The sequence below is a fragment of the Macaca nemestrina genome, chromosome 2, assembly GCF_043159975.1.
Source record: "Macaca nemestrina isolate mMacNem1 chromosome 2, mMacNem.hap1, whole genome shotgun sequence".
NCBI classification, from domain to species: Eukaryota; Metazoa; Chordata; class Mammalia; order Primates; family Cercopithecidae; genus Macaca; species Macaca nemestrina.
Window position 1 is genome coordinate 36,423,824 of NC_092126.1, and position 288,358 is coordinate 36,712,181.

General features: G+C 46.6%; 4 protein-coding genes and 1 long non-coding RNA gene across 6 annotated transcripts; 2 read left to right on the forward strand and 3 right to left on the reverse strand.

Annotated features, from left to right (window-relative positions):
• The first annotated feature begins 745 nt into the window (after positions 1 to 745).
• Positions 746 to 36,042, forward strand: LOC105469882 (SRP receptor subunit beta). Of its 2 annotated transcripts, XM_011721457.3 has the most exons (9): positions 747 to 867; positions 10,112 to 10,295; positions 20,919 to 21,243; positions 21,789 to 21,883; positions 22,946 to 23,023; positions 26,238 to 26,320; positions 30,382 to 30,518; positions 32,004 to 32,058; positions 34,917 to 36,042. In XM_011721457.3, the coding sequence occupies exons 3-9, from the start codon at positions 21,090 to 21,092 to the stop codon at positions 35,128 to 35,130; spliced, it is 816 nt and encodes a 271-aa protein (XP_011719759.2). In that variant the 5' UTR covers positions 747 to 867; positions 10,112 to 10,295; positions 20,919 to 21,089; the 3' UTR covers positions 35,131 to 36,042. The 2 variants fall into 2 exon arrangements, with proteins under 2 accessions (XP_011719760.2, XP_011719759.2); XM_011721458.2 differs by lacking the exon at positions 10,112 to 10,295 and having other exon boundaries at positions 746 to 867.
• A 4,102-nt stretch (positions 36,043 to 40,144) lies between these two features.
• LOC105469883 (RAB6B, member RAS oncogene family) lies at positions 40,145 to 108,892 on the reverse strand. The gene is made up of 8 exons (XM_011721460.3): positions 108,391 to 108,892; positions 77,731 to 77,789; positions 57,483 to 57,536; positions 57,158 to 57,263; positions 55,380 to 55,491; positions 54,043 to 54,136; positions 50,508 to 50,574; positions 40,145 to 44,747 (listed from the first exon to the last, which is right to left on the reverse strand). The coding sequence occupies exons 1-8, from the start codon at positions 108,458 to 108,460 to the stop codon at positions 44,683 to 44,685; spliced, it is 627 nt and encodes a 208-aa protein (XP_011719762.1). The 5' UTR covers positions 108,461 to 108,892; the 3' UTR covers positions 40,145 to 44,682.
• A 39,692-nt stretch (positions 108,893 to 148,584) lies between these two features.
• LOC105469884 (uncharacterized protein C3orf36) lies at positions 148,585 to 150,106 on the reverse strand. The gene is given in 3 exon segments (XM_071090937.1): positions 148,585 to 149,100; positions 149,102 to 149,287; positions 149,290 to 150,106. Coding segments are annotated over 3 exon segments (711 nt in total). The 5' UTR covers positions 149,698 to 150,106; the 3' UTR covers positions 148,585 to 148,983.
• A 3,265-nt stretch (positions 150,107 to 153,371) lies between these two features.
• LOC105469885 (solute carrier organic anion transporter family member 2A1) lies at positions 153,372 to 251,301 on the reverse strand. Its single transcript, XM_011721462.3, has 14 exons — positions 251,142 to 251,301; positions 208,983 to 209,120; positions 203,186 to 203,348; positions 175,654 to 175,878; positions 174,362 to 174,460; positions 172,207 to 172,343; positions 169,922 to 170,000; positions 169,212 to 169,376; positions 167,937 to 168,126; positions 165,730 to 165,895; positions 163,219 to 163,382; positions 159,065 to 159,129; positions 156,404 to 156,527; positions 153,372 to 155,508 (listed from the first exon to the last, which is right to left on the reverse strand). The coding sequence occupies exons 1-14, from the start codon at positions 251,235 to 251,237 to the stop codon at positions 155,391 to 155,393; spliced, it is 1,929 nt and encodes a 642-aa protein (XP_011719764.1). The 5' UTR covers positions 251,238 to 251,301; the 3' UTR covers positions 153,372 to 155,390.
• A 57-nt stretch (positions 251,302 to 251,358) lies between these two features.
• Positions 251,359 to 254,137, forward strand: LOC105469886 (uncharacterized). The gene is made up of 3 exons (XR_980113.3): positions 251,359 to 251,559; positions 251,934 to 252,096; positions 252,255 to 254,137. It is a non-coding gene; the product is annotated as an uncharacterized lncRNA (long non-coding RNA).
• Positions 254,138 to 288,358: the final 34,221 nt, after the last annotated feature.

Genomic DNA, 288,358 nt, shown 5'->3' on the forward strand with positions numbered 1-288,358 from the left:
GTTCCAGATATTAAATGCAAATGAGAATTTAGTACATGATAAAGCTGGCATTATACTCTGGGGGGATAGACAGGCTACTCATTAAAGTGCTTAGAAGCAAAGCGGCTGAAAATTTTGGCACAGAAGAAAATCTCGTGGACCTCTAACTCACTGGTTAAAGTAAAAACTTTCAAAACGTATTAAAGGTTTAAATATAAAATTAAAACCATAAAAACATTATTATGTTAACATATTTCTTATATAGTAAGTACTTGGGAAGATTTTCTAACATTCCACAAACCTAGTAGCAATTAAGGAAAATATTAATTTCAGATCATACAAAATTCAGAAGTCCTGCAGGACAAAAATAAATAAAATGTGAAGATTTTTAAGAAAGAACAAAGGGCTAATCCATAATTTTGAAATTAGTATAAAAAGACGAACAGAATTTGAGATGGGAGCGCGGCCAGCTCTGCGGGGCCCTCCAGGCCCTCCGCCCTGTAGAACCCAGAGCCCTGGCCGTGGCTGCCCCGCCGGTCCCATTTCTTGAAGCAGCGGCGAACCGCTTTTCCCCACCCGACCGGCCGGCTGCCGGGTCTCCCCGCCCAACCTTGCCAGGCTCAGACGAAGCTTCCGCCGAGCCGCCTGGACGCAGCGCCCTGGGTGGCAGCAGGTGTGGCAGGGCGGGAAGCAGGGAGGCCGCCCCAACGCCGCGGAGGCCACTAGGGGGTGCGGAGGGCCAGGAAAGCGGGTCTACGCGCAGGCTCAGCTGCCCCTGTAGGCCGTGGAGCCGCGCAGATCCGGATACTCGGGTGGCCGCAGTGTCCCAAGTGGGCGACACTCACCTAGTCCCGAGGACAACGACAAAGTCCTTAATGGGCCCAGAAGGTGAGAGGAGTCTGGCAATGAGGGGTGGAAGGGTTAGCGGCCATCGCCCAGCTGGTTTTCCTTCTACCAGACGCTGGTGCCGGAAAACAGAAGTGGAAGAATAACTTGGCGCTATTAGGCCCATCGGAAAGGCCCACCAACCTTTGGGACGATTATTGGCTGTTTACAGAAGGCCCGTGTGTATCCTATGAAAAAGCTGCTCTCAGCTTCCCCCCAGCCTTTAAAAGAAAACATTTGCTACATCCAACCCTTCTAGGTGTAAAGAGGTTGCGACTTATGAGAGTTAGAGAATCACACATCTTGTAAATTTCCATTTGTTAAAAATAATAATAACAGGACATAAATGGCTTCTGGAGATGACTTTTTGCAATGAAGTTGTTAGACCACCTCTGGAAGTGACAGCAGGAGCCACACATCCACATTTATTAAGTGGGTTAGAGCAGGAGTCCCCAACCCCTGGATCTAGTTTGCATGCTCCTTATGAGACTCTAATAATGCCTGATGATCTGAGGTGGAACAGTTTCATCCTGAAACCATGCCCCTACCTTCCATGGAAAATTTGCCTTCCCTGAAACCAGTCCCTGGTGCCAAAGAGTTTGGGGACCTCTGGGTTAGAGGATATGGGGCAGAAGACCTGAGAAGGAAGATAGGACAGTTCTGTGCCACACTGGTCATATTTAGAAGACATTTTCATATTCCAACCATTGTTCTGTGTGTGCATTTTATTTCTCACTACTGTATATGTAGTTGACAATATTAAGTATTTTTTGAACTATACTCTTTCTAGATGTTCTGAAATGCTTATGTTAAAATTAGAGGTGGTAAAATAACACATTTTGTAAATCTTTTTGTTAAAATTCATATGTAATGTTTTGGTGGAGGGGGGGAATGGCCAAATCACCTGTTAATATTTTTAAATTCGGACTCATTTGTCCAGTATATAACACAATATATAGTATAGCAAAGTTACATGCAATGCATTTAACATATAGGGCAATGGATAAACTGAAATTTTCTAGTACACAATAGCAAAACACCTTTTGTGAGCCCAAAGACATTTGGGCTTACCAAATGTTGCATGGAGGTAAGCCCAAAGTGCACCTGTGTGCACTGGTTCAGGGGAGGAGAGAGGAAAGGAAGTGCCAATGTGCTTATAGTGAGGCAAGGTTAACCATTGTCTCGTCTGGGCATTTTGTTTTACTTATCTGGGTATATTGTGTATATAAAGGACAAATGAGTCCTGACTTTACAACATCTGGTCTTTCTAGATGTTAAAGAGGTTGCCAGTGTATGACAAAAGTAGAGTTAGTAAACTAATATATTTTGTGCATTTCGTTTTAACATTCCCAGGAAAGACTGTCTTCTGAAAATTTGAGCACTATTGCTCAGTGGGTTGATGGAGATGGGAAGGTGTAGGCCAGAATGTTCATATTTGGAAGACTCAGTCATAACTGTTTTTACGTGTGTTCACTTTATTCAAGACTTCTGTGCATATAGTGGACAAATTAACTTCTTACCTGAAACATCTTGTCTATTTAGATGTTCAGAATTGCCTGACATATGTTAAGTGTAGAGGTAGTAAAATATCACCTTGTAAATATCTTTTTGCTAAAATTCTTAGGAAATACTGTCTTTTAGAAGTGGAATTGTGAAGCCACCTCTGTGAGCAGTGTAGTACTGTCTATACTTGTTTAATGGTTTAGAAATGGGAGGGAAGAAATCGCCAAAGGTAATAGGCTAGTGTGTTCATACTTGGACATTTCACTCGCCATTTTTCTGTATGTTTTGTGCATTTTGTTTTGCTGTGTGTGTAAAGTACATAATGGACAAAAGAGTCCTAATTTTGCAACATTTGGTCTCTACATGTTTAAGAAGTTGCCAGTGTATGACAAAGTAACTAGTAAAATTAGCACATTTTGTACACTTTGTGTTGAAATTCATAGGAAAGCTTGTCTTCTGTAAATGATTTTTGGGTATTAATTTGTTCAACCATCTCTAAGCATTACAAATGCATGTACCTGTCCACTGGATTGAAGACAGAGAGTAGGAAATGAGGAAGGACTGGTTCAAGGTCAAAATTGTCATATTTAGAAGATACCTCAGATTATAGCCATTGTTACATATGCAATTTTATTTTACAATGCTATGTACACAGTGGAAAGTTATATGAAATATCTGGTCTTTCTAGATAGTTAGAAATGCTTGATGTATTTAAAAGTAGAAATAGTATAATAACACTTTTTGTAAATAGCTTTTAAAAACTGATGGGAAATACTGTGTTTGAAAGTGGGATTGTTAAATCACCTCTGTGAACAGTGTTACTTGCTCATTCAGTTGAGGAAGGTGAGAGGGAAGAAATTACAAAAGGTGTTTTGCTATTGTGTACTAGAAAATTTCAGTTTATCCATTGCCCTATATGTTAAACGCATTGCATGTAACTTTGCTATACTATATATTGTGTTATATACTGGACAAATGAGTCCTAATTTAAAAATATCTACTCTCTAGATATTAAAGAGGTTGCCAATGTATGACAAAAATAGTAAACTAACACATTTTGTACACTTTGTGTAAAAGTTTATAAAAAGACTATCTTCTGAAAAGGACTTTTGGAAGTGAAATGATAACATCAACTCTAAGTGGCACATGGCCCATATCCACCAGGTTGGTGGTGCAGAGGAGTTGGAAGAAATGAAGGATTCTAGATCAGAATGTTCCTATTTAGAAAACATTTCAAGATACAACCATGTGTGTAGTTCATTCAACCCTACTGAGGCAGGAGAATAGGGCCTGGAGGCAGGAAACATAAAGCAGATTCGTGCAGACTTCCTAGAACTAAATGAAATGGAAACACATCAGCTATCAGAGGAAATATATTTTCCATTTACATTGGGCATACACAGAGTAAATGACTGTTTTATTTCATCCTGTCTATTTACATAGGGCATATACCAAGTACACGACTTTGTAACTTTATTTCATCCTCTTCATTTACATCGGGTGTATACCAAGTAACCAATGGAAACCTTGAGAGGGTATTTAAACCCCAGAAAATTCTGTAACTGGACTCTTGAGCCCCTAAGTGCAGGCCTTCTCCCACCCTGTGGAACATACTTTCATTTCATAAATCTCTGCTTTTGTTGCTTCATTATTTCTTTGCTTTGTGTGTTTTGTCCAATTCTTGGTTCAATATGCCCAGAACCCAGACACCCTCCACTGGTAATGTATTTTGGCAAGCCAGCCAGGAGGTAAGCCCAAAGTTTGGGATTTTTCATCTTTTCCTTTCCACTCCATACAGCAGAATCTCTCCCTCCCTCTCTCTTTTCCTTTCCAACTTGGGACCCTTGGTGGGCAGCACCTAAACACGGAGGCAACTGTAGGTTTCTGGGTGGGGCCACCCTGAAGGACTTTTTTCTATCTGTTCTGGTTGTGGTCCCTGATTCCTACGTATGGCGCAGCTCAGGGCAAACTTGCAGCTCAGGGCAAACTTGCACATGTTTCAGGCGACGGAAACCTTCTTTTCTAGGCTAACTTCTTCCCTTACCCTACTTGACTGGCTGAGGACAAAAGAAGCCTACCCAGCTTCCAGCTCCTGTCATTACAGTTCATGGCTATCACTCTAGTGGAACAGGAAGCATGGGATAGCATGGCTGTATCAAATTATAAAGATGCTAATCGTTAGTGATTACACCCAGGAACCAAAGGAAAGCTCACAATAGGCCATTGCCTCTGGAGGGAAAACATGCAAAGCGGCACTGGTGCCCACCTAAGGTCAGAGATGCCTGACACTCTTGAGACTGGACCCCAAAGGGGGTTCCCCAGGGGATCCTCCAGACCTCAGCCTCTCCAAAGGGGATGCCCTTGGCAGCAGTTCTAAGGACTAGTACTAAACCCTCCTTAGAATTTTCTCTTGCAGTTGCAATACTGTTTGGCCCCAATATGGTTTGGAATCTGGCATTTGCTGTTGAATGGGAAAGTGGGATGCAGTTACATGTATACAGGCTTTGGTGCTGCTGTTCTAAACAGGGGCAGGCCTAGTTAGTATGTGATATTCTCCTTTGGTGCTGTTTGACCCCAGTGTTCTTTCGAGTCTGGGGAGGTTTGGCCTTTAAAAATCAAACTGCCATGGAAATTGCTTTACCTGACATAATGGTTCACAGCCTTCATTGGATTACTTATTGGGTAAATGGAGTAAAATTGGCAAGCTTGTATTACTATCTAATGGTTAGGGTTCCAAGGTAAAAGCTATTGAATCTTCATTTGTGTGTGTATATACATGTCTAGATGTGTTTATTTATATGCACACTTGTTATATGTTACGTCTTGGCTTATAAGTAAGAGAGCACTCATAAATTAAGTAAATAAGTCTAAGCAATTTTCAAGTTCACGTGACTTAAGTATAACTTTCCTAAACAAGCTAGTTTTAAAATTATTGGTAAAGTAAAAATAGAAATGCCTTCAGAATTGTCAGCATACATTTTTGTCTGGATTTTATATTTGTCTCTCTTAGATATTTTGAGGTGTTAGGGTTTGGCATAGAGGGTTATAAAACTATAAACCCAGCCAAAACAAAATGATCTTGGTTTGTGTGTCTTTTTCTTTTTCTTTTTTTTTTGACAAATGGGCATAATTTAATGTTAGCTAAATCTTCTGGGTGACTGGCAAAAATACCTATGGATTTAACTTTGAGGCTCTTACTTAGGTTTCAATGAGCACCCGATATTCACTGGCTATTCAAAACGTGGTTAACAAGGAAATAACTGACTTTAAATGATAGTATCTAATATCTCAGTTTACAGAGGTAATCTAGATAAACTGTTAAAAGTGAAAGAATTGAGTACAGTGAATGGGACAAATGTTTTAGGTTTTGTGTAAAGTCTTAAAATTATTTTTGATACTCATTTAATATCTGGGCCATTTCCAATTAAGAAAGGTTGTGATATGGGGAAATATGTTTCTAAAATTGTGGAATTGTTCTTATCTATAAATTCCTGTATCTGATAGTTCAGGATTTCTTGCTTTTTAGTGTTTCACTAAAGTTTTAGGTTACTAAGGATAAGAATTCTAGTTGATACATAATTCTGTATACAAAACATGCCAGAAAAGTTGTGTTATTAGTGAGAAAAAGAATAATTTTGTCTAATTTAGAAGTTACCTAAAAGTTAGTTCAAATTAGAGATTTGAAAAGGTTACTTATGAAACAACGTATTAAGGAACCAGTAAGTAGAGGAGAAAGATGTAGAAAAAGTTGAGATAATAAAATATTCTTTAAAACCTGATAGAGAATTGGAGACATTTGGCTAATTAACATTTTCATAGTTAAAGCTCTTAGTCTTGATTAAAGTAAAATAAGCATTGTAAAGAAATGCATTAGCAGTTTGGCAATTCCTTTTTAATACAGTTAAGCATGAAGCTGGATTTAGTGTGAAGCCAAATTTCACATATATGCTTGCATTGCTTCACACTGTTTACTGCTTTGTGTGGACAGTGCTGGCACTGGAGTACTTATTGGCTATGGGCCTAGAGTGTATTTCTTGATTGCACAGGATGTATGGTGATATTGGTGAACTTAAGGATACTGAATTGTGTATCAGGAATAAAACATTCATTATGTGGGTTTTGGGGGGCCCTGGGTAAACACTATAGCCTCCAGGGTAGATTGAGAAGGAAAAATTTAGGGTTGGGTTCCTATTTGTTTTTGCTTCTAATTTTCATTTGTTTGCTATTTATTCTCCTCTGGCTTTGCTTGTGTATGCATATATAAAACCACATATATATATATATATATTTTTTAAAAAATTTCTAGTGGAAGGCTTTTATTTGGTTCTGTGAATAGTTATTTTGTTCCCTGTGCATTTCTAGCAAGTCATCATTTGTTCCATTTATCTGGAATTCCTAGGCTACCTTTGTCAGGCTGCAAGGAATTGATGGAGCACACTAGCTTTTTAACTTTTAACTAACTTGTTGGATTTTAGGCTTCCTGGTAATTTAAATGTGTTGAGTATATTTTCATAAACAGAATTTCAATCATATTTCTCTCTCTGCCCATTTTCTCCAAAATTCATAAACTATCTGTGAATATTCTTAATTCATGGCAATGTATTTGTTTGCATATAGTCAAGCAGGGTTCCTAGGGCCACTTTGGGAGACAGAACCCAGAAACATGGCATACTGGCAAAAGGGTAAGAATTTCTTACCAGCCAGACTCTGGTCTCTGTCTCTCTGTGCAAACTGGTTAAATGAATGGTAAAAGTCACTGTTTGTCTCCTCTGTAAAGTTTTGATTAATACAAAAAAAGAATTCTGAGGCTGGTCTTAAACTGTAGTGAATCTGGTGTGCTTTGTGTCTTTCTGTATTGTTCTGTCATAAAGAGGGGTACCTTAGAATAAAATGTGTGCTTAGGACCCCATAGGCCTGCTGTTCAAGATATCCCAGCAGACTGATCAGTCATGTCTTTGGGAGCCTGACCTTGTAACCATGTGGCCATGCTTTCTCTTTTTACAGTGGCAGCCTGGGTTTAGGGTTCAATTCCTGGCTTAGGGAATGAATCCTTTATTTTCTGTCTGTGTATTTATATGTGCTGTGTGTGTACTATAAAAGAGCATCAATTAATTGGTTTAATAATAATAAGAGCTCATATCAAATATTTTGTCAGAAAAGTAAAAAATGTAATGCCTTTTATTTACCTCATGTGAGTTAAGTAATCTTTGGGAAATAAAGACATTCTTAAAGATTATTGGTAAAATAAAAATATCTTCAAAATGCAAATATTTAGTCTAAATTATGCAGGTCAGATATTCGGTGTGTGAAATGCTTTAAGGTCATAAGCTGCTTCTTTGACTTTTAAAAATTGCTCAATTTATTTTGGAGCATTAGATTCTAGATAAGGCCTGGGGACAAATAGAATTAGCTATGCCCCCTAGCTATGCAAAGAAAGTTATAAAGAAAGGAGATTTTATATAAGAAAGGATTTTATATCATAAATTCTTATCCTAAAGTAAAATAAGTGGTTGTTAAAAAAGAGGGATGTTTAGGACAAGTTAGAAAGTCCAAACATGTCATAGATGGTCTGTGTAAGTCATGAAATAATTTACAAAAGAGAATGTATGCAAGAAATATACAATTTAACGGTGATTAAGACTCCTAAATGCTTCATAAAATGCCACTATGACTCTTAACTGTACAACTTGCCTGCTTTACAGCTAGGTAGATGCTGGAAAGAGTCAGACCTTATGTGTACTTCTGTCTGGGTCCTAGACTCCACACACTAATATATAATTAAAATCCTGAACTTACTAAGGTTTTCACCAAAAGTAAAACTCGCTAAGAGTTAACATCGTAACATGTGAGACTACTGAAGCAACAGTTTTACATGAAGGGTATGTAAGAAAAGTGAATGCATTTTCAGTGAAAGATTATAACAAGGCATGGGAATGTAGATTTTGTTTTTTTGCCTAAAGGGTTAAAGGATTGTTTTAAGTTCAGACAAAGCTAAAAGTTTGAATGAGTTGTGGAAGATTTATAAATATTAATATTGTAAAAAATTATGTGTGTGAACATATTGACTAAATTTAAAGGGGTATTTTCTGTTTTTTCCATAAATTGAACATCAAAATAAAAGCACAAACAGGGTTTTCTTAAAGCACTGATCTGCTCTTTAACAAAAATTTCTAAAGGGTTATATAAGGTTTATGAGAATCTCACCTTATGGTCAAACCGATTAAGATTGGAAAGATATGTCTACAGGGTTTTCTTAAAAATTGGGGTTGACATTAATAGTACACTAACGCAAAGGTGAAATTTGACTTTCTCTCTTGAACAAGATTTTCATGCAATATTAAAAGATGACGAAAGATTTTTGTTTGCCTTTTGAATAAACTACCCCCCCCCCACACACACACCAAAAAAAAGGAAGGGAAAGACAAGAGACAGATTGTTTGGAAAGTAAGTCTTCCCTCTATCAACAAGTAAAGGTTTTTGCCTTTTAACACATTTTTGAGTCATCATTTTGCTAAATGAATGACTATGGTAACCTGGAATTCTATTTCATAATATCGAGTGTTTTAAATCTTTTACCATTTTTAATAGGCTTCCCAAAATCAAATTTCAGCTTCAAAATTGTTTTTTCTAACCTCTAACTTTGAGATGCTGCAGAGGGCCCCTAAAGCATCCAAAAGAGAGGTGAACAGAATTATTTGGCATGTTCAGTTACATGGGAAGCAATGTCAAAAATAAAAAAAAATTGATCTTCTTCAGGTTATATTTTAGTGAATAATATTAATATATGTTCCAAAATTGTATGAGATTTCTAAAATTCTAATATGTCTGAGTATATGCTATCAATCATAATTATGTAGACCACAGAAATAACTAAATTTCCTTGTCGATTATGTTTTTAACTATAACTATTTAAAGTCATTTCCACAGTTAATTGCTTAATACTGATGCAGTTTCTGAAAATTTCACAAGCATGCAAAGTCCTAGAATATGGTATCTTTTAGGAGATTCATAAAAGATTGGAAGGGACCCTAAAAAAGCACTCTTGAATACAGGTTTCTAATAAGTTTAGAATCATGTCATTTGAACTGGGTAAGAATTGCTGGAACTTTAATGAAAAGACTGACTGGGTTGTAAAACTGCTAATCCAACTAGAACAAAAATTAATTAAATACCAAGAAAATTATTTGCCAGATTTTCATGCTAAATTAGCTGATACTGAAACTGTTTAGATATACAATTTGATACATTCCATCATCTAAATCAAAATACCTATAATAACCTATCAGTTATCAGTGTTATGCACCTAATTTGGGGAAACAACTGGTATTCAAGAGGATATAAGTCTAATGTTAATTAAGCATGAACTCATGGAGAACCAGGATGGCCACCTTTTCCTTCCTCAGTCCTTAAAGCTTTTGTTAGTAAAATTTCTGCATTATATGACTTGTCATGGAAAAGATGAAATGAATATATTGATGTGGTGACTTATAAATTGCTAAAATAGTTTATAACAAATGTTTGGTCCCATATTTCTGGGAAAACAATAAAAGCTTCAGGTACATCCGGTCACCTGATGGGCCATTTAAACATTTTATAGAGGGATTTAATTCAATTGTTATTTTCAGTGCATGTTTTCTGGTTGTATAAAAGCTTTCCCATGCAAGAGGGCTGATGTTATAACACTAAGTTATTATGCCACCATGTATTTTCACAAGGTAAAGACAGCTTTTTATGGTTCACTAAGGACAATCAACTCCTTCACAACCTAGAACCCGAAGATTGGATCTTCTGAGAACATCAGATAAAGACTGTCCTTGCCATCCACACTACAGCAAAACTTCTGGACCTTGAACTTTGGGTTCATGATCTCACAACTGAGAAGAGTGCCTCCACACTCTTGGACCTGTACACCCATTGGAACCCTTAAGGTAAGGCTAACCAGGGAAGCTTCTCTTGAAGAAGATGGCATCCTTGATGTGAACAGCTTTTCCCAAGATCATGAATCAAGACTTCTCTATTATCATGAGACTCTTATCTTTGAATATTTTTTCCTTGCTTATGCCTCTATGAAAAATAGAAGTGGAAAATGGATCTGTTGCGTACACTTATGGGGTATACTTTTATTTGTGAAGAATTTTGCAGCCAGCTTTAGGTCCCTTTTCCATGATTTGGAATAAAAGATGCAATGATTAGAAATCTATCCCTCATAATAGGCTCTATAGCAGTTTACTACAAAGGTTATGGATGCATAATAGACTAAATTCTCTTAAGAAAGTTATGCTAAATAATAGAATTGGCTAAACAGAAAAGTATCTGTGCAGCTGCCGGCACTCAAGGCCTATGGAGAAAACATCAGGTATTACCGAGATTCATTTGTAGCGAATTAATGAAGAGACTGCTTAGTTAAGTGATTAGACTCTTTATCTAGCTCATTCTTTCATCTATTTGAGTTTAGGAGGTTTGGTTTATGGGGACCCTGGATAAGGAGTGTACTCACAACTTTGGTATTATCCTCCTGATAGTCATAATAATAGTCTCCCTGGTGTGCTATATTCTCTCAAAGGTTTTAAATGTTTGCATACAGCCATCTCTAGAATGTCAAATGGTCTCTCTTAAACTGGAATGACAAGAACTGAAAGAAATGTGCGACCGTGAGGACACTGTAACCTATGAATGATGTGCTGAGACCAAAAACCCAAAATGTTGGTAACCGAGAGTGGTGCTAAGTAAGGCCCTAAGTTTTGGTCACACTCTAAGTTAAGTGAGAACCTGACCGAAAAAGGGAAATTTTTTTAAACAAAATTATGGGAGGCCATTTTTTTTTGGACTAAGCTCATGCACTAGGCCCCAACAGACTAAACCAAACCAAAATGGAGTCACCTATGCTAAGACCTTAAGCAAACACATAGATCCTAAAACAGACCACAGGCCAGGTTTTGTTTTTCTCCTACAAATCTCTATAACAAACATTCCTGATAGCATATGTATCCACCCTCTGAAGTTCCCATTAAATCTTTTAACCAAATTCATTTCCTCTCGCCAAAAGACCATAAAGCTTCAGATGATCATACAACAAAAGTTCCAGCCGGTTCCACCACCCCTGGCCATCAGGGAGCTACCCTGCCTTCACTAGACAGAGCAGGGTAGGAGTTCCGTGATCCTCAATAGGCAGGGACTACACCTCAAGGCAGCATGCAGCAGTTACAGGAGAAAGACCATTGGCCCCTCCACCTCCCATAAAGATTTATAGGGATCACATCTCTGGAGGAAATGAGGCAGAAGAATAGGATCTGGAGGCAGGGAATATACAGCAGATGCATGCTGACTTCCTAGAACTAAATAAAATGGAAACACTTCAGCTGTCATGGGAAATGCCTTCTCTATTTACATAGGGCATACCCTGAGTAACCATTGGAAACCTCTAGAGGGTATTTAAACCCCAGAAAATTCTGTAACTGGGCTATTGAGCCCCTATGCTCAGGCCCTCTGCCACCCTGTGGAGTGTACTTTCATTTTCAATAAATCTTTGCTTTTGTTGCTTCATTCTTTCCTTGCTTTGTGCATTTTGTCCAATTATTTGTTCAAGAAGCCAAGAACCTGGACACCCTCCAGTGCTAACACTAGTGTGCATATAGTGGACAAAATTAAGTCCTTATTTGAAACATCTAGTCTTCTAGATGTTTAGAAGTGCACAAAGTATGTTAAAAGTAGAGGTAGTAAATAACAAATTTTGTAGATACCCTTTTGCTTCTTATGAAATATTGTCTTTTGGAAATTGATCAAACCACTTCATATTATATTTATGCTGATTCAGGGAGGAAGGAGCAGAAGAAAGTGCAAAGGGCTTTATACCAGCGTGTTTACAGTATGACACAATTGACTATTGTCCCTTATATCTGCATTTCCTTTGACTTTGCTGTGTATATAAACAAACATTTACATAGCTTCAGGATTTTGAATTGGTAAATATTCATGATGTGTGAAAAAGCGTGATACATACTGTATGATCCCAATCGCATAACGTTGGATGGTGTCCTAATTTATAATATCTAGTCTTTCTGGATGTTAAAGAGGTTGCCAGCATATAACAAAACTAGAGTTAGTAAACTAATACATTGAGTACACTTTATGTTAAAATTCATAGGAAAGATTGTTCTTAAAAACACTTCAAAAGTAGAATTGTTAAAATTCCCTCTAAGTATTAGAGATGTTTATACCTGTCCACTGGGTTGATAGAGGTAGGAAGGGGAAGGGTTCTAGGCCATGTTCCTATTTAGAAGACACATTCAAATTATAGCCTGTGCTTTGTATGTGCACCATTTATTCAATGCTACTGTGTATAAAGTGGAAAACTCAAGTCCTATTTAAAACTCCTAGTCTTTCTAGATGTTTAAAATTGCACAAAATAGATTAAAAATAGAGGGCTAAAGTAATACCCTTTATACATTTTTGTGGTGGTTGTTATTTCCTAGGACTGGTTGCATTTGAGAATGGAATTTTTAAACTTGATGCTGACTGTTCATTGGGTGGCGGCAGGCGGGAGGAGGAGGAAGTATGCAGGGAGAAGGGTTCTGGGCCCGTGAATTAGATTAGTTCAGATGGTCTAGCCATTGTTCTGTATGTGAATTTTAGTTAATATTGATGTGTTTTAAAGAAAAAACAAGTCTTAATGCTCAAGGTAGTTTAAAAGTAGAGGTAGTAAAATATCCCTTTATAAATGTCCTTTTGTTAGTTTTTAGGAAGACCTGTCTTCTGGGAGTAACCTTTGTTAATCCACCTCTTGGAGCTAGACATAGTCCTGTACTTAATCACTGGCATGGGAGAAGAGGAAGGGTGAAGGGAAGGGCTTTTCACTAGTATCTCCATATCCAGAAGATAGTTTGAGATGACAGCCATAGGTCTGTCAGCATTTTGGTAAAGTGCCCGCATTTATTGTGGACAGAGTTTATTTTTTGGAACACCTAACTTTTATGAATGTCCTGAGGTGACAATGTATGATTAAAAATAGAGCTAGTGAATTAGCCAATTTGTAAATATGTTTTTGTTATAATCGATAGAAAAGATGCATGTTGGACATGGAATTGTTAAACCACCACTGAGCAGTGTATATCAGGACTTGTTCATTAGGTTGGCAGCAGAGGGGCAAAAGGAAGTATAAAGGGGGGAGAGATATATGCAGATATACATTTACATTTTGATGATAGCCACTGATGTGTATGTGCATCTCTTTTGGCTGTACCATAGGAATACATTAAGTAATTCAATGAAAATATACCTTCTTGCTAATATTTAATGGTATAGATCTGCTAATGAATTCTCTTAGAAACATACTTAGTGTATTCTGTTGCTTTATGTTTCATTTTAAATTGAACATTAAGGGAATGCAGTATTTTAATTGGAACTCTGCCAATGCTTTTATCTGGAGGTGTGATGCCATTTTTGTCTTTTATAAAATTTTTGTCCCAAGAAAGGCAGGATTATATTTTTTCTTAATAGATTGAGTTGGTGTAGTGTTTTCTTGACTATCAAAATACTCATCTAGCTTTAGGATTTTGAATTGGTAAATATTCATTATGTGTAAAAAAGCATGACACATAAAATTGCATGATCTCAATCCCATAAATTTGGATGTTGTGTCTATACACACACAGGACCTAGAAGGACAAGTCAAACTGTAAACTGCCTGTGATTGTGGATGACTTTGCTCTTTGCTTCATGTGTTTTCCAGTTTCCTAAAATGCACATGTTAGCTTTTAAAAAATAAAGGATATTTTAAAAACCTTAAAAAAGATATGAACATTGTGATAACAGGCAAAAAATACTAGAGACAGTTACTAGATAACATACATAGAACCAACACACATCTAAAATAGGAAGCGACTAACTCATAACTAAAGAAATAGAATACATGAGAACATGCATTTTTTTTAGATCAGCTAAAGTTAAAAAACTGCTAACATGCAGAGGTGGGAAAGGAACAGAGAAAACGGTTACTGTTACTACTTTTGATGTGACTCTAGATTGGAGAAATCTTTCCCTAGAGGGACGTTTTGCCAAATCTATTATCCTTCAAATGCATATGTCCTTTATTCTCGATTGCACTTCTACGAATATATCCCACGGAAGTACTCTCACAGAGTGTTTATAATAAGGTAAAAAAAATATGAAATCCTAAATTTCCATCATTAGAGGACCAGAGTAATTTAGGACATATCTCAACACTGGGATACCTACCCCGCAGCATTTACAGAGAGTGCAGTAGAGCCATATGAACTGCTGGGGAAAGGTGGTTCAGTAAAACAAGTTTCATAATCAGATGTATAGTATATAATCATATATTTGAATAAAAATCATGAACATATATGCTTGCGTGTGTGTGAAAGGACAGTTACATATAAGCAGTAGCCTTGGAAGGACAGAGAACAAAATAATCATTTTAATTTTGCATTTTTATATACCATTCAACTTCTCAAAATGAAGATCTATTACCTCAATTACTTTTTTCAAGTGGCTCTCAGGGAGAAGTTAAATAGTAAAATAATCTGAATTTTGCAATTCCTGGTATTATGCAATTGTGTATTTTAAGGTCTAAGGAAAGTATGCCCAGATAATTCTACAAAGGTCCCAGCTAGATTCTGTTAATATCAGGAAGGATTTAAAGTAGAAGAGGCCCCTTCTGTGTTTAACAGACAAAAAGTTATACTTGAATGTGAAGGAAAAAGTGCCATTGGGTGGAAAAGGCTGGGAAAGATGAACAGAAGTGAGTGGAATGTTCCCTTGTAGAACACCATGGTGGCTCTTCTCGTCTACATCACTGTAACACCAGCATGTGCACTTCCACATGCCAGTGAGCAGTAATGACAGCACGCTTTGAGTAAAGCCAGGACAGCTGTGGCTGACACCATTTTCCTTTTTCCCCCAGGAGAGAACCTGGAAGTGTGGCACGGTTCCTCTGTAGTACCAGGCTGCCTGTGACTGAGGCTCAGGGCTGTAATCTGGCCTGGCCTTAAATCCTCCTCCTTGGTCTCAAAAGGATAAGGCATCATTTGTTCACACTGTGCTGCTCCATCAGCAGATAGGGACCGCCCAGGACCTCCAGGTGTTTCCTTCCAAGATCAAGGCATTTAAATAAGTGCAAAGTGGGTGCCTGCTAAGAGCCAGCAGTTTTGGTATAGAGCCAGATCCTCCCTATGCCTACACCTGAAGAATGGATGATTACATTGTTACAATGTATGCTGTGGGACTGTCCACAGTATCAGAGAGCTGAATAAGCTTAGATATGGTGCAATCAAGTGAGCAAGTCAGCTCTGAAGTGAAGCTCTTTGTCAGGACCTCTGGTATTTCCAGTAGACTCACCTTTCTCCCCTTCTGTCCTTTAAGAGACAGGAGGGAGCTGCCCAAGCTGTCTGGCCAGATGTCTGGACAAAGTGTGATTGATGGATGTGGGCGACTGATCCTACTTATATCTGACTAAGAATATTGAATGATGTTAGAGAAAATCCTAAATGGTGCCTCTATTCAAATGTAATTATTATTATTATTATTTTTTTCAGACAGAGTCTCACTCTGTCGCCCAGGCTGGAATGCAGTGGTGCGATCTCAGCTCACTGCAAGCTCCGCCTCCCGGGTTCATGCCATTCTCCTGCCTCAGCCTCCCAAGCAGCTGGGACTACAGGTGCCCACCACCATGCCTGGTTAATTTTTTGTATTTTTAGTAGAGACGGGGTTTCACCGTGTTAGCCAGGATGGTCTTGATCTCCTGACCTTGTGATCTGCCCACCTCAGCCTCCCAAAGTGCTGGGATTACAGGCATGAGCCACCATGCCTGGCCTTCAAATGTAATTATTCTTACCAGCAGATCCCACTTTCGAAGAAGCTAAAATTAGAAATTAAATTTGTTAGGCCAGGGTGACACATCCTCAAACCCGCTAAAGCAGGGATGTGAACCAGGAGGGTATCAGACAGGAGCCTAGGGTATGGCAGTGGACACGGTAGGCCTGGGATCATTCATTCAACAGTTGACCAGTGCCTCCCATGAGCCAGGCACTGTTCAGGGACCGGGAATACAGAGGTGCGTACTATAATCTCTTTAAAAATAATGTGTTCATTTGTATTTACTGCTCTTATCCATACAGCCTTCTTATTAGTACATATGTACAGAGGAATGTCTGAAATATTATTTATCAGCTATTATAGGTAGAAAAATGGAGGTGATCTGTGGCTTTCATTATTGCTTGAGTTTTTAATGTAATAAGCATGTGTTAAATTCTGTTTTTAAAAATCCTCTAAACATTTTTTTTTAAAGCCATAGCAGGGGAATCCCATGATTGGTATCCCTAGGTCTGAGGTATGTTCCATTGTACATTGGAGCTTTGGGGAGCAGATGGAAGAAGGTGTCTGGTGAGTGGGACATTTTAGTTTATGGAAAAGAAGGAAAAAATTCCCTGACTATATTGGTTTCATTGTAACTCTCCATCTGCTAGTGGAATCAAGAACTAAAAACTTACCAGTGGGCAACAGTCAGCATCGCATGTCTTTCCTTTGCATCTGTGCCCACAGAGCTCCTGATGAAGATGGGTGAGTACAGGGAAGCAGCTAATCTTACCCCTGCTGCTCATTCCTGAGAATGGGGGTGCTCACTTCTCTCTGAGTGTGGGAGTTGTGCACATTTCTTCTGCCCAGGAAACATACTGAAGAAAAAAAGTCTGTTTTCTTAAACCTTCTTTCTTCCTTTCCCAACTTCACCACCACGGCAGCCCTCTTCCATTCACATAGCTCTGACCGAATATCCTCAGAGAGTTAAGACAGTTACGGTTGGAATTCTCTGTGTCTGGCCCTTCCTTCTTCCCTGCATCTTTAGTCCCCAGTCAGGAGGTCTAATGGTAATATCCAGTGATTTTTCTAAAGAGGAATCAGTGATTATATTATACAAGGGGTGTGTGTGTGTATGTGTGTTTTGAGTGGTGAATACAGAGCAGGGGTTAGGACCATAAGAAATAAGAGAAATGGAATGTGGCATGACTGCTGCCAGTTCTGATAGTTTTGAAATTGGTAATTTAAAATAAAGTAGTTGGTTTACTTACTTAAGCCTCACATCTTAACCATCCTTCCTTGATCTGGAGTTCCTATCACCTACCTTTATCAATAAAAATGCCTTGAAAATGAATCCTACTGTGTTAAAGCATACAGTTAAGTAGATAGAAGCCCATTGCCTGGGATGAAGTCCCAAGCCTGCTCATTACTATATATCCTTAGGGAGGTTACTCAACCCTGCTTCAGTTTCCCCTCTGTAAAGTTAGAAAATGAGTCAGTGTGAAAATTAAACAAATTAATACATTAGGCAGGGCGTGGTGGCTCATGCCTGTAATCCCACCACTTTGGGAGCTGAAGCAGGAGGATCGCTTGAGCCCAGGAGCTCAAGACCAGCCTGGGCAGCAGAGAGAGACTGTGTCTCTACAAAAATAAAAATAAAAAAACTACCTGGGCATGGTGTTCGTGCCTGTAGTCCCAGCTATTTGGGAGGCTGAAGCAGAGGATCACTTGAGCCCAGGAGTTCCAGGCGTGAGCCATATTATCACTGCACTCCAGCCTCAGCAACAGAGTGAGACTCTGCCTGAAAAAAAAAAAAAACTAAAAGTATTTGGAATGATGCTTGGCACCAGGAAGTGCTCATTAACATTAGAAACTATCTTCATGCCCCACTGTCTTCCCCATACACCATAGTCTTGCTTCCATCCTCACACTCCCCCATCTCTTGCTTATCCCCTTGAGCTCAGACTCATTCAAAGCCTCATCAAAGGAGTCTCTCTGCTACAGAAGATGCTACTGACTACTTATAGGACATGTCTGTTTTACTCCTGTGCCACTGACTCTTCCTTCCTAGGCTTTTTTGTGGGTTCCTTTCCTCATTCTTCATGCTCTCCATGATTTTAATGACCAATTATTTATTCCTGACTCCCAAATGAAAACCTAGTGTATACTTGTGGAACTTTATGTTTACTCATCACTTGCTTGACATGAGTTTTTAGATTTCCCAGAAGCACCTGAAACGCAACATATAGAAAAGAGACAGTTTTCATTCTGGCTACTCTTACATTGGATCCACAGCCCCAAGCCCCCTACCATTGAGGTCCCTAATTCATTTAATGGCTTTCTCATCTTCCTAGTCACCCACACCCACCACCTAGGATGCAGCCTTGATAACATTCCTTTTACTTAATTCACAATATCCAACTAATCACATCCTATGTATTTTAACTCTCAGACATCTCTCAAATTTGTGCCCTCATTTTCATACCTATTTCTGTCTCTGTATTAGATTCTGAGCATCCTTTGCCTAAATACTGCATCTTTTACCTAAATGCTCTCAGCTGCTCTCTCTGCCTGAAGTTTTTTTTTTTTTTTTTTTCTCTCAAGTGTTAGTTCTCCATAGATCTGCCAATTATCTATATCACCCCAAATGAAACTTCTTACTGCATTCTGGATAAACTCTAAGATCCTCAACATAGCACACAAAATCCCTTCTGGTCTGATTCCTGCCAATCTTTCTAGCTTCATCTCCTGTCACTCCTACTTAAATGACTGCTCTAATCAATATTTATAGATTTTATAATTGATGATTTGGCGTCCATTCATCACCAGGCCAAACTAACAGCCAACATTGTTTACATTTCCCCCGTGGCCTGGCTTTTGAGGGTGTGCCTAAATCATATTACAAAGCTTCCTACCACAACCCTTAACATCTGTGTTTCACTTCTTGCCCAATCAAAAATGTCTCTATCTAGCTACTTGCTGACACATTAGTAATAAAGGCAGAGTCCCAGTTCCTCTCTTTTTTTCTTTTTTGGAGGCAGGGTCTAGCTCTGTTGCCCAGGCTGGAGTGTAGTGGCATGTGATCACAGCTCATGGTAACCTGGAATTCCTGAGCTCAAATGCTCCTGCCTCAGTCTCCCAAGTAGCTGGGACTGCAGGCATATGCCACCATGCCTGGCTAATTATTTTTTAATTAAAAAAATGGTTTTTTTTGCAGAGGCAGGGTCTCACTATGTTGCCCAGGCTGGTCTTGAATTCTTGGCCTCAAGTATTCCTCCTGCCTTGGCCTCCCAAAGTGCTGGGATTAATAGCTGTGAGTCACCAGGTCCAATGCCAGTTCCTCTCTTTTTCCTTGTCCCTGTGCACGTTGAGGTTTTGTGTGGCCCTGAGTGTTATCAAGCTAAATGACAAGCAGAGAGGGAGGCTCTAAAAGAAAATAACATTTATTCACGAGTAGGCATTGCAGTGGGAATATGTATGCCATTTCAACTATGTGCACATTCAGGGAGGTGTAAAGGAAGACAAAGATTTTTAAAGAAAAAATGAGTCAGATTCCATAACTGTTTTGAGATAATTATCCTTGGCTACAAGGATCAAACAGCAAGGATAGCATCAGTAATAGGCTGGACAGGCAGTTGCTGGGTAGCTGTCCTCACAGACATATTTTTTGTGTGTAAGGTTGCGATGCCCTTTGTGCACGGTTGTGGTTTTTGCAGTCTTCTGTGACAGTTTTTGTCATCAGGCATTAGTGCATGAGAACCCTCCCTCCACGGCCTTTCACCAGCTCCATTTTTCTGATTTAAATAAATAAATAAATAAATAAATAAAGTGACTCCATTTTGATTCTGACAACTTTTTCAATGGCAATGTGGAACTGTAGTAACTTTTTTCAATCTTTCAGTGACACTGACATCTTCATGTCTCTACTCAGTCATACAATTAAATTAAATCATGTGTACATTTTAAAACAATGACAACCTGTTTAATGACAGAGACTGTGAACTGGGACCCTCGAGGTTGGCCACTTTTGGTGTTTTATTTGGGCCACAAGTTTTTGAATGCTTTCAATTACCTACCAAAATTTCAAAAGTGGAAAACTTCCCATAAAAACCTGCCTTTATTGCTTCTCTTGAAAACTGGAAGAACTGGCCACCTAGGTCCCACAACACCTACCTGGCTGAATAGGGTCGGCCCCACTTTCAGCAGAAATAACCTCTGCAGTTTTCAACAGCCCCAGCTCTCCTGGGCGTTGACTTTCCTAGTTGCTTCCTTTAATGCAGACGTTTGAGTTTGCAGCCCTAGATTGACAGTGTAGGGGCACTGAATTAGTTAGCTTTCCCACGCACATCATTTCTTATACTCATTTTCTTCTGCACAGCACCTCTTTTTCCTTTAACCACTCGCACATGCTAACTCGTTCTTCAGGACTCAGTTCGAATTTCCAGAAGCTTTTCTCTGAACTCATGATGGATTCTGCGTCCCATTATGTATGCCCGCATCGCTCCGCGCATCCCTCTGGCACATCCCTTGCCACATTAAATTCAGATTAAATGTTTGTAGGATGCTTGAGTTCTTCACAAGTCTCACGTCACTTAGCGACGGTCAGGAAATCCTCAGTGGTAGTTTCGGGAGTCATTCATTTTATTGATTTCATCATTCTTTCAACAGCCATAACGTACGTGACGACGACTGACCCGTATCTTCAAAGATGTGTGTGTCCCTCCCCTGTCGTTCTGCAGGAGGACCGAGTACCAGAGAACTACAACTCCCATCAGGCACTTGGGGATCACCGCGGCTGAGGGAGAGACTAAGGCTAGGAACCACCATTCGCGTGAGGCTCTGCTCCCTGCGCCTGCGCAGAGTGCAGGGCCACGTCGCTTTTGCGGTACCAGAGACCACGCGTCTCATCCATGGCTTCCGCGGACTTGCGCCGGGTGGCAGATGGCGGCGGTGCTGGGGGCACCTTCCAGCCCTACCTAGACTCCTTGCGGCAGGAGCTGCAGCAAACGGACCCAACGCTGTTGTCAGTAGTGGTGGCGGTTCTTGCGGTGCTGCTGACGCTAGGTAAAAGGCGGCCGGTGGTTATGGCGGGTTCGGGGCGGGCAGAGGTCCGGGCTGAGAGAGCGCCTTGAGGGCATCAGGAGGGTGAGACCCACCCAGTCTACACCCCACCCTCTCGCCTGAAGCAGCGGCAGCAGCGGGGCGTTAAGGGAGATCCCGGGCGACCCCCGGAGTTACATCCTGGTCTTTGGGGCGCGGATTGCTCTTCGTCATCTTCCCTGTCATGCTTGAGTGCGCTCGCTATTCCCCACCTTCCGCTGTTCTCAGTGCAAGGATTCAGGGTCTTGACAGCAACTTTCAGCCTATACCAAGGTAGTGAGATCGCACTTGAGTCCCCAGTCAGAGTAAGGAGTGCAAAGAAAAGTTGACAGTTGACACGCCCGGCTCAGTGGGCCCCTAACAACAGCAATAGTAACCATTATGATAAAAGTCAGTTCCAGGTGAATGAGGTGTTTCATCACAGACTTCTGTGAATTTCCCCACCCCAGCCATGCACATATACTGATTGCCAAGGCGTAATTTCTGTTGTTTTTCTTTCTATTCCACAGTCTTCTGGACGTTAATCCGGAGCAGAAGGAGCAGTCAGAGAGCTGTTCTTCTTGTTGGCCTTTGTGACTCCGGGAAAACGTTGCTCTTTGTCAGGGTAAATGATTTCATTTACACCCCTGTTAAGCTTAATAGAAAATTGTATAGCATCCCAGTATTCCTGTCATCTCATGGTTTATTTTCTAAAAGAAGCTGATGCTGGTAAATTTGAGAGTTACCAAATTTACTTGACTTACTTGGGAGAACAGAAAGACTCTTAGAAACCCATAATTGAGAAATGTTGATCATTTTTCCTCTTTTTTCTTTCTTTTTTTTTTTTGCCCTTGCCAGATGCTGATATTTAGTCTTTATCACATTTAAGGGTTTTATTTAATTAGTTTCATTCCAGAATAGCAGAAAGCACAGAAGCCAGTGGTCTACAGTTTATCATTCCTTGGTTAACAAATTCTTATGAGAGTTTATCAAAGACACTTTTTCACAGGATGATCCTTCTTTGACATAGTGGGCTAGTTAGCTTCTTTTTACTAATATTTATTTTTAATACATTTAGTATTTTTAACAGTGTGTTTTAACATGGTGAATAGGAGAGGTTTTCTGCTTTTTAACTTTTCTTTCTGAGAGTATAAATTATTTCCCTTCCATTCAAGAAATAGCTCAAATCTTTTTTTTTTTTTTTTTTTTTTGAGGCAGGGTCTCGCTCCAATGCCCAGGCTGGGGTACAGTGGCGAGATCTCCGCTCATTGCAGCCTTGACTTCTGGGACTCAGATGATTCTCCCACCTCAGCTTCCGAGTAGCTGGGACTACAGGCGTGCGACACTAAGCCCGTCTAATTTTTTATATTTTTTGTAGAGATGAGATTTCGCCACATTGCCCAGGCTTCAAATCATTTTTGATGGTTAAAAATCTTTACAGAAGATTGGGAGATTTGGCCACTAACTGTCTTTTGAGAATAATGTTATTTTTATACCATTAAGGAGTAAAATTTGCAATTAATTCGAGTTTTTTTTCTACAGGTAAAAAATATTAATATGGTCTTTTTCACCTATTGCAAGCAGCATTCATTTACTTAACCTTACACCTGGGAGACTTAGAATAATATAACTCAATTTTGGTTTGCTATTAAAATGTTGAATATCTCCCATCTTGTTTTTTTTACAGTTGTTAACAGGCCTTTACAGAGACACTCAGACTTCCATTACTGACAGCTCTGCTGTATACAGAGTCAACAATAACAGGGTAAGATGTTTGTGGAGTTTTGGAGTCTGACAGTCTTACTTTACTGTGGTGTGTCAGTTAAGGACATTTTTAGGATGAGTTCATCTGAGGATGTAAGTACCATTTGTAGCTTATTTTTATGGAGAAACATATTCTTTGTGACAAATTCTACTCTTGACAATCTGTACAGTAGATTTAATCATGCCCTCCTCTGCATTGTTGTACCTTAATGTACAGTAATGTTATATCACATTTTATTCTTATTTTTTGTTTCTGTGTCTTCTTTCCAACTTTACAGTGAGTTCTTAAGAGTGGGCATTAAACCTTTTATGTTTTGAATAGGTAATACATGCACGTGGTACAAAAATTCAAAAGGTTAGAAAGGATATTTGGTGAAAAGTAATTTTTGCTTTCCGTTCCCCACTACCCCGTCTTCTCCTTAGAAGCAGTAACTTACTTTTTTTGTGTGTAGCCTTCCAGATGTTCTGTGCTTATATAAACATGTCTGTATATCCTTTATTGTTTTTTCTTTTTAAATACTGTTCTGCCCATTATTTTTTTTCATACAGCTGATACGACTTGGGCTTTTCTTATTCTCCTATATTTGTATACGTAGTACCACCTGGTTGGTTTATGAGCTGCATAGTACTCCACTCTGTTGCTATACCACACAATTAAATTCTTACTTAATCAGGACCGTGTTAATAGACATTTAGTTTTGTTATCATAACCTTTGTTTTTACAAGCAGTGCTGCAATGGATATCTTGCAGAGTATATAGGAGTATATTTCAAATATAAGGAATCACGGGTCCTGGCTTGGTGGCTCATGCCTGTAATCCCAGCACTTTGGGAGGCCGAGGCAGGCAGATCACTTGAGGTCAGGAGTTCAAGAACAGCCTGGCCAACATAATTAAATCCCGTCTCTACTAAAAATGCAAAAATCAGCCTGGTATGGTGGCGGGTGCCTGTAATCCCAGCTACTCGGGAGGCAGAGGCATGAGAATCACTTGAACCCGGGTGGTGAAGGTTGCAGTGAACCAAGATTGTGCCACTGCACTCCAGCCTGGGCGATAGAGCGAGACCAAATGAATTGTAATGCGTAATAAGTTTGTTTGTTTATTTGCTTGTTTTTGAGAAACAGTCTCACTGTGTTGCCCAGGCTGGAGTGCAGTGGCGTGATCTTAGCTTACTGCAACCTCTGCCTTCGGAGTTGAAGCGATTCTCCTGCCTCAGCCTCCTGAGTAGCTGGGATTATAGGCACCCACCATCATGCCTGGCTAATTTTTGTATTTTTAGTAGAGATGGGGTTTCACCATGTTGGCCAGGCTGGTCTTGAACTCCTGACCTCAAGTGATCCTCCCACCTCGGCCTCCCAAAGTGCTGGGATTACAGGCGTGAGCCACTGCGCCCAGCCATGTAATAAGTTTTGGTGAGTGAGTGGAGTGAGGGCTGGTTGGAGGGTGTGGGTGGATGGATAGATGGATGAATTAGAATTGTGATTTGAGACCTTTTCTTCTTCTCTTTGTCTTCTTTCCCCTTTCTCAGGCCTCCAGAATTAAAGATTGTAAAGAAAGATAAAGGGACATATTTGTAAATATCTTAGAGAGAGATATATATTTTTTTCAATGATGACACTCTTTGTGGCCCAGACCTTTCTAAACTCCCAAGGATTCAGATTTTGAAATTCCAGGTTTGGAAGGTCATCTGGTACCTGCACTAGATTTTTAACGTAGGATATTCTAGGATACACTTTAGATCTGTACCTTCTAATATGCAGCCAATGGCCACATGTGACTGTTGAGCTATAAACTAGGACTAGTCCAAATTGAGGCATGCTATAAATGTGAAGTACACACCAGATCTTGAAGACTTAGTATGGAAAAAAAGAATGTAAAGTATCATTAATACTTTCTTTTTTTCATTACATGTTAAAAGGTAATATTTTGGATATATTAGATTAAATAACTATTAAAATTAATTTTACCAATCTCTTTTTACTTTTTTATTATGGTTACTGGAATATTTAGAATTACATATGTGGCTTCTGTTAGTCTATATTTCTATTCTATCTCTATTTCTACTGAATATTTAGAGCATTTTTCCCTTCCTTCTTCACTCTTCCTCCTACCCCCTTACGTTTTCGATCTCATCTCTTTAGACAATAATGTACCTAGTAATGTATCTTCCGAATTGCTTAGGGTATGTGGTGTAGTGTTGCTTTTGAAATGGAGCAATAAGTCCCAACCTGGGGTCTCCAGACTCTTAACAGTCCTTAAAAAAAAGAGAGGGACTAATAAAAAACATTTATATTTGTCTATAAAGAAATGCACAGGCTATGTGAAAGGTAAGGTCATAATAAACCCAGCTGGAATTGTGTTAAACCTGTACAGATTGTCTGCTTCTGAACTGTGGGTATGGTTGGCTGTGGATAACGTAGAACATCTAAGAAATGATCAGTGGGTCTGCTGCATGTACCAGGCCACATCTGAGAGTCTTATTGTTGAGCACAGCCACAATTGCACTGAATATAAGCTCTATTCCCATTCCAGGCCTTGACCTTATATTCAAGAATGGCGGCCTGGAATGGTGAATAGAACTTACTAGGGTGCATCATAGATTTGCTCAATAGGGGCTCCAGAATTGACACAAATACTGATCGAGTTGGAACAAATAAATGATGTGTCTGGAAGATAAATATTTTAAAAATTAGATTAAGCGTGGAAATGATTAAAGTGTACTTTGTTATAAAGATTGGAGATCCCAGTAAGAGTAATAAGCTCTATGAAAAATTGTAAGTTCTTATATTACATTATTAGTTTATGAGTATTTGTTACTGTTTTCACATTTTTGCTTATATTCATACTGTACTCCTACTTTGCTGTACTCACACTGGTTTATCTCCCAAGCTGACTCAGGTAGATCATGCTTCCCTGACACCCCCAGACAGGCTTCTCCTGTACCCTCAGAACATTTATCAACGTTCCCATTTTATATTTATGTGTAATTTTACTTTATGTTCACCTTTCTCATAAATTTTGCTAGACCAGGAACTGTGTCTTTGGCCACTGTTACATCCCCAGAACGTTGACTAGTGTTTTATGAGAAGATGCTCTGTGAACATTTGTTTGATTAATTGATTAGGTACCAGTCTGGTAGCCAAAATGTGATACTAAAGGTTTATACTGTGAACGTGGAACTCTACTGAAACATTAATGTTATTGCTGCCATCCCCAGGGCAATAGTCTGACCTTGATTGACCTCCCCGGCCATGAGAGTTTGAGGCTTCAGTTCTTAGAGCGGTTTAAGTCTTCAGCCAGGTAAGAAGGAAAGAAGTGAAATGGGCTTGTCTAGGTCTGTATCTGTATATCAAAGCCACTCATGTGATTTGCTCTGGTGGTGTTTGGGAGGCAGCTTGGTATCCTTTGGTAGGCCTTGAGGTGACCTTGGGGTCAGCCAGTTCTGGCTTGCAAGTCCACCTTCACCTGGATTATGAGGATTTTATGGGATTAAAATGCTTAAAAAGTGTTTTTTAGTGTTTAGGAAATGTTAACCCTTGTCATTGTTACTAAATGTTTGCATTTATTCTGAAGATGAATTTAATAATGTATATGACTATTAAAATCTGAAAAAAGAATTTTAAAGCTGGGCTGAATCCTAGAAGTTATTAAATGCCAACATCATTTATATATATAGTTTTTGGTTTTTTTTGAGACAGTCTCATTCTGTCACCCTGGCTGAAGTGCAGTGGTGTTATCTTGGCTCACTGCAACTTCCACCTCCTGGGTTCAAGTGATTCTCCTGCCTCAGCCTACTGAGTAGCTGGGATTACAGGCACACGCCACCACACCCTGCTAATTTTTTATATTTTTAGTAGAGACGGGGTTTCACCATGTTGGCCAGGCTGGTCTCCAGCTCCACTGGCCTCGGCCTCCCGAAGTGTTGGGATTACAGGCATGAACCACTGCGCCCAGCCCATATATATTCTCAAAACCTAAAATTGATGTTTCAAGAAGTACAGAACAGTATTTCCATATTTCTTTTAGTGTGTGCCCTGGTGTTATTGAGTCTTAAGTTCTTCCCTAAAAGTCTTATGCTGCAGTTTCAGATGCTTCTTTTTTGGTCTCTAACATTAATAAAAACTGAAGAGGAAATCAGTATGCCACATTTCACTGATTTGAAGACACATTTTATTATCTCTGAATTTGGAATATATCTTACAGTTGATGGTGTCATAGTTTAATTGGCAATATTTTCTCTTAGCAGTCCCTAAAATAATGTCTTTTAATTGGCAGCATTTTAGTTTTGATGGAATGAAGTAGTTGATTCTTTGCCTTTTATTGAAGATGGCTAGACTGAAATTTCATTATTGCATTTTTGCCCACAAGATGGTGGTGATGAACAATTTGTCACAGATAAGAATGTGATTTTTATTCCTTGGATAATTGAGACAAATCTAGAACTGGTAAATTTTGCCATAATTGGGTTTTTATTTCCAATTAATTTTTTTTCTTTTTCTATTGCCAGTTCTAAATATTTTATGATTTGCAGTATAACTACTCTGTGATTCATGTATTTTGGGTAAATAAAACATGTAAAATATGAAGATAAAACTTAGTTCAAATACATTATAATAATGATACATGCAAGTTGAAAAGACATTTACTATATTGGTATATGACTTTTTTAAATTCTGCTGTCTTGCTTTGCCAGGTTTCCCTAGTGGCTATTTTCCCTCTCCTGATTTGAACATATGCTATTGCTGTTCTTATCGTCATCCCCTCCCCCACTTTTAAAACATTGCTTATTTGAGTGTCTGAAACCAATAATAGCAGTTTCCTTTTCCTGAACCTGAAACACTCCAACTTTGATCTTCCTCACATCTTCCTTTTATTTATGTTCCTTTTTAACCCCCAACCATACTTTTTTTTTCTCTTACATTCAGTGATAAGAATTACCAGGATGTTATGTTTATGGTCTTTTGCTCCCCATTGCTTCTTGAATTTTACTTCTCTTTAGATTCAGTTTTCTCTCACTGAGTATATCTTTTAGAAGTGTTTCCAGAGAGGGTGATGAGTAGTCAAATGTTTTCAGTCTTTGTTCATTTGTATCTCTATTTGGCCCGCATTTTGGAATGACTGTTTTAGCTGAGTGCAGAGTCCTGGGTGGCAGCCGCATGACTCCTGACATCATTCATCTGTTGCAGATGAGAATGCTGTTGCCAGTCAGTCTAATTGTCATCTCACTGTAGTAAGTCTGCCTGATTTGACCTATCCAGGGATAGATTTTCTTCTGTTTAAGGATGGATTTAGCTTTATCATTCTTGGAATTCGGGTGTGCTGTTCCAGACCAAAGATTCTCCTCAGTTTTGGAAAATTCTCACCATCGTTTCTCCAGGTAGTGCTGTTTCCCCCATTATCATTTCTCACGCTCTGGAAATCTTATGAATGTTATTGAACCTTATTATTCTGCCTTTCTTATTTCCTCTCTATCATATCTTACAAATCTTTCTACCTCGCTTATTGTAAGATTCCCTCAGATTTGTTTTCTAGTTTATTATATTCTTTTCAGCTGAGCATAATCTCTGCTTAACTTTTCCATTGATTTATTAATATCATTTACTATATTTGTCTAAAATACTTACCTTTTCAAACCAGCCTGTTTCTTTTTATATTATTTTATTCTTTATTGTAGTTTGTAGTATTTTCTTAAATAATTTTAAACATTTACTTTATAGATAGATAGCTTTATTATCCTAGTTTTGAGGTGCTGATTATTCTCTTTGGGGTGCCAGTTATTCTCCTTCATAATTATTTTCTTCTGTGCCTTGTAATTTTTGATCCAGAACCTTTCTTCAAGAGTGACACATCATTGATATTGTGGTTGGTCTTCTTTAATCCTGTAGGATATGAAAGCCTTGCTCCATAAGCAGTTCATAATTCCTTCTGTTGGGGCCATAGGGCTTCAATAAGTCTGGCCCAATTTTTACGTAAACCTTTCCCCTTGCAGGTCTTATACCTGGAGACTATAAATTCATACCCTGTATCTGTGGGAGGCAGTGGAGGCCTGGTGTTTCTAAGGGAACTTTTTTTGCAAGCCCCGACCTCCCTGAGACTATTTTAAGTTGTAGGCTTTGTACAGGGCGTTCGGTTCTAGCTCCCTAGCTGCGTGTTGGCCATTGCATGTCTCTTATCTCCACCTGGGCATTCAAACCCTTGCCCATAAGGCTGGTATTTTGTTGTTTTTTTTTTTGAGATGGAGTCTCGCTTTGTCGCCCAGGCTGGAGTGTAGTGGCATGATCTCCGTTCACTGCAACCTTTGCCTTCTGGGTTCAAGCAACTCATCTGCCTCAGCCTCTCAAGTAGCTGGGATTACAGGCTCCCGCCACCATATCTGGCTAATTGTTATATTTTTAATAGAGATTGGGTTTCATCATGTTGCCCAGACTCGTCTCGAACTCCTTACCTCAAGCAATCCGCCCGTCTCAGCCCCCCAGGTGCTGAGATTACAGGCGTGAGGCACCACACACCCGGCCCCCTAAGACCTGTTGTCTACCGTTTCCCTGGGCTGCTGCACTTTAGCTTTGATATTTCTTTTTTTCTGTCACATGAGGGGTCCCACTATGGCTGTGTTAAGTGACGCCCTACCTGGTCACTGTGCTTCTAGTTCAAGCGCCCTCTAAGATTGCTTTGTCTTCCATTTATGCACCAGTATTCTTCATAAGACAGAAAAGCATGAACTCCACAGATCGTTGTGTCACACTTCGCTGTCTGACTCGGTTCTCCTTCATTTCCCCATCTCCCTGTGCACCAGCTTACCTTGACTTCCCCAGGGAATTTGTTTCATGTATTTGTGCCTTGAACATACTGTAGACTGAGTATCCCTTATCCATAATGCTTGGAACCAGAAATGTTTTAGATTTGAGATTTTGGATTTTTGGATTGGGGATACTCAACCTGTACTTTCCAGACAGTCTGTGTCCCAATTTTTGGTCTAAGATTCAACTCAACTGTTACATTCTCCTTAAAGTTACCTTTGACCTGGTCTCATTTAAATGATCTTTCTCTTTATTCCTGTTACACGTGTGCATAGTTCTGTCTTGGCATTTTTCTATGGTTCTCTATATGATGATTTGTCTTGGAGGACAGGCATCATTTCTTACTGTCTTTTTTCAGCTTCAGTCATTGATACACAGTAGCACTCAATAGTTCCTTGTTAAATGAGGATTTGTGTTGTATGATAACATATGCACAGACCTGCATGTGTGTCTGCTGAATGTTAATCACCAAGACTGACTTTGAAGAAATTCAGGATAGTTTTTCAAGATAATGATGTCCTGCTACATGTTCACGTGCCAGTTTTTCTTTTTTTCTCCCACCAGGGCTATTGTGTTTGTTGTGGATAGTGCAGCATTCCAGCGAGAGGTGAAAGATGTGGCTGAGTTTTTGTATCAAGTCCTCATTGACAGTATGGGTCTGAAGAACACACCATCATTCTTGATAGCCTGCAATAAGCAAGGTGCCGTCATGTTTTCTTGCAATAATAATTGAGTTTTTTCGGGATTGCTGCTACTAAGAATTATTTCCATTATTTACAGTTGTTATTGAGGATGAGAGATAATTGCTATAAAGAACTATAAATTGAAGGATTTTTAATCTTAAAATTTATTTCTACTCCTACCTTTTCACCAGTCTTCTAACCAGAAGACCAAGGAATGACAACCAAGAGACTGCTAACTGATTTTTCTTTGATACAGTGTTTTTTCCAATTATAAATTATTTTACCTTACCAAGTTAGGTTCATCAGATTGACAATATGTGATATCAGATGCACAGTTTTGAAGGAGGGAGTCTCTGCTTTCAAAGAAGTTTAACAAGTTTACTGTACAGCACATTTTTTTCCTTTTTTTTTGAGACAGAGTCTCACTCTGTCACCCAGGTTGGAGTGCAGTGGCACGATCTTGGGACACTGCAAACTCTGCCTCCTGGGTTCACGCCATTCTCCTGCCTCAGCCTCCCGAGTAGCTGGGACTACAGGCGCCCACAACTGCGCCCGGCTAATTTTTTGTATTTTTAGTAGAGATGGGGTTTCACCATGTTAGCCAGGATGGTCTCGATCTCCTGACCTTGTGATCTGCCCGCCTCGGCCTCCCAAAGTGCTGGGATTACAGGCTTGAGCCACCGCGCCCAGCCAAACCGCAGGTCAGCAGCACATTTTATCAAGGGGAGTTTGCTGAAGTTGTTTTCTTTTAACCTGATAACCATTGAAAACTTTCCAGTAATCCCCAATAAAACTGGGCTTCAGTTCGGTGACCTGTACAATAAGATAGACTGGTGGATCTCTTCAGGTCCCTTTCAGATCTGAAATTCTGATTCTATGACGAGTCCAAGGCATTTCTCAGAAGTGACCAGTTAATATTGATAATGCCTTATCAGGAATGCAGTTATTAGCATCATTACCTGACCTCTTTATTTCTCTGCTTGAGTATAAGGAAGGGAGTTATTGTTTATTTGCCATGGGCTTTGTGCCAAACCAGGGCTTGTTTCTTACCTTTAGTACACTTAATGCTTTAAATGTATCATCTTAGTATCAACTGGAAACATGCTAAGTTGACTTTTAAATGACAGGTAGGGCATTGTCTTTTGGTGTGTGAAGGCACTTCTCACAATCACAGCACTGGCAGGTTTTCTTTCTGTTAAACTGACTAAACTTACATGTGCATTGAATTGAAAGGTCTGTAAGGTATGAAGAACTTTAGTGAAAGCTAAAGTCAGTTTTAGGGTCACCAGCATAATATGTTTATAAGCATTATCTTGGGAAAGCCCCTAGTGCAAGTATAAAGCTTACTTTGATAGAGAAGGAACTAGTAAAAAAGGTATTTTTTTTTTTTAAAAAGAGGAAAGAAACTTGCTGGTTTAAGTAGGAATTTTCCTTCTGTGTAAGAAGTCTTGGGAAAAACCCATTCTCATTTAAACTACAACAGTGTCTTTTATTTCTTTACAGATATTGCAATGGCAAAATCAGCAAAGTTAATTCAGCAGCAGCTGGAGAAAGAACTGTAAGTGGGAAAGAGGCCTGTTGGTTAATTATATATCTTAACACTTAGACTGTAAGCAGCATATGCACGTTTCTTTTGTTTGGTTGTATGTGATTATCACAATTATAGACTGAAGATTAGTGTGATACATATTTGTTAAATAATTTACAAAATAATGGAATCACAGAAACTTACTGGGATGCTTATATTTTACAATTTCATGGAAAGATTTTTTTGAAACCATAAACTCAATGTATTTTACCATTGTTACTAAATCATTCATAGTTGAAAGGTTTTAGAAGCTAAAACATTTTACATGCCAACTTGAGAACGGTGTTATTTCAGTGAGTGGAAGTGTTTGTTCACCACTCAATAATGCATGTGGAGCGGTATTTAAGGATGCATGTAAATAATAAAAAATAAAAACTGAGAATCAGGAAAAAAGAAATTAAAACATTTAAAAGCCACTTTGGAAATTATTATTGACAGAATAAGAACAGAACACTGAGGAAGACTGCAAGTCTTTGATACTATATTGTAGCTTCTTAGATTATTAAAGTACTTGGCAATATTATATATCCTGCTTTGAGTGTTTCAAAGTTTATAAATTGAGCTTTTGAATTTTAAGGCATCTAGCATGTCTTCTGTGTTATGCCAGTTTGTAAGAGCTAGCCAAAAGCTGGCTTAGAAGAAATGATCAACATTTATAGTAAAGCAAGTTATGTTTTCCTATTGCTTTTGTGTAAGGCCTTGAAAAGGATCTGATGAGGAAAAACTGTACAAATTCAACTTTTAGAATCTTGGCTCCTCACTATGATTTACTGACTCCCTTATTCATTTAAGAAGCACCTGTAGTGCATCTAGTAGATGCCAAGCCTGCAGTCGGGAGCAGCTGTAGGAGGAAATGTGTTCCTGTACTCAGGAGCTTAGAGTCTAGTAGAATCTAGTCAGCTTCGGGCATTGGCAAACTCCTGCCTGGGCTTGCAAGCCAAGAGTAAATCGACATTTTTAAAGGGCAGGTAGAAAACAGAGGAAAAATATGTGACAAAATATTTAATTTCTGGCTCTTTGCAGAACAATTCTGCCGGCCCTACCTATGCCATTTTCAGTGGTTCCTTTCCCTCTGGAGCTGCGAGTTTATCACCCTGTCCTGGGCTCTTGATGCTCACTCTCTTGGATTGTATCTATTGCTTGCCGTTAGGTTAATAGGGACATTGGAACAATTCGATGGTTGGGTTTTTTCTAAAAATTCTCTTGCAATTGTTGGGAATTGTTTTGGGGAAGCCAAAGCTGTCATAATGTTATTTGTGAATCAGTCTTTGGTTATTTTTAACAGTACAGTCCAAGTCTTCCCCTGGTTAAAACACATTTTCCATAGGCTGTTTGCTTTTCACTCTGTAGACTTAGAGAAAAACAGTACAGAAGGCAAGCTTTATTAAAAGGCAGTGAAACGAAATGTTGAAAAGTTGTAAAGGTTAACATCAGTTAAAACTAGGAATCTGACTAATTTTTTTTTTTTTTTTTTTTTTTTTTTTTTTTTTTGAGACGGAGTCTCGCTCTGTCGCCCAGGCTGGAGTGCAGTGGCGCGATCTCGGCTCACTGCAAGCTCCGCCTCCCGGGTTCATGCCATTCTCCTGCCTCAGCCTCCCGAGTAGCTGGGACTACAGGCGCCCACAACCGCGCCCGGCTAATTTTTTGTATTTTTAGTAGAGACGGGGTTTCACCGTGGTCTCGATCTCCTGACCTTGTGATCCGCCCGCCTCGGCCTCCCAAAGTGCTGGGATTACAGGCGTGAGCCACCGCGCCCGGCAGAATCTGACTAATTTTAGTTTAATTTCAGATTTATGAGAATTAGGTCCTGTTAGCTTTGAGGCATTTCATAGTCTCTGAATAGCAAGGTATACTATATTTACATGGCCTTATGGCAAAAGCTGAATACATACTTTTTTTCCTTAAAAATTTTTTATTGTAAAATATCTTACATATGAAACTCACATGCATTAAGCTTAAAAAATATTAAAATGAGTACCTATGTACTCACCACCATGCCTAGAAGGCCCATTTTTCTCCCCAAAAGCTTTTCCCTCAGGAGGTTACCAATATCCAGTTTTGTATTATTTTTTAAAAATACTTCTATAGTTTGTGTGTGTGTGTGTTCGTTCCTAAACAAGGTATTGCTTAGTTTTGTCTGTGGATTCTTCACTAATTTTGAAGCAACTTCACAGAAAAAGAAATGCTTTATTTTGTAAGAAAGAAGATTGGCAGCATGCATTCCTGCTTCTGGATAGCAGAAAGGGAAGGGGAGGCCAGCAAATGAGTGTTGCTTATGCACCCTTTATTAGGACCAGCAGGTGGCAGTAAGGGGACTTACATTGGGAAGTTTTGGTGGTTAAAGAGGTTGGGTAATAGTAATTGTGCCCCAGTTAGATATGAGCATCTGGAGTTTGTGGATTTCTAAACTCCATATCCAAATAGACTCAAGATAAAAATACATACCCTATCTACCCACACTTAACTTTCAGAAACTTATGTTTTTATAACACTTATAGCATGTATTTTAAAAATATATTTTTAAATAGCATCATTCAGGAGATCCTCTTAGAAGGGGGCCCTGGGCTGGAAGAAAGTTGGTGTGACCTGGTCCACTGCTGACCTGCCCTCTAGCCCTGTGACGTCCAACCCCCTCCCCCACTAACCTACCTCACCTCTCTGTCCAAGAGAGGGACTTATAAATGCAAAGGATTATTCAGCAATCTTAATAGCATAATTGGCAATTCTATGGTTAAGTTTTAAATGAGTGCTGAAATGTTTAGAAACTAATATGATTTAATTGCTGTATAAAAATACTGCCTCCTGACTTGTTTCCTTTTGTCCCACAGCAACACCTTACGAGTTACCCGTTCTGCTGCCCCTAGCACACTGGACAGTTCCAGCACTGCCCCTGCTCAGCTGGGGAAGAAAGGCAAAGAGTTTGAATTCTCACAGTTGGCCCTCAAAGTGGAGTTCTTGGAGTGCAGTGCCAAGGGTGGAAGAGGGGATGCGGGCTCTGCTGACATCCAGGACTTGGAGAAATGGCTGGCTAAAATTGCCTGAGAGGCAGCTCCAAAGCACAAGACCCGGATGTGTGTGATACACAGTTTTGGAAAATGGGCAGTGGTAGTCTGGAGTTGATAAGGAAGGGGTACAAAATGTGGTTAGAAACATTTCCTTGTTGAAACAAAGTACTGTTGAAACCAGTTTGGAATTTTTTTTTTTTTTTAAGTTCATTTCTCCCTTATGGCTGCCTTTCAAACAAGTAAGTACCTTTTATTTGATGCCTGTATCTTCCCTTTGTTAAGGTTTAACTTGATGTAGGTCAAGGTTTTTGTGACAAGCAGACTCCACACAGAGAGGATATGATGAGATATGGCCATCACCTGAAAAGTTCTCTTATCTTCTCCTTCTATGCTTTGGTCCCTTTCTCCTGGAAACAAACCTGCCTGTGTATGAAGCTAGTTGATTTCCAGTTGCCTCTGACGTTCACAGGCAAAACATTGTCTAGTCCTTTGCGAATTTCTCTGATTTGTGGGCACAGTTAACGAAGTTTCCCCGCATGTGAAGACAAGTACAAAATAGCAGAGCCAAGCAGACAGTGGGTCTGTTCTTCATTAGCTCAGTGACTTGTCCACACTCCAGTCTTAGCACTTATGTTTCAAAAGCTTGTCACAAACCCTTGGAGTCATTCCCAGATAACAGAACTGGACATGATAAATCCCCTAATGCCAAGGGTCTAGTGTGTTCTTAGTAGTTATACTGGGAAGTGTATGGAGATTTAGGTGCTGCTCTGCTTCTCTGGATGGCCGAAGGCTCCTGGGCCATCTTCATGTGCTGCTCGAAGATCTCCTATTTTGTACTCTTGGCTAGAATGCTGTGGAGCAAATACAAAGTGAAAAAAGTTCTCTGTAAATTTCTAAAGTGCATATTCATTGATGCCAAAAAAAAAAAAAAAGTTGCCTTTTGAAGTGATGTTCTTTGCTGTCTTCTTAAACATGAGGCTTTTAAAAATGATTAGTATATTTTGTGGTAAAGAAAACAGGCTGTCTGGCTCAAAGCAATTAAATAGAGTGGAATGGTGAGTACCAATGAGTGCACATGTCAGGATTCCGGCCTAACTCCTTGTTTCCTGAGCCTAAAGATTGCAACATACACAGGAACACACTCTCCTATTCTTACCTCACACACTCAAGGACAAGCCCAACTAAAGCTTACAAGGAGAGCAGGGTGGCTGTGTCCAGGTGAGAAGCCAGTTATGGAACAGTGCATTAAGAGCCATGGTAGGAGAGGCCCACAGTTCTCTGGAGCATTCAGCAGGGGCACCCCACTTGGCCTTGAGGATCAGGGGGAGTCAAAGGATAAAGCATGGGGCTGATGCCATCTGAGGGAGTGTGATCGTCCATGTACAGCCTCTGCCTGCTGTCTCACACGTCCCTTCTGGTGGGTCACTTGGGCTCTGGGAGTACACGTCACCTCAAACCATCTGGCAGAAATACTCCAGGCTCCCACCCCAAAGCATGTGTCAGCCTTGCTGCTGGAGCACGAAGACAATATAAATGAAACACGAAATGGAGAAGTCGTGAGACCCTGACCGAGTCCTTACTTGAAAGCTGCTGCTAGTGTTCTTAGTGTCTTTTGGACTCTATTTCTTGCCCTTTTCCTTATTAGGCAAGTAGTAACTTAGGAAGTAGGTAAGAGCAATGAATGTGACATGCTTACATAATCACAGTAGGAGCTCATGGGAATAAAAGTCAGTGGCTTGATGCTTTTGTTAACAGGCATGTGTCCCTCTCAGCCTGTTCTTTTTTTCTGGTTAATATTTTACTTCATTGGAGGAAGCAGCACACCAAAAAAGTGACTGAAGAAGGGGTGCAAGTTTGAATTTGATTAAAGACCTAAAGAAGGTCTTCCAGAAAAGGAAAATTCTATCTAGAACCACTAGTGGTCTCAAATGTTAGTGGGCGTCAGAATTACCTGCAATGCTTGTTAAACTGATCTGAGGACCTACTCTTAGACAACTTGATTCAATAGCAAGTCTGGTATTGCCTCAGCAATCTGCATGTTTAACCAGTCTTTTATCAGTCATGGGGCTCCTGCACACCCCAAGAGATGATCTGGCCTGGAGTGTCACATGTGCCTTTAATGTTGTTTTTAAAGTCTCTTGGGGCACACACCCTGCGAGTTTTTCTAACAGGGTCGAGTCGGCAGGCATGGGAACTCTGACCTTGCTTCTTGCTCCTGCAGGCATTCTGTTCTTGTGGCTTTGGGCCAGGATGAGGTCATAGTGACTAGTCCTTGGGAACTGGGAAGGCTTTTGATGGGAGGTCAAATGTGCTCTCTCCACTCAGGTGGTGCCCTCTTGTGGCCCTGAAGGCATTCGACTAAAGTAGGCCCATTTTGTGAGATGGGCAGGTGTGGCCAGAGTAGAAGGATGGATATCAGGTCATGGAGACGGGCCGACTAGGCACCAGTGTATGACACAGATGAGACATTTGAGCTTGAAACACCTTAGGAACGTGGAAGTGTGTGGGCACCGAGACCTCCTAGGACAGCAGCTGCCTAATGCAAATGACCCTGTTCCCTGCTAAAGCTGAGGTGAGATGCTGTTGTGGAGGGAGCAGCTGTGATGAGTGAGCCCCGGGCACTCTGTTGGTGAATATGTCCACTTCTGGAATGGAATCTCCCAGTGGGTATGGACGTGGACAGACCCAGAGGGGTCTAGGCACTGCACTGTTTCTTCCTTTGGCTCCTCTCCAGCCCGGGCCTTGGTAACCTCCACTACCAGGTGCCTGACAGTCCACTGGGGGTTCCTAATCAACAGCAGCTGCTGGTGGTGGGGAGTCCCTGGGGTCTGTCACTTCTTCCCACTGCCTCTGTCTCAGCGCCTCCTGGGCTGTCAGTGTTCCCCTGTGGTCCTGCCTTGTATGAAGCACTGACCATGCTCTGTTGACTTAGATCATTTCAGCCAGTCTCTGCTTTTTCTTGTTTTTGAAGTTTTGGGTTCAGCACAATTGTCAAAGCTTCAGTGGGCTCATGCTTGTCCTCACCTGAAGGCCATCAGTGGCAATTAAGATGCCTATCTCTTTATCTCATCCCTTCACACATTTAAGGAAAGGTGATCACCACACCTACCTTCATTTAAATGCGCAGGAAAACAATCCCACTTACCTTCAACCATAAAGCTCACAAGAGCCTTGTACACATTCATCCATTGGGTAAATGCTATGCCTTGCAGCAGACCATGGAAATGCTAAAAAAACACAATTCCTGCTTTAGAGGCTGGTGGCCCCGTTCTGAGGTTAAGAAATGTGCCCTTTCAGTGTGGTTTCCCTACTCTCTCAGTAGTGTGAGCTCCATCACGGCTGCACTTGACTCCTAAGTGCTGTGTGGGCATGTGGTCGGCTGCCAGCCATGCAGCCCCAACAGGACTGCCACTTTTCCATTGGCCTCTGAAATGCCAGTGTTCCCATGATGCTTATGTGTGAGGCACATGGCCATGTTCTGTTGACTTGAATATTGTTTCAAGGGTTTTTTTATTTGTTCTGTTGAGACAGTCTCACTCTGTCGCCCAGGCTGGAGTGCAGCGGTGCTGTCTCAGCTCACTGCAACCTCTGCCTCCCGGGTTCAAATGATTCTTCTGCCTCAGCCTCCCCTAGTAGCTGGAATTACAGGCGTGTGGCACCATGCCTGGATAATTTTTAGTATTATTAGTAGCAATGGGGTTTCACCATGTTGGCCAGTCTATTCTCAAACTCCTGGCCTCCATGATCTGTCCACTTTGGCCTCCCAAAGTGCTGGGATTACAGGCATAAGCCACTGTGCCCAGCCTGTGTTTCAAGTATTGAAATCATTTTGTTTCAAAAAATTGTTTTTTTTAAAAATTTGAGTTTAGCACACAGTGACCTCCACTCTCGTACACTGATGAGGAGAACCATGCTGAGCAGTGTCGCTGAATGCCACACCGTGCACTCTAGGCAGGACCTTCACCACAGCTCTGCCATCGTCCCATCCATGGCTGAGGAATCCCAACAGCACTTCCTTAGTCTGCCAAAGGCAGGAACTGCTGGACAGCTGAGTGTGAATGCTGTCTCCAGTGAGACTACTCGCTTCCCTGTAGTGTGAAGTCGTGTCACCATAAATTATTGGGGAATGACTGCTTGTCTCGGAACCACTTCGCTCAAGCCTTAGTCTGGCCCATGCAAGTACCTACTCACTGGCCCTCAGCCCTCTGTCTTGCCACATCCCCTGTACCTGCTCTGCCTCACATTTTACAACTGGCAGCCAGAAAAAGTAAGGCTTAGTAGGCAGGGACATCTACTTCTTGTCTCTTCTAATTAAAGATGGCTTCCTTGAGGTGGCAGCAGATTGGAGGGTGGTCTGGAACCTTTAGAAGCTTTAAAAGGGAGGTAATTAGTGAAGTTGGACTTGAAGAAGAGTGAGATTCCCAGGCTAGTGCAATTTACCTAATCTTGGCTTTTGTTCCTCTTTGGATTAGTCCCAGAACGGTGCTGGCTTTCTGAGCATCTTTTAGTCTGGAGATAACTGAGACCTGGAGGGGCCGCTCAGGGATGTTCCTAACTGGTGTGGGGTGGGGCTGGGGATGGAATATGGCAGCTAGATGTTGTCAAAGGTCATTATAGTTCACCTTAAGTTCTTGCCTTTAAATGGCTTTCTGAAAATCACCAGAAGCATAAGAGATCCAGTCCCTGTACCCTCTCCCCGCTTCCTAATCCCCGAGCCATGGCAAGCAGAGAGTGGGGATGAAGGAAGATACGGTACCCCTGACTCTCAGTTCTGCCTGGAGGCTCCCTTCCCATCAGCCTTTCAGCAGAATGGAGATTAGGGGAATGTGTGTGGATTTACTCTCATGAGTGTGTCCCACCTTTCCCCCTACGGGGTTGGTGGACAGCCCAGCTCCACCAGTAGAAGGAAGAAGCAAAGCGGCAAAGGGCTTTAGGTAGTGGACATACCACCCAGGCATGAGAAGAGGGACTTTGTGGAGCACACACTTGAGGAACTCTTGTTTTTGAACCCCCCATTTATGACTGCACCACTTAAACACAGACCAGAAGCGTCGTTTTGAGAATTAGGACAGTTTATTGTTTGACCAACATGCTGAGTCTTTTCCACATTTTACACAGTTTAATGTGAAATCAACATGGCGGCTATGTCTTCTGAGCCCATAACAGATGGAATTGCCACCCTCTGTGCTCCTCACAGCCAATCACTTTAAAGGGATGGGTGAGGGGAAAGTGAGGGGAGAAGTGGACACACACCGCGAGATGCAGGCTGGCCTTCGATGCTATGGAGGTTTCCCACCTCCTGAAGGAACCATCTAAACCCCTGCTGCAAGGATTTCCTGACGAAACCACATGCTTCTGGGAGTGCCAACCAGACAGGGGTCTGGAGTCCAAGGAGTTTGCACATTGAGATCCCAAGGTTTTGGAACACCTAAATAGTTCATGTCAAACAAAAATTCAAAGGGTGTCCTGATCTGTGTGGGTGCCCGTGACAATCAGAGTAGACTTGAGGACTGGCCCTTGTGCAGTAGAGGAGCCCAAAATGCCACTGATATTCTCACTCATATGCTGGGAAGAACCTAGTGTCCTAACCAAAGAGTAGAGATGGTCTGAGGAACACACCCACGCACAGCAGTCCCTGCTGTATAATAAACATGGAGTCACATTTGTTCACACACAGGGCAGCAATGGATGAAAAATGGAAACTTCACTGGTTCTGATCACTCCTATCCTAATAAGCAACTCGCCCTTCTCCATCCTGGTTTTCCTGCCTGTAGATAGGAAGAGTTGTGAGAGCTCTGCTTCACATAGCTGTAACAAGGTGACAATGCCTCACATTCTTTGGGGAGAGGTAGTTCGGAAACGAGTGGGCACACAGTCTGCTCGGTTGATGCACACGGACATCCTTCTGTTCAGCTGCCCCTCAGTGGCTCAGACACGCCTCACCGTCCTCGGCTACCTGGTCCCATCTCATCCTGACAATCCTCACCTGCTTTCCATCTTGTGAAGGAACGAGGCTGCTCTACCTGCAGGACGCCGAAGCCAGGAGGGCCATCCCTTTACTGTCACAACTGGTACCCCCGGGCAGGGCCTCCCAGCACTGGCTAGCCACCAGGATGATGGAGACAGTGCACCCCAGATGTGTCTGCACTCTTAACTACCACCATTTCAATCCTTGTTTCTGTTGCCAGAGACACTGAAACCGGTCTGGCCATTGCTCTCCGAAGACCTGGGAACGTGACTGAATGTTTAAGGATGACAAGAAGAAGAGAGCAGCGATAGCAAGGAGGCCTCTGACCCAGGGAAACTGCTGCCAACAGCTACCAAGCCAACTAGCCTTGGATCAGACAACTGCAGCCATGGTGCTCATGATTCTGATGTCACACCTTCATGATGATGTATGTATGATCACCCAGCAAGTTAGGAGTGATCAGAACCAACGTGTTTCCACTTGTAAATAGGCTGTTTGCTTTTTCCATCTTACACTTAATTTTCCTGATGCCTGCAGAACAGGAGCTTTGTTGATAGTTTTTGAGATTTACCCCCCTCACTCCCATCATCACAAAAAAGGCCAAAAGAAGAGGATCCTGCTAATCTGCCAGGTCAGGTCTAGTCTTTGGGGAGAGGGACTGAACTGCTCAACTGAGAACACTTCCTCAAAGGAATCCTCCACTTTGCCCTCTGCTAACTCATCTGGATTCAGCAAAGATACAATGCTCTTGCTGGGGTGCTAAGGTGATGCCATGACATCTTCTTCAAGAGCACCTAACAGCTTATTATGGAACCTTACTCTGTGCCAATTCGACCTGCAAGCAAGGGGACAAGGATGGTGCCTGCTCAAGACAAAAATCAGGGAACCAACAACTTCTGAAAAAGAGGTCTGGCTGCCTTTCCACACCCCAGGAATGGAGGGGCAGAAACCGCACCTGCGGAAGGGAGCGTCATAGAACTGCTGAGATGGGAGGACAGGAGGAAGCCACCCTCAGCCTCAGAGGCCAAGGGGCTGGGGAGAACCCAAACTCAAAGAGAGGATGTTGTGTGCATGCTAGGAAAGGCAGGACTCACTAAGGCCATGTCAAACCAAATGCTATCTTCTACTGCTCCTCTAGGCCAGGATGGAAAAACAGTCCATGGTGCCTTGGATGTGTGTGCCCATGAGAAGGGAACTGAGTTTCTACTGTTTTATAGGATGTCTTTTTAAAAAAGCTAATCTTTAGTGCCAAGAAAATAAAAATCTACCATATGTTCATTCACTGAGACCCAGTGCAGATCCCTGTAAATGGGGCGGTCTCAGAGGCCACAGGTGATGGCCCTCACTGCCAACCAGGCAGGACGCTGTCATGTGGACTCCTGTAAATTCTCTCGAGGTAAGTAAGCACTCTTCCAACAAGCACCACTTGGGGGTGTGCCCATGGTGGGGGGACACTGGCCCACACAGGCATGCACACCCGTGCATATAAAGTACATAGAGAAATGGTGGAGATATTCCTGTGGGCTATGTTTGCCTGTAGTTTAACACAACTATGCATTATTTTATTGATGGCAAGACAATCACAAGTTATTTGACAATATTAAGTATTTCTTATTTCAACACGTTGCAGTACTTTTGAATTTCCAAAACTTATCACAATGCAAGTTCCAACTTGAGAGCAGGAGAAACAAGAATATACATTGAGCACATGTATCTCCGTGAGGATGTGTTTGTGGAAGGTGTATACACAAGTCTATCTCTATACATAATTATGTACACACATATAAAAACTAAACACATGACATCTGAAACACATTCAAACATTGGTCCTTGCCTTCTGCAAGAGGTGTTCAGTGGGATCCTGCTTCCTCTCTTCTTCACCTGAAGATAAATTCCTTGCTAGAGATGAGCTGTGGCATACAGCCTCCTAGGCAGAGGGTGTGTGGCAGGCCCACTGCACAGATATCAGTCCTGCCAGATTCTGCTGCACTTACTGCCTGCCATTTCAGATTAATTTCTGAGAAGTTTCAAAATTCATTCCAACAACCTTGTGGAGTTCAGCCCACCATACCCCAGATGGTCATTCATCCCATCTATGACATGCCCAGCAGCAGCCTGGAGGGAGAGCCAATGACAGCAGGGAGGGTGGGGTTTACGTTTTGGCCAGACTCACTGCCCATTGCACCTGGCTCTGTGCAGGCTCAGGGCGGTAAGTCTGAGTCTATTTGGAATGCTGGCCAAGTAGGTTATATCACTTAGTGGGAAGAGAGAGTTCTCTTCAGAGACTCTGCAGGTTCTCAGGACTAAACCACTCTCAGGAATGAATCAAAAATGGAAGAGATGGCTCTCTGGGGGCAAGTCCTAGTGCCCTGGGCAGCCTTCTGGAGACCCCACCTGAACTATACCCTCAGGTGACCACAGCGCAGCCACGGTAGCCAGAAAGATATGTCCACAAAGACTTCAACTGTGCCATGCCAGTGGGTAAAAACAGCAACAAATCAGCTTTTCCAGAAAGCACTCAACAGTATTAGCAGCTGAGGCTCTAAGAACATGGATCTTTCCAGGTGGTGGTTCTGCAGACAACACCCCCACCTCCCCAATCACAGAGGATCAACTCCGGCTGGTACAGGCTCCAGCTTCCCTGACATCCAGGAGGAAGGCTTCAGGATGGCACGCTGCCCAACATCACACAGAGTTTCTTAGACTTGGCCCAGGCATGTGTACTGACTGCTGGGTGGGCTGGTTAAAATATTTTCAGAACTACACATGGCACCCCAGTCTATAAACCATGCACCACGCAGCTGCAATTGCCAACAGCACCCCATCCTTCTGATGGCCTCTTGCTCTGCCAGTCCCTGAGGGCACAGAGAACACAAGGTTGCCTGTACCCTCAACCCCCTTCAAGGCTTTTCAGGGAAGGAGAAAGAGAGGTGGGAGCAGTTCCCCCTGGGGGCTGCTGCCGGGCTGCCTAGAGCCCCCAGGCCTTGGTCTCAGCTCCACACAAGGTTGACGACCCACTCTGGCCATGGAAGGACAGAGTCAGAGCTACCTTTTCAGAGGCTGATGTGTTCAACCAATGTTTGATTTAAACGGAGTAGGGCCTGGAGAGTGGGGCCACATGGCCCCAGACTGAAGCCTAATTAAGTTGCTCAGTTAATTGTTTTAATTTATTGGGCTGGGGATGGGAGGAAGGCAGAGGTGATGAAAGGTTCAAAGAGAACAGGAAGGAGGAGGTGTGTGGAAAGGTTCTCTATAAGTTTACAAATATACAAAAACAAAAAGCACATCTTTCAAATAAAAATGACTACATTTTTATCTGGCAAAAAATTGTATACACATGATTTAAATTTTTTTTAAATTTTAACAGTTTTTGGCAATCTTAATAAAGTACAATATATTACAACCAAACCAAAAAATAGTTGTTTAAGTAACAGCTGTTAAGAGTGATGTGATCCCTGATGCCCAGCCTCCCTCCCCATCCCACCCTACTCCTAGAGACAGAGAGAAAAGAAAAATCCTCCCATCTTGATAACTCGGTTCCCTCCCCCCTTAGGAAGCTAGCCAATAGGAAGCAACACAACAAGCAAGGAGTGTCATGGGAAGCCGCAGGTCGGCTCTGCATTAGCAGGAGCAGCCGCCCTCGCTGGCCGGGGGCTCCTGGGGTTTGTCCAGCTTGATGTCGATCACTGCAGGGGGACGGGCTAAGGAAGATGACTCTCCTGGAGAAGCTGCCACCCCACTCAGCCCTGTGCACTGTACCCTTCAGCTACTGCTCTGTTTCTCTGCAAACACCTAGGGACTTGGCTCTTGGTTTGGCTGGGCTAGGAAGGATGCAATACCAACTCCCACCTTGCCTCCTCTTCCCGTCACCCGTCCACTTCCCCCAGCGCCTGTCCACCCAAGCAAAGCTTGTCTTGCCTGGGCTGTGGGATCACCATCCATACCAAGGCCAGGGAGTCCCTTTCCCAGAAGCCTTCCCTTGACCAGTGCTCAAACGCCAGCTCCCAGCCCTGGCCTCAGCCCGGTTACCTGTCAGCCCCACTCAAAGTGCAATGGAGATGAAGAGCCCACTGGGTTCACATCTCAAAGCACAGGGGTATGTGGGCCTTGCCTAATTGGCAGCAGGAGGAAAACCCTCAAACTTTAGTCAGAACACATCACTTAGATCCTGAGGATGGCTATTGTGAGAAGCCACATCCATGGGGCCTAAGCACAGCCCCCTCGCCAGCCCTTTCCACTGGTGCCCTCCGGGGCTGTGGACTAGAGAAGCACTTACCAGAACCACCAGAGGGACTGGTTCCAAACGCACAGCCAGGCTGGCCCTCTGCCTTCCTCATCGGGCTCAAAACCAACACTGTGTTTGAGGTTTTAGCCTTGCATCAAACCAGACGTAATTAGAGCTGAGGATCAGGTCCTTCGATACCTCACAGAATTACTCTTCCTGGACAGGGCTTTGGTGCCGGCTGTAGACGACTGCCCTGAGACAGGGGTGTGTGGGGTGTGGTGGTATAAGAAGCACTGTTTTGGAACTTCTTGCTGGCATCCTAGGATGCTTTTGTGGCTCCTATTTGAGGACAACAGGAGAGGTTCTTTTGGTTTAAGTATTACGAAAAGCCATGCTTCTCCTGAAGTTCACATTTTCTTTCCTTGTCTTGGCTGTGAGAATGCTCAGAGCCAACTTTTTGGCCACCTCTAACAACCATGCAGCCATGGCATATATTTTGAGTATGACTTTATCTCTGACTTTTCTTTGCTTTTCCTACCTTTATTCTCCCTGTGTGTGTGCGTACACACATACACATACACCTTTATCTTGTGTGTACGTAGGTATATGTATCTTATACCATGGCAGTGTATAAATAAATAAGTAAATACATAATAAGCCAGTGTCTTCCTTCCCACTGCCCACTGCAGCCCACCTTTTGTTCTCTCTACTCCAGTCAAGCAACCTACTTCTCTACCGCCTATCATTTTTTGGCAAACCCACTGCCAGGAATGCCCTGCTGTTTCTCCCAGCTGCAGTTCTATGGCCCATGCCAGCAGCGCGATCCCCTTCTGTATTGCTGGCCTGGGCACAGGCCTCCTTGAGGTCTCCTGGTCTTCTCTGAGTGCCCCTCTGAGCCCAGCCAGCTCTCTCTCAGCATAGTGGCTTCCCAAAGTCAGCTCTGGTGACAATCATGTCACACTCTGCTACAGAAACCAAGCGTCCATGGATTTCTCACTCTGGCATTTAAGGCCTCCCCATTTAAGGTCACCCCAACCACCTGTTGACGCGAGTTCATCCCCTTCCCTCTATCACATACCAAGGCTCCACCCACCAGATTTTCCGCACTTTAAACATGTCCTATGCTTTCCTTCTTTCCTTTGTTCATGCTGTTCTTTCCTTCTAGAAGTGATGCTCCCTCCCCGACACCCAGCCTTCCTCCCCATTTCCACCTCTAAAAATGTCCTCACTCCTTGGTCCAGGGTGCACGCGTTAGTGGCCTCTCCTGCTGAGCACTTGCTCTGTGCTGAGCACTATAAATGCGCTCCCTCACTTCCACATTAGACCTCGTGCAGTGGGGAGTAAGAGCCACTTTCCAACTGGGAAGCTGAGGTGCCCAGGTACAAACCCAAGGCTATCTTGACTGCAGCCTTCTACTTTCAATGACCTGGCTGTGCTAAGCCCCTTGTGGACTAGCTTCTCAGGCTCAACACTACTGACATTTTGGGCCAGACAATTCCATGTTATGAGGGGTTCCTGTACACGTAGGACGATCAGAAGCATCCTTGACCACTATCTATGAGATGCCAGTTAAACCCCATTCCCCCTCCCCCAATTTATGGCGAGCCAAAATGTCTGAAGACATTGCCAAATGTCCCCTGTGGGGAGGGGAGGGAAGGGCTATCAGTCCTGGTTGAGAACCAGTAGTCTAGCTTAAAGCTTGGCCACCGTTACAGCACGACGTTCTGCCCAGTATTGAAGTCACCTACTACCACTAAAAAAATCTCACGTGCAATTTGAGTCACAATTCTTTTGTACACTGCACAGCAGTAGTTCTCAAATGGATTGCATCAAAATTTTCTGGGATATTTGTTAAAAATGTCTTGCTGGGTCCTACCTTGGTAGATGCAGCGATGGGCCCCAGATGTGTGTTTTTAACAAGTTCTTTGGAGAGTTCCAACACACAGACATCCAGGAAACCAATTCTACTGATACTCCCTGAACAGCCCTGTCCAAAGAACTTTCTCCGATATTCTATATCTGCACTGTCCAAGATGTCACCATTAGCAACATGGGCAACTGGCCACTTGAAAGGATGCTAGTGCAAGTGAGGAAATGAACTTTCAATTCAACCGCATTTTAACTAATTGAAGTCGGAACAGCCACATGTGGCTGCAGAATTGGAGAGCACAGGCCCAGCTCATCTGCTACGAGCTTTCACACAGGCTCCCATTTAATGTCACCTCCTTCCTTGTTACAGCACGTGCTGCTGAAATGCAGTGCTCAGGGGCCGCTTGCTGATGATGGAGAGGATAGGGAAGAATGACTGGACCCATGTCTAAATCATGCGCCAGAAGGGGAAACTCACGGTTTCTCATAAGCCTCAAGAGGTTTGGTATGTGCCTTTCCGGCAGGCATGGCCACAGCACACCCACCTCTTCCCTCTGGGTCAAGTGTGGCCCATTGCGGGCCACAATCACTGCCCACTGTCCCTTCTCCCTGGTTCCTGGAACAGTGATGGGTGGGCCCAGACAGCCGGTTACAAACTTACCCCCTACTGCTGGGTATGCTCCCGCAGTCCCAGCGCCCCTGACTCTACCGCAGCGCAATCCTCTCCGTATCTGGAATGTCAAAGCACACCACAGCCCCACCAGAGAGTGCAACAGGGCTGTGGAATCCAATCATTTGGATGTGGTTCCAGCTCTGAATTAAGGAGCTGGGAGGCCTTGGGCATGCTCTATCTGGTTGGGGTGTCACTGTCCTCACCTGCTTAGAGCCACTTCATGAAGTGTCCACACTATTGCTGTTCCTTTGCATAAGCCAGCCTTATTCAGAAAGAGTTCGGGGCCCATGCGATGGAGGCATACTGTATTTGAGCAGAAAGTGGGGGTCGGGGGGTTGTGTATGAAGAAGCAGTAAGGGGCTTATGGCTCTACCATTTGGTGGCCCCTTGGCCCCTACTTTGCTGAGAGAGCAGACCAGTGGAGGGTGCTGCTGGGCAGAAGTATCGGCCAGAGCGGCCCTGAGGGGGCCTCCTGTCTTGAATGTGAAGAAGAGGTGCAGCAGCCCCCCATCTGGACCTGCAAGCAGCAGATGGAAGCCTCAAGCCACACGTTCACCAAGCCCTGAGCCGAGCAGGTGAGGCCAAGTGTGAACAGTTTATACAGCGCCACAAAGCAGTGCCTCTGTGTGTCTGCTCTCAATGCTGAACACAATTATGAACATGACCCCAAAGCACCCACCTTCAAAACACCTGGATTTGGACTGTGAGTAAGCAGAAATGCCAGCACCCCACCCCCAATGAAGCAGAGTGACAGCTGCCTCTGCCTGGTCCCTCTGGGACCTCTGGTGGCCGCTCCAGCACCTGCCTCGTGAGAAGCCCAGCAAGCTGGCTCCTGGGCAGAAGTGAGAGGATGGGGGTACATCTACCCAGATGAGGGGACCCCACAGCTAGAAAAAGGGACACACGCCACATCGCCCTGTGCAGTCTGTTTGCAACCTGCCCTGTATCCTTTCTCCCAAGGGGCCCAAAGGTCAGTGGTAGCTGGATGAAACGCTAGGCATACCAGGACGATGATGAGCTCGCTGTCACCTGCACTCAGCCCAGTCTGACCTGATCGTGGGCCCAGCCTGGAGCCCTGAACAGCGCGACTCTGGGAGAATGTGAATGAAGGGATCACCACTCACCCTGGCCAGTGTGCTGCACCTTGGGAGCTGGTGGGATGGAGAGCGGGCACTGCAACCCTTCCCCTCGTTGGCAGGCACAGCGGAGATCGCCTACACCTTGTCTGCCCCTCTCCCTTGGTCCTGCTCCTATGTTTGCCCTTCAGGTTGGCTTCTGTATGTTCCTGGAACCTCAAAGGAGTCCCATGTGACAGGTGACTTCATGGGGGCTCTCTCCTGAGCTCTGGAGCCTGGCTTTGCTACTGAGAGCCGTGGGGTGCCCTAGTCAAGTTTCTGAGCCTCAGTTTCCTCATCTGTGATTGGAGTCTTATAACTGACCAACCAGGAGATACTCCTCAAACCTCCTCCTCTCGGCCACTGCTTGTCCTCTGGTGGCACACAGACCATGGGATTGCTGGGGCACCTGCTCCTTGGTGAGCCTTCCTGCCCGCTGCCCCCGCCTGGGGGAAGGGTCTTGAGTCTGCTCAGAGAGCTCCTTGAGGAAGACTGGAGAGGCCCAGCTTCCCTCAAGGCCTGTGTCAGGCTCCCCTTTGCTGCAGCCCTGAGACTCACAGTGTCCTGCCTGCCCTGCCCCAGCAGCTCCATCAGGCCTCCAACATTAAGCTGTGTGCTCCTCTCGCTTTTTATTCTTATCAGCCCGAAGGTGCCCTTCCATCTTCCAAGTGCCCTTCTCTGATCTGCCAGGGATGTCTACCCTCAGAGGCCTGTGGGATCAGCGGGGGATGCTAGAGAGCTGCTGCATAGGGACAGGTCCATTCTAAAGGATGCCAGCCAGGGATCTGCGTGCCTGGTTTCTGGTGGCTTACTCAGGCGGGGACATCTGACTAGGTGCAGGGGAGGCCCAGGTGTGGGCAATGCCTTCCCCTGCTGAAACAGTTTTCATCTGATCCTCTCAAATGCCCTTAGAGAGACAGTGTCGCACATGGAATAGGGCTGGATATGGAGGAAGCAAGCCTGAGTGTGAATCCTAACTCTGTAACTGCTGTGTGACACTGGGCAAACCAGACTACCTCTCTGAACCTCCATTTCAGCATCTAGGTGTCTCTTCAGGTTGAGGCTGGTCAGTGGGTGATGTGCAACTGTCCCACAGATTGGTGGAGAGCCTGAGGGGCTATTCAGGGCTGGGCAGAGAAGGCAGGCGGGACAAGGAGGGGGCATCTGTCTGAAGGGGGAAGCTGTCTCGAGTAGACTGAACCATGTTGAGATCATATCCCCAGTAACAGAGCCTTCCTTGCAGTAGAGACTCTGCCTGTGTTCATGAAACCCACACCCATGCTCACTGTAAAGAGGGGCAGTCGCTGTTCTCACTCCCCACCACACAGCATCACTCTGTGCACACCCCTTTGGTATCTTCCTGCTATTCTGGAAGAAGTAGATGGTTAGAGCCAGATGGGGCTCCAAACCATGGGGTTCAGCTGCATCCTGTCTAGAGGAGGCCCTGTGCCATTTGTGGCAGACCAGGGAAGGCCGGGCAGGGACTGGGTGACTGTCTGTCCACTGCAAGTGAATAAATGGCTCCTATACATCTTTTCACTTACTTGTCAAAGGAAAAGGATACTTCCTTCTTTGCTTTTCTCCTGGACATTCTCCATTCCAGGTAGAGCCGACGCCACACGTCGAAAAAGCTGGAAAGATGAAGAAATGCAGCGTGAACCCCAACCCTGGCCCTCCCCTCTGCTCCTCACTGCGCCTGTACCCTCTCCCCTCTTCCCCTCCCAACCTGCAGCTTTACTCTCCCATCTGCCCAGCGGACAGTGCCCTCAAAGGCAGGGGCTGTGCCTACATTCTCTCTCCCCCACCTGCAGTGCCTCTCACAGCATCAGGTCTGGGCAGGCCTCAGTAGCTCATGGAAGGAACAAAGCTGTGGACTCTTGCCCAAGCAGACTGGCCACAAGGTCACTGGGGTAAGCTTAGGTCATGGCAGTGACTGCAAAGGACCTGCTCTGGTGCAGAAAATGGTTTGGGCCTCCAGGTACAGGCCTTAAGGTGGATTTGTGCACACAGCCCTCATGGGGACCAGGCGTGGGGAACTGATACGACCTTGAGACGAATGACTCTGCTCAGGGAGCCCTGCAGGTCCGGTGCCAAGGCAGCGAACAGCAGGGCCCGGGCCACATGGCCCAGCAGTGAGGCTTCTCTGAGAGCGCGAGGGATGCAGGAGTGTGAACACAATCTTTTGGGCTTGTTTGGATGTGGAGTGTGAGTTGTTGATTGTGGGAGTGTGTGTACAGTGTATGTGTTTTATCTGTAGGACTGCGTGGAGAATGTGTGTGTTGTGAGTGATAGGTGTGGGTAGGTGCATGTGTGTCTGTGTAAACATACGGGAGAATGTGTGGTGTGTGTGAATGTGTGGTATCTTTGTGTGCGTGTTTGTGTAAATGTGGGGGGAATGTGTCTATAGTGTCTCCTTGGTAAGGTGCGTGTCTGCGTACATGTGGGTTTTCTGTGTGTGTGTGTGTGTACGCACGCGTGTGTTGGGGCAGGCATGGGTGGCAGGGGACAGGTGGCAAGTGGCAGATAGGGTGCGGGCAGAGATGGAATCTTGGAGGTGACAAGTACAAGGCAGAAGTATGAGGCACAGAAGACTCTGAACGGCTATGCTCCAAATGCTGGTCCCCTGCAAATTCCTATGTTGAAACAGAATCTCCAATGTGACAGTATAAAGAGGTGGGACTTTAGGAGGTGCTTAGTCAGGAGGGTAGAGCCCTCATGAACGGGATGAGCGCCCTTAGGAATGAGGCCCGAGGGAGCCTGTCTGCCCCTTCCACATTGTGAGGATGCAGCAGGAAGGTGCCATCTAGGAGAAAATGGGCCCTCACCAGACTGAATCTGCCTGCACCTTGACTGTGGAGTTCCCAGCCTCCAGAGCTGTGAGCAATACATTTCTGTTGTTTATACGCTACCCCACCTATAGTGATTTGTTACAGTAGCCTGACAGGACTAACCCAGGAGCACTCCCTGCTCTCCTCACAAATACGAATTACAGGAGCTGGGTGGGCTCTGGGCTCATGCCCTCCACTGCATGAGCTCTCTGAAGACAGGGTGAGTCTTATTCATGGCCTCACCCCAGAGCCCAGCCCCAGCTGAGCACCCGGGCTGAGTGACAGGGCTAAAGGCCGTGAGGGCCCAAGGCGGGAAGCTCCTGGTGGGCCCAGCACGGTGTGAGAGCCTTGTGGGCGGGCTGCAGAGGAGGCTCTGCGGTAGGGTAGCTATTAGTAGGCAAGGGTACAAAGGACCTAGGCCATCCTTCCTGAGCTTTCCTTCATGGCATTGGCCCTGGGCAGCTCCTATCTGCCTGTCTGGCTCTCAAAACGGTCACAGCCCTGACTAGTGGCCCAAATGCCACTAGGGATTTTGAAGGGTGCTCTAGGGTCAGGTACGGGTTTCTGTGAGTGGAAATGCTCACATTTAGATCCAGGAGTCTGCACTGCATGGAGATTCCCCTGAGCCACGTAGGGTCCGAAACGGACCACATTTAACTCCTGCTAAACCACTGCGTGGGTTCCAGAGCACTCTGGGGGTGGGGGCATCAGTGCCTCCCTGACCCTGACTGCTGAGGCAGATGCTACCTGCCCTATGGACCTGCTGGTGCTGCCCTCCCTCTGCTTCCCTGCTTCCCATTACTTTAGCGCTCCCAAAGAGCAGCAGCCCAGTCTCTCCTCCATAGCCCCCGGGAGCAGGAAGGACCATGGCAGCTTCAGCCCCACACCAAGGGAGGCTGGGAACAGATGGGAGTGAGTGGAGCCCTGCTGAGGGCACTCCAGTTAGGGTGGGGTGCTGAGTCCTGGAGCTTTGGGGCCCCCAGTGTCACACAGTGTCCCTTCCACTCTGTCTCTTCTTGTTGCTCTGCCAGCCCACCCTCCCCATTGCCACCAGCACTGTTCGCACAGGGCAAACCATCACTGCATCCAAAAGGCCAGTGCTGCATACACAGCTTGCCGAGGGTTCCCAGCAATGCGGGGGGCAGGGCAGAAGCGAACGCCAGGCCAACCACACTCCTCATCCAGAGTCCCCTCCCCACACCTCGGGCACCCTGCAGCCACACCTGTGCTGCTCCCCTGCTTGGCATGCCCTCCCTCCTCACCACCTCTCCAAGTCCTATTCGCATCCCCAGTGGCAGGAGTTCTCAACCTTTCCGTGAGCCAAGGACCACTCTGGCAGTCTGGTGAAGCCCATGGACTCCTTTGAAGTATGTGAAATCAATGACATAGGATGATAAAGGGAACTACTGAGTACTGGAATACACCTCATCGACATTCGTGCTTCCTTATGAACACATTGAACAGTGAGAACTAGTAAGAGATCTAATAACTACTGTGACACTGAAACACTGATACATGTAAAGTTCAAGGTATCTGCAACACTGTGAGGTGATGGGAAGGCATCTGTGATTTCTACTGGTGGTAAAGCCATAGGCACCACTAATACGACTGAGCGTCATTGCCTACATTAATCATTGAAGGACAAACAGACATCCTTCAGTGCTATGGACGGGTTAGTGGTTAGTGAAGATAAAAGGTGCAATGTTTTCCAGCCCTGTCTGCTGACCTGCTAAATTCCATCCATGGACCACTCAGGGGCCCTCATGCTGCAAGGCTCGGCCCTAACTCCACTGGCTCACCCTCCTGTGAGTTCCAGCCACACCATGGTGGGCTCTTTTCTCCAGGCCTGAGTTGCCCTCCACAGCCCTAAGCACTTGCTAAGTGCAAGGCATGAACCCCAAATGCTGATCGGATTGAATTTTCCTGCATGCGTCATCCGAAGTGGGGTGAGGGGCTAGGGAACCACTGCTTCCCTCAGCCACCTGGAAGCTGGTGGCTGGACACTCTTAGGGACTGCTACGTGGGCTGTGATTGGCCACTGCTATGGTGGCTGGTGACTTACATTCTCCAGTCGCCATGCCCGGAGTGCTCCCTCCCTCTCTTGGGCTTTACCAGCTCCAGAAATTAGCTCTCCCCGCCCTGGGCGCATCTATGGGTGTTCTGGTTGGCTGCCCCAACCCCGCCACCAGCCCCTCAGGGCAAGGCAGGTCTGAGCCTGAGGCTGACCACAGGACCACACCGTGCCAGGCCCGGTGCCAGGTGTGTCCTCACCTGCTTCACATTGTAGCCAGTCTTCGCGCTGGTCTCAATGAACATGACGCTCAGTTCTTTGGCGCGCTGCTCCCCCTCCTCGATGGTTATCTGCCTAGAGATGAAGGGAAGGGGGGAAATCAGTTCAGCAGAGGAGCAGCCCCTGGCAGAGATGAGGAGGGACCCGCCCAGCATGGCAGAGGGAGCCCACCAGGCCCTTGGTCAGCCCTGAAGACAGGCTCTGATCCCAGGGGTCCCTCCTGGGCACCAACCATAGTCTCTAGCAGAAAGCGAGCACCAGGGAACAGCAGGACACTATCCCCTTCCCCCACTCCTTCCTTCGTGTCTTCTCAGCTTCAAAGCAGGCCCTGGGGTAGGGATGCCCCACGCCTGCCTTTCCCAGTAGTAATTACTGCAGAGCTTGTGCTTGTGAAGAGATTCAAGCCACACAGTCCACTCTGGGTGGTGCTATTAGTCGCATTTTCCGTATGAGAACACTAAGGCTAAAAGTGTCTCCCCCGGGGCCACAAAGCTGCTTAGCAGAGAGGGCTCCATGATGGGGCAGGCAGAAGTGGGTGAGGGTATGAAGGGCCTAGGTGCCCTTTGTACTGGGATTTGAGCCCAGTTTTCCTTACTTTAAGGACAGAACTCTAGTAAAGCAGGCTCTAATTCAGATGATTCCTCAGGTGCTCAAGGGACACTGCGGAAGCCTGCACTGCTTACTGGAGTCCATGGCCTGTCACTTTATCTGCCCAAGTCAGGGTCACGTGAAACGAGTGGACAGCGTACACACATGGCACCTCAGTTCTCCCTGTGCATGGAGGGCAGCATGGAGGAGACTCTTCAGAGAAAGCTTCATGCCAGATGCAGCCACAAACCAGGCTAAGCAGGCTACAGCTATAGGTTTGTGGTCTGAATGCTCTGCATGCTCACACCTAGGGCCCAGGGTGTTCACACCCCCATGCACACTGGTGCAGACACTTCACAGGCACAGACAGTTCACAGTACACACACTGGGGCTTAGGGAACTGCTGTGTCTGGGGCAGTGCTGTGGCCATGGCAGGGTCTTAGACCATGCACTGTTGGGCCAAGCCAGGTGCACAGGGCTCTGTGTAGACAGCACACGGAGGAGTGCCCCGCCCCTGCCTGGTGGTGGAAGACAGGGCTTCACAGATGAGACACCCAGGGGTGAGAGTCTACCAGGTGTTCTCAAAGCTCCTAGTGTCTCAAGGGACCTTTTCCGGATGCATGGTCAGAAGCACAGACACACCACCCACGCAACCCAGAGCTCCCCATCCAGGAGCAGCTGGAGAGGAGTGGAGGGTGGTACCCTGCACCTGTGTGCCCTTTGCACCTACCTCTTATCAGCCAGGTCCGTCTTGTTGCCCACCAGCATGATGATAACATCACTGCCCCTCTCTGTCCTGACGTCGTCGATCCACTTAGAGGTCTGTTGGAAGGAGTTGAGATCTGGAGGCAGAAAGTGAGGAAAAACTGAAAGCCAGGGCCAGCCACCAGCAGGAGAAGGGAAGGGGATGTGTGAGCCAGGAGCAGGAGGGAGGGTGAGCATGTGCCCTCAGATACCCAGGGAGGGTACGAGCTCAGTCAACACAGATCAGCCGGGTAGGGCCTTTCAGAGGGAACCGGGCCCTGCCCTGCAGCCCTGGGAGCCGCCTGCACTGTTTAGCCGCCCTTTGTGGGAGAGGAATCACCCCATCTGGAAGATCATGGCGTCATGATTTGCTACATGAAATAGTGGCTTTAGGGGCCCGCCTGAGAGTCAGACCTGACTCTGGGGATTCAGAGTGGAGTGTGAGAACTGGGTCACACGTGTGTGCATATATACACACACACACACACACACAACTTGGCAAGTTTGGAAACAGTGAGGGGTGGGCAGAGGAGGACACAGAAGCCTCTAGGGAAGGAAGGACCCTACTGAGTGGCCTCCCCACCAGGGGAGCTCAGGAGAGTTAGGGGAAGGCCAGAGGGATTTCTGAAGAGAACCCTCAGGCTCTGCAGGTGAGAGGAGGGGAAAGGTGGCCCCAGGACTAGTCAGGGGAGCCAGGTGCACTCAAAAATCCAGGAGAGACAAGGCCACTTCTTGGCAGCCTGACCTCCCTCAGCTGCCATGACAAGCCTTGCAGGGCAGAGCAGCTCTAAGGCAAAGCCCACCACTCCGCAGCCTGCACACCCAAGGGGAGGGGAGGCAGCTGTCCTCAGAAGCCTCAGTTTCACACAGCCTGGTATCCCTTCTGATGCGCCTCAGGCCATGTGAACTCAGGCCCTTATGGGCCCAGCTCCCACCTGGATGGGGCCTGTGGTCAGAAGAGGGGTGGACAGAGGGGGCGGGCAGAGCCAGGGCAGCAGGATGGGTAGTGGGGGCATGCACCAGCGTGGGGTCACACATGCTTCCTTGTGTGATTTTAGGGCTGTGGACAGCACCTAGGGCATCCGCCCACTTCATGGTAACCACAGCCCTGAGGGCTTATCAGGTGTGTTCCATTACAGCAGCCTTGCAGGTCTGGCTTCTGCATCGGCCCCCGCCCCCACCTCTGGCCCTGTGCGCCCTCGAGGCTGTGCAGTCCTGTTAAGAACACCTGCTCTGGCCTGAAGAGCCACGGTGCTGGAGAAGGATTACCAGTCTACTGCGCTTCCAGACCCCCTTGGCCTACCTTCCCAGGGAGTCCTGCACCCACAGCTGCTGGGCCGGGGTTGACCTAGGGACCAGCGTCTTCTCCCATGGTGACACACATACAGAAGTAGCTCCTTAGGGAGCTTTCTGACAGCCAGGGAGAGGGAGGGTGCAGAGAGGCTGGAGCAGGGCCGACCTTGTGAGCATCTGCTCACACCACATGCTGGCCCCTGCTCTGAGCAGGGCCAACCTGGCCCTGTAAACCCCTGCCTGTTGCAGGAGGGTGGGGGGCAGTGGAAAACATGTTGGTGTTCAAAGACAACTCACCACTGCTCCCTGCCTTTCTCCATTTAGGGAGCAATCGCACACACGTGTGCACACAGATGCATGTGCACAAACATGCATACACACACACGCATACACACAGGCCTGGCCACAGTCACACCTGGGCCCTGGAACCCCCAATGAGCCACCCTCCCTTAGGCGCAGACGTTCACTCACTTGTGATGTCATACACCACCACAGCCACTGTGGAGTCCCGGATGTAGCTGGGGATCAGGCTGCGGAACCTCTCCTGACCAGCTGTGTCCCAGAGCTGCAGTCGCACCTGTCTCAGAGAGGGTAGGACCACAGGCAGACGGGTCAGTGGGGCAGTGAGGTCCTCCTGCTCCGGGGAACTGGGAGAGCCAGGCTCTGCAATGCTGGCAGCACCAGCTCCAGTCCCCAGTGTCGGCAGGGGCTCTCAGTGGTGACCAGCTAAAGATCCTAGGGGATAAGCCCAAAGGAACCCTCCCTGTCCCTCCCAGTCCTAATATTAGGTGCTCACCGTGCGGTCCTCCAAGTACATGGTTTTTGACAAGAAGTCAATCCCAATGGTTGCCTGTTAGAGAAAAGCACAGAACAGTAAAAACCAAAAGGTCTCATGCAAAGGGGCAAAAGCCTGGTGACCGCAGGTGGTGGCGTAACCAGCAAGAGGGGACGTCCATGTCAGGTCTAACGTGGCCATCCTCTGTCCTCCCTGCCCCTCCACCCACTACTCAGCAGCCCTCTTACTGAGGGATCAAGCTGAGGAAAGATGGGGGTGGCCTTTATAGGGCGAGATCCTCTCTGGAGAGGGAAAGTGCTTCGGGAGCAGTGAGAGCACCGTGGTGAGAAGGCCGCCCCAGGAGCAAGGCCACTCAACACACATATCCTGCCCTCCCCACCTGGGCTCCCTGCCTTGTTCCCCTCACGGCCTAATCTGCAGCTTCCAAAGCCTCTTCCCGCTGCCCTAAAGCATGGCCCTGGGCTCAACACAGGCCTCGGGAGGGTGGGAGGAGGCAGCTTGCTGCTGTGTGGGGGCAAACAGCAGCATGGCTTTTCTCAGGTGCGGGCACTGCAGACCACCCAGAGTGGCCTCTCGCTGGGAGGCCCCACTGGCTCTTTTCTTCTCAAGCCAAAACGTTGGAAGCTGTCACCAGCTCCCCTGTGCCACACCTATGCCTCTTCTGCCCTGGCACCTGCGAGAGGCAGCCAGTCTTGTGGCCAGATGGCCAGGATTCTGTGTGTCCTTGGGCAGGCCACCAACCTCTCTGGGCCTCACATGCACCCAGTACCTGTCAGTAGGACTGAGATGCTGTCAATGTAAGATGGAGATATCATTGCTATGTAATCAATAATAACAAAGACTTTGACACAGCCCAAATGTCCAAGGCACTGAATAAGCATAGTGTGGTACATCCATGTGATTAGAATCCTTGGCAGCTGTTAACAATCACATTCTTGAAAACATATTTAAGGCTTTGGGGAAATGGTCATCCAGTTAAAAAAAAAAACCAGGTTATAAAACATCATGTGGTGAGAGATCCCAATTAGATTAACTCAAGTAGATCTATGAGTATTATTCATGTTTTCTTCAACAATGAAGTGAAGGGAATCTGCTAAAACATTAATAGCATCACAGTCTGAATAGTGGCAGTGCATTTTGTTTCCTTCATTACACTTTTCTCTACTTTCCACAATGAACATATAACAGTTCTAAAATTAGGAAAAGTCCTTTGAAATAAAGTTTAATAAATAAGTTTAATTGTGTGGAATGCTATGATTTTCGACTGCAAAAAACAAAACCAAAGGAAGCCCAAGAAAATAGAAAAGGTCATGTCTCCAGGCCCCCCAGGCTGAATGCAAAGGTGTGCACCAATGTGTGTGTACAAGTGTACATGTTTACATAGTCACACTCCTAAATCGTTCCACAAAGGACTGAGGGTGGCTGCATCCTCCTGGAAGCTTGCTTCATAACACAAAGATATGGAGAGTGATTCTATGTTCTGGAGCATATGATGCTAGAATGAGGGCACTAGACAAGCACCTTAGATACAACCCAATCAATCCCTTACTTTGGCGATGAAAGAACAGACCAAGAGGGTTAAAGGACATGGCTAGTGTGACTTCACTCATCAGGAGCAGGGCTGGGAAGATCAGAGCTGCAACCTCGGCAGCACCTGGGCTCTTTTCAGCCCAGCTTCGCATATTGTAGCCACCGAGGGACAAATCTGCAATGACCAGTGCTTGTGGATGCAGACTTTTTCCTTCACAGGTATATGTTAGATTGACAATCCTTGTCTTCTGATTCCCTTATGGAGAAATGTGCATAGCAGGTAGAAGTCTCTCAACTCCTCAGTGCTCAACAGGTTCCCCAGGAGTGACATGCTCCTTTTGTAGAGTCACCCTTGAAAGAAAACCAGGTGCATGAGCTTAGGTCTGGTGGCAGGGACCGTTGGTTGTCCCCAGTATGTAGTCTCCCTTTCTATAGTAACAGAATTCTGGGTGTGCAGATGGACGCAGGGCTGCCCCAAATAAAGACCATATTTCCCAGCCTTCTTTGCAGCTGGGTGGCTACGTTCTGGTTAATGGGATGTGAAGGTGATGCAGGCATATTTGGGGACAGGTCCTCTGTGGGCAAGGAGTACCCACAGCTGCTCCCTTTCCCACTGTCCGGTGGGGATGAGTCATAGTGGCCCATCCAGATGAGGATGACAGAGGAGCGATGACATCAACAAAGCCTGACTCCCTGACCCTGAGGAGCTACTTCAGCAGCACTGGACTGCTCAATTGTTCTATTTTGTTTAAGCCACTGTTATTTTGGGTTTCTGTTAACATAGCCTAACTATAGCCTAACTAACAAGCAAAGAACCACGGAGAAATGTATCCCTCAAAGGTAGGCACCCAATGGTAATGCTACTGACAACTGTAATGATGACAATCCCATCACACCTCACATGTCACAAGGCACTTCTGCTTCCATGAAGGGCAGAGAAGTCACCAAATGAAACAAGGAATTGTGCTACTTGGATGAAGTCCCAGCAAAGCTCAACCCAGTGGCCTCCATAAACATAAACACCATTACTGAACATCCATATACTTTCTCTCACATCCCATAACAGCTTGACCAGAGGCAGCAACGAGGAAACTGAACGAGGCCAACATCCCATTTTCTCCAGCTCTCTCTTAATTCCCACTTCCAGCTTCCCCATCAGAGAAACTTCTGGTCCCTTAACTGTCCACTCTCTCAGACCTGTTCTAGCCACACTCTCCATCTGACCAGGCCACTGAGCCACTGAAGAACTTCCATAGTTGTGGAGATGGCGCCAAAGCATTGGCATTGTCTCTGGGTGTAACTGAGCCCTCAGCTCTGCTCAAAAACATATTCCTAAGTTTTGCTTTCAATAATGGCTGAGTGGCTTGTATCAAACAAACCCTCGCACAGAAAACTATTTTAATATCTGGAAAAATACAAGAAATAACAATTTGCAAGCACTGAAGAATGATCAAAAGCAGGACGAGGCAGGGCGCAGTGGCTCATGCCTATAATCCCAGCACTTTGAAAGGCCGAGGCATAAGGATCACTTGAACCCAGGAGTTTGAGAGCAGCCTGTGTAATATAGTGAGACTCTGCCTCTATAAAAAATAAAAAATAAAAATTAATCAGGTGCAGGGGTGCCCACCTGTAGTCCCAGCTACCTGTGAGGCTGAGGGGGAAGAATTGTTTGAGGCTGGTGGGGCTGAGGGTGCAGTGAGCCATGATGACACTACTATACTCCAGGTTGGTCAACAGAGCAAGACTCTGGCTCAGAAGAAAAAAACAAAACAAAACAAAACAAAAACGTACTCAGAGGTTACAATCGCTGAAGGAATGGAAGAGAACTAGGTAGATTCTACATTAAATCAATTTGCCTCCTGAAGAAACTCCCCAGTCCCACCAAATTAAAAGAATTTCAAAAACACCTCAGACTCCACTGAAACACCAGAAAGGCTGGCTTTGGGAGGAACAAGATCATCTCAGGACTGAGGGTTACACCAGAGGACTAAGAGAAAACCAAAATAAATCTATTGCTATGGTCTGAATGTGTCCCCTGCAACCTCAAATTCAAATGCTGAAACTTAATCCTCAATGTGACAGTATTAAAAGGCACATCCTTTGTGGAAATGATTAAGTCATGAGGACTCTGACTTCTTGAATAGGATTAGAACCCTTATAAAAGAGGCTTAAGGGAGTGCCCTGGCTCCCCTCTGCCGTGTGAGGACACAGTGTTCGTCCCTTCCACCACGGAGGACACAGCATAAAGGTGACATTTTTTTTTTTTTTTTTTTTTTTTTTTGAGACAGAGTCTTGCTCTGTCGCCCAGGCTGGGGTGCAGTGGCCGGATCTCAGCTCACTGCAAGCTCCGCCTCCCGGGTTTAGACCATTCTCCTGCCTCAGCCTCCCGAGTAGCTGGGACTACAGGCGCCCGCCACCTCGCCCGGCTAGTTTTTTGTATTTTTTAGTAGAGACGGGGTTTCACCGTGTTAGCCAGGATGGTCTCGATCTCCTGACCTCGTGATCCGCCCGTCTCGGCCTCCCAAAGTGCTGGGATTACAGGCTTGAGCCACCGCGCCCGGCCAAAGGTGACATTTTTGAAGCAGAAAGCAAGTCCTCACCAGATGCAGAATCTGCTGGAGGCTTGATCTTGGAAGGAAATCCCAGACTCCTGAATTGTGAGCAATAAATGTCAATTGCTTATACATTACCCAGTCTATTTTGTTATAGCAACCTGAATGGATGAAGACATCTGTCTTAACAAGGTCCATACATGATAACTAACCATTCCGTAAAATATATTAACTGCCCATCATTTAATTGCCTATTAAAATAAAACAACACTCTTCAGAGGAAGGTAACAAAATCCAGGACTATAACTTATTATTCATGAGGTCCACTGTATAATAAAAAAGGACTAGAAATGTGAAGAAACAGAAAATTCAAGCCATAATCAAGGGAAAAAGCTCAACAGACCCCTACACGACCCAAATGTTGAATTAGTAGACAAAGACTTTAAAAGTCTTATAAATATGTAAAAAAAAAATTAAAAATAAACAATGGGTGACTGTCAAGAGATTTATGAAAATTCTAAAAACGAAATGGAACTTTTAACACTAAAAATTATAATATCTGAAATAAAAATGTATTGGATTTAAACAACAGTAGCTAGGACACTGCAGAGGAAAGCTCAGTGAACCTGAAGACAGGCCAAAATAAATTGCTCAAACTGAAGCACAGAGAGAAAAATGATGCAATAAAAATAAAGAGAGCTTCAAGCACTCCTAGGACAATATGAAGTGAGCTGATATAAATGCAATTAGAGGCCGGGCATGGTGACTCATGCCTAAATCCTAGCACTCTGGGAGGCCGAGGCAAGCAGATCACCTGAGGTCAGGAGTTTGAGACCAGCCTGCCCAACACAGTGAAACCCCATCTCTACTAAAAATATAAAAATTAGCCGGGTATCTTGGCAGGCGCCTGTAATCCCAGCTACTTAGGAGGATGAGGCAGGAGACTCATTTGAATCTGGGAGGCAGAGGTTGCAGTGAACTGAGATCACACCACTGCACTCCAGCCTGGGCAACAGAGCAAGACTGCATCCCCCAAAAAATAATAAAATAAAAAACGGAACTAGAGTCTCAGAAGGACAGCAGAAACAGATGCAAGCAAAAAACATCTTGAGAATAGCCCCAATTTCCCCCAAGTTAATTAGAAACATCAACCCACGGTTCCAAGAAGTTCAGTGAACCTAAAACAGGGTAAATCTGTAAAAAACTAAACCAAGGTATGTCATAGTCAAATTGCTGAAAATAAAAAAATAGAAAACCGTAATAGCAGCCAGAAAACAGAACAACACGTTACATACAAGGGAACAATGGTAAGAATTAGAGTTGATTTATCATCATAAACAATGGAAGACAGAAGACAAGGGAATAACATCTCTAAACTGCTTAAAAAATAAAACAAGACACACACACAAAAACCCTGTCAGCCTAGAATTCTATAGCTGGTGAAAATTTTCTTCAAAAATGAAGACAAAACATAAACATTTTCACATAAGGGAAAGTCACATAATTTGTCACCAGCATGCACTCATTGTAAGAGATGCTTTAGGCTAAAGAGAAATTTTGTAGACGGACATTAGAATTTTTAAGGCTGGATTACAAGTGCACCAGAAATGGCAAATCTATGGGCAAATATAAAAACATGCTACTTGTCCTTGATTGCTTCCTATCACAGTAACAATGACATACACAGTAACAACAACTAAACATCTCAGCACTTCATCATTTCCCAGCTCTTGTACTAACTGCTTTAGATACATTACTTAATTTAATCTGGACAATAAATCTGTGTGATGAGTTAGGCTCTTCTGTATTCTGTGTCACTGCTAAGAAAACAGAATACAAGAGATGCTAAGTGACTTGTCAAATGTCCACAGCTGAGACTGCAGTCAAGACTCAAAAGGTATTTGCAAAGTTGTCTACGTATGTCCAGACTTATCCCCACACACCTCCAGGCTCTGAGTATTTGTTATTTCTCCTGTTTAAAGAAAGCCTCTTCCTAGGCCCTTTTGGCCCTGGCCTTCTCTGGATGATGCTTTCTCAGCCATCTCCTTTCTCTTCTGTGTCTCAATGTCTCATTCTCTACTCACTCTTTCCTTTCATCCAAAAAAACATTCTCAAGATTCTCACATCTTTGAGTGGAAAAATCCCTCATTTTCACTAAGGTGTTCTCTAGTCATCTGTTGATCTCTCACCTCTTCTCAATGGGCTTCTTGGAAAAGGACTTCAAACCCACTGTATCCATTTCCTCTATGCCCACCCATTTCTCAACTAGGTCACTCTGGTTTCTCTCTCTCTGCTCATAGCTCTTGCTATGGTCATCAGTTGCCATTTCATCACCAAATCACGAGGACACTGTATAGGCCAGACTCAACACACTTGACCCTGCTGACCATTCCTCTTCTATGGCATTTGTTTCTTCTTTGCTTTCCATGACTTTACTTTTTTCTGGCTTTCCCTGTCTCTCTAATTGCTGTTCCTTATTGTTCTCTTGTAGGATCTTCTACCTCTCTTTTCCTAAAATGTTGGCATTTCCTACTGTTTTGTTTCAGGGGGAACTCATTTACTCTCGATGCTTCACTATGATATACTGATCAGTTCCCAATCTATAACCCAGGCCTTACCCCTGTTCTGAGCCCCAAATCTATGCATCCAGCTACTTACTACAAATCCCATTTAATTATCCACTAGACAGTTGACTAAATATAGCATGCTCTGAAAAGAGCCTATCATCTTCCTCCAAACCTGCTTCTGCTATTTTTCCTATTTCAATAAATGGCACCTTGACCACCCAGGGCGCCCACGTCTCTGGAACCTTGAAAGCCCTCCTGAGTTGCTCCTCTTTACTTGCTGTCTGTTCCCTCACATCAAATGAATACTGAACTGGTTACTTGGCCTCCTAAGGGCTCTCACCCAGCTCCCTTTTTCTCCATCCCCAACCCCACTGCCCTAGTTTAGACACTGAACTTTTTTTACCTAAGTAACACCAACAGCTTCCTGACTATCCCTCATGCTTTCCACTGTAATTAATCTTTCATGTAGCAGGCAGGATGTCTTAGTCCATTTTCTGCTGCTGTAACAGAATACCACAGACTGGATAATTTATTTTATTATTATTATTATTATTATTTGAGACGGAGTCTCGCTGTGTCTCCCAGACTGGAGTGCTGTGGCGCGATCTTGGCTCACTGCAAGCTCCGCCTCCCAGGTTCACATCATTCTCCTGCCTCAGCCTCCCTGGATAATGTATTTTAAAAAGAAATTTACTTGTCACAATTCTGGAAGCTGGGAAGTCCAAGAACATGGTACTGATATCTGGGGAGGGCCTTTGTGCTGTGCCATCCCGTGTCAGAAGGTGGAAGGGAAAGTGAACACAGAGAGAAAAAGGGGCCCAAACTCCCATGGTAATCAACCCACTGCTGCAATAACTGCATTAATCCATTCATGAGGGTGAAGCCCTCATTACCTAATCACCACTTAAAGGCTCCACCTTTTTTTTTTTTTTTAAGTAGCTGCATCCTTCTAGGATCACCTCTTAATACCATCACAATGGCAATTAAATTTCAATATGAGTTTTGATGGTGACATTGAAACCACTGCACAGGGTTATTTTTCTGAAATATTAATATGATCATATCACTCTCTACTGACTCTAAGAAATAGCTCAAACACTTCAAGCTGGCCTATAATGCTGTTCAGGGCCTGTCCCTGGCATTCTATGGACTCATTTCCTCCTTGCCCAGCCCACACTTTATACTTTAGAAATAATATTCTATTCAGAACTCCTCACAAACAAGTTCCTTTGTGTGTCTGGGCCTTTTCTAATACTGTTCCCTCCTCTGGAATGCTCTTCCACATGGTTTATACTTATCCGGAATTCAAGATTCAGCTCTTCTACAAATCATTTTCTGGGCCCTCAGGTTGGTCCAGGGCCCCTCATTTAACACTTTCTCTGTTAAACTGGAAAGATCTCATACTGATCAATCTCTCCCACTGGCCAGTGATTCAGTGATTCTCAGTATGTAGCCCACGAGTCACTTGCATCAGAATCACATCAGGAGCGTGTTAAACATGTAGGTTCCTGAGCTCCACTCAGACAGACAGAATCACAATCTCTGGGAATCAGAATTCCAGACAAGCCCTCAGATAACTCATTTGTGCAGTTAAGTTTGCAAACTGCCTTCTGTTGTAATCAGAGTCTGGGAAGGTTGTGATGTCCAGGAGTGGCAGATGCCCTGTATGGGGTGAGAGACAAGAGGGAGAGATGCTTATGCATGAGAAGGTGCTATTCACAGAAGAAAGCAAGGCTTACTCAGAACCAAGATCACACAGTCAGTGGTGTCAGTATCAGTTACCCTGAGTGCAAAGTCCCTGCTCTTGACTATTCAGTTGTACTCCCTCTCCTTCCTGAAATCCCTTCATTTCTGAACCTGTCATGTGCCCTGAAGCTGTCACTGAATATTCCTGGGGGTCACATACTATCTGGCTACCTACTGTCATAATCTTATGGTCATCAGCCATAATAGTTCAGCAGCGCCCACTTAAGATGAAGTTCATTTGCCAGAAGAGAAAAGTCAGCTCTCTAAGGACAGAATAGATACAAGAACTTTTTTTTTTCGTTTTTTTTTTTTTTTTGAGACGGAGTCTCACTCTGTTGCCCAGGCTGGAGTGCGGTGGCCGGATCTCAGCTCACTGCAAGCTCCGCCTCCCGGGTTCCCGCCATTCTCCTGCCTCAGCCTCCCGAGTAGCTGGGACTACAGGCGCCCGCCACCTCGCCCGGCTAGTTTTTTGTATTTTTTAGTAGAGATGGGGTTTCACCGGGTTATCCAGGATGGTCTCGATCTCCTGACCTCGTGATCCGCCCGTCTCGGCCTCCCAAAGTGCTGGGATTACAGGCTTGAGCCACCGCGCCCGGCCAAAACAAGAACTTTTAAGAGGGCCTTGGCTGGGCCTCAGTTACCAGAAAATTTCTAGCTCTTTGACATCATCTATTGCCTCAAATAAGGCACAGACAGTTTTACTGGTTGAGAAATTTGAGAACAATCTGCAAAGCTACTACAGCAGCCAGAAAGTGTGGAAAATCCTGGAAGTGACATAGATACAGAGAGGTGACCCCAAATCCTGCATATAAATGCTACCCAAATCTCTGACTGACCCGAGCAGACCCTAAGCAGCAGCCTACCTAAGACTGAAAACAAAACAAAACAGTCAAACAAAAAAATCTGAACATAACTTTCAGTTGCTGCCTACCACAGTGGGGAGAATTGAGAATCTGAGTCCAGACAATTTAGCTGCCCACTAAAACCAAGAGCACTCTTCACAGGACCAAATAGAATCCACAGTTTTAACATAATGTATAACCCCAAATTACTAGTCATATGAATTAAGAAGAAAATGTGAGCCATATTCAAGAAAAAAGAGATTAAATGGAGACTAACTCTGAGGTACCCAGATGTTGAAAATAGCAGGCAAGTATTTAAAAATAGGTCATATAACTGCTCAAATATAAAAATAAGCTCATAATAAAGGCACAGATTTAAAAATCTCAACAGAGAAACTAAAACTCTTTGCCCTAGGAACCTCTGTGGTTGCAATCCCTCTAAACATCCCAATAACTGAGTATTCCCAGAGCTTCAGGAACGGCTGACCTTCAGAGAGGTGGGTTCGAAAGGAGAGTACTTCCCTCTTCTAGCTTGCCGTGGAGTCTCTTGGTCAAAGCATTCTTTCCCTGAACTTCATTTTCTCTTGTGAGGTACGAAGCAAATTATTTTTGCTGGTAACTATTTTACAGGGATGTAAGCACAGGATATCATGACAACATGAGCAGCAGGCCTGTCCTTGGGGAGTCTCCTGCCAGCCAGTCCACAATCCCTATGAACCTCCTCGGCTGTGCTGGGTGCACCTCCTGCACTGCATCATGTCCTCTGAGAAGGCTGAGCTGCACGCTGCTGGGATTAGACGGCTCCAAACCTGGCAATGCTTATTTATTCCTTTAATATCTTTGTGCTTACAAATAGCACTGTATATGAGAAATGGCAGGCACTTCATTTTATGCAAAATGTGAGGAACCTTATGAGTATGGATTTCATAGCTGCATCCACATTTATCTTCTTCTGAACGTGGTATTAAACAGTATCTACAGGGGTTCAGACATACAGTGCAGAATGACAGTACATTACACGCTTCCTTCTGCACAGAAGCTTCCACTGGCCCAGCTGATCGCGGAGGAAGGAGAGGTTTCCTGAGGCACTTGTTGAAGTCTTCTTTGCTATGTGCATTTATTATGAAATACAGTTTTATATCCACATTCTGACAAGACACAGTAATAAAGTCTGCAATGGAAATCTGCATGGTAATTTGCATAAATTGACTCAAGATTCTCTTCTCAGGAAGAGAAATAATGAAAAGGCATGTATGTGCGTCTTCTTTTAGCCTTGGCCAGGCCTGGGCCCAGGGCTGGGGAAGCATCCATAAGTGGCAGAAAGCAGCTGGGCATGACAAGCCTTTGACAATGAAGTTGCTGTTTGTGCTCTGCACCACTAACCATTAGATTAAAGTATCAGGGTAAAGTCATGCAAATTAGCTTGCAAATGAGCCTGCTGAAACTTCAGCATCCAGACTGGCAAGTGGGTGCTTTGGAGAGATGAGACAGCAGTCTCTGGCAAATAGGCTGGGCATGTCCTTGCCAGAAGCGCAGTAATGCGCCCTGGGGGAGGGGATTTTGGCTCAGAAGGCCACAGTACAGTTACCTGCATTCTTCCAGACACCTCAGTTTCAAAGTCTGTCTGGTCCTGGAGGCCACGTTTCTCCCAATGGAGAGTGGCTTGTACTTTAGTCACCACCCAATTTAAATATGTGACTGCTCTTTTATTTCCTGACTGTGGTTTGAAAACAACACATACCTTCAAACTTTAAAAAAGGTTAAATTTCATCAATATCAGTGGGTCCCTTCAAAAGTCACTCATATGTGAAGGTTGTGTGGCCTGAAGCTCCCTGAGAGGCCTCCCAAAGGGTGACAAACGGATCCATGTGTGCCAGCCCTCCCCTCCCCTTTTGCTTTATCTTACAGCAAAAGATACTCTAGGTGTTGGACTTCTGAGGGCATCTAAGAACTTACTTATGGTAACTTACAAAATGAATTAGGAAAGATGACTAAAGCTTGAAGCAGAGATCTGCATCCTGAGTCCATTCCACTTATTAAATGTATCAGGAGCTAGTGGTGGGCTCACCCAGTACCCATTGGCAACCTCCTACTCCCTCGCTTGACTACTTTAGACTGTAAAAGCTAAACTTGGCTTTCCCAGCCTCTCCAGAGGCGAAGGGTAATGGTGTGACTCCATTCTGGCCAATAAGACACAGGAAACAGTCTGCTGGAGCGGGAGGGATTCCAGGGAAGCTCTTGCTTTTTCTGCCTTGAAAGTGGATGTGATGTCTGGAGCAGCAACAGCCAGCCCGCACGAAGATGAGAACCCACAGGCCACGACGGCAGAATGGAAAAAGCAATAGTCCAGGGGCCTGATGGTAGCACCACTCAGTGTGCCAACCACACGACCTCTTACACCTACAAAATTAAAACTCTCCTTCATTTATGCCACTGTTCATCAGCCTTCCATACTAGAAGGCGACATTTCTAATTTGCATGTGCTGACAAAGAAGTGGACAGGAGGGCACAGGAGAGGAAGGAGAGAAAGAAAGCATGTTAGAGCCTGGGCAGTGTGGTTGGCACACTGAATGATGGTACATCAGGCCCCTGGACTACTGCCTATTCTGTTCTGCTGTCATGGCCCATGGGTTCTCATCTTTGTGCAGACTGTCTGTTGCTGCTCCAGACATCACATCCACTTTCAAGGCAGAAAAAGTAAGCAAGAGCTTCCCTGGAATCCTTCCCCCCAAGCAGACTGCTGCTTGTGTCTTATTGGCCAGAATGGAGTCACACCATTACCCTTCGCCTCTAGAGAGGCTGGGAAAGCCAAGTTTAGCTTTTACAGTCTAAAGTAGTCAAGCGAGGGAGTGGGAGGTTGCCAATGGGTACGGGTGAGCCCACCACTAGCTCCTGATACATTTAATAAGTGGAATGGACTCAGGATGCAGATCTCTGCTTCAGGCTTTAGTAATCTTTCCTAATTCATTTTGTAGGTTACCATAAGTAAGTTCTTAGATGCCCTCAGAAGTCCAACACCTAGAGTATCTTTTGCCAGGTCAATGTCCAGAGCGAACACCTGGATGACTGCAGTGCCCCAGTGGGTTTCTGAGGCAGGGTCATCTTGCCAGAGTGACTGGCATTCAGATTTCATGACATAAGAGTGTCAACTCATATTGTGACCCCAGAACATAATGTCTGCAAAAAATGAAACTCCACTCTACTAATACAAAAAATATCCTCATGTTGCTAGGGTTAACCGAGGACTACAGTCCAGTGCTCTGCCCGAAGTCAATGGGGTCAAGCATCATTTGGCAGAGCAGCAAAGCACAGCGCAAGTGCACATGCAGGGATGGTCAGGACACTGCGGAAAGTTATCATTTGTTTCACTGTATCATTATCATCTTGGTTTGTTGCAGGGTTGCCATCATTCCTTCTGTAGAGTAATGCACTTTTGTATCAACAGTGGTTTTGGCCCATAATTTTCTACCACCTCAACTTTAACACCTCTGTGAGCCATAGTTTAAATACAAATTAATTACATTCCTGCTTCCAAAGTTGAAGGCCACTGGTTTAGGTGATAGAGGGCCTAAATTCCATCTGAACAATTTCCAGGTTAAAAAAAAAAAAAAAGTAATACTAAGAAACTGAAAAGCTTGGCCCAGGTCTCCCAGCGAAGTGGGACTTGAACATGGGGCTTAAACCCAGGCCTCTTTTCGAAGGGAAAATAAAAAAAAAAGGGACTGAGGCATAGGGGACATGCTGAATCCTTCTCCTCAGCGTGTGCCCTCACTCTGACCACCTCTACCAGGGCAGAAGATCCTGTCCCCATCTCCCCCGGGTGCTGGGGACACATGGCATTTTAGATTCTGTGGGTAAAAGGCCCCTTCTTCTGGCACTCTGCCTCCGTTCTACATTCCGTTAGAGAAAAACACACCCAGTTTTAGGGCTTTAGGAATCTAGATTTGCCCAGTCTCCCACAGGCTGGCCTCAGAGAACAGCCATTTTCAAGCATTTTGGCTGTTTGATCATTACTTCCCACTGGACTCTTCCTTTTTCTTTGTGTCAATGGCATCGATATTCTTCCAGCATGTCCAGACAGAAACCTGGGGCACATTCAGGCCTCTTCCTCTTCTGTATGTAACCCACAGACACACTGTTCGCTGGCCCCTTCCACTTCCTGTGCTGTCTCTCCTAGGCCCCTCGCTTACCTCCCACACAGCGCTGCATGGTTCCTCCCTCGCCCTTGTCCTCCCTGCCCTTCCACACACAGCTGTATCTGAGTCTTTGTGTGTCCCGCCTCAGCTGCCACCCCTGGTCCCGGCCCAGTCCCTCCAGCTCTGCCTGCCACAAACTCTGTATCTTTGATCCCGTCAGTGTCTGGGTCAGGAACCCTCCGTGGCGCACCCTTCCTACCCAGGGATCCCAACTCACTCTTGGGCCTTCCACAGTCCCAGTCACTGGGGCCAACTCACCCATCAGGCATGAGGGGCACAGAGCCCAGTGCCCACAAGACATGTAAGGGCCAAGGAGAATGTTTCCATTTTAATTTATCTTAAAATCAGAAGAAGAAATGACTATAATTATAATGAATCCAGTCTGAATTACATTCATCTCTATACCAATGTAGCTGTAAAAATATAATTCTTAACATTTTTTAAAGGAAGAAACCTGTATTCGTTTCCTAGGTCTGCCATAACAAAGTACCGCAGACTGGACAGCTTCAACGACAGAGTCATCTCCTCACAGCTCTGGAGGCTGGAGTCCGAGACTGAGGTGTAGGCACAGTTGGCTTCTTCCAAGGCCCTCCCTGCCTTACAGATGGCTGCCCCGTCCTGTGTCCTCACGCTGTCTTTCTCTGTGAATGTCAATGTCCTCATTTCCTCTTCTTCTAAGGACACCAGTCATATTGAACTAGGGCTACCCTAATAATCTCATTTTCCTTCTGTAGAGACCCTATCTTGATCTACAGTCCCATTCCGCGATACTTGGGGCCAGGACTTCGACGCAGGAACTTTGAGGAGACACAATTCAGCCCATGTTAGGGCCCATGAAGCGAAATGCCTGAGGCTCATGAAAGTCAAAATGCAGCCCTGCCAACAGCCCACTCACAGGCCCCACTACTGCCCTCCCTCCACCCCAACACACCGAGCTTTCCAGCCTCTTAGTACTGCATTGTTTTAACCTGGAAATTAATCAGATGGAATTTAACCCCTGTATCATCTAGACCAGTGGCCTACTTTAGAGGCAGAAATGTGGCAAATATGTATGTATATATTTATGAATTGATTGACTGATTGAAACAGGGTCTTGCTCTGTCACCCAGGCTGGAGTGCGGTGGCATGATCATGGCTCACTGCAGCCTTGACCTCACAGGCTCAAGCAATCCTCCCATCTCAGCCTCCTGAGTAGCTGGGACCACAGGCTCATGCCACTATATACAACTAATTTTTAAAAAAATTATAAAAACGGGGCCTCATTATGTTGACCAGGCTGGTCTGGAATTCTTGGCCTCAAGCAATCCTCTGGCCTTGGCCTCCCAAAGTGCTGGGATTACAGATATAAACCCCCACCCTCGGCTGTAAATTTGTATTTAAACCATAGCTTATATAGGTCTTAAAGTCTAGATGATGGAAAATTACACCAAGAAGAAAGTGCTTAGCAACCTCAGAATCTTGCCCAAAGTCCTACAGGTGTCTCTTTTCACGCCCATTTTCTATTCCTGGGTTGGGCGTGGGTGTCAGGGTCCAGTGTCTGTGAGTGTGTGGGTGTCTGTCCACAGGGAACCTCTGGCTTGACCCCCGCTCAGGTCTGTTTTCCTCATTGGGCCCTACCTCACTCACACCAGCAAAGGCAGTGCGGGGGCTTTTTAGGCCTGAGTCTCTGTTTGTTAAGGTCATGCTGCTCAAGGCTGGCAACACGCAGGGCCACCTGAGAATGCGCTGACCTGGAAAGAGATGGCAGAGCACCAAATACCATGTTGAATAAAGCATAGCCTTCCATGCACCGTGACCTCTCCTGTTTGCCCCCTCCCTAAGCAGTTGGGATGTGCTGCGTGTGGATGTGCCTCGGCTCCTCTTAGAAGGGCAAGATCACTGGGGAGGGGCAGGTGCTGGTTTACGGGCTAAGCAGCCAGATAAGTGGCCTGCAGACACAATGGCCAGGAAACACTCATATTTATTTCATTAAATCAACTTACAAATGTTATACAAAGAAATAATCTGGAGACACTTTGTGAGAATAAAAAGACATGCTGCCAAGATAGGATCCTGGGGGAAATGGCCTCACCAGGTCAAGATGGTGGGCAGAAGGCACGTGAAGGGCCAGAGGGGCTGGGAGCCTGCAGGGGCTATGCTGGGGGATGCGGTGAGGCGCCCAAGCTGAGGAATAGGCCAGAAGGTCCAGACCCCACTGGGATCAGACTGGGAGGTGCTAGGATTTTGGAGTGAGTTGAAGGGTATCCATCCCCAAATTCATGTCCACTTAGAACTTCAGAATATGAGCTTATTTGAAAATTGCAGTTTTGAAGATGCGATTAGTTAAGGATCTTGAGATGAAAAATCATCCAGAATTTAGGGTGGGTCCTTAAATCCAATGACGGGTGTCCTCATAAGATAAGGCGAGGACAGAAAGAGACAGGAGGCCTGCTGAAGACAGAGGCGGAGAGTGGAGTGATGCAGCCACTTGCCGAGGAAGGCCCAGAGGCACTGGGAGAAAAGGATTCTCTCCCAGCGCCTTCAGAGAACAAGGCCCTCTGTGCCTTGATTTTGTACTTCAGCCTCCAGAATGGTAAGAAAATAAACGTCTGTTGTTTAAGGTCCCTCTGCGCAATTTGTTAAGGCAGCCCCAGGAGGAGAGAGAAGAAAGCCTCAGGGCAGAGCGGCAGGAATGCAGTGAGGATCACCTGTGAGGCCAGAACATCACAGGCAACCCCTTGGCCTGGGAGGGCGAGGAGGCAGCCACTCTGTTCCCAATGGTTCTGTGGGACCCAGGAAGGGACCCAGCGCAGGTAAAGCTTCATAGGCCTCCAGAAATGCTCCTCCACACTGTCAGTGTGTCCTGAGAGCAGCTGAGTGAGCTCTGGCAGGCCAGGGACCTGCTCCCAGGGACAGCCCATTAGGTCAGTGGTTTCCTAATTTGTGCCATAGTGTGAGGCCCAGGGACGTGCCAGTGGGCTCTAAGTGCTTCACAATCACTGCTGAGGCTTTAAGCATGCTAATGCCCGAGCCAGCCCTTGAATCTCCCAAAAGGTAATGCTAACAGGCAGCCAGGAGTGATGGGGGCCCACGAGAGACCCCAGAAGAGTGCTGCTACCAAGTCCTACCCCTCCATCCCCAGCAGCCACCTGCAGAGACTGAACCCTTCCACGGCGGCGTGAGTGCAGGTTTCACACAGGTGGCTCACAGACCAGGCCTGCAGGTGTGTTTCATTTGGCCTGCAGAAGAGGAAGCGGGGCTGGCCCCAAAGACAGCCAAGTCTCATCACAGTGCACATACTGGAAGGTTTTTTTCTATCATAAATTTGGAAAGTACTTACTTAGTTGGGGTTTTATATGAGAACCACTGCAGACATGAATTTCACCCGGCTGTGACTCTTGTTTTTTTACTTCTTCAAGTGAGTGGATTTAGATGGGGGGTGATGGGCAGGGTGTTGAGAGGCCAGAGAGTACATGTGTTATGAGAACATGTGTGTGCGTCTGTGTGTGTGGTGTGTGTGTGTGTTTGGGGGTGAGGAGGTAAGTGTGAGGCAAGAGGAGGTGGAAGACCTGCTCCCCGGGGCATCTCACGGGGCCTATCAGGTAGACGAAAAGTCTTGAGAGGTCTGTAGAACCCAGCGCCACACACCCAGGTCCTCATGCCAGCCCCTCAGGGTCTCCTGCATGCTCAGCTTTAGACCGAGGGAGAACTCAGCAGCTGTCACTGAGGATAGGGTTAGACACCCTCCTCCCAGCCCTCCATGCCTTGGCTGAAGGCAGGGCCAGATTCTGTGGCCAGGCCACTTTCTTCTGCCTCTCCAAACATAGAGTAGGCACTTGACAAACATCTTTTGTCAGAATGAGTGGACGAGAGGGGAGTAGTGGGGCCAGAGACAGAAACTGTGGGAGGGAAAGAGGGAAGGAGGGATAGATCCCATTCTAGGAACTGTCTGGGCACCTCAGTCAATCAAGGCAAGGCAGCTCTGCCAGGTTGTACAGCTGGAAGGGTATCTGAAGGGGTGGTGAGGAGTGATTGCTGTGCAGGGGCACAGCTTGGGGTGAGGTCTGCTGAGCCCCCAAAGACCCTGGGATCTTGTCTACTTCTCAAATGCCTCTCCCACCACATTAGGAAAAACAAACAAAATAACATTTCCCCCTCTCCATCTCCACAGATTTCATTGAAATGAGCCTCTGTATGCACAGAATTGGAGCCCTGGTCTCCCAGCCTAATTATCATTTTTAAGGGCACTGGGAAAGGAATTCCACCTGCTGCAATACTGAAAAAAAAAAAAGAGAAAGCCTGGGATGGGGAGGGCAGTCCTCTCTGAGGTTTCTCTCCGTCTTGTCACCACATTGGGTCCTTGGGGCCTCTTGATCTGATGGGTCTAAAACCCGAGGCCAACTCTCCATGCTTTTTTTTTTTTGTGCCAACAGGCACTGGTGACTCCAAGTATGGTCAGGCCTGTGCTAGACTCATGAATGCAGTGGTGGGTCCGAGGGTCCTGGCCTCAGCCAAGCGCAGAGCCCAGCCCAGAGCCAGAAGCACACAGGAGCTACTGCACAGCTGAGAGGCTAAACCAGCCCTGAGGATGATGCTATAGGAGAGATGGTCATGGAGGGGACAGAGGATGAAAGGGCCTCACCACTCAGACCAAACATGTGCTCCGGGCCTTGATGCATCCAGAGAATTCTCGCAGCAGAGAAGAGAGGAAAAGGCATTCCGGCAGAGACAATGACATGAGCCAAGATGCGGAAGCATAACAGTGTCACTCCAAGAGCAGCAGGAGCAGGGAAGTCGGCTAGACCACAGGATGAGGGACAAGCAGTAGGCAATGGGAGACGACACTGAACGTGGAGGTAGGGCATGATTTTGAGGACCTTGAATGACATGGGGAGTAGTTGAGGCTTTGATCCACACTGACAGGACCCACTGCACAGGCCTGGGAGGAGGCCTTTGTCACCCACCACTGCCAAGAACACCAACCAACCAACCGTCTCACTGTTTTCAAGGGGACACTAACAAGAGGCATAAGTAACTTAATAGTAAAAAATCCAAATAATATATGAGATCATTCACATACACACATGCATGCACAAAAATAAATGAATACCAAGTCAGACTTCAGAACTAAGTCTGCTGCAGCTGTCATCTTGAATTCAAACCGATCCAGTAGAACTCCCCTCATCAGGAGGACAGGCTTGGTGCTACAAAGCCCTGGCCCAGAGAGGATACAACAAAGACAAAGTGTGACCAAGGTGAACATCCCACAGTCCATGCCTGAGGCTGTGCACATCAGCCAGGGCCCCTCTCCCAGAGCCTCTGTCAATTCCTATGGTCAGTTCCACCAAGTCCATGGGCTAGCCAGTATTTCAGACCACAGCAGAGCAGAAGCAGAGGTAAAGTAAAAATTGAGACCACAGCAGAGAAAGAGTAAAGATGAGAGAGAGGTGGACAGAGGGGCTGTATTTAAGGCAAGGAGGATAATTGGTCCAGAGGGAGAGAGACAGACTAAAAAGTAGATACAGAGCTGCAATCTGCAGTGAGCTGTGCTCCACATACTCTGTAAATCCAGAAAGGCGGAGGGACATCTTAGAAGAGCAGTCCCTGGTGTGTTCTATAAATATTTGTCCTTTGAGAACTCGATGACCAAGGGATTCCATGATCAAATACATCTGGGAGATCCTACACACTATATCTCTCTTTCAATAAATCAAAACCATCCACTGATAGAGTCAGGCTCTGAGAAGCCCTGCAGCACAGCAGATTTACTTTTGTTCGCCCAGTGTTCCCTAAATCTGTACAAGCTCTGAACCCACCCGCCCCACACCTACCAACACCTCTTGGAATTAGTATCTCACAGAATCCACTGGTGTAGAAAAATGCATTATCATTTGTCTCTATCTAAGGAAGAAAACAGCACCTTTTTTCCTTAAAAGAGTTGAAATGATTACGTTTGGTGCCTTTTGCAAAAAGCTATAGTTGCATGGAAAATTCACTTTACTTGCACAAACCTCCCTACTCACCAGGGTGCCAGGAAAGTGACATGGTATTAACCCCCAAGAGCTTGGCCTTCAGGGCACCTGGAACCACCTCTGGGCCTCTGGTTGATCCCAGACTACCCCTCCAGGGCCAGGAGCTGCAGAGGTCACTGCATCCAGCCTCCTGCCCATGTAGGGCAGGGCAAGCTCATCACACCAGCCTCTCCAAGGAAGGAAGTGCCTCAGCAACCATGTGTGTATGCGCGCGCACGTGTGTGCATGTGTGGGCGTGCGTGCATGTGTGCGCATGTGTGTGTGCGTGCGTGTGTGCGTGCACATGCATGTGTGTGCGCGTGCGTGTGCGCGCATGTGTGTGTGCGTGCGTGTGTGCGTGCGCATGCATGTATGTGTGTGTGCGTGTGTGCGTGTAGGGGGCAGGGAGCGAAAGAGGAGGTCCCAGCAAACACAACCATTACAACCATGCATGAGATGCAAGCTCGCCTAACACTCTCATTTTCACCTCTCTCAATTTTCATCTTGTTCCTCTTCCACATGATGACTCCCCTGAATAACCAAACACTATCATGGTTTGGATCTGCCTGTGAGGAACAAGAGAACACAGACTCTCTCTATTTTTAGAATTTTCCTCTGGAAAATGTTTCCTTTACCAAGGTGTGGATTTTCAGAAGGCTCAAGCTCTTTACAGGGATGGGGCCAGTATAGAGGTGCGAAGCTCCTCCATAGCGAAATGACACCCTGGGAACCCAGGGCCATTCCACTCCCACCCCAGCTCAGCAAGTTTCAAAGAGAGGCCGGCTGCTGCCAGGTGATATGGAGGGTGAGCACCCAGAACCTCACCTGGTATGTGTTGTCGAAGCTGTCGTACATGAACCTCGTAATCAGAGACGTCTTCCCGACTGTAAAACAACAAAGAGAGAGGTTTTCAGTCCCGGCATCTGAGCTAGGCTCTTCTAAACACACTGCATTTGAAGAAAACAGATAAAACCAAAAAGCACAGAGGAAAGGCCGAGTTGCAGAAATACAGAAGTGGGAGATAGGTCCCTGCCAAGGACCCCGTGGTGTGGCCACCGAGTCTCTATCCCAGGTGGGCTGAGAGCTATTCCTGCCAGGCACCAGGCTGCTGCCAAGGAGGAGGTGTCCCACTGCCCCATGAATTTCCACTACCCAAATCCAGGTCTTCCTTGACCCAGGAGAACCCAGCTGATGCAAGAACCATCTATGAAGAATCAGGGTAAGTGACGCGAAACAGGAGGCTCCTCTCGTACTTGCCCACGTACACTTGGTTGTTGGTCATACACTGGGATGGAAACCTGCCCTTTATTTCCTGTTAATTCAGCCTAAAGATTGGTGGGGACAGTGGTTTTCTAAGGAACCAAGGGCGGGGAGGCAAATGTCATTTCCCAGTGTCTCTCATGGACAGGACTATTCTTTGTGTACCTGACCGTCCCGCTCATTGCAGGATGGTTAGTATACCTGGAACCCCGCTGGGCAAATGCCAGGAGGATCGATCCCCAGTCACTGTGACAACTGTGGACTCATTCACACATCTGCAAATGCCCTGTAGGGGCAGTGACACCCCAACTGAGAACCACTGGCAAGGCTGAGAGAAACCAGGATGTCTCTTGGGAATCCTACAAATGCTGCTAATTTCCCAGACTGTAGAATTTGGCTTTTGACCTCACCCTGGGCAGCTCCCCTGGGGCCTGGCAGTGACAGAAATGTCAGCTGCTGCATTTCTAACCATCTAGAGTGGGAGAAGAGGGCAGTCAAGGGACATTCATTAGGACAGGCCCTGCACGGTGCTTCTCTGTACTATACCATCATGTCTGCGCCATGGCCCTGGGAGGCTCAGTGACGAATCTGTCCAGCTGTGCTGGCTCAGAGCCCGCTCTGCACTGGGCTGCAGGAGGACAGGTAACGCTGGCAGGCAAAGCAAAAGCGCCCTCGCCCTCCCATTTCCCAGGCTGGCAGGACATTCGCAAGCTGTGCCTGGTGGGGCGGCTGGTCACTCCCTGGAGGGAGCAGGACAAGCCAACGGGACCCCTTGGCAAAGGCCCTTTACCAGCTTTGAAGCCTCAACGGTGCACCACGTAACAGACAAGTGCAGTTAGCTCCCAGCCGCCAGCATGTGCTAGGGGAAAGATGATCATCTACTCAGAAGGAGCATCTGACTCACTGTGTTTGGGGTGAACTCGGAAGACCCCATCTTTAACCCAAATTTGGTTAGCTGGATTGAAATCCTACTGCGGTACTTTTCAGCTGTGTCACCTTGAGGTGATCCCCATCCCAGGACCTCAGTTCCTCATTTAAAAATGGATATATTAACAATGAAGACTTCAGGGGGCTGTAGTAAGAACTAAATCAGGTAAAAAGTACAAGGCACATGGGAAATGTTTTAAAGTGGAAGGAGGCAGCAGGTAACTGAGCTAGGTAAGGCAGTTTCCGGAGTATCAGATGGAAAAAATATATGTATCACCACCACCCCAGCCCTCAACTCTGGGCGGCACTCAAGTCATCCCCATTTCACACAATGGGCAATTAGGTGGCAGCTCCTGGACCAGGGTCGGAGCTGAGTGGGGCTGGGATGTGGCTGCCTGACCAGGTGCTCAGTTCCTATCCAGGTCTTCCTTGATAGGTCATGCTGGGTTCAGGATTCTGCCAGGTCAGGATTCTGCCCTTGTTGGAGAATACTGATCACCATGCCAACCCTGGGTGGTCAGTGCCAGAAGTGAATTGTAGGGCACCAGCTGGTGTCAGAACAGCCCCATTTTTAAAAGAACATTTCTGGGGTGAGCAGAAATGTGCCCAGGATCTCTTCTAATTATACCTGGAAGCAGCCTTTTACACTTCTGATAGAAATGAGGCTATAAAGAGCATTCTGACTGCTTTCAATCTCCCCTTAAATTTCACATGAAGGTGAGAAGTAGGGGGCCTCCCACACCTGGAGGATCAGCTCTGAGGCCATGAAGCCACAGGCACCTGGCTGAGGACCACAGAGGGAAAAGTGGGGCAACCCTGAGCTAGCAAGAGGCAGATGCAATTGGGGAGAATAAGGCATCCTCCTTTTTGAGAGGCCGTGGAAAATTACTGCCTCCTCAGGAAGAGAGGCATCCCGGGGTGCGCCGGTCACTTCCCTAGGCAGCGATGCCCTGCATCTTGCACCTTAGGGAAAGGGGCGTGCATCAGGGATCAGGGTGGGGAGATGGACGGGAAGATACTGAGCCTCTTCTCCCGGTAGGTTCCTCCCTGGGGCCTCCAAGCACAGAGAGGAGAGAAAGCAGAATCTCCAAAAAGCCACTAAGGGCACAGGAAGTTCATGGAGTAGCTGAGAACTTGGAAATCCCTGCAACACCGTCCAATGCCAAGGTGCCCCTCCTTGAGACACCAGCCACTAGCAGTGAATTAGTACCGGCTCACAGGTCTAGGTGGCAGGAAAACATCCCCCAAAAGTTTTTTACTGGGACTGTGCAGGAGGAGCTTTTAGGTGTGGGGTCCTGGCCAGTGCCAATATTTTCTATGGGGGAATGCACAGAAAATAGGACCATAATACGCAACACATGACCCCAGCATTTACAGAGCATGTTCCAGGCACACAGTAGGAGCTGAGTCAGGCACAGAATTGACATGAGAACAGTAAACAGAGGAGACGTGGCACCTGCCCATCGAAGCTTGCAGCAACACCCGGCACCACACCTCCCAGCCCTCAACTCTGGGTGGCACTTATGTCATGCGCACTTCACACAACGGGCAATAAGGTGGCAGCGCCTGCCCCAGGGTCAGAGCTGAGTGGGGCTGGGATGTGGCTGCCTGATCAGGTGCTCAGTTCTTATCCGGGTACTCCTTGATAGGTCATGCTGGGTTCAGGATTCTGCCAGGCCATTATTGCCATTGCTGTGGCGCTCCAGGGAACAGCCCGTCCCAGGCCAAGTCTGGAACTGGGGGCCTTTCTCTACTTGGGAGGGGCTTGATCCAATCTGAAAGGTCAGAAACTGGTCACTGAGGTGCCCTGGAGGTGCTCTGTCGGGCACAAGGAGGGCTTGGAAAGTGAGAATTTTAAAATCTGGGGCCCAGCACCCCAACTCAGGCTTGAAACGGATGAGGGACTCATTCTTGCTTTGATGCAAAAGGCAATGACTTTACGCTATTCCTCTAAGCTTGTTTTTCTCATTTCTCGGAGCTGAAGCCTTCTTCCCCACCTCAGAGCCTGCTAAGACGACCCATGTTCTCATCACACCAGCCAGGGTAATGTGTTATACCCCTGCAGTGGTATCCAAGACCCTTGACCTCCATGCTTTGTCTCTGGGGAAGCGTCCGCAGACCTGAGGCAGAGCTTAGTAAAAGGAGCTCCTCTTGTCCATTTCTGCCCAGCCTCTGCCCATGGTATCACATAAAGGAGCTGAGTGGGTAAGGGGGGTTGCCCTGCGCTAAGCTCCTCTCCCCTCTAAAGGGCAAAGACCCCTTCCCTCAGCCCACATCTGCCCTCAACAACTGCCCAGGGTGGAAGGTGCTGGAACCTGCAAATGGAGAGCTTGCACACTGCATCTACCTGGCTACTTTCTCAGTCCCCCAACCATAAAGGGTGGGCAGTACCCATCCCTAGCCACCTGACCGGGTACTCCCACTCAGCCTGAGAGGAGCAGTAGCACAGGGCATCCCAGCAGCCCTGCAGGCGGGCAGGTGGAAGAGCCAGGAGCTCCTCCTGTGTCCCCCTGCCTCGCAACAGCTGCCAGAGCTTCTGTGGGAGCTGTCCTCCCGCCAGCTCTGTTCTCAAGGTCACACCGCCGTGCTTCTACCGCAGTTCTCGGACACCACTGCAGCAAAGTGGAGCTTTTCCTGAGGACAAAGATTCAGCTCCACTGGCAGGTTTTATTAAAAATAAGCAGGCAAATCATTATTGAGCTTTCTTATTTTCTCTCTGCTCATGGCTCAGCAATATTCTTGTAATCTTCTGGTAGTTTAGTCCCACATGATTAAGCAGGGAGATGCATTTCTCCTTTTTCAACCAAATGAGGGTGAGAAAATTCATTACTGAGCATTTACCAGGAGATGCTAGAAAGAAGGAGAGGAAACTCAAACTCTTACTGGGCCTCTATTTGGCAGCAGACGAGAATTTGGCACTTTATTTAGGTTCTCTCATTTAATCCTCATCACAATCCAATGAGTTAGTTATTATTCCAAGGTCACAGAGCTGGGAAGTGGTGGAGCTGGAATAGGAGCACGGATTTGAGCCAGAGTCGATGCCTCATCCACTCTGCTGTGCTGGTTTATGTAAAGGTCTGACAGCAGCAAAGCGGCAGATCCCAAAGGCAGGGGTGCAGGTGGCCGGGCAGTCTGGATGGCTGCAAGGAGGGGGCAGGGCAGCCGTGGGGTGGAGAAGGCTGTGGGTGGGGGTGAAGGGGAATTCCAGACAGAGGGAACAATGTGCACAAAGGCACAGAGGCAGGGAGAGAAAACGCTCGTGAGAAGAAACAGGAGGCAACAGGCTAGGTTGCTATGGGGGAAACACTTGGAGGTCCCTCAGCCTGAGGTTTGTCTCAGGGCAAGTGGAGCCAGACACAGTGTGTGGGGAGGAGTGAGCGGCAAACACTATTCATGGAAGCTCCATGTGGCTGTCAGGTTGATTTAAGCCAAACCCATCTCTGGGGCCAGTTGTGGAGGGAGGGAGGGGCAGACAGAAGCACGAAGGCAGGGGCAGGGGCCAGACGGCACAGGCCATGTCAGCCACATGGAGGAGCACGGATTCCAGCCCAAGGGCAGTGGGAGCTTCAGAAAGGATCTTCAGCAGAAGGATGGTGTGAACAGGTGTGGCAGTTCATAATTTCCATAGTGAGCTCATAAAATATTCCCACCCCATGTGCTCTTCTTACAATCCAACTCTGACATTCCATTATGGGGTGAATATGGGCAGGCCTGTGACTACGGCAGAAATGGCCCTGTGGGAATCCCAAGGCTAGCTTAGAAAGAACAGCACAGCTTCTGCCTGGAGCGCATTCACACTCACACACTCTGGAAGCCAGCCCTGCAACCCAGCTACCATGCTGCGAGGAAGCCCAAGAAAGCCTACAGGAGGAAGACACGCATGCAGCAACCAACTGGGGCCCCCGGTCAACAGCAACCAGCAGACCTGTGAGTGAGTGAGCCTTCAGGTGACTCCTGCCGGCAGACTTCAAGTCGCCTTCAATGCTGCATGGAACAAAGCCACAACTTCCCTACCAGGTCCTACTCAAACTACAAATTTGTGAGCAATGTAAATATTCTTACAGTCTTGAGCCACTAAGTTTTGGGGTGGTTTGTTACACAGCATTAGGTAATCAGAGCAATAGACTTGTGCTTTAAAAAGAAGAAAACTTGTTAGTCCATTCTCACACTGCTATGAAGAAATACACGAGACTGGGTCATTTATAAAGGAAACAGGTTTAATTGACTCACAGTTCCCCATTGCTGGGAAAGCCTCAGGAAACTTACAATCGTGGCAGAAGGCAAAGGAGAAACAGGCACCTTCTTCACAGGGCAGCGGGATGGAGTGAGTGCAAGCAGGGGAAATGTCAGATGCTTATAAAACCATCAGATCTCATGAGACCTCACTATCACAAGAACAGCATGGGGGAAACTGCCCCCATGATCCAATCACCTCCAGCTGGTCCCGTCCTTGACACGTGGGGATTATGGGGATTACAATTCGAGGTAAGATTTGGGTGGGGACACTCTGCTACAGAATGCCCTACGGAAGCCAGACTGGGGGCAGAAATCTTGCCAGAGATGGAGGATCTCAGTGAACAATGCAGAGGTGGTGGGGCTGGAGAAAATGGGGAGGAGAGCAGGGGACAGGACCAGTGACTGGTCAGATTCAGAGAGGAGCCCAGAACTCCTCCCTGCGACCTGAGTTCGTGGCCATTAGATGCTAGAGCTAGTCCCTGAGCCCAAGCCAACTGGGCAAGGAAAAACACCAAGCAATCACCTTGGATTCAGGTCACTCATAAAAGCCTTCTTCATAATTGTCAGATCAAAAGCACAAATGCCAGCACTGCATTCAGAAAAAGCAATTAACAATAATCACTCAATCTCCTGAGCTAAAGATGTAAGCTTATTTTTCACTATTGGCATCAGCATGAAACAGTTTTCTTACCCTAGTGAGAACTACTGTCCCAGGGGTCTTGCACACCCATGGGGATGTCCAGAGGAGCTTGGTCCCATGTACCCTAGAAATCCCACCAATGCAGGATGCACCGGATTCTGGCCCTTCACAATCAGCTACCACTGCCTACCTGGACCTCACCTACCTGGACCTCACCTATGGGGGCCATTCACTCCATCAGTGCCCCACCATGGGCCCCAGGCCCCCATCTCACTGGCAGGTCCCAGGTAAACAGATTCTTGTACATTATGGTGGTTTCTAGGTAGTTGCAGAAGCCAGTGAGGCCTCTCCAGCCATTCAGCAAACATCCACTGGGGCTCATTGTGTACCAGTCCTGTGCAGGGCACAGAATTTGTAGTGACAAAGCAGATGCACCTCTGGCCTCAAGCAATCCATATCCAGTGGTGAAGTGAGACACCAATCCAAATACTAAAATGCCAGGCAATACGGGAAGGGTCTCCTGAGAGGCCCATACAAGGAAAGGCCACTCTGCTGGGAAAATCACAGTAACCTCTTGAAAGAAGCACCATTTGGGCTGAGCCTTGATTGATGGAGATGAGGGAGTCACAGGGAATGACATTCCTGGGGGAGGAACTGAATGAAACCACAGTCGTGTGAGGCTGAGATTCCTTTGCTTAAAATCATTTGCCCACATTTCTCCACTGCTGCCATATGACGCCAAATCCACCCAGGGCTTCAGTGTCAGTGGCTATGAGGACTTCTGGTCTTGTCTTGTGCCCACATCACAGGCTGAAAGCTGAGTGGGTGGTAAGTCCCCAGACTCCTCCACTGACACTGCCTCCCTCCACGAAGGACAGCTCTCCTCCCTGTTGCCTCCACAGCGGGTGTGGATGTGGGTGGAGAGGCTGCTGTAAGGGCCAGAAACTGGGAAGAGCGAGAGGCAGAGCACAGACTTTAGCCAGAGACTGCATGGAGGGTTTGCCAGGACCTGGCAGAAGGTGCACCACCCACTAGCTAGCCCCTCGCAGAGCCAAGCCAGAACCCTGGCACACAATCTGCTCTTGGCTGTGCATCCACACTTACCACACACACCAGCTCCTCAGAGCTCCTGGCCAAACAGTGGGATCCTGATCCTCCTGGGGTTCACAGAGCTGGGCTCAGGGCCTAGGGCCCCAGGAGTTCTGGGAGGAGATGGCAGGCAGGACAGATGTGGCATAACTCACTGCCATTTCTAGGCCACCCTGGTGGGCTGCCCACCTCTCAGATGCCTGTGTTTTCAGGAAAACAGTCCCTATGCCAGGGAAAGAACCTCTGCATCCCTGGCCCCCAGCCCCCAGCAGCCAGGCCCATTTCAGATAATGTCTGCAGCTGCCAGAAGGTAGTCCTCAGGGCTGAAAAGGCAAATCTGCTTCCTCATTGTGCAGACCAGTAACCCAGTCCTAGCAGAGACCCGGCTGACTCAGTCATCCCATCAGCTCAGTTTCTAGAACAGAAGTGGGAATTGCTGGTATAAATGCTGAGAAGGACCTGCAGAGGGACTTGGCTCTTGTCCTGCAGCTGGGAAAGAGGCCAGGCTACTCACATCCCTGCTGCACAGGGCCCTCGTGGGGAGGCCTCCACCATCCTTGTAATCTCTGCTCATAGTCTACCACTCCTGGCCTGACTGTGAGGTGCGGCCCCCAGGCCCTGTGGTGACAAGCGAAACAGAGACACCAGCTATATCCGTCAACCAAACAGAGTGTGTAGCCCCATTCTTCCTCAAAGGCGGGTAAGCTTGGGAGCCAGCCTCCCCGCTCCACACCCCACCCTGCCACCCTGGGCTCCAAAAGGCAGCCCCACACTGGGCATGCATCTTTGGCAGCTCCTACTAGAGCCCTGAGGGGCTGGCTGGCTCACCGTAGGCTAAATGAGGAAACACGTGAAAAACCCCATTTCAAACCATCCCCCAAAAGACTCAGATGGTAATTAAGAAATATGTAAAGCTCTTCATTGGACACTTTAATTAAGTGTGTTAATTCCCTCTGCTAGAGGACGCTCAGCCGCCTGGGCCTCACCCAGGGATCCAGAGAAGATGGAAAGGGGAGGGTAGAGGGGAGGGAGGAGTCGAAATAAGGTGAGGGAGGGAGGGGTCAGCCAGACAGTGGCGCAGGCTGGTATGGCCCAGGCCCTTCTCCTGCACCAGCGAGGAGGCAGACCGATGCCTGACCCTCTCACTTCTCCACTGAGTGCCCCATCTCACTATCCTGCACCCACCCCATCTCCTCTATCCAAGCTCAGGGGGCCCAGTAAGCCTGCCCATCACAGCAAGAAGGAACAGGGCGAGTACATCCTAAAGGATCCCATCCACATAACAGTTATGGGATCCCATCCTAAAGGATCCCATACACATATGTCAATGTACATAACAGTACATTGACAAGGGCAGAAAAAGGAAAGGCAAAATAAAAGTCCCTTGTGATCAGGAAAACTAAGATTCTAGACAGGAGTGTTCCCAGGATGGCTGGTCCCCCAGCTCCTCCTGAACACCTTCAGCAGCTCTGTGGTTGCCGGGGACATGATGGTCTGCTGGGGCTCCACATGGTGACTGGCTGGAGAATGTAAGATTTAGTCTCAGTTTTCCTTCCTATACCAACACCCTGGACCTCCTCCTGTTTTTTTCCCCCAGAGGCTCCACCTTTAACGCAAAGAGGCAAATTCCAGAGAAACATGCTGCCAGCACGGCTGGGCTGGGAGAGGCCCCATCCTCAGGGACCCGACCAAAGCCCTGGCTGCCACAGAGGAGGGCTCAGCCCCCTCTCCTGCCCTGCACAAGGTGCTATCATCTTTGGTTTTCTTCTCTTCTCTCTAGCTTCCTCTCTTCCTGCCTCCACCCCAAGGTTTATTGAGGTACAATCAACAAACAAAAAATGTATATATTCAAGGTGTAAAATGTGATGTTTTAATATATAGAGAGTTGACCCTTGAAGAAGGCAAGAGTTTGGGCACTGATACCCTGCATAGTCAAAAATCCTCATATGACTTTTGAGTCCCCCAAAACTTAACTATTATAATAGGCTACTGTTGACCAAAGCCTTCCTGATAACATAAACGTTGATTAACAGGTATTTTGTGTGTTGTATGTATTATATACTCTATTCTTAAAATAAGCTATGTGTTATACGTATTATATATTCTTATAATAAACAAGCTAGAGAAAAGAAAATTATGAAAATCATAGGGAGGAGAAAATAGATTTACTGTTCATTAAGTGAAAGTGGATCATCATAAAGGTCTTCATCTTTGTCGTCTTTACGTTGAATAGGCTGAAGAGAAGGAGGACGGGAAAGGGTTGGTCTTGCTGTCTCAAAAATGGCAGAGAAGAGGTGAAAGAGGTGGACAGGGAGGCAGAACAGGAAGGCACACTGGTGTGAATTTTATTGAAAAATATCTACCTTTAAGTGGATATGCATAGTTCAAACCCATCCTGTTCAAGGCTTATCTATCTATCTATCTATCTATCTATCTATCTATCTATCGTCATGCTTTGCTTAATGACAGGGATAAGTTCTGAGAAATGCATCATTAGGTGATTCTGCCGTAGTGCAAACATCATAAAGTATGCTTCCCAAACCTAGATGGTACAGCCTACTACACACCTAGGCTATAATGGTACCCTACTGCTTCTAGGCTGCAAACCTGCACAGCACATTATCGCAGTGAGTACTGTAGACAATTGTAACTCAGTGGTATTTGTGTATCCAAACATATTTAAACAGCAAAGGTACAGTAAAAGTACGGTATAAAACATAAAAATTGAATAGAGCCATAGGACTCTGGAAGCTGTTCTGGGTGAGCAAGTCAGTGAGTGGTGAGTAAATGTGAAGGCCTATGACATCACACAGCAATAGACTTTATAAATACTGTATATTTAGGCTACACTAAATCTATTTAATAATTTTTTCTTTCTTTAATAATAAATTAAACTTAGCTCACCACAACTTTTTTTACTTTATAAACTTTTTAATTTAACATTTTGACTCTTTTGTAATAACACTTAGCTTAAAATACATACATTGTACAGCTATACAAAAATTATTTCTTTGTATCCTTATTCTATATGTTTTTGTCTATTAATTTTTTTTTTTACTTTTTAAACTTTTTTGTTAAAAACTAAGAGACAAGCATACACATTAGCCTAGGCCTACATGGGGTTGGGATCACCAACATCGCCGTCTTCCACCTCCACGTCTCCCACCAGAAGGTCTTCAGGGGCAGTAACACACATGGCACTGTCATTTCCTGTGATAACAATACTGCTTTCTGGAATTCCTCCTGAAGGACCTGCCTGAGACTGTGTTACAGTTACCTTTTTCAAAAAAAACAAGTAGAATGTGTACACTCTAAAATAACAACATAAAGTATAGCATAGGCAATCTTTGGAATAGGAATAGGCAAAAATAGGAATTTTTGAACTCCATTATAATCTTATGGGACGACCTTCATATATGTGGTCTGTCATTAACCAAAACACTGCTATGCAGCACATGACTATATATACATTGTGGAATGATTACCACAATCAAGCTAATTAACATATTAATTGCTTCACATAATTACATGTTTGTGTGTATGTGTGTGATAAGAATACTTAAGATCTACTCGACAAGACACAGAAAGACAAATACTGCATGATCTCACTTATAGTGGAAACTAAAAAAGTAGAACTCATACAAACAGAGGGTAGAAGGGTGGTTACCAGGGGTCAGAGGTAGGGAAATGATGATTAAAGGGTACAAATTTGCAGTTATAAGAGAAGTAAGTTCTGGAGACCCACTATACAGCATGGTGACTCCAATTAATAATAATGTATACTTGAAATTTCCAGCTTTTCTTCTTCACGTTCCAAAGCCCCCAGGCCCAGCCTGCACACCAGTCTTGGCCTCAGTCCTTCCATCCTCCCGCAGAGCCTCCGGAGCTCTCAGGACACTGCAAATCATCCTGGTCCTGGGGCTTCTAAACTGAGAGTCCATACCTGACTTGAGATTTCCTCTTGTCCCCCAGCCTGAAGCAGACGCTCAGGGCACTAGGGACAATCCATTTCTCTACCTGCTACAGTCAAGTCTGCTGTGAGGACTAATGACTTGGGCTACGCTGCCCACAGAATGCATCCCATTACCTTACCCCAAGAAATGTTGGAGCCAAGAGTCACCCCAGCTTCAACATCAGGCAGAGGCGAACCGAATGCACTGGTGTGGAGGGAGAGGCAGTGCTATCCAGAATGCGACTACTGTGCACAAGGAGTACTTGTACTTATGACTCATGAAAATAAGATTTGAAAACATAATTATTTAAAATAGTATCAGAATAAAGTAGCTATATATCAAAACAATGAATAGCCTCCCAGTCCCTCTGAATACCCCTACTGTGTTTGGGGAGGTCCAAAACCATTCTCCCCAGTGTAGAAGCCTCCTTTGCAGCTATCTTGTAGGCACATAACTGAGCCTTCTCCCAACAGATGTTCACGCAAGACTACCAGATTCAACTGACATGAATCTGGTGAGACAGAGAATTCCCTCTGGATTCTAAATTCAGGGGCAGCCATGATGTGCGTTTCAACAATGGCACCTGCCAGAACCCATCATAGGAGCTGCGTCTTCCCCTGGACCAGTTCTATATGACTCGGGCTGCTGTTCCAAGCCCAGATCTCTGACCCTCCCATGGATTCTATGAACTTCCCAATCATTCCTCTAATACATTCACTGTTTGCTCAAATCTGCTGGATAGAGACAGTTTCTCTCTCTTATTCACAACTACAAATGCCGAGAGAGATAAAATATAAGGCAAAAGTTATGTAAGCTAAAAAGAGAAAGCTAGACCAAAAATTTGCTTACCAAAAAAAACCTTGAAAAATCTTCCCTAATTATTGAAGTAAGACTAAGAAACTGTCTAAGCTCTCCGGAAGCCAAAGGGGAAAAAAAGAAGCACGACCAACAGTAAGATTCACAGTGTTCAGGAGATTAAACTACATCAATTGCTAATATTGAGTTTTTATAAGAGCTGGGCAGCAGAAAGTTCTCAAAAAGAGTCTGGAGTGCAGAAATTTTGTTGCCACTTAAAGGGGAAGTCTACACATTTATACAATCAACTGGATGAACATCCCAGATGAAAATCAAGGCTGATAAACCAGACCACACAACACTGCCTGCCCAGACTGATGTTCCCTACAAACAAACGAATACACAAAAAAACAAAAGTCCCAAGACTTTAGCTCTGGTCAAAATGGAGTAACAGGGACCAGATTTAGCCTCTAACCTGAAACGACCAAAAGACAGACAAGATATATGAAACAACGATTTTCAAGTCATTGGATATTAGGCAATGATGACCCCTGAGATACACGAAACAAAGGAGGGGAGCCCCACAGATTACTGCCCTCAGAAAATTTCAGGCCACAGCACAGGGAGTGGGGACCCAGGTGAAACCCAGTGGACACCCTAGGTTGAGAGGATAGGGCTGAGGCTCAGAGAAAACACAGCAGCTAGAGTTCAGAAGATGGAATACCAGAGAGGAGGGAGGCGCAGAAAGGGAATTGCGGAGACCTGCACAGGGTTTCCCTCAAGCCTTCAGCTGAGCACTGATCAGCAAATGTGTATGAGGAAACTACTTGAGACTGGGGAAAGACTGCCCAAATGGACTAGAGGAAACAGTGCTTGGCATCCACACCAGCCTGCAGACAGTGCTCATTCCCAGCAGCCACAGCAGAAAGTCTCATCATTCACGGGATGCTGGGGAGAGTTCTCAGAAGGGCGGGGCCTCATAGTGGGTAATAATTAGCCATATACTGAGCCCTACTCTGGCCACAGCTAGCAAATCTTAAGAATATTTATGGGAATAGAAAAACTATCCACACACAACATGGCAAAATCACAATGTCTGATATCCAATACAAAATTATCAGGCATGTAAAAAAGAAAACAGACTCATAAAGAGGAGAAAAAACAATCAACTGAAACCAACCCTAAACTGACAGAGATATTATAATTAGCAGATAAAGATATTAAGAAATAGTTCTTATATATAACTGTTACATAATATATATATTATATACAACTTAGTTACTATATATTATATATAACTTAGTTATTATATATAGTATATATGTTATATGCTATATCTTAGTATAATAACATATAGTATAATATGTTTAAGAAGTTACACAGGGGAGAAAAATAGACTTTCAAAGACACAAATCAAACTTCCAGAGGTAACAACTACTGGCTGACATGATTAGACAGCTTAGATGTTGCAGAAGAAAAGATCAATGAACCTGAAGACAGTAATAAAAATTACCTAAAGTGAAACATGGTGAAAAAAGAACGAAAATAAATGATCAGAACACCAGTAAGCTCCATGATAATGTCAAGTGGTCTAACATCCATGTAATTGGAGTCTTCAAAGGATGAAGGGAGAGGTAGTGACAGAAAAAAATATTTGAAGAAATGACTGAAAATACTCCAAAATTAAAGCAAACTAGACATCCACAGATTCAAAAACCCCAAGCACAGGAAACATAAAGGAAACTACAGCAAGGCACATCATAGTCAAATTGCATAGTCAGTGATAAAGAAAAAAATCATAAAAGTAGTCAGAGAAAAAAAGACACATTATGTACAGAGAAACAAACAAAAAAAGGACAGTAGATTTCTCCTCAGAAACAATGCAAGCAAGAAGACAATGGTGCAGTATCTATAAAGTACTGAAAGAAAAAAACCTGTTAACCTATAATTCTATGTCCAGGGACAACATCTTTCGAAAGCAAAGGTGAGATGAAGACTTTTTCAAACATACAAACGCTGACAGAATTCATCACCAGCAGACCCTCACAACAAGAAATGTTAAAGAAAGTCCTTCAGGAAGAAGTGAAATGAAACCAGATGGAAATGCGGATTTATGCAATGGAATGATGAACATAGGAAATGGTCACTACATGGGTATGTAAGATCTTTCTCTTATTTGAGTCTCTTTAAAGGATAATTGACTATTTAAACAAAATTAGCAAAAATATATTAGATCACAGACCTAAGAAAACATAGAGAAATATCTGTTACCCTGTCAGATGCTACACACACTGGGAGAAAATGAAGTACCACCTTGGAAACACTAAAAGAAAAACACTGTCAACATAGAATTCTATACCTAGCAAAAATCGTTCAAAAATGAAGGTGAAATAAAGGCATATGTTGAGACAATTCACTGCTAACACATCAATAATACAAGAAAGAAAGCTCTTTGGGCAGAAGGAGCAGTATACCTGCACATTCACACTTAGATCACATGTGGTCAGCATGTGCACTAAAGTCTGACTGACCTAGGTTTTAATCCTGGCTCTGCCACTCATTTCTTGTGTGATCTTGGGTTAGTTCCTATTCTCTCTGAGGCTCAGCTTTCTTCATACATCCAATAAGGACAAAAATGCCTACCTCACAGAATTGTTATGAATTCTATGAAAGCAGTAACAAGTTAAAATTCAGGGTATCTGGGTGAAAGGCATATGTAAAGTCTTTGTCCAATCCTAAAAGTCAGTCAAAATAAAAAGTTAAAGAAAAAATGGTAACTACTTTAATTACGTGCACACATCCATGTTTCTTAGATTCCTGGCACATTCAGAAAATGGCTTATTCTGACTAATTAAACATTCTGGTCAGCATGAAATTTTCCTAAGGAACTGGAATATAACTGTACTTGGCATCAACTCAGGATTCACGAAGGACCAGGACTTAGCTAGGCACTGCAGAACGGCTATGTGCGCCTCTAATCACAGGCCAGGAGATAGAGAAAGCCTGGCTCAATCAATTCAGTGGCCGGGGTCCATGCGTAACCACCATGTGTGCACATGCACAGAGAAGAATGCAAGTACACATATATACACATGTGTACTTGCTCAACTCAGCAGGCACCAAAGGCCCTGGTGTGGGTAAGAACTCTAGTTCCCCCGGTGTCTTAGCTATGAGGACTGACAGTCAAGGGCAATACCTTCAGGGTTACTTGAAAACCACCTGAGATCTGACCAAACAGCTTGTATAGACTGTATACCTCTGTGGTTAGCCCACTCATGCTCTGAATCCTCTCTGCCTTGCTGAGCCTTCTCACATACCCTTGGCAATTTCAAAAAGGAGCAGGATCTCTCCACCTGGACCTAAGAGCTTAGCACCAGCACCAGCACCAGCTAGCTTTGAGCGCTAGCCACCCTCCTTCCTCTTAGAGCTCAGAGAACAGGAGTCTACATCCTTAGCATACACAGTTACCCTCTGCCATAGCTTCCCTGGAGAGCTAGACTGGAGCAGGCAGAATACAGTCTATTTCAATTGGTTTGAGGCTCAACCCAACTCTGGCCAGACCCTACACAGGCCAATCCTGCCTGTGCATTTGAGCAGTTGCATGGGTGCTGTGAAGAATTAATTCATAGTGAGTATGTGTATGTTGTAGAGAAGGAGGAAGTTAAATTCCCACCACCATCTGATCTTTGACAAGGCTGGTATTAATGTAATTTGGTAGCTTATTTAACTGATAGGAAGTCTTGGCCCATTCAACCAGCACGGAGTTTGGCAAAGTAATGTACATGCTTTGATACCCAAGGCTTAACTGCTGGTAGTGATGATGTTAAAAGACTCAGTAATAGGAAAAGAAGGCTGAGGCAGGGAGAATAAGTAGACAGAGTACTGAGAGAAAAGCTTGTGTTTCCCAGGTTGTCAGCTGAGATCCAGTCAGAGGCCTGTGACAAGGCCAATGGGCCCATAACCCCCACCAATGACACAGCTGTGGCCTGGCCATGAGACCAAGCTTGCTCAGGTAAGTGGAAGGAGGACTCCAGACTGCAGGCTGATGTAGGCAAGGCATCATCCCAGATGCCCACCCCCTTCTCAGTGGAACTCTTGGCCTTGGCAGCCGTAGTGCTGACCTGCTAACCCAGGAGGTCCTGTGGTCTCCATGAACATAGGGAGCTGTCCCTGCACTTCTGCAGCCCCAGCTTCTCTTCCTGTCCTTCCATACACCCTCACACAGCCTGCTCACTGCTGCTCAACCTTTCTGCTTTGCCAAGGAGGAGGGCACAGGCCCAGCCTCTGCCCCTGCCCCTGCCCCTGCAGAGCCAGGTGGTGAGGGCAGCACAAGGGGCAGAGTGAATTTCTAGACCTCCTCATTCAGTCAACAGAAAGAACCCTCCTCCTGTCCCTAGAAGGACTCAATGTCACCTGCTCAGGATTGATTCGAGAGTAGGGATGGCCTTTCCAGTGAAGTTTAGAGATGAAGACCACTGACTCTGGGGTGGAAAATGCACGTTAGATCCCAAGGACCCTGGGCCTGGGAGTAGGCACAGGACCACCCAGCAGGCCAGGGGGCCCACTGTGTCTCTAGCCCTTATGGACAGAGACTGCTGGTCAGGCATCAGGGTCACCAGAGGGCCAGGCTGGGGGATGGATCAAGGGGAGCTATGTCAATGTCCACATATGCCCCCCTGGACTTGGATGGTTGGGCACCTGGGCAAGGAGATGGTGGCCAGGCTCACCCGTCCCCATGCTGCAAGCTCTCGGTCCCTAAGGTTAGCCCTTCTCAAAAGCAGCACCACAGACGAGCCACAGAGGAGACTGTAGCTGACCTTGTCAGAGGAGATGCAAAGAGCGGCCACAGAAGAGGGGCCACTTGCCCAGGATCACATAGCACCAGGGTCAGGGCCAGACACTATCTCTTTTGGTGCGCAGACCTCAGAGACCGCTCTTCTTACTCCTGCTTTTGCCACTAATCTGAGCCCAGAAGGCTTACCAATGTGTACCCGTGTCATGAGGCCCAAATGGAAACATACAACATGGGAAGTGCCAAGGAGCAGCAGAGAGTGAACCACACTAAAGTATGGAAGCCCAGCTTCTAGAAGGATCACAGATGATCAGAGTAGCCCCAGAAAACCAGGTCAAGACAAGAAGGGCCTACAGAATGTCTGGTCTAGCCCTGCATGCCACAGAGGAAAAATATGAGGCCTAGAAAGAAGAAAGGTTTACTCAGAACACAAAGACAGACCAGGAAGAAAGAATAATAGCAGATCAAGAGCCAGGGCCTGACCCCAGTGAGTGCTTCATGGGTTGGACCAGGCTGGCTACTTAACTTGGGACAGGTCTCAGCTCCTCCTGGACACTCCAATTCCTTATGTGTAAAATGAGACCATCTCAGGTGTCACCTTCCTCTAAAATCTTCATCCCATCTGTATTAGTTATCTGTATTCGCAAATACCAGCAATTCAGTGGCTTAAAACAATATATTAATACATTTATTATGTCACAGTTTCCATGGGTCAGGAGTCTGAACATGACTTAACTGGGTCCTCTGCTCAGCATGTAACAAGGATGGAATCGAGGTGTCAGCTGGGCTACATTTCTTTCTGGATCAGGGAGTCATTTTCCAAGCTTGTGTGCTTGTTGACAGAATTTGGTTCCTTGTGGTTGTAGGACTTTCCCCCAGGGGCTGCTCTTATTTCCTGAAGGCCACCCACATCCCCTGCCACATGACCCCCTCACAGGCCCTCTCCCAGCACAGCTGCTTACTTCTTCAAGGCCAGCAAGAGGAGTCTCATAAAGAAACATAATCATGGGAGGGACTATCCCGTCACCTTTGAACCTCTGCTACATAAACTGATGAAAGGAATGCCACCCATCACCTTTGCCACACTATATTTGCTACAAGGAAGTCACAAGTTTCATCAGCATTCAGGAGAGGAGCCTGCGCAAGGGTGTGACTCACCTGGGGTCACCTTAGGTTGTGTCTACCACACCATCTCACAGTCAGGTTCCTAAGAGATGCAGCCTTTACTCTTTACTACACCTCTGCCTTTTCTCCTACTGTGGCAAACTCGGCTAATCACCTGGAAGAAAACCTCACCGGTCTCTGCCTTAAGACTAAAGCGCCCCTAGCTGGCCGGGGCAGAGGCTGAGTCCTGCCTGTGTACTTCACTGGGCGTTTGCATGCTGCTCCATCCAGTTCTCCCACATTGCACCCAGCCCTCCCCCAGGCAGAGGTGGAAGGACCAGCAGACACAGCGCCCAGACCACACCTCCAGCTGAGAGTGGACTTCTTGCTACATGACAGAGGCAGGAGACAAGCTGAGTTCTTCTGGCCCAACATCTGGGATGCTATCCTCTTCTGATAAAGACGGGTGAGAGCCAGGGTCAGGCAGCTAGGCTAGGTACCTCTTCAGGTCTCCAGTTCACTTCTAATCTGGGCAGCAGCCCGCAGCGTTTGGTTTGAATGTAGGGGACGGAGAGGGCATTTAATGAATCAGAATCAGGGGAGAATTTCCAGATCCTGGTGCTACAAGTAGGATTTGTTAATATCCCTAAGATAATTTGGGAGTGGTTTCTCCCCCTAAGGAAACCCTTGGAGGTTTTCTCTGTTCTGAGAAGTGCAGAACCAGACGAAGATTACCCAGTGCCAAGCCCTGACTCTACTCACAGCAGCCCAGAGACAGTCTGGGAACTTCAGGGTCTGTTCCCAGACCCTGGGCAGGGTGGGGCAGAGCCAGACAGCCTTGGGGAGGAAGAACAAAGCTCAGTCTGCTCCTCAAAGCCAGTGCTGGCAGCACAGAGGCAGTGTGCTGGAAAAAAACCCTCCCTCAACCTCCAAGGCAAGGTAAGAGCCTTTCTCTCTTTTCATTCCCCCTGCTTTGCTGGGCTGGAGCTCCTCATCTTGTCTTCCACACAAACACAGAACTGGTCACATCGTCCTGTGCCTCCATACTCATCAGTGGCTCCATGGGAACCTCCAGCCTTTAATTAAATTTGGTCAGAACCCTGGGATGGACAGCACCCCGCCTGGAGCTTGACCTACCCTGGCTCCCAAGGGCCCTGTGCATAGCCAACAAGCCCCCGTCTAGGTCCGGTAGGAAGCAGTATCTGTGAGCCTCTCCCTTTGGTCTCAGCACTTCTGTAGATCTCTCTTCTCCAGTGCCCCTTGCTTCCCCTGTTTGCCCTCTTAGCCCTCCCCCTTTACTGGACAGGGGAAAGAAACAAACGCGTTCTAAGTGCCTCACTTACTGTTTAGTCTATGCAGTGTTTATTCCTCCCACTCACAAACAAGGTCAGAAGAGAACATTTTCTCTTCCTTTCTCAGAATTAGCACAGCCACTCCCAGAGAGAAAGGTTTTCCTTATCTCTAGGGACTTGTTTCTGGCGCACAGGCCAAAGTTGCTGCTCTCCAATCCTGAGCCAGAATGGTTCTCCTCCTGCCTGCTCCACGGTTGGGGGAAATGGAGGGACCAGAGGAGGGTGGAACAGGTCAAAGCTGGGCTGAGTTGTTTGTGGCCCAGCTTTCCAAACCAGTCTTTCTCTGGGCCAGCTGCTTCAGGCAGAAGAGCCACCTCTGCTGAGCACCAAGATGAGGGGGCAGTTCTCTTTACCCACCCTGAACTCACAGACAACCTGGCACTGCTCAAAGAGGCCAAGGGTGGTGACTGAAAAATGCTATAACCACTGATGCTGCAAAATTAGGATTACTCCATGCACCAGCTGCACTGGCAAAGGAATACCCAGGTGGTGCTCAGTAACCTCCAATGGGCAATGCCTGTGTAGAAGCACAGGAAGGGCAGGGAGCAAAAGTCATCAGGCCTTTGGAAGGTGGGGTTTCAAGCCTTAGGGTAGATCACGAGCTGACCCGTGAGCAAGGGGCTGCACCAATTGGCCTGAACAGGCTGCCCTCTCTGGGTTAGGGGAGGGTTCAAAACGGCAGTCCCTGCCTCCACTCTGGCCCCCCAGCCTTCAGCCGTAGCTTTTTGTGCAGCCAGCTTAAGATAGGTCTCTGTTCTCCAAGGCATGGAAAAGGGCACTCCCCTCTACAATGCTGCTCTCTCTCAAGTCCTGGAGCTTGCTGGGGTGATGAAATCCAGCAGACTGGCATAGGGGAAAATATCCAAGAAAGCAAAGGAAGTGTTCAAGTGTCCACGAGAAGAGAAGTCCAGTGAGACAGGGAGGGACAGGAGGCTGCATAACAGGGCCAGGGGGGCTCATATAACTAATGACCGGAGGATGGGGGGCTCACATACCCAGTGCCCAAAGGACGGGGGGCTCATATATCCCAATAACCAGAGGACGGGGGGCTCACATATCCCAATAACCAGAGGACGGGGGGCTGACATATCCCAATAACCAGAGGACGGGGGGCTCACATATCCCAATAACCAGAGGACGGGGGGCTCACATATCCCAATAACCAGAGGACGGGGGGCTCACATATCCCAATAACCAGAGGACGGGGGGCTCACATATCCCAATAACCAGAGGACGGGGGGCTCATACACCAATGACCAGAGGACGGGGGATTCACACACCAATGACCAGAGGACGGGGGATTCACACACCAATGACCAGAGGATGAGGGGCTCACACACCCAATTACCAGAGGACGGGGGCTCATACACCCAATTACCAGAGGATGGGGGACTCACACACCCAACAGCCAGAGGACAGGGGCTCACACATCCAATGGCCAGAGAATAGGGGGGCTCACACACCCAGTGGCCAGTTTCTAGTCATATGCCACATCCAACCTGAGCAGGTAGCAGAGGGGGAGGAGTCCAGAAGGGCTGCCAACAGTCCCGCAGAACACCCATGGAAGGCCAGAGCTGTCAGCGAACCCAGGGCACTGTGGAGATAGGATGGACAGGGGAGCTTAAATGGGCTAGCTTTGGTCCATCTGGGTACAGTGGCCTTGCAGAGAGAGACAACAGTCCCTCCCTTACAATCCTTCATTGTTCCTGAGGCCTCACTCTAAGAGAAAGAATCAAGAAAATATACATCTGCAGTAGAGCTGAGCTTCAGAACTGGAAGGAAGCTTAGGTTTACAAGCCCTCTCTATAAATTCCATCCTCAGAATGTTTCTGTTCTGACCTAGTTCAGCCACCTGGATCTGCTGCCTCCAATCAGACCACATTCTGCCTTCACCTTCTAATCCATGGGCATGTCCCTCTGGGTCAAAACTCCCCAGTGGATCCCCACTGCCTGCAGGGAGGTCCTCCAGGGCCTGACCCTACTGACTCCTCTAGGCTCAACTCCTCCTCCTACCACTATTTCCCCACCTGCACCAGAATCCCACCACCCTGAACCACACCCGATTCCCCAGAAGCCCCAAGCCTTTCACTGCCTGGGCACAGCCAGGCCCTCTGCCCTCAATGCCTCCCCTTGTTTGCTGGTGAGTTCCTGCTCACTATGCAAAACCTCCTCCGGAAAGCCTTCCCTGACTCCTCCAAGCACATCACACCCACAGCCTTGCTTGTGTATGTAATATTAATCTTAATACTGGCTGAGATTTGTTGCCTGCTTATTGTGGGCCGAGTACTGCCGACCTCACACGCCTGAAGGCATATAACTCCAATGCTGCAAAGCCTCTGCCCTTATAGTCCACCCTGGCTGAGCTCCTTAGGGGAAGTAACAGAGCTGTGAAGATGAGGTGCTCTTCCCCTGAGCAGCTTTGGTGGCCCCAGACGAGCAGGCATGGTGAGTCTGTCCCACTTTTTGCCAGCCTGTCTCTGAGCAGGGATGGGGAGCTGGTGAAAACACTGGCCAGGGAGTCAAAGGGTCCTTCCATCTGTGTAAAAGCCTTCACCTGGCAGACCTTCGCTTTCTTTATAAAACGTGATGAGCAGCTCTTCCTGCCAGATCATGAGGATGTGGACCCCACAGTTCATAATATAGAAATGATCAATAATTCTCAAAACTTTGCACCCTACTTCTGCAAGGAGGGAGGAGATGGAGGTTGCTGTTACTATTTCATTAACAACGAGCTGAGCGTTTATCATGTGAGCTTTAATCACATGCCATGTATAGATGCACTTGATCTTCCTGGAACCCCAACTAGGTAATGATCACCCTCCTGCACAGGTGAGGAAAATGAGCACAGGTGGTGCCACTGCATACCAACACTATCCATTCAGCAGAAGGGTGGGCAAGCCCAGGATGCAGGAGGACCATTATGGTGATGGGGTAGGAGTGGGAGCTGCAGCCAGGTCTCTAAGCCCTCCTTGGTCTGCTGGGGACACCATATACCCATCTTGGCTCTGCCCTTTCCCTGCCCTCCCAGCTTACCCCTACCACTAGGCTGTGGAAAGGGGTGCCCCTGGGCTAGGAGCACCTGGGATGTGTGACCTGCCTTGTCGTCCTCATCATGGTTCCTCTCTGTGTGGAAGAAACACCTCCTGGAAGCAGAAGTGCAGGACAGCCCCATCCCTGTTGCTTGGCAACCAGAGCCAAGCACATCATCAGGAAAGGGGAGCTAGCGTGCCCCTCCCCCACATTGTGCCCCCAGGGCAGGTTGCACTAAGGTGTAGGTGGGCCAGGAATGCCTCCCAGGGGAGGTGGTAGGTTGGAGAGCATCCTGCATGTGGGACCCAGGGCAGTTCTGGGCGCAACAGTCGGCAGAGCCCCTGATCCCACACCTCACTTCTGCAGCCCCTCTCACCAGCAGCATGCTTGTCTCCAGGCTGGGAGTGTTACTGGCTTGGCCTCATACTCAGAGCTGGCACTGAATTGCAGAACCAGAGTTAGAGGTCCACTGGCCCAAGGGGTCACCCAGCCCAGTAGCCTTGAGGGGATACACAGAAAAAGCCAGAGATGGGCTGGGGCTTATCCAACATAAGGCCAGGCAGTGGCAGACCGGGGATAGAATCAGGGTATCCAGGGCCCTAGTATCTCCAAGCCAGGAGGGAGGATGTGGCCAGGAAAGGGTTACCCCAGAGTAGGTGGGAACCAGCCATTTAGTTTAATTGGTTCTTCCCTGGTTAGTAATTAGTTCTCAGCTAGAACCATGGCAGTGGGCTGAGGGCTGACTTGGGGGGGATTTAGCTGCCCCCATAGGCTCTATCAACTCCCTTCAAAGCACCCCAAATAAATAGTTCATTCCATGGAAGAACAGGGTGCCTGCTGTGCAAAGACCAGCTCCAGCAGCTCCCACACAGAGACCCTGCTTCCTTCCTCCCTGCTTAGGGCCCCGCAGGTTCCTCTTTAGCAAAGAGCTTGGCACAAACACTCCCCACAAGTCATGCACAGCAGACCTCGTGTTCAGAAGACCTCAGTGTTCTTCTGTCTCCTCCACTCCAGTCCTGGGCCAGAGCCTGCCTTTAAGGCAAGAGGTCCGACAGTCCACTGTGTTTCTCACAGTGACCTAGGTCTGAATTCTAATTCTGCCACACTCATAGTCCTGCGGCAGGGCCAGCTCTCTCTGAGCCTCTGCCTCCTGACCCACAAAACAGGGATGATCTCATATCCATCACAGGGTGGCTCGGAAGATAAAAAGTGCCCTGTGTGGAGCCTCCGGCAGAGATGATGTTCAATAAATGCCACGTGAGTGAACTCACGTGAGGAAGGACACGGGCTGCCATTCTTTTTATGCATTTCCTGGAAGTAACCTTTGCTTTGAAAGCTCTATTCTGCCCTCAGGGGTGAGGTATCATCTGCCTCCTCAGGACTTGGGCCTGTCCCTTAGGTATGTCAGCCCCTTGGGACAGGTAATGGCTGGCCCAGAGCATGTGATCTGGTCACCTGGGCTCCCTCTGGCCTTGTTACCAAGAGATCAGAATAAGTTTTTCTACTAAAAATAAATCACTTCATTAAAATGCTAAGTTATGTATATCAGTCAATATTTTTTAAAAGATCTTACTTTGTTTAGGGCAAAAGTTATGAAAATAATGAAAACAATTTTGAAACTCAAGCCCCAAGATATGGTAAAGAACATCCTAGGAGTCCTTAGGAGTTGTGAGTCTTCACATTTTCCTTCCCTTGTTCTAGGAAACAAAGACTGGCCTGCCATTCCAAGTTCCCAGGGGCTTCCAGTCCCGAGGCCCTGCTTGGAGCCCCATTTCCTGGCAGCCTCTCTTTCCGCCCTAACAAAAGCTGTCCATCTCAGGGCGTGTCTGGTACTTCTCCCTGGCAACCTCAACCAGAGCTCCCCTGGCTTCTCTTCCCTGTGGTGAGAAATGGAAAAGGATGGCAGACGCAGAGAAAATGCCCGGCAGCTTTCCCGGTAGTCCACCCCGAATGTTTACGAATTCTGCTGTTCTGCCTAGCCTTCTCTTACCTTCCCCAGTGGTTCTGTCCAATAATTTCCCAAAATTATCCACACTGAAACCAGACAGCCCTACACATTCAATGGCTAATGCATTTGGCAACAATGGACGACATGGGTGGGGAGGACACGGGAAATCTACAGCCTGGATGGGATACAAATGTTACTACCCTCGGGCCTGTTCCCGGTGAGTTTGCAATGTAGGGGCAACACCTATAAAGATAAATATTTATAGACTGATTTTAGGGATAGAATCAGGAACAAAAGGGCAATAAGGTTGTTTTGTTTTATATATATATATATATATTTATTTATTTATTTATTTATTTATTTATTTTGAGACGGAGTTTCGCTCTGTTGCCCAGGGTGGATTGCAGTGGTGCCATCTAGGCTCACTGAAACCTCCGCCTCCCAGGTTCAAGCGATTCTCCTGCTTCAGCTTCTCAAGCAGCTGGGATTATAGGCATGCACCACCATGCCTGGCTAATGTTTGTATTTCTTAGTAGAGACAGGATTTCACCATGTTGGCCAGGCTGGTCTGGAACTCCTGACCTCAAGTGATCTGCCCACCTTGCCACCTCGGTCTCCCAAAGTGCTGGGATTACAGGCGTGAACCACTGCGCCTTATTTTGTTATAATTTAATGTGATTCATTATAATCTGGGGGCTGCAAATGATGATGATAATCAGATCATGCAAAAGACAGTAATTATTATTACATCTATGCAGCCAGAACACATTCTAAGTTTCTCTCTTTGCTGGTAAGTTCTCTTGCGATGTATCATCAAATTAAAGGCGCCACCTGCCTCTTCTACCAAGTCCAGGTTAATTCTCATCCTGGTGTCTGTCTGACTCTCTACTCACACACATCTCTTTAAACAAATAAAAAAGCAAAGGTTCTGGGTCTATACCCAACATCCACAACGGTGCCCCTTCTTATGCCAGTCACTGAGGAAAGGAGAAAAATTGGGAGGAGAGAAATCAAGAGAAGGAAGCTAAGGCTCAGGGCAACAGGGTGATTTCTTCCAGATCTCAAAGTGAGCTCTGGCAAGCTGAGGTCTAGTGTGTCCCTTTCCACCTCTGGTGGTCTGGTTGTTCTCATGCATTTTTTCAGACACTAGGAATGAGGAAGTGCCCCCAAGAACTTCAGGTTTTTTGAGATGAACTGTGAGTTGGGCATGACCAAGGTTAAATGATCCAGCTGGGCGCTGTGGCTCACACCTGTAAACCCAGCACTCTGGAAGGCTGTGGGCAGATCACTTGAGGTCAGAAGTTCGAGACCAGCCTGGCCAACATGGTGAAACCCCATCTCTACTAAAAATACAAAAATTAGCTGGGCATATTGGCGTGGGTCTGTAGTCCCAGCTACTTGGGAGGCTGAGGCACAAGAATCGCTTGAACCCAGGAGGTAGAGGTTGCAGCAAGCCGAGATTGCACCACTGCACTCCAGTCTGGGCCACAGAGCAAGACTCCATCTCAAAAAAAAAAAAAAAAAAGTTAAATGATTCAATCCTTCAGAAAAGATTCTTAGATATTGCTGGTCAAAAAATCTGGCTTGAAAAGCAGGAGGTGTCAGGAATGTGAAATAGGAATCCTATTTCAAAGCCACCTCAACTTCCTTCACTTTCAATCTACTGATGGGCCATCAGCAAATCTCACACAGCGAGGATAATCTCATCATTTTCAAATCAAGAGATTTAATAAGCACAAACCACCTGCAGGTGGGGAGGGGTGAAATGATGACTAAGACATAGTCCTCAGAAGACGCTTAAAATTCAATTACGGTTTTTGTACCTGAAAAAGTTAACATTTAAAAATCCTTAGCTAACAGAGACAACAGAAGACAGGTCATGGTGAAGCATATGATTGTATTTAAGAAATGTTCAGAGAAAACCAAAGCTATGCCACGATGTGTGGCCAGGCGAGCTGGTAGCCCAGGGGAGCAGGAGTGGAAGTGAGCACCTAAGACAGGGTAAGTCTAAAAATTGCTGGGAGGAGGAAACTTGCTAGGAGGGGCTGCTGGCACATCTACCAGGCCGATGAAGGGCTCCCTGCAGGAGGGCAGGTGTTCCATGGTGTGGCTAGTGGGAGGGCAGGGGTCAGGATGGGTGAGGCTGTGGGCAGAGGAGTGAGCCTTCCAGGCAGTGGGGGCCACTGAATGATCATCAACCCTTAACCACAGAGGAATGGGCTGAAAGTGCAGGGACAGCCCCTACTCGGTACCAGCAAGCCAGATACCTGAGAGTCACCCTTGTCCTCCTGAACCTCCACCTCATGTACTTTCTACAAAGCAGAGCAGAACAGGCAAGGCCCTCGGGGTAGGGTGGGCTCGTTCCAAGACCTACTTTCCACACACAGCCCAAAGACAAAGTAGTAGCAGCCTACTGCCTATAGAAGCATCCCTTGCTAGCCTACGGAAGCTGCCTCTGACACCAGCCCCCAGAGGCGGGTCAGGTGCCCCTGCTCTAGGCCCCAGTAGCAGCTGTTCTTCTCTCATCATGACTCTCATAGACCTTTACTATAATTATATCCACAAATGTCTGTGTTCCCAGCGGACTAGAAGTTCCAGGAGGGCAGGAATACGCTCAAAGAATAAATAAATAAACAGGTAACAGAGGGAGGACAGAAGAGAGAAGGAGCAGGAGGGAAGGATACATGAACAAATGACTAAACAACAGAACAACAAAAAGGCAGCTGCCTGCAGGGTCGCTTCATTGCACAGCTCCAAGGAATGCTATTCACATTATGCTCAACATGGACAGCATCTCCAGCAGCACAATGCCAGGGGCAGGGCAGGCAGGTGGCTGGTCAGAGCGAGAAACTGGCCTGCTGGCCTCAGCTAGGAAAGCAGACAGAGCTTTTACATCTCCATCCAATCCTCCTGCTTTCGCTGGAAGAGTCTTGGGGAAGGGGAGGTCAGAAGACAGTGCATAACAGACACATCCCTGACCCTCCCTTCCCACCACACACACTGAGATGTACCCAGTGAGGCCTAAAAGCCGACAGAATGCCATTAGAGCTTAGGAGGAAGATGTGGGTCCCACAGGCCCACTCTCCTTCCTCAGACACCTGCTCCTTCTTGTCTTCTCGGACGCCATCAAATGCCCCAGTTGGGACTGATGTATGTCACCCCCCATGTCTCCCACCACTGCCATCAGCAAAAGGGCATATCCAGTGGCCCAGAGAACCATTTGGCACCAGTGGGACTGCACAGCCTCCCTGCCACAAGGAAATCTCTCACCCTGGACCCAGAGCACCCTCCCCACAATCCCAGCCTATATTCCACGGGCCAGGGGGACAGCTGCCAGGAGGGGGCTCTTTCACTGGCTTGAGGTATTTCCTCCAGAGCGGCTTCTCAAGGGCCTCCCATTTAAACCAGTTCCCTGATATCTTTAAAGACCTGATGTCCACCCGGGATTATCTGGCCCAGGGTGTGCTCCACCCCCTGGTCCATGCACGCCGCTCTTCTTGGAAATCCACTGCCGTTGCCCACCAGCCTAGAGAAAAGTCACCATTATGCTAGGCACAGGAAATAAGATAAAGCCACATCCCTCTAGCTCCTTCCCCTGGCCCATCTCCAGGGGACTCGGCTCATATCGGCAAGCCCATGTTGCTCTGAAAGATTCTGCTGAGCTCAGCGGGCCCAAGTCCCCCATGTACAGAAGGTAAAGGAACTCTGAGGTCATATAAAAAGAGCCAGGGCCAGCATGAGGGCCAGCCCTCAGGAGGCTCTCTCCACTGCACAGGCTGCAGCGAATGCTGGCACAAATGACCAACAGATGCAAAACTGTGCAGGCAAGGTAGAAGAAGCGGCTGTGGAGGTGACTCCCCATCCCATAAGGCTTAGAGACGCACATGTCCCCTACCTAACTCAAAAGCTCTGTAAAACCTAAAACAACCCACTAACGATGCAACAAAGTGGAAACAGGAAACAGGCTGTTCGGGGCCTTGGAACTCCCTGACAGAAGGCACCAGGTGAGATGCCAGTAGCCATCTCACTGACAGCAGTGATTCTCTAATGACCATGTTCCAAGGGCCCACAACCCTGCTCCTGACCAACTACTCAGCATTCCTATCAGTCACAGGCCCCAGCTATAAGCCTGGCCGTACAGAAGCAACCCAACTCCCTCTTGGGGAGGCTCCCCAGTTGTTGGCTTCCCCAATTCAAGGTCATCTTACTTCACAATGACACGCTAGTGAAAAATATTGGACTGGAAACGAGAGGTGAGGCTCCAGCCCAGAAGTATTAGCAACTCACAATGGGACTCTGGGACTCTGGGCAAGGCCTCCCTGTGGCTCAGACTTCCCATTTGAACATGTGGGAGAGGTGGTGGGTTCATTTCTTAGACTTCAGCTATCATTTCTGTGCTTCTGGGAGCAAAGGGGGTCTGTGGAGCCCAGCAGGGGTCTCTGTTCATCAGGAATTCTGAGGGAGCCCAGATGTTCCCTCAAATTCACCAGAGACACTTTATTCACCAAACTCCTAGTCCTTTCTAAAGCTTTTGCAGACTTAGAATAATCAAATGTTTGTTGAGAACCTACCAGGGTCCAGGCACTTTGAGAGGCACTAAGGAAACATGAAGAAGTAAAAGAATTGTCTTCAAGCAACCATTTTTCAGAGACAGAAAGTGAGTCACAGAGAGGCCTCAAATTTTACTAAAGGCAACACAGCTAAGAATTCAACTCCCAGGCTGCCTGATCCCCACAGGTTATCTCCCAGGGCTCCAGGCCCGGTGAGACTAGCACTGGGATGTGAATACCACCAAAATCCCTTCCAGACACAGGGAATGGTCAGCTCCATGAAACTGGGATCTACTAAAACAGGCAATCAGAATCCAAGGCAAATGCTGGCTGGCTGAGAGGATCTTCTGAAACACCCAACCTGGCCCCCAAACCCATCTCCATATTGGGCCTGGACACTACCTTCTAACGTCCTTCTCTGAATCATCCATCTCAGGCAATGAGCATCAGCAGACAGGGGCCAGTCACATGACCTCCATAACCCTCATGTACACACAGCACAGTAGCACTGTTCATGGCCCACCCAATCCTCCCACAGTTGCCTTTCTTTTGGACCCCCTTGTCAGAGAGGGTCTGCAGAGCCAGAGCTGGGGTCCTGCCCGACAAGGACAGCCTTCTGGGGTCCTGCTCGGCAAGGACAGCCTTCTCCCAGAGCAGAGCTGACCAGAGCTCAGTTTGTCTCCCTGCAGCCCCATTCGAGAGGCCTCTGGAAGGATGCTCCGAAAGCCACTCCTTCCTACAGGTGGCAGAGGGGTCCCTGCTCTTCAATCTGGGCTTCCCGCCTCGGGACCAAGCTGGTTTTCAGAGATGTTTTCCTGGGGAGGGAGCCAGGCAGCAGAGAAGCAGTCTCCCCCTCCCCCAGCTCTGGCCGGCTGCCACGGTGACCTCCCCTCCCCCAAGAAGGGCGGTGAGCTGGGAGGTGGGGGTGGGAAGAATCCACCGATGCTCTCAGGAGGAGTGCTGGGAAGCAAGGCAGGGCGTGTCGCCTGGGCCTTTCTCTGCCCAGAGCCAGACTTCACAGCCTCTTGGTGTGAGCTGCCCCTGTATCATTCCCCAAATCGCCTCGAGTTGGGGTAGCCTTCACTGTCATTGCCAAGACCCCTGAACAGCAAGGAGGCTACCGAGCGCTGGCGAAGGGCACCGGGTCTAGAACCTTCTGTGCCCAGTCGGACGTGAGATAGGGGAGGTAGGCGCCCCGTTCCCTCATGGCCTGCACTCGCTCTTTGGAACAGAGACAGGTGCCGGTCTTTTCTCCCCGGTGGCTATTTGTCCCAGCGCCTGGACGTGCCCTTTCGCATGGTTACCGGCAGGTTCCGCAGGGAACCCCCCTCCAGTGCAGCGGAGTGGGGGTCGGCCAGACCCCAGTTTCGCTTCGTTCTCCAAGGGGGGCGCCCGTCGCTCTCCCCACCCCCGGCAGCACCCAGCCACCTGCGCGGTCGCCCGCAGCCGGTGCCGCAGTGTGAGCTAGCCAGCGAGCCCGGGTCCTTCACGCCCTGGTCCGCGCGGCGGAGCCAGCCGCCGCCCTCCGAGCTCCCTGCGGCGCCGCACCTGCACCCGCACCCCGGGCCCCCCACCCAGAGCCCACCCTCACCTCCACCCCGGGCGCCAGCACCTCCTCCGTCCTCACCCTTGGCCCCTCCCCAGTCCGACCCCGCCCGAGCCGGCCCCGACCTCCCCATCCCTGTCCCTCTTCTCTATCCTGACACGGAGAGGCCTTTCCGAGCCGCGGCAGGTGGTCCCAATGGGGTGGGCGCTTGGGCGACGGGGGTCGACTCGGCGACAAGCCAAGAGATTAAGCCGGGTACTTACCGCTCTGCTCCCCTAGGAACACCAACTTGAATTTTCTCAGTGGATTCCCAAAATCTCCCCCTGCGGACATGGTGCTGGCAGCCGGGGCCGGGAGAGGAGGAGGAAAAAGCGAAGGAGCAGGGAGGGGAGAGGAGGAGGGCGAGGGGAGGCGGCCGGCGGTGCGGGAGCCGGAGGGGGAAGGGCTGGCTGTGCGCGTCCCTGACTCCCCAGCTGCGTCCCGGCCCCGGCCTGCGGCTGCGTGTCCGGCGGCGGCGGCGGCGGCGGAGAAGGAGAGGGAGGAGTAGGCGGAGGAAGGCTGGGGCTGGGCTGCTGCGGGCGGCACTGGCTGCGGTGCGAGGGGCGCGCTCTTTACGCCCGAGGCGCGGCGTTAGGAGAGAGGCGCGGGCGGAGCGGGGCGCAGGGACGGCGCGCAGGGACGGCGCGCGGGGCGGAGGAGGGCTCTCTAGAGCCGCGCCAGTCGGCCCCCTCCCGCCTCCCTCCTCTGCCGGCGCCTGCGCTCTGCGCGCTCCCCAGCCTCTGATGTCATGCGGGGCCCGCGGCGCTGCGGGGCTGGGGGGCGTGCGCCCGCCCACCCGAGCCCGCACCCGGGCAGGAGAGAACCTCCTCGCTGTACCCCTGAGAGGCCCCCGGGTCGGACCGTCTCTCACTGCCCCGCTGCGTCTGTCTTTCTCACTCTACCCCTCTTTCGAATCCAGAAAATGACACGAAATTGTCAGGGGACATTTGTTTCTGGTCTTTTAAACCTAGATGCCAGTCCCTTCCTCCACCTCGCGAGACACCGATGCACAGCGCAGTCGTCCGACAGGGCGGAAAGGAACGAAGGTGGGGGAGAGCCAGGGTGTGGCGAGGCGCTTCAGGGCGGGCAGACCTAGGGAAACCTGGCGTACTTGGCGCAGATGGAGCTCGACTCTTGCCCCGTGTGGCTTCTAGCCCGCCCTCCCCTCTTGAGGCCTAGACCGTTTATTTGGGCGGCCTCTTGTGGGGTCTGTGGGTGCCCCCGCAGACCTGGCCAGCGAGAGAAGAGCTGCCAATATAGGGCGCGCCTACCTCAAACCAGCTGTTCATTTGGATCATTTTATGCTAAATCATAACCTGCCCCATGGGAGAGAAGGAACGGTGACACTCTGAATGCCAGTGCCACTATCTCCAGGACAGTGCAGTGCCCTGCGTTTCTTGATCCTGGGGTCGCCAGGCTGACAACGCCACTCCCCACCCTGGCAATTACGTGTATCTGGACAATGAGCTCTCTGAGGACACGTGGGTGACCTCTCCTTGGCCTCTACTCGCCTGGTCCATCAAGGCACGCAGACCAAGCTGTGAGTGGGTAAGAGCAAAGAGCAGAAGCCAAGCGCTAGAAACACTCCCAGGACAGCCCGAGCCTAAGGCATGCTGGTTAATTGAGGTTTGACAAAGCTGCCCCTTACTCTTCTGCCACAGCGCGGTCTTGTTCGTTTATGGCTGTTCAGTGAGCATTTATTTGAGATAATAGTCTGCATGTTGGTGAACACGATGGTGTGTGCACGCATGTGTTATACAAAGAGAAAGAGGAGTGAGACACAACCTTCATCTCCAGATTTCTCGGACACTTGTTACCCACTTTTTGACTGATGGGGCTTGCTTGGGCAAGCCTGTCTGTCTCCCTGGTGTGCTCACCTCGAATCTCTCTTCTATTTCTTGTTAAAAACTTGCCCGCAAGTTCCATAAAAGCAGTCGTCCCGAGGACATAGCTCAGAGTTTAAGAAATAGTTGTTGAATGTTCCAATGAACATCTAGAACTCAAATCAAAATAACTCCTATTCTCATAATCACCTTTAGTTTGGAACGTCAAGGGTTGTAAGTCATCACCTAGAATATCTGCCCCATTGTGGCTGGCACCAGGCTCAGGGTAACCCTCCAGACGCCCACCCACTTCTTTGGGGCTCCTGCTGTCTTAGGAGACCATATCCAGCTTAGGGCTGAAGAAAGCTCTAGAAGGAGAGGAGACTCCCAAGTCACAGCCTGTTCTGTCTCTGTAAGTGATCCCTCCAAAGAAGGGCCAGGGAGCTACTGGCCAAGGTACCCAGCCATGCAACACTCCTCCAACCTGCACCTTCCCTAACATCTGGTGCTGTCTCCCTGTACCTTCTCATCCTGACCTGAGGAGATCATCGGTGGCAAGACAAAGCAGCTGAGGTGTGCCAGAAAAGGCAGCATCTTTTGGGTAAGCCTTGGCAAGTCCTGTACCTCCTCTGATCATCTGGTCCTGCATATGTAAGGTGGTATGGCAGTAGGGGAGGGAAGTTTGGGGCAGGGCCCCTCTGGGCACCTCTAAGCCTCCAAGTCATCCCATATGCTTACCAGGTCCAGCTGGGCTAATTATGGTCCAGCTTACCTTGGGGGACTCTGTCATAATCTGCCAGTTCAAATGACAAAAACCCGGCTCCGACTACTGGGCTGGCTTATGTAGCTGGAGCAGATACTGGCATCGTCTCAGAATGCAGTCATCATGCTGTGGAAATGAGAGCCGTAGAGACTCCAAGTTTGCTCTGCTCCAAGTCTCTCTCCTCCAACTATCATTGATTGTCTCTCTTAATTTTGGGTCTTGTCCTTAACCTGCCCTAGAGCAGACAGGCTTTCTCCAGGTGGAAGATGTTGCCACTAAACCTCAGCTTGGCAACCTCACTAGAAAGAGTTTCTTCCAAATAGCATCTGTGTGTTCCATTTTAAAAAAATCTTTAAATCTTCCTATTTAGTATGTGCTGTGTATATGTAAGTTACAAAGAAAGCCCATCACTATGAGTGCCCATTTACCCTCTACACAGCTGGAGGCTCAAATATTACAGTACTTTTCAGGTCCCCAGGTGTTTTCTTCTCCTTCCTCTTCCCCAACTTGGAAATCCAGAATCTTGGCTTTTCTTTGAGTTTTATCACATTTGGATGTGCCCTTCACAATACTTTGTTTTGTTTTGCATCTTTTGAATCTTATGTAAGGTATCAAACTGTGTATTCTGTCCTGACTTGCATGTTTATTAACATCATGTTTCTGAGATCCATTTGTTAATTCATGTAGCAGCAGTTCTTTCATTTTCACTGCTGGTTAGTATTCTACTTATGCCCCAATTTTTAAATGATTTTCAGTAAAATATGTCATTTAAAATTTTTATTTTATTTTATTAGTGTTGTTATTATTTTTGAGATGGAGTGTTGATCTGTCACCAGGCTGGAGTGTAGTGGCACCATCTTGGCTCACTGCAACCTTTGCCTCCCGGGTTCAAGCGATTCACCTGCCTCAGCCTCCTGAGTAGCTGGTACTACAGCCATGCACCACCATGTCCAGCTAATTTTGTATTTTTAGTAGAGCCAAGGTTTCACCATGTTGGCCAGGATGGTCTCAATCTCTTAACCTCATGATCCGCCCACATCAGCCTCCCAAAGTGCTGGGATTATAGGTGTGAGCCACCATGCCTGGCCTTTTAAAAATTTTTTATTTTAAATAATTGTATTTAATAATTTTTATAATCTCACATAGAGATTATAAAAAGCACTACAGGGAGTTTCTATGTATCCTGCACCAAGCTACCCCAATGATAACATCTTACATAACCGTATTAATTAGTAAAACCAGGAAATTAACATTGGAAAATGCACTCAGTTTTGTTTCTGCTATTAACAAACAATGCTGCTATCAACATTCTTTCCATGTTTCTTGATGCCCCTGTGAAGTTTTTCTAAGATATGTGTCAGCAGGTAAATTGTGGTATAAAAAGAAGTGTACGTTTAATTTTGTGCAAAACTATTTTTCAAAGATATTCGTCAGATCATATAGCACTACAGCATCATCTATATTTTTCATTTTCTTCAAGATCTTGGTTTTCCTCAGCCCTTTGCTGTTATATATATATATAAATATATATATATTTTTTAATTAAACTTTTTGAGATCGTTGTAGATTCACCAACAGGAAAAAAAAAAAAAAAAAAAAAGACAGATCTGTGTATCCTTTATCTAGTTTTCCCCAAGAGTAAGATCTTGCAGAACTATATACTACAATATCATAATCTGGATACTGGCATTAAGACAGTCAAGGTACAGAACATTTCTGTTCTGTGCCTTGACATACAAAGAGCCCTCATGTTCCCCTTTTATAGCCACGCCCACTTTCCTCCCACCCTCAACCCCTTCCTAACCTCTGGCAACCACTAATCTGCTCTTCATTTCAATAAATGTGTTATTTTGAGAATCTTATATAAGTGGCATTACACAGTATATCACCCTTTGGGAGTGGTTTTTTTCACTCCACCTGGCTGGAGCACTCAAATATTACGGTACTTTTGAGGCCCTCAGGTGTTTCTGCCCCTCCCGCTCTCCCCCGCTTGGAAATACAGAATCGTGGCTTTTCTTTGAGTTTTTTTAATCACATTTGGATGTGTCCTCCAACAATACTTTTTTGTTTTACATCTTTTGAATTTTATATAATGTCTCAAACTGTATATTCTGTCCTATGACTTGCATTTTTCTTAACATTATGTTCCTGAGATCCATCTGTTGATTCACATAGCAGCAGTTCTTTCATTTTCCCTGCTGGTTACTATTCCACTGCCTGTCCTATTTTTTTCACATAATTCTATGGAGATTCACCCAGGTTATTGTTTGTAGCAGTAGTTAGCTCCCTTTTACTGCTGAATGGCATTCCATAGTATGGATATACAGTTTGTTTAACCACTCACCTGTGGAAAGGCATCTGAATTATTTCCAGTTTGGGGCCATTATAGATAAAGCTGTTATGGACTATCATGTAGAGATTTTTGTGTGAAAGGAAGTTTTTATTTCTCTAGGATAAATGCCCAGGAGTGCACTTGCTGGGTCCTATGCATGTGTGTTTTTTAAAGGAACTGCCAGACTTCCAGAGTGACTCTACCGCTTTCCACTCCCCGCCAGCAATGGATGAGTGATCCAGCCTCTTCTCACCCTCACCAGCATTTACTGTTGTCAATATTTTAAGCCTTTCTGAGAGGAATGTAATAATATCTCACTGTGGTTTTAATCTACATTTCCAATGACTGATGATGTTCAACATCTTTTCATGTGCTTAATTGCCATCTGTATATCCTCTTAATGAAATGTCTGTTCATGTCTTTTGTCCATTTTTAAATTAGATTATTTTCTTTACTGTTAAGTTTTGAGAGTTCTTTATGTATTCTAGATACTAGTTCTTTGTCAGATATGTGATTTACAAATATTTTTTCCTACTCTGCTGGAGTGCAGTGGCACAATCATGGCTCCCTGCAACCTCAAACTCGTAGGCTCAAGTGATCCTCCTGCCTCAGCCTCTTAAGTAGCTATGACTACAGAGGTGCGCCAGCACACCCAGCTAATTTTTAAATTTTGTTTTTATGAAGACAAGGTCTTGCTATGTTACCCAGGCTGGTCTTGAACTCCTGGCCTCAAGCAACCCTATCACCTCAGCCTCCCAAAGTGCTGGGATTACAGGCATGAGCCACCACTCTGAGCAATTTAACAAGGTCTCTTTCAAAGCAAAAGTTTTTGAGTTTGATGAAGTCTAATTTATGGTATTTTCTTTTATGAATTGTGCCTTTTGGTGTCATGTCTAAGAACTCTTTACTAAGACCTAAGTCCCAAAGATATGTTCCTATGTTTTTTGAAAAAAAATTTAAAAATAATTTTATGTCTTCCATTTATGTTCATGGTCCATTTTGAGTTAAATTTGTATGAGGTGTAAGACTTAGGCTGGAGGGTTTTTTGGTTGTCTGTTTTCGCATTTTTGCCCATGGATGTCCAGTTGCTACAGCACCATTTGTTGAAAAGATTCTATTTTCTGTATTGAATTTCTCTTGCACCTTTGTCAAAAATTTGTTGGTCATTATTACTGTGGGGTGATGGTGGAAGTCCAACCGCCCCACATGGTCTACGCTGACATTGCAGGTGGGAGGCCTTGGTACTGCCCACTGGAGGCAAAAGTCCTGGCTCCCATCTTGACCGTCTGTGATACCCCCATCCCAGCCAAAGAGTTGGGGCATCTTGATATAGTCTGGTGATGCTAGAAGTCTATATTCATCACTTAGACTTTCCTCACTAGGTAGGTGTGGGGTGGGAACAGCGCAGTTTTTTCTGTAGTGTTTGGCTGGAGTAAAACAAACCCTTCCTGGTCCTTTGACTAGAGAGATCAAACTTTTATTGGGGCTTGATTTGGGCCTGTGCTTATTGATGTGTCTGGGTTGCCACCTTCTTCAGCTCCAAGACCCAAATATATATGAAGTAAAAAGAAAACCCAAAAAGCTCATCACTGCTTCATCCCTTGGGACCCAGGGTCTCTAACTGGTTCTTCCTTCTTTCCTCCACCTTTCAGAGTTTTCTTATGTTTGTTTTATTCACAATATCCAGAGTACTCAGTTATACCTAACAGGAGGAATAGAGAAGAGTATCCCTACTTCATCTTTCCATGTGCACATTTATATATAAACTTATATTTAAACATAACATACAGGCATAGAAGTCAACAAATCACAAGTGTACAGCTTAATGAATTTCTTTTTTTTTTTTTTTTTTTTTTGAGACGGAGTCTTGCTCTGTCGCCCAGGCTGGAGTGCAGTGGCCCGATCTCGGCTCACTGCAAGCTCCGCCTCCCAGGTTCACGCCATTCTCCTGCCTCAGCCTCCCGAGTAGCTGGGACTAGAGGCGCCCACAACCGCACCCGGCTAATTTTTTGTATTTTTAGTAGAGACGGGGTTTCACCGTGGTCTCGATCTCCTGACCTTGTGATCCGCCCGCCTCGGCCTCCCAAAGTGCTGGGATTACAGGCGTGAGCCACCGCGCCCGGCCAATGAATTTCAATAGTATGAACGAACATATCCTTGTAACCACTGCTCCCATCAAGAAAAAGAATGTTACCCATACCCCAGAATACCCCTCCCAGTCATTACACTGCATTTTCCACATCATACCCCTCCCAGTCATTACACTGCATTTTCCACATCATACCCCTCCCAGTCATTACACTGCATTTTCCACATCATACCCCTCCCAGTCATTACACTGCATTTTCCACATCATACCCCTCCCAGTCATTACACTGCATTTTCCACATCATACCCCTCCCAGTCATTACACTGCATTTTCCACAAAGGAAATAACTTTTCAGATACATCAGCATAGATTGGTTTTGCCCATATTTGAATTTTAGATGAGTTGAGTCAAACAATATGTACTCTCTTTGGAATCTCTTTCGTTCAGTATTGGGTTTGTAAGATTCAGCCATAGTATTGCATGTAGCCAAAATAAATTCATTTTCACTGCTGCATAGTGTTGTATTGTATGAATACATCACGGTTTATTTGTCCATTCTACTGTGGAAAAATATTTAGGTTGTTTCCAGTGTTTGGTTATTACAAATTTTGCTGTTATGAAAATCTTATACATGTTTTTGGTGAGCATACGTACATGTTTCTTCTGGGTACACCTAAGTGTGGGGTTGCTGAAGCATGTATTTTTTCAGATTTAGTAGGTATTTCCAGCTTTCCAAAGTGGTCATATAAAGCATTAGTTGTATGTAAGAGTTCCAGTGTTTCATATCCTTCCCAACACTTGCTATTTTATCAGTCTTTTAATTTTAGATATTTTGGTAGATTTGTAGTGATATCTCACAGTAGTCTTATCTGCATATCTCTGACAACTAGTAGTGTTGAGCACCTTATCTTATGTTTATTATCCATTTAGATATTCTCGTAAGGAAGTGTTTGTTCAAGTATTTTCCCATTTTTCTATTGGGTTTTCTGGTCTTTTCTTATTGGCATGCAGAGTACATTATGTTTTCTGGTATTTTTAATAATATGTATGACAAGAATCTTTTTTAAATCTGGATTGCCTTTTTACTTTCTTAATGATATCTTTTCATGAACAGATCCTTTTTTAAATGTAGTCAAATGTATTGTTTTCTTTATTGTTAGGACTTTTTGTGTCCTGTTTAAAAAACTTTTGCCCACTCCAAGATCATGCAAATATTATACTTCATTTAGTAGAAGTTACATTGTATTACCTTTCATATTCAGGTTACAGAACACCTGAAATTGATCCACTTTTTACCATAAGGATATCTACTTGATGCAGCGACATTTATCAACTTTTTATTGTCCTTTTCTGCAAAAGGTACTGCAATCGTACCTTTTTCATAAACCAAGTGACTATAAGTGGTCTGTTTCCGGACTTCTTTTCCGTTAAGTCTGTTTCACTTTCATTGGGCCAACACCACACTCTCTAAATTACTATAGCTATGTTGTAAGTAGTGTAAATTAATCTTCGAAAATTGTCTTGTTTCTTTTTTATATTTTCCACATACATTTGTGAAACAGAGTCTCAATTTCCAAAGTCACACACATACACACATACTACAGACTCCTCTGAGAGGGTTTTGATTGAAATTTCATGGAATCTAGGGATCAGATTGGGGAAAGTTGACATCTTTACAATATTGAGTTTCTCAACCCATGAACACAGTATTTGCTTCCACTTATTTGTATCTTTAATAATGTTTTGTAATTTTATGTAGAGGCCTTATCATGGATTGATCTTATTGATCTTATCCAGTATCATGTTAAATTCACTTATGTATTATAGTAGGTTATCTATAGATTCCTTTTGGATTTTCTACATATACAATAATGTCATATGATCAGTTTTAAAAATTTTAGTCATTCTAATAGATGTATAGTGGTATCTTATTGTGATTTTTAAATTACATTTTCCCAATGAGTAATGGTATTAAGCATCTTTTCATGTATTTATTAGCTATCTATATATCTTATTTGATTGTAGTTACAGTTTAAACATTTGCCAATTCTTTTTTAGTTATTTGTTTTCTTATTGTTTGGTTTTGAAAATTATTATTATTATTTTTTTTTTTTTTGAGCTTTTTTCCAGCTCACTTTGTCACCCAGCTGGAGCGCAGTGGTGCAATCTGGGCTCACTGCAGCCTTTGCCTCCCAGGCTCAAGTGATCCCCCCACCTCAACCTCCCAACTAGCTGGGACTATAGGTGCATGCCACCATGCTGAGGTAATTTATACATTTTTTGTAGAGACAGCATCTCGCTATGTTGCCCAGACTGGTCTCAAACTCCTGGGCTCCAGCCATCTGCCCACCTCAGCCTCCCAAAGGGCTGGGATTACAGGCGTGAGCCACTCACTGTGCCCAGCTGAGAATTCTTTAATATATTCTGCTCACAGATCATTTCGGGGAAGTGTTATGGTTTCATCAGTTTTCTGAAACAGTGTGTAGAATTGGCATTACTGTTTCTAAAGGTTTGGTAGGATTGACCAAGGAAGCTATTTGGTTCTTTTCTTTGTGGGAAGGTTTTTAAAAATATGTTAAATTTCTTCAATAGATATTAGACTCTTTAGGTTATCTATTATTTTCTTAAGGTACGCTTGGCAGTTTGTGTCTATCAAGGGATTTGTCTATTTAAGCTGTATAATTTATTGATGTATAGCTGTTCAAATATTACCTTATTATCATTTTAATATGTCTAGAACCTGTAGTGATATCACCTCTCTTGTTCCAGATATTGGTAAGTTGTGTATTTGTTCTTTTTTTCCAACATTCTGTCTAAAAGTTTACTGATTTTACTGATTATCTCAAAGAATAAACTTTTGGCTTTATTGATTTTCTCTATTATTTTCTCTTTTATTGATTTCTGTTCTTGTTTTTATTATTTCCTTTATTCTCTTTACTCTGGGTCTAATTTGTTCTTCTTTTTCTACTTTCTTATAGTGGAGGCTGATTTATTGATTTAAAATTTCCTTCTTTTCTGATATACACATTTATTGCTCTAAATTGCATTCCAAGTCTTAGCTGCATCTCACCAGTTTTAATATGTTGTGTTTTCATTTTAATTCAGTTCACAATCTTTTCTAATTTTCACTTTGATTTATTCTTCTATCTATGGTGGTTACTTTTTAGAACAGTATTATTTATTTTACAAGTATTTGGAGATGGTTAAGAAATAGTTCGTTATTCTGATTTTATTTCATTGTGATCAGACACCACAGTTTGTGATTTATATCCCTTAAATTTATTCAGGCTTGTTTTATATCCCTGAATATGGTCCATCTTGGTAAATATTCTGTGTACATTTGAATAGACTGTATATTCTGCTGTTGTTAGGTGAAATGTTATACAAATATAAATTAGATCAAGTTGGCTGACTGTATCGTTCAAGTCTTGTATATTCTCACTGATTTTCCACTTTTATTACTTACTGAGAGAGGGATTTGGAAATCACCAGTTATCACTGTGGACTTGCCTATTTCTCCTTGCCGTTCTATCAATTTTGGCTTTGTGTGCTTTGAAACTTTGGTATTAGCTGCATAAAGGTATAGAACATTTTTTTTTTTTTTTTTTTTTTTTTGAGACGGAGTCTCACGCTGTTGCCCAGGCTGGAGTGCAGTGGCGCGATCTCGGCTCACTGCAAGCTCCGCCTCCCGGGTTCCCGCCATTCTCCTGCCTCAGCCTCCTGAGTAGCTGGGACTACAGGCGCCCGCCACCGCGCCCGGCTAATTTTTTGTATTTTTAGTAGAGACGGGGTTTCACTGTGGTCTCGATCTCCTGACCTTGTGATCCGCCTGCCTCGGCCTCCCAAAGTGCTGGGATTACAGGCTTGAGCCACCGCGTTATGCTCTCTTGATAAATTTGATGCAGGGCAGAAGAGCCCCAAAGGCGAGCTTAGCTCGTGAGGGTTCTTGGCTTTGCCCAGGAAAGAATTCAAGGGCAAGCCAAAGGTAGAAGAAAACAGCTTTGATGAACAGGCAGTGATACAGCTCCAGTGGTGTTAGAGCTCCATGACTGCTCCTGCAGAACAGTGCTGTCCCAAAGGCAGAGTAGCAGCTCAGGGCAGTTTTGCAGTCATATTTATACCCATTCCAAATTGCATGCAGATTAAGGGGTAGTTTATGCAGGGAAGGGGTAGTAACTTTTGAATCATTGGGTGCCATGGAAAGGGGTGGTAACGCCCGGGTGTTGCCATGGCAACAGTAAATTGACATGGCACACTGGTGGGTGGGTCTGATTGAAAGCTGCTTTCACTGGGGTTGTGTTTTAGCTAGTCCTCAATCTGGTCCGGTGTTGAGCCCTCTGAAGTTGAGTCCCACTTCATACCTAAAATTGACCCCAATATCCTTATAAAATGACCCTTCTTATCTCTGGTAATGTTATTTCCTTAAAATTTCATTTTGATATAAATATAGTCACTACAGTTAACTTTTTATAGTTTTAGTATAGTATATTTTCCAATCTTTCCCTTTTTAAGCTATTTATATATTTTTCCTGAAAGCGTGTTTCTTGCAGGTGGTATATATGAATATTTGTGTCTTGCTTTTTTTGTCTAAACAGACAATATCTGCCTTCAATTAGAGTGGTTAAAAAATTTACATTTGGCCGGGCGCGGTGGCTCAAGCCTGTAATCCCAGCACTTTGGGAGGCCGAGACGGGTGGATCACGAGGTCAGGAGATCGAGACCATCCTGGCTAACACGGTGAAACCCCATCTCTACTAAGAAATACAAAAAACTAGCCGGGCGAGGTGGCGGGCGCCTGTAGTCCCAGCTACTCAGGAGGCTGAGGTAGGAGAATGGCGTGAACCCGGGAGGCAGAGCTTGCAGTGAGCTGAGATCCGGCTACTGCACTCCAGCCTGGGCTACAGAGCGAGACTCCATCTCAAAAAAAAAAAAAAAAAAAAAAAAAAAAAAAAAAAAAATTACATTTAATGTGATTACTGATAGTATTGGCTTTAATTAAATTTATCAATTGCTCTTTTTTTCCCATTTGTCTAATCTGTTCTTTGTTCCTTTCTTCCTCAATTTCTACCTTCTATTGGATTGAGCATTTTTTTTATGATTCTGTTTTATCTCCTTTGTTGGCTTGTTAGCTATAACTCTTTGTGGTGTTATTTTGGGGGTTACAATAGGGTTTATAGTTTGCATCTTTGATTTAGCATAGCCTATCTTCATATACTATCATACCACTTTACCTATAGTACAAGATCCTTCCAACAGTATACATTTGGTTCATGAGAGAAATGTAAACAAATGTAAAGTTACAATATTAAATCATAACTGTGTGTAATTATTGTAGTACATGCTGTACTGCTGTAATAATTTCATAGCTACCTCTGTTGCTGTTGCAGTGATCTCAAGTTTTGTATTTACCTAAAATACCATATGAAGCTAATCATATAAATATACTAATAATATTGTCAGTTTGTGGTCTAAAAGATTAAATTGAATTTGTGATCAGAATATTTTCAATATTTTACATTTATCAAAAAATAATTTCAGCTAGATACGCATAAAATTAGTTTCTAACAATGGAAGATGCTGCAGCAGTGTTAAGTAAATAATTTATACTTGAAGTTTAAAACTAGAGACTGATATTTCAAGATTTTTTTAAACAAATGTTAGTCAGATATTCAATAATCAAAGATAAAAATGTCAGTGGGATTTAAGTTTTCTTACTGGTATTACACTGCATGTGAATCATCTTAATTTGAAATGTCAAGGAAAGAATAAAGCTTACTTATGACCTAGCTAGAAGTAAGATCTTCTAGCTTACTTCTAAGTAAGGTTAGAAGTAAGATAGGTTCAAGAATTTATTTTTTCTTTTTTTTTTTCTTTTTTATTTTGAGGCAGAGTCTCACTCTGTTGCCCAGGCTGGAGTGCAGTTGCACCATCTCAGCACACTGCAACTTCCACTTCCCAGATTCAAGCGATTCTCCTGCCTCAGCCTCCCAAATAGCTGGGTTTACAGGCATGTGCCACCATGCCCTGCTAATTTTCAAGAATTTATTTTGAAAGTGCAATCTTTCATAATATGTACAAAATAATAATAGCGATTTGACACATTTTTCTAAAATGAATCAGTATGCACAAGATTTTAATTGTAATTGTTACCATTATGTAAACTGGCTGCAAAGACTATAAGAAAATTTCGAGGAATACTTTTTAATGTTGATAAATTTGGAATTGCCTTTTAATTTATATAATACTCCTTTGATGTGATTTAATAATACTGAGTTGACATAGGTTATTGAATTTTCTTAATTTAGATCTAATTTTGAAACCAATATGCTTTTGCTTTAAAGTCAAATTAATTCTTCTGAAAAAAGATGAACTGGTTTTGTCAGTATGAATGCAAATATTAAAGAAAAAGTATAATATTGAAGGAAAATATTTTAGTACTGAATTCAGTTATTAAAACACTTTAATGTATATTTGAAACAATTTAAATATGTGAGTCTACTCTTATCTATAAATTCTATGAAAATATTGCATCCAAATTGAAATGTGCTATAAATGTAAAACTACACACTGGATTTCTAAGACTTCATATTTAAAAAACTGTAAAATGCCTCTTTAGTAATTTCTTATATATTTGTTACATATTGAAAAAATAATAATTTAGTTTTATTGGGTTAAATGAAATACATTATTAAAATTAATTTCACCTGCTTCTTTTACTCTTTCTAATGTGACTACTAAAAAGTGTAAAATTGCATACCTGGTTCACATTATGCCATTCTGTAGAGTCAAAATTCATTTAGGTTTACTTACATAGTTACCAATTTGTTGTTCTCCCTTCTTTCCTGCATCTCCTTCTTTCTTCTGGGACCAATTTCATTTTGCCTAATAAGGTCTTTAAGTGTTACTATGGAGTTGTCACTGGTGAATTTTCTCAGTTAAAAAAAAAAATCTTTATTTTGGTTTTAATTTTGAAAGATATTGCTGGGCATAAAATTCAAAGTTGCAGTTATTTTCTTTCAATGCTTTGTAAATATTTCATTGTTTTCTGACTTCCATTGTTTTTGTTGAGAAGTCAGCCTTTGGTCTAACTGTTGTTCCTTTAAGGGGGAATCTGTCTTTTATTCTCTGGCTGCTAAAGATTTTCTCTTTACCTTGGTTTAGGAAATTTGATGTGCTTTGGTATGTTTTTCTTTCAGTTTCCCTGGTTAGAGTTCTTAGAGCTTCTTGAATATATGGCTTGCTATTTTTCATCAGTGTTGGAAAATTCTCAGACGTTATCTTTTTTTTTTTTTTTTTTTTTCTGGAGACAGAGTCTCACTCTGTCACCCAGGCTGGAGTGCAGTGGTGCGATCTTGGCTCATTGCAACCTCCGCCTTCCAGGTTCAAGTGATTTTCCTGCCTCAGTCTCCCCGTGAGCTGGAATTACAGGTGCCTGCCACCACGCCCAGCTAATTGTTGTATTTTTAATAGAGACGGGGTTTCACCATGTTGGCCAGGCTGGTCTTGAACTCCTGACCTCAGGTGATCCGCCCTGCTTGGCTTCCCAAAGCACTGGGATTACAGGTGTGAGTCACCACGTCCAGCCATCAGACATTATCTTTTAAACTATTTCTTCCTTACCACTCTCTCCCTTCTCTCTTTCTGGGACTACAATTACAGATATGTTAGACCTTACTGTATTCCGTGTATCTCTTATTTTCCATTCTTTTGTGATTTTATGCTCCATTATGAATATTTTCTTCTGATTAACCTTCCAATTTACTAATTTTTTTCTTTAGCTATGTTTAATCTTTTAAAAATTCATCCAATGAGCTCCTAATTGTTGTATTTTTAAGGTCTAGTATGTCTGTATATTTGTTTTTAAGTCTACTATATTCTCTTAAAAATATATCCTTTTTAATGGTTTTCTCTTATCTCAAAAATTTTCTAACTTATGTTTTTTAACCTCATTAAATTTAGCAAGCATTATTTTAAAGTGTGTATCCAGTACCTTTACTATCTGGAATCCTTATTGGTCTGTTTCCTTTGTGGGTTGGTTTGGGGTTTTTGTTTTGGGGGTGTTTTTTCCTCCTTTTCATTTATGTTGTCCTGTTTCCTCAAGTGTCTGATTATTTTTATTATCTGAGGAACATTGTATTTGAAAAATTGTTTGTGTAGAAATAACTTGAGGCCTAGGAAATGTCTTCCTTCTCTAGGGAGGATTTCCATTTGTTTATGCCAGGCACCAGGGAATCCTGGCAAACTGGTATTGCTTTAATCCAATTCCAGAGACTGAGCTGATTTGAGGCTGAAATCTCTGTGAGAACTGGTCTGTTGCAGTCCAATCTTATTACTATGCTGCGATTATTTGGGTTCTCATCCCAATGCTAGGCTGTTTCCCTTGATGAGTCCTAGACTCTGACTTTTTACCCCACTCTTTTGAGATTGTCTAACACACAGATCAGGCTCTCCACTAACTCCTCCGGAATTAATTAATGTTCCCAAGGCAGAAGGAGTCCAAACGTGGAGCTCGCCTTTTCGGATTCCTTTTTTACTTTTTTATTTTTGAAGCTACAGGCCCACTAATTATTTACTACCTTGTTATTTATCTAGTATTTTCAAGTATGTATTGTTAAAAATGGTTCCTAGTTTTTCCTGATATCCTGAATGAATGACCTATTCTTCTTTCAAAAAAGGCACAGGGTTCTTTTTTATGCCTTCTTGTTCCTTCTTCATTTTACTGATATTCTCTTTTACATCCTTGAAGGTATTTCTAATATTTATTGTGCTTATATTCCACTGTTGGCCTGTCTGTGATAAACACTGTATTCAGTTTGTTGTATAGCTTCTATAGCTCCTCAGGTGTCTACTGATTTTGGCTTGTGAAATTGTGTTTCCCTGGTGATTATGAGATTCTCAGTCTGATCATGGATAAGGGATGTGACTAAAGTCTGCCCCTCCTGGTGAGTATGAAGAGAGGAGTGGGGATGAGCCCCAGGATGGAGAGCCTCAGGTACTGCAGAGCTGCTGCTCCACATTCCTTTTGTTTTCATTTCACAGGGAAATTTCTTTAGTCAGGGATTCCTCTTTAAATTTTTTGAAAAATGTAGCACCGAGAGGAGACAGAAATCTCTGGAATGGTCAGCTGCCATACATGATGACATGGTTTGGCTGTGTCCACACCCAAATCTCATCATGTAACTCCCATAATTCCCACGTGTTATGGGAAGGACCTGGTGGGAGATGATTGAATCATGGGGGCGGGTCTTTCCCCTGCTGTTCTCAAGATAGGGAATGGGTCTCATGAGATCTGATGATTTTAAAAATGGGAGTTCCCCTGCACAAGCCCTCTCTGCCTGCTGCCATCCGTGTAGGATGTGAGTTGCTGCCCCCTGCCTCCCCAGCCATGTGGAACTGTAAGTCCAATAGCCCTCTTTCTTTTGTAAATTGCCCATGCTCGGCTATGTCTTTATCAGCAGCGTGAAAACAGACTAATACACATGAGAAGGTCATCCACTGTCCCTGAGATACTCATCCACTATCCTTGGAGGTTTAGAGGAGAATGGGATGGAAGAGTCAATGTCCTGTGACACTTGGTCAGCTTGCATTTGCTTTTCTCAGAATCTCAATCCAGCATGGCTCCGATATTACCGTGGAATTCCTGAGCGGCATGAGTTCTTGCTGCTGATTTCTTTCTTACAGTATCAGAGGCCACTAGTGACCTTCCCTGGAAAATATGGGAGAGAGGAATGAGCAGAACTTAAAATATCTACACCATCCTTTCTTCCTACCTCTCAGACTGTTAATTTTTTTTTTTTTTTTTTTTTTTTTTTTTTTTGAGACGGAGTCTCGCTGTGTCGCCGAGGCTGGAATGCAGTGGCGCAATCTCGGCTCACTGCAAGCTCCACCTCCTGGGTCCACGCCATTCTCCTGCCTCAGCCTCTGGAGTAGCTGGGACTACAGGCGCCTGCCACCACACCCAGCTAATTTTTTTTGTATTTTTAGTAGAGACGGGGTTTCACCATATTAGCCAGGATGGTCTCGATCTCATGACCTCGTGATCCGCCCGCCTCGGCCTCCCAAAGTGCTGGGATTACAGGCGTGAGCCACCACGCCCGGCCCAGACTGTTAATTTTTCACGTTAGTTCATCCCAGCTTTAGTCTCTCCAAGGGTTAGTCACAGTTTTATATTAGTTCCTCCATCTTACTTCCATAATTTCTCTATCATTGAATTTTTGGGAGACAACTAGAAGACAAGGTTAGTTCACTATCTTGTGAGGCACTGGTATACCTCTTTCTGCTACTTTCTTTTGGCTCTTCAACTCCTTCTTATTCTTCTTATTCCTAGTCTCCTCTTCTTCCTCTTTCTCCTTTCTTTTTTTTTCAACTCTAGGTTTCATTACAGTTTCTGTGTTCCTACTTTGCAAATTAATCTACAAGAGAGTTTTTAAAGTTTGTTTATTTCTGTATACTTTCCTCTTGATTTGTTTTGACTTGTATTTTTCATAAATAGCCTTGATTCGGTCACTGTGGCTGTGATTCACTCATCTGAGTGAGAAACTGAGCTTTTCTCACCTCCAGTTGTTACCGACGTCCACTTCAGTGGTGCTTTCAGGCTGCTTAACCTACAGAGAGGGTGGGGAGAGAAGATTTAAAACTATATGCAGGTTGGGCACGGTGACTCATGCCTGTAATCCCAGTACTTTGGGAGGCTGAAGTGGATGGATCTCTTGAGCCCAGGAGTTGGAGACCAGCCTGGGCTACATTGCAAAACCTGCTATCTACAAAAAATACAAAAATTACTCAGGCATGGTGGTGTGCACCTATAGTCCCAGCTATTTGGGAGGCTGAATCTGGAGGATCGCTTGAGCCCAGGAGGTCAAGGCTGCTGTGAGCAGTGATCAGGCCACTGCACTCCAGCCTGGGTGGCAAGCGAGACCCTGTTTCAAACAAACAAACAAACAAACAAACACAACTATATGCAATTTGGCAAGTCACATTCAGTGCTGGCTGGATGTCCAGAGAGCTTTGTAGTAGGTGGATTGATGGAAGGTTGTGCCCCCAATAAAATCAAGAGACCAATGTGGGAGGAGGTCTACATGAGTCCAAATATGGGCAATGTTTCTGCTTCATAGTGTGAGGTCATAATCTCTGCTGATTACTCTTCAATGAAGAGGGAATTGGTTACTGGAAGATTAGAAAATCCAGTTATTGGAGAGATTGTTAACAGAGGGCCCACTGTTTAATAGGATACCATAAGATCCACACTCTGTTGCAAGAAGTTTTATTTAGGTAAGAGACAATTAGGATGTGAGTTCACAGACTGCTTATGATGCTAATGAGATGCTGTGGTCTTCCCTTGATAGCTGGAAAATGGCATGAGAGCAGAAGAGACATAGACGGAAACCATTCCCTATTCTATGAAAGATCCGGGTTTCAGAGTTATCAGATAATTTGATGAACTGATTGGATGAATAGATGAATTAATAGAAAGGATAGATGATGGATCGGAGATGGAATGGAGTGACCTGTGAATGGGTGAATTGATAGGTGGGTAGATGAATAGACGAATGTTTGGATCAGCGGATGTATCTATGTATGCATGTATAAATGGTGGATGGAGTAAATTAATGTAGATAAATGGATAGATAGGTGGGTAGAAGGATGATCGATGGATTGATAGATGCCATATTGAAATGTCTGGATAGATTAATGGCTACATGTAAGTATATGTAAGTGTGCATCCTATGTGTGAACGGAGTAATGAAGAAGTAGGTCACTGGATGTTGGATGGATGGATGGATGGATGGATGTAACAGATGGATAGCTACAGAACTAGACAGGTGGGGATTCTGGATAATGAGCAATTGCATAACTGAGTGGTGTCAGTGGATAATGGGATAGATGATAACAGAATGAACTCAGAAATTCAACCTGTATTTGCATCCTGACTTTGGATATCAGCTGTGTGACTTTGGGTATGATCTTTTAATTTCTCTAAACCTTGGGGAAAAATTAAATATTCAAGAAAATAGCCACAATTCACAGTGAAAACTCTAAAGGGAAAATATTGTTTAAAATAACTACTTGTCAGAATAAAAACATTGAAGAATAAATATCATTAGCTGAGAGTGGTTCAGGGCTTATTTGAAATTAAATTTTTATAAATAAAAATTTTAAAAGTTGAGAGCTGTGTTCTAATGTCTAGTGGTAAGACTTGGAAACATCTAACTATAAAATAATATTAATACAGTCCGGGAACGATGGCTCACATCTGTAATCCCAGCACTCTGGGAGTCTGAGGCAGTCAGATCTCTTAAGGTCAGGTGTTTGAGACCAGCCTGGACAATATGGTGAAACCCCGTCTCTACTAAAAATACAAAAATTAGCCGGGCTTGGTGGCTCATGCCTGTAATCCCAGCTACCTGGGAGACTGAGGCAGGAGAATCACTCCAACCCGGGAGACAAAGGCAGAGGTTGCAGTGAGCCAAGATCGTGCCATTGCACTCCAGCCTGGGCAACAGAATGAGACTTCATATTAAAAAAATAATAAATTAATTAATGCAAAACATTTTGCAAATTATAGTTACAAAATAAAATATAAATGCTGCTTGTGTAAAATGTTAATATGACAATATGTGAAGATGGGGGAAGAGAAGGAAGGATGCTTTGTATCTAATGTCCTTATCTTTCATAGCAGGGACTCAAAAGATAATACCTAAATTGAAGTATGGAATGTAAAAATGATCACTCTCCATGGTTTTTCTCCCCAAATCCCTTTTTGTAAATATAGAAGATTATTTTGTAAAAACTCTCAAGGTGAATAAACATTTATTTGAAATTTTATAATTTTTTCAAATTCCTTTTGGTTTCTTTTTCAAGTTTTAAATACAAATAAAATTAAATCTGATAACTTACGATAAATAACATATATAAAACAATCACATATTTATAAAAATATTTTAATATATCTATTTAGAGTTTCTGGAACATATGAACTAAAAAGATGTCCAGAATGATACTCTGCTAATGTAAATGCTAATTATTTATGAGTAGAGGCATTTGAATTTTTTATCCTCTATGCAGTGCTTGAATAATTTATAATAAGCATGCATTATTTTTACAAAGCCCATCTTGATTTTTCTTTACATAAAAAGGAAAACTTAAAAAAATTAATGCTCTGTTTATTCTAGTCTTGTCATCATAACCTTAAGTAGTTTATTTGCAAAAATGCTCTGGTAACCTTGTACAGTTTAACTCTAGGCTTTATTGTTAATTCCCTATGGAATGTAACCCTTAATCTCAAGGCCGTGGAGACTACAATGCTTGTTTTATTTTTTATATTTGTTGGAGAAAAGTGGAGTTATTAAGATGCTTGTTATAAAAGATTGTGACTGTTCACTTAGAGTTGCAAACTATATTTGTGGTAGGAAATTGAATGTGTTCATCCTTCACTTGACAAGTAATCCCTGGCTATGTCCCCTCTGGTCTTGCTATAATTAATCTGAGAGTTTATAAACTAAGTAGAGTCTTTGTGAATAAGAAATTTAATGATAAGCTTTCTTCCTTAAGAAGGATTTTTGGCACTTTGGGAGGCCGAGACGGGCGGATCACGAGGTCAGGAGATCGAGACCATCCTGGCTGACACGGTGAAACCCCGTCTCTACTTTAAAAATACAAAAAACTAGCCGGGCGAGGTGGCGGCGCCTGTAGTCCCAGCTACTCGGGAGGCTGAGGCAGGAGAATGGCGTGAATCCGGGAGGCGGAGCTTGCAGTGAGCTGAGATCCGGCCACTGCACTCCAGCCTGGGCGGCAGAGCGAGACTCCGTCTCAAAAAAAAAAAAAAAAAAAGGATTTTTGGAAGAATTTATAGCAGATTTATTTCTAAAACAACACAGAATCTTTATAACAGTTAAAGAGTTGTGAGTCAGATCAGACTGGGGAGTGGGGAGACGGGGTGCACAGCCTGCCAGGCTCGGGACTTTATCTGAAGGTGTGCTGGGATCCCGGCAAACTGCCCTGCGAGTTCAAAGCTAGCCGGAAGCCGATTTTGTTTTGTAATCCCTAAATGATATATGGAAAGGAAACGCCCACCTGCAGGCCAGTTAGGTTGGAACCTAAGGCATTAGAAACCCTGTCAGTGAGGAGGTGTTCTAGCTGAGAGGTGGTATATTAATTTCTTATGGTTGTTGTAACAAATTCTGTAGCTTAACAGAAATGTATTCTCTCACAGTTCTGGAGGCCAGAAATTCGAAATTAGTATCACTGGCTGAGATTAAGGTGTCGGCAGGGCCATGTGCCCTCTGGAGGCCCTGGCGGGGAACTGCTCCTTGCCCACTCAGATCCTGCTGGCCTTCCTTGTCTGTGCCTGCATCGCTTCCATCTCTGCCTCCACCGTCCCTTCCCCTTCTCCAGGTATTCCTGTCTCATCTCCCTCCGCTTCCCTCTTGGGAGGACACTTGTGATTGTATTTAGGGCCTACCCAGGTAATCCAGGATAATCTCCTTATTTTAAGATCCTCAACTTAATTACATCTGCAAAGTCTTTGCCACATAAAGTAATATTCACAGGTTCTGGGATTAGAAGGTGGTCATATCCTCAGGGCCCATGATTTACCCTACCACAGCAGTAAGATGGTAGAATTAAGAAAGAGCTAGACACATTTCTGTCTCCTCCAGAGGCAGCTGTTTCACATCATAGAAATTCACATTTCAATCTAAAAGATGAGGATGTGTGCATTTGCCCTACCCTGGATTGTGCAGCCCCTGCCTGAGAAAGAGGTTTCCATCACTGTTGCAGACCAAGGCAGAGGCTCCAGCTCTCCCCGGAGCTATCCAGGCGCCCTCACCTCCCTCCTGAAGGTCTCTGTGGCCAGAGGGTAAAGCTTCAGTTGGAGAATACACCCACGCTGGCTAGTCTGAGTGTGTTTGCTCTCTTGGACCTTGGGAGAGGCCAGGCAGGCAGAAGTGGGTGTTCTGATCCACCCAACCCATGTGGGGCTTTCATGCTTCTGGCTTCTACCTGCTTCACTAGGAGTCAGTTCTCACCAAAGTGTCTTGTCTTTTCCTCACTGCACATGGGGCATTCATGTGGAATGTCATTCATATTGAAATAGCACCTGGACAAAAAGTGAGTGCTTGCTGTGTGTGAGTATGTAGGCATGTAGAGCCCTCTGTTTAGATGTGTGCTTTCTGCTTCGTATCCCTGAAACTCCCCCTACTTGACCAGTCCTGGCAGCACTGGATGAGTAGAGAGGGCCTCCTGGCCTCTCCAGCTGCACTGGGGTTGAGTCCCTCTGTTCCATTGTTGAAGGGTGAATGATGTTCCTCTTGGACACCCAAGTGCAGTGAGGTGGGAGGAGAAGGGAGGGTGTGTCCCTAGGAATTCCCTCCTGCTCAGCACACATGAATCATGGCCATAGGAGGTTGTCAATACAAAGACGTGGAATAATATTACAGGGGTGTTCAGATAAGCAGTTAAGTTATTTGTAGATTCCTGACACATTGCCTTAACAGCTGGGGCTGGTAAACATTTTGTTCCTTCTCCTGCCCTCCATGTGTTCCTGTAGTTCTAATGGGCTGATCTTTGTCATCTCATAGAATGCTGAGTGAAACTGTGGCTTTTAAACTCTGAAATGTATGTAAGCATATTAAATGAGTTTCTTTAAGAAAATCATGGATTGAGGACTGGACTTGATCAAAAACACAAAAACTTTATTCTTCGAAATAGGTACCTTGTGAGTATAAAATTAAACTGTGGGTTAATAATTAAGCTTTCATTTAACAAGCAAGAGGCCAGGCGCAGTGGCTCATGCCTGTAATCCGAGCACTTTGGGAGGCCGAGGTGGGTGGATCACCTGAAGTCAGGAGTTCGAGACCAGCCTGACCAATATGGAAAAACCCGTCTCTGCTAAAAATACAAAATTAGCTGGTGTGGTGGCCCATGCCTGTAATCCCAGTTACTCAGGAGGCTGAGGCAGGAGAATCACTTGAACCCTGGGAGGCGGAGGTTGCAGTGGGCTGAGATTGTGCCATTGCACTCCAGCCTGGGCAACAAGAGCAAAACTCTGTCTCAGAAAGAAAAAAAAGTAAATATTGTGCTCTGATAAGAGAAAACAAACATTTGAAGATATTTTGGGGGTAAAAAGCTATTAATTATAGCATATTTAGTTCCAGATGAATTTCACAGTAAAGACTAAAGTGTTCTTACAATTTATGTTAAGTGTTTAAACTGATCATTTTTCCCCACATAACTTGTTTTCTATCCTATCAGACAGTGCAGACTGAGAAAGTCACTTCTCTTTTTTAAATTTAAAAAAATCAGACTTTTGGCTTGAAGCCATCTCTGGCTAAAATAAGTTCCAGGGCAGGTAATTTCTTACTTGCATGATAATATCTTACCTTAATATGATAATCTCAGACATCATTCAAAACAACTTCAGAAATGTAAAGGTAAATTAGTAAAAGTTTGACAATTGGAAATGTTTTCTATTTGAGGACACTTTAATACAAAACTATTTATTTAAAAAGGTAGTAGCATGCGATTGTATAATTAAACCGTGAGTATTGATTTTAGTCTAAAATTTACCCAAAAGCTCTAATTAAATCAACCTTTAGAAAAATCAAATATTAGGTATGAGTTTTACTTTAAGAATGATTCTATGTTTTATCCCTGGGATGATGGTGTAATTGATAGTGCCCAACTGAAATATGTGCATGTCATTGTAACATTATATTTATTATTATTATTATTATTATTATTTGAGATGGAGTCTCATTCTCTCACCTAGGCTGGAGTGCAGTGCTGTGATCTCGGCTCACTGCAACCTCTGCCTCTCAGGTTCAAGCGATTCTCTTGTCTCAGCCTCCTGAAGAGCTGGGACTACAGGCGCGCACCACCATGCCTGGCTAATTTTTTTTGTATATTTAGTAGAAATGGGGTTTCACCATATTGGTCAGGCTGGTCTCGAAATCCCGACCACAGGTGATCCAACTACCTCGGCCTCCCAAAGTGCTGGGATTACAGGCATAAGCCGTCGCACCCGGCCTATAACATTTTTTTTTCTTTTTTCTTTCTTTCTTTTTTTTTTTTTTCAGTCAAAAGGGCAGATGCTTTTATGTAGGAAAAAAAATAGAAGGGAAAATCTATTTTAAAAAATGAATTACAGCCTCAGCAACTAAATGTTTTTATATATATATATATATATATATAATACTTTATGTTCTAGGGTACATGGGCACAACGTGCAGGTTTGTTACATATGTATACATGTGCCATGTTGGTGTGCTGCACCCATTAACTCGTCATTTACATTAGGTATCCTAATCCTATCCCTCCCCCTCCCTCCACCCCACAACAGGCCCTGGTGTGTGATGTTCCCCTTCCTGTGTCCAAGTGTTCTCATTGTTCAGTTCCCACCTATGAGTGAGAACATCCGGTGTTTGGTTTTCTGTTCTTGTGATAGTTGAGATTTTCTGTTCTTGCAGCTGAGAATGATGATTTCCAGCTGCATCCATGTCCCTACAAAGGACATGAACTCATCCTTTTTTATGGCTGCATAGTATTCCATGGTGTATATGTGCCACATTTTCTTAATCTACTCTGTCATTGATGAACATTTGGGCTGGTTCCGAGTCTTTGCTATTGTGAATAGTGCCTCAATAAACATACGTGTGCATGTGTCTTTATAGCAGCATGATTTATAATCCTTTGGGTATATACCCAGTAATGGGATGGCTGGGTCAAATGGTATCTCTAGTTCTAGATCCCTGAGGAATCGCCACACTGTCCTCCACAATGGTTGAACTAGTTTAGAGTCCCACCAATAGTGTAAAAGTGTTCTTGTTTCTCCACATCCTCTCCAGCACCTGTTGTTTTCTGACTTTTTAATGATTGCCATTCTCACTGGTGTGAGATGGTATCTCATTGTGGTTTTAATTTGCATTTCTCTGATGGCTAGTGATGATGAGCATTTTTTCATGTGTCTGTTGGCTGCATAAATGTCTTCTTTTGAGAAGTGTCTGTTCATATCCTTTGCCCACTTTTTGATGGGGTGGTTTGTTTTTTTCTTGTAAATTTGTTTGAGTTCTTTGTAGGTTCTGGTTATTAGCCCTTTGTCAGATGAGTAGATTGCAAAAATTTTCTCCCATTCTGTAGGTTGCCTGTTCACTCTGATGGTGCTTCTTTTTGCTGTGCAGAAGCTCTTTAGTTTAATTAGATCCCATTTCTCAATTTTAGCTTTTGTTGCCATTGCTTTTGGTGTTTTAGACATGAAGTCCTTGCCCATGCCTATGTCCTGAATGGTATTGCCTAGGTTTTCTTCTAGGGTTCTTATGGTTTTAGGTCTAACATTTAAGTCTCTAATCCATCTTGAATTAATTTTTATATATGGTGTAAGGAAGGGATCCAGTTTCAGCTTTCTACTTATGGCTAGCCAGTTTTCCCAGCACCATTTATTAAATAGGGAATCCTTTCCCCATTTCTTGTTTTTGTCAGGTTTGTCAAAGATCAGATGGTTGTAGGTGTGTGGTATTATTTCTGAGGGCTCTGTTCTGTTCCATTGGTCTATGTCTCTGTTTTGGTACCAGTACCGTGCTGTTTTGTTTACTGTAACCTTGTAGTATAGTTTGAAGTCAGGTAGCATGATGCCTCCAGCTTTCTTCTTTTTGCTTAGGATTGTCTTGGCTATGTGAGCTCTTTTTTGTTTCCATGTGAACTTTCAAGTAGTTTTTTCCAATTCTGTGAAGAAAGTCATTGGTAGCTTAATGGGCATGGTATTGAATCTATAAAGTACCTTGGGCAGTATGGCCATTTTCACAATATTGATTCTTCCTATCCATGAGCATGGAATGTTCTTCCGTTTGTTTGTGTCCTCTTTTATTTCACTGAGCAGTGGTTTGTAGTTCTCCTTGAAGAGGTCCTTCACATCCCTTGTAAGATGGATTCCTAGGTATTTTCTTCTCTTTGAAGCAATTGTGAGTGGGAGTTCACTCATGATTTGGCTCTCTGTTTGTCTGTTATTGGTGTATAAGAATGCCTGTGATTTTTGCACATTGATTTTGTATCCTGAGACTTTGCTGAAGTTGCTTACCAGCTTAAGGAGATTTTAGGCTGAGACAATGGGTTTTCTAAATATACAATCATATCATCTGCAAACAGGGACAATTTGACTTCCTCTTTTCCTAATTGAATACCCTTTATTTCTTTCTCTTGCCTGATTGCCCTGGCCAGAACTTCCAACACTATGTTGAATATGAGTGGTGAGAGAGGGCATCCCTGTCTTGTGCCAGTTTTCAAGGGGAATGCTTCCCACTTTTGCCCATTCAGTATGATATTGGCTGTGGGTTTGTTATTAATAGCTCTTACTATTTTGAGATACATTCCATCAATACCGAATTTATTGAGAGTTTTTAGCATGAAGGGCTGTTGAATTTTGTCAAAGGCCTTTTCTACATCTATTGAGATAATCATGTGGATTTTGTCTTTGGTTCTGTTTATATGCTGGATTACATTTATTGATTTGCATATATTGAACCAGCCTTGCATCCCAGTGATGAAGCCCACTTGATCATGGTGGATAAGCTTTTTGATGTGCTGCTGGATTCAGTTTGCCAGTATTTTATTGAGGATTTTTGCATCGATGTTCATCAGGGATATTGGTCTAAAATTCTCTTTTTTTGTTGTGTCTCTGCCAGGCTTTGGTATCAGGATGATGTTGGCCTCATAAAATGAGTTAGGGAGGATTCCCTCTTTTTCTATTGATTGGACTAGTTTCAGAAGGAATGGTACGAGCTCCTCCTTGTACCTCTGGTAGAATTCAGCTGTGAATCCATCTGGTCCTGGACTTTTTTTGGTTGGTAGGCTATTAATTATTGCCTCCATTTCAGAGCCTGTTATTGGTCTATTCAGGGATTCAACTTCTTTCTGGCGTAGTCTTAGGAGAGTGTATGTGTCCAGGAATTTATCCATTTCTTCTAGGTTTTCTAGTTTATTTGCGTAGAGGTGTTTATAGTATTCTCTGATGGTAGTTTCTGTTTCTGTGGGGTCAGCAGTGATATCCCCTTTATCATTTTTTATTGTGTCTATTTGATTCTTCTCTCTTTTCTTCTTTATTAGTCTTGCTAGCGGTCTATCAATTTCATTGATCTTTTCAAAAAACCAGCTCCTGGATTCATTGATTTTTTAAGGGTTTTTTGTGTCTCTATCTTGTTCAGTTCTGCTCTGATCTTAGTTATTTCTTGCCTTCTGCTAGCTTTTGAATGTGTTTGCTCTTGCTTCTCTAGTTCTTTTAATTGTGATGTTAGGGAGTCAATTTTAGATCTTTCCTGTTTTCTCTTGTGGGCATTTAGTGCTATAAATTTCCCTCTACACACTGCTTTAAATGTGTCCCAGAGATTCTGGTATGTTGTATCTTTGTTCTCATTGGTTTCAAAGAACATCTTTGTTTCTGCCTTCATTTCGTTATGTACCCAGTAGTCATTCAGGAGCAGGTTGTTCAGTTTCCACGTAGTTGACTGGTTTTGATTGAGTTTCTTAATCCTGAGTTCTAGTTTGATTGCACTGTGGTCTGAGAGACAGTTTGTTATAATTTCTGTTGTTTTACATTTGCTGAGGAGTGCTTTACTTCCAACTATGTGGTCAATTTTGGAATAAGTGCGACGTGGTGCTGAGAAGAATGTATATTCTGTTGATTTGGGGTGGAGAGTTCTGTAGATGTCTTTTAGGTCCACTTGGTGCAGAGCTGAGTTAAATTCCTGGATATCCTTGTTAACTTTCTGTCTCGTTGAAGTGTCTAATGTTGACAGTGGGGTGTTAAAGTCTCCCATTATTATTGTGTGGGAGTCTAAGTCTCTTTGTAAGTCTCTAAGGACTTGCTTTATGAATCTCGATGCTCCTGTACTGGGTGCATCTATATTTAGGATCGTTAGCTCTTCTTGTTGAATTGATCCCTTTACCATTATGTAATGGCCTTCTTTGTCTCTTTTGATTTTTGTTGGTTTAAAGTGTGTTTTATCAGAGACTAGGATTGCAATCTCTGCCTTTTTTTGTTTTCCATTTGCTTGGTAAATCTTCCTCCATCCCTTTATTTTGAGCCTATGTGTGTCTCTGCATGTGAGATGGGTCTCCTGAATACAGAAACTGATGGGTCTTGACTCTTTAACCAATTTGCCAATCTGTGTCTTTTAATTGGAGCATTTAGCCCATTTACATTTAAGGTTAATATTATTATGTGTGAACTTGATCCTGTCATTATGATGTTAGCTGGTTATTTTGCTTGTTAGTTGATGCAGTTTCTTCTTAGCATCGATGGTCTTTACATTTTGGCATGTTTTTGCAGTGGCTGGTACCGGTTGCTCCTTTCCATGTTTAGTGCTTCCTTCAGGAGCTCTTGTAGGGCAAGCCTGGTGGTGACAAAATCTCTCAGCATTTGCTTGTCTGTAAAGGATTTTATTTCTCCTTCACTTATGATACTTAGTTTGCCTGGATATGAAATTCCGGGTTGAAAAATCTTTTTTTTAAGAATGTTGAATATTGGCCCCCACTCTCTTCTGGTTTGTAGAATTTCTGCCGAGAGATCTGCTGTTAGTCTGATGGTCTTCCCTTTTTGGTTATCCGACCTTCCTCTCTGGCTGCCCTTAATATTTTTTCCTTCATTTCAACTTTGGTGAATCTGACAATGATGTGTCTTGGAGTTGCTCTTCTCGAGGAGTATCTTTGTGGTGTTCTCTGTATTTCCTGAATTTGAATGTTGGCCTGCCTTGCTAGGTTGGGGAAGTTCTCCTGGATAATATCCTGCAGAGCGTTTTCCAACTTGGTTCCATTCTCCCCGTCACTTTCAGGTACACCAATGAGATGTAGATTTGGTCTTTTCACATAATCCCATATTTCTTGGAGGCTTTATTAATTTCTTTTTACTCTTTTTTCTCTAACCTTCTCTTCTCGCTTCATTTCATTCACTTGATCTTCAATCACTGATACCCTTTCTTCCAGTTGATTGAGTGGGTTACTGAAGCTTGTGCATTTGTCATGTAGTTCTCGTGTCATGGTTTTCAGCTCTATCAGGTCATTTAAGGGCTTCTCTACATTGGTTATTCTAGTTAGCCATTCGTCAAATCTTTTTTTCAAGGTTTTTAGCTTCTTTGTGATGGGTTCAAACTTCCTCCTTTAGCTTGGAGAAGTTTGATCGTCTGAAGCCTTCTTTTCTCAACTCGTCAAAGTCATTCTCTGTCCAGCTTTGTTCCATTGCTGGCGAGGAGCTGCGTTCCTTTGGACAGGGAGAGGTGCTCTGATTTTTAGAATTTTCAGCTTTTCTGCACTGCTTTTTCCCCATCTTTGTGGTTTTCTCTACCTTTGGTCTTTGATGATGGTGACATACAGATGGGATTTTGGTGTGGATGTCCTTTCTGTTTGTTAGTTTTCCTCCTAACAGGACCCTCAGCTGCAGGTCTGTTGGAGTTTGCTTGAGGTCCACTCCAGACCCTGTTTGCCTGGGTATCAGCAGCGGAGGCTGCAGAAGAGTGAATATTGCTGAACAGCAATTGTTGCTGCCTGATTGTTCCTCTGGAAGCTTTGTCTCAGAGGGGTACCTGGCCATGTGAGGTGTGAGGTGTCAGTCTGCCCCTAGTGGGGGGTGTCTCCCAGTTAGGCTACTCGGGGGTAAGGGACCCACTTGAGCAGGCAGTCTATCCGTTCTGAGATCTCAAACTCTGTGCTGGGAGAACCACTACTCTCTTCAAAGCTGTCAGACAGGGACATTTAAATCTGCAGAGGTTTCTGCTGCTGTTTGTTTGGCTATGCCCTGTCTGCAGAAGTGGAGTCTACAGAGGCAGGCGGCCGCCTCCTTGAGCTGCGGTGGGCAGCTTCCTGGCTGCTTTGTTTACCTACTTAAGCTTCAGCAATGGCGGGCGCCCCTCCCCCAGCCTCTCTGCCGCCTTGCAGTTAGATCTCAGACTGCAGTGCTAGCAATGATGGAGGCTTCGTGGGCGTGGAACCCTCCGATCCAGGCACGGGATATAATCTCCTGGTGTGCCGTTTGCTAAGACCCTTGGTAAAGTGCGGTATTAGGGTGGGAGTGACCCGATTTTCCAGGTGTTGTGTGTCACGGTTTCCCTTGGCCTTTGCACTTCCCCTTTGCCCTTCCCCTTTGTACTTCCCTTCCCCTTTGCACTTCCCGGGTGAGGCAATGCCTCGCCCTGCTTCGGCTCTCACTCAGTGGGCGGCACCCACTGTACTGCACCCACTGTCCAACATGCGCCAGTTAGATGAACCCAGTACCTCAGTTAGAAATGCAGAAATCACCTGTTTTCTGTATCACTCACGCTGGGAGCTGGAGGCTGGAGCTGTTCCTATTCAGCCATCTTGGAACCGCCCCTAACATTTTATACTGTAGAATATTATACACATAAGTATATTAAGTATAAATGTACAATTCAATGAATTATGACAAAACAGTCTACCCACCATGAATTCAAGAAGTAGAACATTGCCACAGTCATAGAAACCTCCCTCATACCCCTCCCCATTACTAAAATTTCTCTCCTTCCCAAATTTAACCACTTTTATAACTCACAATATGATAGTCTAGTTTTGCCTGTTTTTGAAATTATTGATTATATGTTCTTTTGCGTTTTAGTTTTTCACTCAATGAAATGTTTGTACTGTTCATCCATGATGTTGTGATTACTATGGTTCATTTATGTTTATTGGTGTATGTATATTGGATATGTTTGTGTATATGTGTGGTATTGTTTCCAGTTTGGGACTACTATGAATAATGCTGTTAGGACACATCTTAAACATGTTTCTCGGTGCATGTGTGCAGTGCGTTTCTGTTGAGTATGTGCCTAGGAGTGTAATTTCTGGGTTAGATGATATGCAGGTATTCAACTTTAGTATGTCAAAATATCTTCAAAATGAATACACAAATGCCAAAATATCTTCAAAATGAATACACAAGTTTACACTTCCACCAGCAATATATGAGAGCTTCTATTGTTCCATGTTCTGGCCAATACTTAGTATCATCAGTCTTTTTAACTTTAGTCATTTTGGTGAGGGTATTGTAGAATCATGTTGTAGCTTTAATTTTCATTGCCTTGATGACTAATGAGATTAAGTACATTTTAATATATTTGCTGGAGATATCCTCTTCTGTGAAGTATCTGTTTAAGTCTTTTGCCCATTTCTCTATTGGGTGTATCTATTTATTGTTTACATGTAGAAGTTTTGTGTACATATTTTGGTACAAATCTTTTGTCTGCTGTATAAGTTGGTAATTTATTTTCTTCTCCATGGCTTGCTGTTTCACTCTTTTAATGGCGTTTTCAATGAAAATAAGTACTTACTTTTAATGTAGTTTAATTTATCAATTTTTTTTTATGGTTAGGGCTACTTGTACTATGTAATGTCTTTCTATAAGAGGACACTACTGAGGTCTTCCACTTCTGTCTGGGAGGTAGAAAGCTGCAGGTGAATGTTGTTCCCATTCTTAAAACAACAACAACAAGCTCTGGCAGCCTGCAAAGGCATAACTTTTCATAAATCCATCAGAGAGTTGAGGTTGCATGGCAACCCAGAAACACACAAACTATTTTACCTTTAGCAAAACACAGGAAGAAGAGGAGGCCACCATCTAAGTGGGTAAAAGGAAATCAGCTAATATTTTCATAAATTCCTAAAAGCTGAGTTTGGTCTAACATATCAGTCGGGAATAACTGAGAGTTCCAGATACGAATTTGCACACACTCATAAGATTCTCCATGGTTCTTCCCTGGGTGCTCATTAGAAAGATGTGGCAGAACAAGAGATCAGAGAAGCCTCCCTTGGGTGGTGCAGACATGCAGAAGGTGATTGGCTATGGCTGAAACACCAGCTATTCCCCTCATCTCCTATCTTATACAAACCAACAGCCTGAAAACGTTGGGATGGGGCAGCAAGCCTTCACACCCCTGTGCTATTAGAGGAGGAGTAGGAACATGTCCTAGAACAAAGCACGCTCTAGACCTGCCTTGTAAATGCCTAAAATCAAGCCCTAATGAGATGCTTAGAGGGAACAGAATTTGGAGGTTGAGACCCAATAAATTAGAAGGACTTGACAAATATCTGGGATTTTTATAGATTTTTCCTGACAAAGTATATAAAACCAAGCCTACATAGGTTCAAGGTGGTCAGCTAATAAGTGAACCACCTACTAGAACAAAAATCACCATTCTTTAGATGATGATAGCAGAATCTGGAGTCTCTACAGGATAACATTCATAATATCCAACAGACACTAAAAAATAACTAGAATAGCAAAGGAAAAGGAAAATGTGACCCAAAGTCCAGAAATAAAAGTAATCAAGTGAAATTGACCATGAGATGGCCCAGATGTTGGATTTAGCAGACAGAAAATTTAAAGTAGCTATTGTAAATAAGGAATTATAAATTAAAAATAAAGAATTAAAGGAAAATATATTCAAACAACTAAATGAGAATATTATTTTAATGAGTGAATAGTTCAGGAATCTCAGCAGTGAAATGGAAGTTATTAAAAAAGGATCAAATTGTATTTCTGTAAGTGAAAAATATGAAAACTGAAATTTAAAAAATCACTGGATGGTCATAAGAGCAGGTTAACAGAAGATGACAGAGCAATAGAAATTATCCAGTCTGAGGACCACAGAGGAAAAAGAATGAAGGAAAATGAACAAGACCTGTGGAATGTATCAAATGGTCCAATATGGTTAATCACAGTTCTAGAAGGAGATGAGACTAAATACGGGCTAGAAAAAAATATTTCAAGATATAAGGCTGAAATTTTCTCAACTGAAAAATAACAGTGAATCCCAAGCAAGATAAAATAGCCCAGTGAACTATAAATATAAATAAATACATAGAGATAAACATAAATAAAAGATAAATATAAGAGAATATAAATAAAAGCACACTTAGGGACATCATGTCAAACTGTTGGAAATCAAAGATAAAGAGAAAATACTGAAAGCTGCTAGAAAACAAAAGATAACAAGACACATTGCATACAGAGATCAGTGACATAAATGGACTGCTAACTTCTTAGCATAAATAATGGAATGACATTTTTAAAGTGCAAAGGAGAAAAACTGCCAACCCAGATCTTTATATTTATATCCAGTAAACAACATCTGTCAAAAATAAGTTAAAGTCATTTTCAGGTTAACAAAAGCTGAGACAATTTATCACCATGAGAACTGTGGTACAAGAAATTCTAAGGGATGTTCTTCAGGCTAAAAATAAAGGATTCCAGGTAGAAACTTGGATCTATGGAAAGTAATGAAGAAGGCCAAAAGTGGGAAGTAGTAATCCAACTCTAAGTTTAGTAACTTTGGTAAATAGTTTAATATTTCTTTTAAAGTCAAATATATACTCACCATATGATCCAGCAATTCCACATCTAGGTATTTACCCAAGAGGAATGAGAACATGTCTTTAAAAGGACACTAACACAAATGTTCATAATGGCCCCCAAACTGGAAGCAACCCAAATGTCCATCAGCAAGTCAAAGGTTGAAACATGTAGATATATGGTATTTATACAATGGAAAACTACTGAGTAAAATGAACTTGGCACCAAAAACAGAATTCATAAGAGGAAAAATTAATAAATTGGATCTCATAAAAATGAAACTTTTTGCTTTGTGAAAGTTCAGGTGAAGAGGATGAAAAAATGAACTATAGACTGGGCGAAATAATTTGCCAATCACATATCTAACAAAGGACTAATATTTACAGAGCATAAAGAACTCTCAAAACACAACAGTTAAAAAACAATGTAATTAGAAAATGGGCAAAAGATGTGAACAGACATTTTACCAAAGAGGATATACAGATGGTAAATAAGCACATGAAAGATGCTCAACACCATCAGGGCAATGCAAATTAAAACCACAATGAAATGTTACTACATATCTATCAGAATCACTAAACTAAAAGGGTAACAATATCAAATGATGGCAAGAATACAGAGAAACTGGATCACTCATGCATTACTGGTGAGAATGTAAACTGGTATTGCCACTCTGGAAAACACTAGCAATTCCTTAAAATATTAAACATGCAATTATCATATGACTCAGCAATTACACTCTTGGATATTTATCCCTAAGAAATAAAAACTTTTCTTCCCACAAATACCTACATACAAGTAGTCTGTTTTATTCATTATTAGCCCCAAACTCGAATCAGCCAGATGTCCTTCAAGAAAAGAATGGTTAACATAATTCTCAGCAAACTAATATAAGAACAGAAAACCAAACACTGAATGTTCTCACTCATAAGTGGGAACTGAACAATGAGAACACATGGACACAGGGAAGGGATCATCACACTCCGGGGCCTGTCAGGGAATACGAGGGTTAGGGAAGGGATAGCATTAGGAGAAATACCTAAAGTAGATGATGGGTTGATGGGTGCAGCAAACCACCATGGCACATGTAAGAAACCTCCACATTCTGCACATGTACCCCAGAACTTAAAGTATATATATAAAAAAAGAAGTGAATGGTTAAACAAACTGTGGTACATCCATACCATACAATACTACTCAGTAATAAAAAAGAACTACTGATACATGCAACAACTTGAATGACTGTCCAGTGAATTATTTTGATATTGAGTGAAAAAAATACATACCATATGATTATATATACCATCTATTATGTATACCATTATATATACTATATGGTCTCCTCGTTACCATACATCTTCTCCCCAGGGAACCACTGATCTGATGTCTATCACTGTAGATTAGTTTTGCCTGTTCTAGAATTTAATGTAAGTGGAATCTTAAGTATGTCCTCTCACCTTAAGCCTTCTGGGTGAGATTCATCCATGTTGTGTGTGTGTGTGTGTGTGTGTGTGTGTGTGTGTCTGTGTGTGTATACATTCTAGAATGTACCTTCTAGAAAGGAATTTTAGGAAAAAAGGACAGATTTTAGAAATGAAGGATAGGTTAGTTACATTTTAGAAACGAAGGATAGATTAGTGTGATTGCCAGGGGCTAGAGATGGGGTGGAAGGGGGCAAGAGGAAGGGAGGTGAGTGTGTTTATAAAAGGGCAACAGGAGGCTGGGCACAGTGGCTCATGCCTATAATCCCAGCACTTTGGAAAGCTGAGGTGAAGCCTGGCCAACATGGTGAAACCCTGTCTCTACCAAAAACACAAACATTAGCCAGGTGCGGTGGTGGGCGCCTGTAATCCCAGCAACTCGGGAGGCTGAGGCAGGAGAATTGACCCTGGGGGCAGAAGTTGCAGTGAGCTGTGATCAAGCCACTGCACTCCAGCCTGGGCAACAGAATGAAACTCTGTCTCAAAAAAAAAAAAAAAAAAAAAAGGCAACAGGAGAGATTCTTATGGTGATGGAACTGTTCAGTATCTCCACTGTGGTGGTGGATACATGCAGCTACACAGGTGATAGAATTGTGTAGAGCTATAGGCACACACACATATATGCACACACCAATGAGTACAAGTAAAGCTGAAGAAATCTAAAATAAATGGATTGCATCAATGTCGATATTCTGGCTGCAATGTTATAGTGTTGTAAAATGTTACAATTGGGGATAATTAAGCAAAGTATACAAGGGATCTCTCTGTATTATTATTATTATTATTATTATTATTATTATTATTTTGAGATTGAGTCTTGCTCTTGTCGCCCAGGCTAGAGTAGTGCAGTGGTGCGATCTTGGCTCACTGCAACCTCCGCCTTCTCCAGTTCAAGCGATTCTCTTGCCTCAGCCTCCCAAGTAGCTGGAATTACAGGTGCCTGCCACCACGCCCAGCTAATTTTTGTATTTTAGTAGAGACAGGCTGTCACCATGTTAGCCAGGCTGGCCTCAAACTCCTGACCTCAGGTGAACCACCAACCTTGGCCTCCCAAAGTGCTGGGATTACAGGTGTGAACCACCATGCCCGGCCATTACAAATATCTTGTGGAAAATTAACCAAGCATAGGATAGTTAAGGTAGTATTTTCACTTTTTCAGATAGTCTTATCAGCATTTTTATGTGAAAACTGAAAAAGCAGACACTAAATTTTTGCCTTCATAGAAACTTAGATGATCTGATTGTCATAATCTGATCCTACTTAAGAGACTACCTATGGATATAATGGAAAACAAGAATATTCAACAGGCAGTCTTCATGATAAGCCTTTACTAGGTTCATTCTACGAATATGTGACTTTTAAAACTACCTATTTTATTAGATATTTAAGATGTAGTAAAATCATTTGAAACACAAACTGATGGGCTTAGGCCATTCGAAATAATGATTTCATGACTATTAAAGATGTTCATAATGTAAAGATTTAAAAACTATTTTTTTTTTTTTTTTTGAGACGGAGTCTCACTTTGTCGCCCAGGCTGGAGTGCAGTAGCACGATATTGGCTCACTGCAAGCTCCACCCCCCAGGTTCACGCCATTCTCCTGCCTCAGCCTTCCGAGTAGCTGGGACTACAGGCGCCCACCACCACGCTCAGCTAATTTTTGTATTTTTAGTAGAGACAGGGTTTCACCGTGTTAGCCAGGATGGTCTCGATCTTCTGACCTCGTGATTCGCCCGCCTTGGCCTCCCAAAGTGCTGGGATTACAGGCGTGAGCCACCGCGCCTGGCCAAAAATGATTTTTAAAGTTAAAATTCATTTTGCATGTGGGGTAAGGAATCAACTACTGATTCATACAACACCATGGATGGATCTCACTCAAAAGCATTCTGGTGAGAGGACATACTTAAGATTCCACTTACATTAAATTCTAGAACAGGAAAAACTAATGTACCGTGATAGACAGCAGATCAGTGGTTCCCTGCGGAGAAGTGTATGGTAATGAGGAGACCATAAAGGAGCAGGACAGAACTTATTTGGGAGATGGAAATGTTCTATATCTTAATTTGGATATGGAAGTCACATGGATGTCACATTTATCAGAATAAATTGACCTCATTCTAAAAATATATTGGCTGGGCACGGTGGACTCACACCTGTAATCCCAGCACTTTGGGAGGCCGAGGTAGGTGGATCACTTGAGGTCAGGAGCTCAAGACCAGCCTGGCCAACGTGGCAAAATCCCATCTCTACTAAAAATATAAAAACGAGCCGGGTGTGGTGGTGTGCATCTGTAATCCCAGCTACTCGGGAGGCTGAGGCATGAGAATTGCTTGAATCCAGGAGGCTGAGGTTTCAGTGAGCTGAGATTGCACCATTGCACTCCAGCCTGAGCAACAGAGCGAGACTCTGTCTCAAAAATAAATAAATAAATAAATAAAAATAAAAATAAAAATATATGGATACTATTGCATGTAAATTAAACCTCAAGATGATTGATTAAAAAGCACTAATGATGCCAAGTTTTCAAAATGATACAGAGCAACTGACTTCTCCCACACCAGTGGGAAGCATTAAATGGCATGACTTTGGAAATCGGCAGTTTCTTATAAAGTTAAATGTACACATAACCTGTGATCCAGCAAGTTTTGCTTCTAAGTATTTCCCCAAGAGAAAAGAAAACATAGGTCCACAGAAAGACTTGTGCACAAATGTGTACTGCTTAATTTTTAAGTAATTTTATTCATAATAGTAAAAACATTATAAACAACTAAAATGCCAAAAAACAAATGAACAGAAAAACATGTTTTGCCTAAATGCCAAAAAATAAATGAACAGAAAAACAAATGATGATCTATTTATCCAATGAAATACTGCCCAGCAATGACAAGGATTTGAACTACTTGTACACATAGCCACACGAATGAATCTCAAAAACATGCAAAACAAGAGAAACCAGATACAGAATGTATTATATGACCCCGATTATATGAGATTCTAGAACAGGTTAAGTTAATCTATAGTGAAATAAGGCTTATCATTGGTTGCTTGCACAAGGAAGGAGGATGGAGTGAGGAGGTAGGGATAGTATTGTCTGGAAAGAGTTATCAAGAAATTTTCTGGTGGTCATGGAAATGTTCTATATCTCGATTAAAATGGTGGTTGTATTGTTGTATACATTTGTCAAAACTCATTGAACAGTAAGTAGGCTTAAAGTTAATGCTTTTCATTGTTCATAAATTATACATCAGTAAAGTAGATTTTAAAAAGTCTTTTTAAAGCTTATTTTCTATTGCCTCCAAGTTTTTGGTCTAATCAACTAAGGTTGGAATGCCATTAACTGAGACAGGAAAGTCAGTGAAAGGAGGTTTGGGGAGGACGAGGAGCTTAGTGTTGGACTTGATTCTCTAGCAGGCCACAAGCAGTCACCTGGCGATCACCCTTGTTCCTCACATCTTCTGCCCATCCATCCTCAAGCATGGCCAGTCTTCCCTGGTCATTATTTCTCAAACAGCCTTTCTTTCCTTCTGGGCTTGTCTGTTCCAACATCCACCTGGATTTCTGGTGTTTTAACTTGACTCTTTAAGGGTGTGTGTATGTAAGTTTTAAATACCTACAAGCGCCAGGCAGATGATGTGGGAACCGCAGCTACCCCGAGAGGACATCTGAAGGTCCATCTGAAGGACTGCCCTCTACTTAGCTCCAGTCCACTGTTTTTGGGCTGGAGTGCTGCACCAGGGTTTTTCAAGAGAAAACTCTAGTCAAACTCTCCTGGTGTTTGGAGCTAACTTAAAGACATGTAAATATCTTGTAAGCCAACTAGAACCCTTGTGCTGGGCCCAGGCTCAGCCAGTTTCCAATGCCTGTTTTATAACAAGGCAAGTTCTGGTGCTAGGATGGGCTCCAGCGTGGCCTTTTGCTAACCCCGCATTCTGCACTGGCTCAACCTGGCTGCCAGGAGCCTGTGGGTGCCTGGGATGCTCCTGCTGCTTGCTGGTCCTGCCCTTGGCTCTGACGTCTCCCACTCTAGTATCCCAGTGGCCATAATGACAAGGAGGCCTCCCTCCTAAGGACTTTTGCCAGCCAGATTTCCTCTTCCAAGTACACATGTAGCCCCAGTGGCCTTTTACACCCTGAAATCTGGTTGTATCTTGCTGCTGTTAAAAGTCTGTCAGTGATGCCCCATCATCCACTGTTAGTTACTAAAGGAGATGTGCATGATACACTCTCCCTCTAGAATCCACCTTCCACCACGCTCTGCCTGAGGCACCTTGCAACTGGGGGCACTACTTCCACCCTGCCCTCCAGGCAAACACTGGTCCAGCTTTCTCACCTCTGAGTCTTCACTCCTGTAGTCCCCTCCGCCCAGAACACCTTCTCTAAGGCCCCTGTCAACAAACTTACCCTATCCTTCAAGACACAGTTAGAGTTCACCTCTGCTCCAGATCTCCAATCCCCTAGGGAACGGGCCTCTTTCACCTTTGTTAATCCACCACATACACCCGCTTCCCCCTGCATTTCCGTGCAGGCATCTGTTTGCACTTCTCCTTCATGGCACTACTGCACCTGTGATTGATCGGCCAATTGCAGCCACAGTTTGGATGCTTTCTTGGTTGTCTATCTGCCTTCTGTTTGTCTTGTTCACGCCTTTAGGCCTGGTGCCCAGCTTGCTCGGGTGCCTGAGTCTGTGATGGGATGGGTACCTGTCTTTCCCGGGGTAGACAGTGCCCGGAATGCTGACATCAGTTTCTTTCTGACATGCACGCCTATCTTAGGGCCAGGCCCCCAGGAGGTGCTCTGGTGAAGGTTTTTGGATTTGGAAGGAGGAGGAAGCAGAGGCTACTGAGCCCCCTGCAGTGGCTTAATAATGGGTCCCAGATGGTGCCAGTGACGCAGTGGGGAGGCTGACAGCTTCTGGGTGCGAATGGCCCCACAGTGCGGCCGGGGACCACCCTGCCCACGGCCGGTCAGAGAGCCTGAGGAAGCCGCGTGTGCCTGCGGGCCCTCTCGGTGCCTCGTGGCATCTTACCCTCTATTCCCCTTGTTCTCCAACGTGTTTAATACACTTTCGTGCTGAAAATATAAACAGACTAAACGGTGCTTTACCCCGGGGAGGCAGACAGGAAGTTTCCTCGAGGCCGTGTCCCGTGAGCAGGCGCCAGTGGGCTCAGTCTCCGGGCTCCGGGGTGGCCCGAGTAGGGGGAGGCCTGCGTGCAGTGGGCGCGGGGAACCCAGCGGGCCGGAGGGCGCCCCGGTGGGGAAGCGGACTGTCCGAGGCGAGCTGGGTGGTGGGAGTACCGCCTGGCTCGCTGTGGGGCCGCAAGGGGGTCCCGTGGCGGGCTGGGCGTGGAGCCTCCGCGGTTGGCTTCCCCGGGCCGCACCGGGGCGGGGCGGGGGGCGGCGCCCCCTGGTGGCCAAATGAGACTCCAGGGCGCGAGGGGCCGCCCACCCCGCCTCGCCCACCCGGCGGGGACCTCGCGCCCTCTCTGAGGAAGCCAGAGGAAAGGAGCCGAGACCGCAGTCCCCTGGACCCGTTTCCTTGTCTGTGGGATGGCATGATAATTGCATCTCACAGGGCTGTCGTGAAGATTCAAGGAGCAAATGTATGTAAAGCGCTTCGGATGTCTGGTACATTGTGAGCCTTCAACCCACCTGAGCTGTTGAAACTCTGGGATTCAAGCGGCTCGGGTCAAAGAGGAACGGTGTGACACCTGCCTCTGTCCTTTCCAGTGTGGACTCAAGGGAAAGCGTGTGTCTCATCCAGACCCCCCAGTCTCTCTTTTGTAAGCTGGCGGTCATGAAATGTAATGAGGGAGGACAAAGGTTTAAACAAATATTGGTCCCTATCTGGGACCTCTGAAGTCACTTTTAATTGATTTGGGGATTTGACAGATTTAAAAAGGGGTGCCTGCTGTGTGGCCCATTTATAGACCTGTAGAGCGAAGAGAAGGAGATTAGTCACACTGGGGGCTGGAGTAGAAGCCATTTTAAATTAGCTGCCCCGCTCTGCCTTGAGACTGAGACTTTCTGACTCTCACTTTCACGCTTGGGTTCCAGCGCCCAGATGAGAAGAGAGAGAAGGTAGAAGAGGAAGGGAGGGAGGGAGGGGATAGAGCAGTGGCCACCAACTCTCCCTGAGCGGGGGCAGAGTGGGTCGTTCTCCCCAGGTGGGCAAGGTGGGGGCCCCATGGGTATGCTGGGCAGGGGTGGAGTGTGCTGGGAGCACGCGGAAGGACTGCGCCTCTGCTCCTCGGGGTGTGGCGCGACGCACTCAGGAGCCCCTTCTCTAGGGGCTCAGGAGACTCCAGGAGGGTACTCTGAGCTAGGAATGCCTTCCTGAGACTGGTTGGTGGGGCCTCTGAGGCCGTTCCTTCAGGCCCTGAGTGGGCAGAGGGGCAGGTGAGCACTAATCCAGGAGCCAGGACTAGGCTGAGCCCACTACTCACAGCCTGGGGTAAGCCAGCCTCAAGACGCTCCAGGATGGTCTCAGCCTGGATCCGACTGCCTCTCCTGCCTGACCACTGTGCTCCTTCACAGGCCTCTGGCCGGCAAGTTCTCAGGATGTGCACAGGTTTTCCTGCTTCCTTACCTTTGCACACCTTTGCTTGTTCCTTTTGCCCAGAAAGTCTTTCCCAGCACACTTGACTGAAACCCAGTCTCTCCCACATGGCTAGTATCAAGCCCCTTCTCCCATCGCTCATCAGATGAACTCAGAGCACTGGTACTTTGCCCTGTGTTAAGGTCTTGTCCTAGCTCTGGATTGTATGTCCTTGAAGGGTAGGGGCCATGTGTTTGTCACCTCTTGTCCTTATACACATCAGGTACTCTACACAAATGAAGGGAGGCGTGAGGGACAACTGGAAGGGGCCTTGTTTTCTTCATGTGCAGGATGGGACTAGTCATAGCGGCCCCACAGGGCTGGTGGGAACTCGGGTGCGATTCTGCAATGAGAGTCACCCCATCTCCTCCTCGCCCACAGAGTCTCGCTCCATCAGCTGTCTTGTTGGACTCTGCAACCTCCCCATCCTGTGGCCCCCTGCCCCAGCAAATCTCTTCCCTCTGAAGCCATCCTTTTCTTGACCCTGCATCTCTCCCAGCCACCACCCCATCTCTGCCTCCTCTGAGCAAATCGTCTTTCCCACCTCCCCAGCCCTCTGCAGATGCCTCGGCCTTGCCTGGGCATCATCTCCTCAGCTTTGGGGACCCACAGTTGGTGCTTCCTCCATTGGGAAATCTTTCCAGACTGTGTTTCCCAACCCCGACAGTCCCGCAAAGCTGGTTTAAGTGTCCTGGTGAGCAACTGTGTCCACCTAGATTCACTACTCACAGTAGAGGGTTTTAGCGCTCAACCATATCTGCTCTTTCCTTCTTCTGAGCACACAGAATATTCTGTCCTGCTCTTGTGGCAGCTAGACTGGGAGCAGAGTGAAGAGTGTTACTTTGGGACAAAGCATTGCTTAGCAGTGCGGGATCTTCCAGGACTTTCTTCCCCTGCCCCATCGATCATAGCAGCTTATTATGAAATGGAGGTACCTCAGGTTCCAAACAGTCTGGGTTACTGAGACACTGGCTGTGGGGGGGCGGGCTCTGAGGCCATATGTCCAGGCCCTGAGCAGGCAGAGGGGCACTACTGAGCCACTGACCTGAGAGTCACCCAGATCACCGCAGGTTCTGTGAGTGAGATATCTTTTGTTGTGTCAAGTGACTAAGATTAGAGAAGTCTGTTACTACAGCATAGCCAAGCCCTTCCCCACTGATTTACCGATTAAAGAAGTGTTCTAAATGGGTTAATGGCTTGGTAAACTGTAAAGATCTGTGCACATTTTAGTTATTATTATTGCTGTCAAGTTGTAACAAGGCTGGAGACGTGATGCGGCTGGGAGAGTGGAGGAATGGCCAGGGTATGTCATGGAGAAAAACCCTCTCATTTATGATTTGCCAAGGGCTTGCCCAGGATCTGTTTCCATATTTAATCTCTGATGAAAGGTTATAATGAGTCTGGTATCTGGTGCTACTGACAGAAGATGGACCTTTCTCCCCGGTATTTAATTCCTGTGGTTGTGAAAGATAGGATGTATTTCTCCTGGATTTGCTACAATATAGTATTTTAATATCGATTTGATACTGACTGGCTTCAGACTCCAGCTTAACTCTATCTCTCCATCTTTGAGAGTGGTTGAAGAAAATCACATGGCTTTGTTTCTTGAGCAAGAATCTGCTAAGCAGTCACCAGATGGGGCTGTTCCCTTGAAGGCCTGTGTGCAGGAGTCTCAGGGCCTTTTCTTCTCAAACCCCTTCCCTCTTTTCTCCACAACTCTCCTTTAACTCATGGTGCTATAGGGATAAATTGCCCTCTTTAATGAATAGTTGTTGAATAGAAGGTAAGTACATGAACTGTTACCTGGTTCTCCTGCCTCCTTTACCCACTTTAATTGGCCCTCAAGAGATTCCCCCACTTCTGTCCCATGGGCCAGTGAACATCAGTGGGAAAAGAGGGGCCTCTCCACCATTTTAGTCCATGCTGACTCTTCAGAATGACTCAGCTGGGGAGATTGGGCTGGACCAGAGAGAGGTGGACAGCCTGGTTTGAGTCTAGGCCTGGCCAGCTATTATGTGAAGCTGTCCACAACGGTTGCTTCCTCAGAATCAGATTCCTCACCTTTAAATGGGACATCCATCATGGAGGATCACCCCAGAGGGCTTTGGGCCAAAGGATAATTGATAGAGATATGGTATTTAGTTATCACTGTATTTGTACTTTTTCCAAGAAGCGTCAAAGAAGGATGGACTATAAAAGGTTCCTGCACACTCTTCCTTTTCTGGCTTTTTTGTTCAGCCCGTGAGGGGCTGGATTGGGTGAAGAGAGGGAGTGGTGCAGAGGAGTGGGCTTCCTAGGACTGGGGCTGGGGGAGGGCATGGCTGCAAGTGTGCACAGGGAGGTGGGCCTAACCCTGGGGTCTAGGCTTTGTAGGATTTCCAGGCTCAGGTGAGAAGCAGGGCCATTAAACAGCCTCAAATGGGAAAGGGACCAAAGACCCACAATGGCACCCTTGATTCAAGGGTAAGTGGCATCCAAGGACTTTCAGATGGCTCCAGGAGCCAGAACCAATCATGGCTGATACTGAATTTCCAGCCAGACAGCAGGATGGGGGGTTTGAAATCAATAACTGATTTAAAGAAATAAGTAATTTTTTTTTCTTTTTGCACATCCAAGCTTGTGAAATGAGAATGTCTCAGTACTGATAAGAGCCTCATATAAATATGAGCTCTCGGATTGTTTTTCATGCCCACTCACTCTTGGTTGCAGTCATCCAAAAAATCAGATTCACAGGCATCTCTTCACAGGCATCTCTTCACCTTGTTATCCTTCACTCACCTTTGAATATACCAAAGGCCTATTGAGCCTCTACATTTCTCAGTGGCCTAAGCACAAATGGGCATCCCCCAGGCTCCACTGCACTGACAGTCCACCTCACAGGGTTTGGGAACCATCCACATCAATCTCATGAGGGGCCATTAAAAGTGCCATTCCTGGGTCCCTCTCAGACCCACAGAAGTAGACTCTGGGGCTGGGTGGAAGGTGTTGGGAATTTGCATTTTAACAACATCCTCTATGAGTGTTACACACTCAAGAAAGTTAAGCTTTGCTCTAGAAGTGAAATGAAAGTGACACTATTATATTCCCTGCTGACAGCTGAGAAGAAAGATTTTCTGGGGAGTAATGGTACTGGTTGTGACCATGTGATCAATTATGATTATGGTATTTATTCTGTTTTGTGCCATGGACTTAGCTGTTTGCGTCCAACTCCCCTTCTGGATATAAACCCAAGAGCAGTGATCTGGCCTCCTCAGAGCCCAGCAGAACTACACTGAAGGGATAAGCAGTGTCTGGTACCTGCCTGATACCAGGCTAATGGGTTGACAGTTGCATTACCTCTAATCCTCATGGCCATGGGCTCCTGGGGTTTATGTCATAAGCACTTTCTCCGTTTACAAGATGCAGGTGCTGGCAGAGCGCAGTGGCTCGCGCCTGTAATCCCAACACTTTGGGAGTCCGAGGTGGGAGGATCACTTGAGGTCAGGAGTTTGAGATCAGCCTGGCCAACATGGTGAAACCTTGTCTCTACTAAAAATACAAACATTAGCCAGGTGTGGTGGCGCAGGCCTATAATCCCAGCTACTCTGGAGGCTGAGGCAGAGGCTGAATCTCTTGAACCCAGGTGGCAGAGGTTGCAGTGAGCCAAGATTGTGCCACTGCACTCCAGCCTGGGTGACAGAGCAAGACTCCATCTCAAAAATAAAATAAAATAAAGTGCAGGTGCTATCTGTTATCTGACAGATGTATATGACAACATAAATTCAGGACCAAGTTACCTCAATAGCAAAATTAGAATATTTTAATAGTAATATCACAATAGAATAAAGGTTTGGGAGGGCAACCATAATCTTCTAGAACCTGAAGGTTGGCATTCATTGTTCACAAACTCAGCTGAAGGCAGTGCCTTCCAAATTTGGTTAGATTGCTGTGGGAAAGACCAGGGTTAGTTGCAGGGAATCATTTTCCAAGCAGAACCATTTCAAATGCTAAAACTGGCCCCTGAGGTTATATTGAGCCTCCCTTCCTGAGTGAGATGTTTGGAAATGAGGTGGCTTTGGAAATAAGCCTGTCTGTAACAGTGGTTTCCACAAAGACGTCAGTCTCATGGCATTGGATATTGTTTGGACACTGACATGAATGTTTTGGCATATCACCATATGAGGCCTTTCCAGAGGTGGCTTCTAGTATGCTTCTGGAGGGGGTCTTCCAAGAATAGTGGCACTTAAGGGTCATGTGTGGCCATGACCCATGCCCAGTTGTTCCAGAGGTCACGGTGAGACAGAGCTGTCTGGCAAAGGGCCAGGTGCAGAGTCAGTCTGGGGGCCATGGATGGCATGGATAGTGAGGTCAGGATCCTTCATGCCAATCTGTGGCTGCTTGCTGTCCCCACCTCTCCTCCTGCTCTCACCAACTCCCATGCCCCCAGTCCCACACTGCCACCGAGCACACCCTGGGAGGAGGCCCTAATGTAAATGGAGGGAGGTGAGGTAAAAGCTCAGGGAAGCTCCTTGGGGAACCCTGTATTAGCGCTGCTTTGCACATAGTCGGTCTCCGATAAATATATTTGTTGATGAATGGCCTCCTTTGTTGGCTTCTGTCTCTCAACCTCTATCACATAGCAGCGGTGTCTGTCAGCCCAGGCACCCACCTCTCTGGAGGCAGCGAGAAGAGGCTGAGAAAATGGTGATGGTGTGAGCACATCTGAAACCAGGAAAGCCACCCTTGACTGGCTCTGTTTTGTGGGCCGCAGCTTGCCCTCCAGCTTGGTGGCAGTGGACATCCACTCTGCTTCGTCACTTGCTTTGCTGACATCTCTTCTGCCTCTCTACTCCTCGGAATACGGGCTGAAGTCCAGACAGGGAAGAGCATGTGAAGCCACCTCATCTGCTGCCAGGGAGATGTGGGAGGTTCTTCCCATTACTCTGAGATGAAGGGGTCGCGTCCCCACATTGAAGGGGTGGGAGGTTGGGCATCAGGACCATTTCATAGGCCTTCCTTGGGTCTTCACTATGCTGTAGCTTTCTCAGTTTGAAATGTGCCCCAGAAAGACAGGGATAAAATGTGAGGATCTAAGGACAGAAAGTCCAAGGTTCATATGGACAGCACTTAGATGACCCATCCTTGGGGTTTCTCAGTCCCCGCTCTGGTGCCTGTGTGCAGGTAATGGGCAGAGCCTGTACTTCCCAACATGGCAGCATCCAGAATGGCCTCTAGGTATAGGAAGTGACGATCTGAGGGGGAGGGAGCCAGCCCCTCCCATAGTCTGTGCTGATGCCAAACCCAGGTGCAAAGGGGGCTACAGCCAGGCTCCCCAGTCTCCCAGTGGCTCTGGCTATTAATAACTCAGCCACTTCCTTCTTCCTCTCACCCCTGCCACTCTGCAGGGTGTGGGCAGTCAACGGGAGCGTGGAGCTGCCTGGCAAGAAGGGCAGATACCCTTTTCTCTCTCTGTTTAGGATTCGCCCCAGGGCTGGTGAGGGGCCTGGCTGCCTCAGTGGGCATCCTCGATGAAGAACTCAGCACTGAAGTGAGCCTGGGCATCTGGAGGCCCCTTCCAAGGGGCCAGGGAAGACTCAGCCCCCCAACTCTGGCCCATGCAGCCCAGGTGCACAGTGGCCCTTAGGAACTGTGGGGAGGACTCTGGGAGGAGGAGGTAGGGAAGGCAAATGAGAACTGGGGTTTTCTTTCTTGTTTAAAAATACAAAAAGGAAATGACATGTTAACATTAGTGAATATAGGCAGGTGTGGAAGAGGCACGGTCCGCTCTCTGGAGCAGGGCAGTGGCCCGGGCGGCGGTCAGATGAGGCCTGCCGCCTTCTGCACATTGTACTCCTTGTTCTTCTTCACCCTCCAGCTGATGAAGCAAAGCAGCAGCATGCCCAGCGCCTTGTAGCCCATCTGCAGGCCCAGGTACCTGTGGGCAAGAGGGGGCAGGACTGGTGAGGGAGGGGGCTCTGCAGCCCACATCCCAGGGCCAGGACCACCGGGAAGAGCCACGTCATTCCCATGCTGGCCCACGAAGGGTGTGGGCACCATCCAGGTGTGGATCACTTTCCTCATTTCTTTGACCCAAAAGGGAACAAAGCTGCAGGGAAGCAGGCAGGGAGTAGGCATGGGACTCCTAATCCGGGGCTCATCATCCCTCCACCGGCTCTTTTCAGAGGACCAGAGGTGACCCAGCTGCCCCAGCCAGCCCTGGAGGGTCCTGTCAACCAAGCAGAGCCAGAAGGAGAGGGGCCTCTTCTCATTGCCCTCTTGACCTGTCCCTTTTGCGGCTTTCTCTGCCACTCCCATACCATTTCCAGCCCCTGCCCAGTCCCCTGAAGCCCACCTTCCTGTGGTTTCTGGGCCATATGACAATGGCAGCAGGTGAGGTGGCTGGAAGGGGTGCAGAACCCAATGGCGCTGCAGCTGGGCATGGCCCATTGAGGCAGGTTGGTCCGCCTGCCCTGGACCTCTGCCAGGAGCCATGATATGGCCCCTCTGTCTCTGAGCAGCAGGAGGCTGCCCCCATTGTTCCACAGCCATGGCCTCTTCCTTGGGCTGCAGCCATCCCCACCCTTTCTTTCTGCTGCTGCCCCTTCCAAACGCTTTCAGGTCATGGAAGTCCCTGGACATCTCCCTGTGAGCCCTGAAAAGCCTGTTATAGTAGCCCCTGCTCCCTGTCCATGGCAGGGCCGCAGAGCTGGCCCTTCATGTTCTCTTCTTCGGAAGCCTGACAGCCCCCACAGTAGCCACCGGGCATATGACTACTGTCATCTCAAGCCCAGGGCCTGGCTCCGGGACACACATGCGTGTTGGGCCCTCACCTGTCTCGGAGAGCATCGTTGTCATAGTAGGCGCAGGCCCCTCGCCTCCCCAAGCACAGCGAGTTCCACCGGATGCAGGAGTGGTCAATGGTGAGGCCATAGAGGGCTGGAGATGGCAGCCAGGCTGGAAGAGGGTTCGGAAAGCCCTGGTCAGATGGAACTGCAGGCAGAGGTGCCCAGCAGGGGTGTGGGAGCCAAGTCCCCTGCACGGTTCACATATATGAGAATGGCTCTGCTGCACCCATAGGACTCACAGTGACTCTGGAAAGCAGAATAGCTTTCAGTGAAGCCTGAATTTCTCTTTCACCAGAAGGCTTAGAAGAGAAAAGGGACCTGGGCCATTGTTTCAAGGCAGAGTAAGTCACAGGGATCACCTTGATGCCAGCTCAGACATCCAACATAGTTCTCCTGAGGTCAGCTCAGAGTGGAGCTACATGGGCCTCCACTGTGTGGCAGGAGGCTCTCCAGGCATCGACTTCTCAGGTCCTCACACTGGCCCTGAGGTGTGGGTGCCCACTTTTTAGTGAAGAGGAAGGGGTTCTTGGCTGGGACACTGTAACATAGCCAAGAGAAGTCAAGGCAGGACTTTGAACCCTGGTTTATGGAGGTTCGAATCCCATGCACTTCCACCACACCAAGCTGCCCTATTGGATTAGACAATACCCCTCAGCAGACCTCCCAATACCTGGCTTCTCAGAGCTTCTTCTCCGGGCCCCTGAACTTCCCAGCAGCTGAGTGCTAAGATTTGGCTCGGCAGGGGCTGTGCCTTCCTGGCTGTGAAATATTCTGAACGCCTACACTATGCGTGGGTAGTGTACCACTAGCTACAGCTCTAGGCAGTTACTGGACTGGGGAGGGACTTGTCCAGGATTTACACCAAGGCTGGCCCATCCCATTCTCAGAACCAGGGTGCTGAGAATAACCTCCCAGACTTTGTTTAGGGCCCTGTGAGCAACTGCTTCCAGAAGAAAGACAGACAATATTCCACTTGTGGCGCTGCCCACAAGTGGGAAACTACAAGAAGAAACCTCTCCACTCAAATCCTGCTCACTCCCAAGTCTCCAGGTGAACAGAGGGATGAAAACTGGCCAGGCAGAGTGACATATGACACTTCCCTGCATAGAAACAAAGTCCAGAAACATTGTCGACCCAATCCCAATGGGTAATTAAAAACCTGTAATAGGAAGTCCTTTTATCTACCCAAGAGTGGATTGTGTTCTTGGGTGATACATGGAACCCCTCCAGGCCTGGGTTTTCTCACTGTGGTCCCACATTGAGTTATCTGATCTCAAATGGAAAAACAAAAGCAGCAAGTGCTTCGAGCAGTGCGATAGAGTCGAGAGAGTCCTTGTTTTCAAGGCCATTTTCGAGGTTGCTGGAGGAAGCAGGAAAGGGCTCTTTAGAGCCTGTCCTAGTTGCTGGATGGGCTGAGAGGAATGTGAGGTCTCCTTCCCAGCAGAAGTTTTAGAGAAAGTTAAGTTATAAATGAAAATAAGGAGCTCTGATGACAACAGAGCCTCTGCTGGGAGGACAGGTAGATCCTGCCCCCCTGCTTCCTCTGTTTATAATGCAGGCAGCAAGAGCAGGGTCTAAAGAGGCTCTGCAGGGACTAGAGGAACAAGAAATCCCACTGAAAAAGCTGGTTCATTCCCATCATCCAAACACTTCTCCCAGCCTGGGGTTGGATTGGGCCCAGCAAGGGCTCCCGCTCACCTGGCCCCAGTAGGAACATCACCAACACATCTCAAAATGGGGATGGAAGCTGCTGCTCTCACCGCAGGGTGCGGTGTTGACTGAGGCACAGTGGGCTATACATCATTTCAGCATTTATGGTCAGAAATGACACCTTATAGTAACTGAAGTTCCTCTTGCTGGAGTCTCCACATTCCCCTCTGTAGTTTGCACCCTTAATTAATACATCCTCAGTTCAATTAGGTCCCTTTACTTCTGTGTGCCTGACATTACAAGGATCCCTCTATTACTACCTTGTGTTAAATCTAGTGTACGGATGTGTCAAGAAGGAACAGCCAGTGTGAGCAGTCCAGGAACGGGCCTGCATTGTGTCCCCAGCCCTTCGCCCAGGCACCCCTGCTTGAGGCAGCTTGAGCACCCCTGCTGCCTCAAGCAGCTCGCCCTCCCGCAGGGCACTGTTGATCACTTGTGCACAGCGCCATTCCTCTGGTGGGCTCTGGACTGCTTGAGGGCAGGCAGGACTCACCAGCAGAGGGCCCCACGTGGAAGAAACTTTGGCTGAATAGTTTTAGGAGGAGTGAATTTTGTAAATGGAAAGGAAGCCAGGGCTGGGCTCAGCCGCTGCTCTGACTTGGCAGGAATGCAAAGTTTTGTTCCTACAGTGAATTTTGGGAGAAAGATTTAAAAATACCTGCCTTTAACACTCTATTAGGTATTCTCAGCTGTGTTCACTTTTAATTTTTCTTACATAACTTAGTTAGGAATGAATGCCATAGATGGAGTCTTTCCTAACCTCAAGCAATCTGGGAAACCGTCCACATGGATTTTGGCATCTGCTGTTGATTATGCACAGCTTCTCTTTGCCATGGAGATGAGATGGTGCTTCCTCCATCGCTACCTTGCACCCATAGCCCTCGGATGCCCCATCGCCTGCGGCCACTTTTGGGAAGAGGGGTCTTAGACACTTACCCAGCAAGCGCATCAACAAGAACTGCACCCCGATGGCAAATGACTTTTCCTCCTGGTTCACCACACTGAAAAGACAGACAGCAAATCAGCAGTGGGAGGATTCAGGGCTGCACGATCCCTTGGGTAAGGGACAGCCAGCCTCAGAGCGGGTCAGAACCAACCCTCATGCGGCCTGACAAGCCCTCTGGTGATTGGGTTCACCTGGGCTGAATGCTCTAGTTCTTTACATCAGTGGTCTCAAAGCGTGGTCCCTGGATCATCAGCATCCCCTGGGAGCTTGTTAGATATGCAGATTTTCAGGCCCACCCCGGACTTACTGAGTCAGAAAGTCTGGGGATGGGGCCCAGCAATCTGTATTTTACCTCCAGGAGATTCTGATGTACCACTGAAAACCACTGGTCTGTGTGATTTTCAGGGCTGCCCAGAGCCCCCTTCAAGAAGCAGAGGGCAGTAGAGGCTAGGAGTGGAGAGAAGGATGCTGTGGGTGTGTTGATAGCAGCAGGTCTGAACAACTCCCACAGAATGTCTTATACCAGTAAAAGACAGCCCTGCTGCAAAGTGTAATTAGAGCCCTTGGGCTGCAGGCTTCTGTGCACAGCTAAAAGAATTCCCTACCCCGGGCTAGCTCTGGGTGTGTGCATACAACTCCACCCTCAGAAAGGTCCCATGTTTGGCTTAATGCTCTGCTGCAGCTGTCTGGAAATCCTTAATTTTTGAGCCAGGGGCTTTACATTTTCATTTGTAATAGGTCCTACAAATTAGGTAGCTGGTCCTGCCCCTAATCATCTTCCTTCAAGAGAGGAAAATGTGTTTGGCTAAGGAAGGAGATTCAGAGAGAGCGGGAGACAGCCCTGCCGTCCCAGCTGGGGAGTGGAGAGAGGGAGAGGACACCCCCACACAAGGTGGGGAGCCAGCAGCTGGCCAGCAGAGCACCTGATGAGTGACTTTACTCCAGGACTCTCTGTGCTCTGGGCACACACACTCCCAGTGAGTGCTTGTTGGGAAGAGCTTTCAGTACTAGGGGACAGTGAGGAAGGGAGCTCAGAAGTAATCCCCAGGCCTCTACCTATGGTTTGTTTCACCACCACCATCACAGTTCCACTAGCAAACTGGAAAGTGACCTTTGCCCAGCTCCTGAGGGATGGTCCGGTGAGAGAAATACTCACTGGGGCAGGGGAAGAGGCACCCCTAGGGGCCCCCCAGTATAAAGTGTCTCAAATCCTGTTGTGCCTACAGATCCCTCCAGTGGTCCGGTTCATAATAGATGCCTGCCTTGTCTTGGCCCTTGCCCTGGGCCCACTCATTCTCAATGAAATGGGACTTGGCCACCCCAATGTGGCTTTTGATTGAGGTCCTGGGCCCCTTCTAGTCTCTGTCCCATGTGGCCCTGAATGAAAGCTGGCTTTCTGACCTCTCTTTCTCCTTCCACATTTTCAGCTAGCCTTCACTTCCAGCTTGTGTTCCCATGGCTAACTGGGGGCCAGGGCTCATATAAATAATGCTTGGGTCACCTACAAAGTCATTTTTTTTCTTCTGAGACAGAGTCTCATTCTGTCACCCAGACTGGAGTGCAATGGCTCAGTCTTAGCTCACTGCAACCTCTGCTTCCCAGGTTCAAGCAATTCTCCTGCCTCAGCCTCCTGAGTAGCTGGGACTACAGGCGCCCGCCACCACGCCCGGCTAGCTTTTGTATTTTTAGTAGAGACAAGGTTTTGCCATGTTGCCCAGGCTGGTCTTCAACACCTGACCTCAAGTGGTCCACCCACCTCGGCCTCCCAAAGTGCTGGGATTACAGGTGTGAGCCACCACACCCGGCCTACGAAGTCATCTTTAAGCCTCTCCCTCTTCACACTAAATAGCATCAATTCTGTCATGTTTCCCAGTGGGATTTATCTTTAAATCGTTGTGGGATCCGGGGGCCTCCTCTCCACCTCGTACCCCTACTCGACCTAGAAAGGAGAGCTTTTTCTAGAGAAGCCCATCTTGTGGTTGAAATGATGCTCTGTTCTTCCTGACTTCCTCATCCCTGGGATTTGACAGGAGTCCTCTGGGAGGAGATTTGACAGGGATTGCCCTTTTCCCTGCTGCACAGGGACTTGCCAGGGAGATTTTCTTACCCTGTCCCATCTCCTTATCATGGCCTTGTGTAGTTTTATGTCAGGGCTAGAGGGTCCACTGTGGTCCATCTGACCCAAGGTGCAAGAAGGGAAGCCTGCTGAAGAGTCTCTGGTGAAGGTGTCAGTGCTTTGAATGTGCAGGATGGGGAGCAGCAGAGAAGGGAGTGACTGTGGTGTCAGGGAAGGCAGCACGCTGTGGGTTCCAAGCATCCTTGCACCTTCTTGCTGAATAAGCTCAAAATGCAAGGTCCTGACTGCTGTTTTCCTGCACCGTTTCTCAGAGTTGTAGTTGCAATGAGCAACCTTGAGGCATGAGTTAACGTTTCCTCCAAGACCAGGAGCAGCATTGCTCACTGGTCACCGTAGAAGTGGCGGCTCTTCTATGCTCAGTGTTCTTACAAAGTGTGCACCTGGGCCTCTCTGTGTCACCCCTGTAGGATTTGGGGGGCAAGGACAACTGACACACCCTAAGTTTTGTGCTTTCTGTGCTGTCATAAAGTATTTTGTCTTTGACCCAGGAGTCTCACATCTTCTGCCAGCATCCTTGAAATAGTATTTGATTTGATAGCTTTCAAGCTAACTTGATAGCTCACTTATAAATACGGTAAAATCCCAGATCCCAACAAGTGGCTGCATCTGCTCCTTTCTTTTCTCTGAGCCTTCTGGGGAAAATAGGTCATAGACACCTAGCTGGCTGTTAATTATTATTATTATTGTTATTTGATTAACAGTGATAATTAACCAATATATAGAACACCTTATATTTGCAAAGCAATTTACCATGTAATCCTGACACCAACCCTTTGAGGTCGATATCATTATCATCATTTCATGAATGAGGAGACTGAGGCTCAATGAGGCTAGGCAACACCCTAACACAGCCAGTATGTGGCAGAGCAGGGACTTTGATCCTGGCACCGGGAGTCCAAATCCTATGTTTTTGCCCTCTCTACTTGCGAGGTGAGTGAGGACAGGAGGGAGGGAAGCAGGGGTGGCTTAGGTGAATTTGGTACAAGTGTTGTTTTCTCCTTGCAGCCAGTGAGGTGAAGAGCAGGTCATTCCCAGTGAAAAGCTCAGAGGCATTCATTGCCAGCTGCCAGCTGTAACGGGACGCCCTGCTCCTCCCCTCCAGCTCTGGCCAGCCACTCCCTTCCTGACCTGAGGACTTGGTCCTGGAGCCAATCATACTGGGATTTTCTCATTTTCATCCTTTTCCATAGCCCTCACTCTGACTCTGAAACTTTCCACATTTTCCTGCCTTGCTTTTATGCATCCAACTAAATTCTCTTTGCTCTTCTCATTTCTTTTAGAATTTAAAAATAAGCAAACCTACAGGAGTTTCCAAGGTGTGGAGCCAGGCAGCCTGGCTTCAACAAGTGGCTCAGCCATTCACTGGCTCTGCCATACTACACTAGTGATTTTTTAAAAAATTATTATTATTTTTTGAGACGGAGGCTCACTCTGTCACACAGGCTGGAGTGCAGTGGCATAATCTTGGCTCACCGCAACCTCTGCCTCCCAGGTTCAAGTGATTCTTCTGCCTCAGCCTCCCAAGAAGCTGGGATTACAGGCACCGGCCACCACACCCAGCTAATTTTTGTATTTTTAGTAGAGATGGGGTTTTGCCATGTTGGCCAGGCTGGTCTTGAACTCCTGACCTCAGATGATCCGCCTGCCTCGGCCTCCCAAAGTGCTGAGGTTACAGGCATGAGCCACCACGCCCAGCCTAGGCTTGTGATTTAACCTCCAATGTTCAGAGTGGAGGCACCAACAGGGCCTGTGTCACACGGACGCTGTGGGACTGAATGAGGCCCTGCAATGAGGAGCTCAGCACAGCGCCTCCTAGGGCAGGGCTCCCAGCACTGTTGCCATTATTATTATTTCCCCTCAGCAAAAGAACATTGCACTTGTCATTCAAAGGATTCTGAGGGCGAGGAAAGGGGGGAGAAATGAGAAATAGGCAACTAGGTGCAAAGTCAAAGGGAGTTGTGGGGAAGGAGAAGCCATGCCCCAGACCCCCAGAGGTTTGCCACTCACCGCAGAACCATCATGTAGAGGGGGTTGTGGGAGATGCAGGCTATCAGGGACACGAAGGAGATGAGGAAGATGGCCGGGAGCAGGAAGTGGGCACAGGGGACAGGGCACGATCCTGTCTTTGCTGAAGCGGATCCCCCAGTCACACAGCTGCAGTTCAAATAGATCTTGAAGAAGAAGGGGAGGGGAAAAGGGGAAACTTTGTGATTATTTCACTTTCACACACTTCAGAGGTCTGCACCAGCTCTTCCTGGAGACTTAGCTTTCAACCCTTGTGTTCTCTGGATCTGGTTCCCAGGGAAGCTGGGTGAGGCTGAGGAGGCCAGGTGAGGATTTCAAGCTGGCCCAGGGGTCCCACCTCTGTCACTGTTTGGGCAACAGAAACCATCTTCTGGGATGGGCTGGGCTCCTCCAGAAGTCACATCTGCCTCTGGATTCCCCGGGAACACTGCCAGGCTAGGCCCCCCACCCCCAGCTTGGAGCCAGGGGCCCAGGAGGGCTCTCCTTTGGGCCAGGCCTCCTGTGCCCAGCAGTGGCGGTTTTGCAGATTGTTGTTTTTGCTGTTTGTGTGTTTATTGCAGAGGGAGGCATAACCAGTAGGAGGGCAACGGGAACACAGTGGAATTCCCTGAGTTCTGATGCTGTCAGGCCTTTGCTGGAGCTCCTGCCTGAAAGAAACTCCTTCTGCCTAGAAGGGACTCCTGAGGAGGCCCCTGTCTCAAGTCTGCAAGTCCATATGGCTCAATACTGTTGTCCAACTCACTTTAGTGGCCACTGCCCTTGTCTGGTGGTCTTCACCTTCCTTCGCTGCCCTTGTCAGATGGCCCAGCCTGTGACAATTTCAGTGTCCAAGCAGTTACAGGACTAATATTGGAACTAATGGACTAGTATATTTCCTTCTGCCAACAGTGGTAACTATGCACCCTCTTCACTTGGCCCCTAGGAAACTCCAAAGTTAGTTATATACAATATGGCTATTACTCTCTTCAGTCTAGATTTTTTAAATAGAGACTTTTTTCTTTATAATTTACTGTTTTTTTTCTTGATATTTTGCTAATGGATTTTTGTCTTGAGGTACGTATGCTGTTATGGGAAACTTGCCAAGATTATTTCTGGAAGTAGGTGACTCAGAGGTAAGTTAACAAAGATAAGAAAACCACAGAAGCCAACACAACTGGAAGGCAACTCAAAGAGCATCTTGTCCAAGTTCCTTGTCCTTCCTCTGCCTGGGAGCCACGCTCCTTTGCCCGCGGAGGTGGCAGTGGCAGCAGCCTTGCCCTGTCCTTTCAGAGGAGGTTGGTAACTAGGCACTAGCCTTGCCCATCTCCTCCATACAGGCTTAAGGGAATAAGGCATGTTCCTAGCTTACGTTAACTGCACAGTCTTCTCATTGCTCAGCAGTTCCTAAGCCTGGCCCGCCTGGCTCTGGCTCCTGCCTGCTCCCTGGCCAGCTGGGCGTGACACTCCTCCTGCAGCACCAAGCCTGGCCTTTTCTCTTCTTTCCTACAGCGTGCCCAGTACATTCATGCCCATGGGACTTGTACTTGCTGCTCCCTTTAGCTGGAATGCTGCTCCTGGTGTGCATAGAATTCTGTTCTGATTGTTCAGTTCTAATGTCACCCCCTCCGGGAGGCCCCTGGGAACTCTCCATCCTATTAAGTCCTTCCATGGCATGGGTTACTTTCTAGAATTACCCTGTGTGTTTATTTGATAGAATGCACACTCCATGAGAACAGGGACCTTGTCTGATGGGTTCACTATCACATCCTCAGCACTCACGGCTGTGCCCAGTGTTCTGTTTATTGAATAACTAAACAAATGACTCAAGTCAGTTTGCTGCTGGCTGATCCTAGGAGGTGTGGAGCCACAGAAAAATGGACTGAACTTTGCCAAGCAAGTCCAGTGAATGGAGGCTGCCCAAGTGGAAGGCTGGTGGCCAGAAGATAAATGGCTTTGAATAGAAGTGCCCCAAACTGAGGCAGAGCCCTGCATTCAAGTCCCAGGTCAGCCCGGAATACCTGCATGACTTCAGGCCAGCCATGTGGCCACACCTGGGAGTTGAGGGGTTGGACCAAATGCCCTCAGCTACTGCTTCTGGCTCTACCCTTCCAGGTCCATGTCACAGCAGGCTAATGCCCTCAATTTATCTGGGCCACGGCCAACCTGCAGGACCCAGAGATGCCCGTGAGGATCCTTCAGGATGGGGCTCCAAGGCCTCAGCTGAAGGAGTGCTTTGACTGGTTTCTGCTCTGAGCAGTTAGGCCTCAAGAATGTGAATTTGTTGGATGTCGGCCAGTCTTTAATTGACTGTGGGCTGTCGGCATCTGGTCATGACCTCAGGGGTAGGGAGGTAGAGAGAGGCTGGATGTGGCTCAGAGGAGGCCAGGATGCTGGTAATGAGTGTGTGTGTGGAGCCCCGCCTATCCTGGAGCCGAGAAACAGTCTTTGAGGGCATGCACTGAGCTCCGAGATCCTGTGGGGCTCCTCTTGCCTCTGGACCCTGGCTGCCCTTACCAATTGCTTGGAGGTTGCAGAGCTCATGTTGATGTTTCTGCAGCCAGCGTGGCAAGGGGAGAGGTACTCAATTCCATTGTCCCCACAGACCGGGTGGAAGATAGAATCTGGGCACGAGCAGTCCCTGCGGCAGGCAGGAGGCTGCGGATGTATAGAACTTGATGTGCTGCCAGCAAAAGAGGAAATGGGGAGTCAAACAAAGCAAGACCAAAGAAAAACCCTACCCTCCAGCCCAGTGTGAGTTCCTGGCCTGATGAGTGTGTCTGTGCATCTTTATTTATTTTGGGCCAGTGCCACCGTGGGATGTGGATTATGCCTGGTGGAGCCAACAGTGAATTTGCCACTGGTTAGTGGTCACGGCATCTCTCCATTTCTTCTGCCACTAGGAGCCCAAATCCACTAATTATGTGCTGGGAAGGCCTGAGTGGTGAATCCTCTGCCACAGTAGGGGTCAAGACAACCAACCAACCAGAAAGGGCAGCTGCAGTGGGCAGGTCACAGACAATATTTGCCTTCCCTCTTCTTCAGCCTGAAAAACAGTGGCTGGGACCACTGAGGCAATCCAGGATTTAGTTAGCTCTCTGTCTCCTGGCTTAATGTAGACCTTGCCTAGGTTACTGTATCCCCTTGAGCTTCAACCAGAGCTTTCACTGGTTGATCTCACTGTTCCCCGGTATCTGACATTCATGACCTTCTTCAGGGAGGGTTGGGAAAGGGGCTGACAAACCACTGTCCAGATATTTCACTAGTATAACTGTACAAATGAGAGTTCATCTCATGTGCCAGACGCTGTGCCCGGGGGCACATGCATAATCATCACAATGAGTCTACAGTGAATTACTCGCCTTCTGTGGATTAGAAAACCAAAGCTTAGAGAAGGTAAGTAACTCCCCCAACTAGTAAGGAGCACTGGCATAGAGTCCAGGCCTGTCTGAGGACAAAGCCGTGTGCTAAACTCCCAGTGGACGCTGCCAAAAGGCCCAAAGGCTTCTCGACTTTTCTCAGTCCACAGTCAGCCTGCAGAAGTGCTGTACAGACCAGGGGTGAGCTCCCTACCCCAAGCAACCCTCCCTTCCCTCAAACCCCTTCTCTCCTTCACCCACCAAAGACAGAGGAGGTCATTTCAAAGAAAAAAAAATAGAGAAAAGACCAGGGCTAAAAGGTACAGCATCTCCAAATGTTGCAACTTTATTAGGCAAAGTCTAAAAAAAAGCTTGTTGACAGGTGGCACCCGGGAAAAATAATAATAAAATGCCCCTTGCTTGGCTTCGTCCCCCTCACAGGGCTCTGAAGCTCTTCCTGAACATAAAGCCCAAGTTAACACTGTGACCCATATCGCTGTCTGCAAACCCACAGGCAGACTTTACCTGCCCTCCTCCTCACCTGCCCTAAGTTTTCAAGTCTGCCATCACTCTCATTATTATTCTCCAGATCTTTTCAAGTCTCCTTTCATCTCTCTTCAGCAGCTCAATGAAACTGAAATTCTAGCCAGCACAGAGCTGATGCTAAACATAGCTTATTTCCTGGTTCCTGTGGCTCACAGCCCTACAAATTCATCCTGAAATCAAACAAATTAGTTTTTGGTGCTTCTTAAGAAAACAGAACTCTAACCCTGATTGCTGGTGGCCCAGTAAGAGCCTTTGATCTCTTCTCATAATGGAGCATACCATTCAAGACCTGATTTTCTAAGTTGCCACGTGAGAGATCAGATCAAAAGTGAGCCGGGCGGGGTGGCTCACGCCTGTAATTTCAGCACTTTGGGAGGCTGTGGCAGGCAGATCACTTGAGGTCAGGAGTTTATGACCAGCCTGGCCAACATGGTGAAACCCCACCTCAACTAAAAATACAAACATTAGCCGGGTGTGGTGGTACACACCTGTAAGGCCAGCTACTTGAGAGGCTGAGGCATGAGAACTGCTTGAACCTGGGAGAAACACTTGAACCTGGGAGGTGGAGTTTGCAGTGAGCAAACTCCTTGAACCTGGGAGGTGGAGAAACACTTGAACCTGGGAGGTGGAGTTTGCAGTGATCACGCCACTGCACTCCAGTCTGGGTGATGGAGCAAGACCAGAATCTGTCTAAAAAAAAAAAAAAAAAATGTGTACAGCAGAGAAGAGAGTTGAGGAAGCAGGAAGGAAGATGTATAACAGCCAGATCTAGGCCCTGGCCTTAGCAAAGGGGATCTCTGTGCCCCTTATTCCCATTACCTAGGGGGGTAGACTTCGGCCACAGTTGGGGTGGAGCATCCCATGAAGAACAGAGGAACACAAAGGATCATGGAGATGGTGATGATGGTGGTAGCTACGCGGGGAATGGTTTGCAGAGAGAAAACAAAGCGCTTCATGAGGATTCCTCCAAACAGCATCCCCAAGGCTGCAGCAGGTAGGTTCACAGCACCTATAAGTGAAAAGAAGGAGGTGATCCGGGTGCACAGGCCTGGGACTGCATGTGGGCTACAAATAGTGAGCCGGATCACTGAGAAGGAAGCATGGTTTCAGGAAGGAACATTTGGTATGTTAAATTGTAATATAAATAGCTGACATTAATTGAGCATCTACTGCTTGCCAGGCACACCTAGAGAAATATCTTGAGACAGGATTGCCTTGCCTATACAAAGAATATAGAAGTGGGGTTCTTGTAGCTTAAGAGATGTGGGTTGAATATGCATTTATTAAGCACCTTTCATTCCTTGGGGCCTCTTTGCATGGGACCACATGAGGTTAGCAACACGAGAGTGGTGACCCCTATGTACCAGTCAGAGGTGGAAGGCCTGAGGGGTAAAGTCACAGCCAAGGACCAGCCAGGGGGTACACGGGAGTCACCCTCAAATCTCATGCACTGATCACCTTGCCAACTCCATATGGTTAAACTCACCTGTGAGTTGAGCCCAGTGATTTCCTAGGGTACTTGGTGGGACCACATCTGTAGTTCTCAACACGTTGAAAAAATACTAATGCTGGGCCCCACCTCCAGAGATTCTGGTTTCATTAGCCTGGGGTAGGGCTGGGCATCTGTGTTTTGTAAAGCTCTCCAGAGGAGCCTCTGGTGCAGCCTCGGTTGAGAATCACTAAACCGTGTACTCTCTAACCAAAGCAAATATATTCAGGTCCCTGGAGAAGAAGAGAAAACCCAGGAGGCATTTTGTCTAACCTCAAATTCAACCTTCCCTCTTTTCCTGTGTTGTCCCTGATGGTGTCAGGGCCTTTGGGAAGCTGTCAGACTTCCAGCCCCTTTACAGGGAGGAAGGCAGCCCCCAGCCTCCACCCACTCCTGACTGGAAGGATAGGAGTCAGAAATCTGCCAAGAACTTTCTAGATTGCCAACCAGGAAAACTGTCCTTAAAATTCTTTCTCCTGGGCAGTCCTCCTCTGGCCCCTGCCTGTGTCCGGTCTGGCCTGCACCCATCCCTGAATGGATGGCTGGAGTGCCTGCCTCCTGGCCCAGGCAAGCCCTGTGGCTCCTGCAGCACCCTCTGGACTCACCAATGAGGAAGTTGGCGTAGGCCGCTGAGGTGCCATACTGCTTCTCCAGGAACTTATTGAGGAAGGTGGAAAGGCCAGCAATGACGGAGGAGAAGGTGCACTGGGCCAGGACCACCAGCACGAAGAGTGGGTTCATCAGGAGCCTCAGAAAGATGCGGGGAAACTCTGTGAACAGACCATCGTCAAGAGCCGGCTTCTGTGGCAGCCAGCATGGGGCACCCCTTCCTGCCCCCTCCTTCTGAGGAACTCTCTTTTCTAGGAAGGGGCAGAATCTGAGCACCAGGATGTTCTGTGGCCAGTCTAGGGGCATACAGCCACTCGAGCCCCCTCTCCACATGCTCATAGTGCCTAAAAGAAACCAGGTGGCAGGCAGATAGAAATAGGACTAACACTGGAAACAGTCTCCTCACATGCCTGCCACCCCACAAGAAGGCAAGAGGGGAAGTGGGAGAAGAACATGGGACCAGACCGCGGGGTGGCCACGTGACTGATCCAGTGCAGTTTGGGTCTCCTGGTCCCTGCAAAGCAGTGGTCACCAGGATCCCTGGCAGAACCCCTGGGCTGCAGGCACACCTAGGGGATGGGCCAGTTACAGGCCATCTGCTCCTACTGCCCCTTACCACATACAATACCACAGGGGCTGGGGTCCCCTGGCCATTATCCTCTCCCTTGCACTATGCCAGCCCACCCAGGGCTGCAGAGTCAGTTACGTTTAATGAAATCCACCAGGGAGCCTCTTGACTTGGCCTCCTCCAACTTCCTTGCTTCGTCTGCTGTGGCAGGATTCCTCTGAAGGCAATAAAAGGGGTGAATGTTCATGGCTCAGGCTCACTGCAGCTACCCTTCCCTGGAGTCTCTGGCCTCAGAGGCTCAAGGCTGGGTGGAGGTGAGCCACCCCAGGGCGTGTGTGCATGGGAGGGCATCCAGAGAATGCTCTCTTGAAGCAAACAACACCTGCATTTCCGTGAGCCCGGTGTTTTGGCCGACAATCAAAACACATCTATGTCAATGCCTCCCACGATACCTGTGGGCATATTATTTCATATCTAACTTTCCCATGACTGTTGCCAAAGGTGTCTTCCTGGACCCCACTCCTCACCCCCATCTGTCATGGCTACACTTCTCCCCTACGCTCAGATTCCAGGGGATACTGGCTTCTGGGATACTCTGGTCTAGAATGCCATCTGTTTCCAGTCCCACCCTCCTCCCCCTCTCTATCTCCTCTCTGGGATTCTTGCTTCCTCCTGAGCCTAAAGGTGAGTGCTGCTCAAGGCTCTGTCCTAAACCTTTACCTGCACTTTCTTGGGTATACTACCCCAGGGAACCTTCGTACCTCTTCTGACCTTGTCAGCTCCAGCTTAAGGCCCTGCAGCTCTGAGCTACCTTTCAGATGTGAGGCCCCTGGGCTCTGACAGCATTAGGATCCTGCCGGGAACTCATTGCCAGGAATAGGCTCTCCCATTCACTGAGTGCTTACTCCTGCTGGGCCCGTGCCCAGTATTCACATGCTTTGTCTCATTCCTCACAACTCCTTCCCATATCGCTACTCTAATTAGCTGGAGCACTGTAAAGAAGAGGAAGCTTAGGAACAAAGAAACTTGGCAAAGATGACTCAGCTAGTTTATTGCTTTTTAATTTTTTTAATTATTTTTTTAGAGGCAGGGTCTCACTCTGTCACCCAGGCTGGTGTGCAGTGGTGCAGTCATAGCTCACTGCAGTCTTGAACTCCTGGGCTCAAGTGATTCTCCCACCTCAGCCTCCCAAGTAGGTGGGACTACATGCACTCAACACCATGCCCAGCTAAGTTTTTAAAATAATTTTTTTTTTTGTAGAGATGGGGTCTTGCTATGTTGCCCAGGGTGGTCTTGAACTTCATTCCTTCCCTACCCACCAATCTCAACCTGGGCTCAAGCAATCCTGCCTCGGCCTCCTAAAGTGTGAGATTACACACCTGGCCAACTCAGCTGGTTTATAAGTAGAAGAGCTGCATTCAAACCCTGCCTGACCCCAGCACCTGCATGATGTGCAGCCAACCTCTGAAATTCTTCCCCAAGACAAGCTGAGGTCCTCCCATCCCTGCCCCTCTTCCCCCGGCTGGGCCTAGATTTTATATACCTCATTGTCAAACATTGAGCTCTATTTTGAGGCTTGAAGCCTGGGCATAAACTTTAGCTCCTTCTTCTCCTCCAAGCCAGCTCACTGCTGAGCCCTTCTGGGCATCCACCCTAGGAATGTCTATCCTTATCCTTGCCCTGTCCCAGCTCTCTGACAACCATTGCTGCATTCCCCATCTCTCACCTGGTCTCTGCACTGGCCTCTTCAGATCTCCAGCCTCCATTCCTTCCCTACCCTCTAAACTCAACCTAGCTGCCATATTGCCACCCAAGTAGCCACCCAGTCACTGCAGTGCTCCAGAACTTCATGAAATTAGAACAATCTTTAGACCCTTCAGCTTGACATCAAGCCCCTACCCAGACTTCTCTTCCTTGCTCTCCATTCTCATCCTGCCCTCATTCCTTTCCCCAGTAGGTATGACGAAGATGCTCAGAAGGTCCCCCGCTCAAAATATGCTCCAATCTCAGCCACCCTCATACTCTTCAATGCTAGAAATCCCTCAGTTTTTCAGGTTCAAACATTGACAGGCCCTATTAAATGTAAAAGTTGACTATACCAGGTCGCAGACTTGGCTTTTATTGGCTCTTAATTCTTTAGCTCAATTTAGATAAGCTCAGTGTTTCCCAAACTGTTTCCTGGAGGTTTCCTGACCCTCGAGATGCTGACATGGTAAGGGAACATGGAGGAGATACCACCTTTTGGAAATTCACCAACACCCTCACCTCTCAAAGCCTCTGGGAAGTCCTGCATCATGAAATTTGTTTAGATTTCACCCTGGATTTGCTTAACATGCTGTAGCTTTTTAGCTCTATTTATTTTCTACCCCCACATCCCTTTCTTAAACTCCAATAGGTAGAGTCATGGGCTCTTGGAACCTTACCTTTGCTCCTATGGGCATTACTCGAGGGAAGAAAAAAAAGGGGAAAGACGTGAGAACCAAGAAGACTGAAGAAATAAGCAGGCCTAGCCACCAGGCTCCAATCCATCGGGGGTCACCCGGGACCAAGTTAACTGCAGCTGAAGAGAAACCAAAGGGTGCAAGTGTTTGTTGAATGCGTGATCTCACCTTACTGGAAACAGAAACCTCTGATCAGAGGGAGTTTTACTGATTTTCTTCCCAGGATGGAGAAGAGGCAAGCCATGAGCTAGATTCTTGGTCAAAACAGCATTCCCTCTCCCAGCTATTCGTCTTCCCAGAGGACCAGGGCCACTGCACATGAAGCAGAGCATCAGAAAATCCCTGGGCAGGAGGGAGCAGTACCTTCACCTCCTTATTCAACTCCCAGCCCGTGGTAGGAGTAGTGAAGAAGGGAGCTGACTCTCACTCACAAGGGCACACCATGGGCCAGACCCTAGACCACGTGTTTTCCATCTGTTTTCCACTGGGTTCTTCTAGCAAGTCTGCCCACTTCTCACCAGTCGAGAAACTGAGGATAGAAGGGGTTAAGTCCCTTGCCTCAGGTTAAGGCTAGTATGTGCCATTTCATTGGTCAATTTCAAACCTATGTCTTCCTGATACACAAACCTGCCCTCTTAACCATTAAACTACTGCCTCCCAACTTTATGGATCCCTAACAAAGGAGGCCCCATAATCCTTAGAAGCCTAAAGAAACAGCCATCAACTGTGTGAGCTGCCTGGCTTCCAAAGGAGCAGCTTTCTCTTGGCAATTCTCTTGCACACGTGTAAAAGTCTGCCATTGTGTTTCTCTGGGTAAAGAAACTATCCAGGCATAAAGGGAAGGAGAAGGTGGCAGAACGGTTCAGTCAAATCATGACAAGCATCCCTGGGCACTGCCCTGAGTGGACTGGGCGCTCAGTAGCTGGTCTCTTTGGACAACCAAGAGCCAGGAACCAATTCGGGAAGTGCCAGCAAAAGGACAGAGATGGCTTGATTCTGAGATATAAGACACGCCCCTGGCTTTCCACTTTCATTTGAAGTACAGCCAAATGACACCATGCAGATGGCACTGTGGTCTGACAGTCCTAGGGATGGGAGTCTAGGCTCTGGCAGCATGGTTGCAACTAGCACCTGCCAGATATCTGTGACCTGACCTGTGTGCAGGGCACTGGTGTGGGTGCTCTTCCTGGAGTCTGGCTCAGTCCTGCCTTTCAGCCACAGCTCCAGCTGAGCTGGAACTTCGTATCCCACCCACACACTCGCCACACTCTCCACCCTACAGCACTTTGCCTGTCCCTCTGTTATGGTGCTGACCTTCCCCATCTTGTGGGAGACTGGGTAGTGTGGGACATGCTCACAAAGGCGGGAAGCCCTTGCTTGATTCATCCTGGGGCTGGCTCCCTGAATGGTTATCGCAGAACTTAGGCCAGTGTCTAGGGACTATATCTTCTCATCCATACCACTTGTTGAAGAATACAAACTCATACTGTTGACTTCTTAATATACATCAGGCTTGTTCTGATCTTTACAACTTTATTTTACTATCATTAGCTCCATTTTATAGATGAGGCAGCTGAGGCACAGAAAGACAAAGTCGCTTGCCTAAGATCACTTGGCTAGTAGGAGATGGAACCAGGCTGAGACCCAGGCAGTCCCATCCCAGCACCCACACAGTCAAACACCATGTTATACCCTCTGGATGTGAGTCATCATCCATGTGTATATTTTATATGGTGTTTCCTTTTTTCCTCAAAAGAGCTCTTATTAAATCGTTTCTTTTTTTAAAAAATAACCAGCAATATCTTAGAATCAAAGAACCATAGAAATATTTTTAATGCCACCACCAACATGAGCACTGTGGTGGCAACACCTGAGGTCCTGCCCTAGGTCTCCAAACTTCTTAAGGACGGAAAGTGAGTTTGCTTCAGCAGGTTGTTCCCCCCAGTAGCCAGCGTGGGCCCTGAGAGGAGGCACACACTGTCTGCTCCTAGCTGTCTGAGGGACTGCAGGGATGAATGAGGACGTGGCAGAGCACATCTGGATCTGAAGCTTCATTCTCTGTTCTGATTGAATGAGGGGGCCGGGGGCTGCTTTATTGAGCTGGGGATGGGAGTGGGTATCCTCTGCACACACTCACCTGTGTTGACTCTGCCGTAGTCCACGTAGATCTGCAGCATGACAGAGCCCAGCAGGTACCCGAAAGCCGGTCCAAATACAGAGATGGCAAATAAGATGGCTGGAAATGGAAGTAAGGGGAAGGAGACTGAGAGAAATGGAGAGAGTCTGGCCGTGGGAACTCCCAAGCTGAGGGAGAGTCTTGAGATGTCACTCCATCTGTCCCCAAGCCTGATAAGCACACACCTATGGCATCTCCCACCAGCAAGGCCAGAACCACTCAAGATTCCAAGACATATAGAACCAAGGCTATTTCTACCTCCAGCCAACTTCCAAAGAGACCTGCTTGCCAGGAAGGAAACAGGCTCCAAGGCATTTAAAAATGCCAGGTGATGCTCCCTGTGGGTACAATGCTGAGGGCCCTCGGAGGAGCTTATGGTGCCACAGAGCCTGTGGGGGTGGTCTGTCTCATCTGGAGTATAGGCCCTGAGGATGCTCAAAGTGGCTTGTTCTATTTTTTTTTTTTTTTTTTTTTTAGGTGGAGTTTCACTCTTGTTGCCCAGGCTGGAGTGCAATGGTACAATCTTGGCTCACTGCAACCTCTGCCTCCAGGGTTCAAGTGATTCTCCTGCCTCAGCATCCCAAGTAGCTGGGACCACAGGTGTGCGCCACCATGCCCAGCTAATTTTGTATTTTAAGTAGAGACGGGTTTCTCCATGTTGATCAGGCTGGTCTCGAACTCCCGGCCTCAGGTAATCCACCTGCCTCGGCCTCCCAAAGTGCTGGAATTACAGGCATGAGCCACCATTTCCAGCCCAAAGTGGCTTGTTCTAAGGGAAGGATTTGGGCATTCACATGGTCATCTGCTATCTGCTTTGCATGGGCTTCTTTGAGGCCAACCTTCCCCTAAGTGGATGTCTCAGAGAAGACATGTGTGTCCTGGCCTGTGCCTGAGGACTAGACAGCAACAGTAGCTGCTGTTGGTTTAGGGTCTGTCCAGTGCGCAACACCAGCTAAGTGGTTACATACGCCATCTCATGTATCCCACAGTCATCCAGTGCACGGATAATATCAGCTTCATTCTAGAGGTGAGAAACCTGGGGCCCTGGGGTTCAGCCACTTGCCTCAGATCACATAGCTGGGAGGTAATAGAGCTGACATTCAAACCAAATCTGTCTGATCTCCAGGCCTTTGAATTCATTTGCTGGTTGTAAGCAAAGAGGGTGGGACCTCAGTTTAGTCCCCCAGGGCCTCATCAAGTGCTATATCAGGACCTCACCCCTCCCCAAAACCCTCTTCAAACCGGTGACTCACAGATGTACAGGGGCGAGTTGCTGGGCTCTGAGAAGTCGTCCACATAGGAGATCCCAAATGGCTGAATAGGCACTGTCCCGATGCCAGCCAGCAGCTGGGCAACCACCATCAGGCCCCACATGCTGCTGGTCTTCTGGGGGTTCTGGGTGGTGCTGTGGCACTTACTGGGAGGCAGGTCCTGCCAATGCTTCTGGCAGAGCTCAGCCTGCAAGTGGCTGTTGTTTCCTGCAACGAGAGTGCTTGCTGGTCTCCAGGTTCCATCGGCTGGCCTCTAAACCTGGCCTTTCTCCCAGGCCCCTTGGGGAAGGACCAACTCTGGCCAGAGGCTGTGCTAGCAAACAGGACATGGCCCCTAAGGATCACGTCCTTCTGTCTGGCCAGCAGGAGGGACTCTAGAAACTAAGGTGAGAGAGAGGTAGAATGTGGGCTCCCCGGCACCAGGAGCTGCTGTTTCTCAGGTGGAGAGGAATCTTCCTCTCGTGAATGTCCATGCCTTCTCCTCCATGGGCACTGGTGGGCAGCGAGCACGGAGAGGCCAGTACCTTCATCCATGGAGGAAAGGGGCACCCAGCTGGAAAAGGGGGTTCCAGGGTCAAAGCCCAGGACCGTGGGCCTCCAGCACCCTGTGCTCAGCCCTGGGGCTCTGGGCCTCCAGGGTTCTTTTCAGCAGGACAGAGGTCATGCTGTTGCACCGGGTTGGTGTCACCTATAACCTGGGTTGCATCCCTGGTTGTGACTCCCAGAGCCTTCACTTCTTAGTGAACCCAGCACCAAGTCACACTGGAAGACCTACTGCCAAAGACATTTAATATCCTTGCCATTCTGGGGAAGCTCCCAGAACTTCTGATGCTGGAGGGGCTTTAAGACCCTCTAGTTCAACCTCTCATATTACAGGTGGGGAAGCTGAGGCTGCTTCTTGAAGCCCTTCTGTGAGGGTCCCAGACACCCTGGGTGAGGCCTGTGGGCACTGTGGTTCCTGTGGCTGTGGCCCTTGCCAGGCTGGACTGCCACTTCCACGCGTCTGTTTTTAATTTGGCCCACACCAAGCGATTAGCATTGTCAGCTCTCCAAAGCCTTAGGGGTTCTTGAGGGCTCCTTTCCATGAGATCCCCTTTTCCTGTCTCATTCAGGCTAATGGAAACCGCTGATGTCACTGATCTCACTCACTTAACACTCATGGGATTCTGTTTAATTCTCACTTGTGCTGCCCTGAGCTAGGTGAGCCTAAGTCCCACAGAGAGGAAAACCGAGCGCCATAGACTAGCCCTGCTCCTCACACTGGACTGTGCTGGTGCTGTTGGGCTCAGGGCTGCCCTGGATGGTGGGGCTGGGGAGAGGGGTCTGTGCTCTTCATTGCCCTTTCCCCTCTCCCCAGTCGCACACCCCTCACCCAGCCTGGCCCCACTGTTGTCTGCCCTCTACATGGTGTCTATGCAGGACACATTTGAAAGTTGCTGTCATGGGAGCTCCCCCATCAGTCAGGGAAGCCTGTCCCAGGAAAAGGAAAGGAAGCCAAGGTGTCTGTTTGGTCAGGGTCATCTAGACCTTCAAGAGCTGTGTTCATGGAAGGAAGCATCCAGGCAAGCAGCCAGGGACTGTGGTCAGGGTCCCTCTGTACCTCCCTCTTCCCACTCCATGTTCATTATCCTGCCTTTCAATGGCAGAATTCAAATAGAGTGGCCCGACCACATGATGACATAATATGCAACCTTTTAGAATTAGGGTGAAAATATAGCCTTTTTTTTTTTTACATGGAAAGACAGCTGGAACTGCTTATTAGAATAAAAAAAAAGTAACTAGTAGTTTGGAGAAGAATATGTTCCCTAATTTATAAAACGTTTGTGGACTACTTGAATATGCAGAGAAAACCTCTGGAAGACTAAGGCTTTCTCTGGGTAACGAGACTGTGCTGATCGGCTTTCTCTGGGTAACGAGACTGTGCTGATCGGCTTTCTCTGGGTAACGAGACTGTGCTGATCGGCTTTCTCTGGGTAACGAGACTGTGCTGATCGGCTTTCTCTGGGTAGTGAGACTGTGCTGATCGGCTTTCTCTGGGTAGTGAGACTGTGCTGATCGGCTTTCTCTGGGTAACGAGACTGTGCTGATCTGCTTTCTCTGGGTAGTGAGACTGTGCTGATCGGCTTTCTCTGGGTAGTGAGACTCTGCTGATCGGCTTTCTCTGGGTAGTGAGACTGTGCTGATCGGCTTTCTCTGGGTAGTGAGACTGTGCTGATCGGCTTTCTCTGGGTAGTGAGACTGTGCTGATCGGCTTTCTCTGGGTAACGAGACTGTGCTGATCTTTTTTTATTTGCCTCATTTTGTGGTGAAAAGAAAGAGAGATCAGCCTGTTACTGTGTCTATATAGAAAGAAGTAGACATAAGATACTCCATTTTGTTCTGTATTTGAGATGCTGTTAATCTGTGACCCTACCCCCAACCTTGTCCTTGCAAGAGACATGTGCTGTGGTGACTCAAGGCTTAATGGATTTTGGGCTGTGCAGGATGTGCTTTGTTAAACAAGTGCCTGAAGGCAGCTTGCTGGTTAAAAATCCTGCCCGTCCCTGGGCAATGGAACATCTCGGTGTAAAACCAGATTGTACGCTCTGTTTACTGAGATAGGAGAAAACCGCCTTACGGCATAAGGTGGGACTTGCTGGCGGGACTTGCTGGCGCAATGCTGCTAAAAGGTTTATGGAGATGTTTGCATATGCATATCAAGGCACAGCATTTTCCTTTGAACTTATTCATGTCACAGAGATCTTTATCCATATGTCTTACTGCTAATTTTCTCCCTTCAATGATCCTATTGTCCTGCCACTCCCTTATCTTTAAGATGGTAAAGATAATTATCAATAAATACTAAGGGAACTCAGAGACCGGTGCTGGCGTGGGTCCTCTGTATGCTGAGCGCCGGTCCCCTGGGCCCACTTTTTCTTTCTCTATACTTTGTCTCTGTGTCTCATTTCTTTTCTCAAGTCTCTCGTTCCACCTAACGAGAAACGCCCACAGGTGTGGAGGGGTAGGCCACCCCTTCATCATTTATTTTGTAATTTGTCTGAAATGAACACATGATACTTTTGAAATTCAAAGTTTTTGTAAATAAATATGTCCAAAGCTTAACAACGTCTCTCCCATTTCTTCTTTGTCCCATTCCCATTGCCCTTCTTTCTGCTCTAGGCTCTAGGCCTGCAACAGTAGAGCTGAGTCTCTGCCCACCCCCACCAACCACAACCCACCGCTGACGTCACCAGTCTCACTCACTTAATGAAAGGACACAAAGATAGATGTGTACCCGCCCCCCACCCGCTACACCCTTGTTCTGCTCTCTAATCTTTGCACATACCAGAGATTTCGTAAGTTCTGTGAGTACCTGGTTTTCTGCACGTACCAGAGATTTTGTTTTGCACATACCAGAGATTTTGTAAGTTCTGAGGCAAGGTCACAAGACGTGTTTAAGTAAGATAAACTCTTGCTGCCATAAACCTGCTCTCCCGCCTCAAAGTTTGAACCAAAATATCAGAAATGGCGGGAACCAATCATAGTTAGCCAAATCGCCTTGTTCAAACACTAGCCAATCATATATCTGATTTGTATAATAACTCTATGCCCACTTTTCTTAGACTATATAACACTGCTCGGAGCTCAGTGGGGGAGCTCTCCTGCCCGTCTCGTTTCACGAGCGAGGGAGAGTTCCAGGTTCGAACTGAAACTAGGCCGCATAAAACTTAGAAACTAGGCCTCATAAAAAAAAGAACTTAAAAAAAATTAACACCAGGTGGCTCTGGATAGGGTCCCACCCTGCCTCAATAGGGTCCCACCCTGATAGGGTCCCACCCTGCCAATTCCGGGAAACAACCTCATGGGGTCCCACCCTGCCAATTCCGGGGGTCCCACCCTGCCTCGAAGTTCCCAGAATCAACAACTCCAGGAAAAAACCTCATAAGGTCCTGCTCTAACCAATTAGAACAAGACACCTTGCTCAGGCCATAGACAGACCCAATTACCACGCGCCTAAAGCTTTGTTTGAATTTCGCGCCCTAAGCTGTGTTTGAACTTGTGTTTGCCTATATAAACAGCCTGTAACAAGCAGTCAGGGTCCCAGGGCCAACTTAGAGCTTGGGACCCTAGCGCGCTAGTAATAAATAACTCTCTGCTGTGAATCTCGTGTCGGTGATCCTTCGCGGCGACCCCTGCCCAGGAAGGAATCGACAGTTCGGTTCCAACAGAACCTGTAATAAAGATCCTTGCTGCTTAGCTTTGACTCTGGACTCTGGTGGTCTTCTTCGGGGAATAAACGGTCTGGGCATAACAAATGGGGGCTCGTCCGGGATTTCCCCCAAGCCCACCAGACCCCCAAGTCAATGGATCTTAATCTGTAGGTAAGCCGGCTTTGTCACTGTCTCTGTCTTTGTCTCTGTCTGTCTCCCTGAAATTTCGCGAAATCCGTAATCTGTAATCTGTATTGGTCTGTTTTATAAGTGGCATGGTCTTGGTGGACGCGCTAAAAGACAGCCACTCGGGACTGGTGGGAGACGTCCCCCAGTGCCCATCTGGGGGCCTCCATCCTTGGTTGCCCCATCTGACTCAGGTCGGAAGTCCGACACGCGCTCGCGAAGGCTCATCGTTTCTCACTGTCTGTCCGTTATTGTTAAGTGTTAAGTGTAAGTCCAAAACGAAACATAAAACCTTTTCTTCCCCTTCCAGGACCGGACCTGTCGGATACTCCCCTCTGCTTCACACTCATTTTCGTCCCTCCTTCTCTTTGTAGGAGCAGTCCAAAGATGGGCAACAACCAGAGCACGCCACTCTCACTCCTTGTTACCAATTTTAAGGATGTGAAGGCTCGGGGGCGTAACTTAAGCGTAGAACTAAAGAAGGGAAAGCTAGTTACTTTCTGCCATTCGGAGTGGCCCTCTTTCGGCGTAGGGTGGCCCTCCGAAGGAACTTTCTGTCTCTCTATTATTACTAAGGTAAAAACTAAGATTTTCCTGCCAGGGCAGTCAGGACATCCTGATCAAATTCCTTATATTCTAGTGTGGCAAAATCTTGTGGAAGACCCACCGCCCTGGATAACTCCATTCATCCTTGAGCCTTGCAAGGTCCTAGTAATGCGACCTACAAGACAAAGGACTCCCTCTGCTCCCTCGGCCCCTGTGCTGCCAGACAGCCAGGACCCCCTAACGTTAGAACCCACACTTCCCCCACCATATCCGCACCTTATCCCGCAGGACCCAGTCCCCCAGGGTGGTGCTTCCGTAGAGGGAAACCGAGAAGTGGAAGCAGCCAAGAGCGAAAGTAACCCGGGGGGGCCGGCCGGCTGAACACGAGGCCGCGTACTGCGGGACCAAGCTTCCCGACTCCCTGACTCCACCGTAGCCCTGCCTCTCAGAGAAATAGGATCACTCGATGATACCGGGCTCTCCCGTCTCATGTATTGGCCTTTTTCCACTAGTGATTTATACAATTAGAAGTCCCAAAATGCTCGGTTCTCCGATAATCCCAAAGATCTAACCTCGTTGTTAGACAGTGTCATGTTTACTCACCAGCCAACCTGGGATGACTGTCAATAGCTCCTCCGAATCCTGTTCACAACGGAGGAGCGGAAAAGAATCCAAGTTGAGGCCAGAAAGCTGGTTCCAGGAGATGACGGCCAGCCAACTGCAAATCCTGACCTCATTAACGCGGCTTTTCCTTTGACCCGGCCCAGATGGGACTACAACACGGCAGAAGGTAGGGGACGACTGCTCATTTATCGCCAGACTCTAATGGCGGGTCTCTGGGCTGCAGCTCGCAAGCCCACCAATTTGGCTAAAGTATATTCTGTGTTACAAGGTAAGACAGAAAGCCCCGCTGTGTATTTAGAGAGATTAATGGAAGCTTTCAGACAGTATACCCCTATGGACCCGGAAGCACCGGAAAATCAGGCTGCGGTAGTAATGTCCTTTGTAAACCAGGCAGCATCAGATATTAGAAGAAAACTCCAGAAATTAGAAGGTTTAGAGGGAAAGCAGATTCAGGACCTCCTTCAGATGGCCCAGCGAGTTTGTAATAATAGGGATACTCCAGAAGAAAAACAGTTCAAGGCAACCAAAGAAATGACCAAAGTTTTAGTAGCAGCTTTCCCCCAGGCAGGGAATGGCCAAAGCAGAAAGCAGACAAAGCAAGGCTCTAGGCAAGGATTAGAAAAGGATCAGTGTGCTTATTGCAAGGAACGTGGTCACTGGATTAAAGACTGCCCAAAGAAACGGAGACCAGCTAACCCTACCTCCGTACTCGTTACCCAGGACTCTGACTAGGGAAGACAGGGTTCGGACCCCCTCCCCGAACCCAGGGTAACTTTGCAAGTGGAGGGGTCCCCAGTTCGCTTCTTGGTCGATACTGGGGCAGAACGCTCAGTCCTAACCAAACCAATTAGAAAAATGTCTAAGAAAACATCCTGGGTGCACGGGGCCACAGGCATCAAAAAATACCCCTGGACAACCCAGAGGACTGTAGACTTAGGAACGGGAAAAGTCTCCCATTCCTTCCTAGTCATCCCAGAGAGCCCCTGCCCTCTACTAGGGAGGGACTTGCTGACAAAAATGGGGGCCCAAATCCACTTTGAGCCAGAAGGGCCCAAGATAACTGATTCCCAAAACAGGCCAATATCTATCCTGACTGTCACCTTAGAAGATGAGTACAGACTCCATCAAGAGCAAAAGCCCCCCGATCAGGAAATTGACTCTTAGCTCCAGCGTTTCCCTGAAGCGTGGGCAGAAACTGGGGGCTTAGGGCTAGCTAAACATCGACCTGCCATATTTGTGGAAGTTAAGCCAGGGACGGACCCGGTTCGGGTTCGGCAATATCCTATGCCCCTGGAGGCAAGAGAAGGAATTACGCCCCATATCCGCCGACTCCTAGACCAGGGAGTCCTACGGGCTTGCCACTCATCCTGGAATACTCCACTGTTACCTGTTCGTAAACCCAACAGTACGGACTACAGGCCAGTACAGGATTTAAGAGAAGTTAATAAAAGGGTCATGGACATACATCCCACTGTGCCCAATCCATACACCCTTCTGAGTGCTTTACATCCCGAAAAACAGTGGTATACCGTTCTTGATCTAAAAGATGCTTTCTTCAGCCTTCCTCTGGCTCCCAAAAGTCAAGGACTCTTTGCATTTCAATGGACGGATCCTGAGAGGGGCATCAACGGTCAGCTAACATGGACCAGGCTGCCACAAGGGTTCAAGAACTCGCCAACCCTGTTCGATGAAGCCCTTCATGAAGATCTGGGTGAGTACCAGCGGCAACACCCTGAAATAACTCTTTTGCAATATGTTGATGATCTCTTAATAGCAGCCAGATCCCCGGAAACTTGTGTTCAAGGGACTGAGGACCTCTTGAAGACTCTGGGGGAGCTAGGCTACCGAGCCTCAGCAACAAAGGCTCAGATCTGCAAGTCGGAGGTAACTTATCTGGGGTACCTATTAAAAGGGGGGCAACGCTGGCTAACCAAAGCCCGAAAGGAAACAGTCCTACGCATCCCTAGACCCCAGTCGACACGGCAAGTGAGAGAATTCCTGGGGTCGGCAGGGTTCTGTAGGTTATGGATACCCGGATTTGCTGAGTTAGCCAAGCCCCTATACCAGGCAACAAAGGAACGGCAGCCCTTCAATTGGACGGAAGAGGCTGAGCTGGCCTTTCAACAAATCAAAACTGCCTTGTTATCAGCCCCCGCGCTGGGGCTCCCTGATGTCTCCAAGCCCTTCCACTTATACGTAGATGAAAGTAAAGGTGTTGCAAAAGCCGTGTTAACACAGTACCTAGGCCCCTGGCAGAGGCCAGTTGCCTATTTGTCAAAAAAATTAGATTCAGTGGCTGCTGGCTGGCCACCCTGCCTGCGGATAATCGCGGCGACCGCCCTAATGGTCCGAGACGCTGATAAACTTATCATGGGGCAAGAGTTGCACGTTATAACCCCGCATGCCATTGAAGGCGTCCTCCGGCAGCCGCCAGACCGATGGATGAGTAACGCCCGGCTCACCCACTATCAAGGACTGCTGTTAAACCCCCTCAGAATAACTTTTCTGCCCCCAACCTCTTTAAACCCTGCTTCACTGCTGCCAAATCCAGACTTGGACGCCCCGTTCCATGAGTGCACTGAGATACTGGCTCAGGTGCATGGGGTGCGGGAGGACCTGCAAGATCGTCCGCTCCCCGACACAGAACTCACCTGGTTCACTGATGGCAGCAGCTACGTCCACCAAGGCCAGCGGTATGCAGGAGCGGCTGTAACGTCAGAGACTGAGATACTTTTTCAGGATGGACAGAAGCGTTCCCAACTAAGAGAGAAACTGCTCAGGTTGTAGCAAAGAAAATTTTGGAAGAAATCCTCCCCAGGTATGGCTTTCCCATCCAAATAAGGTCAGACAATGGACCAGCCTTCGTTGCTAAGGTAAGTCAGGATTTGGCTTCCATTCTTAGGGCAAATTGGAAATTACATTGTGCTTATAGGCCCCAAAGCTCAGGACAGGTAGAAAGGATGAATCGGACTCTGAAGGAGACCTTAACTAAATTGACCATGGAGACTGGCGCTAATTAGGTAGTACTTCTCCCCTACGCTCTGTTCCGGGCCCAAAATACCCCTTACAGACTAGGCCTCACACCATATGAAATCATGTATGGTAGACCCCCACCCCTGGTCCCCAGTCTAAAAGATGACTTACTCAAACCTGAAACTGAAAATGTCTCTGAGCTCCTGTTCTCCTTACAAGCCTTACAGAAAAATCACCAGGAAATTTGGCCCAGACTACGAGAACTGTACGAGGCAGGACCTCCGCCGACGCCTCATCCGTTCCAGCCGGGAGACTGGGTCCTAGTCAAGCGCCACCGGCAAGAAACTCTTCAACCCAGGTGGAAAGGACCACTGCAAGTACTCCTGACTACTCCCACCACTCTCAAAGTAGAAGGCATCGCTTCGTGGATCCACTACACACACGTCAAACCAGTGGACCCAACATCCGACCTTCTCGAGCCGTCTGGAGCACCAGTTACATAGACTGTAGACAAAGCTAAGAACAATCCCTTAAAGCTAACCCTGCGCCGTCACCCACATAGCCGTAACCATGTCTAGCTTGCCTATGCTTTTATGCCTTATACATCTGACTCTCCTAACTGCTGCGCCGTCTAATTCCTATGTCTGGAGGTTCTGGCTCTATAAGAACAAAACTCACCCCGGGGAAACCCCCCAAGCGGGTAAACTGCTAGCTAGTGCAGACTGCCCCCCCTCCGGGTGCAATACTCCAATTTACCTCAATTTCACTAATTTCCAAATTGCCCAACCGGGGATACCCATGATTTGTTTTGAATATGATCAGACTGAATATAATTGTAAGAATTATTGGTGGCACCAGAATGCAGGTTGCCCATACCACTATTGTAAAATGCACTCAGCCAGGGTATAGGACGAATACCCGAGAAAGTCTAACCTCCTCAGGACTCGCTACCCGACAGGGACTCCCAACATATTCACTTGGATAATAACAGATCCAGGGCACTCCCGGTGGACATCGCCCCAACATAGGGCAGTCTACTACGATGCCAGTAGTAGCTGGCCTAGTAGCCACCTGTACTTGTGGCGGAGTCTAGTCCAGATTCAAACCTTAATCCATACACAAATCCACAGACAGGAAACCAAGCTATCACAAGACTTGCAGCCCTTCTCCTGGCTAACCCTATTATAAGAAGGGCTAGCATTCGCCAACCTCACCAGTTTAGGCGACCTGTCCTCTTGCTTTATGTATGCAACCTTAGGAAGACCACCATTAACCGCTGTTCCCCTTTCCTCCCCACCCACAAACTATATGCCAGATTCTAATTCATCAACAGTTGCAATACCTGATGTAGCCCTGTACCGTGACCCATACCAAGAGAAATACCCCTACTGTTATTCAGCATTTAGTAGCAGCCTCTGCAACCAGACGGCTACATACCCTAATAGCCCCATACGTGCTCCCCCTGGTGTGTTCTTCTGGTGTAATATGACTCTGTTAAAAACTCTGTCCAAAAGCATCTCTGACGGACAGTTGTGCATCCCTGTTACACTAGTTCCCCGACTGACCCTGCTGACCCCGGCAGAGTTCATAGGCTGGGCAGGGACTGCCCCAACTGAAACTGCGCGACATAGACGAGCAGTTTTTCTACCACTAATTGCCGGAATATCCTTAACCACCTCTGTCGTCGCAGCGGGGTTAGCAGGAGGGGCCCTACAACACTCCATGATAGAAAACGACAAGCTGTTACAACAGTTCTCTGTTGCTATGGAAGACTCCGCCTATTCCCTAGCCTCCCTTCAGCGGCAGCTCACCTCCCTAGCACAGGTCACCCTTCAAAACCGCAGAGCCTTAGACTTACTCATGGCTGAGAAAGGAGGTACCTGTATGTTCCTCAAAGAAGAATGCTGTTTCTATATAAATGAGTCAGGGTTAGTTGAGGAAAGAGTCCAACGCCTACACGAACCAAGCTTAGAAATGAAAAAGCAACAATTCACTACAGCCGCTAACAATTGGTGAAGCTCTTCAATGTTTTCCCTTCTGGCACCCCTTTTAGGCCCCCTAATGTCTTTACTACTTCTATTCACTATAGGCCCCTGTGTGGTAAATAAAATTTTACAATTTGTCAGAGAAAGGTTTAATACCATCCAACTAATGGTCCTCCGTAGCCATCACCAGCCTCTCCTGCACCCAGAAAGTGAGGCTATATTATAAGACTCTGGAAATCCAAGATTGGACATCCAGTTACTTATGAGAAGGGGGAAATGAAAGGACACAAAGATAGATGTGTACCCGCCCCCCACCCGCTACACCCTTGTTCTGCTCTCTAATCTTTGCACATACCAGAGATTTCGTAAGTTCTGTGAGTACCTGGTTTTCTGCACGTACCAGAGATTTTGTTTTGCACATACCAGAGATTTTGTAAGTTCTGAGGCAAGGTCACAAGACGTGTTTAAGTAAGATAAACTCTTGCTGCCATAAACCTGCTCTCCCGCCTCAAAGTTTGAACCAAAATATCAGAAATGGCGGGAACCAATCATAGCTAGCCAAATCGCCTTGTTCAAACACTAGCCAATCATATATCTGATTTGTATAATAACTCTATGCCCACTTTTCTTAGACTATATAACACTGCTCGGAGCTCAGTGGGGGAGCTCTCCTGCCCATCTCGTTTCACGAGCGAGGGAGAGTTCCAGGTTCGAACCTGTAATAAAGATCCTTGCTGCTTAGCTTTGACTCTGGACTCTGGTGGTCTTCTTCGGGGAATAAACGGTCTGGGCATAACATTAACACTGATGACATTCAGTTTAATTCTCACTTGTGCTGCCCTGAGCTAGGTGAGCCTAAGTCCCACCACACCCCACCACCACCTCTCCCCTGTGGAGTGTTGGGCCTCTCTCTGATTGACAGGCTCTACGGTAGAGACCCAAGTCCAAGCACCAGAGATGTCAAAGCCCCATGTACTACTGGGCCAGGCCCTGTGCCAAGGTTGTGATGTATGTGGTCTCCTGCCCACAGGGGTTATTGTGAGCAGGAGACTACATTAGACCATACCTAAGCGGCTGGTTTGGGGGTCAAGCTGGGATCCAAACCTGCATATGTCTGACTCAAAGTCCAAACTGAAATCAAGTCTGATGGCAATACAGAACACACATTTTTCAGGGATGGAAGAACACGGCATGGGAAGATGTCCTCCATCCCTAGCCACCTTCAGACATAGGAGCTCTCTGACCTCTGTAGGTGGCTGGGATCTTACACCTACTTCCTGTCAGGAAACGGGCTGGCTGCTGGGATGTGTGCTAGAATCTGGGACAATAAGATGAAATAAACACAGTACAGGGAGTTAAGAAATTGGCTTTATCCCTAAGTAAGATAAAAATTGGTTTTATCACTATATATTCTTGAGCAAGTTTCTAAATTTCTCTGAGCCTTAGTTTCCCTTGGCGTAGTGGCTAGATAGAAAGATTATCTGTGTCATTAAAGAGGTAGAAGACTATGGTTCCAAAAAGAGACCCAAGCATGAGGAGTCAGACCCTGCCAGTCCCACAGCAGGTCTAGTGGCTGTGTCTGCCATTTTGAAAGAAGGCTTGTGCAGCTCAGTGATGCTGCAAGGGTCCTGAAGCACAGAATTGTAAAATGCTCCTGCTGAAAGACCACAGGGGCTGTCTGGCCCACCCTCCCACTCAGGAATCCTTGTATCAGATGGACTATTTCCAACACCCAGAACTGGGTGTGGCGCTGGCCGACTCCTGCGAATCCCAGGGTGAGGTCAGGGTGGCGCTGAGTGGGTAAGGCTAATAGATGTTGGAAAGCCTGGACTGGGAGCCTGGGACCCAGATTCCTCTGACCCTGAATTCGTGGCTCTCTATGTGGTGATTTTGAGTTTGAAAGATCTCAGAGGATTCCAGGGAGGGACCAAGCACAGCAGAGGGTGAAAGGCCGCTGGTGGATCTAGTGGGCAGAGTGTTAGGCTCACTGGTCACTCTCCCAGGGCAGCAGCCAGACAGGACACCTGGGGCTGCTGCCCCAGGTGGATAAGGGTTTCCATGCACAGGCTATGCTGGCCTTTGGAAGGAGTGAGGGACAGGTAACATGGCTCCATGCTCTTCTCAAGACCAAATAGGCAAGTAGGGGAAAGAGAGCTAAGCCAGCTGCTCAGCTTGGGAAGTGTTCAAGCACTTATACAAACCCATCTGACTTGGCATGGCCAACTGACTCAACACAGCTGTGCAGTCACTCAAAGAAATCAACATGCACACTTCTCTGCTAACTTCTCTGTGCCAACTTTGACCAAACTGATGCATTTCTGAAGGACCAACATATACTTTGCATCCATAAATAAAAGGGCTGCTGCCACATTTCCAAGTGGGTATTTATTTCTGAAGATTCAAAAATCTTGGGTACACTGTGTATGGAGAAATGAACAAAGTCTGGATTCCCTAAAACCTCAGGCTGTTGTCATTCACAAGTGTGCTGGGCTGAGCCATTCCCCTCGGTGTGACAGTGGCTCTCTGTGGCACATTGTCTCATAGGCTGCGGGGTGGCAGAACCAAGTCTAAGTTATATGGGAGCACGGTTTAAAGCCAATCACAATACCTGGAAAGACATGCAAAGAATCAGCCTCTGTTCCCAGTTCAGCCACTGAAGGACCATGCCTAGATGCCTAGGTCTGAGCGGCTGTCCCCTCAGCAGCAGTGTGATACCCGCGTCACAGGGGAAAAGGAGAACGTGGAGTCCTAAAAAGGACCTGGACCCAGTTTCATTCATTCTTCAGTCACTCAGTTATTTGGTTGATAGTGGTGGGTGGGCACTCTGCTTGGGTGGGAGATGTGGGTATGACTGAGAGGCACAGGCACTGCCCTAACAAACCCTTTGGTCCACTGTGGCACCCAGAGCATCAAAAAAGCAACCATACTGTTGCTTTATCAAATCAAAACTACAATGAGGTATCACTTCATACCCATCAGGATGGCTATTACTAAAACACAAAACAAAACCAAACCAAACAAGTGTTGGCAAGGGTGCGCAGCAATTAGAACCCTGTGTATTGCTGGTGAGAATGTAAAATGGTGTAGCCAACGTGGGAAGCAGAAGGGTGGTTCCTCAAAAACTTAAAAACAGAATCATCAATGCTGGGCGTGGTGGCTCACACCTGTAATCCCAACACTTTGGGAGCCAAGGGGGAAGATTGCTTAAGCCCAGGAGTTCGAGACCAGCCTGGGTAACATGGCAAAACCCTGTCTCTACTAAAAATACAAAAAATTAGCTGGGCATGGTGGTGTGTGCCTGTAGTCCTAGCTACTTGGGAGGCTGAGGTGAGAGGTTGGCTTGAACCCAGGAGGCAGAGGCTGCAGTGAGCTGAGATCGTGCCACTGCCTGGGTGACAGAGTGAGACCTTGTCTCAAAAAAAATAAATATTAGTAAAAATAGAATCATCATATGATCTGGCAATTCTACTTCTGAATATATACCCCCAAAAATTGAAAGCAAGGACTGAAAGAGATATTTGTACCCCCATATTCAGAGCACTATATTCCTGATAGCTAAAAGGTAGAAACAGCCCAAATATGCATCAACAGATGAATGGGTAAACAAAATGTTGTATATGCAATGGAATATTATACAGCTGTAAAAAGGAAGAGAATCCTGACACATACTACAGCACAGATGAGCTTTGAGGACATTAATGCTAAGCGAAATACACCAGACACAGAAAGACAAATGCTGTGTGGTTTCACTGAGATGAGGGATCTAAGAAGTCAAATTCATAGAAACAGAAAGTAGAATGGTGGTTGCCAGGGACTGGGGGAGAAGGGAATGAAGAGTTAGTGTGTAACAGATACAGAATTTCAGTTTGAGAAGATGAAAAAGTTCTAGGGGGGATGGTGATGATAGTTGCACAGCATTGTGAATGTACTTAATGCCACTGAACTATACACTTAAAAGTGGTTAAACAATAATCTTTATGTTATATATATTTTGCCACAATTTAAAAATATTGTTCAGGACATGTGAAGCTGGGACAGAGTGCCAGGGAGCATAAGAGAGAGGCAGCAGACCCAGTGTTGTAGGAGAGAACATTCTAGAAAAGGTTTCTGGAGAAAGTGGCCTCTGAACTGAGAAGAATTGACGGGCATAGATAGAAGATAAGGGTAGGGATCGGGGAGGTATGGAGGAGAGAGAGTGTGTGGAAGGGCTCAGAGGTGGGGGTGGTACATTCCACAACATGAATAAAGTTCAGTGAGGCTGGCGCTCAAATACAAGCCCTCCAGGGTGAGGCCTGGCTGCCCTTGGAGAGCTTATGCATGATGGGAAGGGGCCTGGATTGTATCCTAAGGAAAACCCCAGAAGGGTGAAGATTATGAGGGGGCAGTGCAATGAACACACTAGAGGGCTTAGGAGTAATGTGCAAGGCCCTGTCAACAGAGACGGATAAGGAGGGGAGTTGATTCCATCAAGAAGCAGCTGTGCATAGTATGAGAGGCAGGGCTTAGTGGCTGCGAGGATGATGAATGCATAGTCCAGAGGGTGTGTGCGTAGACAGACAAGGCCAGGCTGCTGTAGGAGAGCAGGGGCGTGACGTGAGAAACATCACCGGGGAAAGAAAGGGCCAGAGAATGTGTGGGTTTTTTGAATGCTAGTTCTTGATTCTACTGATTCTCATTAATTTACTTAATACAGATTTATTTGAACATTGTTGCTGACTTGACTAGCAAAATCATTTTTTGCAAGATATTTAATGGTCCTCAAAGATGGTAAACACATTGAAGGACTTATTAAGTCTTCATACGGCATGTTGCCTGCTGCACCAAGGCCACAAAAATCCTCATGAAGTTCATCTCATGCGGTGTTCAGGAGATGAAACTTTCTGGGGATTGTTTAACTGTTACCACTAACTTTAAAAATGTTGGATTACATGTCAGAAACTGCCTTTATTAAAGTACGTATTTAAAAATAATCAATTGGCCCCAATTACATCCAAGTCTACTGAGTTCCTCTTGGCCTATTCTACATTCCAAACTGATTCAAGATCTTGCAAAGAACTTTCTTCTTTATGCCAGCTCTGAATAGGGCCCAAACCCATCCCACATCCCAGATCAAGTTCTGACACATGTAAAAAGGGAACAGCAGTTAAATGCAACCCCCGAGGTCAGTGCTGTCAGAGAAGCAGTGACCCACTAACAGAACTGGCTTTATGGGGGGACAGGTGTTTATGTCAGAGACAGACATAGTATGGGCTTCCTAGACAATCAAGCCTGAGACACCCTTGGCAGCGGGTGGCCCTGGCTGGCACATTCTGGTCAGAATAGAGTCTTCTAGAATTTATTTTTATTTTATTTTATTGTATTTTTAAGAGGGAGTCTCGCTCTGTCGCCCAGACTGGAATGCAGTGGTGTGATCTTGGCTCACTGAAACGTCTGCCTCCCGGGTTCAAGCGATTCTCCTGCCTCAGCCTTCCAAGTAGCTGAGATTACAGGCACATGCTACCACACCCACAAATTTTTGTATTTTTAGTAGAGATGGTGTTTCACCATGCTGGTGAGGCTGGTCTCAAACTCCTGACCTCAGGTGATCCACCTTCCTCGGCCTCCCAAAGTGCTGGGATTAGAGGCATGAGCCACCACACCCGGCCAAGTCTTCTAGAATTTAGAACATTAAGCTCTTCCCTTATAAAAATAAGAGGACACAAATTTAAAAAAATAAATAAAATAGGAGGACAGGGATAGGAGTTCAAGGGGCAGGAAGAAGGGGAAGAAAAGACCTTGTATGAGGATCATCGCCATGGGCAGCCTCTGATCTAGTGACATTGATGGACAGTCCCTGGCAGACAGAACGCAGGACTTGGCTCTCTTTGCATCACTCCACCCCTCTCCTCCCTAGAGCAAAAGCTCCAACCTTTTTCAGGAACTCGGGTGCACATTAGGGAAGAAGCAGCAACCTCTCACTGCTTCACAAGCACTCTAGCAAAGGCTGGAACACAGCTACTCCATTTAACTTATAGCAGCATAGCAGGTTAGAGGTTGCAAACTCTGACCTTTCCACCATGTCGAATCCTGTGGTAAGGTCAGGAACTTGCCTGTCTTTTCCAGCCACCGCAGCCTCCAGAGACTGCCTGCCCAAACACAGCCACCTGCCCCTATCTTGGAGGGGTCTGGAGGAGGGAGGGGAGTCTTTTTCTTAGCCAGGTATCGGTCTGTTTCTCATCTTCCCCCAGGAAACCTTCTGGAAGGCTCAAGTTCATCAGAGCACATTTTTTCCTGTAGGACACCAGAGGCCCGGCTTTGCCAGTCTAGTTTTCGCAGGGCTGTGAAACGTTAACTAGAAACAGGCCGGACCTCTCCCCTCCTTCAGCTCCCCCAGCCCCACCCCACCAGCACGTGAGTCAACCCTCTGACTCACCCCACCATTTAAATATGCAGAATTTCAGTTCTAAATTCTGGACCCTCAGCAGTTTTAGAAACGTAGGAGTCTCTGTCAGGAAGGTCTACTTCCCTCGAAAGGGACCTCCAGAGATGGGGCAGATCTGGGGCAGGCCAAGGTCTAGCCATTCCCCTGTTCGAGGCCACATGTTTCAGCACTCCATCCCACCCCTCGGAATGGCCAGGCTAAGGCCAGCCTTCCAGCTGTCAAGGGAATAGTAAGAGGCTTTGCACCAAGGTCTAGAGCGGGGGTAGGGAGAGGACCCTAGAAGGACCAAGCAACACGAGAAGGCCATGGCAAATGGGGCTTTCCTTTGACTAGTCATTCTCATCATTCTAGTAAAGCAAACAGAAGTGACTTCTGCCAGCAAAGAGGAGGGCTCCTTCAAGCCACGGCTCTTAAGAGCCACCCACCCACTCCCTGCTCAGAAGGAGACATGGCTGTCATCTGGGAGTGTGTGGGTGAATAGGGTCAAATGGGGAAGAGGTTAGCAAGTCCCAAACTTCAGAAGCAATCCGCAAGAGAACAACAGAGAAAGGCAGGCGTGTTTCCAGAGAGTTATCTGGAAGCATGGCCAAGGTGCCAAGCCCTTAAGCTATCAGCACAACTCCTGGAACCTCATTCAGAATGTTCCACTCCGAAGGACTTATTTCCTCATCTCCTAAATTCAGCTACTCTACAGTTCCTCCCGAAACTCTGGCAACACCTACCAGCAGGCTTGGAACAGGCTGTCCCAAACTTACTCATGATCTGAGATCTCAAAGTCGATTGTAAATTGGGTTGTTTGCAAATCAGAAATGATTGGGTTTCCAGTGTAGTTCACAAAGCCTAATTAATCCATAATGCTCCAGTAATAACATATGTTCTCTTCCAGCTAAACTAAGCCTCCATTTATAAAATAATTCCTATGGGCAAATGCACTCAGTTTCATCTTGGAAAACTAGGAGAACATAGTCTTCTGCCCCAGTGGAAAAAAAAGAAATGACATTGACAGTCTGGGGCACATTGTGGGGCAATGGAAGAAATTCGCACCTTGAAGCCAGACAGAGCAGGTTCCAATCTTGGCTCTACTACTTGATAGTCAGAGGCCTGTCAGAATGAACCTCAGTGTCCTCATTTTCAAAACAGATAGAATACCTATCTTACAATATTCTTATGAGAATTAAAAATAATGAGTTTATTATAACCTGGGACATAGTGATTATGCGATGAGATCGATTTTCATCCAAAGAGATGAGTAACTGTGAGAAACTCAAATAGATAAGAGAAATGGGAGAAACTTGGAGACAGGCAATGTTGCCCAGGCCTTTAAGAACTTGGAAACTGGGTCCGGAAACTAGATACCAGTAAGATCAATGCTGGTCACCAGCAATGGATGGATTATAATAAGGTAGTTACAGGGCAAGTGAGTGTGCTTGGAGAGGTTCACATCTGTGGAGAAAAAGGAGCTCAGGGCAGTGGAAGGAGGAACTGCTCTGCTCCTCTCTCAAGACTGGGTTTCCAAGACTAGTTCTGAGACTGAGGCTGGATGTCCCTTCCCATACTGCCACCTTGGCACTAGAGGGGGCCCTAGGGAAAATGCCTACTTGTATAGAGGAGGTTGTGCCATGAATGAGCTGGGCACAAGATGGTAGGCTCACTGTGCATGCCCAACAAGGCAGGGCGCTATATTGCTGGCCAGGGGCTTTCTCTTCCACTGCCCACATCCCCACACCCTGGCCCAGCACACGGTCTGGCACCAGCACCTGGCTCAGCTCATCATCAGAGCTGGTTCTTTAGTGGATGAAGGGAAGGAAGACATACCTGAGGGAGCAGGATGCAGCTCAGAGCCATTTAATTTTAACATTCAAAGAAATGTGAGCTTAATTAGTACTCCCCCACCCCCACGGGTGTGAGGCAGAATTTATTGTTCACAGATTTATTCAGTAAGCTGATGAGAAGCTCTTTGAAGGGAAAAAAACAAAAAACAAAATGTTAGCGGAGCCAACATGAGCTCATCAAAAGCCAGTCTTGCCAAACCAATCTCATTTCCTTTGTTAATGGGGCTCCTGACCCAACAGGAAGCCATAACATGGTGTTACTTGACTGGAAGAAGACTTTTGACAAAGCCTGTCATGATATCCTGCTAGACAAGACGGGGACACGTGGCTGGGGAGTCCTCAGGGAAAACTGGCTCAAAGCATGCCTGGCTCGGGTGCCCATGGGCCAGCGTCACCCAGAAAGAAGCTGCTCTAAGTGCATGCCACTCAACACTCGTCATGGACTTTGGAGAAAGAAGGAAACTGCTTACAAATGTGTGAATGACGTGGATGACACGAAGCTGAGAGGATTAGACAGTCCAAAGGCTGATAACTCAAAATTAGACCCACGGCTATAAGGAGGGACTCCAACCAAGGAGAATGATTCCTATGGGGAGAAAATATGAAACTGGACCATAGCTTCAAGGAATTCAGCTAGTCAGCAGTTGGAAGGGTGATACCTGGCTTGGCACAATGTATGGGGACAAGTCCCTGGTGTTTTGACCACAAGTTCACAATTCCAGCCTGTGAGGAGGACCCTCAGATTCAGATGTGAGCCTCCCTCTGTCTTCTTCCCAGGGAGACCTCCCTGACAGCACCACACTGGGCCCAGGCAGCTTGGGCCCCCAGAGGGCTGGAAGCCTTATTTTGTGGGGAAGAGTGAAGGCCAGCAGCTCAGGACGCAAAGGCTCTGGGCTATGCGATGGCTGTTTCCACCACTGTGAACTGATGGGCTGGTTCTGCATGGTTCCAGAAGACTGACCTGGGCCTGATGGAGTAGAGTATAGGAAGACAGAATTCAGGGAAATCTAGGAAAATGAGTGACATGGGAGAGAGGGAAGGGCCATGACTGTCCACATCCAGGCAGCCTTGCAGTCCCCATCCTTGGGCTTCAGCTCCAGAGGCCTGAGGGCAGTAGTGGGCCTGGCAGAGGGAACTGTCTGGTCCAGAGATTGGCAAACCACAAACTGTGGGCTGCGTTTATCAATAAGTTTTATGCGGACACAGCCATGCCCACTGCTTATCTATTGTGAAGGGGAACTTTTGTGCTGCTACAGCAAAGTTGAATAATTTCAGCACAGACCTCATGGTTCACAAGTCTGACATATTCACTACCTGGCCTTTTACAGAAAATGTCTGTTGACCCCTGGTCTAGTCCCATGGTGTTCAAACGCATCAACCACCAAATCTTTCTGCAACCAATGCTTCTGGAGAAGCACAATGTATGAGACAGACAAAAGCAGGTGTCATCAAGACAAAACGACGAGAGGGGAGTATGGAGTCCCCTGCTCACACCTCTCCACACTCCAGCCCCAGGCCAAGAAGAGGCCAGGAAGGGGCTCTCCAGAACATTCCAGAACACCAGACAGCCCCCTTAGGGTCCTGGTTTGTGCGTCAGTCCTCTGTCACGCTAACTTCTCTTTGCTGTTTTCCTCTTTTAGATTTCTGAGCCTCACATCCTCTCTGACTGTGTCCAGTCCAAGCTCTCAATCCTGAGAAGTCCTTTTGTTCCTGAAAGAAAGAAACTCTCCTTGTTGTTTCCGACCTCCTGGTGGGTAGTACGCTGCCCAGTCGGGCCCAGTGGTCCCCATTTCAAGGCTTCAGGGCCACAGGAGGTGCCTGTGCACACAGTCAGCATCCCAGCTCTACAGCTCTACTAAGTGTGGCAGGAAGAGCAGAAAGGTCCTCCCTGTCTCCCTTGGGGATGCTTAGGGAGCTCAAGGCATCTTGCAGGGAGGATCAATGGTTTCTTTGAACCACATTTCCCCGTTTCTGTGGGGCTTTCCCTCATTCTCAGCATTGTTCCCAGGATGCTCAGGGCCACTGGAACAGTAGCCAGCTTTCCTTTTTACCCTGGATACTAACTCCCAAGGAGGTCATCCTCCTGCTGTAGGTGGGCCCAAGACACGGTCTGCTGGCCTTCCCAGAGAAGCGACTCTCGGTGGAGCAGGCTGCAGCTTGCCTCCGGGACCCTTCCCCCAAGCAGACCTGTCACTCAGCTTTGTTCCTGAGCAAGGGAAATGACCAGGCATGCCTGAGGGGCCACACTCAGGTCTCCACCAGGCCTGTGCTAGAGACGCAGAACAAAGGGTCCAGTTTCCAGGTGAGCCAAGGGGAGTTGTGCCTTGCCCATAAAAACAGATGACAGAAAAGCCTGACAGAGTCAGCTACTTTTATGTCACGGCTCAGGCTCAGGCCTTCAGAGAGGCTGCCGCGCCATCACCATGGAGTGCAGAGCTCTCCCGCCAGTTTCCAGCCTCGCTCTTTCCCGGGCCTTCTCCACCACAGTCTAGTGTTTTCTATCATTTCTCCATGTTTATTTCTATTCTTTCCTACACCACGCATTTAAAAAATGTTCCACATCAAATTGCATTAAGTTTTGTTCTGCTCATCCATTCAGGGCTCTATTTCTCTCAGTCGAATTAATAACACCCATGTGTTTTGTGATTTTCTCTGTTGTTTATTTTATCTTTCTTTTTGAGTTAAATAGATCCACTGGCCAGGTTGTGCAACTCCCACTAGGATGGTCCACCCTGCCCTCCACCAACACATACACCCTTTCTCCTCCTTCCTCGCACATCTGCCCATCCCCACCCTCCAACCACCTACCACCCCACTTGCTTCCCCCTCACAGGCACCCACCCCACCTCCATACCCCCCACACACATGAACACACGCTTCCCCCTCACAGGCACCCACCCTACCTCCATACCCCCCACACACATGAACACATGCTTCACCCCCACAGGCACCCACCCTACCTCCATACCCCCCACACACTTTCCTCGATATGTACCCCACCCCACCTCCATACCCCACACGTGAACACATACTTCCCCATCACAGGCACCCCATGCCACCTGCATACTCCCACACATGCACACACGTTTCCCCATCACAGGCACCCCACCCCACCTCCACACATTTCCCCCATACCACCTCTTCCCTCACACCTTCCCCTTCACATATACCCCAACCCTCACCCCACAACTCCACTCACACATCCTCATACTTTACTCTCCTCTGCCTCCTACCCCAGTCCTTCCCATCCCCACACACCCCCAACATCTCCATATACGCCTACGTCCCCTCCGCACCCACACACCTCCTCCCCATACTCAGCTTTCTACTCACAGACACACCTCCCTCACATACACACCTATACACGATCACCCACAAACACACTCAGGCTGCCCAAACCATGGGTGCCCCTCTTGTTCCTCCAGGGCTTCCTAGCACACCCATCTCACACCGTAGGTGGCTGTTCACTGTGGAAAGGCTGAGCTCCCTGTCCTGACCCACTCACTCAGGATCTGAGGCTCCCCCGCCCTGTGCCTTCCCACCACCTTCTTTCCCAGGGACACCCTTGGGATGTGCAAGCCCAGGTTGGGGAAGGCAAGTTCATGAATAAAGGACTGGAAATAGACTCTTCTTTTTCTTTTTCTTGCCTGCTCCAAAAATACAGTCATCCCCCACCCCTCCTAACCTCCAGGAAGCTTCCTGCCTGCGGCATCCATTGTCTGCATGTGGGCAGACTTCCCTCTGGACTTGGCTGAAGGATCGTTCACAGGTTACACCTAGTCCTACCAGACACTGGTTTCCGAAGCCCCTTCTCTTATCTCCTGGGAGGACTGGTCTCACGCTGGCCTGTTTCCCATAGAGGAAAACGTCTCTGCGCCTTCCAGACATGGTCTTAGAGGCTTTGGCTGGATAGCTCGTCTTTTCTCTGAAGGCGCCAGGGCACATTTCCGGACCCCACTGACATTTAGAAAATCTAAATATCCAAAAATGTCTTCATGGCCTTTAAAAGAATTAGCAATTAGTCGTTAAAGGTCTCTGTGATTCCCAAAATGTTTAGCCTTTCTTTAACTTTTTTTTCCTAAAACACATTGCTACTCTTCATTTCCCATGTTCATTTCTGGAGCAGCTTTACTCCAAGAGGAAGGAATCAGTAATCAACACAAGTAATAGGTCTGAGTAACAGATTTCAAATGCCACAACGAGGGCAGGCAATTAGAAATATGCTGAGCAGGCCGGGCGCAGTGGCTCATGCCTATAATCCCAGCACTTTGGGAGGCCGAGGCAGGTGGATCACAAGGTCAGGAGTTGGAGATCAACCTGGCCAACATAGTGAAATCCTGTCTCTACTAAAATATAAAAAATTAGCTGGACCTGGTGGTGTGCACCTGCAGTCCCAGCTACTCAGGAGGCTGAGGCAGGGGAATCGCTTGAGCCTGGAGGCAGAGATTGCAGTGAGCCGAGATCATACCACTTCACTCCAGCCTGGTGACAGAACCTTGATTGCTGTCCAGGCTGGAGTGGAGTAGCATGATCATAACTCATTACAGCCTCAAACTTCTGGGCTCAAGTGATCCTCCCACTCCAGCCTCCCAAGTAGCTGGGACTACAGGCATGTGCCATCATGCCTGGCTAACTTTTTCTTTTTCTTTTGGTAGAGATGGGGTCTCACTGTGTTGCCCAGTCTGGTCTCGAACTCTTGGTCTCAAGCAATCTTCCTGACTCAGCCTCTAGAAGTGATGGGATTACAGCATACCTGGCTTATTTCATTTTAATTTTACTCTCAGAACACACTGAAAGTCAAGGTATTCTTGCTCCCATTTTATAGGTAAGGAAACTAAAGTTCAGAAAGGTGAGGGAGCTTGCCTAAGAAGACTTGGCAGGTAAGTGACTGAGCTAGGATTCAAATGTTGAAGTCCATATGGAGGTGGGGTGGGGGGCATGTCCACCCATCACACCAGGCGGCACCAACACGAGGATCTGGGAAGAGAGCACAACAGCAACGTAAGCTTCCACCAACAGAAATCCTAAGGACTCACATGTGAGGATGCAGCAGGGACTGTGCCAAGGGAGGCGCCCTGCTCCGGAACAGAGCAAAGGACCTATGATGTAGACCAGAAAGGAGCTGCCTTCAGATGCCCCCAGGCCACCCAGCCCATAAGGATCACACTCTTCACAGGAAGTAAGGTGCTTTCTCCTTTGGGATCCAGAGAGTCTACTAGTTTATACAACATCACATATGTATTGTCCCTACCACCGTAGGGACAAGAGCCACCACTCAGTGATTACTGCATGTGACAGCCAACGGGCTAAATTGTGAACATGCATCTTGTCAGCCCCTGCAGCCCTACGAGGGCTATAAAATAGACACTCAGGGATGAACTGAAACTCAGAGCAGGGAGGAAGTGGCTTGAGCCCACTTGGGAGTCCCAAAGCCCAGATTCAGACTGAGGACTGCCTGGTTCCAGTAGACCATTCAGATTCACACCCCCACTCAGAGTGGTCCATTTAATGAAATGCATTCGTTCCTGATGACCTTGCATGATTCAAAACTAAAATTCCCATAAGAATACATTTGAAGTAGGAGTCACATTTTAAGCTATTCCCATGAAGTAAGACTTTATAAATATTTTTATTTGCACACATTAGCATAGCACACTCACGTGGTGCGCTGGTACCCAGTGCGCAGTCCCAGCTAGATCGCATGGATGAGGTTCCTGGGCCAAAGTCCTCCTCATCCCACCCCCTGGCACCAAGAAGATGCCTGAAGGTAGCTCAGCTCTGAGTACTTCCAGCATCTGCTTCTATCCCAGCCAGACTGAGGGAGACTGCTGTGCCCTATTGTTGCAATTAGAATTTGCACCAATGAACAAAAACTACAAAATAGCCCACTCTTCTGGCCTATGGTGCCCCCCTGAAGCTCTGAGAGGCAAGCTGTAGTCTTTTCAGAGCACTTCTGTCCTCTATCAGAAGATTTTGGCTTAAAGCACTGAGGTCAAGGCTGGAACGGCACAGTGTTTCCTTCTGAGCTGAGAGGGTCATGGTGGGTTGAACCCAAACTCACTGATTATTCCTAACAAGGAGCAGAATGAAGCCATCCTAACCAGTCTCCCGTGGCTGCTCAGTGTGAGGCAAATGCCACTGGGATGTGGGCCCAGGCTGCGGGAGCCGACTTGCCAGGCTGAGCAGGCCACGATGTGTGGCGCCTGGCAGGAGGCCCTCCCCTCAGCCTGGCCCCAGTGCCCCAGGCTCCCTTGCTGATTTCATTATCCCAGTCTTCACGTGATGAGGAAGGGCAGGGATTGTGGCTCTGGAAAGAAGACAGTGCAGCCAGCCTGGCCACACTGCTCTCCAAGAAGATGGCCAGCAACTCCTGACTCGCTTCAGAGCTGGTCTCAAGCTCTCATTAGACCAAGGGGGAGAAAGTGTATGGCAGGACTCTGGGGCTCAGATCTGTCCTCATCCTCTGCCCACTTGAAGCAGGATTCAGCCCCACGGAGTCCATACATTTATGAGAAATGACCAGTTCACTGGCGATTTATAAAGAGGTGGGGGAAAGAGTTCCATGACCAGAACCCAGGAGACATTTCATCATTAGACACCCCCGTTCTTGCCCTATTCTTTTCCTGTCTCAGGCACTTCGTTCTCTCCATCATTGGCCTCACAATCTTAAGGGATGCCCTCTATTATTCTAAGTGGTTCATCTCTTGAACCTGGTCTACATATCTGATTGAAAAAAATAGCCTGTTTTCTAAGCAAACCAGAATCAATTATTCCCTCAGCACCTCCCTGAGTGGCTCATTTAACTTCAACTCCAATACAGTGGACTAAGGATGAGCATATATGAACTAGTCCTCTCACCAATGTGCATCACAAAACCACAGCCACTTTCCACAGTCCTTAAAACAAGTGCAAATTCATCCTAAGTCAACACATTAACATAAAATTAGTTCCAAAGCAGTGATTGTCCTGGGTGCTGAGTAAATGTAAATGCCAAACCACTCTGTAGGGCTATTTCCTAACCCTAGTCCACATACAATTTCTACAGGGAAAAAAAGCCCCTGCAAATGGCTCATGGTCAAACATAAGGAGGTAATCCACCATGAACAAGAGCAAGCAGACATAAAACAATGGGAGAATTAACATTCTTAAAACTTGAGCTAACAGAATGATCTGAAAAAGAGTATAATATAAATATATTTAAAATAATTGAAGATATCAATAACAATACAAAAGAAATCATAAGGAAACACCAATAGACTGTGTCAATAGGGCAGAGAGATTTGAACATCTATTACAAGAACTTTAGGAATTAGCAAAATATGTAGTGCCATTAAAATTTATAATGTCAAAAATGGGTCTGACACCAATGAACAAAGCTGGAGAGAGACTAAGTAAACAGAAAGTTGTACTTTAAGGAAATCACCCAGGATGCAGCATAAAGCCCTGAAAACTATGAAAGACAGGTTAAGAGACAAGGAGGCCAGAAATGAAAATGTGAAGCCATATGTAAAAGGAGTTCTAGAAAAAAGGATGAAGAAAATAGGGGTGTGCAATATCAGGAATGTTTTTGGCTGAAAATTTTTCAAAATTAAAGAAAAACTCTAATTTTCAAAAGAAATAGATCAAACTTTCTAACAGATAAGTGAAAATTAAGCCATACTCAGATACCTTATGGTAGACATACAGAACAACAAAGAAAAGAAAAGAACAAACATTAAATAGAACTAGAGAAAAAACAGGATACCTAAGAAGTTATGACAATTAGACTAATGGAAAAGTCCCAACACCAGAAGAAAGAGCCATGGTACCTTCAAAGTGTTGAGAAGAAATAACTATTGATTTAAAATCTTGTTTGTAGCTAAACTGTAATTCAAGAGCAAGGGTAAAATAGAGGTATTTTTAGACAAAGACTTAGAGATTTTCTTACTCATAGGCCTACTGAAAGTAACACTAAAGGATATCCTTCAAGAAAAAAAAATAATCAACAGCATGGATGAAATGCAAGAAGCAATCAATGGTGAACAAAGAAACCAGTAAACTTGTAAGTACATAAATAACCACTCACTTATTTATAAATAACAGAATAGTAACAATTTATAATAATGACCACTGTGGGGAGGTTAAAGACAGGTAGAACAAAAATATGGGTCAATGATAAGTGGAAAATGAGAGAGGATGGTGGGCAAAAAAGCATCTAGGATCCTTATTTTGCGCTCTTGGAGAATAGAGACATTCATGAGCTTTAGTGGTTTTTATATCATACGTCAATGTTAAATATAAGGGTAATAGTGGGCACCCTATGTTCATGGATTGGCAAACTCAACATAGTAAATATGATCAAATGAGATCATTGTACAAGTGCACTGTCACCTAAGGACAGAAGAATGTACAAATGTCACAAAGTGCTATAATTAAAAGTAGACAAAATCCACAGACTTCATAATGATTAATGCTTTGACCCTCCTCCTGCCAAGCCCCATTGCAGAAACTGCTCACAGTGTCCCCGGGGAGGTAGAGCTTGGGTCACTCCCGGCATAAAGCACAGGGAATCACAGCAGGAGGTGAGCCATGCACTGCACACTTTCCTACACAAACCAGAGTTCAGCTGCTCCATAGCTCTACATACTTCAGTATATTCTGAGCTTCATATGTCCTCTTCCTGGAGTGGTATCCACTGCCCTAGGAGTATCCCCACTAATTTTGTGAGATGTTCACCCATCCCTTCCTCCCTTGAGGCAGGGGTTGGAGGCCACTCACCAGTGCTGGCCAAGGTGTACTGGTAGGGCTCGGAGAGGAAGTGTGGGAGGGTGAGGATGAAGGCACCTGCAGCCAGGAAGAGACCCCCGATGCCAATCAGACGTGGACGGTGCACCCGGCTGCCAAAGTAGCTGACAAAGATGATGAGGATGGCATTGCTGATCTGAGAAGAGAGCAGAAAGGCTGAGTGAGACAAGAGGCCCTGTCCTCACCCACCCACAGAGAAGACCTGACCATATCTTATCCAGGAAAACTGGAGAGGGAGGGGGCTGCCCAGTGTCAGCTGGGCCCAGGCAGAGTTACAATGTCAGCTTTTCCCAGAGAGCTTCACAAGGGGCAAGCATAAGCAATTTTGGTTTTCCCTCTGTTATCAGAAACCCTTCTGGGTCTCCATCTTCTAGACCAGACCAAAAGAAGTATCTGAAGATTATGAAAAGCTCAAAACCTAAACTTTAACCATCTTAGAATCAAACCTTTTTGGGAAAAAGCCAAAGAAACCTCCAATCCTGCCTGGCTCCTAGGAATAAAACATGTCCCCTAATTAAACTTGAGAGTTTGTACCTAAAGTTTAGTGCAAAATCCCAGGTTTAATTAGGTACAGATGAAAGGACCCAAGGACCCTGGCTTGGTGGCCAGAATAACAAGCGAGCAACATGCTTATCTCATTTAATCATGAAACAATTCTCATTTTACCTGACAAAACTGGGGCTCCGAATATTAAGTAACATGCCCATGATCATGAGGTTAGGGAGTGGCTTGAACCAGTCTTGCCTGACTCTAAAACACCAAGGCTTAACTAGAGTTGTCTGTCACCTCTTGGAGAACAGGGTTTCTGCCCAAGCAGCTCTGCTACTATCCTGCCCCTTCCCCTGCCTTGGTTTGTTTTCAATTCTGTGAAATGAAGGATAAGAACTAGAGGACCCCAAGGCCCTTCCAGCTGGAAATATGGGTAACTCCATGCTTCTGGTGCTCCCTGGAAGATGTGCTCTCTGAGCCCCACCAGAACCAGGAAAGGGAACTGAAGGCTCCAGCGTGGGGAATAAGGTCTTCAATGGTAAGGGGATGTTGCCAGGCCTTCTGACCACGTCTCCACCAAAGATGGTCCTCTCCTCAGAGCACAGTTCACCTGGACTGGAGGAGCTCTGTAAATCTGCAGCCATAGCCCTGTCTTGTTACACCCCAGTTTCCTCCTGGCTGGAGAAACAGGTGCTGCTGTGTCAGGAAACAGAGGCTAGAGCCTCAGAACATGGCTGTCACTAAGGTCGCCAGTGGCCTCATTGGCAAATGTACTGGTCAATGCTCAGTTCCATTTGACTCAGTTGACCATTTCTTTTTTCCTGAAACACTTCCTTCAGAGTTCCCATGACACCATCTTCTCCTGCTTCCCTTCTCCTGTCTGCTCCTTCTTGGTCTTCTTGGCTTATTCCTCTTTATCTGCCTGGACTCTCAACATTGGGCCCAGAGCTCTGCCCCTAAGTGTCCAGTTCCATGTCTATTTATGCTCTGTGTGTGCTTCTAAGTCCCATAGTCTCAGTTCATCTAAACTCTCACTCCTCTTCCTCCCTCTAAAACTCCAGTCCCCTGTCCTCGTCCTCCTTGTCTCAGTAAATGGCACCTCCATCCTCCCAGTGGCTCACACAAAACACTCGAACATCATCTTGACTTCTCTCACACTCATATGTAATCCATCAGCAAATCCCCTTGGCAGGACCTTCCATAGCCACCTGGAAACCAGTGACTCCTCAACCTCCAATCCTGTCTGAATTACTGTGGCAGCCTCCTAATGGGACCCTGCCTCCATCCATGTCCTGCTACTGTTCATTCTCCACCCAGCAGCCAGAGGGGTCCTGCTGAAGTATCAGACCATGTTCCCTCAGCTCAAACCCTCCAGTGTTAAAAGGCAAAGGCTGTCCCAGAGCCTCCTGAGCCCTACACAGCCTGTCCCCAGTCACCTCTCAGGTCTGCGCTCTTCTGCTCCTCTCCCTCCCTCCATCCAGCCACACTGCCCCCAGCTGTTCTTTGGCCACACCAAAGAACAAAGGCATTCCCCCAGCCCCCTTTGGTTATTGCTGCTCCTTCTGACTTTAGGTCCTTAGGACTCAGTTCTTATCAACCAGATTCAGGCCTCTGCTCAGATTGAATCATCTCATGAAGGCCTTTCTCTGACCTCTTCATTTAAAATACACCCACATCCCCACCACTGTGGCACCGTGTACCTTTTCCCATCCGTGACTTTCTCTGTCTTCATTGCACTCATCATAACCTGATCGACAGTATGTTTTATTTCCATAAATATTATATTTATCCTTAGAATGATATATGAGCAGAGATTTTTGTCTGTTCATTCCTGTTTCCCCAGCACCTAACAGTGCCTAATATATACTTGGTGCTCGTTAAATATTGTTGAAGAAATGAATGAATGAGTAAATGGTAGACATTTTCGGGAGGAGGACATAGTTGCCCGGGAGACCCGTCCGGCACGGCCAAGAGTGAGATGGTTTATGATCTACAGAGAAAGGGGGTGTGAAGGTGTGTGAGGGGCAGCCCCTGCCAAGGGTGGATCTAGGACATCCTGAAGCCCACACCTGGAAAGAGAGTTCGATTCTTCTGCTTCCTAGATTTTGTTTATTTCCTTCTTATTTCCCTATTGCTTTTCATAAAATGATTGTAAATGCCAGATCATATCAGCTATGCTGACTGTGGCTGACTTTGGAAGGCTTGGGTGAGGGTGGGTGGAGGACCCCAAAGGGGCTCTCAGGGAGGAGGGACAGAGGAGAAGCTCTTCCACACTCTCTAGGGGCCTGCACTTGTTTCTCTGTGGGAAGCTGAACCTCCACAGGTGTTATGGCTAATGCCGGCTTAAGACCTTGTTCTCAAACTTTTCTTCAGCCACAGAGTCCCTTTGAAAAAACTGTTTTTCCCTAATATAAAACAAACCCCCCAAATGCAGCTGTTCTGGCTGAGAAGAGGGCCTCAAGACCTCAGTCTCCTCAGCCCTGGAGCAGCCCCTGAAATACTACCATGGACTTGCTGTGAGACTCTTTGAAAGCTATTACAATGCCCACTGTGACATGCCCCTGCCCTTCAACGTCTCAAACCAAAGGGGAGTAGGGGCCACTGGTGGGCGGCATGAAGGGTAGGGAGCCTCTAGGGCTCAGCACTGGCCTTTCATAGTGGGCAAGAGAAGCTGCTGCTTCAAGCCAAGTTGCTCCATGTCTTCTCTTGTTAACTAAGTTCCTCCTCCTGCTGCTGGCCTTCTACGCCCAGCCCGTCAAAGGCTTCACATCAACTCCTGGGCCCACAGAAGGCTCTCTGAGACTGGGAGCTGCAGACTGCAGGTTCATGCTTCCTGGAGGTTCGCTGCACACTCCATGACCCAGATAGCCTCACCCTCCCCTTGCACCAGGCCGGGCTCTCTTCTCACATCCCCCTAGGCTTCACACATATACTATACACAGGCAGACACATACAGAGTTGCACATAAATACTCAAACATACACAGACACAGATACACACACACACAGAGGGTTATAAGGTCAGGGGAATGAACTATCTGATGATATTTGCTTCAAATCACGCCCACAGGCATGAGCTGAAGTCAGATTCTTGAAAAGTTCATCTGAGACTCGGAAAGGTGTTACTGGGTGAATTATTTTTATTTTTTGATTGAACTCCATCCCTGGGAAAATAGTAAACTCTTTCATTGCCTAATCAACCTCCTGTCTTAAGCAGATCCTGCTACAAGTCCTAACTAGCTACTCCCAGCCCACTGAGGAATCCAATTGTTTCTGGGCCCACATTTTTGTTCCAAGCATAGGGTCAACATTTAACGAAAATTTAACCATGGGAGATCACAGATTTGGCTACCACCTGGGCTGAGGTGAAAGAGAATATTCGCCTCATATGCCAGCTCTGACTCTGATTAGTAGCAGGACTCAGAATACTGTGTTGAGAAGGATTCTGAGGCTGTGTATGAACTCAGCAGGAAAGGGACATGGGTAATTAGTGATGCCTGCCAGGGCCACGGAACAGCACCGTAGTGACGCAAATGTCAGACATTTGTTTTTCCTGATGTCCATCATGAGTGAGGACAACATGTGCCAGGGGCATTGCCAAAGTCACAGATCAACATCGATGAGGGTCATTCTGTGTGAACGCAGGGCAGGGACACCAGGGTGCTGTCCTGGAGGAGGAGGCAACCACACAGTCAGGCAGACCTAGTCACCAGGCATCACTAGGAAGCTCAGGATAGCAATACAAGCAGACAGACAGAGACACAGGCCCACACACAGACTGGTACACAGACACACACCTGGCACAGAAAGCAGGGAAGGCACACATATGGGCCTGGAAGCTCAGAGGAGGAGGTCTCAGGCCAGCAGGGATGACTTAGACAGGCTGCAGGACTGTGCGTGTATATGTGCATGCATGTCATATGTGTGAGGAAAGAGCCCATGGTCGGGGGGCCATGAAGTGAGGGACACCAGTGAAGATTCCAGCAACGTGTGTGGAGGTTGAGACTGGCTGGAGCAGTGCTTGTGAGCAAGAGACTGGAGGTGCGGTAGAGAAGACAGGGATTCACAGAGGAGGCCTTAGCATGCAGCCCTCAGACAGCCCTGGGCTCAGACCCTGGCTGCACCACGCACATGACGGGGCTGACCTGGGTGGAGTACTCAGGCTTTCTGATGCAGGGTTCCTTGTCTGAGAAACGTGACTGTGAAGAGCACCTCCCTGCTAGGATTGTAGAAGGGACTGGCACAGGAAAGTGGTCCTGGGGTCACTGCTATGTGAACCATCAAGAAACGGGGAGGGGTAAAAGAGAAAGCCTTGTTCCAGCAGGAGAAGGCTGGGGAGAGGAGATATCTGCCTTCTTTTACAGTTCTGTTTCGGCCAGAAGCTGCCACGGGACAGAGGCGCAGGCTCTAAGTGACGGCAACGACTTGAATTTCACTAAGTCAAGGGAAGACCTCATGACGCTCCAGAGGAGCAACCGGCTCTGGGGAAGGGACCATTGCCTGCCTCCATCCAGGAAGAGTGGCCCTGGGGAGAAGATGGAAGACAGCCCAGGAGCCCTGTCTCTAGGCTGTGGAGACAGGATGAAGGGGTTCTGCTGCCTCCACTCACTCTCTCTCCCCAGCTTCCAGTGGCTCCTGGCAGGCCCTGCCCTCTGACCTCTTACCTCCTCCGGCTTCTCAGCCCACCCTGTCTTCCTCTAACTTTAATATGCAGTCACTGAGGGATGGCGGGAAATGCGAGGAGGCCATAGAGCTCTGATCTCCTCTGGGAGTCAAGGCCATTAAGAGCTCTGGCTCTTGTGGCCCTCATAAGACAGGAGACGCCTGGGCCCAGGGCTGCTGACCCACCTGAATGCCTGGAGCTTATCCTCCCTGGACTACATATGGAGCAGGGGCCCCACAGGCTGGCAGAGTGCACAGAACTCAGTTAGAAGCACAGTTTGAGGGCAGACAGCCCTGCACACCTGGAGCAAGCCACTTGTACTCCTGAGCCTCAGTATCCTTATCTGAACAGAATACCTGCTGGCAAGGCTGCCATGAAGAGGCCCCCAGGTCGGGCATGGGAGGCTCTCAGCTCAGTACCTGGCACAAGTCAGGCCTCAGGAAATCTGGCTGCTCTTACTGCACCCACTGGATCTTTGCTGTTTCATTTGCTGTTACCCGGCAGAAAGAGATATTGCACCTATGTGCACATCTCAGTCCCCTGTTCCTCTGCTTCTCCTGGATCCTGCGGTCAGAGTGGTACACAAGTGGGGTCTGATGGACCAGAACCTCCTGCTTACCTCATTCAGGCTGGAAATGAGACCCGATGAAGAACTGGAGAGCCCAAAGCGCTTCTCAATGGTGGTAAGGCTGCTCTTGAAGTAGGCGCTGTACAGGAGTTGGCAGAGCTGCAGGAGGCCTTGGCAGAGCACAAACACCTGGGGGAAGAGTGATGGGCACATGAGGTCTCTGGACGACAAGCCCTGGTGCCCTCCCAGCTATCTGTTAGGGGCCCCAGCAGGCTGACCTCTGTTTCCTCGCCTGTTATCTAGAAGCACTCACTTCCCAGGGTCTCCAGGATGAAATGTCACCATTGCAACATTGTGTTGCACCCTGCAGGAAGCATTCCAAAAGTGCTAGCGATTCCTGTTATTACTGCATTCTCATCACTGTTGTGATATGTGGCCCAGTGAAACCACAGGGTGTTGAAGATATGACAGGGTTGGGGACTCATCCCCAAGGGAAGGGCCTAACTGCTCAGCTGAGCATCTTGGATTATTCCCCAACAGTACCACAGTGCTCCCCAGGCTGCACGTTTGCCCTCCTGCTGTGCCCTGTGAGGGCTGAAGGCCACTCCCCACCCAATTCAGACCGCTCCTGGGAGATGAACAAGCCTGAGTCATGTGGATCCATCTCTCTTGACTTGTCTTCCATTCCCGACACCTGTCCTCCAAGGCCCACCTCTAATGCCTCCAGTAAGGCACCATAACGCAATCCCCAAAGCACCTGGTTTGAATGAATGTCCCCGTCCACGTCATCATCTCTTATCAGGACTATCTTGGCCTCTCATCAGGAATGTCTGTGACTGATTGTGCTTGCTGCCTGCTCAATGGATGATCAAGGCCCCAAGGAAGGGACCGAGGCCATTTATCTCCATATCTCGCCTGGCCTCATACCTGGTCCCGGGGTACTGAGTAAATGTGAGTTCCATGGTGGATGGGGACAGATAACACATCAGGGAGGGTAGGAGAAGGGTTTCATGATGTCCCCATTTGGCTGCAGGCTGAGCTCTGGGCTCCCCCAGGTTCTCAGCTGTTGTGCTAGTCACCTGATGCTTAGTGTGGACCAGGTCTGGATCTGCCTCTCACTCAACAGAGAAAACTTAGCCAGAAAGGGTCTTGTCTCTGTCTAGAGACAGAGTTTGGAGGGCATTATTCTTTAGGGAATGGTCAGAGGAGGAGGATCTGGAGAGGCATCAGAGGTCAAATTGCCTCTTTCCTAGCTCTGACCTGGACCAGGGAACAATTTGGGGTTGGGTGTGCTTTTCCCCCCTCTGTGCCCTGGGTTTTCCCAACCGTGAGGTAACTGGGCTAAGTCAATGGTTCATAACTCAGCTTTGATTCAAAATCACACGGATGAGGAGGTGGGAGTGCCTTTGAAATACAGAGGCTAGGCCCAAGCTCAGACCTACTGAATCAAAATCACCAGGAGTGAAGCCACAAATGCGTTATTTGGGAAACTTCTACCAGCAGAGTCTGGGGGGCAACATGGTTTCCAGGCAGTGGGCTAGAGGACTTTTTCTGGCTCTGACCATCTGTGTAAAGGGTAAGATGTGAAAGATTAGAAAAAGAAAAGCAAGGCCGGGCGTGGTGGCTCACGCCTGTAATCCCAGCAATTTGGGAGGCCGAAGTGGGCAGATTATGAGGTCAGGAGTTCAAGACCAGCCTGACCAACGTGGTGAAACCCCATCACTACTAAAAATACAAAAATTAACTGGGTGTGGTGGCACATGCTTGTAATCCCAGCTACTCAGGAGGCTGAGGCAGGAGAATCTCTTGAATCCTGGAGGTGGATGTTGCAGTGAGCTGAGATTGTGCCACTGCACCCCATCCTGGGCGACACAGCGAGACTCCGTCTCAAAGAAAAAAGGGTGACAGAGCGAGACTCCATCTCAAAAAAAAAAAACAACAAACAAAAAAAAAAGAAAAAAAAAAGAAAAACAATCATAGAAATTCCCTAATCCATAGGAATTGCCACTATAAGGTTGAAGGAAAGACAAGAGCCACAATATAGGTTATAAGTTATAGGAAAGCAGCACAAGACAGTGACAGTGATAGGGATGGGATTTGTCAACATCCTGTCATTTTCCATGGAAACAGGGCACCAAAGCTCACTCGAACCCAGATTGTTCCCTGGTCCAGGCCAGACCTAGGAAAGAGACAATTTGACTTCAGATGCCTTGCCAGATCCTCCTCCTCTAACCACTCCCTAAAGAGTAATGCCCCCAAAGCCTGCCTCTAGACCCCTTCTCTGGACACAATCTATTCTGCACCCGCTCATAGGCAATCCCATTTGCCATAGGATGATGGCCTCCAGTCTCAGGTCTTCACCCAGAACTTTCCCCAGAGTTTTACATGCAGGTCCACCCCACTGTCTGCTGGATGTATGGATGTATCTGCCTGGACACTTGTAGGTCCCTCAAACCAATCATTTCCCAAATAGGACTCATCATCTTCCCCCATAAACTGCTCCCCTTTTTCCTACATTCCCCATCACCTTCACTCAGTTTCCCAAGCCAGAAACCAATACTCCTTCTTGATGTCCCTCCTCCTCACCCTCTGGCGTTTGCCCCCTCCCTGAGCCCCGTGGTCTCTTCTTGGTGTCTCCCACGTTGGAGCCCTGCCTCTTCTCCAGGTGTAAGCCTTGACTCAAGCCCTCACCATCCCTCCTCAGATCACCGCAACAGCCTCTCACAGGTCCCCTGCCTACCCCTCTCAAATCTTCCACCACACCACCCCAGAGGGAGCTTTCTCCAGCACAAACTTTAGCAGGTCACGCCTGAATTAGTCTCTCTCACTGGCGCCCCACTTTCTGTAAGGTAAAAACCAACACTCTAGGAGTGATAGCCAAGATGCTACAGTCCTGGACCCAGCCTGCCTCCATATTTTCTGCTGAGACTGATCGTATTTTGCCAAGATGGCCATACCAATCTCTGCCATCCACATACACCTCTTACAGTGACACTCCCTCGAGGGGTGGGGTCTGTGTTCTCTCCCTCTGAATATGGGCCAATCTTAGCCCCTTGCTTCTAATGAAGAGAAGTGATGCTATGTGACTTCCGAGGCTGGTCCTAAAAGTGGACAAAGAATCTGGCTGGCTCTTTCTCCCCTGGGACCCTGAGTACCCTGACATTACACTGTAGGGAAGCCCAGTCTTCCTTGCTCATGGTGAGGCCACATCTTAATGTTTCACTGATAACTCCGGTTCAGATTTTGGTCTTCAGCCAGTGTCAACCGCCAGACATGTTACTGTGCCAGCCTTCAGATGATTCCAGCCCCAGCCCTCGATGCCAAGCAAAGCAGAAATGAGCTATCCCCAAAGAGCCCTGTACAGATTGCAGATTTGTCAGATTTGTCAGCAACCTAAATGTGGCCATTGTTTTAAGCACTAAGTTTTGGATCGTTCTGGTATGCAGCACTAGACAGCTGTAGCACCTGCTGCCACCTTGCCCTTCAAACACATCAAGGTCACACTCTCGGAGTTCCCCAGAGGCACTGTGTCAGTGCCTTTGCTCACAATCTTCCCCTTCTTTGACTGAATAACTTCCCCTGCCCTTCAGGAGCAGCGTGGGGCCCAGCATGGGGCTCAGTTGTGTGTCTAGTTCAAGGTGGCTTCTAAAAATCCCAGCACCCTGTGCTAACTCCTGTACAGAAGCATCTGAAGGCTTGGCACATGGCTGGTGGCAAGAGTAGCATCTAGCAGAGGAGTGAGGGCTGTCATAACAACTGTGGGAGAGACGAGGGCTGACTGGGGTAGTGGGCTGTGGAGAGGCACCAAATTAGAGGCTCTTGCAAAGGCTGAGTTGACACGGCTGTCACTGATTCAGCGTGAAAGAAGAGAAGGGGCTATGTTTCCAGCCTCAGGGCCAGGAAGAGGGCAAAGCCACGCATGCATGGAAACGGGGGCGGGGGGATGGGGGCAGTGTCCAGAAGGAGGAGCGTATAAGCAGATCAAGGGATCAAGGACCATGAGTTCAGTTTTGGAGCACTTGAGTTTCTGATCATGAGGCTTAGAAAAGACCAGTCTCCCCCATCCAAATTAGTAATGAATTAACAGGAGTGACTAATCACCACCAACTTCCCCAGCTGTCTCATGAGGGGAAGATAGGGATGGTGGGAGAGGAAATTTGTCTCAGATCTTTTCCTGAAACATATGCCTCTAAGTACAGAAACTCCCCCACTTTCTCCCCCCAGCTACGGGGTGAAAGACTCCAGCCAGAGCTGGCTCCTTTCCACATCCCCCACCCCCTCACAGAGCCAATCTGGCCACCAGCTGTTGACCCCTGCAAGCCCTGTCAGGTCTGGGTGCCTCATGGGGTCCCTGGCAGAGGTGTTTGTATATATCTGGGCCCCTCAGTTCCAGTGGATATGGAGAGGGATCAGACTGATGGCTGCAAGGTAGAAAAGGGCAGGGAGAAAAGGCAGGGAAAAGGGAAGTAAGTTGATGGATGATTCTATCAGGGTCACTCAGGGTCACAACCATCTGGCCCCATATACTGAGCTTATGTGATGGGAGCATGACCTTGGCTGCTCAGACTTACCATATACCTCCTACATGGCCAGCATGAGACACAGCAAGGAACACTCGACACCGTGCAGATAAAACAAAAGTTTATCCCTCGAGGAGGACACGGGTTCAAGAGTATATGGAGATGCATTGGTGGGAGTAGGAAAAGGTTTGCTAGTTGGGTTGCAACCTACCCTTCCCCATTATTTAGGCAATAAAGTTTTACAGTTTTTGATTATTTGAGTTTTGGAGTCAAACAGGTCTAGGTTCAGGTCTTGACTTTGTAAGCCACAGTGTGACCTTTGGCTACCAACTGGGTCTCCTTGAGCAGCAGGTTTTCCTATTAGCAAACGGAAATTATGGTAACACCTGAGTTGCGAGGCTTGCACCACAGAATGTTGCAGGCCCCTGTCACCTGCCCGGCACACACCCTGCCTGGTGAGTGCTCCACATCCTGGAGGGATATTCAGTACTTTGAGGCTTCCTCCACTCCCTCTTCTTGCCCTCCGAGTAATTTAACTTCCCGGTTGCTTTCAGTTCTCCTATAGTCTGAGAACTCTAGAATAGAATTTCTCACAATATGTTACACAGAACATCACTTGCTTAAGATGCTCTAGGCCAAAACAACTCCCTGGAGAAAAAAAATTGGAAAACATAACATGCTACAGTCCTCCCTCATGAATATGTGCAATCACATTAGCATATTAAAGGTTCTGAGTTCCATAGTAAAGACCTAGTTAATGTTGTTTAAGCCAAGTTTTCCATGCACCTTTAACTATGTAACTCCCCATCCACACACACACATCACCACTACTTTATAATAGGTGCTAGCACTCTCCAGAATACACTTTATGGAAAGATAACATGTGCCTTTTAGAAAACACCTTTGGTAGAATTTGAGTCTGGCAATTTCTTCACAAAAGGAAAAGAAAATAAAGATGGATTACATGGGCTGCGTCATCTTCTTTAAAATGGTATATACCATCATTTTCTATCTCCTCACTCCACCTTTTTTCTTTACTCGGCAGGTATTGCTTCCCCAAATTACATCATGCATTTTATTTCTCATTTATTGACATTTTCTCCCACCAGAATAGAGACTTCATGGTGGAAATACAATGTGTGTTTTTTAGAACAAATCCACAGTGCATGAAATGATGCCCAGTTCGTAACTGGAGCTCAATTGTTGTCAAATGAACAATATGTCTGTGAAGCACTCTAAGTGATAAGCCCAAGCTCCAGAATATACATCCACCACAGTAGCCATTCTGGGAGGCTGCAGATTTGTTCCCATGGTCTGTCTTCAATCATTTATACATTGCTCCTTTGGTGCTGCTTTTGATCAGTCTACAAGCCACACAATTTACAAGGCACAAAACAGCATTTGTCAGTTCAGCTGCCCTACTTACTCACTTGGCTAAACCCAAACTAAAATAAGATTTGCAGTCATGTATGAAGGGACTTTCCACTGTGATGGAAACATTCTACATTTTAATTTTCTGGTGGTATTTATACAGGTTTATACATTTGTCAAAACTCAACAAACATTTAAAGTGTGTGCATTTTATTATATGTAAACTAGATACCTCAATCAAGTTGGCTAAAGAAGAAATTCATTTGAAAAAAGATTTGCAACCATGAGGTATTCAAAATAATGTTCTGGGACTTTGAAGGAAATTCGACAGTTTTTTTTTTGTTTTTTTTTTTTTTAATTATGAGCATTGGCAATGTCATTGGAATACCTTTGTTTATTCAAGAGGCCTACTTTGACAGGTTCAAAACCCAGGTAAATATCTAGGTTTGTGTGTGTGTGCTAACCTAAACATCTAGGTTGACAAGGGCTCTGTGTGTGTGTTAAGGTAAACACATCACTTGAGACACATCTTATAGAAGGAAGCTGGCAGAGAAACCCCACGGAGGACGAGCAACATTCTTGCAGGGCAGGGAGGGCAGGAGGCACTCAGGCTTCTAACTGTCACGGCCATACTCACGACAGCCTCATTCATTCTCCGATCCTAACAAAAATAAAGAGGAAGGAAGCGCAGAAACTGGAGTGGCCATGAAGATCTTTAATAAAGAGAGAACTTTTTACCACCTGTGTCAAAGAGCTAAGAAAGGCTAAAAAGCTACTGAGATGCAAGGTAAAGTTGGGGGTGTGCGGGACTTGGCCCAAGCCACGCTTCAGTGATGTAAGTGAGATGACCATGGCAGATAAGCCACAGGACAAGGAGGGAGGCCCCCATAGCTCAGGAGGAAGGAGAAAGCATCAAAGGACAGTCTAGACATGGCTTTTTTGATCTACATGTTCATGCCTCTCTTTTCCAAACTAAACATCGGAACTATGATCTAACCATTTTTAGGTCACAGTGGCATCTAACCGTGGTTATAGCAACACCCGCGGAAGGTCTGAAGTGTGATCCCCATAGGGTTATTACCTATTTAATGACTGACTGTGCTGTCAACCCACTCCGATGTTTTCCACACAAACCCCAGGGAAGGAAAACTAGAAAATTCAAATGATGTCTCATGTCCATGTAAACCCCCACCCATCTCCATTGTGAATGGACTTCCTCCTCAGCCAGAGTACTCTTAAAATTTAACCTGAAAGACTGGTTCAGGTCTCAACAGGATGTGGGGGTCAGACAGGCCTCATTATACCTCTCTGGCATTAACATCAACACAGACCTGAAGTCTGACAAGAAACATGTAGAATCTATTCTCTCTGAAGCCAGCTGGCTACCTGGAGGCTTCATCTGGCTGATAAAACTCTAGTTTCCACAACCTCTTATCGCAACCCAGACATTTCCTTTCTATTGTTCCCACGTCTTTAGATAAACTCAACCAATGTCAATCAGAAAATTTTAAATCTACCTATAAACTGGAAAGCTTCCCCCGCCCCACCCACCACCACCTCGAGTTGTCCTGCCTTTCTGGACCAAACCAATGTATTTCTTAAATGTATTTGATTGAAGTCTCATGTCTTCCTAAAATGTATAAAACCAAGCTGCATCTCAACCACCTTGGGAACATGTTCTCAGGACCTCCTGAGGACTGTGTCACGGGCCGTGGTCACTCATATTTGAAGATATTTGAAGAATAAATCTCTTCAAATATCTTACAGAGTTTGACCCTTTTCATCGATATCCACTAGGATGCGACTTCTCTGAGGTGATTCCATGTACTGAAAGAGTCCAGGAGTTGGAGGAAAACCATTCAGGGCAGGAGACAGGGCTGGACTGAGATACACAGCCGGTGACCTCCCAGTTTGAAACAACTGCTTCTGTCCCTAAATGGCAGCTATCTGCTTTCTCAAACAGGACTCTGACAGGGCAATCTGAATGAAACAATTCTTCCAAGGAAGGAAGAAAGGAGGAAGGAAAAGGGAGAAGAAAAGAACAGCACAGAAAAACCTTATTCTCACCCCCACCAGGTATAAACCAAAAAGAAAATTCTAAGTATTCCCCCTCACCACCCCAACCATCTGAATGGACTTCCTCCTGGCCAGGACACTCTTAACCTGAGAGACTGTTTCAGGCCATGATGGGAAGTGAGAGTATAATGAGGTGACGTGACATGCCTCATTATATCTCTCTCTTCAGCATTGACATTGACACAGTCTTTAAGCCTGGTAAGAAACATTTTACAACCTATTCCCTCTGAAGCCTACTACTTGAAGGCTTCCTCTGCAAATAAGAACTTGGGTCTCCATAATCCTTTATCTTAACTTTACCCAGACTTTCCTTTCTATTGGTCTCAGGTCTTTAGGTAAACTCAACCAGTTGTCAATCAGAAAATTTTTGAATCTAACTATAGGCTGGAAGCCCCCACTGCAAGTTGTGCCGCCTTTCTGGACCAAACCAATGTATTTCTTGAATGTATTTGATCGAAGTCTCATGTCTCCCTAAAACGTACAAAACCAAGCTGCACCCCGACCACCTTGGGCACACGTTCTCGGGACTTACTGAGGGCTGTGTCACAGGCCATGGTCACTCACATTTGTAAAGTATTTGAAGCGATGTATTTGGAGCCAGAGTTTGACTCTTTTCATTGACAACAGGATGCAGGGAGAGAGAGTTCGGGGTGCTGAGGGCCATGCTGCAGTTCTCTGAAAGAGGGAGGGGCATCCAGGTGCTGCTGGCTTTAGTCCCTCCCAACCTCTGAAAGTGAATTTGGCCTCAGGGGACATTCTGCTCCTCTGCTGTCTAGGCCGAGCTGACAGCATACCAGACGGGTGGGAACACCTGAGACAGGAGAACAGAGTCTGGAGACAAGGAACTTAAGGCTAGTTTGTGCTAACTTCCTCAAAAAAAAAAAAAAACCACCAAGGTCTGGGGGCAGGGAGTCTAATGCCAATTAACACAAACTTCCTAAAGCTAAAGCAAAAGGGAAAACCCCATCTCCCTACTCTGAGTAACAAAGGATCAAAGGCTACTCTCCTTGTGGCGCTCCCACTTCCACCACAACTCAGATGGAAAAGGAGAGTGCCTTGGATTGGCCAACAGGCCCAGCAGGGACCTTCCCTTTATCTACATAAGATGCCAATTCACCTCAGCCTTTAATTAGTCACAGGCCAAATTCTTCATCCAGACAAAGGAAAGAACCTCAAATGGGTACTTAAAGCCCAGAAAACTTTGTAACTGGGCCTTTGACCTACTTGCTAGGGCCCACTCCCACCCTGCGGAGTTCTTTCTTGCTTTAATAAATTCCTGCTTTCACTGCTTCACGCCTGCATTTCATTCCTTCGGTACTTTGTTTCTGCATTTTGGTCAATTCTTTGTTCAAAATGCCAAGGACCCGGACAACTCATAGTCAAGACCCTCCAGTGGTAACACCCCTCTGAGACTGACACCTCTCTTGGGAAGAAGCATAACTGTACAACCACACTGACAGCCCCCCTGGATTTGAGCAACAGTGGACAGGCATCCAGTCCTCCCATTCCACAGTTAACTGGAACCCACCTATGGAATTAAAATCAATTTACATTTCTTTCCACATTTTATTTTTTTTAAATCAGTGTAACACGTGCATATGTTTAAAATATCAAGTAGTGTGGAAGAGCTTAGAATGACAAAGCCCCGCTCTGCACTCAGGCCAGCCCACCACCAGTACTGCAGGTTGGGAACAACCATCTCTGCTTTTAGTTTTTAGTTTCTCTGTTGATGACATCCACACATCTCAAAATAATACACTTGTTCTGCAGTTTCTTGACTTACCATTTTATGGTGCCTGTTACTATAGAAGAGGATTTAGCACACTTATACTTGCAATGCTCCCTTCTCCCTACTCCTCCCAACTTTTAATAGTTCTATCAGTATCTTTATTATCAGATCACTTTGTGGGAGGCAAACTGGGAGCCAGAGGAGCAAGGGCTTCCCTCCTGGGCACAAACCTTTACAGTGTCTGATAGTTCCGTTAATTCTAGAAGAGAAGGTTGCTTGTGTTTTCTGTGGGGTAAAGCGCTGTTCTATCTTAATCCCTTAATCCCACTTCTCCTTCTGCCACATTCGCCAATTCTAAATCTGTTGCCTCTCTGGGCTGTGCCAAGCCTGCGGGCTCCCTACTTCTGCAGGCCCCGTGCACGCAGTTGACCACCTGTCTTCCTCCATTCTATTTCATCCATCAACACTTCCCAACCACTGTCCACCCTACTAAAATTATTGAAATCTTTCATCAATTCATAGTCTCTCTCCTTCTTCAGTTTTTTGTCATTGATTTTTCTCCTTTTTCTTCAGTAGTTTCACTATAATAAAGGTGTCAGGGAAGAGGGGAGACAAATGTGTTCAGTCGGCCATCTTGAATCATAAACCAATCTATTTCTGGTGCTAAACCTAGCAGACAAATCATTTTGTCCCCAGTTTTTCAATGGGAAAGAGAAAGGCTTCAAGAAATATGTGCTTGTCAGTAGACTAGGCTATCAAACCAAAAAATATACCAAATCCTTCCTCTCCTCCCACTACACTCATGAGTCTTGATAACACCTTTATTTTACTAAGTCTTCCAAAATGGCTGGTGTGTCTCCAACAGATGGCAGGTGGTCTGAGGGTGGTGCTGGCTCTGGGTGTATGCCCATCTCCACTGCTCCATTGCACTGTCTCCATTCACACAACTCATTCTTGGTCCTGGCTGGCAGTTCTCCTCACCTGGGAGGTGAGGCTTGGGGCTCAAGAGGCCCTAATGCAATAAAGATAAAGAAGTGAACTCAGAAGGGTGACTCCTGGCTACTTCCCAGTGTCATCAGACATGCAGGCATCTGGCCAAGCATAGTGGCTCACGCCTATAATCCCAACACTTTGAGAGGCTGCAGTGGGCAGATCATCTGAGGTCAGGAATTCGAGAACAGCCTCGTCAACATGGTAAAACCCCATCTCCACTAAAAATACAAAAATTAGCCAGGTGTGGTGGCAAGGGCCTGTAATACCAGCTACTCAGGAAGCTGAGGCATGAGAATCGCCTGAACCTGGGAGGCAGAGGCTGCAGTGAGCCGAGATCGCACCACTGCACTGCACCAATGCACTCCTGGGTGACAGAGCAAGACTCCACCTCAAAAACAAACAAACAAACAAACAAAAAACTGCAGGCATCTGAAGGTGGGAAGGGCTTCTAGGTTGGCTTCTCGGAAGTGCATCTGAAAGACCCTCAGAGCTGAAGCAGGGAGTAGGATCCTTCTCCCTGCCCCCAGCCCCTAAAATGAAGGAAGCAAAGCACAAGTCCAATGCATTCTAGAATAAAAGCCCTCCATCAGCGGTCGGCCTGCTCACCCCTCCTGTCCCTTCTGCAGGGTGTGGCTGTGAATCCAAACCATGGCCCAATGCCCCAAAGGAGAATGACTCTTTCAAGAAGTGATTCAGGAAATCCAGTATTTTCCCACGCAGGAAGAATGCCTGCACAAGATAAAGTTCAGAGATTTAAAATAGTCAGCCTGGGGTCAAAGTTGGTGATATTCCTCATAGCAATGACAAAAGGTATCTTTAGTATTATTCATTTTATTATGAATTAGAAAAAGCCTTTGCTAAGACATGGTCCTGCGGGTCATTGGAGATATAAAAATCAGAACAATCTAGGAAGAAACACATAGATTTCCATCGCAGCTTCCTTGTTCCTTAAGAGGGGAGTAGCCAGGCTGTGGAGCTGGGCCTGAGACCCTGCCTGGGAGGGGAGGCTGCAGGGGGCTGGAGGAGCCAGACCTCCAACAGATCTGCTCAGTGTAACTCTTTTCCTTTCTTCTCTCCTGAGTCCCCTTACCAGCCTTTACTGCCCACAAAGTTGACCTTACTGTTTGGCAGAGTTCCCCAATATGACTGAGCAAAGGCACCCTCTGAGGCCTAATGAGAACAGCCTCTGGGAGGACTGGCACATCTGTCCTCAGTGGAGGCCACGGGAAACCACAACAGGCACAGAGAAGCAAACTGTAAGGTGGATTCTCTTTCCACCTTTAACACTGCCTGGGGGACTCTGGTTAAGGGAACTCTCTGAACAAAGTCTTGACTGAATTGGACCTGACCAGGATCTCTTGACCAGTTTTTTAGGTTAGCACACTCAACTTCAACAAAAATCTCACTTGAAGGTCATCATATAAGATACAATTTAAATGGACACTGGAAATGCCAATCTGCATAATTTTGTAGTGTTTTGTTGTTATTTTGTATTTTTGCACCTTGTGTTATTATGAGCTTAAAAAAGCCTTTGATAAGAGAGACTCCTGGGGGCCCTTGAAAGGACAAAGGTCAAGACAATCTGAAAAAGAAACAGATTTCTACTGCAGCGGCCTTGTTTGAAGGAAGATAGAGCACAAGAAAGGGAGGTAGACAAACTTCTTAGCTCCTAATAACACCAGTCATCCTAAAAAGCTTTGTATTGTGGTTGTGATAGGGACAGGAGGCAGAAAAATTCCATGCAGGCAGAAGAGGGCAGGTCCCTGGCGAGGGCCCCACCCTCAAGCCTGGAACTGTGGCCCAAAGTGAGAACTTACATTCCTGTTTTCCGACTTGAATGTTGCCTTTTCCACAACCACCCATGGCCCGCCCTGCACCCCCATCCTGAGCCCATAAAAACCCCAGGCTCTGCCAGCAGAGGGAGGAGAAACAGCAGGACATCAGAGACTATGGTTGGATGTTAGAGAGAAGCCTCTTGACTTCAGAGGGACAGTCTGACAATGTACCTTCGGAGAGGTGTCCGTCCAGGGACAGCTGGACTCCAGGGAAGATTACCTTCCTGCTCCCTTTTCAGCTTCCCTTCCAGCTGAGCCACTTTCATTGGCTGTTAAATCCCCCGCATTTACCATCTTCAATTCGTTCGTGCCACCTTATTCCTCTTGGACACTAGACAAGAATTTGGGTGTCACGAGTGTGGGTGCAAAAGGCTGTCACACTGACCCTCCACTAAGCTGTTAATACTTAAGCCATCCGTGGACAGGCTAAAAGGGCACTGTAATATTCCTTCTGGGGCTTCAGGGGTCATGGGCACCCCACCTCCAGGTGCTGCCATGGGGCCCACAAGGAGTTTTGCTCCTGCTGGAGCCCAAAAACGCTAGCCCCAGCTGTTGCACCTGCTGACCTGTGCTCCCCATCCACAAGGAGTGGAACACAGTGGACTTGAGTGAATGGAGTTCATCCTTGCCAGTGCCGAAGCGACCAGCTAGGTCCAGCGCCTATGCACTCCAGTTCCCGCCCGCGAAGGGGTAAGGGAAATATCCTGCTTCAGTTGTTTTGTGTTGTGTTTCTTTCCTAATGGTGCCCTATTCAAAGCTCAGTAGTAGGAATGGAGCATGTGGATAGCTGGAGTGGTGAGGTCTGTGAAAGAAGGTGAAAGGGAAGCTCACAAGTGAAAGATTGCCCCACGGCAGGGGGCCAGGGGTCTGGGCTTTAGATACCATAGATTGAAAAAAAATTCTGGAAGAGAGGAAACAAGCATGTGAGACAAGATGAATTTTCCAGGTCAGCTGGAAGCCTGGTTTCCCAGAAAAAGAAACACTTCAAAACATAATTATCACGGATATTTATGTAAATATGTGTCCAATTTCTTCTTTAGAAATTTTCCAATTGATTTTTTTTTTAAGCCAGAAACATTTTCATCAAGTGCCATCTTGTCTTTCTGGAAAGTTGGCAGTAATTTGTTAGGTTGAAAAGAACCTGCCTTGCATCCATTTATGGCAGGAATAGGACATTCAGACCTATTAGACATTATTCAAACATCAATATGGAAACTTCACTATTTTATATTCTTCCTACTGTGTTCTGATAATAGGATGGGATGTCAATATTTTTTCTTGCATCCTGGAAGAGTTTGAAGATTAAGCCCTTCTCTTCCTGCCTTCAAGGAAAGAGAAGCTAGTTTTTCAGAGTGAGAAAGTGGGGTTTGGGGATGTGGTATCAGAAGAGCTAGGATGTTAGAAGCTGACCCCAAGGAATCTGGTCAGGAAAGGAGTGACCCCACAGTCCAAGAAGGTTGGGTGATGGCTGCAGGGAAGCATGGGGGGCGTTTATTTCCTTCACATCAACTCATTGATTTACTTATTTCTGTCTCCCCACTTGTCACTCTTGGTCACTCTGTAGTTTCTGTGTCTGACTATCTAGGATATAATAAATGTTTAATAAATATTTGCTGAATAAAGTTAATCCTCATATCAGCCCTAAGAGGTCCATGTGATCCCTTTTGTTTACAGATGAGGACACTGAGGCTCAGGGCAGAGTTGGCAAATAGTAGCAGGCTACTGATGCCAAATCCATCACCTTGCTCCACCATGCTGCCTGGGGTGAGCGGGAAGGTGCAACTGAATTGTTTTTACCAAGACTGCCAGTTATCTAAGTGCCATGTCCAGTGGGCCCTCCAACAATGGCTTTACCTATCTTCTGCAGGGTTCCCCTTGCCATTTGTGATGTCACTTGCTGTCCCTGTGTTCTAGCTCTCTCTCTCTCTGACTGTTCCTTCTTTGAAATCCTTGTGGCAGCCTTCTTCCTTCTCCCCACCTGATGTTGATGGTGTCTGGGTTGTGTTGTTAGTCCTGTGCCCATCTTCCCACATGCCTCCCATGGGCGCCCTGCTCATGCACCCTGTGGGGATCCTGGGCTTCACACTGAAGTCTGCTAGGCCTCATATCAAACTTCATCCTACACATTTCAACTCTGATTTCCCCTCAGTTCCTCAAATCCATGCCCCCAACCATTGTCTCCGCCCCATTCCAGTTCTTGCCCTGCTTCTTCCAACTCCAAACCAAGTCCCAAGTCCACTCTGCACGCTCCACCTGCTTGGTCACCTCCAGTCCAGGTCCCAGTAAGCTCTCACCTGGCCCACTATCATGACTTCCTACCTGTTTCCTACACCCACTCTTTTCTTCTGATCTATTCTTTAACCAACAGCCAGAGTAATCTTTCAAGAACTTTACTGACATATAACACTCATCTTTTAAAAATGCATACATCATAAGAGTACAGCTTGAAACATTTCACAAGCTAGGTACACTCGAGGGAGATCATCAGCTTCCCAGAAACCCCTAGAGCCCCTCTCAGTCACCACACACCTCCACCTCCAGGGGAGCCCGTCTTTTGATTCTAACAGCAAAGATGAGTTTGCCTGTTTTGTACTTTATATAAATAGAATCATATAGTACGTCGGCATGATCTTCAAAAATGGAGATCAGAGCCTGTCGCAGCCCTGTAAAAACCCTACAGTGGATTCCCCCCACCTCAGATTAAAATTCAGGCAAAGCACCTCCAGCCCTCCCAATGTCGCTGAGCTCCCCACCATCATGGCCACCTCTCCAGTACCAAGCTACCTACATCATTGCTTGAAAATAAGCAGTAGAAATCTGTAGCTGAGTGGAAAATGCATGGCCCTCCTCAGGTGATGTTTTGTCTCAGAGTCTTTGTGGGTGGGGGCCATCCCTTCTGCCTGGGGTGAGCTTCCACTTATCCGCCTTCCTGCTGGTAAAGAAAGTCCCTCCTGTTACCCGGTCTCTATTGTTCCTTCAGGGCACTGAGCCCAGATTGCGATTACAACCACCATGAGTGTTTTGGGCCCCACAGCAATCCTGTCACCCAGGACACACCTGTTGTGCCAGCAAGGCAGAGGAGGGAAATGACCAGAGAAGCAGGGAGTAATCCTCTCCACAAACAATGACAAATGATTTCAGAAGAAAAGAATAAATGTCAGTGAATGACCCCATTGGTTACGTAGGCACTCATAAGCCATAAGTGAGTAAATATAAAATTAACAAATTGGGTTGTAAATTCATTGTAGAAACAGGCATTTTCCTTCTATTGTATCCATTTATCTCCCCCCATATTTCTGCAGGAATAGTAAGTTATTCAGCAAGCCCTTGTCGATATTTTAGGGCCAGCTCCATATCAGAGCTCCCAATACAACCATCTCCATTTGGAGAATGAGAGCCAGTTTTGACTCTTGGCCTTTTCAAGGTTTTTCTGTAGCAGACAAGAGACTAGAGACTCACCCCTCTGTGCAGTGAGGAGGAGACGGTGTCCCTGGGGCTGGTGGTGAACAGCCCGAGGAGGTTTCATCAAGAACAAGTTAGTGCCCTGGCACGACAGGGAAGGAGCCCTCATCTGGGGGAACCTCTGCCCGGGGGTGGCCTGGGCCCACCCATCACCTTTGGCAGCAGCTGCTCCAAGAAGACCTCCCGACAAACCACAACACACCCGGCCTGTTCAAAGCCACAGTGGGGGTCTAAGAACAAAGCTTCGAGAGTCTGTAATCAGACCCAAAATAACAGATGCTTAGAAGCAGGACGGGCAGGCTGCCCACCCCCATGAGAGCAGAAGGTAGGACGGACGTGCATGGATGCCTGTCGGCTCTCCCCAGTGCTCCGCTCTGACAGTGGAATTGCTCCTGAGGCTACGGCATTCCAGAGTCACACATGCTACAGACAGGCTAGCTTAGCCTCTGGCTGAACCTCATGACACTGGGACACTGGCAGAGGCGGCAGCTCCCAGCCTGCTGCTGGCAGACACGCCTTCTGGCATGGGAACATTCCCACACCCCAACCTGGTCACCCTGGCATTCCCCTGCCTGCCGAGAGATCTAGGATTCATGACCACAGGTTGTCTTCCAAGACTCCATCATTCCAAAAGTGATGAGCAGCCCCCTGAAAATTGGGTCCCGTATATAGCAAGTCTTTGGCAGCCAGGATAAAGTGGTCAAATAAACAAAAGAAAAACCCAGTGTGCAACACAGTCGGTTCCCTCCACACAGGAAAATCGCACACTTCTGTGGTCACTCCTCCCAGTTTTTCTGGTGGCAGGTAGAAGGATGGCAGCAGGAGAAGGCTTTGTCCAAGATTCAAATCTCTCTGTCCTATGGGATACTTCCAGAGAAAGTCCTCCCTAAGTGCTAAGCTCTGAGCACAATTCCAGATCCCACTCGACCTCCTGTGGATCATAAGAGGGTCACATAACCCACCGTCTTGGCTTACAAATGATCAAGAACAAAGTACCAAAGATACAGACCTGAAGGGCCACATCTCCTGGAGATGTCCATGTCCATCCTCACCACGCCTTGGGGTCCTCCACTTCCCTCCCCAGAGTGTCTCTCACCTCCAGCCCTGAAAGCAGTCCCCAGCACTCTTTGCTATGATCCCCACGACTGGTCTCATACCTCTCTCCACCCTACTCCCTCTGCCTCTGCAACTCAAAGCAAAATGCTGAGGACATTCTCTGCCCCTAGTCTCCTTGCTGTGTATCACAGGCCAAATCATGCCTCCCATAAAGATATGTGGCAGGTTTAACTCCAGTACTCATGAAAGTGACATTATTTGGAAATAATAGGGTTTTCACAGATGTAATCAAGTTCCCATGAGACCATGCTGAAATCAAGTGGGCTCTAATCCATTGCCTGGCATTCTTACAAAAAGAGGAAATTTGGATACAAAGACACACAGGGAAGAATACCATTTGACAATCAAGGCAGAAGTTGGAGTCGGGTGTCTGCAAGCCAAGGAACACCACGAGTTTCCAACAACCGCTAGAAGCGAGGAGAGAGTGCTGGAATAGGTTCCCCATCAGAAGGAACCAACTCTACCAACACCTTGCCTTTGCACTTCTAGTCTCTAGAACTGTGAGAGATTCCATCTCTGCTGTTTTAAGCCACCAAGATTGTGGTATTTTTTAAATGGCAGCTCTAAGAAATGAATATCCAGACCAGAACTCTGGCCTGAAGGCAAGGGTAAGGGCATGGGCTTTGTTGAGAGACCTGAGTTTGATTCTTGACTTTGCTCAGTATTACAGACAGTAAAATGACAGGCAAGTTACACTACTTATATTAAGCCTCAGTATCCTCACCTGTGAGGTGGTGATAACAGTAGGGTCTATGAGCGGCTGTCTAGGAGTGTTTGGAGACATTGTAAAGCCCTAGCTCACAGCCTTGCTCACAGTGCCGGGGAGGCGCTGGCTGTCTCATGCCAGGGATCGCTCATCAGAAAACCTGCCTTCAGCAAGAGCTGCTCCCTGCTCTATACGGGCCGGCTCCAGGAGGTGCACAGCTGCAGCAGGAGACACGCCATGGGATCCCCTTGTTCCGTGGCAGAATCCTGTCCCTTCCAGCACAGACTTCCCGTTTCACCTAGGCCCACCACACATTTCCTCCTCCACCTCTGGGGAGAGTCTGCTTATCCTTTTCTGGCTTTCAGGTGACTTAGGAAGCAGTCACTTTATTTTTATATTCTTCAAGTCCCTCCAAACTTGCCCGCTATTTCCTTAATTCATCTATTACTCAGTTAGTGTCTGCTGAGGACAGATGTGGGGACAGTCAGGCTTCCTATGCCTGCCGCCCATGTCCTTCCTTTCCCTGCTCCCACCTCTTGACCTGTCTTGCCTTTGGGCTCCACTCCCCTGCCTGGGCATCCTCTTTTCTCATTCCCAGGCTCTCCTGTCCACACTCGCCTTTTGTCCACACGTGGAGGGTTCTGGCTGTTCATGTCCCATGAGCATCTTCCTCAAATGCACAGACCTCTCCTCTGTGTGAGCCACACAGCTACAGGAAGCCCACACACACTGAAGGGGGCCTTCCTTTTCCCTGTAAGTCAAACCTTTTCCTCTCCTTCCTCTCGAAGCTGTCGTACAGAATGGTGCACTGCCTTCTCTGCTGATGGCAAATCCTTGCAACCACCAGAGTGGGTCTACAGACATTTCTCCACCGACCAGTGAATGCCTCTTCACCGATTCTTCCAGATCTTATAAAGGACAAGGCTCCAGATTGATTTGCTTTTCCACACTCACTCTAAACCTGTGCCTCCCAGCACAAATCCCTGGAAGAGGCATCCTCCCCCCGCATGGCGGCTCAGGAAGGTGGTGGCAGCTGTCACACTGACGTTGTGCCATACCTCTATATCTGGATCCTGACTCCTTGTGTATTCTATCCCTCTGCCTAGAGCACTCTCTTGCCCCCTCTCTGGCTTTCTTGCCTGCCTAGCTCTGACTCCATCGGCAGCTCTGTTGGAACATCGCCTCTCCAGGATGCCTTTCCTGATCCCTTCTCTAGGCTACTCCTCAGCTTACAGGCTCCCCCAGGGACCTGTGAGCCTCTCTCTACCATCACACCTGCGATTCCAGGCCAGGTGTGGCTTACATGGAGATACACTCCTGAAGATCGCAGTTCAAAACACACACTGTTCAAGACTTATCAGGAAATGGATGCTGGGTCTCCCTGTGGTGACTGAAATGGTGCTTCCCTCTGGCAATGGTGCAGAGAGTTTACAATTCCCCTGGCCTGCCAGCTTGGACAGATTTTATCAGGGGCTGTGTGTGAGTATGGATGGGTGTATTGTTGCTAATTTTGCCCAGAAGGAACATTTGAGATTATATAGTAAGCAAATATTTATTGATTATTATTCTAGACCAAGCACATTCACAGGAGACCAAGGGCCAAGCAGGGCTGCCTCCCCCAGCCCCCCAGGGGCATACTATTACTAAGATGAGGCACATGCACACAATAGTGGCAGCTACTCTCAGGGTGATATGGCAGATGCCAAGGAGCGGTACAAGTAGTGGTGCCAGAGGGGCTCAGAACACGGGAGGGTGAGGAGAGGTCCCTGGAGAAGTGAGGCTGGAGCTGGGGTTTTGAAGACAAGGAGAATTTCAGAAAGTGGAAAGGTAAAAAAAAGGAGTCATCCTAGTCCTAGGAGACAAGATGAGGAGGGGAAAAACCTAAGGGTGATGAGAGGTCTGGAAAAGATCCAGTTAGTCTGAGAGAGTTCCAGGGAGGTGAGAAGAGACAACCAAGTCAGAAAGAGGGTTGGCGCCTGAGAGAAGCTACCGAGTTTTATCTCCATCTGGCCATCACCGAAGACTTCTGAGCAGAGATAATGAATGTCAAACATTTCAGAAAGAGAAATCTGTAGCAGGCTAGAGGGGGAGAGGCCATGTAAGGTCTTGGGACAAGGCAAAAAAAAAAAAAAAAAAACCCTCCAGTCAGGCAGTGGCAGTGGCCAGGGGACGGCAGCGGGAGAGACACTGAGGGGAGGCAATGGCCGATGACTAGGAGATGTGGGGGATGATGAATGCATACCTGAGTCCAAGAGAAGGGAGGGTGACGTCAGGGAAGCAAGGAGCTCAAGAAGCCAGGGGGAGCTGGGCGAGTGCGGGGAGGCAGCTTGAGGCCGTGGGGCTGGGAGACCAAGTAGAGATGTCCAGGGAGGCACTGGGAGTGTGGGAGCAGATCCAGATGCAGTCAGGCCAGGGACACAGGTCTGAGTGGTCCTCTCTTCAATTCCACAGAGAGGTCACTGAGGAGAGGGGGCAGGGAGGTAGGGATGGGGGTGCCTACAGCAAAGGGAAAAGGGTCAATGGGAGGTGTTGTGAGAGAGGCTAGGCACGTTCTGACCACCTAGCACAGTAAGACCAGTTCTCTCCTGGCTTGTAAACAGATTGTGACAACTTGAGTCACATACCTGGGGAAGGGGGTGCAGGGGGCTGACTGGCAGGAGCATTAGGAATAGATCCCTGGGTTTTAGCCTAGGGAAACTCCACTCCAGGGAAACTTTAACTTTAACTCTAAGGAAAGGCAGCCTCACTTCTGCCAACTATTCAACCTCACATCCTGGAAGAAAAGATAAGGTCCCGTCTGGTGCACCTGGAATCCAAGACCAATCCCCAATTTAAAATGGCAATCCAGTAGCAACATTTGGGATTTTGAAATAAACCCCCCTTGGGCTTTACACAATGTTGGAGCTCCCTGAGCCTGAGCTTTCCTTAGCCAGCTAAGGAAAATGTCTTGTCTTATTACGTCTGCTACCTTTTGCTTCTGCTCCCTGAGACCAGAGCTTCATGCCTTGTCAAACTCTGCACATCTGCACAATTCCCTTGCTAAGACGGAGGGCTTGCCTGAAACACAGCTGCAAGGATACCTGTTCCTAACAGAACTTCACTTGTTAAATTAGCAAGAAAGCAGGAGGACAAAGGCCTCATCACTTGGCGTATGTTCTAATACATCTGATCTCTGGCTTCTGAGAGAGCAAGGATCTGGAGCCCCATAGGTGCTGTTGGTGGGTTCACAGAGTCTTTTGTCTAGTTTTTTTTGTTTTGTTTTGTTTTGAGAGGGAGTCTCACTCTGTCGCCTGGGCTAGAGTGCAATGGCACGATCTCAGCTCACTGCAACCTCTGCCTCCCGGGTTCAAGGGATTCTCCTGCCTCAGCCTCCCAAGTAGCTGGGATTACAGACCCATGCCACCGTGCCCAGCTAAGTTTTGTATTTTTAGTAGAGATGGGGTCTCACCATGTTGGCCAGGCTGGTCTCAAACTCCTGGCCTCAGGTGATCCACCCACCTCAGCCTCCCAAGGTGCTCGGATTACAGATGTGAGCCACCTCACCCAGCCTTGTCTAGTCTTTAGATGGGAGGAGTCTGCTTTATCTCTGGAGGCTGCACCAAGACTGGACTTTTCTCAATAGAGGGCTGGCTGCTCCTTCTGCGAACTCACCTCTTTGACTTTTCCCTGTGTCTCCCAAGGCATTTTCTCCTCCCTTTCCCCTCTGCCTTCCCCCTCTCTCTACTCCTCAGATCAACAAATACAGGCAAAGAGGGAGAGAAACATCTGCAGGGTCTGGGTAAGAAAAGGTGGGAGAAAGTGAATGAAAGATGAGAGTTGGGGGCTTCAGTCAATGCCATAGAAAATACCCAAATCCCTTCTCAGAAAAGCTCCCCCAGGTTCCACGCTGATATGAGAGAGGAAAGGAAACTTATATGCAAAGGTCAAGGCAGGAGGTCAAGAAAGGCATGCTTGCTCCTCTCCCATCAGAAAACCATGTTTAGATGATAGCAACCAGAACCTCTTCTCTTCCACCCCACCACCATGACCCCAGGGAACAAGGCGAGTAGACCACAGTGATCACCACCCTTGTGAAACGGGTTAGTCACTCAGGACATCAAGGTCTTCTCTGCACCATGAAATGTTCAGTTAAGGCATGGAAAATAAGGGCAAGAGTAGCCACAAAAGGGACTGCATCAGCCAATTTCTCAAATTCCTTGCTTACCTACAGTATTTAACTTGAACCTATAAACATCATCAGTGAGAACACTCCTGACCTCAGCCTCCCAGAACATTTGCTTTTTCCAAACTATCTGGGGGCAAAAAGAGACAGAAATGGAACTCAGCCTAGCACAGCAAGCGCGTGTGCTACGAGCACTCCTACAGACTCTCCAAATTCCAATATGTGGTGGTCTTTCCTTGCTGAGAAGGCTCCGCCCTCAGCACCCTCCTGCCTTCTGGCCCAGGGGTTCTCAGGGACCGAGGTTAACTGCCCTCAGCTTTTGCCCCAGGCCACGGCAGAAAGCTCTGGGAGGCCTTCCCTGGCAAACCTAGGATGTTCCTGAAGTTCCTCCCATCAATTATAGCTCCTGCATTAGAAGCTCATGTTCCCTGGCAACCATTTGACTTGAATATCCGTTACTTCCCGCCAATCACTTTAATGAATACCTTGGCCACTAGAATATTACAGCCACCTCAGTGACTGCTGTGTAGGAATCACTGCCCTGAGATGTGTTTGCCTCAGAACAGATGTTCTTGAACTTTAGGGTATATTAGAATTACCTAGACGGCTTGTTGGAACAGTTTTCTGGGCCCCATCTCCAGTTTTTCCTTCAGTAGGTCTGGGATGGGGCCCAAGAATTTGCATTTATAATAAACCCCCATGTGATGCTAACACTGCTAGTCCAGGCACCGTACTTTAAGAACCACCACCTTAGACTCAAGTAGGTCTTCCTGAGCTGTAACCTAAATCTTTCCTTCTTGATAACTCTTTCTCGGAAACAAGGCTAAACCTCTTGTGCAAACCTATTGTATAAAACAGGGCAGCTAAAAAAAAAAAAAAAAAAAGCCTTTCTCTGGGGTAAAATTGATTCAATTCCTTTATTTCTCTGTACTCCCCTTGGCCATCTGCCCATCTGGGCATGGGAACTCCACACAGAGGGTCTGGCAGCACTGTTGGTGTGGGCTGAGAGCATTCCAGGACTGATCCGCTTCCCAACTACTTTGAAAATTCCGCTTCCCTCACCTAGAGTTCTCAAAGGCAAGTGCAAGGGAATGTGGTTTCATCATCTACACCTGGTTTGTTTTGGCTGGGATTTCTACCTGTATGTTTCAAGAGTCCTGAATGAAATCATCAATAAGCATCTTTAGATGAGGAAAGATTAGCTAAGCAAATACTTGACACCTACCAGTTGCAGTCCTAGGAGAAGCAGACATGAGCTCACCTACCTTTCCAGCACACGGGTGGATTCATGTCTGCAGCCCAGGGCCTGTGACCTTAGCAGTGGGTCACAGAACACATACTGGTAAGCCACATAAGGAAGGGACATCTACATACTGGTGATATGCTGGGTATCTGATCTTTTTTTTTTTTTTTTTTTTTTTTTGAGACAGAGTCTTGCTCTGTCGCCCAGGCTGGAGCGCAGTGGCCAGATCTCGGCTCACTGCAAGCTCCGCCTCCTGGGTTTACGCCATTCTCCTGCCTCAGCCTCCCGAGTAGCTAGGACTACAGGCGCCCGCCACCTCGCCCGGCTAGTTTTTTGTATTTTTTAGTAGAGACGGGGTTTCACTGTGTTAGCCAGGATGGTCTCGATCTCCTGACCTCGTGATCCGCCCGTCTCGGCCTCCCAAAGTGCTGGGATTACAGGCTTGAGCCACCACGCCCGGCCAGGGTATCTGATCTTTATGGCTTAGGCAGAATTTGTGGATAGGAGAAAAGCAGACCCCTCATGGGATTTTCAAACTGTGGGAAGGCATAGACAGAATGCCCCGTTCCAGGTCTCCTTGCAGAAGCTTACCCCAAGCATGCCTTCCTCCTCCCATCGGTGACTTCAGTAAAATACCTCTGGCTCCCCACATCCCTCCTTTTGGGGTTTCCTATTGCTCAATGATGCTCACCATTCCTGGAGCCCTCGGCCTGCTGCTGCCACATTATGTCCTATACCTGTCTTGAGTGCCACTGCCCTTGGTCCCCATGGCAGTCTTTTTGATGTGGCAACTCGGCTAGGCCACAGTCTGCAGTTATTCAAATACCAGTCTGGGTGTTGCTGTGAAGGGACTTTGCAGCTGTAATTAAAATACATAATCAGTTGACACTGGGTAAGAGAGATTATCCGAGATAATCTGGGTGGGCCAGACTCAATCAGTTGGAAGGCCTTTAAAGCAGAGGTTGAGAGACGAACAGAAGGCGAGAGAGGGAAAAAAATAGAGAGAAATTCCCCCTGTGGACAGCAGCTTTGGCGCTCGTAAGTTCCAGCCTGCCTGGGATCATCCCTTCCTGACTGCCTGCCCTGTGAATTTTGAATCTGCTTAGCCAGCTCCTCAAATTATGTAAGCCAAATTTTGTAATAAATAATAAATCTCTTCGTGTGTGTGTGTGTGTGTGTGTGTGTGTGTGTGTGTGTATCTGCTACTGTCTCTGGCTTGGTTGAACCTTGTGTTAGACAAAATAATGGCCTCCTCAAATGTCTACATCCTAATCCCCAGAACCTGTAAATAAATGCCTTATATGAGAAAAGGGATCTTGTAGACGTGATTAAGGATTTTAAATTGGGAAATTATCCTGGATTAGCTGGGTGGTCTCAATTTAATCACAAGAGTTTTTTTGTTTTTTGGTTTTTTTAGACGGAGTTTTGCTCTTATCACCCAGGCTGGAGTGCAATGGCATGATCTCAGCTCATTGCCACCTCCGCCTCCCAGATTCAGGTGATTCTCCTGCCTCAGCATCCTGAGTAGATGGAACTACAGGCATGCACCACCATGTCTGGCTAATTTTGTATTTTTAGTAGAGACAGGGTTTCGCCATGTTGGCCAGGCTGGTCTCGAACTCCTGACCTCACGTGAACCACCCACCTCGGCCTCCCAAAATGTTGGGATTACAGGTGTGAGCCACCGCTACCGCTCCCAGCCATAAGGGTTCTTAAAATAAGGAGGCAAGAGTCCAAAAAAATAAAAAATAAAAAATAAAAAAAAAGGTGAAAAGGAGAGCGATTCAGATGGTAAGATGCTAGTTTTGAGGATGGAGGAAGGGGCCACAAGCCAAGGAATGTGGGTGACTCTAGAAAGTGAAAAAGGCCAGGAAACAGAGATCCTCCACTAAAGCCTCCAGAAGGAACACAGCCCTACAAACACCTTAAGAAATCAAGGACTTCTGACCTCCAGAACCATTAGACAATAAATTTGTGTTGTTTTAAGCCACTCAGTTTATGATAACTTGTTACAGCAGCAATAGGAGACTAACAGCAAATTTGTCAAACTGGGGGCTTTCCAGTGAAGGAAAACAGGAATTTCTAGTTGCCAAGCATTACTCAGCCATGGAGAAGACAGAGGTTTACAGTGGAAAACAATGACCATGACTTTCAGAGAAAAGTATAGAGGGTAGGGCGAGCCCAACTGGCATGCCAGTCCAACTGTCCAAATCCTTCACACATTTCCTATTAGGTTTCTTGTAGATTATCAAGATTTCCTTGTGCATTCTATATATTCATCCCTAGTCAGTTTCAGACACTGCAAACATCTCACATTCTGGCATTCTTTTTGCTTTAAATACTCTTATCTGTTATTAAAGTAGATAAATCATCTTTCTTTAGCTAGCATTCTTCTGTTATATCTTCTTCTGTCCCTTGATTTTCAATCTTTCTGTGTCATATTGTTTTAGGTGTCTCTTTTAAAGAGCATGTAACTAGATTTTATCTCTATTTTAATCCAATCTGAGATTGTCTAGCTTTGAAATAATGAGTAGTCCATTTTCATGTATTATAATTTTTGATAAATCTAGATTTGCATCAACCTGATTATATTTATATTGTGTTCCTATTTACCATGAAGCTTATTTTTGGCTTTTTTATTTTTTACCATTTTCCCCCTCCTTTCCTAGGCTTTTATTGTTTAATTAGGTTTCTTTATTCTTTACTGTCTTCTGTTTTAGAAGGTGTATTCAGTGTCTTTTATCTTAATGATTACCCATATATTTTAAAAATTGTGACAAAATGTGGGCAACATAGAACTTGTCATATTAACCTTTTTATTATTATTTTTTGAGACAGAGTCTTGCCTAGGCTGGAGTGCAGTGGTGCAATCATGGCTCAAAGCATCCTCCGAGGCTCAAGCAATCCTCCCACCACAGCTGGCACATGCCACCATGCCTGGTTAATTTTTTTTATTTCCTTTTTTATTTTTTGCGGAGATGAGGTCTCACTTTGTTGCCCAGGCTGGTCTCAAATTCTGGGCTTAAGCAATCTTCCTGCCTCAGCCTCCCAAAATGCTGGGATTACAGGCATGAGCCACCAGTGCCCAGCCCATCTCAAGTTCAGTGGCATTAAGTACATTCACATGTTGTGCGACCATCACCATCATCCATCTCTAGAACATTTTTCGTCTTGCAAAACTGAGACTCTATACCCCTTGAACAATAACTCCCCATTTCCACTTCCCCCAGCTCCTGGCAACCACCATTCTGCTTTCTGTCTCTATGAATTTTACTATTCTAGGTGTCTCATGTAAATGGAATCATACAGTATTTTGTCTTTCTGTGACTGGCTTATTTCATTTAGAGTAATGTACTCAAGTTTCATCCATATCGTAGCATGTGTCAGAATTTCCTTTCTTTTTAAGGCTGAATAATATTCCACTGTATGTATATACACATTTTATTTTTCCATTTATCTATTGATGTACATCTGGGTTGTTTGTACCTTTTGGCTATCGTGAATGATGCCACTAGAAACATAACAGCACAAATATCTCTTTGAGACTCTGCTTTCAATTATTTTGGATGTATACCTAGAAGCAAAACTGCTAGATCATATCATGACTCTACTTTTAATTTGTTCGGGAACTGCCACACTGTTTTCCACAGCAGCTGCATCATTTTACATTCCCACTACTAGTGCACAAGGGTTCCAATTTGTCCCCATCCTCGAAAACACTTGTTATATTCTGTTGTATTGTTTTGTTTTTTTATAGTAGCCATCTTAATGGGTGTGATGTCACATTGTGGTTTTGATTTGTATTTCCCTAATGATTTGCAAGGTTGAACATCTTTTCACGTGCCTTTTGGCCACTTGTGTATCATTTTTAGAGAAATGTCTTTTCAAGTCCTTTGCCAATTTTTTAACTGGGTTTTTGTTGTTGAGATGTAAGAACCTTTTATATATTCTGGATATTCATCTTTCATTACATATATGATTTGCAAACATTTTCTCCCATTCTGTAGATTGCCTTCTCATTCTCTTGATTGTGTCACTTGATGCACAGAACTTTTAAATTTTGATGTAATACAATTTATTTATCTTAATTTTGTTGCCTGTACTTTCAGTATCATATCCAAGAAATCCTTGCCAAATCCAATGGTATAAAGCTTTCCCTGTGTTTTCCTCTAAGAGTTTTATAGTTTTCGTTCTTACATTTAGATCTTTCATTCATTTTAAGTTAATTTCTATATAGGGAGTAAAGTAAGCATCACTATACCGTGTGGATGGCATAAATTCTGTTTCTGATTCTATGTGATATAGCCTTGGGGTTTTAGCTTCTCAGAGGAATTTTTTACCCAGAAATGTTGTTAGAGACAAACCCCTGCTGACCCGGGAGTAGTGGGCGGGGTTTTATTAGTTCCCTTTTCACCAAGGCACCTAGCTTTATGAATGGGTCTGAGTTTCAACGCCCCATATCATCATTGGGTACCTGTGTGAGTACTAAATTCCAGCATCCATTAGGAGTTCCTTTAGCGAATCCTTACTGGTCTAATCACACCACACACATTTCCTCCTTATTCCTTGCTGCAAGGTCAACTGGTGTCCTCATTTTTCCTGTGTTCGATTCATTCTTCATTTCTTTCACCTAAAGATTTCACTTTCTTTCTTGCGAGTTCTGCCATGTATTTAAATCTCTGGTGCTGTTCTATTTTATGTGGTGTTTGTAGGAGGAGGGATTCCACATGAACCTGTCACGTTGATGGAAACCATAATTCACAATAGCTCCTTATGGGTCATCTTACCCCACCTAACCACAGCCTTTGGAAGGAAGATAGGGACCTTGTCTGATTCAGTCATGTTCCCCATACAGAGGTTCTATATGAGAACCATGAAGGTGACTTGTTAAAATTCAGAGTCCATGACCCCAGATGCATTAAGTAGAATCCAGTTATGTCTCCCACAAAAACCAAACCCCATTCTCTCTCACAAAACCAAATCCTTTTTTCTCTCATATGATGTGCTTTGTAACTGTATTTATTTGTGATCTGTCCACTGTCTATCTCACTCATATGGGCATAGTTCACTCTGTTTTATTCATTATTGGATCTCCAGTGGTTGATGACAGAAGGTCAATAAGAATAAATGAATGAATAAATAGGTCTCTGGCATCCATTCCAACACCACTCTTGGCCTCAGAATTCAGAAACCCCTGCTGTTTACACTAGTAGAGTTTTACCTTTCAAACAGTGGATGGTCAATAAACTCTCTCCAACGACTGGGTGAAAACCCACCCAGGAATGTTCCCCACATCCTCCCAGGCTCAGGACCAGACCCCTCGTTAGCACCTAGCAGATCCCATCCTGGCTTCCATCCTCACCACCTCACCATCAGGCCTACTCTTCCTACATGGCAAGGAGCTGATCAGATACATTTGCTTCTCTAAGATGTTTGGCCAAACCTTAGGGCGAATTCCTACACTCTGAGTCAGCCCCTGGGAGTGGGCAGCAGAAGAGCAGAGAGCACGGATTCCTGGACAGAATCACTTCTTGATCTTCCCAGAAAAGAAAAAGCTCCACATTCTTGCCTCCCTTTAAGACTTAAAGTATTGTTATCTGACTTTGCCTCAATTTCTGGAAAGCCATGACTCAAATGTGACAACAGATGGAAAAATGCAGTGGGAACAGTGATGGCATTGCAGGGGTCAATCCTTCTAGACAACCCCATCCTCTTGGCTGCAATCCCAGCTGCATCCTTGGTCCACCCTCAGGTAATCGGAGAAGAGCCACTTCCATCGTACGTCCCATCGTACGTCACATTTTATATACTACAATGAGATGTCTTAGTACACCTGCCAAAGGAAGCTGGGGCGTGACCATAGACTGTAGGGTTTTTTAATTAAGAGATTTTTCTAAGTATAAATACAGGACATGTTTACTGTAGAAAATGGAAAACACTGAAATTCACAAAGACAAAAACAAAACCATTTATAGGTTCCACACACAGTATAGGTACATGCCCTTCAAGTCTTCTTGCTCTGTATACTGTGATTTTGACAAATTTGGATCATCTGTACATATGCTTTTCTATCCTGCCTTCTTTAGTTAACATTAGAGAATGAACTCTTCCCCCAAATTTCAACTATCCTCCATAAGACTTTTTAAAAAACAATTTGTATGTATTCTATAGATGGATGTCCCACGATTTATGTATTGACTCTCTGATTGCTAGATATACAAGTCACCTCCTCACTGTAAGTTTCTGAAAAGGTGAGTCATATGATAAAGCACTGTGCAGCTGACTGGGTTCCCATTTATTCTTTCACTTAGAAATCAAGAGTTTAAGCCACTTGATTGCCCCACACCCATGCAGGGTGTAAATGCTCATGTGCCACACAGCTGGAGTGTGTGTCTAGGCTCACAACCATGGGTCAGGGAATGTGCAACGAAAGAAGAAACTGAGGAATGAAGACCTTCAGGACCACCATTGACGAACTTGGCTTGGAAAAATACAGCAATAGATATAAATAGGCAGTTCTGGTGGGTCTACTGGTATAAAGTAATCAAATAGCAAAGTCTGGCTCAACAGTTTGTGGTTTGTAGTGAAGCACATAGAGGAAAAAATCTTAAGACGGGGACTCCCAGAGAGTCCCAATTCCAGCTCTGTCACTGTGGAATGAGGCAATTCCCATGGGCTGCCTCCCAATGTCCTGCAATACATACCTCACAGTATGGCAGGGAGGGTTTAGTCAGATAGTGCTTCTGAAAGGGCCTCCCCTTGTCCATATTATCTCAGTCAATTGGGTATATAATGGGTACTCCCAGCAAGAGGCCTCAAGGGTATTTGCATTCACAGCTAAATATCCATACACTGCCCTGTGTTTCACCATATGTGTGTCCTAAGGAAATGTGCCCATATTTGTGATAGTAGCTCAGAAAATTATAATTGCTGCTAAAAATGTGTTGGTGCTAAGGGTGGTGTATTAGTCCGTTTCACCCTGCTATAAAGATACTACCTGAGACTTGGTAATTTATAAACAAAAGGGGTTTAATTGACTCACAGTTCCACATGACTGGGGAGGCCTCAGGAAACTTACAATCATGGCAGATGGTGAAGGGGAAGCAAGGCATATCTTTATAAGGCAGCAAGAGAGAGAGGCAGAGAGAGCGAGAGGAGAGTGCAAAGGGGTAACTGCCAAACACCTTAAAAGCATCAGATCTCGGCTGGGCGTGGTGGCTCACGCCTGTAATCCCAACACTTTGGGAGGGCGAGGTGGGCAGATCACGAGGTCAGGAGTTCAAGATCAGCCTGACCAACATGGTTAAACCCTGTCTCTACTAAAAAAATACAAAAATTAGCTGGGCATGGTGGCATGAGCCTGTAATTCCAGCTACTCAAGGGGCTGAGGAAGGAGAATTGCTTGAACCTGGGAAGTGGAGGTTGCAGTGAGCCAAGATCGTACTGCACTCCAGCCTGGGTGACAGAGTGAGACTCTGTCAAATAAATAAATAAATAAATAAATAAATAAATAAATAGCACCAGATCTCCTGCAAACTCACTCACTATCACAAAAACGGCATGGGGGAAACTGCCCCTATGATCCAATCACCTCCCACCAGGTCCCTCCTCGGACATGTGGGGATTACAATTCATGATGAGATTTGGGTGGGGACACAGAGTCAAACCATATCAGGTGGGAATTCTAAATATTTGTGATTTTAAGGCAATCAAAACAGGCTTGACTAATGCCGAACCCCAGTCTTTATAAATTTTACACATTTACACATTAAATTTTGTCTTTTTTTTTTTTTTGAGATAGAGTCTCCCTCTGCTATTGCCCAGGCTGGAGTGCAATGGCATGATCTCGGCTCACTGCAACCTCCGCCTCCTGGGTTCAAGCAGGGCTCCTTCCTCAGCCCCCAAGTAGCTGGGATTACAGGTATGCATCACCACACCTGGCTAATTTTTGTATCTTTAGTAGAGAGAGGGTTTCATCATATTGGCTAGGCTGGTCTCGAACTCCAGACCTTGTGATCCGCCCGCCTTGGTCTCCCAAAGTGCTGGAATTACAGGCATGAGCCACTGTGCCCGGACTACACATTAAATTTACACATGGATTCAGTGGGCCCATGATGTGGCAGTCCTGGGACTCTGAGGACTGAAGAAGAAGGAGGCTTGAGCTGCTGTGAGGAAGAGCTCAGCTGTGCAGAAGGCAGCGTCCTGATATCAAGCACAATTTCAAAATGAAATTGACAACCACAGCCCTGTGAGTTCACTTTCCAAGTCAGGGACATGTTACAGAGGTGGAGTAGGTGCCATATACAAGGCTGGTTCTTCATTAACTTGGACCTGCCACATACCACGCTGTTGTATGTGGGGTACAGCCCTGGAGCACAGGCTGGGACCCAGAAGACCTGTTCCTGCTAGCACTGGGCGAGATGCCCTGTGTGCGGGGTCTGTTTGCCCTCTGGCAATGAAGCCAGGGAATGTTGTCTCCAGTGAGCCCCTTTTCTCCTTCCTCCAGAGAGATGTTGTCCATTAGAGGCTGGAGGGTGGAGTCAATGACCTGTCTAGGATACTCCATGAAAGCTCCCAAAGTTGGGGAACAGTGACAGCTGGGGTATGAGAACAGAGGGAGGCGGGGGGTAAGAAGGAGGAGTGTGAGAGATGACGTGGGCACAGATCTGGGGGCTGATGAGAGCATCACAAACTCGCAAGGTCTAGTGCAGGGGGCATCATGGGAGGGTCTTTGTTGGTTCCACGGGTCCTGGGCCACTTTCCAGCTGCTGCCACAAAGCCTGAGACACTCACATGAGTGGTGACCAGGCTCCTGGCAGTGACCAGAACCAGCAATGAAACCTTTGTGATCTGGGACATCAGGCGTTGGGGGCCACACATGTCCCAGCAATGCCCACCTTCAGAGCTTAGTTTGGCTTTCAGAGGAGGGTGGCCCTAACTACCTGGTTTTCTATTTCAACCCTGCTGAGCAGTCCACAGTTAGAGGGGCTTCTGGGAGACGGGAGACAGTATTCTACTAGAAACAGTGAATCAAGTGACTCGGGAGTAATGAGTTCTGCTAGCTTCACTCTGGGAAACACACATGGAAGGGCAGGTGAAGATTTTAACGCCACACAAGAGAAACCTGGTAAATGTGCTACAATGTTCTGGGTCTGCCTTGTGCTACCGTGAGCTCCCCATCAGAACTCTGCAAGCCGAGGCAAGGACAGCAAAAGGATTCCTGCGTCTTTGAGCCGATGAGCTTTCTCATCACTGTCTAGTCTGAAATTCAATAATTCCATAAGCCAGGAAGCACCATCTTTCAATAGCTCAGCTTTATCATCATTTATACAGATTCTATACAATAAGATGTTTAAAAACACTATAAAAATCATGACCAGCAATGAAGGTGGGAAGCTAGGTGGGAGGACTTCTACATAGAAACCAGAGAGGGCACTGAGCCCCACCGCCGTGCAGAGGCCCAGCAACTGCCATCCTGGCTCTCACTTGCCTGCTCTCTGGAAGTTCCCCATTTCTTCTCCCCGTAGGTCCCTAGGGTTCATTTCCATTCTTGGACACCATCCCTGGCTCTCCTCGGCACCTCCCCTGCACCACAGTTAGAAGGTGCGAGTTTGTTCTTGTAAAATGTCATAGCAAGGGAGGCAGTGAGGTTACCAACTCCTTCTAATTTGCTCACAACTTTCCCAGTTTCAAAACTGAAAGTCTCGTGTCTTAACCCACTCAGTCCCGGGCAAATGAAGACATTTGGTCATCTTGGAAGGCAGGGAACTTACAGGCAATTTTTTCTTGGAAACCTGGGAGACTTTCAGGGAGCCAGGTATAAACAGCAACACCTAGTAATGAGCTTCACCCAGTAGATACTCAATAAATGCTTACAAAATAGACACTCAATAGATGCTTACAGTAGACACTCAATAAATGCTCACTGAGTGAGTGAGGTCCTGGCTCCACGTCAGTCTCAGCTCCCAGACACGTATCCCAAATACACTGTAAATCAAAGGTACAGGAGGAAATTTTCAAAAGGGCTTGTGGCACTAGGGAAGAATGACTTGTAAAACAGTCTGAGAAAGAGATCAGTTTAATCCTATTCTGCAATCTCTTTGGCAGCCAAACAAGCAGCAGAAGTGTGACTCTGGAAGCCTGCTTTCCAAAACTCCACCCTTCCCTTCAACTGCTGTCCCTATGCCCCAGGCCAACAGGGCCTCACTGTGCTCTCTAGCTGGTTCTGTCTGGTGGTGTCCCACGGGGCCTGGACCAGGAATTTTCTGATGTCCACGCCTCACACACCTGTCCCACTTAAACTGTCTAGGTACCGTTCCCTCTGCACCTGACAAGCTGGCTGGGTAAGCCAACCACATAAACTAGTTCCAATGTGAGGTCTGCCTGTGTTGTATTTTCCAAACTCAATTCACTGTACCTGGGAGTCCATATCTGGGAGAGCCGAGTTAGACACACACACCTTCCTAGAGCATCAATGTTACTCCAAGGTTTGGAGAGAAATATGACATATTATTTGGAAACACATAGATTGTGGAGGATGATATATCATTCATTTGATTTTAAGATAAAGTATAAAAATATATCAAAGAAATGTAATACTCAGGAGTCAGGCCACATCCCCAGACATCTCCCCTCACCCACCTTATCCTACCCCTACATGGAAACTTCTTCATTCCCTTCTAGAATTCAGGGCCTCTTGGTGGGGCAGTTTGATAAACAGTAGCTCAAGGTAGCCCTCTCTCTGATAACACAGGTATTTTAACTGAGGCTGTCTGTGCTCTAGGCCAGCATTTCTCAAGGGTGTTGGATGGAGCAGTTTTTAGACATAAACAAGTATGACTGATATTTGGGTAAACAAAATGAAACTTGTCATCAGGACTCTCAGCTTCCTACAGGATTCCAGTAGTGTGCCACATTTCTGAAGGTAGGGGTCAGCCCTGTTTGGGGGTGGGAGACAATGCCAAATGCTGACCAGACTGAGTTTCTGAAGGTCACAAGTCCTGGGGTTAATGCTCTGGCTGTGTCTGAGCCTCCAGTGTATCCCTGTGAGCCTCCACAGCCTTTCCCTTCAGCGGGGCAAAGAGGCTGGAAAGAGGCTCAGGAAGAGAGCTGCTGGCTGCAGAGTATCATCCCATCCTTCAACCCCTCAGTGCAGTCTCAGACTTCCTGCCTCAGTTTCATCTCCACCCCTGGGCAAATTTAATCCATCCCAAACAGTAAGACACACTCAGGGAATCAAGGTCCTCTCAACTTGAAAGGACTGGGGATTGCTCAAAGACAATCTGGGTGCTTTTGCCAGGTTTCATAATAGGTCTCCTAGAAGAGTCCAGACCTAACTGGCCCTGCTCCTAGTCTCATCTCAATCAGCAACTTAAAATCATGAGATAAGAATCTAAGAGTCTGAAAGGACCTCAGAGATCACTGAGCTCAGGCCCAAATGCTGGTGGACGAGAGAATCCAGAGCTGAGAGGCGTTCTGTAGTCATGGGAAGAATAGGAGCGAGACGACCAGGTGGGAATTCCTGCTTTGCCAGTTACTGGATATGTGGCCTTGGATGAGCCTTGGTTTCCTCAACAGTGACATGGAGATGCTGATACCTCTCTTGCAGGGCTGTCATTAAGATTAGAAAAAAATTAGGAATATAGACTTGAAAATCAGCTTCAAGGGGAAAAAAACATACCAATCAGCTAAGGGCAGAAGAAAAGCTGGAGCACATAAATACATAAGATCCCACTCACTTACCAAAAGCAAGCGTTAAACCTGCCCTTAAATCTTCCTAAAAGCCAGAATAGAAGGGAAACTGAACAGGTAATAAAATTTGGTATCTGTAAGATAAACACATACCATTGCCAAGTAAAACCAAGCTTTTATCCAACTTCAGGACTTGCTCTACATTACTCACAATAGCCAAGATGTGGAATCAACCTCAGCATCCATCAGTGGATGAATAGGTAAGGAAAAATGTGGCATGTATACACATGGAGTATTATTCAGCCTTTAAAAAGGGGAAAATCTTGTCAGTTACTATAACATGGGTGAGTCTAGAGGACATTACGCTAAGTGAAATAAGACAGGCACAGAAAGACAAATACCTCATGATCTGACTTAAATGCAGAATCTAATAAAGCTGAACTCATAGAAGTAAAGAGTAGAATGATGGTTATCAGAGGTTGGGGGTAGGGTGGGAAGGGGGGAATGGGGGGTGATTGATTCAAGGTACAAAGTTTCAGATACATGGGAGGAATAGATTTTGAGATCTGTTGCATAGCAGAGTGACTACAGTCAACAATAATGTAATATATATTTTAAATTAGTAAAGAGTAAATTTCCAGTGTCTCAACATAAAAAATGATAAGCAAGGTCATGATACATTAATTAGCTTGATTTAATCATGCCACATTGCACACATATATTAAAACATCACATTGTACTCCATAATGTATACAATTATGCCAATCAAAAACTTGTCAATCAAAAATAATAATTTTTTAAAGAAAATAAAGATGGATGGGCTCATCAACTAAAAAAAAGACTTGCTTTAGCTTCAGGAATGAAGACAGACTGCTATCAGCAGAAAAATATACACATAGATCAACAAAACAAAATTAAAAACCCGGAATAGATCACACAAGTACAACCAACTGATTTTTGACAAAGGTGCAATGGCAATTCAATAAAGGATAGTCTTTTCAAAAAAAATGGTGGAGAAACAACTGGAGAGCAATAGGTGAAACAACAAACAAACAAAACACCTTAACCTAAACCTTCCACCCATTCAAAAATTAACTCAAAATAGAAAATAAGTTTAAATGTAAATGAGAAAAAAACTTTTAGAATGAAATATAGAAGAAATCATTCGGAAACTAAGGTTTGGAGAAGAGTTTTTAGACATGACACCAAAAGCAGGATCCAGAAGATTGAAAATTGATATATTAAAATTCATCAAAATTAAACATTTTTCTCCATAAAATACCTTGTTAAGAAGATGAAAAAATAAGCTACAGTCTAGAAGAAAATCATTTCAGACTGCATACCCAACAAGGGACTTGTGTCTAACATATATAAAGAACTCTCAAAATTCAACTGTTAAAACAAAAGATTACAATTAGAAGATGGGCAAAATATAGGGAAAAAACATTTCAATGAAGAGGAAATACAAATGGTAAATAAGCACATGAAAAGATGTTCAATATTACTAGCCATTAGGGAAATGCAAAACAAGACCATGATGAGGTGTCACTATTCATACCTGTTAGAATTGCTAAAATAAAAATTTGTGACAATACCAAATATTGATGAGGTGTCACAGCAACTGGGTCTCTCACATATTGCTGGTGAAAATGTAACTGGTGTGATCACTCCAGAAAACAGTTCAGCAGTTTAAAAGTATCTCACCATGCAACTAACATATAACCCAGCAAACACACTTGAGCATTTACGCTAGAGAAATGAAAACGTCCACACAAAATCCTTTACACAATTGTTCATAACATATTTATTTGTAATAGCCCCCAGATGGAAATAATCCAAATGTCCTTCAATAAGTGAACGTTTAAACAAATTATGGTACAGTCATACCATGGAATACTACTCAGCAATAAAAAGAAACAAACTATTGATACACAAAACAACTTGGATGGATCTCACGGGCATAATGCTGAATGAAAAAAGTCAATCTCAAAAGGTCACAGATTGTATGACTCCATTTATATAACATTCTCAAAGTGATAAAATTATACAGGTGGAGGGGACAGATTAGTGGTCACCAGGGGTTAGAGATGGTAGTCACGAAAGTGAGGGGACATGACTGTTAACGGTCAGCACAGGAGAAATCCTTGTGGTGTCGGAATAGTTCTGTATCTTGAAGTGGTGGGGTGGTGGTTACACAAATCTTCATATGTGATGCAATGGCACAGAACTATACACACACTTGATAGCAATGTCAATGTTCTGCTTTTGATATTATACTGAAATCATATAAGATGCAACCACTGGCAGAAACTAGGTAAAGCCTACACAGGACCTCTAAGTACTATTTTTCCTATGAATCTATAATTATTATAAAATAAAAAGTTTTTAAAAAAATTCTAAATCAATCATTTTGTTTGGCACTAGGAACTCAGCTGACTTTCTCTATGGTGGCTCATGAGGCCCCAGGTTCTGCAGTGACAACCATCTGTGTTGATCCTCTGGGATACAGACAGGTGCAGATTCACACAGCTGTCCTTCCTCAACAGAAACAGAATGGGATGGCCAAGCACATGTTAGTGAACCTAACTTCAGAATAGGGCCCAAACTAGCCTGGCTCTGTGCAGGCTTCCTGATGGGCTCATTTGCCCTGGGAGCATCCCTGGCTGCTTAGTTCCACCATGACTGGCTCTCAGGCTCTGGCCCATAAATGGTCTGAAGGCCAGCGCCACCACAGGCAGAAAGGGGATTGAAGTGAGTGCTGGGGCTGGTTAAGGACATGGGGCAGGATAAAACTAAGTGGGGGTTGAGAAGAGGGAGAATGAAGAGGGGCAAGGCCAGGGGACTCCCTCCATTCCTCTGCATACACCCTGGTCTATTACACAAGCAAGACAAAAGAAGGCAAAGGGAAGCCATGTGCCCCTCTCAATGTTCCAACATCACTTCTGGATCTCTCAGAATGGAAAAAACAGGTAGTCACCGTCACAACAAAAGACAATGATCAGAAAGAGGTGAAATCAGCTATGTATATTGTGAAACATACAACACTGTTCCACTTGTTCCGTGTGAGTACCACCAGAAGACAAACTGAAAGCTAAGGAGGGCTTTGAGCATCATCCAGGAAGAGGAGGTTTGAGTGACCCATGGTCCACCTGACTACCCATTCCAGTTGTTCTTCCTTTCTCCCTACAAGCAGGGGAAGCAGGCCTCTCAGGAGGCAGATGCCTAGGAACAGAACAATGCTGTCCTCAACGTTAGAGAAACACCACCCCTGGGGAGGAGTGGGCCTATCTTAGCACACTGGAAGGAATTCTTGGGTTCAGGGGATTCTCTTGAGAGTGTTTTCCTGAGCATGAATCTGGTTGCTGGGATAGAGCACTTTGCTCTGGAAACTGATTAGTTAAGCAAGCCCAAGATGCCTCCCCATCGCTGGGGGTCAGAAGCCTCAGGAAGGGATGGACATAGGCCAAGACAAAGTAATTCTCCTCCACTTCTTGGTCCTCCCAGGCCAGAAGTCACCAGGGCCACTGAAGCCAAGCTGTGAGGTTTGCCTTTCCCTTCTTCCCACTATTCTCCAGCCCTCAGTCTCCACTGGCATATTCCCTCACTGATTGGATATACATTACTTCACTACACTGGAGCTCTGGGTGTGTGATTTCCTGAAATTTGGTAGCAGTCACCAACCACTCCTTCTATAAGATAACCTCAGTTTGGTCCCAAGGGCAAGTTTTATTTTAAGGAGAAACAGAGTTTCCTGAAGCCGCCAGGATAAGTCAGCTGCAAAAGCTGCCTCCCATCCCCACCCTCAGGATTACTAAATGAACCTGTTTTTAATTTAGCATTCCGGACACTGAATGCTGAACAGTGATTGTGGAGCAGATCTTTGCTTCTTAAGATTCCTGACTGGGCGCAGTGGCTCACTCCTGTAATCCCAGCACTTTGGGAGGCCAAGGAGGGTGGATTACCTTAGGTCAGGAGTTCAAGACCAGCCTGGCCAAAATGGCAAAACCCCGTCTCTACTAAAAAAAAAAAAATACAAAAATTAGCCAGATGTGGTGGTGGGCGCCTATAATCCCAGCTACTCAGGAGGCTGAGGTGGGAGAATTGCTGGAACCTGAGAGACAGAGGTTGCAGTGAGCCAAGATGGCGCCAGTGTACTCCCCCTGGGCAACAGACTGAGACTCAATCTCAAAAAACAAAACAAAAACAAAAACAAAAAAAATCCTGTAAGCCAGAGGCAACAGAGACTGTAAATTAAATCTGGTTTACTACCGCAGGAGAGGAGACACATAAAACCCACCTGAGAGCTGCCACATTCTGGAGATGACAGTTATGAAGAGGGAAAGCGTATCAGCCTGTTAGCCATTGAGAGCATCCATCCTGCAGCCACTGCTGCTCCCCTTGGTCACAGCTGGGATGTGTGTGTCACCAGGGCCCAGAGAAATCACTGGCCACTGGGAATAAGCACACCCCTGCTAAACCAGTGTTAACTAGCATAGTGTTGATGGTGAGGGCCAACTTGAACAAGGGTTTGGGTCTTTGACTCTGAAGTCTCACATACCTGGTTCCTCTATAGTCCACCCCTTTCTGGTTATGAGAACAATTTCACAATGCCTTGTTTTCCTCATTACTAATGAGGACAATAATAGTATCCAGTCAATAGGGTTGTAATGAGGATTAAATACAGATAAAGTATTTCCATAGTTCCTGGTACACTCATACAGCTCAAATACTGTTAGCCACTATTACTATTATTTTAATCATCATTATTATTATTAAATGTAGTTTTTCTTAACTAATAACTATGTCTCATGGAATTGGTGGAACAATCATTCCTAAATGTTTGAACATGAACAAATCCTATTTGTTGAAGCAAGAATTGATCTCAGATGGGTACTGATCCTGAGAGCACAGTATGGTTTACAACGCCCTTTTCCTATGCCTCATTCCACATAATCTTCATTGAGTCCCATGAGCTGGTTATTGGTCAATTACCAGCTTTTTCAGGTAAGGACCCTGAGGCCCTGGAAAGGTAAGAAATGCTTCCCTGCATCATCCCATTAGTAGGTGGCTGGGATGGGACCTTGGATCTGAGTCTTCTGGCTTTATCCACTTCCCCTAAACTATATGGTTTGTGGGTATTTGCAGGAATGTCCAAAGTCGATTGGTTAGTCTGTCCAGCAACAAGGAATCTAGACAAATGACAGACCCTCTGGTCGAGTGTCCCCTGTTCCCACTATGTCATACATGTCCCAAGATATGTGCAACCCATCCCCCACTGCGAGGTGGCAGGGCTATTTACTCTCACTGAGAGGAAATATTCCTTCAAATAGCAGAGCTTCCAGTTATTGCCCCAGGAGGAAAAGGCGCAAGTGACTTTAACTGGTGGAATTTGAGATTCAAGATTTATCTTGGACACCGTAAGCTATCCAACCTTGTATCTGGTTTCAGACTGATGAGTGGAGTTAAGTGGAAGTCGCTCCAAACTCTGGTCTTACAATTACTGTGGATCAAAGGAGGTGATGACTAACAGAATCTCATTTTTAGAGTCAAGAAAAACTCTTAACTGGCATGAGCACTTAACTCCTTGAGGAGGCCAATTGGCCTGAGCCCAGCCCTCAGGTACATGTGGATAAATCATCGACACATGAGAAATCATCTTATTTATATAGATCTCCAAAGAAATTGCTGGCATAAACAGTTATTTTAGGGAACCAGGATGGGTTCTAAATGGATCAATCTCATTCAGCCTTTCCCTCACTGTCAGGAATCTGTCCTGGATACCCATCCCTCCTGCCCTTCTTGGTGAAAATGAAGGGAGGTTGCTCCACCCTAGTTCCTGTAGAGGCCCCTTTCTTTAGACTATCTAATCCTAGTCCCCACCCTTTCCTCTCAATTCCTAATTTATAAATACCAAAGGTTCCAAAATTCCCTGATGAAACTTCTCCAAAATGGTGGAACCAAAACTGCACACAACATTTCCATCCAGCTCTGGCCAAAAACGAGGAGATTTGGAGATTATTTTAAACTATCTCAAAATTTCTGTTGCTTATCCATATCCAACTACAAACTCAATTCAGCCTGTATTTATTGTGGTGCAGAAAGAGCAGAAGCAGGAGCGGAGATCCCAGCTGAGTAAGTATGCAGGTGAGATCCACTCTGACCTCCAGATCCCTTTCTGTTGGACACATATAACCAGTGCACCGATACCCCTTCCACAAAAGGATGACACCATCATCCCTTTGTGTAATCTGGCTTCCCCTTAATTGCACCACTGGAGGCTTTATCCAGTCCCATCTGACTGTATGGTTGTGGGAAACAACCTCTCTACACCAGAATCCCACCCTGACCGGAAGAGGCCTTGATGCAGTCGCTGCAGTCTCCCACACCCTCACGGCAGCAGCTCTGCCCTCTCAGGAGGTATCTTCCATTGTGACTTCTGCCTAGCCAGAATGGGCAAAACAGCCCGAGTGTGGATTGAACCATTCCAGGTCCTCCTGGACCGGTGAGGGAGTGGAAAGCCATTTCCGACCCCTGGGAAAGGTGCTCTCATCCTAAGAGCTGCCAACACCCGATCTTCTCACCCGCTCCGCATATCTTGCCTGGTGAATGGCACCTGCTTAGACCTTACTGAACCGTGAGAGCCGTGGCCTTCCTGGGGTCATTTCCAGATCAGGGAAGCCAATCCGAGCATGCGGGTTTGTTGCCAGCCTGGGGGAAGCTGCCCGCTGAGAGAGAATTCTCAACATAACCGCGAGCAGCACAGCCAGGTAGCAGAGCCCCCCACCTCCGTTGGCGGGAGAAGAAAGCCTGGGGAAGGAGAACATCCCTTAGGCCACCCACCCCAGGACGAGGGGGCTCGGACGAGACACAGTCTGTCCCTCAACGCGCGGGTGGCCCCCTGGCACCTCCAAGCCCATCCCACTGACGAAGTAACCGCCCGCTGGCGGCCGAAAAAGGGTTCCTCGAGATAATCTTTTTCAATCACCGAGCAGGACAATTCTCTCGCTTAAAACTCTGCCTGAAGTTGTCCCAGTAAGCAGTAAGCAGGTACTTCCATTGTCCCATTACTTACTCCGATAAAGGCGTGTGAACACACACACACACACGCACACAAGCGTGCGCACAGACACACACACTCGCACACACACGCCCAGCACGCGTCGCCCGGGGATGAGATCCGAGCGCAGCACGGGAGGGAGCTCGGGGCTTCGCAGCGCCTCCTGGCTCCGGCAGACAGACACGGGTGCCCAGCCGAAGGTGCGCCCGGCGCGGCCCCGGCCCGGACGACCCCGCGTACTCCGCTCACCTTAATGTTGCCGAAGACCGAGCGGGCACAGCGGCCGGCTCGGCTGGAAGAGGCGTCGCTGCCCTGGGGCGCACCGAGCTTGGGCAGGAGCCCCATGGCTGAGGGCGGTTGGCCGGGCGCGGAGCAGCGCGGGGGCAACGGGCCCCGGGGCTAGGGACCTGGCGCGCGGGGGCCGGGGCGCCTCGGGCTGGAGCGGCTGGGCGGGTGAGTGGCGAGCGCGGCGGCGGCGGCCGGAGGAGATTCGCGGAGCCGAGACTGAGCCAGGGAGTGCGCGCCCAGAAGTTTTTATAAGTGGCAGCCGCCGATGATGAAACCCGCTCCAATAAGAAAGCTGTCTGAAACCCTCCTCCCTCTTTTACTCGGGTGTCAAAGGCGCTGCGAGCCCCCGCCCCTCCGCCGCCACCGCCCCCTCAGACAGGTGTGACGCCGCAGCGACCCGCTAGGCTTGACTGCCCCGGAGAAGATCCCGCCTGCCGGGAGGCGGAGAGGGAGGGAAGGAGGTGGCGGGCCCGGGGAGGGGAGGTGAGGGCTGTGCGGGGGCAGGAGGCTGCAAGGGGGTGGAGGCTCCTGGGGACTGGCGAAGAGAGGGTGGGTGAAGCGAAGGTGGGTGACTGGAGGGGATGGAGAAAGAGGTTGGCAGGGCTGGGGGGCAGGAAGGCTAGGGTATGAGGAGGCCCGAGGCGGGTGCTGGAGGGGCCAACGGGATCCAGGGGGTGGAGGGGAGCCCCGGCACCCCTCCCGACGCTCTTGGGGAGATTTACGGAGCCAGTCTCTGCTTGTTTGCACTCGCAGAAAACCTGGGCCCTCAGTTCCGGTGATGGCTCTGAGACTCGCTGCAGCTCTGTTTGTGTTGAGGACTGATTTATATTTAAACTGCTCTTTGCGCTGGAGAGGGGGCTGGGTAACAAGGTGAAAAGGTGGGGGCTGGGCCCGAAGTCTCTGGACCTGAGCCAAGGTAAACTGCAGGGGCTGTCAAGTGTCGGCATGGCTGGGTCTGGCCTGGGGTGCTGGGGGGAGGGGTAGAGGGGGTGGGAGGGTGTGGACAAACGAGACTCACCCCACTGACCTCCTTCTCAGTGCTGGCATGAATAGTGGGTTTATTTTTTCCCCAAGATTTTTTACCACCAGGATTCCAAGCGCGGAGAAGAGACAGTGAGGCTTCTCAAGGGAAGGATAACAAGGTTCTTCCAAAAGCAGCTGCAGTGAGGAATCCAGCTCTGGAGGCATTTTTCCAGCTCCCCCATTCCTGTAGTCCCGTACAGAGGGAACCTCTCCAACCCCACCCCAAACCCAGGAAAAGATGCCGTCAATATCCAGGAGGCTTTGGCTAAGACAAAAGCCTTAGCCATCTGTCCTGTGGCTTCTTATTGGACCACATAGGCTTCTTATTTCTACCCAAGATCTGATACCTTTCTGGGCCTGGTCTGGCCTGGCCTGGGTCTGAGGGCTTCTGTGCACCTGCGACCCAAGGTCCCTGGACATGGCAGCATTCCAGAGCTGTTGAACAGTGGGCAGCCCCTGGCCACTTCACTCAGCCATAGAGCAAGGTACATCCAGACAGGCTTCCCACAGCTCTGTAGCAGCCCCAGCCTCAGGGCAGGCATTAATTCCAGCTCCCATCTGTCCACTGGGAGAACATGGCACGCAAGGACGGATACCAGCATGGAGCACTTGGTGTGTGCTGGGCATACCAGGCCCTCTGCTGAGCACCCACATGCAGGATTTCATGAAGCCCCAACGTTAGCCCTACAGGCATAGGTACTATTAGAGTCTGGACTCCACAGACAAGGATGCTAGAGCAGTCCAATAAGAAAGCTGTCTGAAAGCCACAGCTAGCAAGTGGTGGAGCTGGACCCTGAATTCAGCCTTGTCTGACTCTAAAGCCCAGACTTGAAGCATTATGTTTTCTGATCAGTTGTCTAGTCCAGCAGCCCCATTTTGCAAGATGAACTAAACAGGGACCAGAAAACCCCCAGGCCAAGGTCACAGGCACCTTAGGGCTACCATGGCTGGAGCTTCTTTCTCAAACCCTGAGACCTCACTATGATCCTCTGGTAGAACCCCTGGAGGATCAGCCTCTCCAGCCCTCACCTAGTCCCGTTCTGTTAATCTGGCCCTCTGCCTCCCGTCAGCGCCAGCATCATCTCCAAAGGAAAAGCCTATTCAGAAATGCTCACAGATGCTTATCTTCCTTCATTGACCTTTACTGGGTGGAGTTCAGCTAAATGTAATGGAGAGCCAACCAAAATGACTTAAATGAGATTTATTTGTCTCTCATAATAAGAAGTCTGCTAGTAGGTAGTCCAGGGGTCATAACCTAGGCCCTTCAAGATTCCTTAGCCTGTGGTTCCCATCCCCATGGCTGGCTCATTGTCACAAGATAGCTGCTCCATCTCCAGCCTCCTCTCCTAATTCCAGGAAAGACGTGGAAGACAGGAAACAGGAAGGGGCCATGCTTACATCAAGAGAGCAAATCTCTCCCTTGCATGCACAGCTACTTTTCCTTAAGTCTTCTTGGCCAAACCTGGGTCACATAGCTACCCCCTGCAAAGGATGCTAAGAAGTATAGTTAACACTATTGCTGTCCTCTGAACAAAATTGGGGTTTTATTAGGGAAAAAATAATAGTGTGTTTTACATTTTCAACACCTGCACATGGAGTAACCCATTTGCTTTCAAGAGCACTCCCGGAGTATGCCTCCCAGACTTTCTGTCCTTAAATTTCGGTAAATATTTCCTAGCACTGAAAAAATACAAAATCAGGCTGGGCGCGGTGGCTCATACCTCTAATCCCAGCACTTGAGGAGTCCAAGGCGGGCAGATAACTTGAGGTCAGGAGTTTGAGACCAGCCTGGCCAACATGGTGAAACCCCGTCTCTACTAAAAATACAAGATTAGCCAGGTGAGGTGGCAGGTGTCTGTAGTCCCAGCTGCTTGGGAGGCTGAAGCAGGAGAATCGCTTGAACCTGGTAGGCAGGGGCTGTAGTGAGCCAAGGTCGTGTCACTGCACTCCAGCCTGGGCTACAGAGCGAGACTCTGTCTCAATAAATAAATAAATAGATAGATAAATAAAAATAAAACAATAATAATAATAATAAAAGCTAAACCACAAGAACATCTCCTGACCTCAAAGACTCTATGGTCTCAGGGTGGGAAACAAGAAGAGAAAGTATGGCTTTGATGTAGGAAGAAAGCTATTGTGCACAGCTGCTATGGGAGCATGGAGGTGGGGCCCTAATTCACCCTGGACAGCAGGAAGACTTCTGGGAGGAGGTGACTGTCAAGCTGAGCCCTAAGAACTAGTAGGATTGAGAGCATTAGGGTAAAGAGGATAAACCTACTCCATGGTTTCAGTCTGGCTGGAGCTCAAGACCAAGCGCAGTGGGTATGTGGGTATGAAGCAAAGAGGCTGAGAGTTTAGGCTGTCTCCCCAGCACAATGGGGAGCTGTTAAAGGCTTCTGACCAATGGTGACCTGGGCTAATTTGCATTTCACATGGACCTCTCTGGCAGCCAGAGTGGAATTGGGCAGTCTGTGGAAGGAACCCCAGGAGCTATGATAAAAGCCTGCATGGCAGCAGTGGGATGGTGGTAAGAAGGAGAGAAAAGCTTAAGAAATGTCAAAGGGAGGTGGCACCCACATATCAGTGAGAGGAGAGATGTTAGTGATGACTCCCAGGATCTGGCTTGGGCAACTAGCATTGGTGATGCCCACTCCTGACAGAGGGGGCCCAGAAGGAGCAGCCACTATTGAAGGAAGCCAGTGAGTATCCTGGTCGCATTCTGAATTCAAATTTCCCAGACTACACCCAGGTAAGGATCTTCAGGAGGCAGATGGGTATGTGGGTCCAGCACTCAGGGTGGACACTGGGCTATTGATAGGGGCTTGGAAATCCCACGTGGAGGTGATGGTCAAGCCTCAAGAAGGGATGAGTCTCCTGGAGAGGCTGTGTTGATGAGAAATAGGTCCAGGATGGGCCACAGCAATATCAAGGTGGCACAAGGGATGGAGCCAGAGTGGAGGAAAGTAAACCAGGGGAGGAGATGTTGACAGAGCAAGGGTACTCTTTCAGAAGGGAGGAGGGCAGGCACATGGCCAGGCTGCTGAGGAGGCGAGAGAAGGCCTGAGGAGTGGCCACCAGGCTGGCAACGCTGGCACTGAGGAACTTGGCAAGAGTGTCTGCAGCGGGTGATGTGGGCAGGAGAAACTGGAAAGGAGAAAATGCAAATAGAACCCATCAACTACTTTCTCAAGGTTGCGGAGGGAAGGAGAAAGATAGAGAGCAGCTGAGCAGCTCCGGGCTCTCCTCTCTGCCTGAATTGTCTCCAGCTGTCTTGGCCTGGTGCTGGGGCAGTTAAATTCATTCCCACTTCTGGGCTTTTGCTCATGCTGTTCCCCTGCCTGCATGGCCTGCCTCGCAATGCTTGGCTTCTTTCTTCAAGGAGTGGTTCATGTTATTATTGCCTGTTCTGGGCCCCATAACAACAGTAGAATCATGTCTTGCAGTGGTACAGTCCTGTCATGCACAGACCTTGTAGTCAGACAAAATCGCTGACTACCTTCGATAGCTTGCTTAACCCATTGGCTCTGCGGTGCCTTCTCTTCATGATGAACTGTTGCGAAGTGCATATGAGATGATGCATGGAGTGCCTGGAGCATAGCAAGGTCTCAATGCTGGGAAGCTGCGTTGCTGTGGGGGTTGGTGGTATAGATGTTAGTAAACTGCACTCTAGGTATCTTTCTCCAACTCAGCTGTGAGCTCTTCAAGGGCAAAGGTTCTGTGTCAATTCTCTTTATCTCCCCCATTTGACCTAACATATCCTGTTGCTCAAAAATGTTTATTAAGTGCTATTAAGCAGAAATGAATTCTAAAAGGGCCCTCGTGACTGGAAAAGGCCTCGTTGCTCCTAGACCTCCATGCCATTGTTCTCTCTGCCCAAACCCTGTTCCTTCTGCCCCCTGGAGGCCTCTGGGTTGTCTCTGGGTCTCAGCCTTGTCTCTTCTCACTGGTGGCTGGTCATGAACTTGGTGGGCCACATTGCCCACTCCTGCAGCAGCTGATGAAGCTTCCTTGGCAATTTAGATATCCAAGTGTGATCATAGGTTAACTCTCAACAGTGACTGCCTCTCCTGAGTCAGAGGCCATGTTTGCAGCAAGGGCTCCACTGCTGCTTTGTCACTGTCACTGGTGGGGCAGCTGTTCCTCTGCAAGTCACCCTGACCACTATTTCATATTTTTATTTAACAGTGCCAACAGTCTGTGCCTGGTTCTAGTACAAGGTTGATTCTTTTTTTTTTTTTTTTGAGATGGAGTTTCGCTCTGTTGCCCAGGCTGGAGTGCAGTGGCGCCATCTCTGCTCTCTGGAACCTCTGCCTACCAGGTTCAAATGATTCTCCTGCCTCAGCCTCCCAGTAGCTGGGATTATAGGCGCACACCACCATACCCGGCTAATTTTTTTGTATTTTTAGTAGAAATGGGATTTTACCATGTTGGCCAGGCTAGTCTCAAACTCCTGACCTCAAGGGTTCCGCCCTCCTTGACCTCTCAAAATGCTGGGATTGCAGGCATGAGCCACTGCGCCCTGCCAAGGTTGATTCTTTTAATCCTCAAAACCACCAAATGAGGAAGGTTATTTTCATTAGTTCCATTTTACATGAATTTCAGCAAATATTTCCTAGCACTGAGAAAATACAAAAAAAAAAAAACCCAAAAACCAAAAAAAAAAATAGCCACAAGAACATCTCCTGACCTCAAAAACTCTACGATCTCAGAGTGAAAAAAAAAAGAAAATGTGGCTGTGATGTAGGAAGAAAGCTATTGTGCACAGTTGCTATGACAGCATGGAAGAGGGGCCCTAATTCACCTTGGGCAGCAGGAAGACTTCCTGGAGGAGGAGACTGTCAAGCTGGCTCCTAAGAACTAGTAGGACTGAGAAGATTAAGATTAGAAACTGAGGCACAGAGAGGTAAAATAACTTGGTCAGGCACACACACATGCACACATGCACACATACACACAGGCACACACATGTACATGCACACACATATGCACACACACATGCACAGACATGAGCACACACACAGGCACACACACGCACATGCACACACATACACACACACACACTCTTGGCAGGCAGACTTCGTGAATGCTCTCTTGGCATTTCCTGGTTAGAATTGCTCTCCTTGTGTCCTCACCTTGCTCGTAGCAGGGTCAGCCCGTGGAAGCTGCAATGAGGAGGTTCCCTGCACATCCTTATTTGTTTTCTGGATTCCCCACAATGCCTGTATCACTTGTATAATCACTCTGGGGCTCATGTGCCCTGCCCGGGGTCCAGCCCCTGGTCTGGGCCCACACTCCCACCTGCCCTGGCCTCACTTCTGGGAGGGATCTCTTCTTTCCTCCGTCTTGCTTCTTGGGCCTCTTCTCTCCCCTCTCTTTATTTGCCCAGGTCTGTGGCTTCCTCATTTATTGAAAGGCCCCAGGCTCCCTATTTCCTGCCTTCCTGCACCTCAGCCCCTGTCCACAGAGCCCAAGGAATACGTATTGAGCCCTGTTTTTCTCTCACCTGGGAAAGGGAGCGGGTGCCCTGCATTGCCTTGCACACGCCCTCTCTGCACTGTTTGGACTGACCCCATATCAGGTAGATTGTGAGCCTTCAGGGCAGGGACCAAGTACAAACACAAGTGCAGATAGCAGGATGCCACCGCCGGAGACACAGCAGGGCTGATTTGTCAGAAGAGCTTGCCTCTCCCCACCGCTCCTGCGCGAGGGGCTGATGGGAGACGCACGCAGTGCATACCTTATTTCCCAATTGAACAAAGCAGGGGCCAAGAGCACTGGGGCTGGGCAGCGGCTCCTGGCTCCTGGACCACAGCCTCTCCCTGTGCTTGGCCCCTGCCCTAGGCCAGCCTGGCTCTCCCAGGCAGCGTCAGTTCTGCCTTCTCTGCTGTAAACATCAGGGCCAATAAAAGTTCAGTGAGACCCTTTACCTGGGCCCTGGTCTGCAACACACCCTGGACTCAATATGGTGCTCTGAGTCACCTGGTGAGGTCACTAGAAGTCAGGCCTCCTCCCTGTTCATGGTCACAGGGAGGGAGTGCCTGGAGGTGTGGCTCCATTGCAGGGCACTCAGGAAGAGAATGCTCGTTGCTTCCCTGTGCAGGCAGCAGGCGAGGAGGCCGAGGAGAGTGACCAGGGAGGACTCTGACCTGAGGACAGTAAGCCCATGGCTCTCTCACAGCAGGGTGTGGAGACTAAATACACGCAGGGGCTCCTGGCCTCACCAGCTCCGAGAACCTCCCTCCAGCGACAGTAGTAGGAATGATGGTCAGCAAGGTAGACCTCTTCTGTTTACTCCTCTCCAAATCTGTCCCTCTTCTCGTGAAAGTTCCCCGACCTTCCTTCGGGGTCCCAGCCCTCCCTACTCTCAGGTGCTGAGGCCTAGGTAAGCTGACATTCACTGGGGCAGGAGGGCATGGGGCCTAGGCCTGGCCACTTGGGCCCCCTGCTGGAGCGACCAGGACAGTGTGCTCTCTCCCAGGGCCAGCGTCAGGGCAGACGGCTGCCTCCCTCAGTGTCAAGGTCTAGGGAGCCCTGGGGAGAATCTGCCCCAGGATGTGGCCACTGGAGGAACAGGAGTGTGGGCCAGAGGTCACCATGGCCACGTCCTTTAGGCTGTCGGTCTCAATGGGCCATTGCATCTGGTCTTTGCAGTTCTGTGAGCCAATAAATTCTTTTTATAGTTTAAGTTTTGTTGAGCTGGATTTCCTGTTGCTGGCATCTGAAGAGTTCTATTGAATCCAATAAACCAAGTTTTCAACAACACTGGGCAATTCACACAGCAGCCTCAGAGCCAGCATCTCACTTAACCCATGCAGCTACCATGAGAGGTGGGTCTGGTTGTTGTAATCTGTGTTTCAAAGAACAGGAACTAAGGCTTGGTTATTAAGGGCTCCCCAGTCCATGTGAAAGGTTAGTGTGACCTGGCACCCCTGCTGTGAGGTCATTGTGACCTGACACCTGAGACTTCTGAATACAGACCTTGTCTTCCTGCTGGGTCCCAAGGAGCTACTGTCACTGCTGGGATCAGGCCCCGGTGGCTAAGAAGGTAGTAGGGGTGGAGGTGGGACTACCCAGCACCTTGGGGAGATGGTGGGTCTGCCATCCCCATTGACCCTGCCTTTTGGGGGGTTCTTCCCAGTCAAACTCAGCTGGTCTGTAAGGTTTTGTGGGGAAGTTCACACCAAGGGCATTGGAAGGGACATTTTCATCAGGTCAGTGCAGTGGATAACCCACATTTTAAGATTCCCCTGCTGATCAGCCACCTTCCAGCACTCCTTTTCTCCTGCTGGCCTTATGAGCAAAAATTACAGTCCATGGAATTGTAATTGGCTAGGTCTTTGGACAAAAACTACTTAGGGTAATCTTAAACTTTGTTGGCAAAAATGGGGGCTCCTTTGAAACTCCAAACTTGCCTATTTGCGTGCACAATTGGAACAAAGAAAATACTGAGCCTCCCAGAGAAAATGGGAAGGAAGCCTAAGTCTCAGTTGGCCCTTTGAAAGTTCTAAATGGAATCAAGAGGCTACCATTGCCTCCATTAGAGAAAATAATTCCAAACTGAGTGAGTGCCTTAATGAAACAGAAAGAGATAGTTCTTGCAAGACTGAAATTAAAACTGTTAAAACACCTTTGAAAGACCCTTCTTCCACTAGCCCCCTTGCTCACCTCTGCCTGACTTCTGCACCTTTTTCACCATCTCTGCTCTATTGTTCACTCCCTCCTTCCTCTTTCACTCTTTCAGCTGGTTATCTTGAAAAGGTTCCTACATTTTCTCTAGGCTCATTTGCATGTTTCTTTGTAAAATCGTGTGATAAATTGCTATGATTTATGTTACCTTGGCATGCATTTTAATCCTCCTCTAGCACACTTGAACTCCTTCTTGAGAACACTTAAATTCTCTCTGTGCTTGAGATGTAAATTTGTACCTGTTTTATCTGAAATTCAGTAAAGGCTTTGGCCACGGGGGACAGATAAATTTCAGCCTATTCCATTTACAGAAACACAGTTTGAATCCAACTGTCCTTTTAAACTAGTGAGTTTTAAAATTAAAGCTGTAAAATCTTTGTGTCTTTTTGTATTTTTGTGTATATGTGTGTATACATATCTGTTTGTATATTGTCTATGCTACCAAATTGGTTTATAAATGAATGAGTACTCATAAATTAAGCAAATAAGTCCAAATGCTTGTCAAGTTCATGTAACTTAGTAATCTTTTGGCGGGTGGGACTAGTCTAATATTGTTGGTTTGGTGGGAATCACTATGTCTTCTGAGTTATTAGAAAAATATGCATGTATTTAACTTTAGGGTTCTTGCTTTTATGATACTTGCCTGGCATGCAATAATGTAAATTTGACTGATGAAAAAATTTAGCTTAAGACGGTAGCTAGGTTTGTCTAGAGTCTCATGAAGTTTTCCAAATATAATTGTTAAAAGTAAAAGAATTGAATGGATGTAAATGAAATAAAAGTTCATAAATGAACTGTTGATAATGGTTATGCTTTATATGTTCACTCGAGAAGATTTCTCAAATGTCTTTTTTTTTTTTTTTTTTGAGACGGAGTTTCACTCTTGTTGCCCAGGCTGGAGTGCAATGGCACGATCCCCGGCTCACCACAACCTCTGCCTCCTGGGTTCAAGCAATTCTCCTGTCTCAGCCTCCCAAGCAGCTGGGATTACAGGCCACCACACCTAGCTAATGTTTGTATTTTTAGTAGAGACAGGGTTTCTCCATGTTGGTCAGGGTGGTCTCGAACTCCCAACCTCAAGTGATCCACCTGCCTCGGCCTCCCAAAGTGCTGGGATTACAGGCATGGGGCACTGTGCCCAGCCTCTCAAATGTTTTTAGTAATGATATCCTTAGGGTTTGCTAAGCCAAGTTAAATGATGGATGCACATTGAATGTCTAGATCATTTTCAGATAAGACGTAATGCCGAGACATTTGCTGCTGAATATTTTGGGTTTAGGTTCATATACTTTTGGCTTCTTATTTCTGAGAAACATAAGTGGATCTTCTAGTAAAAATATCCTGTTCCATATTAAAGAGTTGGTTCTATTAGAAAGTATGTGTTCCTGGAAATTGTAAAATGTGTATTCATGGATTGTTGGTACATGATTGATGGTTAAAAGCTGCTTACTTTCTAGGCTTTTACTGAAAATTAGGGTTGTCAAGAGTTAACATTGTAATTAATGTGTGTGATTAAACCACTGTTGATGAGAAAGACTGTTCTGTGTGCAAGCATATGAGGAGGGTAAGATGTATATTTAGTAAGGAAGATGAAAAGAAAAGAAAAAAGAAAAGAAAACGAAAGGAAAAAGAAAAAGAAAAAGAAAAGAATTTTATATGAGAAAAAAATCTTGGGTGATAAATTTCTGTTCTAGATTAAATGACTGATTACTCATGAAAGAGGAAGTGTAGGACAAACCAGAAAGTACAAGCATGTTGTTAATGATCTAAGTAAATCATGATAATGTTTATGAAAAGACAATTTATAAGAGGAATTTTCTGTGTGATCAAGTGAGTTACAATTGGAAGGAAATTGTGTATGAGCCTTTCTAGAGATTGATGTTAAAAACACACTAATACAGAATGTAAAATGTTGGTCCCCTATGTTAGAACAATGAGGTGTTTCATAAAATGTTGATTTGCTTTTAATAAAATTGTAAGAAGTTTTGATTTTTGGTTCTGAAATCTGTTTCTTAGCAGTAATCCTCTAAACTACAAATAGTTTCTATTTCTGCCACATTTCTTTCTGCGATCTATCTAATTTCCCTAGTTTCAGGTTAGAAATGCAACTCTCCTTCTTTCTACCCTTGAAAAGGTCTATCTTTTTGCTTGGCTGGGTTGATCACCCTCTCCTTCAACATTTTTGCCAAGTCCTGTAACTTTTTCCCTGGTTTTAGCACAGCTGTTACAATTTGTCACTAAAGTATTTATCTTTTGACAGACTTGCTGACAGACTTGCTCTGTCACCCAGGCTGGAGTGCAGTGGCACAATCTTGGCTCACTGCAACCTTCACCTCCTGAGTCCAAGTGATTCTCCTGCCTCAGCCTCCTGAGTAGCTGGGATTATAGGCATATGCCACCACATCCAGCTAATTTTTATGCAAGTTTTTATCTTGAAGGTCTAGGAAAGCAGTGTTTCCTCCAATACAACTTGATTCTGTACTTTTTTTTTTTTTGAGATGCAGACTCACTGCAACCTCTGCCTCCCAGGTTCAACCAATTCTCATGCCTCAGCCTCTTGAGTAGCTGGTATTACAGGTGCCTGCCACCACACCTGGCTAATTTTTGTACTGTTATAGAGACAGAGTTTCACCATTTTGGAGAGGCTGGTCTTGAACTCCTGACCCCAGGTGATCCACCTGCCTTGGCCTCCCAAAGTGCTGGGATTACAGGCATGAGCCACCATGCCCAGCCTGATTCTGTACTTTTGACTTTTCCTGATATGTATGAATTGTCCCATGTAACCAGGAAATTTCCTATGTTATTACTAAGAGCCAGACATTCTCTCGTGCAAGGTACCAGTTTTCTTGCTTACATTTCTCTATAACATGGAGTACATTCATAACCCTGGATGCACACCTCCTGTGCGCCTGATTATATTCAAGTACCCTTTTAGTTAGGCTTAACTTCCAGGTTATCTAAAGGGACATTGTATAAATAAAAGCAATCACACTACAGGCAGTTTTCTTTCTTCTTTGCCCTTTAGAAAACTGGCCTAGGTAACAAAGATTCTATGCTTCACCAAGACAATTTCCTGTGTTGCATGTTATCTTTATTGAGTTTTTGATATTTAGGAAAACCAAACTTTAAAAGGGTTAAGGCTTTTACATCCATGTAACTTTCTATAGTGCTTTTGAAGTATTTTGATTACCACTCTAGTTAAATGAATAACTATTATTTAGCAGTGACCTATGATTCTGTTCAATCAAGTACCTTAGACTTTTTGACATCTTTGGTAGATTTCCCCAGGATCAAAATTCAAAATTAAATCTTTTTGACCTAAAATTAACTTTGGGATTTTCCAGTTGGGCTCCAGGAGAGCCTCAAAAATATATCTCTCATCTTGCATAAAGATTAAATGATTAGGCTTATTGAGAAATCATAGGGGAAGCATTATCAATTAAGAAATGATATTCAACTTCCTTTAAGTTATATTTATATACACGTGGTATTAAAATATGTTCCAAAATTGTGTGAGATTTCTAAAACTCTGATATGTCATGACATGTACCATCAGACATGATCAGGCTATTACGTTAAATTTTTATAAACACAAATACAACTAAATTTTCTTGTCCACTGTTCACTTTCATCAGATGTTTGAGCATGGCTGTTTTAGGTTTTTGTTACCCACAGTTATTGTTTTAAATTTTTCTCAGGAAGCATTTGCAACCATTTATAGTCCAAAATTGCTTTTCCTGGAACTGCTAATCAAAATTGAGCAAAACAACAGCAAAATTAATTACATGAAATTAAGTAGTTGATAATTGATAAGGTTGGTTTTTTCCTCTAGTGCTTACATAAGGAGACAAGGATGGTTAGTTCTTTACTTATGTGCTGTATTTTTCAGATTCAAGGAAATTTTCTTTCATAAATGATTTATAGTCTGCTATAATTTAGTGAAATATCCTTTCATGAGCAAAAGTAGAAGCATTTGATTTTTATACCTATTTGATTCCTCCAAAATTCAGAAATTATTTGTAAGTATTCTTATTTTTATTCATGTAAGTTCAATAAAAACCTGCTCTCTCTTTATATGCAAGATAAAATTGGAAACCTTGGTTATATTATAAAGATTTTGGTGGAAATGTCATATTTAAGAAGGTGCAAAAATGCCTGGCTTCAAGAATTCCTGGCCTTACAGTGAATGCATAAAAATCATCACTTCCTGGCAGGCCCAAGAACCTGAAGATTGTAAGCAAAATCTAAAGCCTCCCTTGGTCTGGCTTCTTAGCCATAGAGGTTTTTTAAATCTGAGATTTCTATATGATCAATGTGGAGAGAAAAAGTTATGTTTCTGGGGAAAATAAAACACTAAAGGCTACCTCTTATTAGATTGTAGTCCTGTCCATTGTTTTCAAGTTGTAGACTGGACTAGATCCTGAATTCTTCTAATTTCCTCCAGTATTTGGCTATGACTACATGTTGATAAAGCCCCTGGCTCTCTTCTCTCATGCAAAACTAGAGATGCTTCAAGGACATTCAAGGGACATTTTTCCCTACTTGAAATTAACCAACCAGGAGAATTGGATATTAAAATTGGAGACAAACTAATCAGAGCTGTGGTTAACACTGGAGCTATCTTGTCCATCCTTAACCCTGATAAGCATTCAATGAGCCCTCCTCCCCAGAGTTCTGAATTCATCCAGATGGTCAAGGTGGCCAGTCAGCCTACAATGGTCCCTAAATCTCTACCTATCCCCTTCCAAGTAGACTCCTCACTGGCAGTCATTGCCTTTTGCTTGTCCTGTTGGTCCCCATACACTTCCTGGAAAACACTTCTAAGAAAGTCACCAGGCTTGTATTTCCTTCCTCCCAAATGGGGAAATAATGCTGAAGTTATCCTCATCAGGAGATTTTGCCACAGAAATGGCTTTTACCCAAATTTCCATCTTTTCCATTAGCCTCACCAATGCTACCTGCCACCCTGCTCTCCAAGAGCTAGCTAAGAGTCTTTGGGCACAATCCAGCACCAGTGATAACCCTTCAGATCATGAAGATAATAGTTGTGTGGACACTCTCAAGGACACTCTCATTTACCTGGGAGTGATGGGGAGATTAACCCTAGTGAAGAAACTAGATGGGTTTGGCTTGAACTAGGCCCTGCTTGGAATGAATATATATGGTCAGAAAACTTTCCCACACTATTAACAGAATTGCTTGCTCTGCTGCCTGAAGCATAAGGACAAACCAGAGGTCCCTTAGATTCCCTTGCTTATGTGGTCATAGACAATCACATTGCTTTAGACAATCACTTCACCACACTGGGTGGTGTTTGTGCTGTCACTAACACTTCTTGCAGTACCTGGATAAATACTTCCAGTCATGTTGAACTGTAAACATCTAAGAGCAAATCTGGTTAAATCTCTGAAAGGGACATCTTCAGAGAGCCTTCTGGCTGGACTTACTGGACTAGATTTCCAATTTCCAAATATTTTCAGCTGGCTTTGCCCTGGTACAGGATCCCTTATGCTTTCCACCCTACAAGTATTAATGACACTCCTCCTATTTGGGCTAAGCATTTGGCTCCTCTTTAAAATTGTTATAGCCTGTTTTAACCTCCACCAGGATTGTGCTAACTTGACACTATGAGACTTTAAACTTGCTCCATCCAGACCAGAACCAACTTAACTCAAGAGACTTTATTCAAATTTGACAGGTACCTGAGTACCTCTTATAAGTAAGTGGCTCTAATTGTTCAATTGGTCACTGTCCTGACATTAGAATTCCTGCACAGGACTAGATAAACCTGGAGCACGTAGCCAACCACTCCAGTGCCACAATGATTGGTTGAACCATCACTGATGATTGAATCAACCTATTCAATCATCAGCATGTCTACCAACAGGTTTTGATCAAAATGGGAGAATGTGAACAAATGTGAACCTGTAAGAGCCAGTTCTTCAAGATGGATTCCAAGTGGCTAATGGGGCCTAAATTTTAAATAGAGCTAAGTGACCATTTGCTGACTAGAGGTCATACTACTCTGAGTTCCCTGAAAACCCACATCTCTGTCTAACTCTGGGACTTTCAGATCTCAGTTGTATCAACCAATCAGGGCTCAGCTGTATTGACCAAACAGAACTCAGCTATGTTGACCAATCAGAACTAAGTAAGTTTGAATCATTCACTTGCATAGCTAGATCTGATTGGGAGCCTGGGCAAGGCTATAAAAGCCAAACCCAGAAGGGCATCTTAGCTCCCACCTGTAATCCCAGTACATTGGGAGGCTGAGGTAAGAGGATCACTTGAGGCCAGGAGTTCAAGACCAGTCTGGGCAACATAGTGAGACTCCATCTCTTTAAAAAAAAAAAAGAGCATAGTTGCACGTGCTTGAAGTCCTAGCTACTTGGGAGGCTGAGGCAGGAGGATTGCTTGAGCCCAGGAGTTCAGACCTGCAGTGAGCCATGATCATGCCACTGCACTCCAAACTGGGTGACAGAGTGAGACCCCATCTCAAAAGTAAATAAATAAATAAACACCAAACTCTTCATTTGTTCTCTGGAGTGCACCTTTATTTTACACTTTAGGCTGTGTCTCCCCAGTTTGCAAACTGTTCACTGGAATAAAGTCTCTTTCCTCCAAATTCCTTTTCGGAGACCTTTTGTTTATACCTCTATTCCAAAACATTCCTGGGTAGCTTGTTTATTTGTCCCTCTCACAAATATTTATTAATCATCTGCTATGCACACAACACAATTTTTGTTCACAAAGGAGATACAGAGGACATATGAGAGACCAGCACACCCCAGCAACTCATACCACGGCTCAGCAGTCTCAAAGGGGAGTGTGTGCACCCTGGTAGGAACATAGGACCATTTCTTGGGCAGTGGGCAGAATACATCACAATGTTTATTTAGAGGTATTTGCTGCCATCTCATAATTTTAAATTTATACTTTTTATGCATTTTATAATATACATAATAGATTGCTATAGTAATAGCCACATAAAACATATGTGACAAATCTTTGATTGGTGTATAATCAAAAAAGTTTAGGCCAGGTGCAGTGGCTCATGCCTGAAATCCCAGCACTTTAGGAGGCTGAGGCAGGCGGATCACCTAAGGTCAAGAGTTCGAGACCAGCCTGGCCAACATGGCAAAACCCTGTCTCTACTAAAAATATAAAAATTAGCTGGACGTGGTGGTGGGCACCTGTAATCCCAGCTACTGGGGAGGCTGAGGCATGAGAATCACTTGTGCCGGGGGGCAGAGGTTGCAGTGAGCCGAGATCACACCACTGCACTCCAGCCTGGGTGACAGAGCTAGGCTCTGTCTCAAAAAAAAAAGTTTAGGAGACCCACCAATTTTATTTATGACTCCCTATACATAAAACTATAAAATAAAAATGCAAGGTTATTTGGAGATTAAAATGAGACAGAATATAGTAAGAGTTCAAGGTTCAGGGATGCTCAAGAAAGACTCTCAGAGAAGGTGGGACCTGAGTTAGGGTGGGTGGGCTTTATTCAGAGAGAGAGAAAAAGTTATCAAAGGCAACAAGAAACAGTCATCAACAGAGGCTTGACTTTGGTGATGTATGGGCATAACTCAGGAAATGTGATCACAACACTGGCCTGGGACATGGCCCCAAACACAAGGTTTTCAGTTTCTGATCCTCTGCCTCCTTCACCCCTTAACCCCTCTATGCTTCCTCCCAGACCCAACCTCCCACTGCCCTGCCCCTTCCAACCCCTTCCCAGCCCCCTGGATCCCTGGGTCCATGGTCCATCCCCCACCACCTCAGCCTCTGCCATCTCTGCTCTTGCCGCCTTCGTCTCTGCTGGAACCCAGCTGCCCTCAGGGGCCCTGCTCCCTGTGTCCTTCTGAGCAAAGGCTGCTCTTTCTCCAACATTCAGGGCCAGGAAGTGGTTGGGTGTGGGCTTTCACCTGGCTCTCTGAGGCCCCTTCCCACACTGTTCCTTCATCTCTATCTGTGAGGCTCCACACCCCACCCTTTCCCTGTTTGCCGTGAATTCCTCTCCAGGTCCCTCTCCCTCATCCTTCCAGGCTGAGGCTCTAACCTAGAGCACTTCCCCTTAGCCTCTGCTCACACCACTGCCATACTGAGCAATGTCCACGTCCACAGGGACCACCATCTTTTGCCCACACCGTCACTCCCTTGACTTCTTCCCCTTTGGAGGGCATCACCTCCAGGCCACATCAGTCACCTGTACCCACACCCAGGGACCCGCCCCCACCAGGGGGCACCCCACCTCTGAAACGCCCACACTTTGCTCTCTGGCCTCATTCCACCTGAAGCTGGCCTTGCACTTCATGGAGCCACGCAGGGCTTTGGCACCTTCAATTCTCCCATCTGTTTGTCCCTCCTATTTTCACTTCCTGTCTGGCCTACAGGGAATTCGGTGGAAAGACAGTCCCCCTTCTTGACTAAGGGCAGCCCCTTGAGCTATGCTCTGGATCCATTCTCCTCATTCTCCTTTCCCCACCCCCCTCTCTGTTTCTTTTTCTTGAACCCAGAAAGTGGAAGTTGCAGTGAGCTGAGATCATACCACTGCACTCCAGCCTGGGCGACAGAGTGAGGCTCTGTCTCAAAATAAATAAATAAATAAATAAATAAAACAAAAAAAACACCCAACCAAACAAAAAAACTCATTCCATCGAAGTCTGCACTTCCCCTGGAAGTTACCAAGTTCACATTTTCCCTCTCCTTATAAACTTCCACAGACTCTGCTGTGGGGTTTGAGTCTTCACCATTCTCTCTTTGTACAGAAGCTTCATTATGTTAAAGGGAAGGAGACATCAACTCCTGACGGCAGAAGATGGTGGAAAGATGTCAGAATATCTACTCCAGCTGCAATTTGCTTCTCCCCCTTTTGCTGTGTCTGAAGACCTAAAATATATTAGGGGTAGGTCTTGTGCCAGAGGTAATTCTTTCCAAATTACAGGAGATTCATACCCTCAAGTCACCTAACTTTGATCTTACTATGCAATCAGGCCATCTGTCTTTCCTCTGACCTCGGTTTAGCTTGCAAAGCTCTCCTGCTACCAGTCCCTTAGAGAAAGCATCATAGTTATATGGAACGTGGGCCCATCTGGTCTCTAGAGGAGCACATCTTGGGTTCCAGTTGTCTCTGCTGCTCTATGTTCCTCACTTCCATGGAATTTCAGTAAACATTGGTGAAGAGAGAAGCCCATGGGCAGCAGCAGGGCCCTGAGTTCAGAGACTCAGGCCACTCGCTGAACGTGGGTATCTGGGTATTCTGCCCTGGAAAGTCTGTGTGGAAACACTTGCCTGGCCTGGCGTAGGTGGCTGTGGAGGGATGAAAGCAGGGTGCCCATGGAGAGCATTGGTGCTCGTACTTGGGTGTGCATCAGAAACCCTGGAGCTTGTTCAAACACATGGCACAGGACCCTGCCCTGGGATTTTTGATTCAGTAGGACTGGAGTAGGATCTGAGATTCTCCATTTCTTTTCTTTCTTTTTCCTTTACTTTTTTTCTTTCTTTCTTCCTTCCTTCCTTCCTTCCTTCCTTCCTTCCTTCCTTCCTTCCTTCCTTCCTTCCTTCCTTCCTTCCTTTCTTCCTTCCTTCCTTCCTTCCTTCTTCTTTTTCTTTTTTTTTTTTTTTTAGGGTCTGACTCTGTTGCCCAGGCTGGAGTACAGTGGCATGATCTTGGCTTACTGCAACCTCTGCCTCCTGGGTTCTAGTGATTTTTGTGCTTCAGGCTCCTGAGTAGCTGGGACTATAGGCGTGCATCAGAACACCAGCTAATTTTTTTTTTTTTTTTTTTTTAGTAGACATGGGGTTTTGCCATGTTGGCCAGGCTGGTCTCGAACTCCTGCCTCAAGCGATCCACCTACCTCTGCCTCCCAAAGTGCTAGGATTACAAGCATGAGCCACTGCACCCAGCCTCTGCATTCCTTTCTAACAAGTCCTCAGGTGTAGCTGCTGCTGCTGGCCCAGTGACCATGCTTTCAGAACCTCTGTTTTAGAGGAAAGCATCTTGTCCTGTCCCCACTCAATGCATATAGTAGGCTCATACACAAGAGGGCCCACTCCAGCCTGAGCTAGAGGGATGGTGTGGCTTACTGGCAATGGCGAGTCCCTTGATGCTGGCTTGCTTCTGTGCCTGGACTTTCTTGGCTCATTTTCTAACTTATTCTTGGTCATTGTTGCTCTGGCTGAAGAGCAGAAAAAGGAGTTAATGGTGTGCAAGGCCTAGGTAAGTGGCAGCGACGGCCATCAGAAGGGCGATCTCCCTGCACCACCCTCTCCTCCCTCAGCATCAGACATTCCTTTTATGCTTGTTCTATTTTCTCTACGCCCCATTCATGTATGTTTTAGAGGACACAAAGCCACACTTTTGCAAAGGCCTAAAAATGTTATGAATTACATCCAGAATACTTTTTCAGTTTCCTCTATGCTCCCTGAGTTCCCCCCAGCACCCACATTCCGGACTGAGAGTCAGAAGGACTTTCCACATGGGGAAGATGCCAGCCCTGGAGAGGAAACGGAATAAACACATTTGCTGATGTAGGAGCAGGAGGACAGCCTCCAAACTGAGGTCAGCATCGCTCCCCAGGGGCACAGCCTCAGAGCCACCCTGGCTCCTTCCTCCTTGCCTGTCGTCTGCCCAGGGACTAAATAGATGGCTTTTACCTTGAGCTTCTTGCCAAATGTCTGCCCTGTTTTCCATAGTCGGCTAGGGCTGATCATATCTGCACAGGAAGAAGGGGGCTCATTCTCAGAGGGCTGAAGGCATATATATGCATGACTGTGTGAAGTGGTGGAAGAAGGGGTTGCGTTTCTGTGAACAAAGCCTAAATTATATCTACATATACATTACGCTGTAATAAATGGTCCTCACTTTTCTACAAGACCCAGATCAGATTTAATCATTCAAAACAGCTACACTTTAATAAAGTCACTGGTGCAGGGCCTGGGTCCCAGCCTGGCCCTCCAAAGGTACTCATGAATATTTGTTGAATGAATGAATGTGTTCATCTCAGGATTATCTATCTTGATTTGAGAGGATCTGATGTGATCCTGGCTACTCTCATTTAAACTGAGTTCCTGTTTCTTTTAAGGTTCTCAAATGAGGCATTAAACAAACCATCTTTCATTCTGCAGCTGGCTGCCCAGGGACAATGGAGTGGTCACTCGGCAATACAGAAATTTCAAAATTCCCCGAGCATGGGCTTCCTGCCCGTTTGGAACCCAATCAGCCCTCCACCCCATTGTTCCTGATATGGTCTGGCTCCGTTTCCCCAACCAAATCTTATCTTGAATTGTAACCCCCACGTGTCAGGGGAAGGACCTCATTGGAGGTGATTAAATCATGGAGGTGGTCCCCTCATGCTGTCCTTGTGACAGTGAGTGAGTTCTCATGAGATAGGTTGGTTTTTATAAGGGGCTTTTTCCCCTTTGCTCAGCTCTCATTCTCTTTCCTGCAGCCCTGTGAAGAGGTACCTTCTGCCATGATTTTAAGTTTCCTGAGGCCTCCCCAGCCATGCGGAACTGTGAGTCCATTAAGCCCCTTTTCTTTATAAATTACCCAGTCTCAGGCATTTCTTCATAGCAGTGTGAGAACGGACTAATACACTCCCAGTCCTACCCCACCTTCTGATGGCTCCCCAGTGGGATGCAAGCATCCAGGGCTACTTGCCCTTCTCTGGATGTTTATGTGTCCAGGAATCTGCAAGGGGAGGGCTGTCCTGTAGTGACTGTGAAGGCATCCCTACCCTTGTAGATTCCTGAGTCTAGGGTCCCCTGCCAGTCCCGAAGCCTCAGAAGATTTGGGGCTTGAAAGACAACTAAAGAAGGGCCAAGGATGGAGGCCAGGGGTCAACAAAGAGCAGATGAAAGATGTTTTTAAAAGATTGATTTGAGCACCAATATGTAAAAACCAACCTGCCTTGTCCAGGGCCAAGAGTTGAAAATATGCACTTCCAGCTATGCTTCTTTTTGTGCCTGATTCGCCTTGTTTATTGAGCTCTCTATGCCAGATCCAAGGGGATGCCACAGAAGTTTAGGGATAGGTCATTTCTTTAAGGAAGTCACCGTCTCCCTGGGGAGGTAAAGCCATGTTACTTAAAATGGTTAATTAATATGATGATGTGGCATAGGCTGAACAAATCACTCTGCAATATACAGTGATATAATAAATGATTATTGTTGATATTAATGTCACATTTTTCTAGTTTACATTAAAATAAATCCATAACCATTCACAAAAATACTACAGTTTGTTTGTGTATGTAAAACCATGTCAATTACCCTCCCCCTGCCCCCATGGGATGTACTGTTTCTTTGTGAGATGTTGCCAATGGCCCTGGAAGGATTTCCATGTGTTGCTTCAGCAGATGAGTATTGTCTCCCAGGTCCAGCCAGGTGAAGCATAGTGAGGGGCACAGCTCATGCTAGATGGAGTTGGGCTGTGCTGCCTGTCTGGATTACATGGCCCAAAGGCAGAGCCCCAGGCTTCCCTCTCTCTCTCTCTCTCTTTTTTTTTTTTCCTCTTGAGACGAAGTCTCGCTCTGTTGCCCAGGCTGGAGTGCAGTGGCACAATCTCTGCTCACTGCAGCCTCTGCCTCCTGAGTAACTGGGACTACAGGCACATGCCACCGTGCCCAGCTAATGTTTTATATTTTTAGTGAGAGGTGGAGTTTCACGATGTTGGTCAGGCTGGTCTTAAACTCTTGATCTCAAATGATCCACCATCTCAGCCTCCCAAAGTGCTGGGATTACATGCATGAACCATTGCGTCTGGCCTCCCTCTCTGAACTCAGATGCCAAAGTCATTTATCAGGGCAGAGCCCCAAGGGCAGAGTGGACAGGCAGTCCATTCGTCAAGTCTACCAAAGTTGGGGTCTGCCTGCTGCCCTCCCTTTCTGACCCTTTGCCTGCACAAGTAAAAGGCAGTGTGACCCCTTTATTCTCTGCTGGCTCTTTCACCATCTGAGCTAGCTCGTGGCCCAGCTTCCTTGGGGAAACCACTTCAAAAAGGAATGCGAGGCCCCCAGCAGATTTCTGAGTCAACCAGCCAAGGCTGCTGTGGAGGGAAATTGTGGCTGCTGACCCGCTCCAAGCTGAGGAGTGGGAAGCCCACAGCAGACTCTCTGAACCAAGGGAAGGAGCTCACATCCATGACTCCCTCCCAGGGCCAACCCAGGTATTGACACATCCCCCAAAAGTACTGTACAGGCAAGCAGGACAGAGTGTGCTACAAACATTGTATTATGAAGCAATATCCATCCCAAAGAATTTCACAAGCACGTAAATAAACAAATCAGTCAAAAATCTGACACTTTACAGGATCAATGAACAAGGTTAATCTAAGTTCTCAAATGTTGAACTTTTTTCAATAAATATTGATTTTGTTTATATATCTTCAATCCACAAGTATTATTAACAAGTTTTAGAAGGGTTATTGAAGACTAAGAATCAATACATTTTATTTATTATTTAATTGACTGATGTGTATCAAGGTGTCATTAACCTGAATAATGTTATGCAAAAGTCCATCTCTGCCCTTTCAAAGACAGTCACGGTGTCATCCTTGCTTGCGTGCAATATCAAAAGGTGGATGCTCTCCTCATGCTGTCTTCACTGGGCTTGCCTTCTTCCTTTCCAAAAATGTATTCATGGGCCAAGAAGAGAAAGAAAAACAAGCGACTGTGGAAGTGTGAGCTCAAAGTACCATCCAGCTAGAAACTGTCCTATAAGGCCCTGCAATGACCGCTGGGGGCCTGAGGGCTGGGTATCAGTGGGGGTGACCAGAGGTAATCCCACTCTCTAAAACCCGAGACAGCGAGGTTACTGCCAGGAGAAGCCCTAGTCCACACTCTAGTGTGGACCATTGACAAATTCAGCTCTTTGCTATGGGGGTTGCGAGTTCCTTGCACAGCCTATGACGTGTGATGGCTCATGCCAGTGAGTGTAGGCACTAGATTAGGACCACCAGGTCAAATGTTGATGCCTAGTTCAGTTTGAATTTTAGATAAACTACCATTTCTTAGCATAAGTATTCCATACTTAGCAAATATTCCATACTTGGGATATACTTATGCTAAAAAAGTATTTCCTGTTTATCTGGTATTGTTTACTACATTGAGCTGAGTGCCTTGTATATTTTCACTTGCTAAATCTGGCAACTGTACACCAGGTGGCTTGGGGCCATTGTGGGACACATCCAGGATGCTGGTGACAAGCACCCAGCCTGGCCAGGCCTCCCCAGACAGTTGGGGAAAGGTAGTGCCACTGGTCAGGTGGCCACTTGCGTGACCTCCCAGGTAACAGGCCCATTTAATTCATTCCACGAGTGAAATGTCATCATGCTGGCATTTCATTTCAGACACAGGAAGCATTTCAGTTGGATAAAAGTAAACACCAGTCAAACGTAATGTGAAGATTAAGGTTGGTAAACTGAGTCTAGATGCTTTATATCAAACGTGTGATTGTTTCTTGGTTTGAGGCCACAGATGTCAAACATTTAATAGAAGGACTTAAAAGAGAGAGAATTTTTACCATTAACTTGATTTCTTCTGTGAATTGGGAAAGACTGTCATTATTTTATCTGAAATGCAGAACATACTCATTCTAACTGGAAGAATGTCAAGAACCCACCAGGACACATCTTGTTAACACAGGCTGGAAACACAGATGGTGGCCCGGGAAGGTGACCTGGGGGAGCCAGCAGGGCAAGCTTCAGGCAGAACTGAACAGTTGATGAGGGCCATGAGACGGGGCAATCAGCGGAGCAGGGGAGGGCGCAAGGACGCACAGCACCTATAAGAGGTGAGAGAGCATGAGAGGGCATGTGTGTGTGTGAGCATGTGCGAGAATGTGAGTGTGTGTGGGTGTGAGAGAGAGAACAAGAGAGCGTGTGTGTGAGCGTGTAAGTGAGCGTATGTGTTTGAGAGAGTGTGTGTGAGAGACAGAGACAATGAGAGTATGAGCATGTGAGTGTGTGTGTTTGAGTGTGAGTGTGTGAGTGTGAGCGTGTGTTTGAGAGTGTGAGTGTGTGTGAGACAGAGAGCGAGAGAGCGTGTGTGTGTGTGTGTGTGTGTGTGTGTGTGGTGTTGGAGGCACTCTGGAGCATGCAGAGTCCATTACGAGTGTGCAGCAGGTTCCAGGCACACTGAAACTTGGGAGCGGGGGGAACTGGGAATCAATAACCCAGGGGAAAGCTGGGTCTAGCTACCATGGCCTGTGCACAGGAGGGACCCTACTGGGAGCAGGCAGGACCTGTCTGAAAGGTTGAAGTCTCAGGCTGAGAAGCAGGGGCTGATTACTCTGGGAGAAGCCTGTCAGATGAGTGGGGCCCAATTGGAAGTGGTTGGGGCCTGTCTGGTTGGTTGGGGCCTTCTTGGCACATGATCAGGCATGAAGGGACAGTGAGGGCAGGAATGAAGTGGCCAGGGAGGGCCAGGAAGGCATCTCTGGGTGGACAGAGGTGCTGGGAGCTATGTTGTCTGGCATAGGCTGTTATTATGCAGGATGGAAATTTAGCTCCTACCTCTACCTACTGTTGGCCAATCAGCCAGATGTCTCCCACTAGGCCTGACAGCTGGCTTTAGCACGAATCATATCTTTTTGGACGAATCATCTCTCTTCTCGGAAGCTGCTTTCTCATCAGCCCAAATGACAGGACCCAGACAGTTACAGTTTGGTGTGCTTGGGGAAGTCAAAGTCTCTTTCCTGGATGGGCTGGCTGATCACAGCAATTGGCATGGATCCACAGGCAGTCCCTGAGCCTAGAATGTCTACATGCAGGATCACCTGCCTTGGCCCTGCACCTCACGATAGTGCCCGAGACTCGGGCACACGTCACACCAGTCCTGCCTCACCTTTCTCAGTGTTTAATCAAGGGAGTCTGAAAGTGAAAATAACTGGCAAGAAAAGTGAAACTGCCTCTCCTCTCTCCCTGGGGGAAGGGACAAGGAGCAAGCAGCAAGCCTAAGTGGCAGAGGAGGCAAAGGTCACTTTGTGCCCCTTGAAACGGAAACCCAGAGGAACCTTTGTGACTTCCTCATTCCTAGTCTCATCAGTTGTTCCTGAATGGCTCTGGTTCCTGGAACGCAGCAGGCCCCAAAGGCTATCATTAGAGCCCTGTCAGCCAGGTGACCCTGGTGGCCTGCCCCGCCCATTCTATATGAAGGTCAGCTGAGCTGCTGAAGGCGAAGAGAGTGGCCGCACACAGGAGCCACGGGCAGAATCACATACACGACTGGGCATGCGTGGCCATGCACAGGATCACACACGCCTGTGTACATGCATCCATCCTCAGGTGTACACAGCTGGGGACACCCTCACCCACAGCTCTCCGACACCTCCCCCAACACACACAGCTTTCCCTAGGTACAAGCCCACACAGACACACATAAACATGCTTCCCCACCGCCAGCCCTGCCTGCATAGCATCTCTCCTGGCACAAACACACAGGTGCCCATGGCCATGGGACATAGGACGCTCTTGCATGTACACCTTTTCCTGTCCACATACATGCCCACTTGCTCAGTTCACAGACACATAGCCAGCTGTGCAGCTTCACTGCTGCCATCAAGCCACAGGGGTGCTGCTGTGACTTGATGTCAGCAGTGAAGCTGCACAGCTGGCTGCGTGTCCTCTGGACAAGAACACCAGCTTCCCCCTCCCCTCCAGTCCTGAAACGGCCTCCACCACCTCTCTGTTGTTCAGCAGAGCAGTGCCCCATAAATGCATTTTGTCCAGTTTGCACTGACCCAAAGGGCACTTGAGATCCAGGCCCTTCAAAGCTCAAACCAACCATTTTCCAGCTGCTTTTCCCATGTGGATTTAAATGCAGAGTGGCTACCTGAGCTCTCTGGTATTGAGAAAGTTTTCATTTCCATGCTAGAGAGGCTCTTCCAAGCTGCAATAAACACAGGCACACTCCAGTTGCTTTGAGTCATGAATGTTTATTGTAAAGGAGAAAGGACAGACAGGTGGGCAGGACACCATCAGTGCAGTTAGGACCTAGGGTTTAAGATCCATTCATAGGCAGCCTTAACAATGATGATAGCAGGCAATTGTTGAGCACTTTCTCTTCCTGGGTGCTAGGCATGGCGCCAGATACTCTGTGTGCTTTATCCTGGATGCTGGCAACAGTCTTACGGAATAGGTTGTCATCATTATCCCAATTTGAGAAGGACGTTGCAGCTTAGAGAGGTTTGTAACTTGCCCAAGTGCCATAGCTAGTAAGTTCAGGGCTAGGGTGCAAACCTAGCTGTCAGGAACCCATCAATGTACCCCAGGAAAACCGCTCTGCAGAGGAGGCCCCTCCATCCTGCTACTGCCCAGATGCTGGCATCCACGGCTCCTGCCCTGGGGGATCTGCCATTCTTATGACACGGCTTCACTCTGTGTCTCTCTCTGCTTCCCACTCTCCTTCTCTGCTCTCACTGTGCATGTCCCCAATTCAAAACTCCCTGACAAGACCTTCAAGGTCAGTTGGATTCCAGCTAGTGTGGAACCACTCTGAGGCAAAGGAAAGAAAACACTTGACTAGCTAAACCCACGTGCCTGGGGCTGCTTCACAAGCTAGTGGCTGCCTTCGGGTGGGACAGTCAGCTGCCATCCAGGCAGCAGCTCACGGTCCATATAGGACCCCTGTGGGTGGAACAGACATCTACAGACCACAGAAGGTCTGGTGTGCTTTCAAACGCCGTTATTGGAAATCTTTACTGAACATGTTTCTTATGTTCCTGACTTTGTAAGAATTATCTAGTACACATAATTGAACTTTTTAAAATTGGTCCAGATTGTATGACTCCCAGGATATCAATCTGAATTCCAATTGGATCAGGCTACAAAAGTAGGAGGTATGGAGAACTATTTTGTGGTGACAACCAGGAAATTCCCTAAACATCTTTTAAAAATACATTCTTGCTTGGTTATTTGCCCTCGTTTTAATGTAGAGGCAACAATGAGAAGGAAAAGTCCCTGGCAATGGGCTCCAGGGAACTTCGGTTTCATGGTGGAATCTGCAAATGCAGGCAGGTCCCGGCAGATGTGGCTCTCTTCTCCCAGGTGCTTCCAGGCAGGCTGCTGAGAACCATCTGCCCTGAGGGGCTTCCAGGGACTCCTCAAACATGTGGGCTCCAGGCCAGCTCCTTTGTTGCCTCCCTTCCCTGGAGCCGCCTCCACTGATAGAGGACAGAAGATGGATGTCTCTGGTCGCTCCAGCTCCACAACACCCACAAACACAGGCTGCTAATTCACTCTTGGAACTGTCAGGAAAAGCCCATTTTCATTTGATCCTTCACACAAATAGATTAGAGGCCACAGACCTTGACGTCTGAGCATTGTTCAGCTTCTGTTAGAAAACATCCATATTTAGGGCGGTCAGGAGAGGCACGAAGGAGGGAGCAAGGGTCTAAAACACTCACTGAGAAGACTTGACTAGGACTGAAAATTCACACCCAAAGCTAAAGTCTGAACTCTGAGCGCCATCCTACGTCAAAAAGGATTCCCTGTGGACCTGAAACACCCCGAGCCAGCAGCTACTGGGGAGTGAATGCTTTTCCAGGATCATCAGCTCCTTTTGGGCTCATCCCTCCACGCTGACTGAGCTTGGGTGGCTGACCTTTTGTTTTCTTATATGAGGGAGGCAATTGAGAGCAAGGCTGTGGGGCTGGAATTCAAACCCCTCCCCCCATGGCCCCAGGGTGTGTCCATGTGGGGCTGCCAGATACACAGGGAAGGACAGAAGAGCTGGGGAATGTTGACTCTGGATTTTTGGCAGCCTGGGTCCTCCCTTTTTCCTAAATCAGGACCCAGTCAAATAAGGAGATTGCCTCGGACGATGTGCTGCAGCTTGACAGTAACATGACAATAGACCAAAACCCACAGTTACTCCAGGCAAACCTAGATTTTTAAGGGGAGTGTATGTGGTGGCCTTATTTTACTGAGGAAAACCTTGTTTTGTTTATGTTTTTCCCCTTGCTTTGCAGAAGAAATAAGATCCCTTCTAACAAGGTTGCAGGTGATTTCTACTTCTCACTTGACTTGGAAACTCTTCCAAGAGCGTTGCTCTTCCCGGCGTTGACATGTTGGTCTTGTTCTCCTGACCTTTAGCCTACATTGTTGACCAAAGCTGTTTCAAGGGCTCCCTGCGTGAAAGGAAGCTGGGGTTGGGCAATTCTTGGGGAGGCAAGAGGACACCACCCCATCTCATGACTAAATCAAAACTCAGCTCAGGACAGGAGGATCTAGGGCTGAGGGGCTGCAGCAGGGAGATGATCCCTGAGTGGAGAAGCGAGTCTGGCCCTGGCCAGCAGCCTCCTGGAGCCCTATGCCCTCACACGAGTGATCTGAGCATCTGTGGCTCATAGGTGATCACTTGACACAAGTAGATCTCCCAACCCAAGGAAGCCAGCGTGTCCATACAGGACATCCAGAGTGTGAGGAAGGACAAGGGAGTTTGGGCCCCGGGCCCTGGGTGCCTGCCCAGCCATATTCAGAGAATTCAGCCTTCTTCTCTCTTCTGCCAATGGAAAAAAGGAGAGAAGAGGCTAAACTTTCTCTCTCAATCAATGTGACTGAGGCCCTTCCAGAAACCTCCTGCTTGTGCAACATAGTGTGTTCCTGAGAGTCTCTGTTTAGGGACAGCCTAAGGTGCTATGGGGAATCGTCTTGAGCTAACCGATCTTTCAGGCTGAAAGATCTAGCTAGAAATCTCCAGGACCAGGGAGGCAGGGGCTGGACGGCAGGGACTCGATGTTGGAGGCAAATGTATGTGCAGAGGGGTCTGAGTGGGAGAGAGTGAGCAGCGTGGTTCTCTGGGCGTGCTGACGTCTGCTGCGTTCTGTCCAGGCATCCTGTCTTAGTTTCCCAGGGCTGCCATAACGAAGTACCTCCAACTGCATGGCTTCAAGAAGAAATTTCCATCTCACAGTTCTGGAGGTTGCAAGTCCAAGATCGGGGTGTTGGCAGGATCCGTTTATTTTGAGCCCTCCCTCTTTGACTGGTTGATGATCACTTTCTTCCTGTGTCTTCATGTTATCTTCCTTTTGAATGTGTCTGTGTCCAAAATTCCTCTTCTTATAAGGACACCAGCCATATTGGATTAGAGCCCACTCTAATGACCTCATTTTAACTTAATTACCTCTGTAAAGATCCTGTCTTCAAATATGGTCACATTCTAAGGTGTACTGCAGGTTAGGACTTCAATGTATGCATTTCAGGGGAACACAACTCAGCCTGTAACGTCTACCTAGAGCAGAAAGCATCTTATCCCAAATGAGCAGCTTTGCAGCCCTGCTGCCAACCGAAGCCATTTCACCTATAAAGGCACAGCCCTATATTGCTCACGAGGCATTTGCACTTGTGATTTCTCTTTCAATCTCTCTGACCCTTCTGAAGTCAGCAGAGAAGACATTCTTGTCCCATTTCACAGATGAGAAGAAAGAGTTCCTGAGAGATCAAGTATGTGGCCTTGAGCCCTACTGCCAGGAAGTGAAAGAGCTGAGCTGAGATGTGGGTCTCAGTCTGTTATCTCTTGCTATAACAGAGTACCAGGCTGGGTAATTCATAAAGAAAAGAAATTTATTTCTTACAGTTCTGGAGGCTGGGAAGTCTAAGAGCATGATGCCAGCATCTGGTGGGGGGCATTCCATGGCAGAAGGGCAGAAGGTGGAAGTGGGCATGTGAGACAGAGAAAGGAAATTGACTGACTTCATCCTTTTTATCAGGAACCCATAACTGTAATAATCCGCATTAATCCATTCACCCTCATGACTTAATCTCTTAAGGCCCCGCCTCTCAACACAGCTGCTTTGGGGATTATGCTTCCGACACATGAATCTTGCGGACACAGTCAGACCGTAGCACCCAGCCTCCTCACTCCTCCTGCGGAGCTCTTTCAAACTCACTGGGTCTGGACCAGAACATTCCCCCTCAAGGAGGGAAGAAAATATTTCATCTGAGAGCTTCCCAAGTGTGTTGACACTCTGCTTGTCCTGTTTAATTTGCCAGAGCTTTACCACAACATTTATTTGTTAAATAAAGTTGCTGCTCTCTGATGTTAGCCCAAGTCCGCTGCCTGTTAGCCCAGGCACTCTGCTAGGCACTTCGTCTGCATTATGTCTCATAGTAGTCCAGTGAAATCATATTTGTGGATGAGAAAGTGGGAACATAAGGAGGTAAAATAAAGCAGCTAGGCAGTGCTGGAGGGGTAAACTGAACTCAGATAAGAGTAAGTTAAAATCCCTTGTTCTTTGCAGGATATTGGCCTTCAATAAATTTATTGATTCAACAAGTATCTACTAAAGATAGCTTTATGCTAAGCACTGTTGAAGGCTACCCCAGATGCTTAGGATGAATCAGTTGACAAAACACACACTGGTCCCTAGCCTTGGGGAGCTCATATTCTACCAGGAGGAGACAAATAATAAATATAATAAATGAGTAAATTATGTTACATATTAGAAAGTGAAAAGTGCTATGGAAAATACAGGTGCAAGGCAGGGGTGATCAGAAATACTGGGGGTGAGGGAAAGTTGCAATATGAAACAATATGAAACAGAGTGTTCAGGAAGTCCTCATGGAGAAGGTGACATTTAAGTAGTGGATTAGGAGTCCAGCAACCTGCATTCCTTCACCAACTCCAGCTTGATTTCTCAGTGTACTTGAAAAATGACTTCAGCCAGGCGTGGTGGTTCATACCTGTAATCCTAGCACTTTGGGAGGCCAAGGCAGGTGGATCACTTGAGGCCAGAATTTTGAGATCAGCCTGGCCAACATGGCGAAACCCTGCGTCTACTGAAAATACAAAAATTAGCCAGGTGTGGCGATGTGTGCCTGTGGTCCCAGCTACTCAGGAGGCTGAGACAGAGATCACTTGAACCCAGGAGATGGAGATTTCAGTGAGCCGAGATCGCACTCCAGCCCAGCTGACAGTGAGACCCTGTCAAAAAAAAAAAAAAAAAAAAAAGAAAGAAAGAAAGAAGAAAGAAAGAAAGACTTCTCCTGGGCCTCAGTTTCCCCATCTGTCAAATGTAGGTCAAGATCTCTGGCTCCTCTCCAGCTCCCTGGAGGTTTTCTGTGCCTGAAGAGAAGCCTATGCAGTGTGGGGCCATGGATTTACTCACCAACTTATTTTTCCTACAGGATTTAGCCCGATTTCCTGCCATCCCCCTCTCCCCAAGTAACCTCTCAACTTGGTCTGAGTCACTTCTGCAGGAAGGCTGTTGGGTTGAGCTGAGCTCAGAAGAGTGCTGGAAGAAACCTGGGTCACACCGTCCCACTGCCCCCCGCCCCAGGGTGGGAGCTCCTTCTGAGATGTGGGGAGCACCGTCATGGTGGGCATACACAGCCCCAACTGGAGGGTCCCTTAGAGACCCCTGTTTCACTAATTGGGCAGCTGAGACTGAGAGAGGGGAAGGGACTAGTCCAGGGTCTCACAGAGGTCACTGAAAATATCTGACTTTAAAAAAATAAATAAAAAACCGTTTTATTGAGGCATAACTAGCACATATATTAAACCACACATATAGTGTACAATTTCATGTATTTTGATGCACATATACACCCACTCAGCCATCTCCACAGTCAAGATACTTCACATTCCCATCAGCTTCCAAATTTTCTCCTGTTCTTTTTTCTCCCCCTTATTCCACACTCCAAGCCCCTTGGATCTATTTTCTATCACTATCGTTTAGTTTCTGCATATATTTTAAAATAGAGCTGACAGGACTGGCTGATAGATTGTTTTGAAAGACAAGGGTCTAGAATGACTCTAAGAGTTTGGCCTGAGTAACCAAAAGCTGGAGCTGTCATCATTTGAGTTAAGGGTGGAAGGAACCTCAAGTAGCTCCCCACGTGGAAAAGGCATTGGCGGCAGCTGCCAGAGCAGCCTGGAGTTGCAGAGACAGCCTGTGCTGGAGAACAGAGATGGAATTGAAAGTCAGGGCTAAGCCAGGTGTGGTAGCTCATGCCTGTAATCCCAGCACTTTGGGAGGCCAAGGTGGGTGGATCACTTGAGCCCAGCAGTTCAAGACCAGCCTTGCTATGTAAAGACATAGCGAGACCCTGTCTTTACAAAAAATAAAAACGTTATATGGGTCTGGTGGTGTGTACCTGTGGTCTCAGCTACTTGAGAGGCTGAGGCAGGTGGAATGCTTGAGCCCAGGAGGTGGAGGCGGCAGTAAGCCATGATCGGTCCACTGCCCTCCAGCCTGGGGAACGGAGTGAAACCCTGAATCCAAAAGGAAAGCCAGGACCTGAGGGAGGTCTCTAAGGATCAAGGGTACCTGGAGACAGAGCCTGGCCTCTCATACTTGTGGACCATCTCTCTAGAAAAATGCACTCTTGTCCACAACTCTGCCCCCCAAAAGGAGTCACAGAGTCCCTGATCCCGGGAAAGGAACCCTTCCAGGGCAGAGCTGTGTCGTTCCATCTTAATGTTTCCGGTGCCCGCACGGTGCCTGGCCCTGGTAACAGCTTCTACATGCTTCTCGAACCACGTGGCTGGGACGACTAAAGGGAAACTTTTCCCTTCAACAGTTAGGAACCCTCTTCTGCTTTCTTCCCAGAAGGCACACCAGAGGCCTGAGTCACATGAATAGGATTTGCAGTCCTTTACCATCAGCTGGAGGGCGATTTCCGTCTGTAATGACCACTCCCGGGACTGGGACAGTTTCCCTTTCCCCAGCTCTCACCTCTGGCCTGTGATTCTGCAGAGAAGGAAAAAGCAAAATGACGTTTGATTCAGTAACACCTTTCAAGAACTTTCCCTCAGCTGACCACTCAATGACCTTGCCAGTTAGCTCTTACCATCCCCACTTCGCAGATGAGGAAAGGGGGGCTCCAGAGAGAAGACAGGAGCAGGTTTGAACCCACCACCTCTGACACCACCGCAGCCTCCCTGCAAGGAGGAAGTGTTGTTGAAGAAGGGGCAGCACCCTTGGTGGCATTGTACAAAGGCTTCAGGGACTCTGCCCCTCGTTTGAGGGTCCCCTCGCTGGGCACTGCCCCTATACAGGTCTCTTTTCACCCCTGCAAACATATATAAGACATGGTGTCCCAGGTGGACGACCGCCCCTCTGACCCACCTGCCTAGCACCCCATCCTGGCCTGTTCTCTCATATGAGTCCCACATCGTCCAGGCCCTAAACTGCCTCCTCCCACCCCAGCTGTGTGCAGGACCTCATGGAAGTACCTTCTGAGGACCCCAATCCTGCTAAAACATTCCATCATCTCTGCTTCCCCAGTTAGCACGGGCGGGCACTCGCACTGTGTCTGGCCGGCACACAGGCAGCAGGCACTGTCCCAGCCCTCCTGCAGCCAGAGTGAGTCAACGGATCACTCCCAAGAGAGTCACGGTGGCCATGAGGAGTGCCGCAGAGAAGTCCAGGGCATGGGACAGAGGGACCAGCCCTCCAGGGGGTCCATAGAGGCATCCCAGGGATTGAGGGGAGAGCTGGGGCTGAGGGATGAAGAGAGAGCGGTCCAGGCAGAGGAGAGAGGAGACAGAGGCATAAGGGGAGGAGAGGCATGTGTGCCTGAGGGGAGACCAGGAAGACCAGAGAGGATGTCTGGAGGAAAAGCAGAACAGGAATCTGTGAGCCTTGGACACCAGCAGCGAAGCCATCCCAGTGGCTGGTCCCAGGCACTGGGAACAGGCCGTGGTCTGGGGTCTAGCAGCGGCCTTGTTGTGTGTTGGCGGGGAGTCCAGGCTGGGTGGCCAAGGGCAGGCCCCAAGAGCTTTGCCCGTCAGAGGGGAGGCTGCTGGTGTCCCCGCCCAGTTTATCTCACAGTTTATCTGTGGAGAAGAATTTCTGCCTTGGTCAAAACTCTCAGTGGACTGTGGCCTGGGCCTTTGGTCTGCCGAGAGTTTTTGACCGAGGCGGAAAGGCTGAGCCCTGGAATGTGCTGACCTCTGACTCCTGCAAGGCTCAGGAGCTGAAGCTCATTCTTTCCAGTGCCAAAGCCCTGCTGAAGATGAGGGTGGGCAAGGCCCAGAGCCGGGCAGGGCTGCTCAGAAGCATCCACTTCCCTTAGGATGGTTCCCACAAAGGCCTGGACTCTCCCCAGAGCCTCCCCCCTCCTCCCTGGCATCCTTTCCTGATAAGGAGAGGAAGGCCTCTGAGGCCAGGGTCAGCTATAAGCACACAGCCAGGAAAGTGCCAGCTCATTGCTTCCTGGGCAGAGCCCTGCCAAGAGTCCTGGAAGCCGGAGCCTTTCAGGAAACTTTGCCGTTGGTTTTGGAAACCTGTCCCACCACCGCATAGGAGCAGGGCACACACGGCCTGCATTGGGAGGGAAGTCCCAGTAGCTAAAGGGAGCAGGGTCTTGGGGGAAAGTTGCCAGGCACGGCTCCGGGTGTGGGGAGGGCACCAGCCTCAGAGAGACCTCACCCTTGAGCACCATTCGCCCTCAAGCCTCTGGGGCCTCGTCTGTAAGATGAAAACCACAGCAGCTCTGCCAACGCCCATGGAGAGGTTTGAGACAGTAGAAGGAACTAAGGTGCTTTCCAACTGTGAAGGGAGACTGCCCTAGTCCCGCTATCCTGGGGAGAGACACTGAGGTCAGCCAGGAGCCACGGGCATCCATGTGAAGCACAGAATGGGTGAGCTGGGGTCCTCCTTGCCTGGGGCCCTCAGGGACCCACAGTGGCAGGAGTCAGGCGAGGTCTGACGGAGACTTTCTCCGCACCAGTGCCCTTGATTCTGAAACCCAGCGCCTGGGATTCTTCTCCGCAGACAAACTGTGAGCGCTGAATGCTCCTGTCACGCCAAGACTTGGGCTTGCCTTTGGGCTGGTGGTTCTCAGCTGGGTCAGTTGAGCATCTTCTGCAGGGGGAGGGGATGGACACACGCGCATTCCGGGACTTCAGACTCTCTCCAGGGTGAGGGAGGCACAGGGAGCCTGGCCGCAGAGCCCCGGGAGGTCAGTGTGTGGGTGTGAGGACACAATTGAGAACAATTCCCAGGCGGTTCCCATTGCTCTCTGCACTCCGTTCTGGGTCTGCCTCCGTGGACTCTTCCCTGTGGTCAGTGAGTTCTCAAGGGTGTGGGTGTGGGTGTGCTTCCTCCTCCTTGGAGCTCAGAGTGTGGGTCACAGAGCAGGCTGTCTGTGCAGCTGTTAGGAAGATGAACAGAACACACTCACGAGGAACTCTCAACTCAAGCCTCTTTGTCTCTAGCGCCTAGCACAGCATCTGCCATATGGCAAGTGCTCAATCAATACCTGCTAGCTATTTGCTCCCCCAATAAACCCTGCTCCACAGACAGTCTATTACTATTGGACATTTCCCAAACATGCCTCTTGTTTTCCAGCTTCCCAGCCCTGTTCTTTCTGACTGGGGAAAGTCCCTCTTCCAACGAACATTTGGAGTGTCCTTCATGGGCCTCCTTTTCTGGGCTGACTTCTCTGACCTGTCTGACTCAGACTCAACACCAACCCCAGTCAAAGACCCCCAAGGACATTCCTCAGTCTTACTGACAACTTCCTGAATCTCAGTGCTCACTCACGCCCCCCAACCCCAGCCTTTTCCTCAGCCCTCACCCTAGTCTCAGCACCTAACTAGGGTACGTACCAGCAAATGATGTCCAGCAGTTTGCAGAGATGCATAGGTGCCCTCTCTGACATGCAGGGGTGCACATCGTCAGTGCACACATGCTCGCTGCTTTTCAGGAGACACCAGGCTGGCTAATAGAGGTGACAGGCGCTTGACACGTCACCTCCGTCCATTGGAAAGTAAGTGGTGGTTTTAGAAGAGCACAGAGCTGGCTCCAGGAAGCCTAGCCAGGTAACCTTGGAAAAATCACCTCCCTGAGCCTCAGTTCCCCCATCTGTAAAATGAAGGTGTGGGACCAGGTGATCTCTAAGGTCTCTCTTGGCACCAGAGGTCTGACACAGGGACACTGGGTAATCGCATCATAAGAATGAGACTCCCCAGGCCGGGAGCGGTGGCTCACGCCTGTAATCCCAGCACTTTGGGAGGGCTAGGCGGGTGGATCACCTGAAATCAGGAGTTCGAGAGCAGCCTGGCTAACATGCTGAAACTCCATCTTTACTAAAAATACAAAATTAGCTGGGTGTGATGGCACATGCCTGTAATCCCAGCTACTTGGGAGGCTGAGGCAGGAGAATCGCTTGCCTGAGAGGTGGAGGTGGCAGTGAGCCAAGATTGGGCCATTGTACTCCAGCCTGGGCAACAGATGGGCAAAACTCCATCTGAAAAAGAAAAGAAAAGAATGGGATTCCTCAGAGTGACTGTGTGGGGAAGGGGAGGAAAGGTGAAAGGTGGCCAGCAGCATCTCTGCGCTCCATGCTCCCTGGGCCCTTCCATCCTGTTAGTTCTGGGCCAGGCACCCACTGAGAACCACCCCAGCAGCTGAAGAGACAGCCAGCAGATAGCCAGGCCCCTGTCAGGCCTTTGCCTCATTTTACTGTGTCTATCATAGATCCCCTGGGGTGTGGTGAGTAGGGGCCTGTGGTCAGCTGTCACACTGCATTTCAGGCACATTTCCTGAGGAGCAAGCCCTGGAGTCAGCTTCCGGTTTCAGAGAAGAGAGAACAAATGGATTTCAGTGAAGGGCTGCTCTTTTGAGAACATTAAAGCCAGCTGTTGTTTCTGCAGCCTGCAGACTGCCCCCTTCCCCTGGCAGCTGCTCCCCTGAGGGGGCCAGCACCCCTCACCCTGTCCTTAGAAGCCGGGTCTCAGAATGGCCCTCTCAGTTCCAACCAGCAACACTTCCGGCTGGGATTCTCCATCTTGGACTTGCTCCCGGGAATTTCTGGAAGCATCCAATGGTGCAAACAGATTGTTTTCATTATGATTATTCTGGGTTTAACCTACTGGCCTTGCGTCACCAAGATTATGGGCTCTTTCTTAGCACTGCGTGGGGCCAGGGACCTTTCTTTTCTTCTGCTCACCACCTGAATTAGTCTTTATTTTCCTCAAGCCAACCCTGGTCCCTGTCTTGAGAGGCCTCCAGCCTTCCACACCCGCTCCTTGCCTCCTCTAGGCTATATCTGAGGAAGCTGAAAGGCCTGGGGACGGCAGAGAGGCCTCCAAGGCCCTGCCCTCCTGCCCCAACCTGTGACCCTGATGAAATCCTCTCTCTTTCTCTCCAAGACTCCTCCCAAAGGGCTTCCGGGGGCTCTGCCAACATTCACTTTGAATGTTTTTTACTATGAAGATTTTCCTATTCAAAATTTTAATAAAAACAACACACCCACACAAATGTGTTACGTATACATTTTAGTATATTGAAAACTACCAACACATTAACTTGGGCCACTGCATTAATTTTTTTTTTTTTAGCAGAATTTAGAATAAAACTCCTATTTAATTAGAGGTGGTCCTGGGAATATCAGGATAGCTGATTAAAAATAAAACTAGAGGCTGGGCGCAGTGGCTCATGCCTGTAATCCCAGCACTTTGGGAGGCTGAGGCAAGGGGATCATGAAGTCAGGAGCTCAAGACCAGCTTGGCCAACATGGT

Excerpts from the sequence above, each read along its gene's own strand:
- LOC105469882 (XM_011721458.2), top strand. The coding sequence starts at position 21,090 with ATGGCTTCCGCGGACTTGCGCCGGGTGGCAGATGGCGGCGGTGCTGGG. Across the intron at positions 21,244-21,788 it reads TGCGGTGCTGCTGACGCTAG|TCTTCTGGACGTTAATCCGG; the intron begins GTAAAAGGCGGC and ends TCTATTCCACAG. Across the intron at positions 32,059-34,916 it reads CAGCAGCTGGAGAAAGAACT|CAACACCTTACGAGTTACCC; the intron begins GTAAGTGGGAAA and ends TTTGTCCCACAG.
- LOC105469883 (XM_011721460.3), bottom strand. The coding sequence starts at position 108,460 with ATGTCCGCAGGGGGAGATTTTGGGAATCCACTGAGAAAATTCAAGTTG. Across the intron at positions 77,790-108,390 it reads GTTCCTAGGGGAGCAGAGCG|TCGGGAAGACGTCTCTGATT; the intron begins GTAAGTACCCGG and ends GTTGTTTTACAG. Across the intron at positions 44,748-50,507 it reads GGAGAAAAGCAAAGAAGGAA|TGATCGACATCAAGCTGGAC; the intron begins GTATCCTTTTCC and ends GTCCCCCTGCAG.
- LOC105469885 (XM_011721462.3), bottom strand. The coding sequence starts at position 251,237 with ATGGGGCTCCTGCCCAAGCTCGGTGCGCCCCAGGGCAGCGACGCCTCT. Across the intron at positions 209,121-251,141 it reads CGGTCTTCGGCAACATTAAG|GTGTTTGTGCTCTGCCAAGG; the intron begins GTGAGCGGAGTA and ends CTCTTCCCCCAG. Across the intron at positions 169,377-169,921 it reads CCTGGTGGATTTCATTAAAC|AGTTTCCCCGCATCTTTCTG; the intron begins GTAACTGACTCT and ends GTCTGTTCACAG.